The sequence below is a fragment of the Phalacrocorax aristotelis genome, chromosome 3, assembly GCF_949628215.1.
Source record: "Phalacrocorax aristotelis chromosome 3, bGulAri2.1, whole genome shotgun sequence".
NCBI classification, from domain to species: Eukaryota; Metazoa; Chordata; class Aves; order Suliformes; family Phalacrocoracidae; genus Phalacrocorax; species Phalacrocorax aristotelis.
The window spans coordinates 98,808,021-99,020,105 of record NC_134278.1 but is presented as its reverse complement, the minus strand read 5'-3'; the positions used below and the strand labels follow the sequence as shown (position 1 = coordinate 99,020,105).

Genomic DNA, 212,085 nt, shown 5'->3' with positions numbered 1-212,085 from the left:
TGGGTCTTATATATGATTATCTGCTCAAATTCTTTATTTTGTGTACCTAGTACTTTTAATTAGACCATGAGCTTTATATAGCATATACTTTTATACTAAATTTCTCTTTTTTTCCTTTTTATTAGTCATATTTCTACTCCCTAGTGTTCATAAATCATGCTTCTGGCTTGAAAATAATACCGTTGGCAAGTTCTGTTAACTTGCCTCAAGCTTTTAAAACCTTACCTCACATCTTTAAACCTTTTTTCCCCAAAGCAACGATGACTAGAAACTTTTAGAGATAAATAGTTATTTGACATTGAAAAAGACATCAAATAATGCAAAGCTTGTAATGAATTCACAAGAGATGGCAAGGCAGAGCATTTTGAAGACATAGATGACTATGTACCTATTACATCCACTTTTCTAAATTATTAGTAAGTAGCTGTTTACAGAAAGTGTCACTCAGAGGTTGCTCGTATTCACATTCAAGCACCCGTCTTGCTTAGAGTCCGAGGGGTCTGTTTTGGGTACAAATGAGGCTTCCACATTTGAAAGCCTGGCTGAAATCTATCACGCGATCAAGAGCAATATTTTCTCCTTATCATAACAGAAACCGTTTGTACTTACTGCTGACACTGTTGCTTGTACCTTTCTGGTAGAAGACCAAACATATTAAACAATCAGCAAAGGGATGTTCTTATCCTCTAACTGCTAAGTTGACTGCTCCTTGTGGACTGCAGCCCAGCGCAGTGTTCAAGCATTTTATCAGATGTCATTGCCACAGTGCAGCCCAGCGTTTCATCTCTGCTGCTGTTGACACGTTTCTTGCATCTGGAAAGACCTACTATGTAGCTTTAAGAAAGAGTGCTTCATTTCTGTCTTAGTGCACAAACGGGAGTACGTGTGTGTGAACTTAATGCAAGTGTTGAACCTTCTGGATCTCGGTGCTAGAGGTCTGGGTTAATGTGGGAGGAGGAGGAGTGCTTTAATACAGTGCTGTGGCTTGTAGGTGCTATAGCAGTACAAATACTAGTGATTAAGCAATGATTCAAATGTTTCAGGGATTAGCCTGAGGTTTACAGTCATTTCATGTGCTGTATAAGGACTTACGAATTTAAGGAAAACTTGCATTTCGTTTTCCAGCTGTCTGTCCATTTATGTGGTTCAAAGTTCAAGAAGTTGGAAAGGAATTAGCCTCTAACTATGAGACACAGCCATTTGTGATGCTGTGCTTTTTGGTTTGGTTTTTTGGTATTTTTTGTTGGCGCCTTTTTTTTAACAAAGACATCATAAATGCCATTTTTGTTTGATCAAAACCGAATTAAACTTCTATTAACAGCAAAGGAATGCAAAGTTAGGCTCATTCTCTTATTCTTTGCACTTTGCAGCACTTACAGTGTTTATAGTTTCCAATTGTACAGCATTTTACACTTGCTGTATTTAATTTTGACTTTTAAAAAGCCCCCTAACTTCCAGAAAAAAGGAAATTCAGTGTAAATATCTGTAATCAGGGAGATGTGGTTTGAAACATGGTATATGAAATACATCATTCTCATATAAGTCTTTGCTTACTGATTGTCGTGTGGTATTGGGCTATACTGTCAGGGAAATATTTGCTTTTTCATTCTGTGCAGTGCCTGGTGTCTCCCAGTGCAGTCTGGTTCAAGCTCTAACGACTTAGCATGCTACCTAAAAATGTGCTGACCTGGGTACCAACACAAAGGCGTGCGATTTAAAACTATGAGTGTTTTATTTTCTGTCGCTCCAAATAACCATTGAAATGGTAAGCTTTTTGCCTATGTACCAAAATAGTATAAAGCTTATAAGCATTTTAGCCACCTTCTGCAGAATCCAGTAACCAAGGCATGAAAAGCAGAGGGAATTTCCTAAGGCCCCACATGCCTGAATGACAACACTAGAATTATCAGGATCTTTTTGCATGTTCTCCTTTCATAAGTCTCTGCTTATCTTTATCTTTGTTTTACTTAGTTTTCTCTTCAATAACATTTTTTTCCCCTTTAAAAATTGCTGAAGGTAGTGACAGGGTCTCAAAATCTTGGATCCAACCACTTGAACACACCAGTGTCCAGGATATTAAATCCCGCAGAATTCCCCTTTAATGGGCCAAATCTGCATGTTCAATGGGAACATCCCAAACTCTTTGACTGTATTTCAATTTGCATTCAGATTGGATTGCTGGCCATTTGAATCCATCTACAGTTAAAGCTGATTTGAAAGAGACATCGAGTATACACATCCAATTAAACTGAAGGTATCATACAGCATATAAATTGCAATCCATCATTCTTTTCAGCCTTCCTAAAATTCACTGACTGTATTTAATTCAAAGCATCTATCTTTGTGGTTTAGGCATGTACCGCAGTAGTGCAGAGGAGAAATGAACACGGCTGTCTGCCTTGCTTAGCTTTGGTGGTCTCAAAATGATGGGTCTCAATGTATTTGTGGTCAGCTTAACAGTAGAATAGGCAGCATGTCACGTCCTTCCCCTGCTTTCCTGCTGTAATCGCGTCCTGTCAGCCTGGGGCTGCTTCCTTGGGCTCTGATGGACAGATCTCTTCTACCTGCATTAAGTTCTGCTACCTTTATAGATTGCATTTGTATACATCCCAGGAGCTAAAGAGAAATTGGTACCTAATTTGAAATGTTGTTTCAACAGCTTCTTTGTGCTGCTTGCTTAAGGTCATGAGTCCCAAGTGGCTTCTCAGATAAGCATTCCAAAAATACACTTTCATGCTTTTTTCTTCCAATAAATGTTTTGTGTGAAAAGAGGATGAAGAGGAGATTACATGAATTGAGTCATGCTAATGTGAGCTAAGTACCTAGCCTGGAGGGGAGGGCTATGAACTGCTATGATCCATGCTCACCTGCAAGGGTGATGGAGAAAACTAATTCCACTGCACTTTCATATTTCTTGTTTGTATGCATATCCCAGATGTTTTTACCTTCCTGATTCATTTAGTGTAACTGTATCCTAATAATTATGCAAAAAAAATACAGATTTCAAAAAAAAAACCCCATCTAAACCAAATTGTCAGAGTCAGAGGCTGGCTGCATAGTCACAGCGGAGTTCACTCTGTCACCTGTTAAGAGAGGGAGCTTAATCAGAACAAAAAGCTAAAAATTTTTCTCCTGGCCTGTTGCTAGCATTTCCCCCGTGTGCAGTGACTGAGTATTTAGTGTGTAGCAAATTCCTCTAAAACAAAAGGATTATAGGGCTTGCCTTGAAGAGAACTGTAAGTAGAAACTGTTCCCCAGTCTGTAAGTGAGAGGTTCTGGCTCTAGTGGCCTGATTCACTGTAATATTTATAATCAGAATTGAAGCAAAGTAAAAAAAGGATGGAGGAATTTTAGCCATCTTTGACTTTTTCACCAGCATGTTTAAGACAATGAATGGGGGCTGAGAAATATGTAAACTGCCTTCTAATTAAAGTACTTCAATATACAAAGGCTTCCTGGTGCTGTAACTTTAAGGTACAATACGCATTTAATTATCCCCAAGGCAAAAATTACTTTCGGAGTGGTGTAATTCTCCCCATACACAGAATAATATGGTTTACCGAACTGGACCCAGCTTTAACAAGGCCTGCAACAACAGTAAATTTAGTTGCTCCTTGGAGATTACAGAGTAAACATTTTTAAATCTCATTTATAGGAAATGCATTATTATGGTTTTGGTCAAGCCTAATTTATTGTTAACAGGATTATTAAAGGGCTATAAACTGAGGATCGTTCCTGCTGGGTATTACGCACCCTCTGCTCCCAGTAAGGTTGACCAAAATCCAGCATCATCATTTCACTACCTTACGCAGGTGTAAAATACTCTCATGAGAATAACACTTAATTCTCTAAGTCTTCCATAAATAAAATACTTTATCCCAAAGTAGACCACCTCTTGTTGTAATTTATTTTGCCTTGAAATTAGAGCTAAACAAGGCATGGAACATGTAAAACTGCCTCATAGCAGTCATTATTTGATTTACTGTTATGCCTGCCCTTTTAAAATCAATTGCATTTTTTTCTTTATTTAGCATTGAGTAGTCACAGATCTTAATATTATTCAGGAAAAAGTCTAATTTGCTTCAGAAACTTCAGAGCAGACTTTAGGTTTATTTTTTAGTTTAACTGTCAAAATCCAGGCATAATATCTGTTCTTTCAAATTCTGTTTGTACTGGTGAAGCACACCTTTTTTTAAAGGAAAGAATCTGAATCTTGTTAAAAGTTGGACTCCTGCTGCATATTTCTGGGTTTTGTTCTCCTGTAAAATGACCTGCAAAGCCTTATTGACTGAAGGTGTGCAGAGCCTGGAGCAAATACCATATTTTAAAGTATGTCACTACTGTCCTAAAACGTTCAGTAGATTTACTGAGGGACATCAAAACATTCCATGTGCCGTATTTCTTATTTACTCTTTTCAGTTTAATTAAGTAAGGGGAAAGAAGCAGAGGGAGAGATTTCCAAAGCTGCAGTTCCCCAGAGCCTTGGGAAGTGGGGATGTGTAGCAGCTGCTGAAGTCGCTAACTGATTGAAGTGTTTGAATCCTGTCTTTTCATGGGTCCTTTATGCCCAGTTGTTCCTGAAGTCTGTTAATACTTTATTCACTCTTGCCAGCTGATCATGGGAGAAGTAATTTACCTAGTTACTTCTAGCAATGTACTAGTTATGTCTGGTGATGTACCTTGCAGTACATTAATAGTAACTGTGACCTCTGTCACAGGTGAAGAGGGACAGGCCAGGTCAGGTCAGATGTGACTGAGTATGAGACTTAGTGCAAACTCAACCCTATATTTTGCAAAAGTTCAGGGTTTGCAACTGGCGTTTTTTAAGAGAAAGTGAAGTTTTGTTTTGGTGTTTCTGGTTCCTTCTGTGACCAGGAGTTGAACATATCTGAGCTAGGGTTTGGAACAGCTTCTCAAGAAAATTTTATCTCCATTTTGCAAACAGGAGTACTTGAAAAGGTCTACACACTTCTCAGAAGTCTTTGTTTTAAACCTGAAGCTGTGATGTATTTCAAGCTATTGATATTGTGGTGAATGTTTTGGAGGTCAAACCAATCTGCAGGAAGTTCTGAGCTGTGCGAAATCTATTTTCAAAGGTGTTTTCTCAAAATGCTGTGTACTTTGACCATGAGTTCATCTCTGACCGTCCTTTGGAAATGATTAGAAAAAAACAGGTTACGTTGGGTAATGGTGGTTTCTTTTCTGTCGTGGCTTCTGTCTGACAGTTTGTGTAGTTGTCGGGGCTCTAGCTGTTGCTTAAAAGGAAAAATAGGAGGGAACAGAAGTTAACCAAGCTTTTTGCTGCTTCTGTTTTTATTTGCACAAGTTATTATTTTATTACCTTTCCACAACAATAAAGTTATCTCAGTTGAAGGAATTAGGGGTCCTAGGTATGGAAACTTGCTGTTACTGTTTGTAGTGTGTTGGTGATGCTTTGGAATAGGGGTGGTAGAAATGCTCGGAAATGAGAATTTCTTTCTTTAGGATTTGTCATTTGAATTAATATCAGACGTTCACGTAAACAACCCCTGGAGCTCATACCTGAGAGCTAGGCCCAACCCCCACATCTTCACTTTTACTAACAGGGAACACGCTAAGGATTTAGGCATCCATGTCTTGAATTCTAGTCAACTGAGATATGTACAAAGCCGTCTTTTTCCCCCGGTAGAAGGGAAGGAAAACATCAACAAAACCCACTTGTGCTCATCCTGGCATTAAATAGATGATAAAATCCTGATACTAAACTGATGATTATTTCCAAATCTGTAGAACAGCTTGGCAAAGTACTTGCCTGTGTTTACATTCATATTTTAAATTTGAAAATGATTAATTTTCCAACTCACTGTCTCTTAAATCAGCTAATCATCAACTATGGAAAATTATCCATAGCTCTTTGACTGTGCCATTGATGTTGCTTCTATATTCTGGGTGGAAAGTTCATCACCCTTTCCTCTTGCATCAGGAGGAACACGTGTGCACATAAATAGATACAAACAAATGTAAGAAGTGACTGTGATTTTTTTTTTCTCCTGTGAAATATTCAGAATTATGGGGAGTGTCAATATATCAAGGGACGAAAAAAAGCATATGATACCTTTTGTTCCCAAGTACTCTGAATACAAATATATAAATAACATATGCAATTAACTAAAGTCTCCCTGGGTTTACATTGATCTACCTGAGTTCTGCATGTCTTAGTGTATTTTAAGATTAATTACCTTGTTTTACACAATGGTTGTCAGAACCTCAGTGCAGCTGGTAATGTTACTGGTCTAATGAAAAGTTAACCTTGAGAATGCAGCAAATGAACTGGTCAGACAAAAACAGTCTCCCCAGTTTTTAATTTCATTTCTGCAGTGATGTTTAATTTGAAGCATGTCTTACATGTTTCATTCTCTGATTATCTGTGCCAGTTATTTACCCCTCTCTGAATTTGCCTCTTCTTTAATTAAAAGCAGATATATCTGAAGTTCTCTCTTTTGAATGATCTTTAGCCTGTTCTGAAGGAATGTAAAAGCATCTGGTACACTGACTTTAGGCTGTTGCTGCCAGCAAGCCTCTAGGTGTAACTCCATGTGCAGGTCATTGCATCCGATGCTTTCCTAAATCAAGGGGATCCTGTAGCCAAATGCCCCACTTTTGAACCAAGTGCGGTCTCTTCAAACCTGTCAAAGAATGGGCGTAATCCACTGATAGCATACCATTGATGGTTTGAGCACTTCTGGTTGAACAGCTTCTTCAAAAGAAAGCAATAGGGAGTATCTAATGCACGCAGAAATAGCTTGCGAGCGGGGTTTCTGAACATGACTATCCTTTAAGAAATAAAGTAGGGTTCTGCCAGGGAATGAAACAAGACTGTGAACCTGACGGCCCTTTGTCTAGTGCCTGGAGGTCGGTGCATCACTCAGCTCTGCTGCTTCTTCCATCAGGCAGCGTCCTGCCCTTACCGCTGCAAGCTTTGGCACGGTTTCCTGCAGCTGTAACTTGTGAAAATGAGGGCAGATATATGACTGTGTTGCCTTCTAACAACTCTCAGTCCTCCTTATATGAGACTGGCCTGCCTTTGTGAGTTATGTCATGGTTAAGCCATATCCTACTGATGGGTTGGTTCTGTTTGGCAGGAGTCCGTCTTTGGTTCACTAGATCTGAAGGAAATACCTGCCTCGTACTGCTAAATACCTTAATGAACAGAAGAACATAAAATCCTCTTAAACTTTGTCCACTGAAAGAAAGTGATCACTGTGAAGGTTTCATCTTAGTGCACGGTTTTTAGAGGGAGACACAAACATATTCTACAGAGCTAAAAGTTCCTTCTAGTTTTCATTAGAGTTGCTCAGAAAGTTTTGTGCTCCAAGTATTTGTGAAATACTGGATTTTGACAGAAGAAGAAAAGAGTATGTGGAAGCTTTTAAAAAACCTGCATGATATTTTTTGCCTGGGTGTAGTTTGACTTAGACTAATACAGTGCATCTTTAATGTTTGGGCTACTTTTTGTAGCCCAAAGCATTTGGGACATTAAGTGATAAAATTTTGAAAAGCATACCTAGCAGAGAAAGGGCTGTATTTCTAATCTTGTTTGAGCAGATGTAGGAAAATAATGAGGTGTGGCTGTCTGAGACATGTTCCAAGCGGCAAGATCTGCGGTACAGGATGGCTTTTGTGGCAGCAGCGATGGGGATAGAACACATGGTGAATAAATTGTTTGAGTTTGAGTGGAGCAAGAGGTATAAGATACAGAACTGAAGGAAAATAAGTCTAGCAAGGTAGGCTGGGAGCCTATAGAAACAGGTTTTAATGATTGAGGAGAAAAGCCACCATTCTCAAGGTTAGATGGGCTCCCTGCCCTTCTCCCCAGTCTGTAGCAATGTGATTAAGCTCCAAAGTCCAGAATTACATTCCAGTTAACAGAATTTTCCTCTGTAATTTCTGCTCAGTGGGTACTCTGATTCAGCCCCCTTACCCAAGAGTCATCCACATAAAATACAAATCCTCAACCACCTTCCTTATCCCTGTGGTCTAGTGCCCTATTTAGAATAGGGTGGACCTTCTGGAGTGTTTTGGTTTCAAGAGGAAGTTACGTCTTACTTGTTTTATGTGGTCATGTGCAAGACAGGAAATGTTGTTTATTTCAGTAACATCTTTCTGGTAAATTTATCCTGTCCATTGTTTTCTGATTTTCTGTAGTCAAGGAACAAAACTGTTACTTGTTTGCAAATGTGCATCTTAAGAGGGGTTGATATTTTAAATTGAGTATGGTGATCCTTTAATAACATGAGGTGAATTTTGCTGATGGGAGACTGGCTTCACTGTGGTGAGCTTAGCTTGGGCAGCCTGGCAGAACATGTAGACAACAGCCTTGGGAATTGGGAAGTTCTGTGTCTTTAACAGTGGAAAAAAGTTTACTTTCAGAGGTTTGGTATATAAAAGATCTTTTTCCTCTTGTATATTGTCTTGTTGCAGACTTTTAAAGCTGTCAAGACATAAATTTAAAACTCAAACTGGAAAATATATGAGTATTTTTTTACCTGACTCTAAAAAGATATTTCCAAAACATATCACAAGCTTTACGCATTGATTCCATTCTTTGCCTTTGTACTGCTTTTTTATTTGGTTGTGCCATCGGTCAAGGGTTTTTTGGGAGGATGGGTATTTTGGTTTGCTTTGGGGTTTGCATGTATTTAATTAGATAGCAACACTAGAGTCCCTAACCTTAGCCTATTAAAATGTATTCAGGCCTTTCTGTATTCAATTCCTTAAATCGAAGTCAGCTTTTTACTTCTGGGTTTGCCTTGGCACAGCAAAAGCAGGACAGGGGCATTTCTCTTTTCAGGTATCCAAAAGGTAAAATGGCTTTAATTCAGTTTTATTCTGAGATGGCAATGTGCATGAGGCATCCCACGTTTGACCAAACCCACTGTGAGATTTCATGACCTCTCCTCCCTTCAGTGTGGTCTTACTCTCCAAATCTTTTAATTAAAAATGAGATTAAAATCTGTATTTTCCCCTGAACATTAGTATCTGACATTACTGTTTATATCTTTCCTTCTTACTATATTCTTACATATATATGCACATTCAAAGAATATTACTGAAGGATAAAATGAAGCATTCAAAATTTATGAAATGGCAGAATGTTTTCCTGTCCAATCTTAATTCCACCTCTTGTAATTACATTCATTATGATACAGTCTTTAATTATATGAATCATAGTATTTTTAGTACAAGATACATACTTGATTCAGCACAGAGGATAGATGATGATCACATAATGAGTAGCTATGCAGTATTTTTTTTTTCTCTCATTGTTCACTTAATGCCTCTGTGGTTTATTTACTGAAATGACTCAAACCTTGCTCAGAAGACAAAGTTGTTCATTTCCTTAGGGGTTTTATTCTTATCACACTCATGACTAGAATTTTGAATGCTTCAGATGCTGATTTGTTTCCACAGCATCCCAGCCAGGTGGGGAGATTATCTTTGTTATGGGGTCATAAATCTGGTCATAAAACCTGTGTGTGTTGCCATTCTCTGTTGGGGAGCTAAGAGAAAGGGGGCTTCAAAATACACTGATTTTTAAGAGCCCAATTTGAGACATGTGTGAGCAGATTTTCATTATGTGACACTGAATATTCAAAAAGTATCTTCCATGTATTTCAGTAGGACAGTGAAAAACTACTGGAAAGCCAGTCTTTCTGCACAGTTTCAAGCTTTCTGCCTTTCCAAAAACTCACCCCCCAAAAAAACCCCAAACAACAAACCAGAGAAAATAATTAACCTGGGAATCTTTTTCTGTACTTGGCTTGAGGCAACTGCTTATCATGGAAAAACCCAGACTGGATGGGAATCTACCCCCAAGATTTCCCAAAACTGATATTCACATTTATGAGAGATGTTGGAAAATGCTAAGAAGTCATTGTAGTATCTCTACTTATAGTTTCTGTAAACTTTTTATTAATAGTTTCTGGTGAATACAGGCATTACAGAAGTGCAGCATATAGTTCTTTTCCTCAGCTCTTATCCAATGGCTTTGCCATTCCACAGTTTCATTTTAGTGTGTCTTTTTTGTGTGGGGATAAGGGGGATTTCTCCTTCAGTGAAAATTCTGCTGGAATCTAAAATAATTCCCAGCTGAACAGTGTGTTCATAGGAAAAACTCTTGCTTAAAGAGACTGGCATTTCTTGGAAAATAATTATTTCTTAAAAGGATCTTGCCTGTCTGTATTGTAGAGTTCATTTGAACAGCAGCTATATAGACAGGGCTTGAGGAAGGACCAGTGACAATTGTTATGCCTCTATCTTTTTCCTTTTATTTTTTAACTGACTGATTGAGATTGCATCCATGAGATGTTCCAATATAATTTTGTCCTTGTAACTCATGTTTTGATTTCTTGAAAATGGTTGCTTGCTTCTTCTTTCACATAAAATCGACTACTGGCATGGTGATTAGTTAATTCTTTGTCTTTATTAGCATGAAAAATGCACTGGCCTGATTGTGATCATTCTGCTTTAAACAAAAGTATGAAAGTCAATATATATCGTGAAGAAAGGATATTCAGAACTACGTAAGATTTTTCTCTGAGGTGTTTGAATTCTCCCTTGAGCTGTGTGGAAAGGGTTTCTGTTTCTGGTACAAGCGAAATGCTACAGTTTCCACAGAGGCAAAACACTCACCTAAGCTCCTTGGAATCCCTCCTGGCATAAAAAAGAGTTTTGCTTAAAAAACAGAATGAGGTTTGTCCTGTTTTTACCTTACCTTTCCCACTTAAATGAGGAAAAAAAAAAAAATCTTTTTAAATGACAGGGAGAGCCGATAATGTTAATCATTTTAATTCTGTTTACATAGTGTGATTTTTTTCAACTTAGGCATGTTACATTTTTAAGTACAGCCATTCTGTCATTGCTCTGTACATTGTTAAACAGGTCTAAATCCAGACTGAATCAGTTAAGTTCATTGGTCCTTTTTTTATGATAGCATATTTGAAAGAAGAATCTGCCATGTTTTAATGCATTTAAGTCCAAACTAGAAGCCTTATTTCAATGCCTAAGATTTCAACAATAGAAACAGAAGACATGTTCAACTTGAATTTAGATTTAGATTAGATTAAATCTCTCCCTATACATTTAGGACTGCAAAACTGAGTAATTTTGGAGGCATATATACACTTTTTTCATTCTATGCTGCTACCATCCACTTGTACCCTTCCAAAATGGGACTTGTCAACGTTTTAGCACTAAGATCCCACAACAAGGTTTGTCTAAGGACTACCAGTGAAATTTGCACATCCCTTTTACCACAGGTGCATACTTGCTGACCCTATGTTACTATGAGCTAATTTGTACGATTGTAAGTTCTACGTTACCTGCGTTCCTTAATCTAGAATTTTTCCAGACTGACTAACAAAGAAACATAGTTTTAAAAAGTTTGAAACAGATTTACATTAACAAATCCTGCCTCGGTTTTCCAAAACTGGTGATAATTCTGACTACCCAAATGTTGATCTGAGTGTTATCCTGTGGTCTGTATGTCCTGATCTTTTCAGAGCTCTTGCTGAGGTGGACAACACTCAGCGGCTTTCCAGAATTTGGGCACTCTCTGCAAGATCAGACAATTAGTAGGAAAGAGATGGTGCAATCCACCTCAGTGGAGTCCCTCAACGTATATAACTGGGTATAAATTTGACATGTATGTGTGAAGGAGAAGAAATTTATGGAGGTGGCAGAGGACAGACTACTTTGACATGTGACTATATCAACCCCCTATCCTATATTCTTTGTTGTATTCTTCTGCCTTTTTTATATATTTCTGTTACCAGTTGGTAATGTTTGCTTAGCTGGCAACTTAGTGATGATACCAAAGAATCCCAGACTGTTAAGGAAGAACACTCCACATTGGAGAATCTACCACTTTAGATTTTGCTAATATGTTCAAGGAGAAGATCAAGTGGTGGTATAAATTGCACTGGTTTAGACACCCTCTGGACTTTGTGTTTAGATCAGCTTCTGAATTTCCCTGTGTTGCCCGTTGCAACTATTCTTCCTTAGTACTCAAGTTTGTCATGCAAAAGGAGCTTAACTGTAAGAATATCCTACGAGGGACCCATCCATACCTTCTACCAGCCAGTGTCTCCTAGACAGCACGGCACTGTGGTCAAAGCAGCTGCAACACTTCTCTTTAGGCTAGATGCAGAATCATTTTCTCAGGAGTTGAAAAGTTCAGAAGGAGAATGAAATAAGATCATTTTCCTTCTATACTTTACAAAATCCTACAAAGTAGAACAGACCTTTTTGCTCTTGCATCTTTATGTACAGAGAAAGGTTAGGCTTTCATTGCAGACTTGCTCAAGGCACGTTATGTGAACTCCAAAAGAATGTATGCTTGAAATTGTCCCGCATGATTTTCAGGAGAGAACAGCAAGACCAACAAGAAAGTAATGTAGACTTGAGCAAATGCTGAAATAATGAGTGTCGTTCTGTGTGTAAAAGCCCTGAACCAGATTGAAGGCATCAGTCTCTGCTTCGCAACCCATATCCATAGTGTCTCCTCGTTTTACGTGCATCTGCACAGTAATCTGTAGTACTTCAGGGAAGGACACTAGATGAGAACGGAGAACTTTGACAAAATATATGGGGTATGCTCTTGGGCTGATCCTCTTCAGAGCTACAAAGCTGTGAGTGGGATCCAAAAGAGAGGAGAGCGAGCATTTGGTATCATCTCTGTACCATGCAAATTCGGAGGTGCTACAGGGATGAGCAATGTGAAGACAAGCCAAGGCTCTCTGGAGAGCCTCATTTCCTTCCCAGGGCCTCCCTGTGCCTGCCTACAGCTTGTGTTGCTGACGGAGCCTCCCCTCCGCCAACCAGTTTGGCACTAGGCCTTCCTGTTGCTGTTGTGCTGACAGAAGCTCCCTCCTGATCTCTTCAGCCTCCTCTGCCTTCATTACGTGCCACCTCAGCAGCACCCAGGGATCATGGTGAGCGTTGACTTAGCTCAGCATTTTAAAGGTGGTGAGTGCAGAAAACGTGTTGCTTATGTTCGCTACTTTTAAAGGGAATTTCAATTTCCTACCCTTCTCCCCTGCCACTTTCTAAAGGGAGGGATAGAATGGTATTTCTGAGGCAAAAGAAGAGCAAGACCAAATCTTTATTTCTTTATCTTTTGATCTGGAGGAACCTTCTTATCATAGTTGCCACAGCTGCAGCTTCTTCAGCCTTCAGATGAATGGCAAGACCACTTTTGCAAAGTGTTTTTTTCTAAACCTTATTTCTCAGGAGTTGAAAATAAACCTTGTGTCTTCCTGACTTAATATTCCCTCAGGGCTCCTCGTACAGCAAGGTTATAGCTTTTGTGGAGTCGTAACCTACCAGCTAATGAGCCTTCCAGTGCAAGGGAAGCCTGATCTTCTTGTAATGAAAGATAAGCAGGAGAGAAGAAAGAAACAAAACAAAATCCCTGAATAAAAACCTGTAGTTTCTCTGTTCCTCACAGAGGGATGAGTCAGTGACCAAAGTTTTCTTTTGCTTTCAACCTTTCGGCTGTTGTAAAAGGAACATGACAAAGGCAAAGTCATAATTATCTTTTAATAAAAAAATGAAAATTTTGGAAGACAATTTTATTACCTGATCTTACCAAAATGCCAATCCACTCTCTTCTTCCTTACACCATCAATACTGGCGAAAAAGAAGAGGAAGAAAAGAAGGAAAATGCTGAAGAGAAGAGAAGAGAAGAGAAGAGAAGAGAAGAGAAGAGAAGAGAAGAGAAGAGAAGAGAAGAGAAGAGAAGAGAAGAGAAAGAACTGTTTCTGACAACCAGTAGCACGTTCATAAGTTACGATCTGTGCAGTTTGATGGGGCAGAACTTAACCTATGTTTTAGAGAAGGTCTTGCAGACAATGCCAGTGTGTGTTGGAACTACAGCTCTGATTTCTCCTGGCAGCAGTATCAGTCTGAACAACCAATATTGAATGCTTGCTTCCTTTGTCCTTGCATGTATTTAGTGCGTTATATAAAATGAAGCAGGTACCACAAAGGGGTGCATTGTGGAATGCCGTCACTCTGATGATTGAGGTGAGGTTTTGATTTGACCTTCTAAACTGAAACAGGGATTTTCAATTACAGTCCTATTCTTTTTAGCCAGACTGTCCTTAGTATTAGTCAGCATAGTGTTTCAGAATTCTGGGCAAGAAAATATTTTGAGAAATGCTTACTGTCAGCATCTTTGAGACCTTAAGCAGCCTCAGTGTACTCACTGAGGACCACAAATTAAAGTAGCTTAATTCCATGTCTGTGTTGAAAGGGACATTGACAGAATAGTTCCCACCTTCCCCTGCTTTAGTAAGAGCACTGATTCACACTCAAAGTCACTCAAAAAGTGGAATGATGAATTAGAGCTATCTGTAATTATTGCTAATTTTTCTTTTCTTCTGACTTCCTGTTTTCCCTAAGACTTAACCGTTAAATTCCCAAACAATAAGTAGAAATGCATTTCTTAGCATTCTTAATCTAAGGATTTACTTGCACACTAAGATCTTCTAGGGTAACCTCCCTTTAGGTATTTAATTTGTACAGCACATTTTTTCCTGCCTTCCTTGGTAGAAGATAAAACACCGACTGAGCATTTGGCTTTATTGGCTTCTGGCAGACTTGGGAAAAGATGGTAAACATTCAGTCCCATCCTCTTGCTCCCAAAATCTAAAATTCCAATAACATCCAGTTTTATTTTGCTGTGTTATGTTCTTGCTGTACTGTGGGAGATTTTGCCATTAAAACCACAGCACACCTTCTACATTGAATTTCTCAGTATTTTCCTTTTCCTGTTTTAAAAGGTAACAGTACATGTACTAGAGGGAAAACTGTTTCCCTAGACGTAAAAATGATTTTTTCAAAGAATTCTTCAACATATGCCATTTATTCTGAGGGAAGAAAAGATGTAAAAATTTCATGAAGTAATCAAAACTTGAAAAGAGCAGAGAAGCATAGTCCGATCGATGGCTTCGAGAGCTGTGTTTGCCAGCACATTCACTCACTAACTGAATTTGACACGGACGGCATAAAATTTTTGTTTTTAGGACACTGCCCTGAGGATTTAAGCAAGATGTAAGTGTTACAGAAAGACATGTTCTAACACTTTGTCAAGTGACAATATTTACTTTCATTCTCTCAAATTATAGTACTGTGAACATTAATTAACTGTTGTGGCACTGGAATGGATCCATGTGGATTGGAAACCAGGATTATGGCCATGCCCTTTACTGAAACTTTGTATGTCTCCCAGAGCTGTGGTTTGCAGCATGATACACCAATTACCACCAGAGAGATTGGTAATCAGTGCTGATTAACAACAGAAGGCTTTTTGAATGCAGAAGTGTACAGAGGGAAACATACCCAGCAGGTGCCCTCTCTGATATTTAATTATAAGGGAATCTGGTGAAGAGAGTGTTTACAGGACTGGCTCTGGATTACCTACGAGGGGGTTTCTGACAGAAAAGGTTTAAAAGAAAGTGCATGCTAGCGTCAGACAAAGGTTAGGATGCTTGCTCAATTAGAGCTAATTAACATCCTGTGAGTGCTTTGCTTTTTCAGCCATGCTGCATAACATCACTGCACAAGAACTTTTTGCTGTGTGCTGGAAGAGTCTGATTAAGTGCCTTAAATCAAAGAGCTCCAAGATACTGCTACTGTAAGTCATAGTTTGCAAATGATCTTTGAAGGATTTAAAAGGTGTCAAGCCTACGACTAATGTTAGTTTTCTGGTGTGTGGGTGGACGCTTAAGTGCCATATAGATGTACAAGATACTGCAGTTAATGGATTGATTTGCTTGGTCATGGGTGTTTTGGTGAAGTTCAGGATCAGGTGGTATGCTGTTCCCTGATGAACTAGGTTAGAGTAACTGAAAGTTGAATAAAACATTGAAATATTGTATTCTTTATGTGAAGAAAATGGAAAGATTTTGAACAGCTTATCATTTGTTGCACAGATCAAAAATTATTTTTGTCCAAAGGCTCTTCAGTCTATTTTGAAATGAGTCAGTGTACTTGCCATAACTCTTAATGAACCCAGGTGGGATTTTCAAAAGTATGAACGTTTGTCTAACTCTTGTCCCAGTGAAGCAAGTGCGTTCGCCCCTGACTTCAGTAGGTGTAAAGTTCAATCACATCTCAGCACCTGTTTTTGAGAAGCCTACCCTTAGTGCCCAGATCATAGTGATCTCCCTTACACCTGACATTACTTGGCGCTCTTGTTTGCACTGCGAGTGGGTAGGTCCAGGAATAAAGAGGTGCTGGATACAAACCTTGCTTTCTGCTTCTTAATAAAAAGCTGCTCTTGAGGTCATAGCTGGGTCAGGCTGGTGGGCAATGAGCAAATACTTGCAGTGCTGCCTATAGTCCATAATTGCTCTGAAGATAATAGCCAGGCTTGTCAGTCAAACACAACCAAGGTGAAAATGACAGCGGTAGGCTGAGAATATTGTACCAGAGCCTACACGTAAAGCTTCCTTGAAGTTAAACTTTGCAAATTATTCTCTCCTTTCAAATAAAAGCTGGGGAAATAGGACCATCAGTTTGAATAGATTTTCAAATTGAAACAGGATGGCTGATGAAAAAGTGAGAAGCAGCAATGCCAATACATGCTTTCTGACAGTATTGGATTGTGAGAGAAAGGAGACTTGCAGCCTTTTCTCATCTTCTCCAAACAGTTCAAGTACTTTGGGGCAGGTGTATCCTAAGAGTGTCTCTACCATGTTTTCCACACAGACGTGCCTCAGACTTGGTTGGAGCATTGAGGTATTACCATGCTTTTAATGGAATGAATTCTTCCCACCCTCTTTTTCTGTCTCTTTATTTTGAAGACCATTTAAGATGTTTTTTGAGGTAGTTGTAAGATCAGTATCTTCGCTTGTATGTATTTGACTGGAGTCATACAATACACTTTCTTCATCTTCCAAATGACCTTTTGATAAATACACGTTTAATGTTTTTCAAATTTTTTTCTGTCAATTTTTCTAAGCTTTAACAATCTGAATCTCATTACTATTATTCCCTGAGTTAGTGACCCAGAAGCGTAGGACACAAACACTTGGGCTTGAATTACTGAAATATTTGTTTGTCTATCCAGTGTTCTCAGAGTTGCACATTTTAATGTACGAGGCAAAAAAAAAAAAAAACCCACACAAAAAAGCACCTTAAAGTTTAAGTTATAAGCATTTCAAGATTTTGGGCAATTAAATCATCACTTAAACATGTAACAGGTATTTCATTTTTGCTAGAGGATCTCTGATCCCAAGGTTTTGAATTCAAATTGCAATTTGCAATTTGTTTCGCTTGTTACCAGATTTCCTTGAAGTTTACTGGCTGCTTTCACCAAACCTATTCTGTTAAAGGTAGAAAGGCACTTGTTCTGAGATAGATATAATTTGTTTTTTTCTAATACTCATTTAAGCAAACAGAATGAGGATTACCACTGAGAAATCTGAATAACAGTGGGGAAGCATCTTGAACAACAAGGAACATGTGAGAAGTTACAATGCATCTTGCCTGAGAGACAGGACAGACCAGGGACGACCTAGGGAGTGGTGCTTTTAGCTGCTGCACTTACCTCGAAGCTGTTTGAGTAGCTTGTGGTGCCAATAGGCTAATACCTCCTGCTGAGCCCGTGCTGAGAACAAGGCAGTTCACCCCTCCAGACGCCTACTCATGTATGAAGTCCAGCAGCCTGTTGTTTTGACTGCATGCAGTCAGGTACACAGAGGTGAGAAGTTGCCCATCAGAGATTATGAAAGGTGGAACTTTTTCCTAACCCAGCAGTACGTTCATACCCAGCGCCCCTTTGGAATGAGCCTTTGTAACTCTGGATGAAAAGCACCAAACAAATGTCATGAACAGGTATCTTGGCAAGCTAGCAAATGATACTGAAGATTTCCACATTAGTTTTTTTTGTTAGAAGAGAAGTCAATGATGTGAAGCCTGAATTTATGCTCAGGAAATTGCTTTTCATCCTACAGCATGGGTTCTTGAGCAGAGCTGGGCTCAAACAATATGTTGAAAATTATCTTTTCACAGAATTTTGATCAAAGTACAAATGTCTTTGCCTCAGGAAGCAGTTTGTTTTCCCCTGAGAAGTGATGCTGGAAAAATCAAAAAGAGCAAAGTCTGCTTGCTGGCCCAAATTCACCCGTGAATAAATTACATCACAAAGCTACCAATAACAATATTTTCAAAGACCATATCATGCTGTTGCTATAAGAAAAGTGATTTGCAAAACTCAGCATTGTATGGGGACTCTTGCCATAACAATATTATTAGAAACTATTATTTTTTATAATGCAATAGAGTAGTATAGACATCTGATTTAGTGGAATCCAGACCTAAATCAAGTTTTGCCAGTTTCATGGTTTGCCTGTTTTGGAAGTGCCATGTTATTTTTTTTCTGTGAAATTATGTTGAGGTCTTTTGTAGGAACATACCTATATTTAGTCATCTGTTGTTTAGAATAGCAAAAAAAAAAATTCATAATTACTAGTACATGTTTGAACCCTGAAGGATCCAAAGGAACTATCCAAATAATGCTAAATGCTCACTGATATATCATTTTAGTTCTTTTAATTTTGCTTCTTTCTTACAAAGCTGAGATTCAAGGCTCCTTTTTTTTTTGCTCTTTAATACAAATTTTTGGAACCCAGGAATCCTCATGTGTCTGGAGCCTCTGAATAGGCATAAATAATTGTTCATGGCACATAATTTTCCTTCTGACTTAGAATTTCCCTTTTACTGAAAATACCTGCTTCTCATTCTGGCTATGGACTGACACAGTTCTAAACAGAGAAGCTCTTGTGAAAAGCAATTCTGACTGTTTACTGGTTCCTTTTTTGTATCCCAGCAATATTTTTATGTGTTTTCACATGCTTTGGAAGATGAGAATTCCTTATCCCATCCAGCCTCTCTCTGTAAAGGGACATCTGCACTGCCAGAGGAGTATCAGTTAAACTTGCCTTTGTCATCCCCTGAGAAGAAGGATGCATCTGCAGCTGACACTTTTAATGTGTTTGCTTGAAAGACTAAATTCTGTTGGTAACGGTGACTTCATCTCTAATTCTACACCAGACTGTAAGGTTGGGTAATACTGTTGAAGGTCTTTCCCCAGTAACTGGCCAGTGGAATCCCCAGGGTGTTATTGGTGGGCTTGTTAAAGGAAAATTTATCAAACGTGTGTTAAGTTTGGCTGTTGGCAGTCTTTGCTGAATGTTTCAAGTTGTAGTGTCTAGCGCAGGCTGGACACAGCTGCTGTGTATTGTCAGTTTGCGTGCACTTTCTTAGCAGGCTTAGCTGAAAGAACATCTAAAAGTGCTGTTCTGGACACCTGTTGCTTTCATACATTATTCCCACAGAAACCCACCTCTGCAGAATATAAACGATTTAGCTTTAGTTCTCTGCTCTATGCAAGTGAAGAGAAATGAAGAAAATATGCATAAGAAAAACAGCTTAGGCAAAAACTCTGTTATAGCACTCCAAAGACTCCATCAAGAAACTTTCTTTGGATCAGAGCTAAGGGTAGGCAAATCCATTCGGATAAGAAAGAAGAATTTAGAAAGGAATCCAAACCTTTCTGGGAAACTTATGCAAATACTTGCCAAGTTTGTCATTACCCTACTTGTGGTGGCTGGTATAATAGAGCATAGCTGGTGGTAATCCTAGATCTGGTCAGAATAGAGTCATGCCCATTTTCATTATTCTTTAGTCATGACTCTAAAGACTGCAAACATTTAGTATGCTTCTGGCATTTTATAGCAGTTTTTAATGCATTAAGTGGAACTAGCCTCTTTGGAGACTAAGTGTTCCATTTATTTAGAGATGTCTTCCTGCAATGCCAGTATGTTTCAGCCATAAAGTACAGGAATAATTTTTAGTGGCAAGAAAAGGATTTAGTTTTCACAGTCCGCACAGACTCCCAGCATGATTTGGAAGAACACCTTGCCCTGATACGGGGAAGGAATAGCTAGGGTAAGAATATGAATCTTCATCTTTTGTACTTCATCAGACATCAAATAAATATGAATACAGCATCCTTTTCTATTGCGGTTAGGTCGGCATGTGTCACTTGTTCCTATCTCTAGAAGTTTTCCTTCTCTGCCTGCCCCACCTGACTTCCTTTGTCACCTCAGTTTCCCTGGCTCCATACCTACCTTTCTGTTGACACTTCGACTTCGTTGCTGATGCATAATCACCTATTCTCATTACCTTTCTTCAGGATATGTTTAGAAATGAGAGATATTGAACTCAAGTGAATTTTGTAGTTCTTTTGGATAAAAATAGGGGCTTTCTTGTATTCATCAGGTGTTTTTCAATAGAATTTAGAGACACAGCTGAAATGGTAGTCCAACATCGAAGTCCAGTTTGTCCTCAGAGGGTGAAAATCTGTATCAGGGTTGGTAATCTAGAGACTTGACAGTTTAAAAGAAAAAAGAAAAAGAAAAAAAAAGAAAAAGAAATAAAAAAGGAGGGTGGGAGAAGGCTTTGACCCTGCTGAACTCTTTGAATCTAAAAAGCTGTTAGAAACAAACAGCTTTTGATCACCATCAGCTTTTGCCTGAGTTAAAACATGTGACTTCAGGTTAGGAACATAAGACTGGGAACAATCACTAGGACTGCAAGAGCTGGAGCATTAGTTAGTCTGTGCCTTTCTGGTCTCTCCAACGTAATGGAATTTTTTTTTCCTCTCTTCAAATGAACAGAAGGTCATTAGTCTCACCCATTTCTACACAAATTGCTTATTTCAGGAGGCTAGGTCCTGTCTTTAATCTGATCTCTTCACCTTGTCCCCATTCTTTTTAATTTTCCTTTCTTGTGGGTCCCTCTCTCCATCTCCCCATTTTGCAGAAAATGATGATGTTGAAATTCACTATTAAAACTCATTTTGGTACAGTATTTTTTCCTCAGGCATTTTTAGATAGGGTTTCTGATTCACACCTTTAAGTTTCAGTTATATGCTCTTTCTGATATTAACGGATATTTCTGTAAAGGTTGTAAGTACGGGATTATTCATAAAGATTATCTCAGGAAAAGAATGACAACTGAAGTCTCCTCTGGATTGTAATTTGTGCAGCTCAGTTTTCTGCCCTAGAAAGATCACTCTACTTTTTTTCAGTGCCTTTCTTCCTGAAATGTTTCATGGATTGCCTGGTGCCCTTTAGAGAATGCTGAACAGCACACAGACTGTTTCTTTGCTCTTGACTCATGGCTGTACCCTGACATCCCAAGGGCTGAAGGAAAGGGGAAATAATACAAGGCTGAGGCAGGAGTTTACGGAGAAAGAGTTAGTCCATGCTGGCCTTCAAGTATTTAAACATGTTTTGTTTGTCTTGCACTAGGCTTTTTTTTTTTTTTTAATCCAGAAGTCTTTAAAGAGCACCTGTTTTCCCATTTCGTGTGAACCACAAACTACAGCCACAGTGAGAATGTGGTAACAGTCTTGGGTGCCTCTGGGGCATCGTGTCTGAGGCAGCTAGTGCTCTTGCATGTATTTTGGCTGTCTTGCTCCTACCTATGTGCTTGTCTGTGCTCTGCCTGATTCGTTGCCTGCCAGTGCTATGGTTCTCCACCTCCTCCTCTGTCCTTCCTGGCTCCTTTTCTTTGATTCACTTGCCAGCAGATGAACTTTCTGTCCTGGATATGATCTGCCCGTATTCTCCAGTGCCCTGTTTACAAAGACCTGTATACATTTCAGAGTTTTCAATGTTGCCCTTTGCTAACACAAAGTAACAAGAAGAAATAACCTTTTCTCCGTTCTTCCTTCCCCCTCTGTTCATGGAGAACAGTGACCAGAAAACCAAGTACAAGGTAAACCAAGCATAGAGCAGAATGTCTAATAGGGTCTGAAGGGTTTCCCTCCAGGGAAAGGCTGCTTGAGACTTAATAACTTTTGCACATTTAACAGGAAAATGGTTCTTGCACTATGCAATGAATTTCAGATGGGAGTGAGGTTTGAAACGTTTGGCAGAAGCTTCATTAATAGCTCTTGATGCTCTTCTAGCCCTTTGCATTTTCAAGGCCTACATCAACAGGGGCAAAGCACAAATTACTTCAATATGCTGATAATAATATTCATTTTCTTATTCATGTGCAAGTTAGGTTCATTCAACTGAAGCTCTGAGTATATAGATGAGAAAGAAAAATTGAAGATGTGGTTACTATTGAGCCTCCAGTACCGTTGATCTGGGAGCACCGGTAATTCAGCAGTGAAGACAGAGATCTTTAGTCAGTGGAGCATCTTTTACCTGTGCAGGATCACAGAATGGTTGAGGTTGAAGGGCACCTCTGGAAATCATCTAGTCCAGCCCCCCTCCTCAAAGCAGAGCCAAAGCAGCGTGTTTTTACATACTGGTAAGATGCTGAGTCTTCTCCAGGCTAAACAGTCCAACTCTCTTAGCCTCTCCTCATATGTCAGATGCTCCGGTCCATACTGTCATTATCTAAGCTACTCATCTAACATCTACTTATCAAAGTATCTAGAAGATACTCCTCCTGGTGTGACTGTAGGGTTGAAAAATCTTTCTCCTACTGGTAGAAATAATGTCTGAGTTAACTGAAGTGGGGTTTTTTTTGGAGATAGACTTCAGGGCTTCTAGTAGAAGAGGGCCTGCACTATCTGCCCATCCTAGGAAGAGTGTTGCTGCTCAGGCAGGTTGCCACATCCACTGCTTTGACCCCAGGCTGCAATTTCTGTGAGCTTTCAGCATAGTCTTGCGGTGGACTCCTGTGTGTTGCATCTCTGCCTCCCCACTTCCATAATAAGTGGACATCATGAAGCTTTATTTAGTGGTATGTTGAGGACTTCAGAGTGCATTTCTCTGGCACCTCATGTTCAGGCTCAGGGGATTACATTATGCTGTAGTGCTCTGCTAAACCACTGACAGGTCTCATTTCAGAAGTAACTACATTATGCTGGCGTATCAATATGGTCAGAGGAATAAAACTGACTTTTTGTTTAGTCAGAGTTTAGTAAAATTGAATTTGGTTTGTTTGTCCACTCGATTTTGTGTGATTGAACAGAAATTCCCTCAAGGGAGGAAACTCTGTGTGTGTGTGTGTGTGTTTCAGCCAGCTCCATTATTTTCTGTATAATCGTTGCTGTCTGAGAACTTAGATGCCTGACTAACAGAAGTTATAAGGCAAGTTCCTGAATTTACATGGTTCGCATCAGCAGGCATGAAATGTTATGCATAGGTTCACCATTTCTCTGGTTGCAATGGAGCGATGATTTACATGGGACATTACCTGCTTGGAAATGAATATTTTGCATCCACTAAGTGCCTTAGGCTACAAACTTGTCCCTGTGAAAGTAGGAGGTGAGAGGAGAAGGTGCCTAAATCTTTATTTTTTCATGAAGTAGAAATTGCAAGACATATAAACAGCAGGATAGGAATGCTGGAGTTGCTTGTACTTGGCATAGTCTGAAAGGGTTTTGTTCACATTTGCAAAGCAAAACCAAAAATCTGGAAGGCTTAAACAGAAAATGACCAACTGCAACCAAAGCATTTGCTGCCTGTTTACTCTGAATGTGCAATTGGCCTTAGTCTTTTAATTATAATCCATAAAGATGGCTCTGTTCCCTATGCACTCTTGGGCTTCCAGGAGCACTGAGTGCTTAGGGCTTGGGCTGCTAATGCTATAATTGAAACAGCTGCTCTGCTCTCTAAGTACTTTATTCATTCACCTTTGAAAATGTTGATGGATCTGTGGTGTGTTCTGGGCCTTTTTTGTAGATGTGAATCTCAAACACAGCCACTTGCTAGATAGAACTAATGAAGAGAATTTGCTATGGTTTTTACTGTGGTGTTGTATTCTCAGTTTTGCAAAGGAGAAGAAAAAAGGGGAGGGGGTGTGAGGAATGTTGCTCTTAGGCCATAAAGCTCTTTGTGCTAAATTCACTTTACCTACAAGGCCAGACATCCTAATTCTCTGTTGCTTGCAATGACTTAGACTACAAGTAAGTGTAAAATATTACCAGGCCAAAAAGTAATTATTTTTACATTCTGCACTAATTTTTAAATTAAATACAGAGAAGAGCCCATGGGAGTTGTGCTGTAAATGAGCAGAGCACTGGGAGGGGTCCGCGCTAATTCAGGAAGGCCCCAGACCAGTGGTTGCTCTGCAGCCCCCCATTTTTCCTCTTGCCTTGGGATGCAGCAAAAGGGCTAAACTGCTGTTGTAGTCCTTGTTAAAGCCTGAAAACTTCAGGCAGCCAACAGAAGCTTAAATATACCCATAGCCCTTCTCGGTATGCCTCCCTTTACCTGTTGTTTTTCCTTATTCTTGTATTCAGCCCACTTCTGAATTACTGTCCAGAAAATAAGAGTTTTTCATCATGTCAGATGAATGCATTTAATCAGTGGAAAGTCATCCTAATGTGGGCTAATGGCAAAGCTGGGATGCAGCTGGCAGTGACTAACATGGATGTATTCTGTAGGGCTATAGCAGAGGTGGAGTTACTGACTAAAACACAATCACTTGACTGCTCTGATAGAATTTTATCCTAATGGTGTCTTCCATCCAGCCCATCGCTCAGCTCAGCGTATCCTATAGACTAAAGCAGCTTTAACCTCCTTGTGACTGGAGTTTGGTACATCCTGAGGGAGTTTACCCATGCAAAAAGAGTTGTGCGGGAGCATCTGAACTCTTAATTACCCAGGAGCTGGTTCACCCAGGAACAAGCTGAAACTGCACAAAACCTTTGAGCTAGGCAGAGGCAAGGGCCGCTGTGGTCCATAGGCTGGTTTTTATTCAACAGTATTGATTGTTCTTGGCAGAAACAGAGCCTGAGAGCTTTGTGGTTATGTTTGTTAGGGAAAATTAGAGGTCACTGTGAGACTTTGAGAGTCAATAAATCTAATTTTTGATGAAAAAGGCAAAATCATACTCTGAAGCAACTACACAGGCAGCCCAGGTGGGAGAGCAGTGAGGGAGGAAAGAAAGGGCTGGAAATCTTACTACCTTCCCTGTCAGCTTGCAGCACTCAGATTATGGTTGTATTCTTTTCAGAAGAGGAGGGACAGTGAGGAGATGGTGTTAATCCATTCATTTCAATAGTACATTGAAAAATCCTCTTGACGTGACATGAAACAGATGATTAGTGTCAGAAAATGCAGTCTTGGTGCTGCTACCCAGTTCATGCTACCTGAAGGTGAGCTGACAATATGTACCCCTGCACAGATACTTTGCATACCTGCAGTCTTTGCTGTCTGAAATGCTCAAAGGTTGTTACAGGCTCATACAGCAAAACTCATCCTTGCTCAGAGTTTGATTTATATATTCAAAGTAGAGTCTAAGTCAGACCCTAGGAATGGTGCCTGGATTGATTTGGCCTTTTTCACTGAGCTGGATATTGTTAACTTGATTGAGCCTTACAATATCCTCAGGCACTAACTATACTTTTTTATAACTAAGTTCACAAAAATGACACAGTGTTTCTAAAGTCACATATCATAGCAGGGACCTTTTGCCCCATTTCTGCCTTGTGAGGGAATCATGGAATATCTTGTTTTCCAGTCTTTGCTTAAGACAGTTGAGCTCGCAAGCGAGACTTGTTCTTTGAGGCTGTGCTCATGTTTCTGAGCTTTCCAGGATGCTTCAGTGCATGGTCTCTTTCCCAGAATGGTATCTAAAGGCAAGAGATATCCCAGCTAATGTTATTGAATTGCAATTACTGATGTAGTTAAAAAAAAAGACTACTTGAATTTGAAAAACAATTTAATGTGATACTGAGACAAACAGCATTGGCAGGACTGCTCTGTTTTGGGAATGTATGAAAACACCTAGGTATTTTCATTACCAGTAAACACTAAAGACAGTCATCATGTTTTCGTGCTGTTTTAAAATCACTGTTCAAACCCACCTTCAATTTCATTGGCAATATTAACCCAAGGAAATGAGCTTCTTGGTTTATATACCTTTTTATTTGACTGTGAGGAGCCAGTAAATTATACTAGAACATCTTGTGGAGTCTGATTTCTATGCATGTTCCTTGTCAAGGCTTTTCTTATTTATGCTCCAAGGAAGTGTGTATGCCAAATGTTGAGACTAAGAGGCAAATGTATGCTGAGCTCAATTAAACACCCCTGTGCTCCAAGTTCTGGGGAGTTGAGATCCCAGGCAGTGGCTTAAACTTGTATTTCCAGGCAGTGGCAGATGTGGTTGGGTACTTTTGGCTTCCCTTCTGGATGTTCAGCATGGCCTGTTATGATTCGCTTTCTCAGAAATATCCAATACTAAATGAGGGAGATTAGATCACTGGGACAGAAACAGCCTCAACATGTCTGGCAAAAGTTAGTCTTGACCGTAGGCAGCATTTCTTCTATTTGGACCTACACAGCAGTTGTTATTCTCATATATATTCCAAATGTGGTAAGATAGAGAGGACATTGTTATCAACTATGATAGCATTGCTGTGACTCCTGTTGTGTTGAAAGCTGATGCACACCTTGCTTTCATGGCATTTCTCTCTCTCTAAAGTTGACGTTTCAGTTCTTAAGTAGTACGATCTGCCTGGCTTCTGATGGGCTATTTGCTCTGATGAGTAGAGGCTGGCCTCCCAGGTTCCATTTCTTTGAGTACGGTGACCAGGTGATTGTTTCAGTCACTCTTTTTTTTTTTTTTTTTTTTTTTTCCCCTGTTATCATCTTTCTCCACTCACAGGTGAGTCATACAATCCAAAGGCCACCTTCTCAACCAGAGTAGCTCTTGTAATGCATGTCGCTACGGGAGCAATAATGGACACAGCCTTTCTGTATTCCAAGCCTCATTTTCCCCCATTCAGATCTTTCCTAGTGAGTCGTTTCTTTCAAAAGTCTGTTTGAAGGAAGCAAATTAAATTGTAAGAGGAAGTTGTTCATCAGGGAATATATCTTTCGTCTTCGCCCTTGTAATTTCATTTCATGCTACCCCTCACATTGTTTATGTGCAGACATCTTCTGTATTATACAGTTTTATGGGAGACATTTCTCTATTTGTTTTGCACCATATTTTATTCTTGTTTACTTATCTATTTTGCACTGCATATGGCACACCTTATGCCCAATGCAATCATATGCCTACCTCTGCGTTGCAGCCAAACACTGTGAATAGCTGAAGTTATTGGAAAGGTGGCGTTTGCTCGGGATTATCTGCCAGCCTTTTTGGTTTCTGGGAATCTCTGAAATCCAGCCAGGCTATTTTTTTTTTTCTAACCAGACAGCTTTTTATGGGGTACGACCTGATCAAGGTGTTTAGGACATTGGGGACTCTCTTGTAATGGGTGGAAATGCCTGGAGTAGATGTTCTGTAAATCCTTCTGAAGCTTATGATCCAAACAGTCCTTCATCTAGCCCTCAATCTTTCTTTGGATGTATTGGTACCTTATTTTGAAGGCTAAGTTATTAAAGTTGCTAGATAATTGCAACATATCCCTAAAGGATACAGAGTTAAGCACAGCTGTTCTCTTAAGTAAACCTTCTATCTCCTCCATTCTTTCAGCCTTTGAACCTAAAATCTTTAATAGTTTTTATTCTGTCATAGAGGTGGTGAGCAGACACAATATTTGTACTTCCCTTTAGCTGTGTCATGAAAAGCTGTTGCTGAGTGCTGAGGTAAAAATCCCAGTTTAATTGGTCTCCCAGACACGGCTATTGAGAACTCAGTTATTTCAGAATATGTTGCCACTACTTTTCTCTTTGAAAAGACATCCTGTCTTTCTGAAGCATTGACTGTAATTAAGATTAGATTATTTTTTACTTTCAATATTTAAATAAAAAATGAAAACTACTCTTTGGCACACCTAAGCAGTGCTGTACATTGGGTTGAAAGGAAGGAATTTCCTTCTGATCCTCAAAGACAATTAAGTTACTCCCTGAAGCATGAAATTTAATTACCCTCATCAGAAGCAGCTTGATGCAGTGGATTAGGACATAGGAATAAGAATCAGAAATTTTTATCTCTGATCCTAGTTCTGCCATCTAGTTATTGACTAAATGAGTCATATAACCTTCCTGTGCCTCCTTCTCACCCCCCCCCGAAAAACAAGGTGTTTGATTTCTTTGCTAAAGGGCTGTGAGGTCTGTATAAGCATCTAAAGAGGTAAGGGTTTCTATGAATGCTAAGTGTTGCTGGGATTGCCTTGGTTTATATGCTGCCAGTGGTTATTGCAAGTTGGTTTCATACAGTGAAATCTTGGTTTTTTGGCAGTGTTAGTTTCATTAAAGGAAGTGTAATCAAGCTCATATGCATATAGGGAGACGACTACAAAAGGAGGTGACACTAAAGAGCCATTGCGTATCAGAAAACTATGTTGACCTGTTTCTCTTTTCACATCAGTTTTGACGCTACGTCTCGGATACAATTACTAATTGTAGCATCCCAGGAATGCCTCCAACCACGTGCTTCTGAAGAGATGGAAGAAAGTTCCACTTTGCATGGTTTAACCGGGAACAGAAAGCAAAGTTCAGTGCCAGATGAACATATTCCTCTGGGAAAGTTGTTTAGCTCTACTGTATTTGCAATAGCATTAGTCTCTTACTGGAGTGATTAGTCATGTCATGTCAGTGGTGAGCTCCCATGAAAAACTCAGAACTATTTATTGGATGTGATGGAGTGGCTAATTAAAATAACTTGGTCTGTTATTTAAAAAAACAACACCTTCTCATGTCTCAACCCCATTTAGCCAACAGAGCTTTTGAGTAGACGAGTTTCTTAGAATGCCTGTAGCATTAAGTTTATATTTCAAAATGGTCAGTAACAAAAATCGCCTTGTAAGTATCTGGGTCACTCTTTCCACAGACATCTTAGAAAGGAAAACTGAACTAATAATAACCCTGCCATTTAGTGGGTTACATTCCAGTGCAAAGGTGCCAGGTTACTCTGTTGGAAAGATATTTGCTCTCCACCATACAGCATAGTTTCATTGTCTGTCTGTGAATCCCTCTACAGTTCCTGTGCTCTTTCTTCCAGGGCCTCTGTCTGTATTAAATTCCATTAAAAGATTCTCATTTGTAATCACAAGAATTAGATTTAATTGTGAGGCTGTAGTTCTTCAGTTACTTACCCGATTCAATTCTTTACACCACTCAGATGTAAGTCTTCAAATTTTCAGAGCAAAATTTTTGTAACAGTAATTTTTCTAAGAGACACTTAGAAAAGATATTTAAAATATTACTATTTTTAGCTCTATAGAAGTTAACAGGAAAATATTTTTTTTCTGTAAGTTTTATCTTCTGCCATTTTAATAAATTCTCCCATGTAGTCTGTTTGTGTTGTGATCTTGTAGCATGCTCTAAATATAGTATGAGATCCCATTGCCAATGCAACTTCAGTGGCTAAATTGCAAATTTTCATAGTTATCCAAAAATAAGTATAACATTAAAAATATCCTTTATGGGCTACTTCTGTCTCACTGAAACCTAAAGCAATTTCTGCCATATTGTGATATCTCCCCAACTGTACAATTCTCAATAGGGTAGCTGTACAAAAGAGCCCAGCATTGCAATCCAAAAAGAAGGGTAGAGTTAGCTTCCTTCCCAGCACACGTGAGGCGATATCATTGCAGTCTGGAGCCAAATTACCTAGCAGAATTACAGAGGATTTTCTTGGGGGGGTGGTGGTGGTATTAGTTTTATCTTAAAAGCATTAAGAGAGTAAGAGGAAAGAAAATTATTACAATTACTTAATCTTTTTTATGGCAAAACTTTTGTGAAGCCATCTTCTAGAGGCATTTTGAGGGAAGGGCAGGGAAGCATTCTTGGAAACAGTCACAGGGATGTTAAAGGTCTAATCCAAGGACACTAATAAATGTCTTAACGGTATTTAACCTGCCACCAACAGTTACGTCTTGCTTGTGCAAAAGGCTGTAGAAAGGGTAGAAAGACAATGGGCATTAAATCAATAAAGGAAAATGTATACCATTTTTTCTTTCTTTTATTAAGTAGAATGATTCATGAGCAGAAGAGTTTGCATTGCAAACTTTCTGCATTGCACATCAAGAATGTCCTTTAATGCTAAATAATCTCTTGCATTAATATACAGTAACTTTATTTGTTGCCATTTTAGAAAGTAAATCCTTCCAAGACTATAGCATCATGCATCATATTCAGGCCCTGACGTCTTTTAAATAATTTTAAGATCAGTAAACTGAAATTAATTCAAAGCTGATAATCAAAAGTAATTACAAAACACTGGATTGTATTTTTTGAACTAATGAGAAAAGAGATTACAGAGCCTCCTATGGGTCATTTTGGTTTTTTCTCCTTCTGTCTCTTAGAATTGCATTGGCATGTTCCTGAAAACATGTTTAATTTTCTGTTTGCTGCAGCCTGAAAAGGTCTAGTCTGGTTCTTCCTTCATACAGTTCCCATTAATTGCTGGAGCAAAAGAAAGTCTGGAGCTGTATGGAGGCAAGATTAAAGCCTGTTATATACTCCTGTATAATTATGCAACAGCGTGCAGGATGGAGAAAGTTATGTTCTTTCACCAATTCATCTAGTAAAGGGGAAAAATTCTCTTTTGGACTCCTACTGATAATTTTTAGTTCTGTCCGTAACAAGCTCTCATTCTCAAAAATAAGCTTCTAATTTTTTCACTACCTTTATCATGCTGCAGATGGATTTTGATGTGAAATACTCTCATGCAGCTGCTGTTATTACTATTTAATTTTGTAATTTCCTAAAGTTGGCTGAACCTTTTACCAAAGAGATAAAACTACGTCCTTGCCAAGATACATTGCATTTTCCTCCCAGGCATACCATGATAAGTGTTGGTAACAATAGGAGTATTTTAGATGAGAGAGAGCCTGGACCTGGGGAAATAAAATCATACTGTAACTCAACTTAGGTATGAGGAGTCTGTTAAATTCCACAGTTCTTTTTCTGTGGTGAGTGGAGAGGAGAGAGCAAAACACAGCTTGAATTGAGAGAGTTTTTTCTTAAGGAGAGGGGATAGTTCGAAGCTCTAGTCTTCCCTCAACCTTCTATTAATAGCTGCTGGGAGCTCACAAGCTGAATCGTGACCTAGGAGAGGCCACGCAGCTCTTCATTTCCCATGCCACAGTTCAAGTGCTTTTAGCCTTCATTTACTATATATAAGGCAAAGGGATTTAAGGGTCAGTTCTTTGTTCTTTGCTAACTGTTTCCATATTCTTCACCTATCTTGAAGACCTGCTTTCAAATTGGCTTCTAAATGTGAGAAAGCCAGGCAGGGATAGTGTTCCAGGTGAAAATTTATGCCTAGGGGATGGTGCAAGCTGACAGTGCACTGTACTGAAGACATAGGTGTCAACACAGGTGTCAGGCTGGCTGACGGCATGGAAATTAATTCTACCTTCCAGATGTAGATGGATGTCTGGAGAATGGTCACAAAGGTGGTTGCTGTACATGGCATGTCATGACTGGAGTCCCAAAGCTTGCTGGAATCAAGCATTTTGAAACCCCTCTTTAGCAGGATGAAAGAGCACCCAATGAGTATGTGTGTGCTAATTGGATTAAAAATCATTTATCCATGAAGACAGACAAATGCAGCATGCAAGTGTTCTGGCCTGAGATTTTACCTGAGAGTTCTACCACTTTTTTTTGTTTTTGTTTTTTCTTTTTTTGTTTTTAATTCAGTGCCTCTAAGAAAGCATCCTGGCTTGTACTTGCAATTAATCAGTGCTGGCATTACTCAGAGGAGTATGCAAAATGGCATCTAAAGCATTAGTGTATTGATTAGAATTAATCAGGAATGTGTTCCTCCTGAAGCTACACACTGCATGAACAACCAAAGGGTGTCTAAAGTGTAAATATCTCTCAGAAATTAAGTTTCTATGAAACTGGATTATGGCTTCTGAAACTGGGTAACTATATGTGAAACAGAAGTGGGGGAGCAAAACCTGGTACCTGGCAAACTGAGTCATGGATGGCAGCTTTAAAAATGTTAGGTTACAAAGAAGTATTTTGGCTTGTTCAGGATCTAACGCCTCACCCTTGCAGGGCTATGTGAGGCCCAACGTGGTTTCTAGCATACCTTCCTGTTAAGGAGTGCAAATGAGTGTACAGAAGGTCGTCTAAAAAATTCAGCCCTTGTACTGTCAGGTTCTGTCAGCAGCATTTTCTGCTTTGGAGAAGAGCAATAGAGCCTCATAAGAGAAACACTCCGGGTGTTGCCCACACTTCCTTTAAGCAACAAATTCTCTCTAGATAATGCACCTATGTCTGAAATTGTATAAACTCTGAAAATATTTGGATCCAGGATTTTGAGCACTCTTTGTCATTGAAGACCGTGGTATTATTATAGAATCATAGAATCATTAAGGTTGGAAAAGACCCTTAAGATCAAGTCCAACCGCTAACCTATCACTGCCAAGTCCACCACTAAACCGTATCCTCAAGCACCACATCTACCCTTCTTTTAAATACCTCCAGGGACGGAGACTCAACCAATTCCCTGGGCAGCCTGTTCCAATGCCTGACAACCCTTTCGGTGAAGTTTTTTCTAATGTCCAACGTAAACTTCCCCTGGCACAGCTTGAAGCCATTTCCTCTCCTCCTGTCGCTTGTTACTAGGGAGAAGAGACCGACCCCCACCTCACTACAACCTCCTTTCAGGTAGCTGTAGAGAGCAATAAGGTCTCCCCTCAGCCTCCTCTTCTCCAGGCTAAACAACCCCAGCTCCCTCAGCTGCTCCTCATAAGGCTTGTTCTCTAGACCCTTCACCAACTTTGTTGCCTTTCTTTGAACACACTCCGGCACCTCAATGGCCTTCTTGTAGTGAGGGGCCCAAAGCTGAACACAGTACTCGAGGTGTGGCCTCACCAGTGCCGAGTACAGGGGCACGATCACCTCCCTGGTCCTGCTAGACACACTATTCCTGATACAAGCCAGGATGCCATTGGCCTTCTTGGCTGCCTGAGCACGCTGCTGGCTCATGTTCAGGCGTCTGTCAATCAACACACCCAGGTCCTTTTCCTCCAGGCAGCTCTCCAGCCACTCCTCCCCAAGCCTGTAGCATTGCATGGGGTTGTTGTGACTAAAGTGCAGGACCCAGCACTGAGCCTTGTTGAATCTCGAACCGTTGACTCCGGCCCAATGATCCAGCCTGTCCAGGTCACCCCTGTAGGGCCTTCCTGCCCTCAGCAGATAGACACTTCCACCCAGCTTGGTGTCATCTGCAAACTTACTGAGGGAATTTTTTTGTCTAAATCTATGTATATTGCAGATTCTAGATATGAGAGTCAACTTCAGTGAAGGTCCTGTGGGGTGGATCTGGCCTGCTGTATCAAGACACTGAACAGTGCCTAAACAACACAATATAGTGTATTGCTTTACAACATAAAGGATTAATTTACGATGTTAAACTGTGGTCTTTTTTTATTGCTTGAGGTAGTATCTAGAGAGATCATCATGGTTATTATGGCCAATGTTGTGGTAAAAATAGGTTTTGATTTTGAAGACTGTGTGGAAATGATAGCTTATGGGTGCAGCAACTGATGCCTTTGTCCTTGCAGTTGTCAGCTTACCAGTCTGATTCATCACGCTGTAGAGTGCTTGGAGGTTATGCAGAGGATAACAGGAGCAATCTGTTATTTGCTGTAATTTGCTTGTGGGACCTAAGTTTCACAGAATTGCAGGATGGTTGAGGTTGGCAGGAACCTCTGAGATTGACTAGTCCAAGTTCCCTGCTCAATGCAGGGTGAGCTTAGAGCAGGCTACCCAGAGCCATATCCAGACAGGTTTGGAATATCTCTGAGAATGGAGACTCCATAAGATTTCTGGGCAACTTGTTCCAATGTTCAATCACCCTTAGAGTAAGTTTTCTCTTGTGTTTAAATGGAATTTCTTGTCTTTCGGTCTAAGCAAATGTGCCTTGTGCTTTCCTGTTATCTTTTCATTGGATACCATTTTCTGGTTCTGTCTTCTTTCCATGCTCCCATGACATATAATCATTTATAAGATCCTTCCTGATCCTTCTCTTCTCCAGGCAAAATAATCCCAATTTTCTCAGCCTCTTCTTGTATGTCAGACGCTCTAGTCCCTTAAACATCTCTGTGGCTGTTTGCTGGACTCACTTCAGTAAGTCCATGTCTGTCTTGTGCTGAAAAGTCTAGCACTGGACCCAGTGCTAGAGGTGTGTCTCTCCAGCACTGAATAGAGGGAAAGAATCATGCCTTCGATCTGCTGTTCCCGGTGCAGCCCAGGAAGCTATTGGCCTTCCTTGCCATTGAGGACACACTGCTAGATTATGTTCAATATTTTGTTCACCAGGACCTGCAAGTCGTCTTCTGCAAAGCTGCTTTCTGGCCCGTGCTAGTGCATGGGGTTGTTCCTCCCCAGGGGCAGCACTTTGCATTTCCCTTTGTTGACTTCATGAGGTTCCTGTTGGCCATGATTTCCAGCCTGTCAAGGGCCCTCTCAGTAGCAGCCGAACCATCCCGTGTATCAACCACTCCTCCCAGTTGGTTGGAAACTTGCTGATGGTGCAGCCTGTCCCATTACCCTGGGTCCCATTAATGACCCAGGTCATTAATGAAGATAGAAAACATTATTGTTCCCATTTTTGGCCTGGAGGTATACCACTAGTGACTGGCTTGCAGCTGGACTTTGTACCACTGATGAGAACCCTCTAAGCCTGGCAGTTCAGCCAGTTTTAGTCCATCTCACTGTCCACTTACATAGTCTGTGCTTCCAATAGTTTGTCAGTGAGGATGGGATGTGAGACAGCATTGAAAACCTTACTAAAGTCAAGACAAGCAACATCCAGTGCTCCCCTCATCCACCAAGCCAACCACCTCAGCATAGAAAGCCATCAAGTTGGTTAAGCATGATTTCAGTACAAAGAGGTTCCACACGTGGTATTTTCCCATCTATCTCAAAAGATGACTGAAGCAGTTTTTCTGTTACCTTGCTAAAATGCTTTCTAAAACTAGATTTGTAACATATAGGCCACTAATAAAAATTTAATAAAGCTACTACTAGTTAACATTTAATGCACATCAGTTATGCCGAAGTAGATCTTTCTGCTGCCAGGCAGGCTATGGTACAGGATCTGCAAATGTATACAGGTCAACACAAATACAGGGTGTTGTATGGAAAGGTCTGGAGATCAGAGTCCCTATTTTGCCACAGAATGATGGCAGAATCAACTCCCATCTGAATTTGCCCACAGGTCTCTCTACTGACCCAGTAGCTATTTTTAGTGTCCCTGATAAATCCACCAGCTCGTGTCATCTTTAGATCATTTATTTTTGTGTTTCTGAAGAAAAAGGCTCATACTCGGGATTTCTTTTCATATGAATCTTTGAACCTCAGAAAACCTATTGTAGAAATTTGTACCACAAAATATGAATATATTTTGTAATGAATCTTGGCGTGAGTGAGTCTGCCTTTTTCAGTCTTGCATTGCAGTGATATAAAATACCTGCTTGGCAACAGCTCTGGAAGTTAATAAAGTTTCTGTGGTAAACTATGAGAGGCCTGAGAATTTCAAACTAAAGTTATTGCACCAGTAACTCAGAAAAGCAATACCTAAAACTCCTGGTACATTTATCCAGAGGGTTAGCAGTAGCACAGAAATGGAAATCATTGTTGAGAGCCACTGCGTACTTGGAATTAAAATCCATCAGTCTTCTGAAGCTGAGGAGAACGATTTTCATGACATACAGATGCTTCTGTATTTCATAACCAAAATTAAATCTAGGGTGGTTTTTTTTTCACTCTATTTGTAGGGAATTTTGTATCCTCTAATCCCTATAATATACCTAACCTGAGATGACATCAAAAGAAATAACGCACACAGAAGCTAGGCATTTGAAATATTCTCAATACTTTATTTAATTTCAGTAAAAGCAGATTTATTTATTTGGGGGAGAGGGAAACAAAAGGAGAAATGATGCCAACATCCCTTTCCAAAGCGGAACCTTGAGCACAGAAGTTGGAAGATGAGATGCAGAAATGAAGATAACTGTAAACAAAAAATGACACTTAGCAGTCTAGTTTCACTCTTCTTGCTGGAAAAGGAGGGAGGAAGAAACATAGTAAACCGTTAAAAGCTGTTTGCTTTTTTGAGTTGCAAGTTGAACTAAGCTATTGGCAGGGTCTTTATGCAGCCCTTGCTTAGGACTTTCCTTTAGGTCCTTAACATACCTACCCGTTGGCAGCTTCCTTGCCTGCTGGAAATTTTGTCCAGTTCAGTGGAGCATAATGACCCTGTTGTGTCCCTGATGAGATAAACAGTGTGTCTACCTCTGGAGCAAAAAAAGTCTTCTAGCTGTTAGCAGTATAGGGACTGCAATTTTGGAATGATCCATGCTTTTAGCAGGCACAACTGATGGTTGGTGCAAATGTCGTACACATATGTTGTTGTATTTCCTTTCAGAAGTGTGTCTTAACTTGATAACATCCAAATTTTGGCATACTACTGGAGAAGGGCGTTCTTGTTATGGAAGGCAGATAAACTGCGTAGGGATTTTTTGTTCAGAATATATGTTCTAGTGGGTTCCCTCCCTCAAGAAAAATATGTTCTTGTGCACAGCCCACATACAAGCACAAACCTGTATGGAGGGGGGTGCTGGGGGTACTCGATGAGGAAAAGTTTTTGTAAAACCAATGAAAAATATGTTGCCCCTGACCCATTATGTCAACTAGATATAGTTGCAGTCTTCCTCAAAAATGCTTAATATTGCTGTTTAAAAGCAACTTAAGGAAACATAATAAGTTTTTGTTCTCATCTTTTAAAAATTACAACTGGAGCTGTAAAGACCATTTCCTAATAGGCTTTATTAGATCCCTGTTATCTTGTTTGGCTCTAGGTGACCAGTTACAGTACACTAAAAAGATGGTTTTTGCTTGGTGCTGCTTTTTTTCATGTAACAGCAGAGAAATTTGAAAAAGTAGATTAGTAGTGACTGAGAGACTTCATAGGACCTCTTGTCTCTGACCATGTTTATAGTTAGCGAGCAGGCACAGAATGAAGTGGGGTGAAATGCGTGATGGGCTCTATATCACTGCCAAAGTAATACATGCTTCTTGGGAAGCAGCCCTTCACAAATGTTGTCAACAAGTGGTTTTACTGGCAGCCTGTGCCCAAGGATGAAAGGTGAAATGGGCCAGAGCATGTTATCATACAAGTATTTTATTCCTTAAAGTTTTCCTTGCAGATCAGAATTCCAGTATATTGGGGAAAAGATGGATACTTATATTTTTACTCTCTACATTTAGTCATGTCTTGCTGTACACAGGACATTTGATAGTTAAATCAGAGGTGATGTGTAAGAGCTGAGGGTCTAGGAGTACTTCTTGTGCTGGCTGGCAAGGTGTTTCAGGCAGAGCAGCAGACCCAGCCGATTAGAGGAGAGAAGGTAGATGTTAAAGACAGCCATGTCTTGATGTCTTCCAGCGTCTCAGAGAGTAAATTAAACTCATACAGACTCCTCGTTCTCATTTACTTTTTGGCAACAAGCAGACTAACTTGAAACACTCTTGGAATGTGGATGTTAGTCTCCAGGTCTGCTAATCTGGGTCCTTGGTTCCTTGATTTACTTGGTGGGACTTTTTGTTTGTTTGTTGGTTTGGGAGGAAGTGCAAGGAGGTGAAATGGCATGTTTTAGCTGTAGTGCCTCATGCACGTGTACATGTTCCCGCCAGGCACATTAGAAGGAAAGTGTGTTACCTCAACCAGCAACACAGTGCTGGCAATTATAGCTATTGTGCAAGCCCTGGAGACTGGCTTATTGCCTGAGAGTGACTAAGAGACTTTGCTGGTGAGAAGGAGGCGGAGTAATATTTAAAGAGGGTGTGCATGTGCACTACACATTTCACAGCTTGCTTTGCAAAGAAAGTTAGTCTTCTTTTAAACAGCAGGCAGGCATCTGTGAGAAATCCGGGAGCAGAGAAGTGTGACAGAAGAGAGCAATAAGCTACTATTTAGCTGGGTTTTCCACATCTTAGCTGGGTAGAAATCTCGGTGCTTAGAAGCTTGCTTTTGCAAAATCCTTGGGAGGGAAAGGCCTTGACCATGGGGCACCATGAGAAGAGTGAGGGCTGGGGTAGGAAGCACAGTATGACTAGCCACATGTGGAGCTGCTGCTTTGGGGGACTTGGTCCTTGTAAAGTAGCCTTTCTTACCGCTCTTCTCCTTTGCTTTCTCCTCTCGCTGTATGATGTGACCAGATGGGTGTTGCTTCAAAGGAGAGTTGGACATCTAGAGAAACCATTTCGGATCTCACTGGAGTATGTCGCTAATGGGAACAAGAGCGTAGCGGCTGTGGATTCCTTTGCAATGAAGAACTGCAGTACAGGTAACATAAGATATTTTATTGCTTCTAGCTCATAGTCTTTTGATGCCTTTTTGGAGAGGAGCATGATTTCTGCCTGTTACAGAACCTTCACAGAATGAAAGCTGCTTGTCAAATCAATTGTTTAAATAATAAAAAAAGGTCCCTTTCAGGGATGAATTTTTTTAATGTTGCCTTAAACTTAACTTCTTGAAGGAAACAACTTTTTTTTTTTTCACCTTTGGAAATAATTTATAGGAAAATTTCATTTTGGGGGAACCAAAGCAGAATTCATCCTGGCTTGCCAGATACCTGACGACTTCACTTTCTGCAGCAGAAAGTAGAACAAATGAGTGGTTCCTAGGCAGATAGCTTGCAAGTAATCTTTTTTATGCTCCTGGTAACAAATTTCAGGGTTGTTTTTTTTTTTTTTTTAAACAATTGTGGAAAACTTGATTCTAATAAGGTATGCCTTTCTTTGGCAATGTTCCAAAGCAGTTCTTGCTGAGTAACCCCTAACAGCTCAATGTAGTGTGTGGGATTTTAATAATGGGCTACCTTAATGGGGGTTACTTTTTAAAATACAAGCTCTGTTATCAATTCAAATATGTATGTAAATGTAGTGCTTCATGCCAGAAGGCAAGGGAAAACTGCTGGAGAATATACATTATTTTGGTTATTTATGTTGCTTTCCCCAAAGGTCAGTTGTATTAAGGGGTTTACTGCACTGTACATACGTAAAGGTGATCTCTTATTTCCAACAAGGAATAGGCTGACATTGTGCTGAAATTCCCCAGGGAGGTGGTTGAGTCTCCATCCCTGGAGGTATTTAAAAGAAGGGTAGACGTGGTGCTTGAGGATACGGTTCAGTGGTGGACTTGGCAGTGATAGGTTAGCGGTTGGACTTGATCTTAAGGGTCTTTTCCAACCTTAATGATTCTACGATTCTATGAAAGCGCAAGGCATATTCAGGCAGAATGTAGGTGTTCTGCTGTGGATGTATGGAACACATCTTGGTGTCTCTCTGAGGCTGAAAATAAAGTATTGCAACTACCCAAAACAAAAAAGTGAATGGGGCAGAAGTCATTCAAATCCACAGTACTTTGGGAATTCATTGTAACAAATTTTATGACAGACTACAGGAGATACTCAGTTCCCATGAAGGTATATAGATTCTCCTCCTGGGAGTGCTTGAAGGAGAGCCGTAGGTAAAGGACAGTCAGCTGAGTGAAAGGGTAATGTTGGCTGAATGAGCTCATACCAGTACTGGGCACTGTTCTGCAGATGACAGATGTCAGCTGCTGAGGCTATTAAGATACATTGTGAACAAAAGAAGGAACAAATCTCCCATTTTGTCTACAGATTTGTAGCAGTTGGCTACTCCCCTGCTCTGCTTACAGGACACATGAATACCATACCACCAGGGAAGAAAACCACTTGTTCTTTTTTCAGTTGGTTGAAACTGCTAAGCCTTTTGCACACAGCTGAAGCCGTGGTACTGTGGCCTTTTCCTAGAAAAGAAGGTGCTGATGAGCAGCCGAGGGTGGCACCTTAGGCTTGGAGGAAATACGAAAAGCAATAAGAAAAGATTTATCTAAATCTAATTTTTCTGCAGCTTTTAGAAGCCTTTGGGCATCTTAGCTACTTGGATACCATAATGTCACTGAAGCACCTAAAACATGGGTGAACGTGGGAAAGAAATATCTGAGAAACAGTAACAAGCCTTCAGCCTAATTTTTCTAAGCCTTTTAAAGACCATATACACAATTTAAAAACAAATGAAGGTGTATAGACGATTTTAGGAAATTAGGCTACCATTTCCATAGGTGGACACAGGTTTGGATCTAAATTAGATGTCAACAGGGGCTTGAAGAAGGTAGAAGTTTGAGGTTGAAATTTGCTTTTGAGCATTGGGAATTCCTTTTTTTTGGGTTCTTTAATCATGGAAAAGATGGGATTTTTATTGCATTTGAACTGAAAAATAGCAGCCTAGTTGGGGTTGAATGGGAAAATAATTTTTTTAAAAATTCAGATGCTAGTAAAACTTTTTTTAAATTCTAAATTTAAAAATTCTAGATTCCTATCCCATCTAACTAAATTTTTTTCAGTGGAAACATAACTCTATCATTGCAATGTCTTAATTATACTCCGAATTTCCCTTTCTTCATTTAACAGTGCAGCAGAATAGAAAATCAAAGTGATTTGTTGCTTGAATATCTTCACGCTTCCTAATTCCCATCATATAATCGGTCTTGATTGGGTAGCTTGGTACAAAAACAAAAAGCCCTTACAGATTGAGGGGTTTCATTTGGGTTTCATTTTTGGGGGTGGGGGGGTTGGGTTGGGGGCAGGGGGGTGTTGTTGATGGTGAGGGTTTTGGTTGGTTGGTGTTTTAAATGCTCAGGATTGGCCAAAACTGTATTTCATACATCTCATTATCATTACTGTAGTTCATCACCACTCTTCTTCTCATGAGCTCCATCCTCTCTGCCTTTAATTCTTTAAGGGCTTCTTAGCACTTGACACATGTGAAGTGTTGGGGTTTTTTTACAGAAAGTTTTCCTGAACCACAGGAGATTAGATTCTGATCAGAAAACCCCTACAGTCAATAGAAAGGCTGATTGGACTTCTATAGATTTTGGATCAGTCAACAGGTAGCATTGCCCATCATCCTACAGCCAACTGACTTCCAGTTACTGTCTTAAATGTGAAGCAGATTGTGTTTGTCAGTGTGTAAAACCTAAACTATTGATTGCCTAATTTTTTTTCTTACAACTTACTATTTAAATAAGTGCAATATCCAAAGCAAAAAAAACCAACCATCAAATTGCAGAGAAGTAATATATTAATTTAATAATGTCAGTTAAGAATTTGTTCCTTCTACAAGTAAAGTAATTGGTACAGTGGCATTTTATAGTTGATGGTAATTTCTAGTAATAAAAATAGAGTTCATTTCCTAAGTAATGCATTGACTTATTAATGATATTTAATGGGTTTCTTACTGATTTTTTATTGCAGTTGTAAATTAATTAATTTGCTAACTTATTTCCAAAAGTCTTAATTAAAGTACTTAATAGTAAGCACAAGTAAATGGCAAGACATTGTTTTACTTAGAAATGTTTGATTTACCAATTCTAAGTAACTTCTTAAGTAAGGGGTGTGGAGATCAAATGCTTTTAAAACGTGTTAAAGGTTTAATGATGCTCTGAGGCTGTTAAAAGCAGTTATTTCAGACACTCAGCCTGTCCAAAAGGAAGCACTTAGCTTTCAAGTTTTCCAGCTCAGTAAGCAAAATAAAAAATATATTTATTTTGGAGAGGGGAGAGACTGTGTGTTGATGATTAAGTTAATGCTTCTGTCCACTCAGCAATAGCTTTTTTTACTAGATACTGGAAGTACATAGAAATACACTCATTACCTTCAGATCTGGTAAGTAGTTACTTCTGTAATGATAGCATGGTTATAATATGTATGCAGATTTCTGGAAGTTGAAGTAAAGGCTGTACTAAAAGCAAAATCCTTGATCCACAGCAGAGGACCTCTCAAGAAAGGAAAAATTTTGAAGACCTAAAGGTGGAAAAAGAGATAGCAAGCAAAAAGTAAGAATATGGACTTGCAACATGTATGAAGAAATATGAGCAACTGCCAGATAGAATTGTTCATGATTCTGTTTGACAAATAGTCTAGCAACAGATTTATGAATCAACTGCAGGAAATCAATGAGGACTTTTTCCAAACAGGATTACTTATGTATCTGAATCATCGCTAAAATGATGTTTTTGTGTATTCAGACAAAACCTGAATATGTATCATTTCAGTTTTCCCATATATGCTCACGTTCGGCAGTTTGTCTTATAAATTAATTTGCTGACAGGATGTTGTGGTTAACTGAACTTAATGAAATACAAGTGAGCCCCTTTTCAAAACAAGTTCTTGATGCTTCCTACTGGAAATTGCCTAGAAAAGTTAACATCTTCCAAACCAAGTACTGAAATCGTGTCTGTGTATCCGATAGAATCCTAGAACAGCTCAGGATGGAAGGGACCTCAAAAGAACATCTGGCCCAACCTTTTGTAGGAAAGGGAGCCTAGACAAGATTATCTACCACCCTGACCAGCTGCATCTTGAAAACCTCCAGTGATGGGGACTCTACCACGTCCTTGGCGAGGCTGTTCTAGTGATTGTTCTCACTGTAAAAAATTTAAACACAGGCTTCCAAGTGAAGTCCCACGTGATGCACTTACAGCTAATTTAGTTGTTCATAAAAATCCTGTATAACTTTTGGGTAAATTTCACTGAGTAAAATTGCAAGATGTTTACAAAAGATTTATGAAGCAACTAACTTAATTGTGTCAATCTTTTTTATTAATTATTTACTTAGTTGTAATTATGGGACAGTAGAGAGAAGACACGTACCTTCAGTGGAATCAACTGTGTCATCTTTCACGGTCTGGAGATCCACCACTGCCCAGAAATTCAGGGGAATGGGTGAACAGAACAATGAGCACAGTTGGTATTGTGCATTGTTATAAAACTGAAAAATAGATAAGACTGCTTTTTTTTAAATAAACATAAATTTCAGAGGTAGTTGCCTCTATCTGAGGTTAAGGACCAACATTTACCATAATACTTACTTGGCCTACCCAGGTCATTTTTGCGTAATGGAAGCTGGATAATTTCCTTTGGCATTAATGCCATGGTTAAGGAGCTTACCAAGCCAGAGGATAGATCCAGAGTTAATTGAAGTGAGTGGGAATTATTCAGTATGTTTGGATTAAGTTCTGAGTATCCTTCATTTAAAAAAAAAAAAAAATTAGGCAGATTGGCTGCATTTTCCTTGGGAGTGGCCTATGCTATTTATACAGTTCCACTGAGCTGGTTTTCCTGTGGATGTAATTTCAGTAAGTAGGCATTTGGAAAACCTTACTATTTTAAGAATATTTGCCTCCAAATGCTTTGGCAACCACTTTCCCCCCTGTTCACCTCTGCCCCCCATGAGGTATGACTGATTACTCTGACTTCATGTTGTGTGCCAAAAACCATCTCTAACCTGCTAGTGTTTAAAACCTGCAGGGATTTTGCATTGGAGAAAAAACTGCTTTGCAGATAAGTGTGGTGGCTGTAGTGAAGTTAAATCATCTTAAGGTAATTCCAAAGTGAAAATTATTTCACTTGTGGTTTGTGCTCTGTTAAGTAAAATAAGTTTAATGCACTTGTTTTGGGGCTTCTCTTTATTTTAATTTTTCATTTTCATCTTTTTTAAATTAAGTTATAGTAACACTAGGAATAAAAAATTAAGCCAATTTAGTCTTAATATTGCTTCTAGAAAAGGCACAGTAACTCAATTAGTGGTAGAGTAGCTTCTTACAGTAATGAATTAGTGATTATGTATTTCTGTTGCTGACTATGAACACCTACTTCTCGTGGAGCCAAATTTAGATAGTGATGGTTATGTTAAATAATTTAATCTATTTTAGAACATTAGCCTCCTCACCAAAGGGGAGGGGGAGATGAACCTGAATACCTAGAGCATTTCATTTTCATAGGTCTGTCATGCTGGTATGTCAGTGAATGGGACCTAGGGTTCTGTTCGTTTATTTAGTAATCCACTGAAGATATATTTGGGTTTTTAAGATATGAGGAGGGAGGTATAAAGAAATGTTTTAGATGGTGTAAGAATGCCTGTAAAACTGGTCTATAAAATTGATGCATTCATACAGAAGATGGAAAGGCTGGAGCCTGCCACAGCAGGGCCGAATGTGGGTGTTTCTTAGACAAAGTTACAGTCCTACCAGAGTGGGCAGGTCATCTACTCTAATTCAAAAAAGGTTAGGTGATTTGAGTTAAGAAACAGAATAGAGAAATCTCAGCCTTTAAAATCCAAAGCTTCGATAATCAAAAGGGAAGGCCTGCTCCTAGGAGGTACTGGAAACTACTTGAGAGACACTGCAAATCCCTCAGTTCCCCTGCAAATGTTGGCAGTTGTGGGTCTTAAGTACTTTTTAACACCTTGAAGAATTGGCCAATACATTATCTTTTTAATGCTGTATATGATTTTTATCCTGACCTTCTCCCTTAATTAAGGCTTATTTCAACAAGGGAGCCATTGATTCACTGAAAGAAAATGAACTCTGTAATCTGCTTTCCCCAAATTGAACTTATTTTTATTACTATTAATTGCTGCCACTTAATTCCTGTGATGTTTTAACTGCTTGGATTTATTGAAACAATCATAGGATTCACTATTATCACTTGAGAAATGGGGAGGACAATGATAATTTATGGATGACCCGATGATTTTAAACCAGTATTGCTCCAGATTCAAAGATTTATGCAAGCTGATTCCATTGTATAAGTAGATGACAGTCTCCATCTCTCTTTCTCTCTCCATAATAAACCCCTACTTTTTCAAAAGACTGCTAGCCTGTAACAGAGGGCATGCAGAGCCTTGATTTTGCTAAAACAAAGTCAGGGGTAGTTTTGCTCTGAGTTTGTTTTATATAGATCCATGAAGTTCGCTGTTATCTGTAGGAAAGTTTTTTGATTTAAACAGGACTGATGCTTGAAGATGTTAAGACCTGGCCATGCAACTCGATTCATGCTGGCGAAGAACTGCCGTGGTCTTTGAGAAGAGGTGAATGACAGCAGAGAAGCTCTGAAAGTCAGAACAGGACAGGGAGACGATCAAGCAAAAAAGATAGGAGTCAGACTGTGTGAGCAAAAGAATAAACGAGAGAAGGAGAGATGAGGAAAGGAGAGATGGCAATAAACCGGTAACACTGAAAACAAATGACAGGATATCAGGCAGGAATAATTGGTCTAGATAGTGGAAATGATTAAAGAGTTTGACCAGTTAGAAAGTGATCGCAATAAACATTTACAATCCCATTGATTAACTAGAGCAATCAAACTTAATCAGATAGCGACTCAGTCAACCAGACTGGACTAACTAGGTGGATACTCTGTTGAACTGGCAAAGAAACCAAGTGAGACTGAGGAAATTCAGTGAATTGTGAAAATTGAATGAAATGCAAAAGGATTAATCAATTAACATTTAAAATCATCAAATGGAAAGATAAATGCATGGATGTTCGGGTGGAAGCTAGTCCCATTTTCTAGCATGACTCAAAAAGCCTGAAGGGCATTAGTGAGCAAAAGAAGAACAAGAATGAGAACAAGAAGGAAAGAAGATTTTCTGTGTGCACTTCCAGATGGTGTAGAAGGCAAAATAATGTCAGCAGAAAGAACCTGATTTTTTTAAATGCCTTCATAGGAATCATACACCTCAATGCTGTATTCTGAGGTAACACTGCTCTGTAGTCGTGCAATGCATACAAGATTGAGAAAAGGTATAATTCCTCCTCTTTTTTTACTGTAGTGAAGACTTAAGATTTTGGCTCAAGGCACTTCTATACCTCAGGGCTTGTCTTTTGAAGTATTCAGGTTCAGCTTGTTTTCTCTGTTGAGAGGTCTCATTGCAAATCTGCCCCAGTCTTGCTATTAAGATCCTGTCCAGCTCTTCCCTTTTCTTGTCCAAAACCTTCCTTATTCTGCCTCAGGGAGCCCTGCTTGCTTTGTCCTGCTGTTCTGTTTCTGCATGATCCTCTGCAGCCAACTTTTTTAGCAAACCAATAGCTGCACCAAACGACAGACATTGTTTAATAATTCTGCACTGTATCTGGTGTGGGAGAGGTGTGGCATGTTGGTGCCAGCAGTGATGGATACATTGAAGCAGACATTCTGCAATAAAACAACTAAAACTAAAAAGCTCTGACCTTGTAATTCCAAATCAAATCCATAATACATAAATAGAAGTGCCAACTGACTAAACCCAGTACATTGATTTTTCCCTGAAAAATTTAAGAATCTGTAACGGGGACTAAAGTTTTCTGAAAAGGAGTGCATGCCCTTTCAACAAATGAGGCTCCTTTATGCTGTATTTGGAAACTCACAGCCCATAGCTGCACATCAGAATCTTGGTCAGGATCATTAAACCTGTATGTTGTGATTCTTTTGCTTTGAAGTCATGAAAATTGTGGGGAAAGAGGAGAACTTTCAAAAGTTGTCTCTTAGGAGCACAGATTAATGGGAATTGTGCTCCTTAGTCCCCCGGGAGTTTTCAAAAACCCCATCATTACTGAATTGCACTGAGGCATGCCTTCCACCTGTGAGGATGAGAAAGGACAGACTATGCACTGTGCTTCCGTGGAGGCAGTTTTACGGAGTATCTCCATAAATGAGGCATACAGAGCTTTTATGAATTGAGCCTTTGAAAGCCCTGCTAGTAAGGCATATTGATCCAGAAGTCACACATGGATGGCAAGATCTTAAATTACCAGTCAGGTTTTATTACATGAAAGAAATTTTAAGAATACTTTTTTCCCCCCTCCTTTAAATGATTGCCAGTGCTGAAGTTTTGTACACCTGGGAGGTTGCAAGCACTTAAATGAGTCAGCTGGATTCCGAGTCCAATTCCAGATGGAAGTGTATTTATTGTTCATGGGGCATGGTTGATGGAATATCAGCAGATTTGTAAGAAAAATAAGCAGTTTGGAAATGTTTTTCAGGTCTACAAGGAAGTATAACTTAGTCAATGCTTACAGAGAGATTTATCATGTTCCAAAAATAATGTCAATGGTGGATTTTTCATTTGATGTGAGTGGAGATGAACAAAGCAACTATTTTGATAAGTCAAAACTTTGAGGGTTGAGAAGCAATCTGTCTTGTTCTGTGAGATAATAGGTTGTGGCATACCGGGATCTCAGCTGTTTTCGTTGATTTGCATAGCCACAATCTAGAGTAAATGATTTTGTGGAGTCTACAGCAGTGAATATTCCATGCACTTAAGCTGAAATTATACACTGGATTTTTATCATTTGGAGCAGTAAGCAACAACTGCGTAAAAAAAAAAAAAAAAGATGAAATTTCAATATTTCTGTAATATTGTCAGTGTTGCTATTGATTTACAGAAAGTCACTGTTGACTCTTTAAGCACCTCGTGGGACAAGTGTATGTACATGTGTTTATGAACATATTTTAATGAAATCATAACAAAAAGAAAGCAATCACTCTAAGATCAGAAACACTAAGCATAAAGTTTTGGCAACAGTATTAACTCATCAGGAATTTCTATTGTACGCATCAGAAACAAAACAGTAGTAAAATGACTCACCTGTCTACAAAAATCACCAACTGCCTTAGACAGCAAAGTAGCGGAAATATTTACTGCGTGTGAGCTATTTCCCAAAATAAAGGAAGTGAAGTGACTGACTATGAAGTTACTTGGGTGGAGCTTCTGCTAGTGAAAGTTGTAAAGCATGTTGCGTGTTATCCCATTAATTGCTGGAGCTTCAACTACTTGCATCAGCTGAAGATCTGTCCCTGTATATTTATCAAAGCTTTTGATAAAGGAGGAACTTAACACGAGGTCTGATAGAAACGTTGCTGATTTGAACTTCAGTTTCTTTGTCATTGCTGGGCTCCTCACAGCCAACAGAAGAGTTTTGTGTGGAAAACAGAAGAGTTAGGTTTAAGTTATAGCTATTCTTTCACTGTAGGTAAAGGAGGCCGGAGCTGGCCCTTAGTGTTTGCAGTGGTACATATTACTACAAAATTACATCGATTTTTATAAAAAATGAATTGCAAAATATGTTTTGTACAAAGCATATTTTCTAAAAATATAACTTAAAACTGTTTAAGACAAATGAGAAATGCAAAATAACCTTTTCTATCATATGTTGGAAAAAAGTTCTACTCCAAGGGATGTTTGACCTGCTCATCTTTGCACAAACTGCTTTGCAGTGGCCTTCCATGCTTACCGTTTGTCTTCTGTTTTCTTCTAATTTCATCTTTGGAGCACCTCCAACTTCCTCTGCTCCCAAGTGAAATCAGGCAATTTCTCTCATTTGGACAAGCCTATTCCTCTGCTCTCCTTTACTCATAAAACATTCCTGCCTACCTAATCTCATCACAAAACCTTTAGGGCAATTATTACTCCATTATAAGTTTATATTGTAGCAAGTAGTCTTCATCTTAATTGTTGATTTGTAGAATGTAGGCTAATTTGTGACTTCACGTAGGTCCCCTTAAATTATAATAAATGTGCTTCTATGTGCTGCTTCTGTTACTAGCAGTACTGGACATCGGCAGTGTCTGTATTACAACTGCATTACAGTTGTCTTTCTCATGTATAATAGCAGTCAGAGCATTCTCTGGTTCATATTATTTTTTGACTTTTCAAGTAAACAGTGTATTCCTTTCCTGGACAATTAGGGTAATTGCTGAAATGAAACCGAAGTGTCATGACTGGGCAGGATGCCACCAAATGGAAGTCAGTCATGCAAAATTACTCTTCCTACACTGCAAGCTCACAAGAGATACTGTTCTGTAAATACTACTGAGGAGTTTATTACCGTTTCCATTTATTCATATTGCTGTACCATCTCAGAGCAGTACTCAGATGACGCTGGTCTGCACTGTGCACTTGAGTACAAGCAAAGGACAAAGAAATTAGATTGTGAATTCCTTAGCACAAATACAAAGGCAAGTGGCAACAGATGAATAAAGATGACCAAAGCCTTTTGGCTGGGCCACAGTGAGTGAGCATTAGATTAGCTGACACCTGGGATGGAATTAGTTGGGAGGAGATGGAAACAATTTTAAATATCCCTTTCATCAGTCTTAGAAATGAGAGAGAAGTGGTGAGGGAACACAATGAGGGCATTTGTGGCAGCAACAGTAACCGGCAGTTTACTGGTGCATCTCTAACAAGTTTAAGTTGAGGGATTTGACTGATGACACAGGAAAGACTAGACTTGCTGTCAGCTTTGAGTTTTTTGTTAATGCTGGCATTGCCTAAGCTGCGACTATGTTGGTATAATTGAACGCCATCTCTGGGGACTCCTCTTCAGAAAATTGCATTCATTCCGAAAGTCACTTGGTCATGGCAGAGCTTCGCTGCTTGCCTAAGGAATCTTGCTGTGCTTGTGCGGGTTTTACTAAGCGCCAAGTGTTCATAAAGAGTACATAGGAAAGGCATTAGATGAAATGAAGACAGTTTATTTTCCAGTTTACAAAGCCCAGCAATGGACTTGTCCCTTTCTCCTTATTTCTTTGTCTTAATAGTGTATAGGAGACCTCTTTTTTAACACATCTACATTCTGCTGATGCTGGCTGCTTTTCTTAGCAATTGAACAAAAACCAGAAAATATTTTCATTAGATAGGAGACAAAAAATCATCTCCTAAACTCCAACTCGCAAAGCTAATTTCCAAGCAGTTCAGCACAATTCTCAGTTTAGACCTCAGCTGAACTGTCAGGGAATAAAATCTGTATAATAAACCAGTCATCTAATTCACGACATCATGGGATTCAATCTCCTTAGGCAAGATTTAGTTCAGACATTCAGATGCTTTGTTGTATGAAGTTAGACAAGGTGATATTCATCTTTTGTGACTTCAGCTATCTGAAAGTTAGGCATCATGTCAAAGCTAGTCTCTAGGGTCCCTCTGTAGTCAACAGAGAGAAAAAGAGACACTTCAGAGAGCAATTCATTCCACCTTTAACATCATAGCATCATCAGAGTGTCAGAAAGGGGACAATGCTTTGCTTGAAGAATTGTAGCCTGGAATTTCTAACAGAACTATCCTTTTAAAGCCAGCGTGTGCTTTAATACCTGTAATCTATAAAGTCTGGTCACCAATTCCTCACTTTTGAATGAATAGTGTCAGACAGGGAACTTTTAACAAACAGATTCTCTATTGAACTTCCTCAATGCTCACTGGTTAGCATGCTAGATAAATCATTTTGTAGTAATTATTTTGCAGGAGTTGATTCAAAGTCTGTTAGGATAAACCCTGAAAAAAATTAAATGGCTGTTGAGTGCAAGATTAATAGTGCTAACTAGGAATACTTTACAATACCAGCATTACCAATAGAAACTTAATCCGTGCGCCTTTGACAGGATGCTTCCAGTCAGACCCAGAAGCCTCTTTGCACTAAAAACACCAGCTGTTCTGGAAAACCTGCATAAGTTACAAACCAGAAATCAGCCCTGGGATTTTACCCTCTGCAGATAGTTTATGAATGGGTCTAGAAAAGAAGGTATATTTCTGAAAAAAACCCACAGTCCTTTCAAACAGAAAAACATTCAGATACAGAAGTGGTTTGTCAAAAGTAAAGTGGTTGCTGGTAGAAGCAGAGCTACAGCGAAGAGCCTTCTTAATGGAGCCCTGTAGATCACACTGCTTCTCTGAATTCCACCAAAATCACTTATATGTAACAGCCTTGGTTTTTTTTTTTTGTTGACCACATTCCTTTATGGGAGATGTCAATGACGGCTTTTTGAAAAATCTACCTAAATTGAGTTGCATTTGGATATTAGATCCTATGCTGCTTTCCAACGAGAGGTAGTAGATGATCCACATTGTTTTTTCAGTTACTTCCTTACCAGTAGGTGCAATTCCCTCTCTTGAATTATCTTATTTTTATTACCCTTACAAATGACTGTCACTTGTGTTTAAGCAGAAGTGGTAACTCAATCACTTAAAGCTTTAAACAACGTTGCTTCTAAATGAGGTTAAGATCTATATTATATGCAGCATTTGCCTTAAACCTTAAGTCATCCTACTTCTGCAAAGATAACTGGTTACATTCAGTGGTTAGTAATTTCAAATCCAGTTCCTGGAGATCATTGAGTTCTAGCATAAATTTCAACTGACAGATCTTCTTAGGATGATATACCATTAAAAGTCATGTCAGGGAATTTCTATTCCATTACATTAGTGTAATGTATCTTCTCTATCAGGAAGATTTAAAACCAAATGTTTTTTTTCTGAAGAGAAAATTGTACCAAGGTGTTTTTTTGTTGTTATATGTTCATTGTGTTTTAATAATTTTAAATACTAGTCTGCAAAAATCTGCTATGATTTCCTGTACACAGACGCACCCTTTAACCTCCATTTTTGATTTAAAGAAAGGTCCCTCTTGTGCAGTTCTAAATTGAGACAGAATTTCCTCTGGACTTGAGCATACTTGCAGCTGTTTTTTTCCATTCTCCTTGTTTTAGAAGCAGACTTGAGCTGGGTATCTCAGATCAAGACCAAGCTGTGTTTACAAATTTTCCCAAAGCTGCAAAGGTAATGGGAGTTAGCAGTCTGGTGTTCCACAATATGCCCTCTTTAAGAAAGGAAAAGGGAAGTACTCCCTGTTCCATAAATTGCTTTGCATGGGAATAGTAAGAATATTGTAATGTATCAGAATTATCTCACGTATCACACTGATGCTTTTTAAAAGCGACTAGAGCAAAGCCAGTGAGTTGCTCCTCTACCTTGTAGCACCACTGTATTGTGGCTTTGCTCCTCTAGCCTTAAAGCAGATCACTAGAGTCCGTAAGATGTTTTAACGCAGCCCAGAGAGCAGCTGCCATTTGAAAATGGGCTAGGTTAACATAAAATCCTTGGGTAGGTAAGAACTGTTGTTCTGGGCTCACCTGGCTAACTTCACCTGAAATAAATTAAGGAGTACTTGTGCATGCTGCTTCATCAGTGGATCAGGAGGGAAGTGGTCCTGAACAGATGTAAGCAATAACGTCTCCTGCCAATGCAGCTGGGAGAGGATGTCTGCCTGCAACCAAAGGGACTTACCTGTACTGCAGCTACAAATAACTCCAGGATATCATTGCAGTCCAGTTTAACTCATTAGTGTTGACAACCGTGAGCTGAACTGTTGTTGGTAAGACTAGAGCCTTGCACTGCCTGGGATTTGTGTAGGTGAGTACCTTTACCTCATGAATTTGCAGCTATCATTGAAATTATTTGAGTGCTGTTGACTCATGGAGAGTAACACCTGTAGAACAGCAAAAGAGAGGGATTCTGTCTTGTTTGCAGTAGTTGGGCCAAATACTTGTAACAGATCTCAGGGCCCTTCTGTGGCATTTCTTGCTGCATTTTTTTCAAGCAGCAGATCTGTATTGTACTGAATATCAGAAGAACTCAGAGTTCAGCCCTTCTTGAAAGCACCTTTTTGGAGAAATAAATCACACTTCTAAAGCATCTCTCCACCTTCACATGTGTGTCCACTAAAATGAAACTTGGGTCCAGACTTGGTGCCAGTAGGGTTCTATGCTATTTTCCACTATAATGAAATGCAGTTTCTACTTGAATTTTGGAAATCTCAGCAGTTATAACAGTATCTAGTACTCCAGTAACAAAGTCTGGAAGTAATTTTGGTCAGAAATTGAAAGTCTCTGTTCATAAACACATCCTAAAACTGTAATAGATACTCAGTGCTTCACCTATGGAAAATTTAATCACACAGCATCAAAAATTGTTTGACACCACATATACATTGCTGAGTGAAGTTAGTGATTTATAACATTCTATGTGAGACGTTACTATCTAATTTACTGCATTAATCAGTGAATGCCAAATCAGTTTGCAGATTGCATGTAGATCAGTTTAATCTGTCACCTTAATTGTCAGTGAAATTTTTAATGTTGAGTTTACATTGACTGCTTTCCATACTGCTTCTCACTGAGAAATAGTAGCATAATGCCTCCACAGCGTTCATGTGAAACTGTGCAGGCTTCATGGTTGTTTTTTTACTACTCTCCAAATCTGAGGTTCCTTCCATTAAATCTGTTTTGCTGATAATTGCATGTGTTAATACATTCCAAATGGAGAGAATGTTGTCAGTCCTGTCAGTGCTAACATGGTAAAAAGTTGCCTCTTTGGTGCACTGTCCGAGCGAGTAGATTTCAGGGGATAGGACCAAGCTGAAATGACCCAGGCCTTCCTCAGGCAGATGCTGTATTAGCATGTGGTAACAACTCAAGTAATTCTGTCACTCTCTGTGCTTGTGATTAGCATTTAGTGATACACTCAGTATAGCCTTCCACTTGAGAGCCTCCATGTGTTACACAAGGGTAAGCAGCATCTCCGTTTTTATTCTAGGTTTGTTAAAAATGCAACTTAGTGGGAAAAATCTATTCAAAATTCTGGTCAAACTTACTTACTAAGAGTTTTGACAAAAAATAGAAAAGGGAAGGAATTAAATTTTAACACCTTTTACCTGGTCTTTAGGTTTTTAATTTGAAATTATGTTAAAAAGCATAAAGGAAGGATGAAATATCTGAAATGAAACAAATTTTGAATAATAAGTTTTCTGGAGCAAGCCAATATTTTATTCCAGGTTAAATAAAATTTTTTGGAGTAATGCTGAGCAAACATTTTTCTTCTGCAGGGGTCATTTTCATGTTAGATAGCTCTTTAAAATGAAGTTTGGCACTTTTTTTTTGTGCAAACAAAAATATGCTATTCGCATAGTGCTATTTCTAAACAATAGCAAGGCCACATATACCCCACAAAGTGTTATTTCTTTCTGTCACAGGCAGCGAGATGGAAGCTTGAAGAAGTGAAGAGACTTATCCAAGGTCACAGCATAAGAGCCAATTTGGAAATCCTAACTCTTAGACTCCTTATTTGATAGGCAGCATTTCTGAAGGTAGTTTGCTAGCACTTCAAGGCCCCTGCATGCACAAATGGAGTGCTGGTTTGAACTACCTCAAAAAATGATGCTAGGCTGCTGTGTTTAGGCTGTTTTGTGCTCAGTCCTTTATTACTTAATTCTTTCTTTGTTTTGTTGGATATTGGGAAAAGGATGCCAGGATTCTTATTTCCAAGAATACCCTGGATGAGCTGGTAACTTAGTCATTATCTACCTGGAAGAGGCCTAGTGACTGCTGTGAGATACCTTTCACTTCCACTTTTTGCTAGCAGAGATGAAAAAAGTTGTCCAGAGACCTTCCCAGCAGGATTGTCACTGGACTGTACAGGAGGGGGAGGTAAAACAGACACAGAATGAGTGAGCTCTCAGAGCAGACAAAACTTGAACCACTACTGTCTGTGCTGAAACTGCTTTGCACACAGGGGGCCTATCATCTGGATTTGCCACCCTATCTTTGCCAGCTCTTGGTTTGCTTAGCCATGCTGGTATTCTGCTGAAAGTCTTTCAGAGAATGCAGTGGCTGTCACCCTTAAAGACCTGGCTGCCATGGAGGCAGAGGCCTCTGGGCTTTCTGACTGTGTAACTGCCTGTGGGACAGTGGATCATTGATTTTATCCATATTAGATGCTAGGGCAAGGCACTTTTATCATCTTTGTGATACCTCATTGACAGACTATTTAAAATTTTATCGCTCACTAAAAAACAGTCGAAATTACCTGTGGAATGGAAGGAAGGGCATGGTCAAAGTAGAGTTGAGAGGCTTTACTGTAACTACTCCTGTATAAGTGTCCTGCTGCTGTTTATCAGGAAATCCTGGAAAAGGAGGCAAGGCATTTTTCCTGGTTTAAGTACAAATTCCAGGGCAGTTGGTTTTGTTGATGGTATTTCACTAAACTTTCTGAATGTAGATTCCCTGTGCGCTGTGGGTTACATTCCAAGCTTTGAGGTACTGCAGTGATGTGAGTAGTTAGCCAGTGACATTCATTATAGCTGGTGAACTGTGTTCACATCCCATTAAGTTAAAGCCCCAGGAGAGCTGGAAGTCAGGTATTTTAACTGTTCTCTTTATAAAAAAATATATAGCACGTATCTAGCACCTTTGCACTCGGTATAACTTAACTATACCATGGAGAAGACCATGGACAGCTTAAGATGAATGGAAATACAAATACAGACCAAGTAACAGATCATAGTAAAAAACAGGAAGAGTTTGTGTTCCCTAAGATGGCTGACCTCCCCAAGATGGCCACTGCTCAGAGATAAGACATGATGAAATGTGTACAAGAACAGATGTTAATCATTATTTGGTCTTTTAAATTGATATTTCAAGACCTAGTGTAGACACATGTAAATGTTAAGTATCTTTTAGGTCTCCCATAGTCCATTTTATGGCCAACAGAAAGTTTGGTTGTTCTTTTATATTATTCTGTGTGTTTGTGTAGTTTGTGCTGTCCAGTGAGTCCTGTCCAGTACAGCTTGTTAACTGTAACCCTCTCCTAAAGAGATGGGTTTTTTCCAACATCTCCTTTGAAACTGCACCATAATCCAGTAGGTCTTTGGTGGAGAGTATACAGAATTCCATTATTTCCTGAAGTTGGTTTATATTTCTCTTTTCTTCATTCCTTATATGCATAATTGTTTTTGAGTCCAAGTCAGAATACTATGCATGTGTGGCTGGATTATGATCTGTTTGTCATTTCCATGTGCTCTGCTCCTCCTTCTGGACCTTCCCATAATTTCATGTGTAGCATACTACCCATTTGCACAAAACCAGACTAGCCCTGTTTACTTTGCAGTGGGGCTTGCAGCCCCTGCTTCATGTTCTCTGTTTGTTACTTGTTTTGTACCCAAACATTTACGTTTGCTAGGTCTTGATGAAGAATGAGCAGTAAGCTGCGTGTCCCCCTACTTCCTTATTTTGTATAATGAATCGTTTTGCAGTTATAAAGGATTTAGTTATAAAGGATTTGTCTGCCAGGAAGAGATACATTTGCATTGTATAAATAGATTTATCTAGAGTCAACAAGGTGTTATGCTTTGCTGAAACCTCCCCAGCTGGGAGGAGCATTTTACATAATAATAGCAGTAGCACATTTGTGAAAATTTAATACTATTGCTGACGATATTTAAGAGATTAATGGTCAACAGAATCAGTTAGCAAAATGGGGGGAAGAGGGGTTGGAAGAACCTTGAAGGGGAGCTTGCGCTTAACAGAAAGCCTATTGACAAAGTGGATATAAAGGAATATTTTGGGTTGGCATACATTTCATGGTGCCAAATTTGAAGATGAGAACTGTAAAAGAAATGACTGGTGGTTCTGAGTAATTGTGTAAAATATTCTGAGAGTTTGATTGCACAGTCTACTCATTGAAGGGTAAAGATCTTAAAGAAACCCTAGAGTGATAGAGACAGATGTATGACATGTTCTGTCTCCTTGATCTGTCTTTACACATAACAACTGTTTTATTAAGGTTCCTATCACAGTATTAAAAATCATTTAAAAAGTCATTTTAATAGTATTTAACATTTGTCTAGCTATTCTACTGTGGCTTGCAACCCACAGTCATCTCATCCTCAGGGCTTGGTAAAACTGAGGAATGATAGTTGTCCACTCTTAAATTCTCTCTGCACGTCATTTTATGTTTGGGAAAGAGGTTTATGTGTGGAAAGCTTTAACTAAGTGTCTTTTAGCATGCCACAAGACAGTAGAGAGACTGCCTGAAACCTGGGTTGTCGTCTTGGAATTGTAGTATCACCCCTTCTTGTGCTTTTTTCCCCTAATATCTTCAGTATGTACCTTGGCTTACGCAGAGCTCATCACTGTGTTCTTTGCTGACATCTGTTTGGTTTTTTTTTTTTTTTTCTGTAAACAATCCCAATTCATAAGTCTTCCACATGTTCAAGGGTTAGCAGAGATCTTCTGGCGGAGACATGGACTCCAGGAAGGAGTGCTTCTCCAGGCTTTCTTTGATGTTGAGGACCATTGACCTTCAGCAGCTTTGCTCCTGGGATAATTCCATTCAAGTGTAACAAGGCCTTGAAGCACAGCCTGATATGCAAGAGCAAAGAACTGCTACTTCTCCATCCCTTTGGACTGGCTTCAAAGCATTGAGATGTAGGCAGTTTTTAGTGCATTCAGCTGGAAGAGTCACCAGTGACTAATAGCATCCTCCAGCATACTGATGCTCAGTGATGTGTGGAGGAAGGGTAACACTGCAGTGTTTCCTTTTGCTTCCTTAGAACTGAAAGATGGATAGCCTCCATCCACATTAAGTGCCTTCCAGTGGTAAACCCATTAAGTGTTACCAATACTATTGCTGTCCCTTGCAGCAAGTGCTCATGTGCAATTCAGTTTTGCTTATGCTTTTGAGTTTTTGAGGTATTGTTGCTCAGTTTTTCAATAAAGTGGAAATTGGCTCTTGGATGGCAATTTGTTGCACTTATGCAACCACAGAGGTTTCACAGAGGTTGGCACAGTGGAGAGGGGCACAACATGAAACTTTCTTCTGCAAGAAACTTCTGCTTCTACCTGAAACAGTTATTACTCTTCCACTGTGGGGCCACTGCTTTGCACAGTAAAGCATTTGGCTGGGATGTGAGGATGCATCATTGCAACCTGCTGAAAGGGACCACATACACATGCTCATGATTGTGCTGGTTTGTGATATTCTACCCATCTCCCCCAGCAACTGATCTGCAGTACAGCCATAAACCTTAATTTAATACTGCTGACAGCTAAAGGAGAGATACTGCTTTAAACAGTTATAGAAGCGGAATTGCATTTTAGAAATGAAAAATATGATTCCTATCTAAAGTGATGTTTGAATACAATTAAGTGTCATGCCTCTATTTGTGTTTTTCATGACAAGGCATACAAATGAACCCCTGACTAGTTTGGCAGTGCTAAAAGTGCATGACTGAGAGATTACTGAGACGTTGGTATTGCAGGGTTCAGAGAGAGTTTATATCTGACCTGTGTAGAATCAGCTCCTGATGAGCCAAGCAATGTTCTCTAGTCTCTCCTTTCTGTGGCTATTTTTCTTAGATCTGGTCAACTTCAGTCCAGCTGGTAGAGGCTGGAATAGGAGTCAGAGAGTTATTCTGGTTTGGGCAATTTACAGTCTCATTTAATTATTTGGTGTGTGCCTTAGTTTCCACATCTTTAAAATGTTAGTGATGTTTTTCTTGATGTCGTGTTTTTAAGAAATAAGAATGGGAAAAAAAATCCACTATGTGTAGTGGCAGTGTTGGTTGTACTTGGAACAGGGGAGCCTGAACAGGCAAAGATAAAATTTACTTGAGTAGTTTAAAACGGATTTGAACCCAGCCTTCTAGGAAGCAAAATGTGAAAAAATACGTATATTTCATATCTAATCAACTCCTACAGTTTACCCAAAAAGAGACATGCATGAAGTTGGGAAGCACTATTTTCATGCCTTGTCTCCAGTAGCCTTATTTTATTTCATATTCAGTTCCATGTCTGATGTTGAGAGTGGACTCATGGTAAATCTGCTCCTGTTGTCTATCAATAAGCTTAGAGATCTTAACCACCTCATGATTTTGTCAGTCTGCTGCATGTGGCAAGCAGCATTCATCTTCCAGAGAGCTAGCAATCAGTGTGGCCAGTGCTCCCCATGGGTAAGGTTGCTGGATGATAAGAGCTGGTCTCCAAGCCTATTCAGACCCAGAGAGGTCTGTTAGGAATGGCAGAGATAATAATAGAAGTTGGACCTTGTTATTTTCCCTCTTCAAGGTTTGTATTTTGAAAAATTCACAGAAAATCACAGACAAGGTTTTTTGGTCTTTTCTTAACCAGTTGCTTACTGTTACAAATATAGAAATCACTGCTTTTAGGAGAGGTATGAAAGCTGGGGGCAAGGGAGTTTGTTCTGTTGGGTTGCTTAATCTCATGAAGATGCAATGGTACCTGAGAGAAAAGGGAATCAAAAAGCAAATGCAGTCTGATATTGAAAGAAGGGCAACAAAAAGCAACCAAAAGAAATGAGATTTGGGATTTTAAAAAAATTACTTTATCCCACTCTATTGTTCTAAGTCAGAATGTTCATACTGAGGGATGAAAACCTTAAAGATCTGCTGCGCAAGATTAAATTAAAAAAAAAAAAAGAAGTCCAATGTCTATGCATACACAGTGTTTCGTAGGTATTTGGGATTAAGTATTTCCATCTCTTTTGGCCCTTTTCAATTTTGTAGATACTGCAGAATATGTAGGAACCACTGCATGCTGGAAAATCACACTTCCTTTGTAAAATTCGCTGCTGCTGTTTACTTGTTTACCATTAATTTTTGGACGTCCTGTTGGAGTTGATGATTGATTGGTAAGCAAATCACAGGAAAAAATACATATGTTACCATGAGCCCTAACATAAACAAAAAGGCAGCTACATTTTGTGCAAGATTAATAGCGAAAAAAATTATCATGTCATTTATTGCGCTCAGCAATTATTTGCTGTCTCAGGAGCTATGAAGATAAATATTAGATCCTCAGTCAACTTCCCTAATTGAAAAATGAGAAAGTGTGAAATATAGCTAACTTCCTTATTCCATATTCTTATTTCATTATAGTTTTAAGGAAGCTAGTTGTTGCTCTAAATTCAGGAAAGTTGGATCACACCAACATTAATGTCATTCAGTCAAAGGGTAGGAAAAGTAACTAGACCTGGTCAAAAGCACGTCCAAGAGAACACAGAGGGCCTGGATACTCTGAATGATGAAAAGTTCTGTAGAAAGTTCATGCTATTGAAACATGGCAGTGAACAAGTGCCGGCTCCTCAGGTGTGCTACGAAGTTTTCTTTGGTGAAAGCAATCATACTGGCATTAGGCAAGACTGAAGAAGCAGATGTTTTAAAATCTGTATACTAGACATAACAGCCCTGCTTTGAAACAACAGCAGCAGAGAGGGAGAGCACGTTAGAACTAAGCTGGCTGAATTATAGACACGAGTGAGTTCCAGACTAGTAAGTGTCCCCTTGAGCTTCCTGCCCAACATTTTGTCTTTGTCTGAATTCATATGTTTTCAAATTTCTTGGGTTTATGATAATATTTAGTTACGTGTTGAAACCTCTTAAATCAGTATTTCCAACCCAGAATTGTTTCAAAAGATTTCTTCTGTGAGACATCTGGGCATTTTTATTTTATGGTTAGATATATTTTGAAATGTTGACATTTTCTGTGAAATGAAAATTCTGTTTCTACGTGGCTCTAATGAGCAAGATTTCTTGCCTTGGAGTAGCTCACTTGGGGAGTGCTGCGCCCTTAGCATGCAAGGCAGGGGATGCTTCTTCAACAGGAAGTTACTTACTATCCTCTGTCCTGCCTTCATCAGGTGTATGGCCCTGATCATTTTATACCATAAATTATTCAAACGGCACTCCGAAGACAGAGTAAATAATTTCCTTACAGGTTTTTTCATAGCTCTATTATCATAACATCTTAGTTACTTAGAAATGTTAATGAAATTAACATCATAGAGCTCTTGCGATGAGTTTATTCCCATTTTATGTATAGAAAGTGAAATAAGAAGATTAAAGCCAATTTATGTAACTTGAAAAATGGGAAGCTTTCAGGCATGTACAAACATGGGCTGCTTTTTCCCCCTGTATCAGGCAGTCTAATAAAAAGAGATCGCCGCCTCCTACAAATGTGGCTTCACTTGCATCCTTAGGCTATAACAGCAATAGTAACGATGCTGTTACAAAGATCAAAGCCAGAAATTATGAAGTGTTGACTAATTTTGGCTGCCTGGTGTGAGAAACCTAGAGTACAATCTTTTTTCAAAGTGTTTTTTGAGGACATTGTGTTTTCCAAGTATCTCTCACTGGTCTCATTTGCAGCTGTGACCACTTGGCTTCTCTGCAGATCTGAATACAGGTGTCCTGGGGTGGGTGGCTGGAAAATAAGGGCAGTGTAGCTCGCTGTGAAAGTGTTGATTTATGTGATCTGCCCTATATCATGTTGGAATTCAATGGCCATTTGCCAAGGATGGCCTCAGTTCACTTAAGCATGAACTCGCCTTTCTCTTCCTTCTCTTTCCTACTTCCTTTATTTCATACCTTCCGACTTCTTTAATGGTGGAAGCAGGCATACTAATGACTCGTATCAATAGAAAATTTACTTTGTCCTGGAATATGGCTATCCTCGCACCAAGTGAGCCATCAGCCTTCAAATGTCTGTGCTGCTGTAAGGCTGGAGGGTTGGAGATGAAGAGTGAGAAAATGATGTGCCCATCAGAAATGGCAAGTCATAGAAAAATCAATAATCAGAAACTCCTCAGAATTCTCACTGTCCTTTTATAGCTAGACAGCAGCTTTTCTTTGTTTCACACAACTTTTAAATGCTCCACGTACTCCCTTTTTAAATATATCTCAGTCAAGGCCTTGAACTCAAACCAAATGAGGAGCAGATGAAATTGAAAAGTTAATGACAAATACTTGTGGCAAATAAGCATTGTCAGTGGGGTTGCACAATCCGTGATTTTTAGTGGAGGAACATTACACTGCAGCACTAGCCCCTTAGAAAGTATTATTTAAGAGGTGCAATTAAATAATAGGAAAATTTCTCTTTTTCTGAGGGGTACTACATATGAGATAAGCATGGTGGAGTTCCATGGATATGTATTTCTTACTGCATACATGCATTTAAAAATAGATGGTTTTCATCATGTGTGCATATGGGGTCTTGCCCTGAGAACCACTGGAGTCAATGCAGTTGGGTCCAGCCAGACTCTTCAGGGGTATCCCAGAAAGCAGCTGCTTTTTTGTAAAACATGTATGAGGGTGTTCATTCATTCCAGGTCTTTGAAATTTCTGTTCATCTTTTTTTTGCAGAGTAGAAATGACGGGATTTTTTAACAACAACTGAGTACTGTCCTACTAAGCTCTCCTGTTTTAATGTGCTGTGTGGGAGAGCTTCACCTGACTGTTGGTCCCAAAAGCTTTTGGTAGCATTAAAAATTATGGCCTGAGAAGTTGAATTTAACACGTGAAGGTATAATTATGTTCAGCTTGATTAATCCTGCGTGATAATTAGCAGCATAGCCCATTTGCAAGATAAGGGATATCTTGGGAAATGCCTGTAAGAATTTCAGTCTTCCCTCCCTCTTGGCCAGCTGTGGTGGCAGTAAGGTGAAGGTTCCCATTTTGCACTGATCAAACATCACAGTCTTTCTGGCCATGTTTCTCAGAGACAGATAAACCAGCTGTTGCCAGTGCACTTCAATTTCTCTGCTGATCAAGGGAGGGGGGAGGAAAGAAGAGGGAACCCAAGTCAGAGAAAATCTGCTGAGGAGTGAAATACGTCCCCTTTGGCCCCACAGTCTGAACAGTAAGTTGCTACTTATCCTGTGTTAGGCTAAGCCACATGATTTTCCCCTTTCATGCTGAGCTGCTACATGCAAACGTAAGTCCAAAAGCATGGGCAGTCAAGAGCCCAGGCTGTCATTTTTGTCCAGGGTTTGGTACTGGATTTGAACACTGCCAAGGCTGGACTGTGTTCAGAAGTAGGACCTGTGAGGTACAAAGTCAGCACTTGTTCCCCAAGGAGTTGTTTATTTCTCCTTTCAATTTGGAGCCTGAAATGCCATTTGTTTAATGTTGCTGTTTAAATAATGATTTATAAGACTCTAAGCCAGCCGCGGTACAGCTTAATGACTGCTATAATTTATGGATGCCACTGGCTACATAAACACTGCTGTAAATATAAAGGATGTCTCCCACAAATTCTACTTTGATACTTATTTGATACCATTCATTTTCCTTTACTTAAACATCATCTGTGTGTGGGTTGAGGCCACTTGACTTAGTGATCCAGGTCATTGTGGCTAACCTTGCCAGGAGTGATTGGGGCTGGGAAATTTAAAGATCAATTGTCTGTTTTTGTAACAAAATATTTTAATTAAAAATTAAGTTTCCTTGAGCTTGGATGAAAACACCTGCATCAAGTGGCCTGTTAAAAGGGTCGTTTTCATTTGGCCTTTTTTGCTTATCTATTTGTTTTACTAGTTAATCATCTCCTTTATCCAATTCATTTTGCCTTTGTGCACACAGTAAGCAAGCAAACAGGAGACAGGAATAAATCATGTACTGTCAAAGAGCCCAGCCATTGCCCAGGCTGCAGCTTTGCTATTTGTGTTCTCTGACCTATACAAAGAGCATGTATATATGCGTCTAATGCAAATTTGAGCTAATTCAAGCCCTGTCTCCACAGAGATGAATGAGCATGCAAATCTACTGCTTTGTTTTGGAGGAAAAGCTCCTGGAATTGCTTGATGTCTAGTTGCAACGGATGGCTTTTAAATACCACAGCCAGTTGACTTCAGGAGATTTGTGCTCCTGGTCTGCAACAAAGACACCTGGGAAGACAGTAGTTGCTCTTAAATGCCTTGGTTCCATTATAATTAGCGTTAATGCAGTCATGTGCTTGGAAAACTGAGTGTCTTTACAAAGGTAAAATTATTTTGAGTAAACAGAAAAACTCCATTGCCTACGATAACCCTTCTTCTAAATCTCTGCATATCGTATTCCAGTAGCTGCTGGGATGAAACATGAACAGTGCTGAAAAGATTGCCGATAAACTGAGTGGGACATGAAAGTTACTAATAAATGTGGGTGTTTCTTCAAAACCGTCTATGGGGTAATTCAGAGAGATCAAAGTACTTCTGATTTTGAGTAATGTTTTTAAGTATGTTACTAACCTCACGGAAGCGCTCTGGGCCTTGTCTCTTAACTTTTCTTTAGGCGGTTACTTCCAGCAACATGATGCCATATAGGTTCAGTGCATACCCCTAGGAGAAGGGATCACCTACTGAGTTAGCAGAGTCTCTTCTTACTGTTTTCTAGCATCTGTTTGCACACTGACCTCAGCCTGCTGTGACTGGCTTGTGACATGTGAAGAGTTTTGCTTCTGACAAAGGGCAAGCTTTTAGCAATGTCTCTAAGAGTGCATTTTTGCATGGAGCACAGCAAGGCCAAGGAGGATATTTTCTCATTGCCTTAAACCCTTACCAAGGGGCCTGCAGAAACTGTCAGCAACAGCTCCGAGTTACTTGGTCTATTTTTTTCTGCAAAACTCTCCTCTGTAGTCGGCCTTGACCTTGACTGAAATACAAGGGCACTGTGCAGCCTGTATGCGGCAAGCCAGAATTGCTCTAAGGCAGTCAAAAAAATCAAGCTGACAATAACACAGAGCACCCTTTTCAGGAGCTGGGGTCCTTTATTAAAAAGGTTTGGCATGTATTCCCCCCACTCCTGAATTGATTTGTGCTATAAAATAAGCTTGAAGAGAAATAGTGGTTGTTTTCCTACATGCTTCATTAATTTTTAGTTTTGGCAGGCAATATAAATAAAAGTATCAAGTGCACATCTAATTGAATCACCAGTGATTCCCAACTCCCTGTAGTACTAGAGAACATGATGTAGCTGTGCTGTTTAGCAAGCATGGATGAGTTAGGCAAACAATGGCTCACTCTGCCCAGAGGCTTTGGTTTAATCTTCAGCGTTTACCCATTTAATACGAGACAGGGCAGGAACTGTTGGAGTGGGGAATTCACAGCACAGACCTCTTCATACTTCTAGGCTTGCCTTCTAGGAGTAGTGAACTGGAAACACATCTCTGCAGAGAGTCAGGAAGGCTTTGCTGAATTGTATCTGCACCCAGATTTTTGTGGAAGGGGTCCTTGCACTTCTCAAGCTTGGCCTCCTCCATACCTACTGACTGTAGGATGTTGCAAAATTAATCCCTGCCGCCTCCAGGTGGCTGATCTAGAGCATGTGTCTCTTAGGACAAGTCCTTTTTTTTTTTTTTTTTAAGTATCTCACTTGGCTACAATCAAAAGCCTCAGGATGAGAGAATTCCTACAGTAAGGAAAATGATACCCATCAGCCTGGATGATCTCTGACTTCTCAGCTGTCAAAGGGCATCAAATGCCTTCAGAAAAGGATAGTGCTGAGGGACAAGTACTCAAGATAATTTCTGAATGGATGATACTGGCCTCTGATTGTGATGTTCAGTGACCTCATTTCATAAGAGTTGGCTCCTTCCCACATTGCTAGCTGCCTTTTGCTGCTTAGCATAGGTAACATGAATTAGTGATTTTTGTATCTTGGTCGATGTAGTCTGCTGTGGCTCCCTGACTTGAGTGGAGGATGTAGGAGCGGGAGGGGGTATAGAAGAGAAAGAAAACTACAAGCAGAGATAAGGCTGTTTTCTCTCTTGCAGAGAGAATATGACAATGTGATACATCCAAATCATAGGTAATACATGTTGACAGGAGCGTATGATGAAAGCTTGTGTTTTTTCCAAACTATGCAGCCGTGTTATTCCTGAGCTAGACAGAGAGGATATCAGTCTTCAGGACTGTCAGTCTAGCAGTAAATTCACATACAATTCAAATACAATGTCATGCATATTGTGTTGTTCTTGAGAAGTACCACAGAGTAGGCTGCATGATTTCAACCCTCTTTTCAAAGGTCGAGGATGCCTTCCAAGTTAAAACGCCAGAAGCACCTGGGGATGTTAATTTTTCTGTTAGGTGGACCATAAGGTATTTGACACGGTTAAATAGGTCAAATAAAATAAAATCATTACTTTATCAAGTAATTATTGGATTGAGGGGATTTCACAAGGTGTTCTCTCCTTCATTGTTATCCAGGATCCTATGACCTGTTGATTGAGAGGAAGGCAATTCAGTAATCTGAAGTGGGTTTTGTTTTCTTTTTCTCTAGGATCTACTTCTGGCTCAAAAATGGCTCTGGAGGGTTCCTTCAGCTGCTGGAATGGAACAGCAATCAGGCTGGGGCAGGCGTGTGACTTCATCAGGGACTGCGCCGCAGGAGAAGATGAGGGAGATATGTGCAGTGAGTAAATCCAACCCCCCAGGATGCACCCTTCTTTTCCAAAATCACTGAGTGTTTTGAATTTTAATGCCTGAGACTTTAGCACTAATAGGCTAATTCAGTACTATCAAAAGACCAGTATCCTCCATAACACATGCAGTTTCTCAGGATGTCTGCCTGGAGCAGACCATTTGATATGTTCCTGTACTTGCCTGCATTAGTTCTGCAGCAGCTCTTAAAATGCTCCTAGTGCTTCATCTCTTCCAAAGTTCTGATCAAAAATGCAAAGGAAGTAATGCCTGAATAGCTAGATGCCTTACAGAATTAAGAAATGCGTAGTTTGTTAGAGCTTTTAATCAAAATGTAGCACAGCATGTGGCAGAGGGAGAGGAAGGAGGAAGCTTCTAAGATGAAAAATGAGTAGAGCCAGTAGCTTGCCTTTGACCAACTCCTGTGTCTTTGTAATTCCTCTTGTTTTCTGTCCTCTCTTCAGCAGTCTGTAGTCTAATCAAATACAGCAGAAGATAGATAGCAGCCTGAGTTTTCTGAAAACTTGATGTGCCTCGATACTTTGTAATTGTACTGCATAACCTAGATACTTTAGGACCTTCCTTTAACCTTCTTCAGGGAGCCTTATCTCTTTTTCTATACCTCTGCATGTTCTACCTCCAGTGTCTTCCCCTTTGCCAGTCTACAGATAGTTAGAAGCGATGGATTGTCAGCCATGTGGTTATCCAGAGGGCAAATACCTAACAAAAAATCATTGTTGAGAGTTCATAATTTATGTTTAAAGTGTATGTGTCACAGCTGATCTAGCCTATGGACTTTTGTTGACAGAGCTGCCTTGATTTAATATACAAAAAATTTCCCTGACCACAATAAGCAGTACCAGCAAAAGCCTTTGGAATAGAAGAGGCAATTGTTCTCAGTTTAGCTTTCATATGTGACAGCTAGAGCAGAGGAGAATCTGGGTAAGGTAATTCAAACAAGCTGTGTTGATGTAGATGATGTTTTGACTAACAGGCCTTTGCTGTTTCTAGCATAAACTTAACATAAGAGTGATACACAACTTCTAGCAAATTCTAGTTCTTTCCTTCTAACAAAAAAATGAAGTAACAGATTTTATTGGTGTGGAGAACAGTGGTTTGATCATCTAGTAAACTAGTTAAAAGCTTGAAATGATATGCTTCTCCATCATGTTAGATGTTGTTACAATTTGAAATTATCGTCATTAATGACACACGCTCAGTGAACACTAAATTCGTTTTCATAGGAACAATGTCATCACTGCAGACTTGCAGCTCCTTAGAACCAGTAATGCTTCATATTGGTACTATTGAAACCTTCTTTTTGACTAAGGGCTTTACAATAGAGTTCTGTAACCTCATAGTGGTATTTCTATTTTCTTCTACACTTTAATTAAAAAAACCTAGTAAATTACGATAAACAGTGGGTTGAGTGAATTTTCATTTCATTGGAAGTAGAGATATATTATTTGCATCAACTATATGTCCAGATATACTGTTGTGTCTTTCTGCTATAAATGGTTCTGCCTTGTGCGCGAAATTCTGTCTGCACCAGTGGGACAGCAGAGCTCACAAGGTGGAGTTGTACTAATCGTGGGTGTGAACTAAATACCAACATAGGATGGGGCAGGCCCAGATGAACATGCTTACCTGTTATTTTCAAACTCTGGGTGCACCTGTGCCTGGTGTCCCTTTTGTATTCACATACCAGGAGGCTGGCTCTGCTTTTGTCCCTAGCTGCCACCCTATATACCATGGTGAGCCAGGTGGTGAAGTGACCAGTCCGTCTCTCACATACACTGTCCACAGGGGGTGGTTTGGTTGCCTTTGCCCCCTCCACGCAGCATTCATCTGTAGCTATCTGCATAAAGCAGTATAGCACTTACAGATGTGTCAGCAAAGAATGTTCTGCAAATGTAAATGAGAAAATGTAAAAAGCAGAACATATTTAACCACCTGTGTAGGAGAGTGTCATTCCGTAGCTTGAGAAGACAACCACACAACTTGTTTTCAATGACAGGTGCTGGGAATGAGAGTTCTTACTCCCAGCCAAAAGGCCCAAAAAGCACCATCTTCCACCCAAGCAACAAAAAACACTGGCTTGCCTTAGGAAAAACTTGAGTTGTGGGTATGTCTCTTTATCCACTTACAAGCCTGCTCAGTTCTATGGCTGATTTCTGCTTTTGCCTCTTTACTGTGTTGAATATTGTTGGCATAAGACTTCTTACATGAAAAAGAGAAATGATCTGATGTTTTAGATGTCAGTTACATCTGCATGGCAGCCCAACACAAAACATATGTCATCTTTCAGCATTTCAGTTGTCATTTTCCTCCTGAGCAATGTGGATGTTTTCATCAGCTTTTTACAAGTGTGGCAAAAAGGGATTCAGATATATAAAACAGAGAAAGGGGTTTCCCAAATGCTTCTGTTTACACAAAAGAGCTGTCAGGAAAAAGACATAGGCACACTGAAGACTGAGGGGAGAGCTTTTAAAATTACTGTTAACCAAAAGCTTCTATCTTTGAGCTTCAGGGAGATGTTGGGATTTTTTTCCTTTCTCAGTCTTTTAGCTTTGCAGGTACTGATAATTTTTTTTTCTATTTTTTTTCTTCCTATTCATTTGATTTTTGTCCCTTAGCTGGAAAAAAAAATCTTCCTGATGCCAGCTGTTTGTTAACATCTCTTTACTTATTAACGGCCAATGAAATGTCACAGTGCTTGTTCCGCATGCAACCAATTAGTCTATGTAAAGAGTGTAAAATCAGAGAGGGATGACCCCTAGAGAAAAACATATTGCTGTCTGAGTCATAATCAAATATTCTTGCAGGAGCAAAAGGCAGCTTCAAAGATGCAGATGTAGAATTAGATGCCAAACTGTGTTGATCTGGGATCAGACATACAAATTTAACAGACTGATGGAAGTGCCACACTGGAAATTACTTTGCAGAAGCATACTTTGCAGGCGCATGTTAAGACTTCAGATAGTGGTGGTCTTATGTTTTTGCTAGTGAATTTATGCTTTTATGGATTAAAAATTACTGAAAAAAACCCTTCCTCTTATTGTAGTAGAGAATCATATGTAATATAGCCAGTATGGTACAAGACAGAGATGAAAAATCAAATTATTTACTAATATAGATTGGCAGAGCTTTGCTTTACAGAAAGGGAGAATTTGTTTCAGTAGTTTCGTATTTCTCTTTTTAGTTAACAATATCTTGGATTTTGGTTCAGTAATCTTTTGCTGCAGGGCAGCAAGTCTGGGCAAAAATAAAAGTTTTACTGAAAAAAGTGCATAGACTTTTGGATAGTCCAAAATTATTTTACTTTCTCTCTCAAATTCACCAAAAAAATTCAGCCTGGGAAAATATTGGTTAATCAGGTAAAGCATGTTAGGAAAGTAATGGATATATTAAAAAAAAAAAAAGGAATCGAGGTGCTGATAGTATATTTGTTATCTAGAGACCCAGAACTTAGAGGATTCATCCAGGATATGACAAACTCAAGGCTGATTCTTTCTTCTGCCTAAGTGAATTTGAACATATATTTCCTATTTCCATGGAGAGTTTCCAAGACTGGCCTGGAGTTCTGGTCTAGTTCAGAAGAAAAAGGGTTACTCAAGTCTCTGCTGTGGTTGCTCTTCCACATTTTATAAATTTTACCTGGAATAGGGATTGAAACTAATGTCCTCCATCCTTCAAATAAATTTCGTAACCACTGGGTTATAGGGTAGTTTTCACTCTTTGCCTCATTGAATATTTAAAGATGTTAAACACATTGCCAGGTGAGATAATGAAGACTAGTCTCTGATTCATGAAAGGAGTAACTCAGGCGGTGCTAGGTGGTTGGTGGAGTGCATGCACACATCTGTCAAAAGACCAGATGGCATCAGAATAGGAACCTATAAAGGTTGAATTTGTGATAACATGAGCAAGTGACCAAAAAAGCATAGATAATTAATTCTACAGGGGGCAGTTTACTTTCCAGGCAAAAATTCATGAAGAAACCACTGGATTCATTTATGTCCTAGTGATAGATGCAGCCCAGCAGTGTCTCCCCGCAAGCGAAATGACGAAGTAGCAGCCTATTGCTATGCAGTGCTCTCTTAAGTTTCCTGTCTTGCAGACACTAATCCTTTTGCTTCTTTCTTGATCAAATGCTGTACCTCTAGCAACAAATTATAACCCCTGGCAGTTCTGAACTTAGCAAAGCCTTCTGGCATTAGAGGATAACACTTTGTTGACTGTGTTGAAAAGTATTTTCCCTTTTTATGCGTCATTTCTGGTAGAATGTGGCAGATCAACTTTGCTAGCATAGAGGCAGCCATTGAAACAAACTCATGTTTAAGATTCATGTGCTTCTTTTAAGTTCTTTGAGTAGATAATCTTTTTTGTCTTCTGAGATTTCCTCCTACTTTTGGTAAAGGTCCATACATACCAGAGTAGACTTTATGCTTCTGTCTTTTATAATATATGTCTGGAATTTCACCAGAAAGATTAAACTATAGTACCTGGTTGATTTACACCTAGTTTTGAATCAAAAGCATGCTCCATCCACTTCATAAATTATGCTAGTTGCTAATTTTTCTTGCTATTGAAGGATGAAAAGTCTGCATTAAAGTTTAAAAAACCTTGAACTTAATTACCTTTGAAGCAAAATCTAAATCATTCTGAAGGCTTGAAAATATTTGGTTAGGAACACGTTTAACACCCTACAGTTTTTCTCTACTTCATCACTCAAATAAAAACAGAGGCTCTTACGTTCTCACAGTGCTCCAGTCTCACTGGATTACTCTACTCTCCACCCCATATCCACAAGCTGCATCTTAACCTTACTGAAATCTAAATTTTTTGAGGTTTCTGTCACTAATGATAATACCCAACGTGGTAAGTTGCAATAGGTGTAACTCCTGCCCCCACATTTACTTGATTTTCCAATTAAGTCAGATTAGCTTTTCCTCATCAGTGCAGTGTCTGCGCTAATGTGAGTTTGAATTATTCAGAAAATTGGGAAGTACATGTCGACAGAAAAGTACTAGCCAAAGAGCTCTTTGTGGAGTAGCAATATGTGGAACCGTAGGTGCTGTATGTGTTCAAAGTAAGAAAGAGCAGCAGAGAAAATGCATCCAGTGCATAGGACATCTGAAAATTCATAAAAAATTAATTTGTGGAGGAGGAATGAAATTTTCTGGGAAATGAATAGCTTCTTATTTATTCCCTTACTTGTTCATCGACAGTGAGCTTTTTCTGGCCTCCAGGCAGGGATTGCTACTTAGACGACTCCTCCTGCTGCTCTGACTTGTTTACATCATCCTAGATAGCGTATGGCCGTGAAATGAATTCAGTTGGACACCAAGCCAAGCTGTTTCAGTAGGAATTCAGGACACGTTATAATTTGTCATTTTCTTTGGAACCTAGCCTCGGGCTGTGCAATGAAATATAATCGAGTTCTGTAGAGGGGTAAAACACAAGGAAGCAACTCTTTGCTTAACAGCTCCACATTTAAAGATTAGGCTGAATGAATTTGGAGATTTTTAAAATGAAAAACTTGAAAAAGCCTTAACTCCAGTACAGGTTTTGATCTTTTCATAACAAATTTGGGTGCTTGTGGGAAAATAACAGTAAAACATGGCTGTCACCTCCATGTCAGGTTCCAGGTTCCAATAAAAAAGCCACACATGTAAGATTTGTTTCAGTTTCCTCTGTGAAGTGAGTTGTGATTCAGGCTCCTAGAAAATGAAGTACTCATGGTCTAGACACTGCAGTTGTAGTGTTCCCCAGCTGTGTTCTCAGGGTAGGCCAAGAAGTAGGTGAATGTGTCACTGACAGTGATTTGCCTTTTGAGGTGTGAGTTACAGCTGAGGCCCTGTGAGCAGGTATTTAATTGACCTGCAATCTTAGCCAGGGAGTTCTGCTGATATTTAAACATTTTGAATGATCTGGGGTTTGGATACTGGTGCCTCACTTCATAAACAGAAAATTTCAGAGGGAAAAATTCCTAATAATCACGACAAAATCTGAGTTCAGGAGCCTCCTCTTCTCATAGAGGAACTAATGAAATTGCCACTATCACATGACCAGCACATCCTTTTGCTATGGGAGCTTGTGGTCTATCCTATATTTTGTAAGTGAAGACATATTTACTCGGATTTTGACAAGCAGTTGAAAGGAAAATCTAATTTCCTGGTTATGGGGATTTATAATGTGCTTACACATAAAATTTTTTTTTTTTTTTTAAACAGATTTCTCATTTTACTTTCTTTCAAAAAAAAAAAAAAGACCCACAATAAAAAACGCAGATATTTTTAGGGGAAGTTTAGGGGAACAGGGAAGGAGAAAACAAATATCGGCTAAACTGGTTTTTACTACAGATTTGAGTACACAGAGGTGTAAGAAACTTTGAGAAGTTAGGAATATCATCATCCCTTTTATGGCTATATCTGTTCATCACGGCAGTTTTTCTGGTTTATTGGAAAAGGGACCATCCCCACTGAACAAGTGCGTTCAGGGGCTTTGTACTGTCAGCCCCAAGGACTGGTTAGTCTGTGTAGCAGGGTAAAATGACTCGTTGCTCTTCTTTACTTTTCTTCTGGCATCTTTAATGCCTAATGAAACTCTGTATTAAAAGGGCACCTTTCTGTGCCAGGCTAGCTTTGTGCTTTACCTTTTTGTCCCCATAAAATCCTAGTTTGTGCCCTTTTACTACTGAGAAGCCTTCTGGTACCTGGCAGAGTTGTCAGCTGCACTCTGTGTGCAGAATCTCTATTAAGGATCATTAGTGATTCACTAGAAGTGAAAATCATGTTATAGTTGTTGTAATTTTTACACAGCATTTTACAAAGTCTGTTTTCTGCTGAGGTTACTTAATAAGTACAGAGTCTGTCCTCATGTTGAAGACAAGAAATACAATGGTAGAACCAGACAACAGTAGAATTTAGAGACACAGTGAGTGTTTATTGAGGATGAAGGGAAAAATTATTTAATGAGTTTTGAAGGAGATTTGTGGTCAAGCAGAGGATGTTCACCTATGGCATTATAATTGTATGGTTGAGGACAAGAGGAGCAGTGCTTTGCACCCTTTGTAAGAAAAATTTGCAATGTACGTAAAGAAGGAGGTGAAGAAGGCATGAAGTTACTTTCTGCATTGAATGACATGACTATTACTTTAAAACTCATTAATTTAAAGGCAAAAAGCTAATGTATCTTATTGTTTGGAGCTGGAAACTTGCCTGAAAACCCAAACCAGTGACAGAATGAGTGGGCTTCAAAGCCTGAAAGTATGCCTTAAAATAAACTATCCTCTTTTCTTCCATTCATCTCAGCAAACAGATCCACAGGTGCAAAAACTGAAGCACAAAACAATTCAGAGCTTTACCTGAGATCACATCAGTGCTCACAGCAAGAACAGATCTCATTGCTGAGCTGGGCTGACTAGAGACTGTAAGGGAGGGGAATCATCTTAGGATCTTACCCCTCTTGAAGATTTTCCTCCATGGGGCTGCAGAGGCAGTGGTTACAAAAGCCATCTCCAGGGTGTAACCTTGAGTGGGTTTATACCTGTGGAGCTGTAGAGGCCAGGTATTTAGGAGATTCCATAGTGTACACTGAGATGTGTCCTTTCACTCAGATGTATCACAGTGTGGGGGGAGTCACCTAGTCACAGTTTGAGGGTTGTTCCCCTTGCCACCGCCCTCCCCATGGTCAGGCACGCGCATGACTACGGACAACAGGACTGAGTAGCCGTGGGGGTGCCCGCATGCCCTGACCAACCCAGTCAGAATAGTCACTGCAACCTTCTCTGTGTGCCCAGGAGTCTCCAGCTCACCTGGGTTCTTCTGTATGTGTGTGTGTCTTTCCCTCTTGCAGAAAATCTTCCCTCTGGCTTTTACTGTTCATTTGAAGAAGGAGACTGTGGCTGGATGCAGGGCTCTTCTGTGTCCCATCCTTCTCCATGGCAGATTGGAAGTCCGGAGCACAACCGTTTTCCTTCAATAGAAGGTGTGTGAGAATAAATAGTAAGTGCAAAGAATGAACAGCAGAGAGCAAAAAAAGATACACGAATGGTGGGGAGGGGGAATAAAACACAAGGCACTTTTTCCTATGTACTTACGTATTCAGCCTCCAGTGAAACAAAAGCCATCTTTCCACTTTAAGTGCTTTGAGCAAAGGACTGTCCTGCTCACTTTCTTTCTTGAGAGTATAGACTGGTACTTCAGGTCTCCACCGCTGATGCCAGACACTAATCTTGATGCTTTCTAAACAACTTCACACCAAGTATTCATCTACATGACCCTCCTCCATAGTGATCTGATTTTTTCTTTCAGATTTTCCTATTTACTTCCTCTGTTCTGCTTCCTTTTCCCCCTTCTCATTCCCTGTTTTTTTTCTTATCTTTGCTCCATTGTCCCTGGAGTTTCACTTCTATGTATAATTACTCTATACTTGGTTCCTCTAGCCAAATCCCAGTAGTTCATTTTTAATCCTTCTCGTACAAACCATTGAAGGTTTATATCTTGGGCATTGAACTGGTGGAGTTTTTGAACCATTGAAATGCTGGTTGAGTTTTGGCAAACAGGCTACCTGCCAGAATAAACCTTTTCCTCATGCAATAATGTCAATCACTGGAGGCCTTTATTGCTGAAGCCCAGAGCATCTAAAGGGATACAGTAATAACAGCAGTGTTAACAGTGTATAATCCCAACATTGCTTTAGAAAGTTAGATCCAGATTTAAACATGAAGAGTAAGATTCTCTACTTTTCTGTGAATTGGTATAAGCTACAGTGCATTTATGCCATCTGATGGCTCAGCCCACAGTGATGGAAACATAGGTAAACATGAAGGTAAAGGGCCAGAAAGAGCGCACATGGGGAGCTGGCTATAAAGTGCTGCTGATTCGTGATTTGTCTATGCTGTAGAGGCAATTTCACTGAAAGCCCAAATAACTGGGCTGTAAGCAGTGGCACCCTCCTGAGCTGGAGGGCAGGGTTGAAACAGTGCAAATACACACCTTTTCTTGCAGAGCTCCCAAGAAAAAACCTTAGTGTTACTACTGTTCTTGTTCCTCTTGTTACAACAAATGATTAAAGGAGCAAAGAGGCCTCCAGCTGCATTAATATTACCGTGGTGGTATTTTGCCATAGTTCTATTTTGTTTTGGGATTGGCCAAGATAATATTCTCTTCCAAGTTACTTTTTGTTCATAAAAGATAAATTTTGTTATTCAGCCTTGCAAGGAGGATGAATCTGAAGTCACAGAGAAACAGAAGATAGCTGTAGGGGGAAGGTAGACAGGCTTCTTAAATGTATTTCCTGAGTATGTTTGTTGGGTGAAGTCGAATCCTTAATAAATTGAAAAAGCCTTCTGCTCTCTGGCATTCTCCTGTAGGAGTCAGCTAACATAGGTTCTGGGGAAGTTTCACAAACCCTGAAACCAATAGGTGAGTGCTGCAGTTTGACTTTGTTCCTGCTCTTTTATCCAGGTTATGCACTCCTCCTTAACACCAGCAAAGCACCAGCAGCAGCAAACACTGTCATGACCAGCACTGCATTTCCAGCTCCTTTGAGGAACTCCCCCTGTGAGGCAAGTTCTAATGTTCTCTTTTCTTTTGCAGTTTACAGAGCTTTTTTTATGTGTGTGACTCTGGATTTCAAATATAGGCGGTATGTCAGTAAGCACAGCAACCACTTTCTTTGATGGCTTATCTATAAAATGTACTTATTTAATGCCTCAATGTTTGGGGGAAAGAAATAGTTAGCTGCTTAAAATGCCACAAAATCTGCTCTGAAAAGCTTGGTATATCTTGTCCTTATTGTATGGCCTCACGTGATGTATTACAACCTTCATTATTAGGTGTATATGCTGTAAGTGTAGGGCAGCTGGCATTACATAAACACAAAGAGGGAGAAGCTTACTGCATGAACAAACATTGTATTTGCAAGACTGAGGAAAGAACAGGCTTCAGGACTGCCCCTGAGTTGCTCAGAAAATACAGTGCATGCTTTCTCTAGCACAGCTGGGATTTGAGCTGGCAGGTCTTCATCATGCTGCACCTCAAAACTACCAATCTTCATGTAGTCCTTTTTCATAGGTGTGCTGAAGTTAACAGCAGCAGAGATAAATTCATGTAGAATGGAACCAGGTTCTTATTCAAGCAGAAAAGCTGTTGACAGTTGTAAGACGTCAACTTAAGAAAGTATATCAAGGCTTGCCAGCCCTGCACAAATGGTTGTTATTTCTGAGTCAGTTGTACTTAACCCTTAAACTGCAGATTACAGAAAGATGACCTATTTGCATCTTTTTGGTCAAGTCCATAGCTTTACAGATTATATTAACACTGATAGGATTTATTAATGACTTAAAACTTTGAACCATGGCTAGTGACTTAGAGCATTTCACATCTTGAATGGTCCCCCTGAAGTGTCACTCGAGATCCTGGAGCAAAGGGATTTGGGAAAATTGACCCTAACAAAAGAGTTTGGTGTTTGCTGGTTGAGCAATGAACAAACAAAAGAATCTGGTTCCCCCTGTTTCACTGACCTTAAAATGCAGAAAGGACAAGAAGGGATGCATTAGAAAGTTTTCTGGAATGAAAGTACATAGAAGGTGGTGCTTCTTTGGCTTAAAGTTTGGTTTGGTTTGCTTCTGTTGGATATCTCAGTTCAGATCGCAAAGCACAGCTGGTTTTGCTCTCTTGATATATTCATGTCCTTCTTCTTTAGGAAATATGTTCTACCTTGTTTTTTTTCCCTTCTGTGACAAAGGCATATGCAGGTTTGTATACAGGTTCTGAATATTTTAAGACCTTGTTCTGCCATGGACTATCAAGAGCAAGTGTTTTTCATAATCCACCTGACACTGGAATCAGAGTGAATGATTTCCCAATATGTGTATATTTTTTTTCTTGTGTATACAACAGTGCAAATAATTAAAGTTGCCGTTGGGGGACAAGCTGCCATGTATTTCATCTGCTCACATGCCATCCCACCTCCGTCACTCCCCTTGGCACTTAAAAGGCATCCGGATGCATCCAGCATTGCAGCTGTCGGTAATAAAGAGTGAAGGAGTTTGGCAAGGGTTTTGTCTCTTGCCTTTTCATACAGTGTAAAAGCTTCTTCTCAATGAGCCCCTGGTGGTTTGAAATTCTATTTCACTGGAACAATCTGTCTGTGAGCAGAATAATTTAATTCCACTTTTCAGCACAACACAAGAGGAGAAAGGAGATATTCCCCCCCTACACACTTATTCTGCCAATAGGTGCCAACAAACTTCCTTATAGTGAAATTATAGTCAGAAAAGAGGTTGTGAAAATATCATAACATTGTCCTGTATTTATTCACCCTCAATCACTTCCTGATTGAACTGGCTCAAGTTCAGACACTAAAAGATGAGTTTTCTTCTACCTGTCACTGCTGACAGCTCCACCTGGCATCTCACAACCAGGACAGATTCTCTGGCAACTGAAATCCCACTGACAAAACTCAGTCATGATTCATGTGGCAAAGGGATCTCAGCAAGTGTGTGTGAATTAGACCCATTTATTTTTCCACAGTCAGAGCAAGCCATAAACCTGCCCTCCCTCTTGTATTTGATCCAGCTCACGTGGTCCTTTAGATATCTGTTTGCTCTCCTTGCATGTTCACTTACCTAGTGGCTAGTTCTTACAGCTGATTCCAGTACCCCAGAGAAATTTGGCTCAGATTCACACCCTGCACCAATATATATTAATAAAGGAGGCTGTCCTTAAGCCTGTCATTTAACATCCTTCCTCCTCATTGTATGCCATGTCTACCCCAGTATTGACATGCCTAGCTCAGCTGAACTACTGGGGATGAGACTGAATGTGCTGCCCTGGGTGAGTGGAGCTTAGCACTGCTCTGTGCTGCAAGCCATGAGTACTACAAGGAGGCCAGCAGACACCCCCTGTTTGCTGATCTTGACTCCTCTCTCTTCTCTCCCTGCTATATGAAAGGTCTGGGGTACTACTAGACCCACTGATTACTGAAGCTACTGTTTTTTTCCCCTTATCCTTTAATTTGCTTTTATTTTAGTCAGTCATATTAGACAATTATACCCACTACAGCAAATGCTGACACCCTGCTTTTTAGCCTGAAGGTGTACATAGAAATTAATTACTTCATCCTCAGTGTGAGGAGCATTACCTGCTGCAGTACTGTTTACCAGGTTTGAGGATTCTTGGTTTTGGCCAGAATGCCCATGGAACCAGGACTCAATGCTGATAAGGAAACAGTCAAGCAGTCCACAGTGGGTGCCAGCCACAAAAAGTTTGCTAATGCTTCAGGCTTGTTTTTTCTCCCTCAGCCTGGATGTTTAATCTTCCACTGTGATAGACTCTTCCACTGGAGATGACTAAACAGTCTGAGAAAATGACTGCTAACAACCCTGGAGAGTTGAGGGGTAGCCTGGTCTAAATGCCTTCCCTGCTGAGGTTGTGGGCAGCTATTTGCAGTAGTGCTGACACTAGCATTTGGGGACTCCAGATCCTGGATGATCTTTGGCATATGTGTTGCTGCTAAGTGCAGGACAAGCATGACCCTCCATCTTTGTGCTCTCCCTGGCTTGAGGCTGGTCACCAGGAGAGGGCTGGGGTGCTTGCAGGATGTGTTCCCCTAGCATTTCCCATGCCCCATGGGAGGTTTCTCGTTAACTCAGAAAGGGAAAGATCAGACTGACCTACTCTGTATTGCCCCACATGCATCAAAACAGGGTAAAAGTGCAGGCAGGAGATACAGTAATAAACACAATCTGTACTTTCCCACATATGTTTGGGATTGGCCCTAATGTGCCTTGCACTTTCTGTAGAGCTTTGTATTGTACTTCACTCCTACTTGTTTTGAGCAGCTTTACATTTTCATTTTCTTTGTTCTTCAGTGCTTTTGGCAGGTCAGATCAGTTAGTTTGTGATGCTGCCTTTTGTTCTTGGTTCATTTAGTTTTTCTCTTTCTTTTTGTTTTATTAAATCTTGGCTAGAGTACCCTGGCTTCAAAGGATCTCCCTTGTTTGCAGTCCAGACAGTCTTTGTTATCTTTTTCATGTCAGACACTCAGTAGAGTCCTTTGCCTATTGACCCCATTAACTGTGTGTTTAAAACCCAATATATGTGGTAGAGGGAAACTGTGGTACTTCTGTTAAATCCTGGGGGAATGCAGGAAGTGGTACACGTAGTCCATGAAGAGATGTTCCATTACCCTGAAGTAGCCAGAAAAGGGAGACACACAAAAAAGAAAAAAAAAGCTTTGGAAATGCTTGAGGAACCAAACTGAGTCACAGTAATCAAGAGTGGAAACCTTCTAACCCACATGTAAAAGTTCATTGGAAACAAAGCACATGCAACTGAGAATAGAAATGCACACAGACTGCAAAGAATCCAAACAGTGGCCTGATTTAGAGGCAGAATTTCAAGAGCTCGAGCAATAAAACACAGCACTATTCATCCCTTCTCTTCACACTGTGATTCCCCTCCTCTGAGTGGGAATCATCTGGCCTGCTCAAGGCTGATGGGGCAAAGAGGATCATGGGGTGGTTAGACGTTTCCTCATTTTGAAGAACAAATCCATCTCTCTGTCATCAGTAGCTGTACTGCTCTCTGGAAACCTAGGAAACCACATTGTAATTAAAGTCCAAGGAAAGTGCTGTCATTTCAGACACCACTCACGGCAAAACTAAATTGCTTTGCCATAGTTGATAGCCTGTAGGTCCAGACTATAACGGTAACCTACTTCTCAGTATTTTGCAAAGAAGTCAGAGGGCTGCCACAAGAGTGTTTCAGGTGTCCAGGGAGTGCTCATCTTCATGCAGAACCTGGTGAAGGGTCTGGAGAGCAGGTCTTATAAGGAGAGGTTGAGGGAACCGGGGTTGTTTAGTCTGTAGAAGAGGAGGGTGAGGCGAGACTATATCGCTCTCTACAGTTACCTGAAAGAAGGTTGTAGTGAAGAGGATGTTGGTTTCTTCTCCCAAGTAATGAGCGATAGGATGAGAGGAGATGGCCTCAAGTTGTGTCAAGGGAAGTTTAGACTGGATATTAGTAAAAATGTCTTTGCTGGAAGAGTGGTCAGGCATTGGAACAGGCTGCCCAGAGAGGTGGTGGAGTCACCACCCCGGACGTGTTCAAATAACGTGTAGACGTGGCACTTCAGGGCATGGTTTGGGAAGCATGGTGGTGTGGGTTGGTGGTTGGACTTGATGATCCTAGAGGTCTTTTCCAACCTTAATGATTCTATGATTCTACCTTAGTGCCATATCTGAGAGGTAAGAGCCGTGCAAGAAGTTTTGGTGCAGACTATAATAAAGAAGGTGAATAACAACAGAGGTGGTGTTGCCTGGATGGTGATGAACTTGAAATTAGCCTTAAATGTTAGCGCATGCATCTCCACAAAATAAGGTGACTCTGCAAGAGGGACTATACTGTGATTGGGGTCCAGATTATTTCATTTTACTGTTAGATCCTGGGTCAAATATTTTAAAGGGTATAGTTGTGCTGAAAAACAATGAAAATAGATTCCTGTGATAGTAAAAGAGCTTTATGCTTTTGACCATGTTTTAAATAATAAAAATATTTTTCTGATGCTATTTTGACATTTCAGCTAGCTATTTCTTGAAAGCCACCATTATGTTATGTAAGTACTAAACTGAGCCAGACTTCTTTTAAGCCTGAAATGACTTTCTGAATGTAAACATACTCTCTTTAGAATATAAATATAATATGTTGATGTAAAACAGTATAGTTGAAGTTTACCCTCTCGTTTGAGTTTATAGGTATAAAGATATTTTCTTCCTCTGTGGTTATCAATTCATTTCTCTTTTCTATGCAGAACTGTTGTATTTTTTAAAGCATGTGAATCAATAAAATAAATCATTCCTTGAGTGCATTCTGAACCCCATGCTGACACCTGCAGAGCATGTCCCTCTTTCTTCTCAATTCCTTGAGCTTTAAATAACTTAGAAGGGTACATGGTAATAACATTGATTCAGAACATTTATGAGCATGAAAAATGCAACATAGATATGCCTCTAGCACAGCCTTTCATGTGCTTTATTTTGCAGATTGTTGTTAGCATCCTTTTTTTATTTTAAAGTGATGTTTTTAAAATCTGTACAGCTTATTCACTGTCATCTGTCTTTATCTTTGCTTCCTTTGCTACCTGGCTTCTGTGTCATTGGATTGGAGGATCTATAATATCTGAAATTTCTTGAAGGCCTGGTCACTCCACAGTACTCTGACAGCAAAATTATGAACTCTGTCTGTCTTTCTCTTCTGTTGTCACCTTTACTTTTACGTTTGTTTGTTTCCTGAGATGAAGGTGCTTTTATTAGGTTCATGATTTTATAAAAGTAAATATAATTAAGAAATAATGTAATAGCATGAGAATCTGTTCATATAAAATACAAGTTTCCCTTGCCTGCCTTGGTATTTGAAAGCTACATGATCAGATCAGTTAATTATCATTTTATCATTTACATAAGGATTTTGCTTGTACATCTGAGTCCTAAGCAAAAGCAGAAGTGTCAGCAGACTACAAGAGAGACTAATTGTGCACAGTTGTTTATCTGGCCCAAAAGGGGGAACAAGACCTTTTGGTCATCTTTCTTATACGTAAGAGTCCAAGTCTAAATTGCTGAGATAGATGTTTTTTGCTTGTACAGTTGTGTGCAACCATTTCTTATTTCTAGTAAGAAAACCAAAATTACCAATGTGGTAAACTTCATGCCTCAAACATAGTTCATATTCATGTACAAATCTTATCGGGGCTTGGCAGCGGTGTCTGCAGCTGTTGTCTAATTCTGTTTAAACCGTATTCCAACTTGCAGGTTCAGTTTCTATTCAACGATGAAGTGTTTTCCAAGCTGCTTTAATGCCTGACTTATATTTACTGGGTCAGTGCATTCACATCTGAAAACAACTTTTACTGTTTCCTCTCCAGTGAAATAGACCCAAGCCAAGAGTTATGTTTTTTGTAAATATAAGTGTCTGTGTTTCAAGAATCCACAGTTCCTGGTCAGGAAAATTTTGAGCAATTCCTTTGAGCAAGCATTATAAGCAGGGGGCAAGAGTTGAGAACTAATGTACTGCCTCACAAGATGTAAGCCTGTGGTGCAGAGTTGGGGTGTGGGCAGCAAAATAGCCATCAGCGGGATCCAACTACTGCAGTTTCTTGGGAGTAGGATGCCTGTAGGCTCTTCTCCATCTTCTTAAAAATACCTTACTCCAAGCCCTGTTTGAAATATGTTGATCTTTTCTTCTTTCTTTGGTTACTTGTGCTAAAGATGGACAACTAACTTTTCCTGACAGGTAGGACCATAATGCTAATCGTCAGGGCATTGCCACTCAAAGGGAGGAAACAGAAAGAGCAACTCTCCAGAATGCCACGGAGGAATGTTTTATTTATGCTGCTGTGAGTGTGTGACACTGGTCCTCAGTCAGACATCTAAGCACTAGTTCACACTGGAATGTTTCTAGCCATTAAAGTAGACTCACAGGTATAAGCTGGCCCAAACTTCACCTAGAAGGTTCTCAATATTTTATTTCTTTTGTGCATAAGGAAGTAAAATGCAAGTCTCAGTTCTCAGGTGGTCTTTGAAATTATGCAGCTTGTGCTAGAAAATCTACCCTCCTTGTTTTTCTTCACCTCTCTGTTAAACTTACCAAGCCCTGTTGATATTGATAACAATTCATTTTTTGTTCTTTCTTGGATGAAATTAGACTCTTGTTTGTCAGTTCAGAAAATCCACAAACTCAGAGACTAAGGGGATTCCCAGAAGACATCTTTCCAGCTGGTGTTTGCAGTATAGTGCACGTGGCCATCTGACCCAAGTTTTGCCTCAATATGCTGTGTGTTTACCATGGGCTCTCTCTCCCTTTAATTTTCTCCAAATCAGTTTAGAGTGCTTCATTTAGTGAGTCAGTGGGTTTGCATGTGAACAGCTAATCACCAGGTATGGTGGGTTCTAAAGCTGGAAAGCAAGGAGCCATTGAGCTAATGTCTACCTGCAATGCTTGCTTAATTTCTTAGTGATGTTTCTAGTTTCTGAATATTCTGCTGCTGGTTTAACACAGAAGGAGGTGTTTGATATATGTTAGGAGTATGCCACCAGCAGCCCAGATTCAGATTTTTATCAAACGTGCCACTGCACTACTTACAGGACGCATCGTGTATGTAGTACCATCTGCCGTCATAGATGCCATATTCTGTAGAATGAATGCCAGCCCCATTCAGAAGTCTTTACGATGGCATCCAGCTCATCATCTGCTCTGGTTCACTTCAGCAGGTGTGAAAAGACCTGGACTGCCCTGCTGTGAAGCTTAGAAACCATGGAAATCACAGCCAAAAATGCCCATTTGGACACAGTGCCAGTTGATTCACTCAGAGCCAGTTCATTAGAGTGTGCATATTACAATTTGCCAATGAGCTGATCTCCCACATCTAATGCCAACTACGTCTTTCCTTCAAACAGCTGACATGTGTGCAAAGGCATCCATTCCAATTCGTCAATTGCTTCAGCTTTTGCTCTAGTGTTACATTAATAGCTGTCAAAGGCTTGCTCTTTTCTCACTTCTGACCATGTAAATGTTGTCTTTTACTGTCTGGCAGGTCTCCAGAAGAAACAGAGGTCTGGAAGCTCCTGCACAGTAGGAGCTTCAGGACTTTACCTCTCAAATTTTGAACTGTCAAAATGGCACAGTGAAGTTCCTCCAATTTACCTGTATTAGAAATTTCACATAGTGCATTACAGTAAAGTTGGCATTAGGGTCCTAAAAGTGCTTCACAGACGGACTGTTAGTAAAAGGAGTTGATTCCCTGCTATAGGTTGAGTGCTTTAAATGTCCACTGGCATTACAAAGTTATTTTTTAAAAAAAAAAAAAAAAGCTTAGTCCTGATCAGTTTTCTCAAGAGAAATTACTTAAGTGGCTCTGAAAGGTATTCTAATGATATTTAAGGGAGAGCAACCTTCACTGTCATTTCAGTAGTCTCACTTCATAGGCATTGAAAGTATAAAATGCCCAACAGGTTATTTAATCTTGATTGTCAGCTGACATTAAGACCATGTATGCACTAAGAGTTAGGAGTAGCCATGCAGATATCGAGTTTGAAGGCATCAGCCTCCTACACCATAAACCTTTGTCAGCAGCCTCTTCCACTGGTGTTGGTTCTGATGAACTTCTGGGGATGAACTCAGGCCTCCCCCAGCTGCCTCCTGGGCCATCACTTTTTGTTTTATCTGAAGCAGTTCTTTGCAGTCCTGCTCAACTCTGCTTTTCTATCTCTGGTGTCTGCAAGGTGAAAATCCTCACAATTCATCCTATGGTTTCCATTGTCTGACATTATGGAAACAGACGTGGGACTCCCCAGGTCCTTTCTCAAACTAGAGGTGAGTGTGAGCTGGTAGTAAGACTTGAGCAGTGGCTTGTCCCCAGAAGTGTTGTGCTCTGGTAGGCCCCAGTGATGGTTGGCTGAACTCCAAAAACCTATGCGTCGGTCTTGAACACCTGTAGTCAAAATGAGGTAATGAATTAGATTCACAGACCCGTACCTACATATCAGTTTGTACACCTTATCAATGCTTATGTCATACACACTAGCAGTTCAACGGACCCAGGAGTGGTTCCAGGCAAGTGCGGTGATTTTTGGACTGTAGAGAGAGAAGAATTACATCTAGTTTTTGGGACTCTGTCATAGGTTTGCAATGTAGTCAAAGTCACTGCTGTTTTTGTAACTTTGGAGACAGGCAGGTAAACGGCACTGTTTACCTAAATTCAGTATTGAAAATTAATATCATGTAGTGTGTGTGCCTAGAATTTTTTTTCACCCACCCCAAAATCATGAGTGGGAGCAACACTTCTGTCCTTTTGACCTCTAAATCTGACTTGTCTGCCAGGACAGACTTACACCATGAGATAGGAACAGCAAGCAAATTCTAGCAGTTGTTTCTTATGCTGAGAAATGGATATGAATATTCTGTGTTATCAAAGCAAGAAAGTAAGATTATCATGTATTCCTGTGTAAAATATAAATTTAATTCCTAGCCTCCTGACTTAGGTATTGGCTTTGAAGTGTTAAAAACCAGAGAACTATTTTTTAACATGCGTGGACACTGGATACTGTGCTGAACGCTTTCTTGTGTCCAAAAATCCATCATTAATGTAGCTTTAATAAACTCATGCTTTCAGTATTCTCACCTCTTACTGAGATGAGACCCAGCTCCTGCATGTAATATACATATGTATTTTACTTATGCTCTTTATCAACAAAGAGCTAGCTGCTCTTCTTCTTTCCAAGAAAATTAAAATACTATATTCTTATAATATGGATTCTGAGACTAGCCTGACATAGAAGGGATTGTTTTTTGTTTCATACAATAAGGAAGAGAAAGTTATAAAGTGAGAAAACTACATGAAATAATTTTATGTACGGAGACAAATGCAAAGAAATGGACTCAATACATTACATGTAACAAAAATATCAGAAAACCAGTTCCCTAAGGTATTTAATTGATGAAGAACGTAATTATTACTGAACTTTAATTGGAAAGTCTGTAGAAATTTAGAAAGAGGTAAGGAAATCTCTTTTTTAAAAAACATATCTGGGGGACGAGGATGTGATTGCTAGTGATGCCTGCTTATTGCCGCTATTCTCCCTCTGTTTTTTGCTCCTGCCAGAATAGAGAAGTTTATTGTTGAGAAAGTTGTTAGTCTTAACTTGAATCTCTTAGGTGGCATCTTAGGGGACTGTGGCCTTTGTACTGCAGATAATAGAGGTATTAGCTTATCCCTTTAAAATTACAGACACATATGTGACAGCTAGAACAGATATTTTAGGCTCAACTTTACCAAAAAGAAAGGCCAGTAGTTCCAATATTAAATACCATATACTAAGTATTACAGGCTTCCACATCTGTGGGGTTTTCTGAAGGGATTACGTGAGCATAAGGGAGGGAGAATCGACTTTTTGGTGATTAGAAAATAAATAAATGAAAGAAGAGTTGGGAATTCTGTTAACTTTTGGATAATGTTTGTGATGTTTAATCTCATATGTTCTCTTTCTTCTAGCTGCGAATGTCATGGCTCATCCATGGTGTCTTGCTGGGAAATATATCCCTGATGCTGGTCGAGAACAAGACAGGAAAGGAACAGAGCCGGACGTTCTGGTATTCAGATAACAGTGAAGGTTTGGGAATATGGCAGTGGATGATCTTACCTCTCCCAGAAATACTGGATAGGTACGAGTCTCCTCATCATTCTCCTTCATGGTGATCAGTCATTTTATTACTAGTTACCTGGCAATAAAAATGGCCAGCATTGCTCCTGGAAATGGTTCCTTCAGGGAGAGGAAGCATTTTGTCCCATTACAGGTGGGGAGTGAGAATAACTGAGTGGTTAGAGCAAAACACTCAATTTTACAATTCCTGAGTGGTGGTCTTGGATCACAAACTGGTTCACTGGGTAGTCTACAGCAAGGTGCTTAAAATTCTGTGTCTCCATTTCATTGACTGGAAATACTCATTCTCCTCACATAGTGTTTCATGTAGCATGTTTGATCCTCTTACGTGGTTTGCTAGAGTTGGATGTGAGCTCTATAGTTGATATCTTTTTCCGGGTATCAAAGTCCCCAGTGTTCAATGTGTCTAGATCTGAGGATGAAAGAGATGGGAGAAGAACCTGCTGAAAATCGGACAAGGATGCATCTGAACACCTTTGTTTTAGCTGCAGCAGTTTAATAAAGGGCTGTCTCAGTTATGACTGTATTCTGGCTTTAAGCATAAAAAGTTTATCTGGTATCACATGCTTAATCTGGTAGCATATGCTTATTTAAAGAGTATTGTTTTAGCTGTTTCTTACAAGTCAGCTTTAAGGGAATACTCTGTTGTTCATTGTTTACTTTTTCTGTGTGATCTGGCTTATGCTGTTTATAGAGAAGACACAGACATACTTCACCTCCTGCTGCCCTGGCCCTCAGGCTGTAAGATGCATCTACAGTCTGTGTCATGAGCACTGTTGTCCTTTGTCATTTTGGAAATCCATGCCCTAGAAATAATGGGTTTCATTAAGGGATAGTTTGCCTCATCAGAAGTTTGAACAAACATTATATGAATATGTCTTTTATCTTGCTGGCTCTTGGGGATGCATGTAGGCTACAAATGCAACAAGGACACTGCCAACACTTCAGTCCTGAATGTATAATTAATATGTGTGCGTCAAGGACTTAAAAAATATCAGCATTAGGCTTATTGTGCAGTCACTGCTGAAGCACCAGTTGTAAAAATACCTGGTTGCTTCATTCTCTTCAGCTGTTTTTCCTTTGAAGAATGGTATATTTTGCTATTATTATTTATGTGATTTATTTTCTGGTGTTGCCGGGGGAATGTTTTCTACCTGAATTATTCTGTACTCTTATACTATTGCTTTCCTTTAAATTCTCTCTCGTTGCACAGTCAGGCAGAGAATACTTTGATCTTAGGAGCCAGGCTAGCAGTGGTTCATATGGAATCACAGCTAGAGCTGACACACAGTGCTGACCATTATGTACAAGGCGCTGACACCCTTACTTCCCCATTACTTACAGAGAAAGACAGCTGGGTTCACCAAGGGAAGGGGGTTTGTTGGAGGTTAAGACATAGGCAAGGAAAAGTTTGAAGGTTTCTTTGTCTTTTGAAAAGTTTTGTCCTTATTTATTCACAGAAAGTGCACTATTTTAATCAATTTTCTTCTAAGATTCATTTAGTTGAAACCAGTCATTCTTGGGAAGGAAGAAATCTCCTGTGAGACTTGGAAGTACTGCAGGTGTCTTTCTCACCATCTTGAAACCTGTTTCTTAGGAAATCTGGACTGATGTACAAATTAGGAAGGAACTCTGTGGAAGTGTGCACTGAAATGGTACTGGAGAGACTGCAGTGTATATACTTTGGAGATAAATGACAGTTTTATTAAACTGTAAGAAATGTTTAAATGATGTGAGTGCAATGCTGGTGCTGCTGAAAGCTTGCTGTGTCTGTCTTTTTCTAATTGGTTCCTCTGTCAGTAGCTGTGAGGGTCTGTGTTAGAAGAATCACAATACTGCAGATATTCCTACAGAAGGAGCTGAAACTTTAAAGTAAAGCTCTTGAATAAAGCACTCCAGTGTACCAGTTCCACACAAAATTAAGGCACATTCCATTATGATTGGGAAGCCAAATGGAAAGTGTTATTAATAACAATATAACACGCTCTAAAACTGCTCAAAAGCATGCTTGTTCAAAAGCTGCTTAGCCATAATTTCCATGTTTGGCTTATAGCACTTCAAAGAATCATTAGGAAGACTCCCAAGAAATTAGATCAGCTCTATCTTTAGAAACAGACATTTCTTAAATGTTTGATATGCCTCAGGCTGTTGGGAGAAATTATATTTTGGCAGAAAATCACATCTAGAAAATTTCAGGTGATTTGGCAGGAACAGAAAGTAGGGAGGAGTATGACAAAAAAGCTAAATTGGGACTGAGGGATGCAAGTTTTCTAGCACTCCGTTAGCCTGGGCAACCCTGGACACATGCTTAATTTCCAAGAGTGTGATGAGGAGAGGATTGTCTTCTTTCCTCCCATTTGATCCTTAGGAAAGCATCCAGCTAAAATTTCACCCTGTGTGAGGTCTTACCTTTTCTGTGCAGACTTTAAAGAGGCTGAAGTTCTGGTTTTTTACATCTTCCCAAAGTTAGCTATCCTTCCTTGTTCTGGAAGGTGTTGGCAAAGCAGTCTTGAAAGTTGGCTTATGTGGTGTGTGGGTTAATAGAGCTGTAACCCAATTCCAAATGCTCAGCACCTTCTCTGCATGGGGGTGGAAGGGCAAAGGGCCTGGTGAAGCATATGCCATCAAAGCAGCCACAATTAAAGAAGCCAGTCATGGGCAAAAGCTCCTTGAACTGTTGGACAAACAGATTGTCCTTACCAGAGGCAAAAGGCAAAGTCTCCAGAGGTGCTGTGTTTTAACTTGCCACTTAAATACACTCCACACAAACTAACAATCTTTACTATACTTCATTTGGCCCACATGAAGCCACCTTACATACCCCATACCCCCAGCCCCAAGGACACATTATCTGCAAATCGGACAATCTGCACACATCAGTGAAACCTAGAGAATTGGTCATTTTTACTTACTGGAATTTACATAGTAATGCAGTGCTGAAGTATTTGGGTTGAGAATAGCATAGAGAACAGTGTCGTTGTAAAATTGTTTTATTTGATGGAAAATTACTATTTGTTTTCCAATGATAAGTGATGAGTCTGTTGAGAATTGTTCTTTTTTAACTTCACAGAAATGCGAGTAGGAAACAAAGTCTTGAAAGCTCTGTTGCTGGTAGTTTGGGCTTGCTTTTTTATACATTTGGTTTTAGTTACTAAGTAAATGTAAGTTTAAATTGTAATAATGATATAGTCATGGGATTGTGACAGCAAGAGAAAAAACAAGCCTCCTATAATTGAAGATGAGTGATTTGTGTAGCTAATAATTAGACATTCTGTTAGTTTAATAGTATGGTTAAGGTATATCACACAGATAAAATAAAAGCACATGTAACAAAGTGATTCTCTGGAGTTTGCCGTAGGCTGATGCTTGTTATCACCAACCCACCTAGCAACAGTTTAGTTGGCAGTATAGAAGATGGAAAAGTATTAGGTCTAATAGGCTGAAGCCTGGCTGGAAAAATAACGCTTTCAGAAACAAATTCTGATTCTCTTGATTTCTGCCCCTTTGGTGAAGCTGAGGTCAGCCACGTGGAGTGACATGTAGACTAAATGTTCTGTGGGTCCACCTGGCTGGAGTTGCCTGGAAGTGGGCTTTACATTAGCCAGCCCAGCCCTGCTCTGGTATTTTAAGGCCTATATTCTCTACTAAACCCATCCTTTTCATTAAAGATTTCACTGTAACTTCTGTGGGAGGACCATTCTTACAAATGTCAAGTACTAATAGCAACCTGTCCAACCTCAGTACAGTCTTCTGGTATAAGAAGATTGTATAGAAATATGAAACGAATGTAAATGTGTCTACTGGTTAGAAAGGTTTCCTTGGCTTCCTTCCTCCTTAAGTTTATGTTTTTTGACATTATGAAGTCTCAATTTCTAGCCAGTCTCAAGTAGTAGTGGTAGATGGTGGAAGGAGAAGTGAGAGGAGTTTACTTGTGGTCCCTAGAAACTAAATTTGTAGTCATAAGTAGCAGCACCATTTGCCTTGTCACTGATAGCAACACCAGGCTCTGTGTCCTTTTAACAGGCCAGCATGTTCAGAAAGCAAAGAACAATTTTGTTTTGATCCCATTGTGCTCAGAGACCTTCAAAGTTATTTTCTTGCCAATGACCTCCTGAACACGGACTGAGGAATTTTACTATGTTGTAAGAGAAAAATGTGGTTTACCTTGAAGGCTAGGATGGACGTGACCTTCCTGAGGAAGAAAGCAAAAAAGTCTACAAACTTAAGTTACCCCAGAAGATGATATTCTGTTGCAACACATCAAAATTCATGTCCAGATGATTAAACATACTTTCTTTAAACTGGCTTCTTTACCTGTTCCAGTCTTGCTGGCTCGCTGGAGTTTTACGAACTACACTGAAGCTCATCTGGTTTTCATCTATGTATCAAAGCGGGATTCCCTTTCAGTCCTTGGGAGTGAGACCCTTTGTTCTGCCTGGCTTCTTCAGCAGCTCTAATCTCAATGGCAGCCAAAGCAGCTGGGGAACCTCTCAGTCATTGCTGCAGTAAAAAGAAGTTGCCTCATAATCATACCGCTCTGCTGGATTTCTACCAGCTGTGGCAAAGCACTCTTCTTGTCTAATAATTTCTTCTTGCATTGCTCTGTCTCTCCCTCATGCTGCTTTTAGATTTTCTTTCTAATAAGTTTCTGGACATCAGGTTTCCCATCAAGGAAGAGAAAGAAAAAGAAAGTTCTTGGCAACATTTTGTACCTGGAGACCTGTTTGTCTCCTGTTATTCCTGAATTTTCTTCCCATTCTGCTATGAAGAAACAGGGACCCTCCGTACAAGCTAAGCACATGTCCCCCTACACGTTACCACTTCTGTATTTATTGGTCACATCTACACCCAAGTCCCTTTATTCTTTCTTCTTGTATCCATCCAACAAGCCCAGCCTCTGTTGCTCCAATGTGGTCCCATGTTACTTTGTTAAAACCAGCGTGAGACTTTAATGCTTGTATCACTGCTTTTCTGTTCTGTAGCATTAACTATGTCTGCCACTGTCCTCCTTTTGAAATGGTTGTTCTGCTGATGGCTGTTCTGAAAAAAGGGGGTTTGGTGACACTGTGTGCAGAGTACCTTCTGACAGTTTTTGTACGTGTATATATTCAGCATGGTTGCCTTTAATAACACCTTTGAATCTCAACCTTTATTACCTGCTATTAAGTAAGTTCCTGCATGGCAATTCTGTCACTGTAACTGAGTTTGGTTAACATGCTTACATTTCTCCAAATAATCTCATTCCACCTAAGTGTGTCTTTCATCCCAAATAGGAAGTATTCCTTTGTGAAGTGGGCTAACAATGCATCATTTGTAACAGAGAAGCTAATGGGAACCTGAATGTAATAAGGGTTAGTGACCTGAAACTTCTCTGTTCCGTAAGTACCTTGGTCTCAGGCAGGTTCAGCCGTAATTATTTTAGCTAGGTAGAGAGAGAAATCAGTTCCATCAGAAGCAAAACATTACAAGTTAGGAAATGGGATCTGTACATACAGGCACGCTGTGATCGTGTCACTGCATGGGGGATTGACTACAGAGAAGATTAACATTCAATCTTGGTTAATAATCCCTATCTTTATGATAAAAAGAAAAAAAATAATTATTATGAACCTTTATAAAATAATGGCATGAAAACAGCTGCCTGAATCTGGCTAATGGAAACCTGAACTGTCTGTGTGAGCCAGGGACAATATTTAGGTGGAATTCAGACTTGTTATTGAAGGGAGGGAACTGCAGAATTTGCACAAAATCAGCTTTCTGAGGTCTTCAATTCAAAAATGTTCTTTATTTCCCTCCAAACAGAAGAGGGTATAATACACCTAAAAGCTAACATTTCTGTGCAATGAAAACCTAAGGATAGGTGACATAAGGAAAACAGTTTGTCCTCATGGAAGCTATACCAACATAACTATAGATGTATTCTTATATTTTTAGCTGTATATTCCCCTCTATAAATAAGCCCCAGATATTCTGGGGGGAACTAGGCTTCTGTTAGGATCGAGGAAAAAATAAGTAAGCAACAAGAACCAACTGAATGGAAAATCCAGGTTGGTGTGATGAAGGTCAAATACTGATCACACTAAAATAAAACCCAAGATTCAAAGATCCTGAGGAATGGGGAAGATGACAGCCCAGAAGCTCTGATGATGCCCTGTTACTGTCAGACTTATCTGTGTTGGAATATGCCTGGTCCTACCTTTCAAGGAACTGTTCATCTGGATTCAGATTCCACTGGTTGGGCCAAAGAAACAAATGAAGAAAAGCTTATTTGTTATGCCTTTGGTGGTATTTCTTAGCTCAGACACTGAAATATTTGTTCAGTAGTCACCCTTGAGTGGTTTTGGAATTTATGTAAAACTTGTATCCTTCAGACAGGCGAACTGATATTCCCCAAAGGGAAGATTTGAATTAGGGATTTTTTGTCCACCTGGTAAGGCATTTCCCATCTGCCTCAAACAGATTTTTTAATTATTATTATTTTTAAAAAAGGGCCGTTGTGTGAGTTGTATTCACAGTTCAGCTGACACTCAACTCTGCGGGATGTAACTTGTACTTCCCAGTTGTCATATGTCTAAGGAACTTTTTTTCAGCTGTGCTCCTGGGGTCAAGTAGGACAAAAGAAGAGACAGATAAGAAGTAATTTCCACCAGTCCTCAAGTAACAGTTTTTCTAATATCCAAGCCATTAAAGCCTTTTATAGCAACCATGTTTTCATTCCTATGAAGAAATCTAGCTTACAAACACAGACTTATCTGATGAGGATTTGGATTCCACGTGAGGGAGTTGCCGGGATTTATTAAGCAACAAAGTCACAACAAACTAGCCAGCACTAATTTTGCTGTTCCTGTGTAGTTGCCTTCAGGAATACTCTTTCATGGCCATCCACCACAGCATCTGTGTTTGCAGTGAATATGTCTACACGGTGCTGTGGACCAGTATCTGTGCTGTGTAGGTGCCAGTTGAAGTACTGGATGTGCAGTCGTCATACCCCGCTTTGATCTGTGCAAAAATATCAGTAAGACGTCACCTCCAGTGTTCTACTGAGTCACTGCAATAACATACGCTTCTGGTGTTTCAGTATCAGCTTTCACCAAAGTCAAACGGAGTTGTTTCATTAATTTCAAGGATCAAACAGAAAGCAAAAAAAAGAGGGGGCAAGGGAATGAGATTGTCTGTGGGGTTTTTTCCATCTCACTGATGTGTGACATTTTCATCTTCAGTTTTGATTAAATTTCCCTTAATTAGCCCATTAAGCTAAAACCACCAAAGCTAATGATTGAGATGTTGGTTAACTGATGATCTTGTTTCAATGGAATTTGAAAGACATAATATTTCTAAATTAATAGTGGCATTAAACTGGAAAAGAGAAAAAGATGAACTATTTGTTGCAGAAACGCTGGTCTCAAGAGAAGATTTGTAATGAAACTGCATTCGTGTTAGAAAAAAATCAAATTGATAGACAACCAGAGCAGCACTGATGGTCCTAACAGTGTTTGACATTCACATGATTTTTCTATGTTGGAAGCATTTCTGTCATTTTTTTCATCCATAGTGAACCTCAGGAAACTTCTCAAGTGTTCTGGCCCCAGACACCCTGCAGGTAAAATCAGCAAGGCTGTCTCTTATCTTGAATAAACTGTAAATAAAAGTGAAACACAACCTATTGCGTTCTTACGTGGGCATGTTAGACAGCACTCCATTCAGTGACAGAAATACTGGTTCGTATCATGCCTTTCTGTTCTTAGGGGCTGAACATTTGATAATTCTCATAAGAACAACCCTTCATTGTCTGAAGAGATGTGACATGAACAGTGCATCAAAGCATGACACCTTGGGGCATGAAGCTTAGGTTCTGTCAAGGAAATTGCCTAAAGCTATTTTCAGAAGTATTTAGTTGCCAGGTACAAAGAAGGTGCGTAGTAGTCTTTGCAGAAGTATCTGTCTCTCCTTTTACACAACCTGAGCTAAAGTCTGCAGAAGTGGAGGGAAAAGCTCACATGGAGGACCATATCTAAAAACTGCTTATTTGTCTTTGTAATTTGTTTCCCATCCTCAGTTTAGGACCTTACAAACATAAGTACACATCAAAATGTCCATACCTCCAAGTGGCATTTAGTGTGCATCCCGAGGAAACAGGCTGAGGATAAATGCATCAGACACAGTTCCAGTGGTCCCTTCAACGTAGCGCCAGGGTTCACTGTGTGCAGGGCATTGATTTTCAGACACAGCCCACGGAAAGACGTGTAGCTGAATCCATTTCCACCTTACCTCTCCCTGGAGGTTTCAGCAGCACACAACAGTGGGGAAGAAGCTTCTGCTGAGCTACTGTCGGTAGTTTACAGCCCAAGGTAGGTCCTGGCTCTCCATAACATACCAGACTGTAACCTGTGGTGGTTCAGGACCTGTTTCACATATGGTTCAGTCATCTCTGCTGCTGGCAGAGTAACTTAGAGGAAAAAGTATATCAGACAAGTAGTAAATGTAAGTAACAGACAGTAACTTACTTTTACAGTATGTAATTACAGTAAATAGTGTCCTGAAAGTAGTAACTTATAGGAAAAAGTAGATCAGACAGACTTATTTTTAACGCTCACATGGCATGTCTTGAACTGAACAGCTTATGTTTATGCTAGAGCTTGTAATTTCATTTGAAGTGTTGTGAGTTGTCAGCTGTGGAGCAAACGGGGGGAGGAGGAAGGGTAAGGGCAGGCAATGTACTTGGAAGCCAGTTTAACGTCCAAGGATGTTAACATTCCTTCCAGTTCTCCTCCTAGACATACCCACAATGGTTTTGGGTATGCTGACTAAGAACGTCATTCGTGAGTTGGGTAACTCATGAAGTGAATGAGGCTCTGGCAGCATCGGACTGCGGTTGCTCTTTGTATGGATTGTGAAGGCAAAAATACATTTTCATTTTTGTGATCTTCAGATCCATTTGGATGGAGCTGCTACCTTTTGAGCTGCTAAAGATGGATTATTTAGCAAGGAAAATTATGTCCTGCTGTTTGGAGTTTCCTTTGATGCTAGGGATATACTTCCTCCACCATATCCGCTGTTCTTTGTGTCAATCACCTGCTCTTCCATAGCAGCTGCTCGTGTCTTTAGAACATAAAAAGTCCATTTTAGAAAAGTCTCTCCATATGTCCAATGCCTATCTCCAAGGAGCAAGAAATTTCAGTATTGAAGCACTATTGTTTTACTTTACCAGAAATAAAGACAGAGGTCCATAGTAATTATATCAACTCTTTTCTGTTGTGAACAGACTATGTCCTGTTCTAAACCCTTTGCACCCTTCAGAGACAGCCAGTATCTTTTTCTGTTTAAAGTTTTTGCTTTGATTGGGTCAGCTTTGCTGACCATATCCCCATTTATAGCTTAGCAAGAACACCATTTGCAGAAGACGATGACACTTAGTCTAGATATCCTCAAAAGGCACATATCCCTGGCGTCTGTTTTAGCTTATGCCAAACCTCACTGTCATCACTGGTAGTGAAAGCTGCACTGTATTTGAGAACAGCATGGAAGCCGGTTATGTTTGTCAACAGAGTCAAGTGGCTGAAACAGGCAAAACACTCATTCAAAACACAGGAACATGCTCTCCCAAAGTAAATGTACGTACGAGCAGAGAAGCTTCACTTGAATTTTGTTTTGTGAGGTTGGTTTGCTCATAAAGGAGAGATAGATTTTAAAAACAGTAGGAGACGACAAGACTAACATAAGAATAATGGTAGCAGACAAAAAGCTGTGAGAAGAAAAAAATCCTGCTTGTGTTTAGAAACTTGCTGCAGTGAAGGGACAGGATTTCTACAGCCTTTTTAAATAAATAGGACTGCCTCTCAAAAATACCTTATCTGTCATCAATTTCTCATCTAAACAGGAATACCTGTTTAGTAAGAATTCACATTCTGGCTAAACGCTTATATCGGGAGACATGAACTTGCTAAGCTAAGAGAAAATCTAAATCTTTGAGGGCCCTAAATTAATGCGTGGTCAATATGCTATCAGATTTAAAGTATTTGGTTGTGTGTTGTTTTTGCTCTTCCTGTTGACCTGTAAGATGGCTGAGGGTGAACTCACAGTGATCTTTCTTCTGGTAATGTAGGAGTGGCAGAACTTCCTGGCAAAAGCCAGCTGAGAGTGTGGAAGTGATTTAAGGCAAACCTGCTCAGCTTCTACAAGGAGATAATGAGTTCTGCTCTTCCTACGGACTACCCAGTGTCAGTTCCTCTCTTTTGTGCCTGGTAGGACTGTTAGATACCCTTTGCTTCCTAGAGGGTGGATCAACACCAAATACTTTCTGTATTAGTTTCAGCCTTTAATTGCCAGTTTCTTTCAGAAACTCCAAATTACTTCAGGAGCCACAGCCTACTTATTTTTCTTAACACTTTAGGGTGCAAATCACTTTTTTTTTTTGAGAATTTGAGAATTGAGTGAGATTAAAATCACTTAGATGCCTGGTTTTCTTTTGTGCCGGAAGCCAGGGGACTTTATTTTCTGTCCTGATATGCGCGCGTGCACACACACACATACACATATATATATACTTGCACCTGCTTCAGATTGTATGCCTCTGGAGGGAAGAGAATCTATATTCTCCTTTCTGTCTACCTGTACTTATGTACAGCTCCCCTCCTCAGATCATCTTTGCTTGTTAGGGGTGAGGATGCTTTCTCGGTCAATTTAATATTTTTATACATGCAAAGAAAAGCTTCCCCCCCCCTCCCATCCCCATTCTAAAACTGCTTTCATTGCAAAGAGCTCTTTAACAGGATTTAATCTCTGTTCTTTCAATCTGTGCAGGTTTTGGTTTCAGATCATCGCTTCATGGGAAGAAGGATCTGATGCCATTATTGCTTTTGACAATGTCTCCCTTAGCCTGGACTGTTATTTAACAAGTAAGTTATTCTTTTATCTGCAAGTGGTTTGTCTTTTATTTGCCCTATAATTGAAATTTGGAAAGGGGTTGAAACTGTGGGGAAGGGATTGGGTGTTATCTTCAAAAGACTCCTGAAATATAAAGGTATGTGTCAGAAATAACTGCTTAGATGGACGAGACCGTTCAGATGCGTAGCTTATTAGCGGAGCCTGCCAGTGAATGAGTTCTGAGTTTGGCAGTAAATGGATAGTAAGACATATGGTGTGGGAGAGTCAGCTTCCAGCTGAGGCAATAGCATCACCTCTCCACCCAGGATGATGCAGAAGCCAACTATGATTACAAAGTTCCACATGACCTGGTTTGCTGTGTGACAGTTATCAAAATGAATGACAGTTGGACTGTGGCTAGGGAAAGACGGGCATCCTGTGATCGACACTAACTTTACAATAACATTGGGCACAATACTCCAGTTAAATTAGGACAAGGTTATTTTATTTGGACTGACATGCATTTAAGTCTGAATCAGAAACTAGGATCTTCACTCTCCCCTACTCTTGGGAAAAAATTTGGATTCTGATCCAGACTTTGTGATTGACTGGCATCTAGAATATGCCCAGTCTATACCTCTGCTGCCAGATTTCACCCCATTTACATTTTTATTGAACATTTGTGTCTGGTTCATCTTACACAGTCTCATACACAGTGAATTGGTTAATTTGTAAATATGTTCAATGATCTGCCACTCCATACCTCAAAACAACAACTTACATGAGGATTGAAGGATTGCTGCTCTGAACACATGAAACTTTTACCTTAAGTTGTGCAGTAGAATTTGTGTTCTGTCATCTCCTGGGCTTGAAGCTACAACCTCTGTAGCCCTGTTCAGATTGAAAACCTCTAACCTACTTCTTCATCCAACACATCCAACAGCAGTCAGGATGTTTCATCTGCCTTGTGTTATGTTAATTTAGTTTGGCTGGGGCTGTGAGTGTCTCCACTTACACAGTGATACCCCTTGGTTTCTGTGCATAAATACAATGTACCTCAGGTTCCAGTATTCTAAAGAGATCTTAAAATTAGGCTTTAGTTAAAAAAAGATTGCACATACTTTTACTGGCTAAAAGAGAAACTTTCTAATTGTTGCTAAAGATTGTATTCTGTATTTCTGCTTTGTGTCTTCATTCACCTGCTGTTTTGCCCACCGCTCATTCCTGTTTATTCTTCTTTTGTCATAGTTCCCATAACAGCAATGGAAAGTCCATTTGTCCTTTCCTTTTAATAGTGTTATACCCTGTGACTGCAGGCTCTTATTCTCAGCAGAGACGTCTCTAACCCTTAATTTAGCTTCAGTTTTTGTACTGATTCAGTACTGATGCAGCCGTCCTTTGTGATAAACCAATCTGTGACTTCTTGTTTTCTAGTCAGTGGAGAGAAGACACCTCGAGGTACCGTTCCAGACTCAAGCAATTTGCTCACCAGTAGAGGTGTCCAGAAAAGGTTTGGATGGGAACAAAAGCTTCTGGGAAATCTCCAACTCAACACTGCCCCCATTTCTGGTCCAGCAGGTAATTGTCTGGTCTGAGAAGCATTTTCAGACAGCAGAGATTTCCACCTAATACAGATTTCAGTTAGATGTGGCTAAATGTAATTTGATTACTTTTTTTTTTTTTACCAAAGCCTTTGTTCAGAACTTTTCACAAGTCCCTTACAAACAAAACAAAACAAGCTCTAGAAAGCAATTACCTTTAGCTATTAAATGTAACTTGGATTTTGATTGCAAGCTGGTAAAAGAAAGAACCAGAGGGAGCTTCTTCTTGAAGTAAAAAGTGCCTTTAAACTGTAAGACAGGTTTCTTTAGTGTCGTGGTCATTTAAAAATAGTCAGGAATCAAAGCAAAGTGTCCAAATTGACCGAGTCCAGCATGTGGTAACCTGAACACCCATGTCTAGCTAATACAGGCTTGGTTTGAAATAACATAGCTTTGCTTTTTCAGTAATATTTTTATCATCTATTTGAAAGAGTACAGTATTGGACTTTGTTTTAACAACATGATCTTTAGTTAGTGAGGTGAGCTGATCCTGGCTGGATGCCAGGTGCCCACCAAAGCTGCCATATCACTCACCTCCTCAGCTGGACAGGGGAGAGGAAATAAATATAACAAAAGGCTTGTGGATTGAGATAAGAACAGGGAGAGATCCCTCACCAAGTACCGTCACAGGCAAAACAGACTTGACTTGGGGAAATTAGTTTAATTTATTGCCAATCAAATCAGACTAGGATAATGAGAAATAAAATCAAATCTTACAAACACCTTCCCCCCAACCCCTCCCTTCTTCCCAGGGTTAACTTTACTCCCAATTTCTCTACCTTCTCCCTGCAAGCAGTGCAGGGGAACAGGGAATGGGGTTTGTGGTCAGTTCATCACACGCTGTCTCTGCTGCTCCTTTCTCCTCAGGGAGAGGACTCCTCACACTCTTGCCTAGCTCCAACCTGGGGTCCCTCTCATGGGAGAGAGTCCTCCACAAAATTCTCCCACCAGAGTCCTTCCCACAGGCTGCAGTTCTTCATAAACTGCTCCAGCGTGGATCCTTTCCACAGGGTGCAGTCCTTCAGGAACAGACTGCTCCAGCATGGGTCCCTCCCTGAGTCACAAGTCCTGCCAGCAAATCTGCTTGAGCATGGGCTCCTCTCTGCACAGGTCCACAGGTCCTGCCAGAAGCCTGCTCCAGCGTGGGCTTCCCAGGGTGTCACAGCCTCCTTCAGGCATCCACCTGCTCTGGTGTGGGGTCCTTCACAGACTACAGGTGGATGGATATCTGCTCCCCTATGGACCTCCATGGGCTGCAGGGGGACAGCCTGCCTCACCATGGTCTTCACCATGGGCTGCAGGGAATCTCTGCTCCGGTGCCTGGAGCACCTGCTCCCCTTCCACTGACTTTGGTGTCTGCAGGGTTTTTCCTCTCACGTATTCTCACACCTCTCTCCTGCTGCAGTTGTGCAGGGTTTTTTTTACCCCTTCTTAAATATGTTATCCCAGAGGCACTGCCACAATCACTGGTGGGCTTGGGCTTGGCCAGCGGTGGATCCATCTTGGAGCTGGCTGGCACTGGCCCTACTGGACATAGGTGAAGCTTCTAGCAGCTTCTCACAGAAGCCACCCCTGTAGCCCCCACCCCGCTACCAAAACCTTGCCACAAAAACCCAATACAGTTAGAAATGTCAGTCTTGTATGGTCAGTGTTATTTCATTCTCCCCTGTTACCCAGCTCCCTTTTCCAGCTTAGCTGTAGTGGCATGGGCTAAATAGAGACAAGATTTCCATTCCCTCCCTCTCACATCACTGTCTCCTAAATGTTTGTCTCTTCCCTCTGCCAGGCTTGCCCACACATTCACAGTATCTGTTTTGAGCTCTATACATGCATTTCTATTTCATTCTGCCTCCTTCCCTCCTCCTTGCCAGCTTCTCTTCCTGATTTGATTCAGGTGGTCACAATCTGCAGCCTACCTGGGGGAGCAGGGTTGACCATGGAAATGAGGGGTGACTATAGGAAAGACAAGCTCTTGCTATAACTGCTACCCTCAGCACTGTGTGCAGCTGTTTCTCCTCACTTAAGGCTAGCTAGTTACCTGCCAATTTGAAATAACCACCCTTCTTAAGGTAGAGGACAGGGGCATGGTTGGTATATGCCTTCTTGACTTTGTCAGTAAGCCCAGAGATTTGTTCCTGCTGCCTCCTTCTCTCCCACTCCTCTGTATTAAAAAGGCTTCTTTGAGTCTGTTCTATATTATGTTTCACTTTGCTACCTGTAATGTACTGCTGAAATACATTAACTATTGTTGTTAGCTCTGATACCGACAGCAGTCTGGTCAGCGTGGTCAAAAGCTGCACACAGTCTTCAAAGTCTGCCTGAAAAGCTGGATGCCACAGCAGGGCAGCTGCTGGTACTTGAGCTCTCTTGTGAATCAAGCTCTGGCAGTGGAGGATGATGATACAGTCTGCGGTGGTCAAAAGTTGCCATCAAGTGGGGTTTATTGATATGTTATGCACTGAGCATCATACAGCAAGAAAAGTGCAGGAGCCCTGACAGGAGTCTCAGGAGAATGAGACAGAGGGAATGAGCCCACGAGAAGATGCCGAGCTGGTTGGACCTGTGTTCTAGCTATAAAGGTTGTGTCTATCTCTGTTACAGATGTCATGTGTGAGCTTGGGCTGGTCACATAGGTACAATTTCAAAAAAAGACCCTTATGTCCTCTTTGCAGATGCTTTGAAGTGTTCCCTTTCATATCTGTATCTCTGTTTCCTGCCTGTAAGTGGAGCCACCTTTTACTTTTAAGTGCTGTCAGTATTGCTGTTAAGTCAGTGATCTTGTGGCAGGATCCATACACAGGTGTAGATTATGGACTTCTGGCTGACTTTCCAAAGCAATGTCAATACTTAGGTGGTGAAATAGTTCCTTAAGGCAGCTCTACATTTCCTTGCAGGGTACCTACTGGTTTAGTAACACAAAAGCAATTAGATATGAGGTTCCAACTGGAGAATGGCCTGAAGTTTGGCTGCAAGGTTAATGTAAAGTGGCTATGTGGGTGTTAGGCTAGAAATCTTGTGGTTGTAGGTTTCTCTGAGGATTTTGTTTCTTCCTACTTCTCACTAGACCTGAAATTATGGAATACCTTCTAGCCCTTCTGCTCCCTGTCCTATCTGAAGAATGCAATTTAAAGAAATGCTTGGGTGGTAGAAATATTAGGAGTCAGATTGGTTGGGGGTAGAAAAGAAGGTCACCAAGGTACTTTGAGCAATTAAAATAATTTGTTATGACTTGGGATGAAAATTCAAGGCAATTCCTGTGGTACCTAAGCCAGCTTGCATCATTGCTGGGCTTGATCCTTGGTCCTGTTCATGTTCTGTTTAAAACTGTCTCCAGCCCTTGAGGTCTGAAATCACTCCTACATTTTTCTCCCCTTTGTGCCCTCAGTGTAGACAGGACAGAAATCAGAGAAGCTAAGCTTCAGCTTCTTGCAGTTAGAAGTCATTGCATTTCTGAGGGTCTCCACAGCACCAAGTCACCTTTTTTCCTTTGTGTTGCTGAGCCCCTACTCTCAGTAAACACTGTAGACACTTGTTTGGTCCCTGGGCTATGCATTTTACTCATCTTTAATCTTGTTTCTTTCTGCATCCTGTAATGCATTTAAGAAACCTCAGGCTGAGTCTGTCAAGGCCTTTGCTTTGATGGCCGCATATTTACTGTTGTGCGATTGAACCAACAGCATCAGCGCCACCCTGAAGTCCCAAAGACTGCATTGACCAATATGAGTTCAGCCAAAAGTAATTACAGCTAATGTGATCTTTGGCTTGTGTGATGGATCACAGGCTATAATATTTCCTTCCTAAGAAATAATATTAAAACAAAGAACTCTGTTCCTATAGCTGAGGAGACAACAGGATAATAAAATGCCCTCCCCAAATCCCCGAGCCAGCTCAGCCTACGCAGCAGGAAGTACAATCTGAAAGACAGGTACCACTTTGTTTACATGACAGTAAATCCAAAGAACTCCATTGCTTTCCAAGGGTATGGGCCTTGACTTGCTCCTCTGTAACTGAGAACAACATCTTAAATGCATCTGCTGGTTTTGCCTGTGCTTGGAAATCTATTTTCAGCAGAAGCGATAGTCATTACCACCAACCACCCTGTCCTCTCTGTTCTCAGGCCCTGTACCCAGTGAATTACTTCTTCAGCCTTGCCTTTGCTTATCGTGGCTTGGCATGCCTCCAGGATATGTACACCGAATATTCAAAACACATAACGCAGCCATGCTGTGAAAGTTCCTAAAGCTTCCAGAAATCTGTTAACCACTGTCATGTGTCACGCACGGGATGATGAATGCACTGTGTAGAGAATAAGACCCCAAATTGCTACAACTAATATGGTGGTGGTGCTCTCTCAAGTTTCTTGATGAAGCCCAGGACCAACATGGAAAAATTCCTGTGGGTTTCAAGTCGCAGTTACTTGCAGTGCAAGGTGGCCATTAGACAGATGATCACCAAACAATGCAAATGGTTTTGCTTTAATTTAATTAATGACATATTATTTACTGATGTGCCATCTTCTTGCTGAAAGGTTGCAGGTGAAATGATTCTAAAAGAAGACTGCAAAAAAGTTGTAAGAAAACCTGTGTATACCAGAAGATTGAAAAAAACTTCAGTGGAACTAGAATTTTTGACGGAAATGGTTAAATCTGTGCACTGTTTATTTTGATGTAAACCAAGCTTACTTTGACTTTGTTTTTAAATTGATTAGGTGTTCACAGAATCACAGAATGGTAGGGGTTGGAAGGGAGCTTGATAATCTTGTCCACCCCCCTGCTTGAGCAGGTATAGCAAGGGCAGGGGGCACAGGACCACGTCCGAGAGGGTTTTGAGTATTTCCAGAAAAGGAGACTCCACAACCTCTCTGGGCAGCCTGTTCCACTGCTCTGTCACCATCAAAGTAAAAAAGTTTTTCCTCATATTCAAGTGGAACTTCCTGTGTTCCCATTTGTGCCCATTGCCCTTTGTCCGGTTGTTGGGCACTGCTGGAGTCTGGCCCCATCCTCTTGACACCCACCCTTCAGATATTTATAAGCATTGATAAGATCCCCCCTCAGTCTTCTCTTCCCCAGGCTAAACAAACCCAGGTCTCTCAGCCTTTCCTCATAATAGAGATGCTCGGGTCCCCTGATCAGCTTGGTAGCTCTCCACTGGACTCTTTCCAGTAGTTCCTTGCCCTTCTTGAACCCGAGAGCCCGGAACTGAACACAATACTCCAGATGTGGCCTCACTAGGGTGGAGTAGAGGGGGAGGATAACCTCCCTCGACATGCTGGCCAAAATCCTTTTAATGCAGCCCAGGATACCATTGCTTTTCATGGCCACAAGGGCACAGTGCTGGCTCAGGGACAACTTGCTGTCCACCAGTACTCCCAGGTCCTTCTCAGCAGAGACAATTTCCAGCAGGTCAACCCCCAGCCTGTACTGGTGCATGGGTTTGTTCCTCCCCAGGTGCAGGACCCTACACTTGCTTTTGTTGAATTTCATCAGGTTCCCCTGGGTCCAGGTCTCATTGGATGGCAGCACAGCCTTCTGGTGTATCAGCCACTCCTTGCAGTTTTGTCTCATCAGCAGACTTGCTGAGGGTACACTCTTCTCCCTTCATCCAGGTCATTGATGTATATGTTGAACAGGACACAGCACAGACCCCTTGGGAGCACCACTAGTTACGGGCCTCCAACCAGACTCTGCCCCATTGACCATGACCCTCTGAGCTCTGCTGTTCACCCAGTTCTCAATCCACTGCACTGTCCACTCATCTAACCCACACTTCCTAAGCTTGTCTTTGAGGATGTTATGGGAGACAGTGTCAAAAGCCTTGCTGAAGTTGAGGTAAACAACACCCACTGCTCTCCCTTTATCTACCCAGCCAGTCATGCCATCATAGAAGGCTATCAGGTTGGTCAAGCATGATGTCCCCTTGGTGAATCCATGTTGACGACTTCTGATAACCTTGTTTTACTCTACATGCCTGGAGGTGACCTCCAGGATGTCCTCCAGATGACCGCCAGGTTCCCATCACCTTTCAAGGGATGGAGGTAAAGCTGACCAGCCTATAGTCTCCCAGGTCGTCCTTCTTGCCCTTTTTGAAGACTGGAGTGACATTGGCTACCCTCCAGTCCTCGGGCACCTCTCCTGCTGTCCATGACCTTTCAAAGATGATGGAGAGCGGCTTAGTGACAGCATCCGCCAGCTCCCTCAGCACTTGTGGGTGCATCCCATCGGGGCCAGTGTATTTGTGAGGATCCAGTTTGCTTAAATGATCTCTAGCCCAGTCCTCCACAATCAAGGGGAAGTCTTCCTTTCTCCAGATTTTCTCTCTCACCTCTGGGGTGAGAGGGCTGGGATGGCTGAGGGCCAGGTTCAGCAGTAAAGACTGAAGCAAAGAAGGCATGCAGTAACCCTGCCTTCTCTGCATCCTGTGTCACAAGGGCACCCACCTTGTTCAGCAGCAGGCCCATGGTTGCTCTAGTCTTTCTTTTACTAGTGGTGTATTTGAAGAAACCCTTCTTGCTATCCTTGACGTCCCTTGCTAGATTCAGTTCCAGGTGGTCCTTGGCCTTCCTCACTGCATCTCTGCATACCCTGACAACGTTCCTATATTCCTCCCAAGTGGCCAGTCCCTTTTTCCACATACTGTAAACCTCCTTCTTTCATTTGAGTTTTTCTAGAAGATCTTTGTTCATCCATGTGGATCTCCTGGCTCCTCTGCCTGACTTCTTCCTCATAGGGATGCACCAATGTTGAGCTCAGAGGAAGTGGTACTTGAATATTGACCAGCTCCCCTGGACCCGTTTACCTTCTAGAGCCCTAGCCCATGGGATTCCTCCAAGAAGGTCTTTGAAGAGGCCAAAGTTATCTCTCCTGCAGTCCAGGGTATAACCCTACTTGATGCCCTGCTTCTACCTCACAGTATCCTAAACTCAGCCACCTCATGGTCACTGCAGCCAAGACTACCCCCAACCCTCACATCCTCAACCAGACCTTCTTTGTTTTAGTATAAGGTCCAGCAGCACATCTCACACCATTGATTCCTCCACCACCTGCATCAAAAAGTTATCCTCAATGCTCTGCAGGAGCCTCCTGGATAATGTGCACCTCGCCATGTTGCTTTTCCAGCAAATATCAGGGTGGTTGAAGTCCTCCATGAGAACTAGGGCTTGCGATTGTGAGGCTACTTCCAGCTGTCTGTAGAACGCAGTGTTGACTTCCTCTTCCTGATCAAGTGGCCTGTAGCAAATGCCCACAACAGTGTGACCCATATTCGCCTGCCCCTTAATTTTTGCCAATAAGCTCTCAACTTGTTCTTCCTCCACCCCTAGGCAGAGCTCAATACATTCTGGTTGCTCCCTCACATAAAGAGCAACTCCCCCACCTCACCTTGCTGGCCTGTCTTTCCTAAAGAGTAAGTAGCCATCCATGACAGCATTCCAGTCATGTGAGCTATCCCACCATGTCTCTGTAATTGCAGTGAGATCATGGTCCTGTGACCGCACACAGACCTCTAGTTTCTCCTGTTTATTCCCCATGCTGCGTGCATTGGTATACAGGCATTTTAGAGAGGTAACTGAGCATGCAGGTTTCCCTGGAGGGGTGCATGAAGACCCATTGCAGCCATGCACAGCTTTGGGGTGGTTGGTCTTCTGGTTGTTATCTTGTGAGGCAGCTAAGGCACCTTTGTCGCTGCTTTGGTTGGCCTGGCTTATTCCCCCTTTGGATGTGATGGCATTAGCATTGCCACTTTGGACCCCGCCCCCAAGTCCTTCAGTTTAAAGCCCATCTCACCAAGTTGGCCAGCCTGCTGCCAAAGATTCCCTTGCCCTTCTAGACAGGTTCTTCCCTTCCTAACAGGCTATGGTTCCTGGGGAATGTCCCATTGTCACAAAAGCCAAAACCCTCGCAATGGCACCAGCCAAGTATCCAAGAGTTGATTTCCATTAATCATCTGTTATTGGCTGCCTACTTTTCCCCAACTAGTAAAACAGAGAAGAAGATGACTTGGGCACCAATATTTTTCACTTGGTCCCCCAGGGCTTTATAGTCTTCCTTGGTTCTGTCCAGGCTCTGGCTTATAGCATCATTTGTGCTCACATGGAAGTGTAAGAGTGGATAGTAATCTGTGCTCTTGACAAGTTGCGGCACCCTCTCAGTGATGTCTCAGTAGCTCCCGGAAGGGACCAAACCTCTCATGACTCCCTGTGAGATCGGCAGATGGGCGCCTTAATGCCTTTTAACAGAGTCATCCACTATGAGCACTCGTCTCTTTTTACGGTATCTACTCTGTGCTGCTGGTACAGTTGCACCTTGCAGACCTTGCTTGTGAGTGTCCACAGCTGTTAAAGCTTCATATCTGGTGGTGGTGGTGATGATGCTGGAGGGTGGGGACTGAAGTAGAGCCCTGCTTTTGTGGGTCACCAGGGTCCAAGGTGCCTTGTCCTCAGTGGTGTCTGCTACAGGAACATGGTTCTGAAACCACCTATCTCTATCCGCCTTGGGTCCACTAATACTGCACAGCCTTTTAACTGTTTCCTGCAACTCAGCCACCTGACACAACAGATCATCAACCCGTGCACACCTTCTGCAGTTATTTGCCTTTTCACCAGGAGAAGGGTCTGGGCACTCACTGCAACCTACTGCCTGTACTGAAGCCACCTTCCTTAGCAGTTTCGTCTGGGTGGATGCATCAGACATCTCTGGTTCTTTCTCTGTAGGAACACTGGTTTTAGTTCTGAGGCAAGTACCCACCATTTCGACAGAGACCTAGAGTACTTCCTTGGGCTGTGGACCTACGAGCAGGGTGTAGCGCCCTTCTGGACAAACTGCCACGCTAACTGCCATGCCATGACCTAGTTGCTCATGCTTCCTTGGGCCATTTAAATCTCCTGTGGTTGCTCCTCACACCGTCCAAGCCATCAGCCTGGCTCGTGAGAGCTGCCGGGACCTGGCAGGATGCTCTGCTCTTCCTTGGGCTTCCCTGGCTCTAGGAACACCCTTGTCTGCCCCAACCTAGCACCCAGCCGTGGAAATTACCGTTGCTGCTACTGCATTCCCTGCCAACTTTCACGGCATGGCTGCATCAGTTCCTAAAGCTTCCAGAAATCTATTAGCCACTGTCATCTGTCACACATGAGATGATGAATGTGCTGTGTAGAGAATAAGGTCCCAAACCGCTACTACTAATGTGGTGGTGGTGCTCTCTCAACTGTTAGTGTAAGCAAAACTGAAAGCTGCTCAAACCATAGCATTTCTCTACAGGAAATTTAACTACCAATTAAAAAGGCGATTTATATCAAACCAATGCAATTAGCTTTTATAGACAAGGCCAGAATATAGGAAACTCAGGCATATAAAGATACAGTGAGCAATAAGGAGGAACTCTAGGTAAACAAATTACTATCATGGAAACTGGAGGAGACAAAATGGGATTCTTAGTAGGCAGAAGGAGATAACAAGACACAGAGCAATCAAGCTTTAATTAAAGATTTCTGGTGCTTCTGAACAGGCTGTAAATACCATGAGAACAGCCTCTCTTTTGATGTTTCAGCTTCTCATCTGTCCCACTGACAACTTACTCATGTCAGGTCACAGAGTACAAAACTGGTGTGTTGTGAAATGTACAAAAAGATTAACCTTTTTCCCCCTCAAGTCTTGCATAGTTTTGTCCCATCTGATCTGCATATCCACCAGCCATTGTGTGATCACGGTTTCTTGCATGGAAACTGTCATCAAATCATTTTCTCATCCAGACTGAATTACTGTTTTCCTTCAGCTCCGGTCTCTTCCTCGCAACGCTTAGTGGTTGCACAGATTTTGTCTTTTGCATCAGGGAGAGTCCTCTTACGAGTACTTACATGGCTGTTTCTCGGAAGAACTCTGAGTCACATTAGTTAATCAGATGAAGGAGCTGAAAGGAACAGCGGAGCGAGTATTAAGTAAAAGAAAATTAGATTTGGTTGCTCTTTGTGTGCAATTATACTAACTGAACTGTTGGCATAATGCAATAAAGGTATCTGCAGAATTGTATTTTTGTATTAAGCATCAATTAACACAGTGAATAACAGCTCAGTGCCCTCCCCCAACAAAAGCATCATCCTGAACAGTGATAGAAAATGTTCAGAGACGGATGGTGGGATCTCAGATTATGTAGGTATGTATTTCTTTATTGCAGTGTTCACACTTGATTTCTCTGTAGGATTGAAAATAGCAGAGGTGCAATACTGAAAATCAACATACAACCAGATCCCAACTCAACAACGTTGAACTGGTATAAATGCTCTCCAGAGTTAATCACACAATTGAAATAAACAGGGCAATTCACACATTTTAGACCTAAATTTTAAAGCTGAACACTCTTAAGAAGAACAGTTTAAAATTTGCAGAAACTGCTTAAATCTCAGGAAAGGTTTTGAAATAATTTTGCCACCTCTACCCAGCTTGGTCTTTTGTTATCCAACATGCATTTCTACTATCCTTTGTAATTGTGAACAAATTCCAAGAAGTTAGTAGCATGTATCACTTAACACCCTTTATGGAAGATTCCCGCTATCCCTTTAAGTGAAACATAAAAGAGAAAAGAAATTCGTTTTCTTCATGCTGCTTTGTTAGTTTCTGGCTCCAGAAGGTAGCAAGAAACAAGCCATTCTCATTGCCGTTCAGTCAGCAATGCCCTTGCCCTGTTATACTGACCACAGATAATTTCCTGCAAGAATGCCCTGAGAGTGTTCTCTTTATATGGACACTTCAGAAGAATCTAAAGCATGGATCGAGCTTTGAGTATTTCTTTGAAATGATACTCAGGATCAATCTGACATACATTTGTCATCGCTGCAGATGCTGCTCTTGTTGAACTGAAAAACATGTCCAAGTCTTCCATTGCCGCCCTCATCTAGAAAATGGAAAGACAGAAGTAGTAATTCCATAAACAGTTGAAAAGCTGGTCTTCTCTTAGTCTAGCTGTACCTGCGTAACTCGTTCTGGTATTGCTGGGAAGACTTACTAATTTCTATGATTGTCTTATATCCCATTAATATCATTGTGTAGACACATTTAACTATTCAGGGACTGTGACTGTGAGCACAACCTATTTCTGCTGTTTACCCACAAGTTTCAAACCTCATTAATCTCTGGCAAACTTAGTCCTGGAAAAGGTAATAATCTCAAATTACTGCTTGCAGGACACTGTTAAACAACAGAACCCAAAGCCAAATCTAAAGGTTTTTCCTTCCTTACATCACTGAACATGCTTCTTACATATGCTTGTAGTATAATTTGCCTACAGACTTTCACCACAGACCAACATAGGAATTATTGGTAATGCATAACTGAGATTGCTCATGCACTGAGTAAAAGGTGTATCCCTCCACACATACCATGGTGCCAGTGGCAGCCGAGTGTTAGTGAAGATTAAGATGGGCAATTTCCTATAAGCCTCTGATTTCCCATGTTGGCCAAATATCATAAGGGAGATTGTGAGTGCTTTTACAAATAGATGAAGGAAGCGTTCTGCTTGTTCACAGCATCAAGTTTGATGACATCTGCCTTAGAGGAAGAAATAAAATCAACTCCCTGAGGGACAGCCAACAAAATTAATTGCCTCCAGAAGTTTAGCCACTGGGGTTCTTATGCCCCTGAAGCATGAGACCTTATAACCCTATTAATGGGGTTTTTTCACTCTATTGGCAGTAGGGATGGCCTCTTGGCCTGAATAGGGGTTGTGGCAGTAAGTTCCACAAGCTGCCTACATGTTGTTTTAAAGCATTGATGCATTTCACTAGTGTGTTACTCTAGGTTCCACAATAAGCCAAGTAGCATGGTTCTTGGTTGGTAATTTTTTCAAATCACAGTAAAGTTTTGGTTTGGAACGAGTTGAACCTTGTTCAAACCAGCTTAATTTAACAAATGCCAGTTAACACATTTAGGCCCTTGAGGTATAGCTAAAATGCCTATGTCTGTTTTGAGATACGGAGTTTATGTGCTGTGTGGGCCAGTGAAATTGCTTTCTATGTTAGAAGTACAAATGCACTTTAAGCTTTGCTCCACTGTTTTCTCTTCATTGTTGCTGGTTGTTATTTGCAGCAGTGCCTGTAGCAGTGCTGCCTTGGGCTGCAAGCAGTATCGGAGCTTCAAATGATTTAGTCATCTTAAGTCTCGTGGGGTTTTGTTCTTTTGGTTTTCCAAGACTAGGCATAACTCCCCTTTGCTGTGGCTGAAATCCAGTGCCTTGATTGCTTTGCATTTTACATATCTAGCCAAGCTATGTGAAAACTAGAATTTCTGCTGTGCAAAAGAAAATAAGTATGAATGACTGTGTGTGTAAATGTATCGGTAAATCTAATTTGGAAAGAAAAGGTGAAAAGAAGTCGTTTTTTAAAATCTGTTTTAATAGAGCCAAAATGGTATTTCTTGCAAATGTTGTTGCTGGGACTTTAGCAATGTGTGGGGAGATTGCCAGGGATCTTGAGGAGGGCAGGTGTGTGGGTGAACAGGCAGAAGACCAAATGTTTCCTCTGCCGCGTTTCTTGTGAAAGTGGGGACGCCATCAAACAGACTGTTGTATAAATTATTCACTGAAATGTAGTACCCCAATTCTGAATCTCAGTGTAATCTTTACTTCTTTTCTTTTTCCCCTGCCTTAAACAGGAATTCCCAGTTTTTAAACCCAATTAGCATCTTGCAACTGCTAATGACAGAATATATAGGGACCCTGCGTTTAACTACCTGTTAGTTTACATCATGGGAATGCTCAGCTGTTTCTGAAAACCATGCATTTGTAACTTGTGTGAAGTTGGGCAAACTTCCAAAATCTGCTTGTTGTTTGGGAAGATTTAGACCAGAAAGTCCTGCTTTTTTTCCCATCACACAAGTGTGAGATGCTGGCAATGTTAGCCCTTCACACACTGCAGAAGGAAAGAGAGGTATGCCATGCGGTATGCGACAGACCACAGTTGTGCACTGATGGAAAAAAATCTATCCTCGTCACCAAGCTGCTTAAGGATCTTCGATTCAGTACTACTGCTTTAGTCTTCGGAGATCAAAATAATGCTTCAAATTGAATTACTGTAAACTGCTGTGGCATGCAGCAACCTGTAGAAATGCTCTCTCTGAGCTCATGAGATGCGCTGCAGTCATTTGTAGAATCAGGAGAAAATCAATACTTTACAGGGAGTGAATGGTTATTCTTACTTAAAAAAAGAAGTGGTGGGTTGTCTAAGATGGGCAGTACTCTGTTTTGTGACTGGGTTAGTGGTTTAAAATCTTGGGCTACTGTTACATCTGCAGATTGAACATTGGCTTTGTGAAATGTTTAAAAGAGCAGAGGGAGGGAAGTGCAAGGTTTTCAGTCTGTATCCAGGATTGTAACTAAGACCCATCTGTTCTAATGTTGTTGAAATGAGGGGTGACTTCTTCCCATGACATATTCTGTCCCATTTAATTCAGCAACAAAGCTGTTACATGTTGGACTGGCTTTCAGTATCACATGTGAAAGTGCATATAAACAGGAGGACTGTTTGCAAGTCAGTGCAGCAGTGAGAAATGAGGAGACAGCGCAACACATAGCTGTAGGTTTTACTGAAATCCTTGATGGTTCAAATCCAGTGCAACCTCCCCATGGACTTCACTTGAGCCAGACTTCCTCCTGCAAGGTTTTGGGCAAAGGCTGCTACCCAGCTCTGCTACTTCTGAAACGTGTCGTCTCCCACTCCTGTCTACCATCTACCTGAGCAGGGCAAATAAATATGTCTGCTAGCACTGACTGCAGCAGCTGCAGAACCTTGGAGGCTTTACATGTAATCTTGTATAGGCCACTGTATCGATTACAACAGGACCACTTTTGAAATCTAAGATAGTACCTCCTGTGCTCAGTCATCTCCAGGTTCCTTACGTCATACTCCCTGGCATAACGTACCTGTGGTTTTTCATTCGTCATACTCTCATGCTTTTAAAAGCCAGATTCTAAGAGCTTGGATGCACATTCACTGATCTTAAATTACCATCAACCTTTGCTTTTACCCTGATACTGCCTCTGCACTGGAATTGAGCCCCCTCTAGTCTGGCCAAGAGGCAGAAAATACAAAAGTTGTTCTGGTTGCTTCAGTTCAAAGTCTGAAGTCATAATGTTTGCAGCAGGTGGACATTTTTCTTTTGTTCCACCAGGGCATTGGGCTGTTAAGAAAACAGAGGACCATTAAAAAGCATTTTGGAGTAAGACATAGTTCATTGATCCCCTGCCCCTGGAACTCTGTGGGAGTCAAGAGATGCCAGTTTCAGGTCCAGCTGTGCTTTGTGCTACGTGTGTGATAGTCTAGAGGTACTTTTGCCAAGGCTATGTAAGCAGATAACTAAGGAATGAGGTTTATTTAAAGAGAGTATATCAGAAATGTGGTTTAAACAAAGCAGCAGTATACACATGCTGTGGTCTGTCCTAAGTTTTATCACTTCCAGTTTTCCATTTTGATTCTATGATGTTTTGGGCTTATTGTCCCCTTGAAGGTCACCTGCTTCTACCTTTGGGAACATGTTTGTTGTTTCACTGGAGACATCCAAATGGCTTCTTATTGTTCCAAACAAAGACACTTACCCACCTGCTTTACTAAACATATGTTTCAGTGCAGGTGGCTTAGCCCACTGGGATATTGTAATGTTAAATCACTGCGATAGCTGACAGAATGAGTCTCTCATCTTCCATTTTGTGTGTAAAATTTTGCTTTGGTTTTGGGAGGGGTTTTTTTGCAAGAATAAACATAAGTAATTTCTGGTGCAAGACTGTCTATCAGAGCAACTGAAGCATTTTGCTTTAGGAACTTTTAGGCCTTGCTTTCTTAGGTGCTTTTCCCCTCTTACCTGTTGTTCTTGGGTTTTTTGGGAGTACATTGGAGGCAGAGGAGGAGAGCGGAATTCTTCCATTTGCTATCTACTAATTTTAAGACTTTATACTGTCACTAATTGCAGAAGGGTTGGAGAAATAAGAACAGTACATATGTAAGTATCCATATGAAACAAGTAACAGTAGCAAAATCTCTAGAGGACCCTTGTAGGAGAGTTTTGAGGAAGGGTGGTGTAGATTTTGCAGTAAGAAGGGAGATTATTCTCTCAGCAGTACTTAGATTGCAAAGCTTTCCTAAAGTAGTAGTTTTGCGTTGCTTCTTGGAGTAGCCAAGACTGAATTACAAAGGTTTCTTTAGAAATACCAGCCACTTTATTTCTTAAAGTCCTACCAAATTATTTGATCCATTTCATGTATTGAACTTTTTTATAAGAAGGGATTTAGCTCAACTTCAGGATTAGTTAGTTAAGAGAGAATTCAGACCTTGTGCCTGGCTAAACTATTGTGTTTCCTTGTATTTCTGGTGGGTGAACCACTCCAGTAACAGTAATGGTAGAACTGCTGGCCTTTCTCATCCAGACACACGCAGACCATCATTTCTAGACCAGATGTGTTTAGACAATAGCTCCGAATTCCAAGAAACAGATCAAGCTAATGCTCTGTCGGAGCTAATTAGTACTGTCACTGAAAGAGTCTGCATGTGTGGTATTGCATTAGTGGAAGCTGGGGGGGGAAAATGGTACCCTTTGAGAAAGCTGTAAGGAGGGCTGGCTGGCCCCACAACTTTTGTAGAAATAACATTCTTTAGATGTGTTTAAGGTCTTTTGTCTTTAATGGCAGTAGAATTAACTAACAGAGTTTATTAGATTGTGTATATTAACTTGTATGAATAGTAAATCATGTAATGTGCACCAAAAATGCTTAGACCACTTATTTACCATCTAGACCTTAGCTTTGACTACATATGAAATATTTCCTGATACAATAGCAAATACTAGGGTGAGTTTTACAAGAGCATTGTAGTCTTGCAACTGCACTGACCCTAGTAAGGAATCTTTACAGAAAAGGACAGCATTCTCAGCATCATGTATTCAAATTAAAAAATAAGATTTTTTAAGCACAAATTGGGAAAGCCTTGCTTGGTCCAGAAATCTGTATGTACGGGGCTAGTACTTCCAGTTGATAAAAATGGCTGTAACAGGGATGCATTGGTTTACACCCGCAGACCTGGCCTAGAACATGCAGAGCTGAATGCTTATTTTATAGGCCTCAGTTAGGTGTTTTGCCTTCTGAAGCTTAATTTGGATCTCTTGTGAGCAAATAATTATTCAAAATACAATTAGTTTATTGTTACACTTTAATCACTGAGATGATGTTGTATTTATGGGTTTTTTTTTTCTAATTAACAGCTACTTTCCCATATAAAGTAAATCCAATAATCAAATGTCTGTAGAAACTGAAAGGTCTAAAATGCACCAGTCTTGAGATGAGGAGTGTGCACTTCAACAGACCAGAAAGCAGAGCCCAAAACTGGAGTCTGTGTTGCATTTTACTCTACTCTGTGATGTTTGCCTTTTTGAGCCTTAGAAAAAGTAAAGCTATGTTCATATTTGTGATAGCTTGCAGGAGATGTAGATGAAAAGCTCTCAAATACTGAGATACACAGCACTCTAAGTCTTTTAAAAGAATTCTGTGAGTATATGTTCTGGCTAAAGCCTCAGGGGCCCAGTTCTTCCTCTCTTGGTCCGACAGAGAGAGTGAAAAAAGAGCAGAGCAGCTACCTGATCTTTGGATGTTTGGATCATGCTTTGTATATGTCCTCATTTCAGATCACTGGTTATTCACAACATGCGGTGCCAGTGGACCCTATGGCCCCACACAGAGCCAATGCAATGATGCCTACAGGAACTCCAACCTCAGTGTGATTGTAGGAGCAGAAGGGATTCTCCAAGGCATTCAGATCTGGAGAGTACCAGCAACCAACACATACAGGTAAGGGAACTGTCACTGATTGTCATGATATATCTTTCTGTTTGAAACTTATTTAAGATGCAGATATGTGCTAGGCATATATTCAGAAGTTTGGCCACATCTACTTGGGTTTTACTTCTCCTTGATCCTGTGATTTCCAACCTTTCCAGTCTCAGAATAGTTGCCTGAAAGATGCAAGGTGAAAGATGAAAGGTTAAAGAGAAAAGAAAAGAAAGGGAAGCAACCGTCTGAGACAGACAAATCATTAGCCTAAATAGTTACAGGTTGTAAGAGCTCTATAAGCAGCTGAAAAATCAAGTGTTTTGACTTCCCCAGGCCAAGGGGTATACATAGCCTGTATGCCTTCCATTGAATTCTGGGATCAGAATGAGTTTTTCCTACTCTTCACCTAATATAGGAGGCACAATTGTATGTCAGCGTTGCTTATGGGACAGCTTGCATCAAGCTCTGCTCAGCATCTTGACTTTTTGCATCTAGGCATGGTAAGTTGAGCCTGTAAGCCAGGCTCCCCATTGTAGAATTGATTTTGGAAGCCAGCCACCTAAATGTTAGGCTCTGTGATACTGAGGGTTTTAATGCTTAAATCCTTCTGTGGAGTTACTTTCAAAGGGAGATGATCAGATACGGTTCAATGCTACTTAATCAGATTTTTACCAATCAGTTTTTCTTTTTGCTCTTACTGGGGAAAGAAGTACAATCGAAGTTTATTTCACTGTATCTGAATGGTAACATCAAGCCATTTCATGCATCAGTTTGTAAGCAGAAGTGCCTGTTTGAATCAATGATTGTCTAGTGTTTTTTGTACAACATTCCCTATTGAAACCAATGATGGTACCATGGATTTCAAAGCAGAACATTCCACTGAACACTTTGAAAAAATTTCCGTTAAAACGTACTGGCACCTTCTTTTTTCAATTTTTATTGTAGAAGAATGTTAATGTTGAGGATAGATGTCAGTGTCTAACAGAAGTCTACTGCAAAGCAGTTTTGAGAAACAGGCTAGGCTAGGCTAGGCGCAAGTTCTGCCTGACTGCCTATTACCACAAGGATTGATGGTAATGAAAAAATCGTTAATGATATTTTACTCAGCTATCAAAAATGAGTTGCCTGAGGTGAATAGAATTTTTCAGGACCAGCATTCAGGAAATATGGCTATAAAGTATGGCCCAAAAGAGAGAAGGCAATAAACTTACAACATTGTCATTTCTTTAATATCACAGCCCAAGAAGAGCCAGAATTCCAGTGCAAATGTAGGGTGATTTTTGCTACACAATACAATCCACAGGTCCTGTAGGGAGGACCTGTCTATTTAAGTCCTATGAATGACCTAACAGACTTTTAGGTTCTGTACAGATAATAGATGGCTAATGTCATTGATAACCTATATATAAATGGATGACATTCTCTTCTGTACCTCTTAAGGCTATAGTAGAGAATTCACAGCCTGGGGAAAGGAGGAGGCAATTGTGGGCTTAAATTAACTCGACATCTTCCTGATTCTGGACTGCTGAAGGGGCAGCAGAGTCCCCCAGTATACAATAGCCCTAGGAAAATGTCAAGTTGCAGTATCAATTCTAGGGCTTCGCAGAGTCTGGACCCACTGCCTGTATTTAGCTCCCCTGCAGGCCTGCTGCACTGTGGGTCCAGTAGCCCGTGGCCTGATAGCCATCTCCAGTATACCTGACCCAGAGGTAAAATCCTCCAGCTGGCTGTTGGACTCTTAAGAAAGCTGTTATTAGGCCATATCAGTGTGTTTTACACTGCGTAATGGAGAGCGGTGAGTTACATGCCTGATAACTGCTTAGGAAGGATATAGATAGTGTAAACACAAGGCAGAATATGCATTATTAAAATGCAAAGACAGAAAGCTCAGGCTTGCACAAAACTCTACTAGCACAAGCTAACCACACCCAGAAAAATCCGCCATCTATGAAGGTCTGGGTTTCTCCAGCCCTGGTTTGCACAGCCAGTGCACTGTGCTCATTCTGATTCTTCCTGAAGAAGCAGTTTTCTTTTTCAGTTCCTACAAGTATCATAGTAAAAGAAAAGGAGGAAGACAGTAGAAGATATTCCGTGTTCTGGTTATATGTACTCAGGGTGGTCTGAACCTTTCTTCAGGGCCAATATATTTAAATGGGTTTGTCCTGTTAAAAAAAAAAAATGTTGTGCCTAAGAAAAGGGATCCTGCTAAAACTTGAAGTCAGGATAACCCATCTGTTTAAACAGCGACACCCATTTTGAATAGGGAATGACTGTCACCTGAAATTACTGGGTTTTGTTTGTCTGCAGACTTTGAGTGAGGCCAAAATGGGTCCTCCTGAACTTCCTGACATCGTTGCTTGTATGCAAAGTCTGTTCATACACAGAAAAATATGGCCCCTAATTGCAGCTGATTAGCCCTGCCAGCTTGCTATACCTGATAGTGCACCTCATTAGCCATTACAAAATTCTGCAGCAAATTCGAGCAAACTCGATCCTCAGATTTATGCAGCATCTGTTCAGGATAGCCCAGTGCTGTGTCCCATCACTTTTTGTACTGGCTCCAGTGCGGCCTTACTGAGGAATGATTGCTTTGGTTATCAGCAGTGGCATGAACATAATCATCTCACATTGCGAGGATCTAATGTGCTTTATGAGGCACTTGGTGCTCCATAGTTGCTTCGACATCAGAACTGCTCCATGCTGGCTGCCTCAGAGCCATATCACAAGGTGAGTTCCTCATGCTAATCGTTAAGGCAAGTTGCTGGCTGAAAGTGAGCTGCCCAACCTGTTCAGGGTGCTTACACATGACGGGCACTGCTGGTTTGTTCTGCTTGTAGCTGGCTTGAATGCAGGTGCTAGAGGAAGAGGAGTTAAAGCAGAGCACCTATACTGTCACTGGTAGGAAGCCAAGAGGAAGTTTTGCGTTCTCAGCTCTGCAGTCACTATTTACATGCTCCAGGTTCATTTTGCTCTCTTGGAATGGAAAGAGCTGCAAAGCTACTAATGTCAGTGGAGAACTACCTGCTTATTTCAGATATAAATTGAGCACTGTGTCACCACTCACTTGCTCAAAAAGTTGAGTAACTCTGTCTTTTATTGCAACAGAGGTGTGTTTTATCATTATTTTTATAAAGTGCTTGGAAATCCTTTGATAAAAGCTGCTTCAATTATGTAAATTGTTTACGTACTTAGAAAGGGAGGGGGAGGACCTGGGCAATAGAGTGGTACAGCCAAATCCTTGGGTACGTCAACAATGGTAAAGACCGCTGAATCTTGACTGCCTGAAATAAAAGTCCCAAAGCCTTAATTTTGCAAACTAGCCACTCGTGGCTGGAGACAGCGAGACGTTCATGGTGACTGTGATTTTAGCCAGGGCGCTTTTGCCTTCCTGTTTACTGCAGGTGGTGTCGTGTGCATCTACTCTTCTATATTCCTCTGGTGCTGGGAATAGGAGAGCTGTTTCCCATCTGGTCCATGCTACCAGGACCACTTATGCTGCCTTCTTTCTCAAATCTCCCACTGTCATTCTTGTGCTTAAAGTTCTCTTTAGCCATATGTGCTGTACTTAATGGTTCTCCTGCTTCCGTTCTTTCTCTTCCTTGCTGAAAACCTCTCAAGGGTATGTCTTCTGAGAAACAAGATGTTTTATATATTAAAGTTTTAAATTGCAGGGACTTCCTCACTCTGTCCTCAGCAAGTGTTTGCCCAAGAATCAATGTGAAAGAAGCTGTTTTGTAGCTACCCAAGTTCATAAGTCCATGTAGAGCCGAGAACCTCAGTCATCAAGCTCTGGGTTTAGATGTATTCAGTGTCAGGTCTTCAGGTTGTGGCCCTGTGACACTGTGTACGGTTTGGGTGTGCAAAACACTTAGTGCCCAGGAGTGGTTTGTACTACCTTCCACCTGCCAGGGACAACTCAGGTGCCAGGCTCTTGTTTTCTTTTTCCTGCAGCATCTCAGGCTATGGAGCTGCTGGTGGTAAAGGAGGGAAGAATACCATGGTGCGGTCCCACGGCGTGTCTGTGCTGGGAATTTTTGACCTCCAAAAGGATGATACTTTGTATATCTTGGTGGGACAGCAAGGCGAAGATGCTTGTCCTAGTGTAAGTGATTGCCCTTTCTGTTTTGCCTTAATTCCTTCTACAAATCCATGGGGTTTTGTCTGCTTACAGAGAAAGCCATTGTCCTTGAGGAGTTTTGGGTTATATGGTTCAGGGGATAGCTACAGTTTTACTTGGGACGGGGTGGGGGGTGTGCGTGTGAAAAGATTAAGTACCATGTCACTGTGCTCACTTCAACGTTCAGGCTCCATTGATAATACATGAAAGGTTCCTGATTAATCTGCATATTTCAGAGCATCTGTGAGGGTTTTCAGAAAGAAAAGACAACCCTTCCTTCCTTTCCTCTGGAGATCAGTCTTCAAGGCTGACTTGACAGGGCTTTGCCTTTGCTCTGCTGTTGAGCTCAGCCCTGCCATATCATAGTACTTTGCAACTCTGGAGACACCCACCTCACAGGGCCTGTTTGGTTATTCTCTGTATGAAAATGGGAAAGACAAATTAATCACTGCTGGGTCAGCCCTGATTTTTGTGTTACTAACCAATCATTGCTGGAAACACCTTGACAGAAAGGTGCAGCTTCCACCATTTGCAGGCACAGTAATCTATTAATTGTTTAGTATTCTTTGGAGGATGAGGGAATAGGAGATTCTTATGGAAGAAACTGTGCATTATCTGACGCAATTTCATCTACATGTTTGAGATGGATATTTAAATGCTGTGCATTTCTTAGCTGTTAGTGGCTGGCACCCAAGAGGTGAAAGCTTAGCAGTCTGTTACAGCAAAGAAAGGTCGAAGGATGTAGACATGAAAGAGGGGTTCTCAAGGCTGGGTGCTGAAGTAAATAATGTTAAAACTGGAATTATACATATCTACAAACAAACCATTAATATGAAGCCTCTTTGAAATGAGAAATGGCCTAACTCAAACTTCCATCTAACGTCTATAACTAGGACATTCCAGCTGAGTGTAATATATGTACTCATTAAACTGCAGGCCACTGTAATCTTAGTGAGAATTTATTGAGTGCTAATGTAATTCTTTCATTGAGGCAAAGAGATTGCATTGACTTGTAGAAGGGACTTTTACTAGATTGGATTGTAATCAGTTATGTCTTTGCCATGAAGGATTTTTTTTTTTAATTCAATTGTAATCTAGTGGTTCCTTTGGGTCATTGACTTTGTCATTTTATTAATCATCCCCACCCAACTCCAAATCAATTAAGGAGAGGGAAGACAAGGGAAAGGAGGATTGTTTAGTTCCATAGGCAAGTCTGCACACACAAAATGGATGCCATTCATTCTTTGGCACAACCTAGGACACATTTTGTGGTCAACAGAATAATTTATAACTTGAGGATACTTTTATCATGTTCCTCTTCCAAAAGAAAACATACATGAATGTAGAAGGAAGCAGAAGGTCAATCCTACTATAACAACAGTTCGTGCATTTTTCCCTTAAGGTGTTGTTGACTTAGTGAGTTCAGTGTGCATAACAAGATGGTGTTACTGAGGTGAAATGTATAAAGTAAAATAAGCTAGAAGCAATGCTTGCAACTTACAAATACTCATAGCAGAGTCCTGCCTGTCATGCACTTTAGTGCTCCAATTTAAAATTGAAGCCACAGTTACCTCTCTTAGGTCATAGTCCAGAAGTACTTATAAATGATGGTTTGATGTTGTGTTTGATGTCAGTTATTCAGTGATTTGCCTAATACAGAAGGTTCATTACATTTGGTGCTAATCAGAGGAGTGGGGAAAAAAAGCTAAGTAGGAAATATGGAGGCTTTTTAGTGAGGTATTTTCTTTAACATCAGATCAACATTGCAATAAGAGGTGGGACTGGAACTGTTTTGGTAGGCTTTGAACTGGCTAGCACTGGTAATTACAGTAAAATTGCTGCTACAGCAGAAGCATCAGATCAACATCAAGACTTGCTTGGAAGTCTAGACAAATATTAGGTGGCTAGTCTATGCTGAGGTCATTGCTACTGTCCATGCTATGACTACCAAGGTTAAAGCTAGCTCTGATACCATCAGGAGCCATCAATACACCTTAGTTCTCGACAGATGCAAGCTGGCTGTCTGGTCCCAACCAGTGGGACATGAAGAGGAGTAAAGGAACTTGGGTTCTCTCTAAGTGTCTGCCATTTGGCTGTTGCATGACATGGGGCAAGTCACATCATTGCTGAGTTACTCCCTTCCCCTCTTGTGAAATACAGATAGTTAATGCTGGGAAGTATTTGCAGTAAATTCTGCTACATCTTGTATATTAAAAGTTCATGGAGCTGTTTTACATGGTAATAGATATCAGCACTGAGCTTGCTTCAAAATAATTCAATTAAAATGGCAACATATTCTTCTGACAAAGGTTAAAGCAAAAAGCAAGATTCTTCTAGAAGAGCATTTGCTTGCTCCTGCTTATGAAGTTCCACTGGAGGACAATTCATTGGTTTGGGAGAGGGAAGGGTCCCCGAGGCCTGTGTGTGTACAAGGACATGGAGATTTCTTACTAGAATTCAGACCTGGTCTTCTATTTGCAGGCTAATGATGTTATACAGAAAGTCTGCATTGGAGAGAACAATGTGATTGAAGAAGAGATACGTGTGAACAGAAGTGTCAATGAATGGGCAGGAGGAGGTGGAGGCGGGGGAGGTGCAACTTACATATTTAAGGTATGGAAACATAGTCCCCGTGCACCTTCGTCATGAACACGTCCTGCCACTTGCCTCTAGTATCCCAGCCTGAAGTATCTGAGAACCCTTTATACACCTCTGGGGAAAGGTCCACAGAGCGAGGTCCAGGTATCCTTCATTTCCAGTTGATAGCTCTAGTAAGCTGAGCTGGCCCTTCGCACTTCTTAGAACTGCTACTCAGTATGGCCACACTTGCTTCAGTGGCTTGGAGTTTACTTTGCAACCATAATAATTTGAACTGGATTTTTTTCAGTGCAAACTGAGATGCCGAAGCATAAATCTATACCAAAGGGCGGGTTCCACAGGATGTTATTCAAATATATCATTGTAGAACATTGGACTTCAGCTACATATTTGTCCTATGTGGTGCAATGACAAGAAAAGTTGAGGATAGCCTGTATGTTGTCTGCTGGTAATCCTATAGCTAAGGACCACTGATCTTTTCTGTCATGTACTCGCTGAGACAGTACTCATTCCAACCACTGGTTTCTGGTGTTAACAATATGTTTAGATCACCCAGCTTCTATATAATCCTACATAACTCTGCATGCTCAGTTTCCAGCGTAGTAGTCCTTTACCTGTGGAGACACTATATTGCACTATACAGAACAGTGCTCATTAGCTGTTTCATTTGATGAACATCATCATGTGGTAATATTACAAGCTTTCTAAGAGCCATCAGCACTGTAGGTATGGTTCACAGGGCTGCTGATGCCACTATTCTCTGTTGCAGAACTTGGTAGGACTAGTGCTATTCATTAATCTTTTGGATGTGGGTGCATAAATAATGCAATGGTAGTTTGTAGTGCTGAGCAGTCCTAGATGCCTGCTTAGTGCAACACGCAGTAGCTGGCATGCGGTTGAACTTCCATTTGCATGTCTGACTCAGTTTGAACACTGCCATTATTTCTGAATTTGTTAAGATGGAGAATGGAGAACCGATCCCCTTGATAATTGCAGCAGGAGGTGGTGGCAGGGCCTACAGGGCCAAAACAGACATATTTCATCCAGAAAGGCTGGAGAATGATTCCTCTATTCCAGGGTTGAATGGGAATTCAGGAGCTGCAGGTAAGGAAAGTTTGTTCTTTTTAAGAAAACCTTTGTGAATATATGGTACTCCCAGATTCCTCCTCACAAAGAGATGAGGCAAAACTCATGAAAACACAGTTCAGAGGGAATATGGAAGTACAACAGATGCATATAGGTTATAGCCACAGTGCAGGATACTTGGCCTCAATAAGGGTATTGGAGATGGTACAGCCATAGCAACAGCAACATTCTCCCAAAATAGTGTAGTACCTCTCATAAGCAAAGTTGTTTGATTTTTGATGTGGGAGTTTGCAGTGCCGATGTGGCCGTCCTGCTCCCTGTATTGTTTTGTGCTGTGTAGACATACTCACAGAAAGAGCATAATTGCACCCTGGCTAGAAGCCTCTGTGAAGAGACCTTGAACTGAGCAACCAGCAGAGCTGAAAGTGAATCATTGGCGAGTATGCTGTATTTAGAGCAGGGCTGAGACATGTTTCACATCCCTTTCACTAAATTTCTTTTGTTCCACTTCAGAACCGATGTAGGGTTTTTTCAAAAGTGTTTTTTGCGAAGAGAACAGCAAGGCTCTGTAAGCTAGAAACAAGTGGCTGGGGAGTAGGCAGGGATATCTTTTTACATTTTCCATAGAAAATACTTGTCCTTGTATGGTAGGTGAAAAGAGATGCAGATGATTAATGTGGTCAAAAGCCCTACACAAAGGTCACTGTAGCACTGTGTAGCAAGTGCATCCCCTCTTCTAACGAAGACATGAGATTCTTACTTTCAGCTGAGGTGCTTTGAAGGAGTGTTTGCTCTGCAGGTCCCTGCAGTGTTCTTTACACAAAAATAACTCCTGCCTGTGCCTTTTCTCTTCTCTTAACTGCAGGTGGTGGAGGTGGCTGGAATGATAACACTTCCTTCCTGTGGTCAGGAAAATCCTTGCTGGAAGGTGCTACTGGAGGAAGATCCTGCCCCCAGGCCATGAAGAAGTGGGGGTGGGAGACAAGAGGGGGTTTCGGAGGGGGTGGAGGGGGGTGCTCCTCAGGTGGAGGAGGCGGAGGATATATAGGTAAAGTGGCTTCGTGTTCAAGGTGTCCCTTCCCCTCCTTTAGTGCTAATGATCAGCAAAACGCTGATAGATAATTCTCCTGTAGCTAGCATATTTGACTGTTCTGTACTAGTATGTCTGTGTGTTGCCTTTTTATCACTAGTTGAACGTATGGCATTTAGTCTTTGAGCAAATAGCCAGATGTCAGTCCTTCAGCTGTAATCCTGGCTTTGCACTCTGCAAAATGTGCCATCAAGATCCTGCTGTGATTCTTGAGCCTTCCATTTTGGCATTATAGTGCTGAAGAAGGAGGAGCCCCAGGCTACATGCTCCCATTACCAGCACCTGTGTTTTGAGGACTTGGTCCTGGAGACTGGCAGCCAGGCTTTATGCCAGGGGAAAAAATGCAGCTTCTTCTACCCTGCCCTGTTGTGGGTGGGCCTTGGTCTGCACAGGTGGTCTCTGGGGGCAGAGGCTCAGGCTGCCAGCCAGGACCCCTCTTAATAATGACAGTGGTATTGACTTCAGTCAACGAGGAGCTAATTTCATGTGCTGCGGGTCTCAGGACAGCTGTCAGATGGCATTATGTTGATTATAACTGGTGTGGGCCAGATTCAAGATCTGTACTAACCCATAATCTCCTGGGCCACATAGTTTCTTCAGCCATCTGCACTGTGGTGGACTTTTTAACCCCTGGTTCTCCACAGCTTAAATCATGTGTATGATAGATTAGAAATCCTGAGTAGTAATGAGTTTAAATGATTAAGTGCATGTTTTGTACCAATGTTATTGTGTAATGCTTCTTTTTCCAACAGAATGCCTCACATGACATAATTTTAATTTCATGAAAGATGGTTAAAGAGAAAAAGCCATTTTTGGATTGGGTGGGGGAATATTTGCATGCTTGTAGTACAAAATACATGGCCCGTACTGTGCTTCTAATATGTTCTATGTATCGCCCATACTTTGCTTCTCATATGTTCTATATGCCCAAGCACAAATAAACAACTCATAAATTCCTTCAGTCCCCAGTCCTGGTGAGCCACTCTGCTCCCAGGGTGCAAAGGAGAGGAAGGATATCAGATTAGTCATTCCCTCTGCTGACACAGTACATGCCTTAATCAGCAAGAGTACTGAACTTAGCCCTTGAGTACTGGTGTTTTCCAGTCTCTTGGCTACATTAATTTTAAGAAGGCTTATATGTTTCACAGCATCCAAATGGCTAAAGATGAAGTTTGTACCTTAGTTTGCAACAGACTGCCTAAAGCAGAGCTAAGAAATAGATTGTCACAAGCTGCTGCTATTGAATTGAGGTTCTAGAGATAAAAGACCAGTGGTTCATGCCACAACTTGCTAAGTGTTCCCTATATACTTTGATTTATTCTCTTTTCTCATTTGGATGCCTCCCTAAATATGCTGAAGTCATGCACGTTGCAATGCTTATCTGTATTTTAGTGTCAATGAGCCTCAGTCTGTTAAGGTAACTTCTGGTTTGATGTAGGTGGCAATGCTGCAATGGACAATGACCCAGAGATGGATGGGGAGGATGGTGTGTCCTTTATTAATCCAATCGGTACTTTATACACTCCAGCACTTAAAGGTATTCATATTGGTCAGAAGTCTTCTAGTGGGTTTATTTCAGGTTAAGAATAGTTTGCTGTTTCAAGATAAGAATAGTAGGACACTTTACAATCCTTTGGGTGCAGCTTAGTGTCATCATGAATGTGAGGAGGTAGAAAGATAGCATAACAAAGTCCAATGGAGAATAAACGGAAGTAGCAAGAAGAAAACAGGTAGAGAGAACATCAAGGCTATTAGAAAACACTTCCCAACAATATAGTCTATGAGCCTGTAGAATAATTTTGGCCAAGGAAAGTGGTAACAGAATGCCATAGTTCAGATAATTTAGAAAAGAAACAGACAAAGCACCTGACTATTCACAAACAAACATGTTCCTTAGAGCATCCCTCAGCAAAGTATCCAGGTTCGACCAGGGCATTTCTAGAGAAAACAGTGCAGTGTTGCCCAGCAGTGCGTGGGAGTGATAAATAGTGCCACTCCAGCCTGTGTTTGCCCAGAACTCAGTGTCTTGAATATGTTTGCGATGTTCAGAAAATACAAAAATATCTCTTTGCTCAAAAAACAATGTTTGCTTTAGAACAGCCAGAAGTATTTTCAAATACAGATGGACTCTGGCCTGATAGATTCAGCCAGACTGTTTTAAAAACTTACAGTGTTTTATCTCAGAGGGAGTAAAGGCCAGGAAAGAAAAGGGTGAGCCCCACAGACTGCTGAAAGGGCAGGTTTCTCTTAGCCTCGGGGGCAGCCTCCTTGCTAACCTGGTAAGACTATCTGCTCAAGGAGAGCCAGTGCACCTCAGCTGCAGTGGGGCTAATTTAGCTGGGTGTTATTTTCTACATGAGAAAGGGACAGGAGCTATGGAAGGTGGAGAAAAATCGATTTCTTAGATGGGCCCCACCCTGTCATATCTGGCAATCGTGACCACCATGTCCCCTCTTTCTGTTAGTGCCTAAGGGAATGATATTAATGATCTTTACAGTAGTTAACTCAGGTTCTTTCATCCACTCCCTAGTGACAGAGGGGCACGGAGAGGTGGATATTAGGCTGCATCTTAACTGCAGTCACTGTGAGATGGACGAGTGCCGGGTTGATCTTGAGACTCAAAAAGTCATTTGCTTTTGTGAGCCAGGCACAGAGCTGGCTGAGGATGGTGTGTCTTGCATAGGTAAGTGGGAGTATGGGGTGGGCTGCCAGCATGTGAAACAGAAAGCGCATGGCAAAAATCTGTAGTTTGGACTGTAAGGCATCCTGAAAGTGTTATCTAGTCTTTCTTAAAACTGGCTTCTGTTGAATGTTACCTTCTTTCCTGCTGGTGTATGCTGCAGAGTTATTTTGACAGGATATAGACACATCAGTGCTGAGAAATGGTGCACAGAGCCTCATTGCTGGTTTGCCTTACAGTATAAGTTTGGCATACTGGGCAACACTGAGGAGAGTCAAATTTTTTGTGCCTGGTTGCGTTGACGCTTACATTCTTCTCTGAAATCATGAAAGTTTGCTCACTGAAGGAATTTTCCAGCTAAACTTAAATTCCAGGACACTCCTCTTAAAAACAAAACAAAACAAAATGTACAAGGTGAAGGAGAATATAATTCCTGTGAATTTGGATATATAAGGTGCAGGTGCAGAATCTGTAAGAAATTCTGCATGAGGCGTCTCTGAGGAAAACTAAAGACAGTGCCTCTGCTTGCCTTACTTGAAAAAACAAGTGCTCAGAGCTCCATTACTAACTTTCCTTCATATTCTTGCCCAGTAGTTAGGGCAAGTGACTCCAGGGTTTCAGGATCCTGCTCTCAGCTTTGTCACTGGTGTGGGAAAATTGTTCTGTATTTTTACCATTGCCATCTGCAAAATGGGTAAAAAGCATGGTCATTTTGCCAGGGTGAAGTCAACCTTAATAGATGGCCATTGAATGCCTTGTGGTTCCAAGTGAGGATGCAGCTATGGAATACTTTGTACTGCATTTACTGTTATCAGGTTTTTCTGCCTGGATTAGATGCATTTAGGAGATGATATATTGCAGTCCTCTGGCTTTTGCTGTGATTTGGCATTGATAGCGGCACTTTAACCCTGGCAATGTAATGTCCTTACCACCTCCCCAACCTCCTGCCCCTGTTTTTTATGGTCTTGTTTTCATACCCAGGGAGTGCACATGTTAACTCGTTGATAGCAAACCATCTGTTTTAATCGCTTGATATTAATTGAGGAAAGTGAAACAATGAGGTATTAGAGGTCATAGATCCTGAGAACGGGTCACACGAGAGGTTGCTCCTACACTACAGGAGCAGCAGCTGGGTAAATGGAAGGAAGAGCAGAAAAATAATTTCAAACATGTAATTCCTTCTTCTCCTGCCTCTGTTACAGCTGAGCCAGTGATTCATCTCCCTCTCTCCTTGGTCTTGTCTGTAGTGACTTCAGCATTGGTGGCTGCTTTAATTTTGGCTTTTTCAGGAATCATGATAGGTGAGTGTTTCTCTGCAAAAGATATTTTCATACGAGGGGTGGATCTGAGCCAGGGATAACTGGACCCTAGGAGGCAAAAGGATTCAGGTTTTTAGCTACTGCTGTATTTAATGACACCTTCCCACACACATGCCTTAACTTCAGATTTCAGTAGTTGTTTCTAACCACAATGACCAATTTGAGGAGGTTTCGGTTACTGACTGCGTCTCAGAAGAGACATTATTGCTTGTGTTGTCATGTGAAGCTGCCAGAATGCAGCTGCCACTGGCTTTGTGAGAGCTGTTGGTGCTTAATGCCTAAAAGCAAGCTTCTTTATTTCTGTGCCTATATACAGATTTAGTCTCCTAATGTATGACACTTAAGCTTGAAATTCTCACATAGGGTCTCCTTTTACAAACTGCTACTTAGTAGAATGTGGGCATTCTTGGCATCTTTATTTGAATTTCTAAAAGGTATTTTTTCACCCTTTTATTTTCTTATTTTAAACAACTGCTCACCTGCATTCGATTTCAAGCAGAATAGATTTGAATCGATGAAAAGCAGCCAGGGATTCAAACCACAGATCTGCCACCTTTCTTTGTCCACACTGCCTATAGTCTGGGGGAGGAGAGGGATGTACTGAGAGCAGCAAATGGCAACTATTAAATTAGATTTGTGCAGCTGTTTCGGTTTTAAGAATTTCAGGAGTTATCGGTTGTACACACATGGTCCTACATGTATGATTTCTGGCCTGACAGTACCCCTTTAAAATTACAAATTACGTCTCAGGGAGTGGAAGATTAATCCTCTTTCCATCCAACTAGCCTATCATTGACATCTCAGGAAAGAGCAGTGATTTAAAAAATCAAAGCAAAAGCAATGAGGAGGAAAATGGAGGACAGGAAGGGTTTGTGGATAGGTCATTATATCCGTATGCCTTTGCGAGTGCATGTTTACCCCTTAAATTCTTCCCCTGAGCAACATCTACTGAAGAAGATGCAATAGCTATTACCGTCACAGTCTTTGGTCTCAATCCAGCTCCCACAGAAATCAATAGTAAGGGTAATAGTGATTTAACCTGGCATCTTGTTTTGAAAAAAATACTGCAATATCAATTACTATTTCAAGGAATATCCACAGGATGTCTTCTTTCAAGGTGTGATTTCTAATGATATTTCAGAAGTATCAGTGAAGTGATTCAAGAAATATAACACTTCCATAAACTGATTTCAAATTTAGTCCAACTCGGTTGTTTAGAAACAAAAGTTTTGCAAAATGAGCTAGTTTTACGTATAATGTGTTATTCTGAGGTAACAGTTTAGTCTATCCATTTTGAACAATATGATGCAATAATTCATTTCAGATTTTAGTCGCTTCTACGTGATTTAGGAATGTTAATTGTACCCCAACTCCCTCAAGTTTGGAACTGGACTTGTACTTGGGAGGTCCAGTTAAACTAAATAGAACAAAACAAAAACCTCAGAACTGAGAAATCAGAGACCTCTGCAAGTGAAAATCATTTTACTTGTTCCAAACAGTTCATGAGCAAGCTTGTTTCTTCATAAGATGTGTAAATCAAAGGTTCCTGGATAAATTCAGGTTCCATTTTCTATCTGTAATTATTTGATGTACAGACAAATGACAGTGTTACTGTCTGATTTAATTCACTGAAATTTGGCCACACAGTGAATACCAGTGAGACGTGCTGCACGGCTGCTGTCCTGTTCCAAAGTCAGTCTGTCTCTCTGGTTTACTGTGTTCTCCATATTTAGTATATCGTCGGAAGCACCAGGAGCTACAAGCCATGCAGATGGAGTTACAGAGCCCGGAATATAAGCTGAGCAAGCTGCGTACCTCCACTATCATGACAGACTACAATCCCAACTACTGCTTTGCAGGAAAGACCACATCTATTAGTGACCTAAAAGAGGTGCCTCGAAAAAACATCTCCCTCATCCGGTAAATTCATCTTTGCCTTCCCCATGCTTAGCACTATACACTCACATATGCTGGCTCTCTTACACAGATGTGAAATCCTGTCTTTGTGCAGGCATGTACAAATTCTCCTGCACTTTTAGACTCGTCCCTTTTGATAAGAAAGTTGTAAAGCTGCAGTACTTAGGCTTCTGTGAAGGGGACTAGGCATTGGCAGTCTCCTTGACCTTTTACAGGTGTGGTGTTAATCTTCTGGGATTATGAGAGGAACTGAAGAGTCATCACCAGTAATTTAGAGACATCTTTTGCAGACTGTGCAATGAATGTGCAATGTCCAGTATTAATTGAGGAAATGCTGGGAAGGCTGAGGCTTGTAGGAGACTCTTTTAAAGTCTTTGATGGGATCTTTGGTAAAGACAATGACATCCTTAAATACAATAGCAGAAAAAGCAATGGGTTTGAGACTGCCAGACAGGATAAAAAGATGGGAATATAAAGCCAGCAGGATAGTCATGTCTAGACGAGAACTTCTGGAAAGTTGGAAAGAGTCTCTTAAGAAAAACTTGAAAGTTCAGAGTTCTTTCCCACCTTGCTCTACTGCAGGATACAGTGCACGCCACTTGTAAATATGACATTACCCTTGTACCATGCAGATTTACACAAAAAGCCAAGAAGTGGAAACAGGAGAGCCTGGAAGACTAGGGAGCTTACAGTGCTACAAACGTGATGCTCAGAGAAGTCTATGCAGTCTGCAATGTTTTGCTGTCTCTTATCTCATTCCGCCTTACCTGCACATCTTGCTGGACTGCAACTGGAAGTTTCCAGTGTACTCTGTACTGCTGCTGCCTTTCTCACTTGGGCTCTGAAAGGATTTTTGAAGTGTGGCAAGCTGCAGAGATCAGAGGATACAGCTGGGAATTGATAAGGGCAGGGAAGTCCTTCTCTTTTGAGAGAAGGGTGAGTTATGAGCTGCAGAGATCTGGTTTATATCCTCAGTTTGTAATAAGTTGGTCAGTCACAGCCAAGAATAATGTCTCAAGCTGACACCTACAAAATGTTACTAAAAGAGCTGGTTGAGTCACAGGCATCGCAAGTCCTCACTGTGGTTTCACTGCCTAGACTGGTCTTTATCCTGGCAAGACTACAGACCGAGCTTATGCAACAACAGAGCAGACTGCGCTTAGCAGCACCTGTTTGAACAGACAGGAGGGCAAGGGCAACAGCCCATGCAGAAGCAGTCCACCTATAGACCAGAGAACAGAATCAGTGCAGCTCTCAGGCCAGACCTGGCTCTACCAGGAAAGTGTGTGCTGTAGAATAGAGCCTTATTGAGAGCCCTTTTACTCAGACCAAGATGCAGGAATGCCTCTTCAAGACTCAAACTACTACTGCCCAATCTGCAGCCCATGCAGGGATAAGAGGGACTCAGGATCTGGGATGCAGCCTCATTCATTGCCAGAGTTCACTATGTCGTTGTGACATGGCACCTGTGGTATAGCTATTGTTGTACCAGTCGACTTAACTTTAAGCGAGTGAAGACTGAATAGACAGGAATGCAAAATCTGTATCAAAAATACATAGAACAGGATCTGTTGTGTGATTACTTTAATTCCTTTCTCTTTTTAAACTGTAAATTTCATAATATGATCAGTGCCAGAAATGATTCTCAGCATGAATTCCTAGAGTCAAGTGCTTTACAAAGCACTATTATCACCATTTACTGGCTAAGGTACTTACCAAGATTCACAAAATAAATCAAGAAAAGATAGTTTAGAATTAGAATTCAGGTCCTTTGAGAACCATTGTGCTCACTAGTTTCTTGTTCAATGTTTTCTTTAATGGTGATGCATAAACATCATGGGAACTGTTATTGTGTTTGGGGTGTGGGAACACCAAGACTTAAGACCTATCTTTATTGACCTGCTTTGGAGCACCACCACTAAAGCACTGACACCAAAGTCATAGAAGAGTGCTATCCATTACACACTGCAGTGCCAGCAGCTTGATTTCACCGGTGACTGTTCACTTCTGGGGTTTGCTTTCCCTACCAATTAAATTCATTGTAGGTCAAGGAAAGATCACATCAAGGCTGGTCCCCCACATAGTGTGAGGAGTGGTATCATCAGTGTCAATATCCAGTTCTCCCTGTTTCTCTACCATGAAAATTGTAAGCCCATTCTGTGAGCTGTGACCACAGTGTTATAATGTGTGTTCTCTGTAGTAAAACCTTCTTGTCTTCTCTGGTCTGTCCAGGGGTTTGGGCCACGGAGCCTTTGGTGAGGTATATGAAGGTCAGGTGGCAGGGATCCCCAGCGACCCCACTCCCTTGCAGGTGGCTGTGAAAGTAAGTGACAGTGTATGAGTTATCATGATGGTTTAATGCACCTTTCACCCAAGAGTCCCTATGCATTATAAAAATGAAGATGAATTAAGCATTACTATAGTTCTGAAGGATGTGCTTAGAAAGGTTGCTGCTTTGTTGCAATACTTTAATCCATCATAGCGATGGTACAGCTTGTAGCATATGGGCTTGTGAGACTATTAAAAGAGGTCTGTAAGTAGTTAATGGGCAAAGATTTCCCATATAGCCGCAGTAGACTGCAAGTATGAGAAACAAATCCATCCTCTCTCCATCCTCCACATGCTACACCTGGTGTGGTAATCTATCCAAAGCCTTTGAGACAGAGGCCAAAAGTCTCCACAGGGCCAAGGGCAGCTGGTACATATATCAAAGAGCCTGCAGGTAGGAGATGGCTGTTTTTCCAGGGATCTCACGACTCCATTACAGGATGGATATGCACTGGATGTGAAGCTAAATCCTAAGAGACCCTGGTAGGGTTCTCCAGGCCTTCAGCAGCTTGTTTTCTCATAGATGTTACATAGCAGCACAGTCCTACTGCTGGTTATAGTTTATAGTCTTGCTGAAATGTAGGAGTATTGAACTGTCAGAGAGCTCAGGAACTGTGGTCTTATTCCTTGTCCTCTATACAGGAGAGTCCCATATATTGAGCACTGTTCCCTGTGCATTCTGGGCTATTTCCTTTGCTGGGAGGAGAGCGACAGTGGCATTGATGGGCCATGTGTTCTGATCTTTACCTTTCAAGAGGATTCACAGTCTCATTTAGTAATGGTCTAGCTATTATCTTAGAGTGAGGTTTCTTTTAGAGAAACAAGGATTGCTGCAGACAACATTAGTGCTTTTGATTGTGCCAGGTGTTCTGCATCAGTAAGTTTAAATATCTTCTCCTGTCAACCTGTTCTTTCTTTTCCAGACATTGCCAGAAGTGTGTTCGGAGCAAGATGAGCTGGACTTCCTCATGGAAGCTCTTATTATTAGGTTTGTATGAATAAGATAAATAGTACTTGTATAGGCTTGCAATGCCCAGCACTGTGAAGAAAAAAGGTGCTTTGAGAGGTGATGTCTATGCAACACATCTATACAGCAGTTTTAGCACATGGCTGTCAGTATTTTACAAAGAGGGTAGGCATTACCATCCTTTTCTGTTCTTCTTACAAATGAAGATGCACCACATGATTAAGCGCTACACTAGTTTTCATTGTCCAAAGTGGAAATCTTTAGGCCCAGTGTTCAGAATTGATAATAGGATCCTTTGATTTCTCTTAGAGATCAGAACATGAGGTAAAAAAATCCTTAAGGGTTTGGGTTTGACTAGTCAAAACTAACAGATGGCATTAACTTAATGCTGCTGTCATGTCACATGTCAGTGACTGAGTCCCAGGATCCATGGAAATAGTTTCCCATCACATTGAGGTCTGGAGAAATAAGGAAGTATTAGAGACTAGACCTTGAGGAATATCCTCTACATAAGCAAATCCTGTGTCAGTATGTTATTTGGAACACCTCTGCCCTAGCCCAGCTTCTGCCCCTTGGTCAGGGAAATTAGGAGCAGACTTTTCTCTGTTATCAAACATTCCTTGCTTCCCTTGGCCCCCAAGTCTTGCTGTAGCCCAAAAAGGATGCAGAATATAGGAAGAGGAAAAGCAGCCAAAAGCCACTCCTTCCTCACCTGTTTCTGCACTGTGCAAACAGACACAGAGGGCAGGGGTGGCACTTTAGCTTTATCCAGTTACCCTACCTTTGAGATTTGTTACTTTCTGAAAAAAAAAAAAAATTCCCTGAAGCAAAACGTTTTCTGCAATTGTGCTTTTTCGATCAAAGTTGTTCCATAATTGAGTCTTCCTGTCTTCACAGCAAGTTCAACCACCAGAATATTGTGCGCTGTATCGGGGTGAGCTTGCAGGCACTGCCCCGTTTCATCCTGCTAGAGCTCATGGCTGGAGGTGACCTGAAATCGTTCCTGAGAGATACGCGGCCTAGACCGGTAAGAAAAGAGAAAATTGAGTTTTATTTAGTAAGCTGCTGCCGCAAGGCAAATACATCACTATAAAAGAGCTGATCCATGCAGCAACTATTTCCTAGCATTTTAGAGTCAGAAAATTTCTGTTGCTAGAAGACCACTGTGGGGGCAGGACACAGATATATAGGGAACAGATGCTGCTGGGGTTATGCAGAGGTGCCTCACTGTGGACTTTGCTAGATAGCATTGCAGATACTGTCTAAAGAAAGAACAAAATCAAAGTTTAAAAAAAAAATTAAGCTCCCCCCTCACACCAGCTGGGGCAGACTGGGGGGAAGTGTTGAACTACAAAACATAAATCCATTATTTAAACTGCTGATCAGGTGCATTTCTATGGATATCTGTCAGTGCAAGTTTGACATAGGCAAGGAGAGAATCTGGCCTGGAGTTGTTGGCTTAATAGCAAATATCTTTAGTCTGGAGTTTTAAAGTTTTTCCCACTGAAATCAGCATCAATAGGAAATGACGGTCAGTTAGAAATGTGTGAAAAAGAAATTACGACTTCTAGAGAGGAATCAGTATTTCAGAAGAATAAAGTTTGCTCCGAGTCCCTGGATCAGAAAAGTACACAGATGTTGTTGAAGTTCAGCACCAGGACCCAGCTTCATATTTTGTCTCTACATGTCTTTGGCACGGGACAAAATGCTGGATTTTATCAGTACGAGACAGACACAAATTAGTTCTAACAGATAGAAATAAGATTCTTCCTTGAGACACCTGGAAACAGATTGACTTTTGTATTTTTACCTTGCAGTCTGGTTTTCAGACATATAAAATGGTCTGTGTTGCTCAGGAGCACCACAGTCTTGGATAGGTTGCAATAAAGTGTCTCCTGCCTGGATAAAAAGGCTAAACACCCAGAAAGTCAAGCTGTTTGAAATCTGAGCAAGCAGTCTTTATTTATAAAGGTTAGTTTTCTGTAGCACCTAGACATTCTCTTGTCATCTCATACAAATAGGCTGAACTTAGTGGTAGGTGAATGGGGAAATACACGTTTTGCAATGTGGGCTCTGCTCTCACCCAGTGCAGAACAAAATGGCATGGGCAAGGTATGCTGTCTGGTAGGTGCTTTGTTCAAAACTGCCAGACAGGCTGTGCTAGATGTGTGAAGTGGCAGGTGAAACAGGATGGCGCAGGGCAAGGGCATCTATCACTTTGCAATGGAAATATCTTTTTGGCTCATTAAGTTAGAGAGAGAAGCCAGCTCAGTAATGATCAGGGTCTTTTGAGGAAGCACCAAGAACATTATTCCTGAACAGCAGGAATTTTCACCTATTTGCAGTAAAATGAACCAGTCGCTTTTGTGGATGAAAATGCCTTACTCTTTATAGGATGCAGTTATAGGAGCATTCTGATCTGAGGGGTTTCTTTCTGTTTGCCCCTACCCCAGTTGTGAGTTCCTCCTTGCATGCCAAGGCTTCCATTTCTGTTAGTGACAGCTCTGTGCAACCCCTATTGGTGGATGGTTCATTCCAGGTATACATTGCTTACTTGGTATTTCTCTTCTGCCTTCACAGTCTCTCCTCCCTTTCCTCTTCTTTCCTTGTCTTTCCTGACCTGTTTGAGGATATCTGAGACTGACCATTACTACTGTTCCCAGCATCTTGAAGATCCTCCCCTATTCCTGCATTTAACTTGCTCCCAGGACTGAAGCAGACCTGGGGCTGATGCTGCTGTTTTCTGCTCTGTCCCATGCCTGTCACACTTTGGGAAAGCTGAGGTTCAAATGCAGATGGGCAGTTACAAGCTGGAACTGATTCAGAACAGTTTCCAGACCCTCTTTAACAGCTGGGTGAATGGGGACAGCCTGACCGTGTGCAGATACAGATCCACATGTTTCTGCTCCACTTCTAACACCTTCCTTCCCCTTGCCTTTCCCTGCTTCTGCTACCATCCCATGTACTGGCTGCCTGGTGAGAATGACAGGGTAATTCATTGTCTGGCTGTGGGCACAGCTTCTGAGGAGCCAATGGCACCTGTGAGTGCTGAGAAATCAGCCTCTGGTGCACATGTTTGCTAGCTCATAAGCTATGAGGCTAGGAGACTGACTGGTAAGAGATGAGATGCGCATGGGGCATTGTGCTCTGTGAAATATGGGATCCAGCTGTGGAAGTGGATTTGCCCTCTGCCTGTACTTGAAGTGTGACAGAGTCACTGTACATAAGGCCTGTGGCTCAGTACTGCTGGATGTATCTTTGCACTGTTCTTAACGAACCCTGAGCTGCTTTGATCCTCCTGTTGCTCATTCAAGGAACACAGGCAGAAGGTAAGCATAGCAGACTGGATGTCTAGCTTTCCAGGCCCATTAAAGGAAAGGAAAGACAAGGAACAGTGCAGAGTAAACAGGCTTCAGTGAGCTTTTCTTCCAGCAGGAATTAATTGAACACACAAGACCTAGCTGACTGACTAAGTAAGCACCATATGAATTACTGTTGTCATTTCCCCTTGGTTTTTTCCAGTTTTGTATTTTCCAGCTGGCTTCCTTACTACCTCGTCTTTCCCACCTACTTCTGCTTTCAGCCTGATTGCAAAAGAGAGATTTACATGTTCATTCTCTACCTTCAACCCTAGTTGCTCTCCCTGATCTCTTGCCAGTAACTTTAAATTCATTTGCCAGTTTCAGTCAAATTTAATAAAGGTGTGAAAGGCATTAACTTGGTGTTAATTCCAAAGCTTCACAAAAAAGAAAACACTATGCTAGAGCAACCACTGAGCAAAAAAGGTGTCTTGTTTGGCTTGCCACTGGCCAGCGAGAACCTGTGTGACTTGGAGCAAGGCACACACAGCATTCTGCCTTGCACTCAGCCACTGAAAAGCATGGAGGGGAGCAGAGAGAATGATGGAAGAGAAAGTGAAGCAAGAGAAGGGGGAACTTAAGACATTGCAAGGGACTTGAAATGGGAAGTTAGAGGTCCCACAGGAGGTATCAGGACATGGGATCCAAATTAATGGGAGGTCAAGATGCTGCCAGCACAGGTTATTGCATGTTGTTCATCTGTGTTCTTCATGTAAATAACGAAAGCAATGTTCAACCAACACATAATGGTTTTTCTGGACTCTAAGCAAGAATGATCATATGTGTAAGCCAAATGTTCATCCAAGGTTACTGTTACAATACCAGTGACTCTTGTGGAATATTGTCGGTTTATGCCAGCCAGGTCTACTCCATAAGCTTCAGATTCATACTTCTCCATGGGTCCAGGGTATACGGCTCTGATGGGTTTCTGTGTTCCACTAATAAATTTTCACGTCTATTACAGGATTATCCCTTCCCCCTCATCAGGAGAGAGGCAGTTTGGTAGATTCAGAGACGCCTGGAATCGGAGCCTTTGCTCATTATGAGCGTTGCAGAATTGTCCTTTCTGGGAAATTCAGTGCTGATCTTTCTCACACAGCACAGCAATCAAAGAACAGCTCTGGAAGATAAATTGTATATGGATAAATTATTCCCCTCCTTTGAGTTTTGTAGCCTGTTGCACAGAGCAGTGATTACACTGAACAATACACAGAATTTCATTCACCTTTAGCAAGATTCAGCCTCATCCAGGGAGGTGTCACACTAGTGCTTCCAGCGTGCCAAGTGCTCTAAGCAGCAGTGCATTGCAGCTGGCATTGTCCATTCATCTGGAGGGCAAAAGCTGTAAAGTGAATCCTTTGGTGTCTCAGGGTTGCTCCCCTTGCAAAATGAATCCCAAACCTCCATTTTTCAAACAGATTACATGGCTAAATTGTCCTTGGCTGGGCAGTCACATCTGTTTTAGGACTGTATTTAGTCAAATAAAAGGTGGAAAGAATTCATCCAAGGAGGGGAAGGAAGGGGAAAAAAGGGAAAAAGAGAGAAAACCTATGCTGTTCAGATCAGCTTGTGGCTTCAGCCTACTGACTGCCTTGCAGTATAGCTCAAGTCTGGAATCAATTGCACAATAAAAAATTGGGCTTTTTACTCAGTTTTCACTTCAGGTTTCTGACCCTTGCTCAGAAAAGGAGGGAATGGGTAGATGGAGATACTCATTTTCCTTTGGTTATGCCCTGAAAGGGAAAAAGAAGGCATCTGCGTCCTTTCTTACTGTAGTCATCTTGTGTAGCTGGTGAGTCACTTTAGCTCACAGAGGTAAAAAAGATTATTCCCTCCTCCCCACAAAGGGGCCGGGGTGGGGGGAGGTTTTGATGTTTGCAGGAAATGATTACTCTACAAAAAGAAAGGTTTAGGGGGAGATGCAGTCTAGTGTTTTAAAGAAGCGATTAAGTATATATATGCAATGAACTATACCATGTAAATAATAAAATACAGGCAGTTGGTACATAGTCACAAACAATTTTGCTTTATGGCACCACACTGAAAAAAAAAGGCTTTGTTCACACAGAGATACAGCATTTTTCAGTTATTTCATTAGTCAAGTATTGAGGCCAGGTTTCTCCTAATATCCTCAAAAGACGTTAAGACTTTTTTAGGTTTTACCAGCCAATGCCCACTATTTCACTACTGGCTGCTGCCTGCTGCAGAGCCTAGACTTATTTCCACTCCCAGTTAGCAGGGGTTTACGTCAGATGGGATGGCCAGCACAGCACTGCATCAGTCTGGAGATATGTTTCATCATGACAGATGGGCTGGCAGAGCCAGCAGTCCCTGTCACTGGAGAACCTGTGCTGGTTTGTGCGTCAGTGGGAGAGACCCATGGGCAGGTGTGCCTTTACGGCACTGGGCAGAATGGTAGGTGTCATAAGAGAGAGCTAGAAGGTAGGATAAGCTTGTTTGGTCCAATAACTAAGGCCCCAGATAAACACTTAGCTAGCAAATGGCTGCTGTTGTCAGACATTGGAACAGGCTGCCCAGGGAAGTGGTTGAGTCTCCATCCCTGGAGGTATTTAAAAGAAGGGTAGGCGTGGTGCTTGATGATATGGTTTAGTGGTGGACTTGGCAGTGATAGGTTAGTGGTTGGACTCAATGATCTTAAGGGTCTTTTCCAACCTTAATGATTCTATGATTCCATGATTCTATAAGCAGTCACTGCCACCCAGTTGTTTGACATCACCCTGCTGGCAGCAACAATTTCCTCCTCCCCCACAGAAGTGGCCACAGGGATCACTGATTCACACCTCAGTACAGAGGCTAATGGTTTGGCTTCAGAGGCCGGCAAACGCAAGCCGGTGCTAAGCCTGCCCTTTTCACTAAAGCATCTGGCTCCTGCTGGCAAGGGCTGTAGAATTCATCAGAGGGGCAGGAACAAGGAGTTGGCAGCCTTAGTCTTCCATAGCCGTTGGCTACGCAAACCTGTGTCAGTGCTCTGAGGGGCAAGATAAAACCTACACAGATGTGGAGGAGGGAAAGAGCAAATGTGACTCATACCATTATACAAAATGTCATTCTCATTGTTCAAGGTGACTTCAGAGAAGAGCTAGCAATAATACAAAGAAACTGAGTGAGGATCAGTTCAGGCTACAGATCTCCTCAAAAATTGTGCTGAAAATTCAGAAGCATCTCCCGTGAGAACTGGGGGAAATTCTTACAGGGGCATCCCAATGGAGCTGGAAAGTCAGATCCAGCTGTTCTGATTCTGTCCCTGGGATTTGTATGACATCGCGCCTGCACATCCTTTGCATAGTTCATGGATATGAACTCTCACTTGTGCATTTTTGTAATCCCTTTGTGTATTAACATCTGAGCTACATCACTTGCTGGAGAGTTCCCAGTGCTGTATCAGTGACGAATCATGCCATGTTCTTGCTTTTAACCCATGTTTGTCCCTTGTCTTTTGGTAGAATCAGCCCTCCTCACTTTCCATGCTGGACTTGCTCCATGTGGCTCGTGACATTGCTCGTGGGTGTCAGTACCTGGAGGAGAACCACTTCATTCATAGGTAGGTGAACACATCTGTGTCAGCATGGGCATGACTTGCACACAGGCCAGCAAGGACTCCTAATGCCCTGCATGATATGTTTATGTCCTGCTGCACTCTAGTGGCTGGATACCTTTAAACAAGGTAGATTAAATCAGAATAATAGAAGCAATTAACAGAAGAGCTGCTATAAATCTGGTTGTGGAGGTCTGTAGTTTTACCAAAGGTCCTGAGCTCTGCCTCAGTGCCTGCACTTGTGCAGCCTGTTTGGCTACTCTGGAAATGAAAACACAGTCTTGTGACAGAAGTCTTCAAAACTCTCCCCATCATGAATTTTCCTTACTGCCTTTCTGCTCATTCTGGAACCCTTTTCTTTTCCCTCTCGAAGAACAGGGTGTATACGTAAGCCAGAATGCAACACCTTGTGACTATTGTTAGCTGCTCCTGCAGAACAGGATGTTTGGCAAGTGTCTAAAATTTTGCCCATTGAGTAGAGATGCATAGAAAGAGATTGTAGTTCACTCTTCTGAAAGAGTTACCCACAAGGTATGCCAGCAGAGGTGGAGCTGGAGCTTTACCTGCATGCACAGATTCAGGCCATACCTTCAGCCTCCAGAGCAACACCTGCACATTGTTGTTCTTTCTGTCTCTGACCGTATGACACCCATTGCACAATATTTTAACAGCCACGCTAGGAATAGGTCAGTGGATCATTCTCCAGGCAGCATGGGGTTGGGACTAGTACACTGCTGAAATCAGCCCCACTGCTTGCAACTCCTTAGAGACTTAAAAGTAGCTCCTGGGGTGAAGGGAGTCTCACAGGAGGCCCATCCTTTCAGCTGGTAGATGTTACTTGAAGTTTAAAGAAGAAATGTTAAAGAGCAGAACTCCTGCTGTTGGGGTAGATTGGAATTTGGGACATGACTAGTTATCCATAAACAGTGACTTTTCTGGCTGTTGCGGGCTCTCTGCAGCTCAGGAAAGGAGGTACAATCCTTTGTTTTCTTTTTGGCTTCTAAAATTGTCAAATGATTAAGTGGTTCTTCTCTTTCCATTGCTTTTCTTCCTTTTCCTTGTAGGGATATTGCTGCCAGGAACTGCCTCCTTACCTGTCGAGGGCCTGGGAGAGTGGCTAAAATTGGAGACTTTGGAATGGCCCGGGATATATACAGGTAGCAGAGCTAAGCCCAGGGTATCCGCAAGTGGAATCTCTCTAAAATGAGGGAGGAGCAGTGTGTGTGCAGGAGAGCAGGCTCGTGTGCTGCCCTGTGTAACCCTAGCAAGGCAAGAGTGGAGAGATCCCGCCCTGATGAATCCCAGCTAATGCTTTTTTGGTGTTCACCTTCACCTGTAGTTTAACTGTGGTCTGGAGACTTTTCCCTCTCCTGACAGCTTTCCTCTGGGTAATGAAGTCTGATGGTCATGGTAGGCATTTTTCCTCCCACTTGTACTCTGTCTTCAGTTTCTTGTCTTTACTTTCTCCACACTGAATGGCATTGATGTGCCCTTTTTTTTTGTGGTCCCAAATCATTCTGAGCTTAATCTCTCTCCTTGATACCACCCCTGCCCCTTTGGTTTGGTGTTATCAGTAAATCTCCTCAATTTACTGCAGATAAAGGAGGAAGGTGCAGAGGAAGGTCAGGAAAATGTAATCAGCTGAACTGGAATTCAGCCAGGACACAGGGTTAACTACTCTGCTCTTGCAAGAAGTGCCAGGAAATCTTTAATGACCACAAGCAGTCAGGGCTGCAGTTTGATATCTCATCTTCCAGATAGCACCTCTAGAAGTGCTGCACCATGTCCTGCTGTGCTGAGGAATCAATTTGCCTCTGACTCGGAGGAAGGAGTGCCTTGTACTCAGTCACCTGCACTGTTTATTCCAGTGCCTTGCCGTCTTTTCTTCCTGCTTGGGGATTCTCCTGAGTAATTACTAAGCCAGGCCAGGCTCTGCTTAGCTTGAGATCTGGCAGCATCACAGCCTGAGGTGATGCAAACAGACTGCTACCTTCAAAAACCCAAGTGTATCAGAGCTGCTTTTTTTCCCCCCTCCTCTCTCTCCATTCACAAAGCTTCACCCCCACTCTGTCCCACTGTCAGATGGGACTCTACTGGGACAAAGTAGCATCTGTCACACTCCCACTATCAGCAGAACCAACTGCCAAGAAGAACGCTTTGGTGCTGAGTTTTCAAAGGTGCCTTTGAAGTTTGCACATGTTTCTGTGTCCAGGAATACCCTTTGGATGCTCAGGCTGTGTAGTTATGAACAGTGACACCAACTTGCATGAGCAGCCTCCTGCAGCTGCAAGCACAGGATTAAGGGCTTGTAGATTTTATTTTAAAGGGCAACGACACTAAATGACTATTGTAATTCCTGCCTCAGGAGCACAGGAGGTGCTTTTTGTACTATTGCCCCAGTCCTAATGGCCAAGCATCCTTCTCAGCAAGCTCCGCTTCTTATAAGGGGTTTTGTGTTTCACTTGCAGTGCTTTAGACTGGATACGTAAGGGACAGGCTTTGTTTATTTTTGATGGGGATGCTCCAGGTGACCACATGTGAGGTGAGGTGGAGCTCTTGCTGTGGCTGAAAAGTGCAGGAGGATGGCTCTTCCAGCAGCAGTTTACTGTGTGAGTAACTCACTAGGAGTGTGCATACAGATAAGGATAACTTGTGTTCACCAGATCAGGCCTAAAGCAAGGGAGATTAGAGCACTTCTTCCATGGCCTGCCCATTTCCACTATTTTTGTGAGAAGGAACAGGTCTCTTCAGCATTTTCTCTGCCATTCTGTTTCACCTAAATTAGTCTCTCTTCTGGCTCATAATTTTAATATTTGCAATTATAAAAATCCCAAATTAATGGCTTTTTCTGAATTCTTTGCCGACTCCTTGTTTTGTTTGTTCTTTGCAGAGCCAGCTACTATCGGAAGGGTGGGTGTGCGATGTTGCCCGTCAAATGGATGCCTCCTGAGGCTTTCATGGAAGGAATATTTACATCAAAAACAGACACATGGTGTGCTTCTTTTTCTTCTCTGTCCAGTCTGTCTGTCTGTGTTGTAACTGCTTTTGTAAAGTGTGAATAATTTGTAAAAAACATGTGTTCTTGTTCATTTCTCCTTTCCTAAAAAGACAAGCTGCGTTTTTCAGAGCGAGTAATCTTGGAGGAGACTAGGGAACAGAAAGATCAGACCTGTGCAAAGGCAGGGGAGGTGAGCAGGCAGGGAAGGGAGGTTGCGGTAAATGCAGGTGCTGCTTTGCTGCTACAGGGAGGAAAGCGCTAGTGCCACGCTGAGGAAAGCAGCATGGGAGACTGCAGGCAGGATCCATCCTGCCAGTGAGGGAGAAGGGCATCATGTACTGTGGCTTTCACCTTTCTCTGGGCCTGCAGCAGCACTGTAAGCACTTGAGTTGCTGGTGGCCAGAGGAGGGGAAGGGAAATTGGGCGAGCAGGAGGCAAGAGCTTGGGATGTGTGTGGAGGGGAAGGGGCTGGCTGTCAGGACACAGCTCCTGAGCAAGCCCCAGCAAAGGGGTAGCGGTACATTCTCTCACACAGCTGAGCTGCTGCCTATCTCAGCACCAAGCGGAAGAGTTTCCCATTGCTGCGCATAGCTCTTTGCAATTTTAATCAAGACGATCATGATTTCCAAGCAGCTGACCAGATGAATGCTTTGGAGGAGATCTTGTCCCAGCCATTGTCCGCAGGGCTTTGCAGGCCACACCACACAGGCCCAGGGCTGTGGTGTCAGCTAGGGAATGTTTTTATTGTACTCTGACCTACAGGTGCAGACTATGGGGCTCAGAGCATCAGTGGGGATTCACTGGCATATTATTTCACACAGGGTACCTTATTCAAGAGGCAGAGTTCACCGTAAGTCATCAGGCCACTGCTCCACTCAGTCCTGTCTCCAGCAATGGCTGACGTCTTAGAAAAGCATAACCTGACTTTCACATTTGTTACATCTAGTTGAACAGTGCTGAGTATAGGGCAAAGCAACCGTATTTATCTACCTATACGGCAGACTTCACTCACTTAACATTCAACTACTAGTATTCATTAAATGATTCAAAGTCCACCATTACAACTGTGCAGCTTATTTATGTCTGAATCCTGCAGCAGTGATTTCCACAAGCTGCCTGAGCACAGACTGCAAAGAGCAATGCTGACGGTACTGCACCTAAGGGCATTGCCCCTCCGTGATGGTCATTCCTGTATCCTTCACTTTGTTTTCCTTCACTTCTGTATTCAGGTCCTTTGGCGTATTGCTGTGGGAGATATTCTCTTTGGGATACATGCCCTACCCTAGCAAAAGTAACCAGGAGGTTCTGGAGTTTGTCACCAATGGAGGAAGGATGGATCCACCTAAAAACTGCCCTGGCCCTGTGTATGAGATTTTAACTTTGATATATTCATGCAAATAAGTTTCTGTTTCAAATGCAGTTCTCTAGTCAGAAGTTAATGACTTTTAAGATTGATCTTATTGTGACTGATCTGCCTTATTGGACTTGAGTGCCAGTGACTTCTCTACTGTTTAAGTTTTCTCTGTTTTGGAGAGTAATTGAGGGCCCCTTTGAGAAGTAGTGGCCGTTGGTTGTTTGGTCAAAGATGGTGCAATATTTCTGTGTCTTAGGTTAGCTGTGAAACTGCAAGTACATAAGACTGTTCACAGGTAGGGAAGACTGGGCTCCATTATCTGTAGCCCTGCCTACCTTTAGTGAATTGTCCAAGGGATTTTGGTGGGTGAGTTATTTCTCTGATGGTCTGTGGATTTCACCCCACTGGTGGCCACATTTCAGTGGTTACTGGTGCATCAGTGGTCTGACTCAGGAAGGCAGAGCACTCTTAGTTATTAGAAGTCAGAGCGGCATTACATGCTTATTGTTTCTAAGCTGCAGTGACTAGCTGTTAGGTACCAACAAGATCTCTCATTTATGAGCATCTCCCTTTCTGCTTTTTCAGTTATCGCATTATGACCCAGTGTTGGCAGCACCAGCCTGAAGACCGGCCAAATTTTGCCATAATCCTGGAGAGGATTGAGTACTGCACTCAGGTATCAGTGTTCATTTGTCACGAATCAGATGGGTGGAGAGGGTTCTTACTGAGGAGCGATCTAGGCAAGCCAGAACATGAGATGAGGAGGCAGCACTGCATTACTGCAGTCAGCATTCCAGGGAGACTGATGTCACCCTGGGACCAGTGGCTGGGATATTTACCTCACTGGGTGGTTGATCCTTCTTGTCTTTCACTGCTGAAAGGCACAGGCTTACACAAGATTACACAGCTTTACAAACTGCAAACCTGTAGCTCTGCTTCTTCTTCTAAAGGCGCAGATGACGACACGCAAAAGAGCTAAGACAGGCCAGCGTCTGTACGTGCTTCATGTCAGTTACTCCATCCCAGTGTTTACCCTTAAGACATGGTCAGCACTGAGCAGAAATGGTCCTGGCTCAGAGCACCCTTTGCAGGTGGCTTCTGCAGCTGTCGGCAATTTTCTGAATCTGACTCTGTTAGAGAAGGCAGGTGGAGACAGCCATGCTAAACGAGTGGGGATTCTAAGGCTAGGAAACGGGAGAAGGATGTGGCTGGCTTCCCAGGCTGAAATCTGATGTATTTATTTTTTATCACCAATTTTAGCTTATGAGGAGTGGGGTAGTTTAGAAAATATTTTGCTGCCTGCATCAGCACAGGCTTCTTGTATGGGCTCACTGTTATTTGCCTCAGTCAGTTTGCTTTCCCTCGCTCTTTGGGAGGCTTGGTCTGTTTTTCATGTGTTTGGATCCTGGGATTGGGAGGCATTGTTTTCTGCTATCTATATCTTGCCATGGCATCTAGCAATAATTAAAGGATGCCCAGATTACCACATTTTCTCTCAGTTTACTTCTCAAAACTGCTTTAAGTAGCTCAGAACGGCAGTCCCTATGGATTTGGGCTTCAAGGGGTCTGCCAGTATTGCCTTCTCTCTGCATTCCCATTCCTCCCTTGTTGTGCGAAGGCAATACTTTTCATGGCTGAAACTTTCTCAATATTATCTGAGAATGTTATGAACTTCGAGATTATATAGATTCCAAAACAACATTCCCACAGGAAATTTGGCTGGACATAAAAAGCGTTTTTCACTGTTTTTGTGCCTCTGCTGTTCTTTGGTGAGTTTTAAGGTTGCTTTTTGATTTTAAGGGTATTCCACTGCATCTCACTGTTAGCTGCATTTTGTCAGCATCCTCTACAAATGGAATGTGGGCTCTGTGTAGTGGGAATGATGCTCTGTGGTCATAGCATGACAGCTGTCAGATATGTTGGCTTCTTAATCAAGTGCAAGTATTAATGATGGTGGCAGACTTTGCAAAATTCTCATTGTTCTTTCTGGCAGGATCCAGATGTGATCAACACCGCTTTGCCAGTAGAATATGGTCCATCTGCTGAGGAGGAGGAGAAGCTAGCGATGCGCCCTGATGATCCAGAAGGAATTCCTCCTCTCTTGGTCTCCACACACCAAGACAGAAAGGATGACAAGCAAACTCTGCCATCTCCACCACCCCTGCCATCAGCCATCGCTGCTGGAAAACCTCTAGGGAAAGTGAGAGCCTTGGAACCGCCAGTGCCAGGGAAGGTACAATCAGCCTCAGCTGGGGGACATATCAACATGGCCTACACCCAGTCCAACCCCCCTTCTGAGCTGCACAAAAGCCGGGGTTCCAGAAACAAGCCCACCAACCTCTGGAATCCAACCTACGGTTCTTGGTTTGCGGAGAAGCAGGCCAGCAAAAACAGTCCTGGGCTGGAGAAGGAGATGCCCGAGAGGGAGAATTTGGGACAGGAAGGAAACTGTACTGTGGGGCCCAACATTGTGACTGGCAGGCTGCCAGGCTCCTCCCTGCTATTAGAGCCATCTTCCCTAACAGCAAGTGTTAAAGAAGTGCCTCTCTTTAGGCTCCGCCACTTCCCCTGTGGGAATGTCAACTATGGATACCAACAGCAGGGCTTACCCTTGGAAGCCTCCACGCCACCTTGTGCTAGCAGTTACGAGGATCCCATCCTTAGAAACAAGAGCCACATAACCCAGCAGGGGCCGTGAGAGCCCTCTACCCTCTTGAGTTTTCCCCCTGTGGCCCCCTGAGCCTTGAAGAGATGTCCTGTTACCCAGTACACCATGAGCAAGGGATCTGACAGCATTACCTTCCATTTTGTGCCAACTTGCTCAAGAAGTGCCACCCTCAAAGCCGTAATTTCAACTAACCCGAGAGGCTTCAAATTACCAAAGCCCCAATACACTAAAAGAAACAAGGGGGAGGGAGGATACAGGAAACATGTTAACTGCAAGGCCCAGCTGCTGTTGCATCAACTCATACGCATGGTTGTTGTCATGCCCTTCCTGTGAGCTTTTCTCAGTTGTGCATTCTCTGCTTAAGTGTAAAGCTGTGGCTCACTGCCTTGAGTGTTTTATGTCTGGGGTTTTCTGTGCCAAACTTGTGGTTGCTGTGGAACACCTGGAGATCTGCAGCTGGCAGAGGTTATAGTGGGTTTTGGGGGAGCATCCCCTATCCAGACCGAAAAAGGTTACAACAGCGCTGAATGGTGACACGATGGCACGGTCCCAAGCTGCATTCCAGCTACAGTCCAGTCTTCGACAGCCCTTGACTGCACAGTGGGTATGGGGTGTTGGCAAGACACTGGTCCTACTGCATCACTTGAAAGAGAGTGGGGAGGAAGCACAGAAGACGGGTGTAGACGCCCTGAGGCACTCTGGGTTGGGGAGGGGTTGTTTGGCTGGGGTTTTTTGTTTCGTTTTCTTTTTGCTGCGCTTAAGCATTAAAACTGAGCAAAGCCCTTTAAAATTCCTTCTGTCCTACAAAGGTAGGAATGCCCTTCATCAGGAACTTGTGCACGTCAAGTGGAACCAAAGTGAAGTTTTAAAGGGCCATGGTCATGAGAGAAACTTTCACCCTGCCCTGAATACGGACAGCCGCCTGCATACCTCAGAGGTTCGCCTTTGACATACGCTGTAAAAACAAGAACAAAAAGGCAGAAGACTACATCGTGCCACAATCCAGATGCCAGATACTGTCTGTATTTGAAGGGTTTAGAGCCCTCATTCCTTTAACAAAAATATGTGTATGATAGTGGTTTAAAGACAAACACTGCGTTGACTCATTTTGTACACTTTGTGCATGAAAAATATGCCAGTTAAATGTATTGTCAAAACATAGATGTAGGAAATAATTCATGTGTAAAGATGTGCATTAGTAACGTCAACTTAGGGTTGCAAGGAGCTGTTTTAGCATGAATGCTATCCGAAAAAGTGGTGCCTAATTCCATAGACATGGGTGTACTGGAGCACCAGCAAAGGAATGTGAAGGTGTTCTTCAGGCCAAGACTCTTCGTTTCAGTGAAGTGAGACTGAATCTGGCCCCAGATCCAAACATTGAGGTAAGCTCCCTGTCTTCATGATGGAACAAACCAGAACCCACATATATGTAGTCCTAACCTTTGAGATGTGCAGACTGAAATCGGAGGGCTTGGGCTGGCCCACCACCCTTGTGAAAAAAAAAGAAACTGGGAGGGGGGGGAGGTAGCGTGCTCTCCTAACCTGCCTGACATCGCTGATACACAAAACTGAAACCCTTTCAGACAAATGCCACAATTGTGTGTGGTGGTTGGTTAAGTGGGCACTGCTCTCTGTTGGGAACCTTGAAGCAGGGACTGCCCCGAATTTCATGTTCAGCTGCTAGGGATCCTCGCACCACTGCTGCGTAGGTTTGGCGGGCATAATGAGGGTTACACGTTGGGTGCTCTGCTGCTGTGCCCAGGCTTCTTTAGCTTGAACTAAGAGAATATTTGTGATCACCAAGATTATTAGGCTTGCAGCTCTTGTCATGAAATAGCCACTGGGGAGGGATTCTGTCTAGCTTAGGACTGCGTTAGTGTCACACTGATCTCTCTCTTTCTAACTCAGTAAACTCAATGGGGTAGTTTTGTAGACTCTCAGGAAAGCTGATTAATTCAGGAGGTAAGCACTGTGAGAACAAGTTCTTACACTAGCGTATTATTCACATGTAATAGCAAGTTTCATTTAAATATTCCAGCTTTCTCATTTTCAGAAGGGCTGAAGCACCTCATTGTTTTCTTTAGCTCTTCTTTGCATAGGAGCACCCTCTGAGTTTTTGCTGCTCTGCCTCTTACCCATTAGTGAGGCCAGAATCTGACCTGTAGACTGATAAGTGGTCTTAAAGAACACACAAGAACAAAGAGTTGCAAAGTTAAGGATCTTTGATTACCTGAAACTATTATTCTTTGGTCTGGGGCAGCAGCTTTGATGCTGCACAAATGCAGCTAAGCTGCCCAGTTATGCTGTTAAAGGCAGGATTTCTAAAGACACTTTAAAAAGCACAAGCAGCAAGAGACCATTGTACATTTATGGTGATGAAGGGGGGAAAGGCAGGCTTTCCCCAGCCATGGTGATAGCATGAGTACTGCTCTGCAGCTTCTGCTGTGCAGTTATTTTATCATACAGTTTCAACCAAAATGCTCTTACAGAATGGGAGTTGTAAAAAAAGAAGGAGCTAAACACATTACTGCTTTTTACCTATGGAATACGTGAGGAGCTAATTCTGGCCGGGGAAATAGTGAATTACTACTGAAACAGTAGCCTACGTACCGTCTGCTGAGCGCAGTGCATCAAGGTAAACACTGTTCAGCATGAGCAGTTGGTTTTAAGTAAGCTTCCTTCCAGTGCCTCCAGTGCAAAATGCTTTGTTGTGGGTTTTTTGGTTTGGGGTTTGTTTTGGTTTTTTTTAATCCCCCCTTAACTCCTGGAATTCAGAAATCTAGTTTGGGCTTATTTTTCATGTTAAAAATCTAACATCTCTGAGCTCTTCCACAGCAAGCATTTAGTTTGGTACCCCTGTGCTGTCCAAGCACAGGATCCCAGTTTGCAAAACCGGTTTTGTAAATATTGATGCTTATAAAATCTTGCCACTTGGAAACAAGGGTTGGAGCATGTGCCTGTCCTCTTTCCTAGAAAATAAATAATACCATCAATGATAAATTATTTCCATGAATTAATTGCCTGGACCAAAGGCTGCTCTGCTACTTGTGTGCAGGCTGCATCGGAGACAGTGTCGTGGTCATTCTGCAATTGGATTGCTTAACTTTAAGCGTCCATCCTGTTGCCAAAGCATTGCCGGGATTTCAGTGACAATGTGAGATTTTACTTGCATCACTGGGATGATCTGAAGAAAGCTTTCCTTAATGATGCCTGTTTCTTCTGTCACTAAAGTCAGAGCTGCCACTCCAGCACTATCAATTACCTCACCAGCTCAAATTAGCTGAAGAAACGCTGTAGCATTTAAGCAGTAAGCAGGTGAGAGCTGCAGCTGCCATGCAGGTTTGCCCTGGGTGGAGGGATTACCAGCAGCAGCTTGTGCAGTGAGGTAGGAAAGACGCTTCAGAAGGGCTTTCCCAGGGACAGTCCAAGCAGGGCAGAGGGAAACAACACAAACTAGGCTTTGTGCATGTGCAAAGAGCTGAGTACCTCATTCAGCACAGTTGTAAGCTGACTGTCTTAACTGTGTAGCAGGTAACTCATAGAATTTATAATTTCTCTTACACCTGGAAGCTTTCAGTGTTCATGTTTCTTCTGTTCCAATTTCTAGCAGTTTCAGGCTAGCATGTTTCCTACAGCTGTACACCATTAGCAAGAGCATCTTGTCCAGTCACGAGCTAGGATTTTTCTGTGTCTACAGATTCACCTGCTCAGTTGTCAGGAGCTACAGGGAGCAGGAGGGTCCTAAGCCACCATGAGCTCAGCAGACCAAAGCACCCTGGCATGTGTAAATCCCACATTCCCTTACTAAACCCCTCCATGCTAGGCCTACAGTGTTGCAGGAGAAAGGAAAAAATAATCAGGTTACTTTAACCCTCTTACCTATTTCTGTCTATGACTTTTTTTTTTAACTAGTTAATTGAGAGAATGTAAATTTTTTTTTAAGGAACTTGTTTTTAAGACTGTTAATCTTTTTCATTGGCAATATTTACATTCTGGTCTTATGTGTCTTCCTCACTCTGCAGTGGAAAAGCGGGAACCAGTACGATCTACAGGATGTAAAGCACGACTGGGAAAATCCTGTGCTACCACTCTCATACTCTGAAAACTGCTTATTTCCATGTGGACATTACCTGTTTCCTATAGATGTTAGGTAGGTTGCCGAGTCTGTAAGCTGCTGAAGGTAAACTAGGTTACCTTTCCAGTTGTCCTTTCATCTTCCTTTTCGCTACTAAACCTTGTTTCTCCATCAAGTGCCTGGAAATGAAGCAAGGCCAGAAGTTTGGATGGTTCTGCTTCTGCGAGCAGCAGAAGACGGAGTGGTGGCGGGAGAGGGCCTTCACTGGGGCGAGGGAAGGAGGTACAGGTACCATAGGTTGAAAGCGCGAGGGCTGCCTTTATTTGGCCAAGTCAGCCTTTCACAGCGGCGTAGTATCGCCAGGCCGTTGGCTTCCCTCCCCATGTGTGCACAAAAGGACACAGGCTCAGCATGAGAGCAGCTGCAGCACCACTGGGCGCAGTCGTCCGTACGCTGCATGATGTAAGAGATCTGAAATAGGCTATGAAGGATTTAACTTTGCATGTCTGCTCCTGTTACGGAGCCTATCTTCTGGGTGACAAGAACCTTGACGTAGGAATAGCATAAAACAGCCTTTCACAGCAGCAAAGACATCACCGTTTGCCTGTCCCAAAGTTAAACCCATCACAGGAAAATGTCCAAATTGTCTGCATCTGGCTTCTTTTAGTAACAAGCTTCATTATAAGAGTGTCTGTCTCATGTACAGCATTTTATCCAATGTTGTTTATGAAGGAAGGGCCTGTGCACTTCAGGGATACTATAAAGAAAAATACTAATATATGGTCATTGAGTATTTTGTATTGAATAGTGTATTTGTATTGTAAACAAGTGTAGTGAACCACAAGGCATGAAGACAAATAAAATGACTGTAGCTGGCGCTCTCTGTGTTGGGCTGTGTAATGATTGGATCAACGTCAGAGGGAGGTCTCTGGACATGCATTTTTACTCGGTAAAGTGACAGAAGTATTATGGTACACTGACACACGAAGGAGCAGGTGTGGCATTAAACTGAGACAGCCACCTTTCTGGCAAGCAGCACCATGTTTATGGCTTGTTGGCATTGCAAACGTCACGCCTCCAAGTTTCTTACAGAGAAAAGTGCCGTTCCTTCTATTACAAAACACCACGGTTGGCTCTTACCTACAGGAAACTGGGCCAGATTAAAAAGAGAACTAAGTATACAGTTGAAGAGAGCATTTGGGTGTTTTCATTCCTAAATGTTTATATCCTAAGACAGCATTTTATTTTGAATAGGTCTAATTATAAGCTGTATTTTTAATAGAGTGTCAGTATTGAGTCCTGTGACAAACACAAGAAGAGGTAGCTCCTGCCCTGAAATGCTCGCTTTTTTCCCCTCCCTGTACCATTCCTGTGCCATAGGCAGCTACTTTCCCAATAAATGGTCTTTGAAACTAGGACTGACTTATCTATAAACCTTATTTTCCTTCACTTGCTTATCCACCTGCACATTCTTCTGCAGGATAGTTCTCTGGTTTAGTTAATAAGACTTTTTTCCTGAGCCAGTATCCAGCGGGCACATCTCCCTCCATTTCCCCCATGCTTTGGTTCCTCCCTATCTTAACTGAAAAGGGAGCTCTCCCACGCTTTTCTAGAGGTACAGCTGGTCACTAGGCAGCCACCACATACTGGTTTGGATCACGCTGGATGGCAATCTTTTCCTCTCATCGCCATTTTCTTCCAGAGTTGTCTGTCTGCAGTGAGGCAGGAAAAAGGATGCAGGTGGTTACTCTGCTTTGTGGCTTTCATAGGCACGGTTTCGGTTTCCACCTGGTGTTTGACAAGGCTTCTGCAAAATCTGAACTCTGTAAAAGCCATGACGTAAATGCTGGCCTTGCCACCTATGCGACACCCTCACGGGTAACAGAGCTAACTTGTCAGAGAAACTAGGTTATCTTTTGCAAATCTGCAGTGCCAATTTTGGATCCTTGTGCCTCAGATCTTGCTGAATAGCACAGGCTCCCTGCCCAGAAAACCATTACTGTCAACATCTGCAAAACAATCACTGAACCCAAACGAAACGAACTCACTAGAAATGAATTCCCCATCCTGGGACACTTCAGGAAAGTTCTCCTCCTCCTGTCACACCTGTGACCTCTCCTTTCCAGACAGCATCCAACAAAGCTGGAAAGACTTCATTGCTGAAAGCACTGGAGGAGTATATTTTCCACAACTGGACCCCAGAGGCATGCTGTGGAACAAGGACAAGCCTCAAAGGCTGCACAGGCAGCACAGAATTGCTGAGGACCATCTATTTATTTATAAAACAGATAATATTTTGTTTATATGGTTTATAGGGACTGTGAGGATCGTTGATCTTTTTTCTAACCAGTCTGGAGCTGTGATCATACAGACCTCAGCACAGCACCTAATTTGAAACTTCGCCACTAGTTATTTTCAGAATTATTTTTTTATGACACAAAGCGTCCTTCTGCAAGAGTTGGAGAAAAGGATTATAGCAACTCACCTTGGATTTAGGGAAGCACAAATCCCTCCACGTCACCAACCTGAAGACAGCTATCAGTAATCCTTTCTGGAATGTAAGGACTGATTTATTTCTGTTTCAGGCCGCATAAATTTACAGTGCTTCTTGCTTCCTCGCAGAAGATACTCAGCACTACCAAAACAGCTCCATGCTGATAACAGGCCTGACTTGCTCCTCTAACCTCCAGTGCTCTAAGGTGGTTATAGCCAGGGCTTTCCAGAGAAGCATCCAGCTAGGTGAAGCTGAAATTGAAGGGAAAGCACACTACACCAATGCTCGGATAATATCTATGCCCTCTTCTCTACCCATCAGATGGTATTCAAAGAAGTCCTGCAGTCTTTGCTAGCCCAGGCCACTGAGATCCCACTTCCAGTTCACTTGGGTGTAGCTACAGAGCTGTGGAAGGTGCAGCCTGACACCCTTGGAGATAAAAAGAGTTTAGAGTGAATCGGAAAACTTTTGGAAAGAGGTTATTCCCAAATATTCCTTCATCTGGGCAACCTGAGCCCCACAGAAATGGTGTGACTGTGACAAACTGCCTGAGCTTGCTGCCTTACCCACACACTTATTCCCCTACGTACCTCCTGAAGAGCAACAGCCACCCATCAGATAAAGCAGCTACAGCCATTCCATCTTGTCAGGCAGGAAAAAAAACAGCATTTCTGATACATTATCATCAGTGTTTCATCACAGGAACTAAACTGCCCACCCAGGAGCACAAGGCTGGGACAAACCAGTGAAAGGTGCTGTACAAATGCTTTGCTTGACAACAGGCAGTTTTGTGCTCTTCAGCAAATAGCTACAAGATATAAACACCCTGGTTTATGTACCACAGTCGCTGTTCCATGCCGTACGTGGAACTAATTTGTACATAAGAACAGAAGTGAGAGGACGTGCATTCTGTAATGACCTAATGAAAAATTTTTGCCACACTATTCACCAGGGTGTCATTTTACTAATCCCAGCAAGAAACAGATAAAGTAAAGTTCAGTACATCACTGAATATCTGCATCTTCAAATATAAAGCATTAATTTTTTTTACATTCAAAATTTACAGCTTTCATATTCAATTAAAAATTCCCATAAGTTAGACGACAATATGCATTGTTTTAAGTACAGCTCTGGAAAAATAGTTACAGCAATATTTAAAAGAAGATAACAGCAGCAGAATTCTGTCTTAAAACAGGATATTATGATGTAATTTAAAGTGTCATTTCTTCAAGTAGGTAAGAGCAAGCAGATAACTTAAGAATAAACTGACTGTTCTGGAACACAAAACCATCCTGATAAGGTAACATTTACATATGCTGGGCAATTAAAATACATTCTATGTTTAAAACACGGACAAAATATTAGCTGTTTGAAAAGGCTGATATGCAAATAATGTCACAGCAAGGTGTGTTACAATGCTTTACCTAAAACTATCCTGAATTCATCATAGGACTCTTACAGGAAATTTATACTGGAAACTGTTCCAAAGGAAACTAAAAGAAACATGTATCACAAATGAATCAAATAACGTTAGTAGCTTGCATGAAAACCCTGCATATAATCCATATCACTGGCAGGAATTACCATGCTGTATTTATACAGACTTAGTATTTATGATGAGGCTATTACGTATATAGTTCCACTCTGGGTTTATTTGCATTTAAAAACTGTGATACTTATAGCCTGCAGCACACCAAACTAAAAAAGTCTTTAAAAATGAGGGAAAGCTCTCCAGGAGAGTGCAAAGTGCATTATTTTAAAGAGTGCTTCCTGTACGTCGCTCTTTCTACAAATGCGTACAACAAAAAGTGCTTTTTACTATACAGACTGACATGCAGCATATTTGTGCTTTTTAAAGGCTTTTTATTTAATTGCTGCTGTTCACTAGGATAGCTGCAAATACTTGTATTTATCAGCCCTTTTGCATTGCAGAGGGGAGAATAGGAGGGGAAAGAAGAGGAGGAATTGGAACGATAAAATGTGAAAATACTTCACAACTGCTTGAAGAAGGGGTCGTCTGTTTTTTGCTTTCTTATTGCTAGCAGCTGGTATTGGAATTGACAAAGTGCCTGGTAACCAGACTAATGTCACTCATTAACCACCTCCTCTGTCAAAAGCAGGCAATGCGCAGAGCATTATCGGTTCATTACTACATGGAGGAAAATCATTTAAATACTGCATGAATCACAAAGCAACTTTAGAGAACGTTGCAGATACTCTCGTTCTCTAACTGGAACATTATTCAAATAACACAGCATCTCAAACCCAAGATGCTTTTGCAATAACCTTCCCAGGCAAGGGCTGTTTCACTAAGAGAAACAGAACAGTGCTTTCACTTCTTAATGCAACTGAACTTTATCTGCATATTTTAATATATATATATTAAAATATATATGATATATACACACATACATATATACTTATATATATGTAAAATGCAAATGCAGGTTTAATAATTTAAAAATAAGTTTGCACTCTAGATGGGGTCTCATGTGCTTTAAATGCTTATTTCCTCTTGTATGAGCACCTTCTGGCTCAGCAGATATCATCCACAAGTTTTGCCCCGTTAATCCCACGATAGGTTACTCTGCTGGGTCGAACTAAGACCCCATGGTTCAGCTTACAGGTGAAATAGCGCTTTTCCCCCACAGAGCCATCGTTCTTTCCCTTGGCACTTCTGAGTTCAAGTCCGAGCCATATCCCCGGTGCAAAGTCTGTAGGACCAATGTACCTGATTGTCCCCATTTCGTTGGAGCTGGTCAGAAGAACCTGAGAACCTTCATGCAGCTTCACCGGTCCCTCAGTGCTAGCTGTAGTGGTGTTACTCCAGCTGCGCCGTAACACAGAGCTCTTGGATCTAGTTAGGGAAAAAAATAATTTTAAAAGTCTTGTTTCTACAGAACACCCAGGGCAAATCTGTAATTCAGGGGAGTGCATAGGAAAAACCTCAACTCCCTTTTTAAAAAAGAAAATTGGTTTTGATCTCACGTCACTAGCAAAACGTGTAATAACATTAACAGGCTAGTTCACATGGCAGCCTGAAATCCATGGAAAATCAATTTCCTCTCACCTGATCTACAATATTTGCCATGGGTGATAGTACTGGTAAATTAAGCAGTACATAGCATTTTATTTGGGGCTTGAAAGAGCTTGGCCAAAACAACTTGTAATGTGCAAAGGTCAGTCAGGCTCACCAGGACAAAGTGAAATCCTTTACCAAGGCCCTCTGAACTTCACCCAGCTGTGTGAAAATACAGGAGTTTGGAGAATATGCAGTGATGAACAATCGGAAAACAATTTTAATGCCAACCTGAATCCAAGGACTGTTCTCCTGAATACACCCACGGAAAAATAGTCTACTACTGGTCCATTTTGGAGGAAAAAAGATGAAGATAATATACATGCGTAAAGATTTTCTTTTGAACAAGAAGCAGTACAGCTAACAGCCAGCCCAACCTAACACTTTAAACTCAAGACACTCACCTAACAAAGGAGTTTCTTCTGTTTATCTCCTTTTGTGAAGATGCAGAAGTGGTGCTTAGACTGCGTCTAAAACCTAAGTGGAAAGGTTAATAAGCTGTGTAGGACTTCTTAAAAAAAAAAAAAAAAAAAAAAAAAACCACAAACCCAAAGCCAAACCAACAACCACCACCCCCCTTTCTGAAGTCATATTCTTTGTGTTTTCTTTTACACTGCTTCCACTACATTTGCTACACATTCTCCCCCCCAATTTGGAAATCAAGTGATGAAACTTCTCATGAAAGTAAGTGTCCATAACACATTCAAACTTTCAGAGGAGACAGAATTGAAATTAAACAAACCAAACAAGGGCAATTTGAAGCAGCCTTTTCACAAAAAGCTGAGGCAAGGAGAGAGAACAATAACTACTTCAAGTATCTCACATAAGTTTTGGTCATTTCATATAGAGCCCTCCCTACACTGATCCTTTCATCAATGTCACTTTAGATTAAGGAGCAGGTTCCATTTATGGTTACCTCCGATTAGAATGGAATACAGTAATAAGGGACGAGTGTTGACAATCTTAACTCTGACATAATTATTTCTGCCAGTATAGGGCCAACAACAACACAGTATTCCACATCCCCGCTGCAGGCTACATTTTTAGGAAGGGACCAGCCAGACTATTGGCTGGTATTTGGGTTCCTTGAGCATCTCTTGTGCTCTCAGAGAAGTGGGCTTTGTGCAGTAGGTGCCGGTTGTAGAATGGTAGCCTGCGTAAGACTACCTAAGCCGAGACAGTGTCTTACACTCCTACCTGGAAAAGGGTGATTTATTTTACTCGATGAAGTCTCTGTGAGAGAATCCACAGAACCTGTTAGTCTGAAAAGCAACAACACAATGAAGAAATTTCAACTCAACTCTGAACAACCCTACAGCTGGAGTCCTTGTCACATGTTGATTATGTTTTGATTCTTTCCCTTCTCCATCCACCCCCAAGAGACACTAACATTTCAGTTGTAACCAGGCTGGTACATAAGAGGTGCCTGGAGCAAACCAGTTTATTCAAGTTATTTGTCTTTTAACTCAGCAAGAGCGCATGTATAATTTTGAGGCAAATTCTTTGTAACAGTTTGGCTGAGCTAGGGTGTCCGGGGAAGAAAAGCAAGAACATGTCTGGCAGAGGGTCCAGATACAAACAGAGGAGGAAAGAGCACAGTACTCCTCTGACGTTCTTCCTGAAACCTAGCGAAGAGACTACAAACGAAGTGGTGGATGCTTTGGTTCCTCTGTGAATAGTATTTCCAGTCATGTCCAAGGGCAACTTCCTTTTATAACCAAATTTAGCTCAGCGCATCAGGATTGATCATGGAAGTAACGTTTAACGAACACAGACTGTGTCAGAAACGGACGCCCTGGAATGAAACTACTTGAGGTGGCTGCAAGAGAAACGGGGGGAGCTGCCTTCCTAATTTATACTCTGCTTTCAGAAAGCTGATCTAAAACCCACCAGGTTTTTAATGGAGGCTATAAAGTTCCATTAGCAGAAGAAAACATTTATTTCTTCCACATCTGCTGCAAAACTTTGCTTCCCACTGGAAGCGTATTAAGAAAGTGTTTAGCAACTGGAACATTACAACAGCTTCAGTGCTTACCTCTGCACGCGAGACGGTGGTGCAAATATACCGTATCTGGGAAGACAACTGAAGTACTGAATGCCTCCCACGGAACCATCATTCTTCCCGTGAGGCTTGTCCAGTTCAATTCCACACCAGAATCCTACATTCAAAACAGTAAAATCATGGTATTTGGAACAACACACCACAGGCTTTTCTTCATCTAGGCAGTTGGCACAGTTGGCATTCACCCACATCAAGGAAAACAGTTTCTAGTTAGAAACTGTCTAGGTAGTTATTTTATTTTATATATATATTTATCATTATTATTATCTATGTAACTATGCAAAAATTCATATCATAATAAATCTAAAGAGAACTATCCCCGCATTTTTATATGCTGTTGAGAAAATTACTGACATTTTAATTAATATAGAAAAGGTAAAGACCTTGAGAGAGATCTACAGATACTAAAGCTGAACAGAACATTACTGAATACAACAGCGGCTGTTTGACAAAAAGGAGACAGAAGAGAAGAGCCGTGCTGGTTCAAGTTTCCCTCTCTAGTCCTCTGACCACATGCTTTATGCCTCTTCTGAGATCACCAACAGTAAAATTGAAGTTTTGATATTAATTCATTCCTTCTTTCCAACTAGCAAGTTATAATTAATACAAATTGCAAGGCTGGTTGTATGATATTGAGAGAAGGGTGTAAGAATCAGAACTGGCCAGCAATTCATCTCGTGCAGAACACTGAACAGGCATCAAGATGTTAATAAGCTTGATCATTCATAACCTGTGATAAATGTGAGCTAATTATGTAAAGGTGCTAAATTTCATACTCCATTAGCAGTCCTTATGCTATCCATCCCCAAAAGATTCAAAATTTAATTCAAGTCACTTGGTACTAAGGCACTGAATAAAATGGTAATTCTAATTATCAGCTGAAGAAACGCAGGAATGACAGCTTATGAATTAGAAGGGCTCAGTACGTCAAAAGTTCTCCCCTTTCTGTTTTTAGAATGAAATAAAGATCTGCATTGCAACAAAAGAAATAACATTTGGGTAACTTCCAGATCTTTGGTACATATTAAAATTGAGATATTAAAAATGTATCTGTTACATTTTATATAAATTACTGGTTTTGCAAATGGTGAAAATTTGTGACCTTTCTGTCCTCACTTCTTACAATACCATGTTTTCCTCAAAAAAATCTTGTTCCCGAACTTGGGGGGAGAGGGAGGAGACTTACACTGTCAGACAGCTTTCTGATTTTACACTTGTTACAGTAAATTCAGAAAAACAGTCCTTTTCTTGTTGTTTACTTCATAAGCAATAACGTGAAGGCAAGAGTCATCACATGAAAATGTAAATCAGCTAACTGCAGTGTCTTAAGCAACGGCTGCCTACAATGACATTGGGGAGTGGGGCGATAGTGACAAAAGCACGTAACTCGTACCACAGTCTCGGGTTTTGTCATTCCAACTCTTTTTTTTTTTAACATATTGATGCCACCAAGTGTCAAGACAGAGTACTGCCGCTTACGTATCAAATGGGCCTCGTTTAAGCTAAGGTACCTACACTGACACTTACCAACTGGTTTTGCACTACTTACAATAAGATTACAGATAAGAACATAAAGAACATAGAATTTGGTTACAAGAAATAGCATTCAGAAATTAGTTTCCAAAATTTAGAACAACTGGCTTCCGTTCGAGAACACTTGGCTTCACTGCAATGTGGTTTTCAGAGGGGAAGGGAGGGAGGAGCTTGAGATGCTTGTAACTGTTCATCTGTCCTGTGACCTAAAGGTTTGTTAGTTAAGATTCAAATGTTCACTATTACCCTCTTAAAGATGCCAAGAAGATAAGAATGAGACAGGTCTACGACATGATAAGAGTACCAGTATTGCAAGAGATGAGCTGCGTCAAAAGGGCTTACTACAAAAAGCAAGGTGTAAAGGCATGTGATCTCAATAAACTATACACCACTTTGGAGACTAAACTGAGGATTTTCAGAAAGGTCTGTAACAATACTCACAATTTCAACATCAAGATATTTTTCCTAATTAAGCCGTGTTAGTGGACAAGTAAAAGTCACATTTTAAACCACTATTTTTTCCTGGCAGTTGCATTAAAGTAAAAAACATTTAATAAAACACAGGATAAAGAACTTTGAAACAAACCAGTAAATTTAGTGGGTTGTGTTTTTTATTTTTGAGAAAGTGAAGAAAAAGATGGAGTTCTCTTAATGCTCAGTTGCTCACATGTAAGCTCTTCCATATTTTTTCTATGACATACACAGGGAGTATTGCAAATACCTGGTGCAAATTTTGTCGTCCCACAAAATCTAACAGTGCCCGTCCTCTGTCCTACCACCAGTACTCTGTCTCCAACCTGAAGTTCTCCTTCATCAAAAGTATTTTTCCTTGTAGCCGGAGAAGATCTATACAACCCTGGTTCAACAGAAGAGCAAGATATGAAATTAGTGACATTTTATCTTTAAAATTTAAGAAAGTCTTAACTAGTGAGCCAACTGATTGGTAAATAGAGTATCTACCTTTAACACACGGCAACACGCTGCAAATTTTGCTTAGACAAAGCATGGCTTTGCTCCAGCATGAAAACCGTGGATACAGCCTTTTCTCTGCAGCTGAAAGGTACAGTGACCAACTACAAGAACGGTTTTCTTCTTGAAGATGTTCTAAAACCTTTTTCAAAGTTGCCACACTTAAGTTTCTGATTAAACTACTTCCCAAGTGTCCTTCTTGAACTATCTCAGATTCTGAAAGAGCACATGTAGTTCTACACAAGTTCTCAATACAGCGGTAAACTTCCATCTGTGGAAACACACCTCAATAAACCAGACCATACCAGCACTAATTTTAGATGAGGCAGAAGACACTCGAGTCACTGCTTTGTTGTTGCCGCCAGCTGAGTTCCGCTTCTTGCAGTAATTCTGTTTGCCTTCCAAGGAGGCAGTAGAAGAGGAAGAGCTGCTGTACACAGGAAAACCTAAGAGGCATAAAAGGAAACAGTCCTTCAGAGATCATGTTTGGAAAAGGACAGATTAAGCAGAAGGGAGAGCTTCTCTAAGGCGGCAGTTATCTGTTCTCCACAGGGGGCAGAATACAAAGGAAAGCCAAAATGAGAGGTTGTTAAGCAGCACTTACACAAACACCTGTCTGGAACAACATAGCTGCATCTGACCCCATCTTGGGAATACGGTGATAGTTTAGGGCTTGAAGAGGTTTCCAAAAGCCCCATCTTTGTCACTCTCTGAAAGTTTTTCTAAACAGTTCTAAGCATATTTATTAAAATATGGGAGCCTTAGTAATAAGAGATCATACTCCACACTTTCAGCATCCAGCCTATTAAAGAGTTGATGAGAAGTGGAAGGAAGGTGGTATTATGTGAGTGAATTATTGTCTGGATTAAAGCCTGCTATATGCCATTACATACTGTATTAATATTAAAATCTGTACTATAAAATAAGAATGGGAAATAAATCACTTTTATCTCCATTTGCAAACCCTGATGTCTAAACTGTCTGATAAGACTTATGTTCAGCTTTCCTTTTTCCTTTTCAAGGCTCTCCCTGGTTCCCCCCTTTCTACCCAAAATGAGGCAGGGTACACCAAGACACATCTACGCCTCGGTTTCTCAATGTCAAAACTAATATAATATTGCTTATCAAACTTTCCAGAATTCTGAGAGGCTTAATTCATGAGTTTTTTTCAAAACACCTCGATATCGACATGGGGTCAAGTGTGTTCAATGTAATCTAATCCTCCAATTTGGCAAAACAGTAAAGAACTGCAGAAAAGGCAAATGCAGGGGTCAAAGCAAAAGCTTAGGTATCTGGGGACAGAAATCTAAAGACTCCGAGACATTGACTGCAGCTATCCTACAATGAAGAAAATGCAAGTTACTAAATAAATGGTGACTAAACAGGCAAATTTCAGCTCCAAGCCCAAGGTATAAATGCACGTGTGCAGTTGCAAACACATACTACAAGTCCATTTTTAGAAGTCAGCCCAGCGATGGATGCACTGGAGGTCAGACCACCTAGCACTGTTATACAAATGCAACAAAAACTGCTCACGCAGCAACACAGAAACTAGAAGAAACTAAACCAGTCATTAAACACTTCATTCTGTGGGAAATCACGAGGTGGGAGAAGGCGGAGCAGATTCGGCGGGGCCTATAACCCATTCCTCTTCCATCAGGCAAAACAATGATTTGTCGTATCACTCCCTACAGGTGAGTGTTTGACCTGTTCTTAAAAACCTCCCAGCAGGGAGATCTCAGGACTTCCTCAGTAATATATTTCACCACATAATTATCTGCAGTGTCACAGGGTTTTTCCCCCCCCGCCCCAATACTAAACCTACATTACCACAGTTTTAGCTCAAGATTTCTTACTCTCATTACGCATGCAGAATGGGTTACACTGTTCTTTGAAAGCTTCCTGGTTTATCCCTCCTTCTGTCTTTTTTCATCACACAATCACAAATTCCATCAGTCTTTTCTCCCAAGTCATGTCTTATACCTCCAGTTATTGTGGTGCCTTCTCTGAATTCTCTCTGGTTGATTCACACCTTTTTTGAAATGCAGTGTCTAAAACTAGATGCAGTGTTTTAGCTGAGGCCTTACCCGTGCCAAGTAAAGCATCCCGGTCGCCTCGTGTATCTCAGCTGACACGCCTTTTGACGCATCCCAGGCTGCTGCCCCTTTTGCAACAGCATGACATAGAGGACTCAAGTTTACTTTGTAATACTCAACAACCCCACGTCCTTTTCTACAAAACTATTACCAGGCACGTCATTCCCAGCGTGTATTTATACAGTTGACTGTTTCAGCCTTGCTACATAACTTTGTAGGTGTCCTTACTCTCCTGCATCTTTTTTACCTCCCCCCCCCACAAGGTCTTTATACCAATTTGTCAGGGGCTTTTTTTTTTGGGGGGTGGGGGGGTGGGGTGTGTGTGAGGGGGAGGGGGGCGGGTGGTGGTTTTTTTAACATGAAACCAGTCAACTATCTGCCAGGCATCGTCTGTATATTTCAGGAACAGATTCTCTGTCCCTAGTGCCAAAAAAAAAAAAAAAAAAAAAAAGCAATAAATTACCAGACTCCACAAACTCCAGGGAAACCCTGAGGTGAAACAGCTCGCCTGTTCCTGTTTGGCGAAGAACCACTGACAGCTACTTTCCAAGTTGGATGTTGGATTTTACTAAAGGTTCTGTCTGCACCTGCCTTACATCAGTACCATCTAAACCACTAGATCCCAAGATGAGGCTTCACTCCACATCACTTACAGCCTGCAAAGCCTTTGGAGTCCTACTAATTGCAGATATCATATTGTAGCCATCAAACTGAGACACTGTTCTGCCAATTAATTTCGGTGCATGACCAGAACCTGAAGAACAAGGCATTAAGTGCCCTCCATGAACAAAATGTTGGAAACCTCTGTCTACACGGGTTTTTTTAGCTCACCTCTGAAAAAGTATCACGTAGGACAGTGCTTAAATACCTTACACTAGTCTCTTCCTCACAACTGTTGGCTGACGGAGGATATAAAAAAATGCTTTTTTTCAAAAAGAGTATATTCAAAGTTACACTTCAAATTATTTCAAGGAATACTGCTTTTGCCAACACTTGTAGTATGATTTTATGGCCAAAACTTCAAAAGAGACACCATTTTTACAGTTTTTTAAAGACACCCCTAAAAGTGAGGTCCCTTGATGTTTAAAGTTCAGCACACAATATACTGATGCAGTAGAAGTCACTATCTAATTCTGAAACTAGATAATTGCAGAGAATGATTCATATGTAAAAGGAAATTTTGAAAAAGCTAGAGTTTCAGTTTTCATATTTGAAGTCTCTTATTATGAGTCTTCACAGAATCACAGAACGGTAGGGGTTGGAAGGGACCTCTGGAGATCGTCTTGTCCAATCCCCTGCTTGAGCAGGGACACTAGAGCAGGGGGCACAGGAACACAGGAATGCATCCAGGCGGATGCGTGTCTTCCATGACACAATGTTAAGTGCTGTTAGGAGATAACACTTTATTATACAAGCTTGAACATACAAATATAGGAGAGAGTATAAATTCCAACAGAATCCACGTACCACTCTTCGTCAAAGTCTAAGCAGTAATGATAAAGGGCAAAAGGTCTCCCTCAGAAACCTAGGGCGGTAATTCTGCAGATCCTCTGTAAGATCATTTACTAAGAGACAGCTTTGAGCTTTAAGGGCTTGTCTGTATTTTTGTCCATGTATTTGGATAGAAGCTGTTACCAAACCAACACGGAATGCCAGCCAAACATCCACGCAAATTACTGCTAGAGAACTAAATGTGTACAGCCTGCCTGGGACTTGGATACGGACAGGCAAGGCAACTTTTCTTTCAGGTGTAGATACAGGACTTTTACAAAGGTAAGGCAGCAATAATACTTCCTGTGCCCTGCTCAATATTTTTCTCAAGATGTTAAGAGAATTTAAAAAATGTAGTTACCTTCTTTTGTAGGCACAGTTTTTCCCCTGTTAGCAGCCACAAAGTTGGTTTCAGAAGCACTGTCTTTTTTTGCCATATTTAGGCCTATAAAAAGAATATAGACAATTAAATATATACATCCTAACAATGAACAATAATTTTACAGGAAAGTCACATACATAAACAATTCAACAGATTTGCAGATTAGTGGATGCACAGATAAAACTGGTAAAGCTGTACCGTTCCTTAAACTCCTGATAAATGGGTAAAAAAAGACGGCAGAATTGATTTGATGGATAAGCACGGATGTTAAACCCTTTAACACACCAGAACAGTCAAACTGTCTTGCCAAACAATAACTAAGCTCTCTGCAAAATATTAATGTTTACATTGAGGGAGTTTTACTTAAATCTTTCAAACATTTACACCTCTCATATATACCACATTCACTGTTATCGTACTTGAGGTATACAGTTCACTTGTACTAATTTCACAACGTCTGCATTAAAGATTACACAAAAATTTTGAGAGATTTGAGACCAAACCTTCATGCAGCCTATAAATAATGAAGTAAGCATGCCTATGTGATTTTTAAGAGCCTAATTCCTAGAGCAGCAATGTTGTGTATGCAGATGAACTAGTATTGCCACAGAAGTTATAATCTGTGAACAGTCATTCTGCAGTTCTGACAGTTTCCTGCCCTAACCCAATGAAGAACAGGCTTTTTCTATGATTTATCCCCTCCCTGTCGTGAAAGAAAAACCACATCTTTTTTATTCAACTACATCTCTCGGCTTAATTCAGCTACAGGGACCAAACCGGTTTGCAAATGCAACGTATTTTCCAAAATTTTGTGGTTTAGCCATTAAGGCATCAGATCAAAAAACTCATGTTTGTGACTGATAACACATTTCTCAATCTGATCACAGTAATCCTTTTTCTAAAAACTTGAAAAAGACCTATTATCATCAATCTGATGGATTATTCAAATCCAGTAGAAACAAATCAAATTTTAAAATCTCTGTACAGTATTATATTTTGCTTTGCAGCTTATAACCATATCTACCAAAAGCATATTAATTTTTCTTGGATCATTACAAAGCAGTGTATTGGAGGAATGAAGTTTAAGGGAAAGAGACATAATCTGGTGATGCACATAAACACTGCAAAACAAAGTTCTGCCTCTGCAGCTTTATCCTCCCACCCCAGCCAGTGAATCAGCCAGGCTCGGCAATTCTAATGGACCTTTCAACGCAAGAATATCTTACAAGCGGCAGCTTCCAGATTACTGTTAGCGGATATAGGCTCTGCCGGGCAGATGATGCATAACTCACTCTGATTTTTACCTAAAGCAAGTATCAAGTGTTTAAAATTTACAAAGATACAAATGCACCTTTGACAGAAAAGGTGGCTTACGTCTGGAACACACCGCCTGTGACAGAGGAAACAGTCCTTTCCATTATGGCTTAATGAGTTACAAACAGTTCACAACAAACTGAAGCAAACATTGAAAAATATCTAACGGAAAAAGCCAGCTTAGATGGATCTGCTCCAGAGCAATACTCCTAACAAACCAATTATTCCAAGAAGCTTTTTATGCAGGATGCCCATTTATAAATAGCTTAAATCTTGTGCTAATTGTAAATACACATAATTAGGGCTTACTTCCCCCTCAATCTACGTCGAGAAGAGTTACATAAATCATCCAAAATGCTGCCAAAATGTGTATCTTCTACCAGCCTGGCACATTGCTTCTATACCCTGCGTATTACTGGTGAAGTGTGGAGCATTTTACGGTGCTTGAATACATTTGATGAGAATATATGCATGTCCTCCACCCCTTAAGTTGTGCTGCCTTAGTATGAGTCACCTAAACAGGGTCTGAAGGGCAAAAGAATGTTAATGTAATATATTAACGACATTATTATGTAGCCAGCCAGACACGGGGCCAGATTATGCGTGGTGGGCACTGTACACAGCAGGGAAGAGTCTGTACTCCAAACACCTTGGAACCGAACCAGACAGAAAAGATGCCTCATTCTTACTTCACAAGGAGGGAACCTACACAGAAGAATTAAGTAATTTGAGTAAATTACTAAAAGACTAAGCCAGAGCCAGGGACTGAGCCTGTAACGCCAATCAGTAGACCGAGGCTGTATGACAAGGACATCCTTTCTCTTCCAGTTTGCCTCTGGTTTTACTCAGATAACTGAATGAGCACAATGAAACGCGATCAGTTAAATAGTTCCTTGATAATTTTGCCAGAAAATAAATTATATTTCTTCAACTTTATAGAAGTTGTACATAGATGAATTTCTAGATTTTCACTGCTTTCAATGACATGTTTCAAGTTACCCAGGAAAATCATAGTAAATGAAATCACGTTAAGTTGAGACATTTAACCGACATCACAGCCAACCAGAACTTGCTTTAAAGGCTCGAGAATAAACGTTGTGGTGAATTTTTCTTTAATAGAGTATATAAAGACCTCTACTAGTACATCAGATGACTATAATCACTAAGCAACTACACACAACGTCTTTCCAGTACTAGTTTAAAGGCTACTGAATTTCTAACTAGAACACGTAGTTAATAAATATCACCTTCGCATACCAAGTGATGAACTAATTTGAAACAAGTATTTTAATATGAAGATTTACATGATTGGTGCTGATTCTTGCAGATTAGTGTCTCAATCCTTTTTCAACATACAAGAAAATACTCACCAGAATTCACTTTGGAAGTTACGTGAGTCACATCTATTTTCTTGGATTTGAGCAAAGGTAAAGACCGCATGGAAGAACTTCGTACAGAGCTTTTTCTGTGATCAGAAGCCTTGCTGATTTTAGAAAGAGGTGCAAAGATACCTGGAGAGAAAAATCGTATGTGCCAAAAAAGAACCAGGAGTCATATTAATGCAACAAAATCTTCCAGCTACTATCTCTTACATCAATTAATTTGGGGTGGTTTTTTTCTGTCACGATCATGGCTTGCTATGCTGTCAAAGCACTCTTAGCATCAGAAGGAATAGCTCAAACGAACAGTGAAAACAAAAGGCTTATCGAGCAACTTGAACAGAGTAATTCAGGAAGTCAGTAAAACTGCCGATTAGAATCTTTGTCCTGATGGTAACATTCAGCCTCCACTGTGACAAAATGCAAGACTCTGTATATCACAACTGTCCATGAAATATCAATTAAAACACCTCAAGCTGGAAGTTAGAAAACAAATACAGGCATGACTCCCTTAAAAAGGAAGGCAAAGGAGGTAAAGAAACACAGCCATTATTGCTACAACACAAACAGATTCAACAATATAGATGGATAAACAGGAAAGACTATTATTCTCACTGTTTCAAGGAAATAACCAGAAATTTTGACTGGTTGGTTGTTTCAGTGGTTTTGCAAATAGTTGTAGTCAAAACACTAGGAACAGTGAAAAGAATCAATAAAACAAAGCACTAAAAAGCAAAGCAACAGAATTTATCTGTTTTCACTCTCCCAAGAGGTTCACATCTTCCAACACTTCTTTTAAAATCCAGGTTTTAAAAAAAGATAAGAAAAAAATTGAAGATTATACCGCGTTTCGGTGCACACTTGAAGTACTGGACTTTTCCGACGCTTCCATTGTTCTTTCCTTCTGGTTCGTCCAGCTCTACACCAGCCCACTGGCCACTGGCAAATTCCGTTGTGCCACAAAATCTTAATGTCCCGACCTAAAGCAAAAAGCATCCACACAGAATGACTTCGTTAAACAGCTTTGTTTACGGGAACATAGTACAGATTTTGAAGGAGACAGCAAATAGTCTCCAAGCTTTTGATCACAATAGAGAAATACAAACATAACAATCTCCCGTGATTACTGACGCTCCTATCTTTCAATCCCAGCCAATGCATTTCCAAAATGTATTAGTCTTTCTGCACATATTTTGTATTAAACAAAAGCTGTGGTTACTGACAGATCTCATAACAGACAAGAATGAGACGGTAAGTGCCACCGTACAGCACACCTCCATGTCGGCAAGGTACAGGAGTATGTGCCTAATGAGAAATTTTACTTCCAGTGTCTCCCACACCAATAGTTCCAGAACCATGGCTACACATCTTGCTGAACTGGAGGTTCCACGGAAATACTAGATTAAAAAAATTCCGTAAATATATGTATTCATATTTATACACACAGAGATATAAGTATATATTTTTCCATATATATTGCAAAGGTTAAAGGGTAAGCTTCAGAGCATACTGGACTTTTTCAGACTAAAATTCATCTCATTCCCCTCCTTATGATTAAACAAAAATTTAAAAGCCAGCCAATGTTATAACATGTTTTTTGCTGTTCCAATATATACTGCATAGACTCCGAACAGGTAAGTAAGGTAAGTACGTCAAGAATATCAAGGCAGACCAGTCTTGCTGGTGGACCTCAGTCTCCACAAATTTACATTATAAGCTTACACACTTCAACCAAACGAAGGAGGAATAACTAACAGAGATGCATTTAAACGCTGGTTTAAATTCATTTTTACACTTGATTTTTAAATTAGTTTTAGTAAGAAAAACCTTTGATCTTTCGGTTGCTCAGTTTTCATTATCTCATGTGACCTTAATACTATTAATTCATTTTTTACTACGACTTCACTGTTGAATCCAACCCTCAGAGAGTAACCAGACCAAAACCATGTTTTTTCTGTACTATAAAACCTTCCAGCTACTCTGTCTTAATGTTCTGTAACGAAATAAATGAGACCCAGAGCCTGTTGTTCTTTTACTCTGAAGATCAACTTTAAACTTGATTGTTATAGGCAGGTACATCGCACTAACCTAGACCCAGACTTTTTAGCTACCAACCCAGAGATCAAATCCAGCCAGAGGAAGCCTGGCCAAGCAGCCTGACATCCCTCCACTCTCCAGGCACCAGCCAAAGGGCACATGCCGAGCAGAGGGAAGGGGCCAGCATCTTAAACTGGAGGTGGAGATGGCAAAACTGAGGCTCTGATCTTGCACAGCCCTAGGACTTGTGCAGGAAAGGAGCAGAGGGCACGTCGCACGTGAGAACCATGGCAGGAACAGGAGAAGTTTTCTTTCAGCCACTGGCTTCCCTGCACTCACATTTCATTGAGTGTCCATTCAGATAACATATAATCTAGCAGAGCACAAGCTGGGGGTACCCCAGATCATGTGCACACGAACACCTGCTTACACAGCCTTTCTACCCTGCAAGACAACTAGAATGACAGGTGCAGTAGGAATCGAGAGAGGAATCCATTTTCCCTCTGGCATCTACTGTGCTTGGCTTTCAAGCTTCATGAAGGCAGCTGGTATGCTAGGAGACTGCAGAAGCAGGAAAGAGAACAGGAATCCATAAACATTGCTTGTAAAAATGCTGCCGTTCCAGTGCTCTCGTCCCAGCTTCCATAGTCCGGAAATGAGAACTGATCCAAGAAGAGGTTAAGATTTGGGCATCGTTTTCATCATCTTGTTCTCACTTTTGCTCCACCCTCCACTTATTTACAAGTATCAAGGGAGAGGTGAAGACAGAGCTGAGATCAACTTCTCCATCCAGACAAATGGAGAAAGCAGGTGGGAAACAATGTGGGAGTAACGCAGAACAGCTCCTCGCACACAAAGAAAGGGCAGGAGGAAAGCAGATGGGGAAATGGAAGATCAAAAAGCACAATCACACTCCTCCTTCCCACCTACTGTATGACAGCTTTGGCCCCCTTAAAAAAAGCTAGCTGGAAAGCCCTGCTGGCCTTTGGCAGCAGAAAAACAGCTTCCAACAACTTCCTAAAAAACACTGTAATAGCATACTCAATTTAAAAAAAAAGTAACCAAACCCAGGAAGCTCTATTCATACACAGTAAGCACATTACAGTACAAACAGTTCTATGGGCCTTACTTGGAGGAAAGAGACACAAGGGGACTAATTTCTTCCCTTTCTTGCTATAAAGCCTCCATTAACTTGCAGTACATTACCTCCCCTTGCTTTCAGTGTGCAATGGCGTTCTGTAAAAGAAACTTCCATGAACTTCTTACTGTCTTTAAAGAATAATCAGCTTCCTGTAGGTACTTCAGTTAAAATGCCTTCTGCATAGCTACTGATGCCTTCACTTTTCCTGACCCAATTTCAAGAATACACCAAATTAAAATAGAGAATGGAAGCTACTTTGCACTCTCGGTGGAGTTCACTTGAGAACACTTTGTTTTTGATCATTACAAATCTGAGGTTATACTAGAAAAATTATTAACGGTAAAGCAACTCAAACATAAAATTTTGCTCACAAATTACTTCAATATTTACCAGAAAAATATTTAAAGTCTTTAAAAAAGCTCTAGCACTCTTAAATTGTTTCAGAGCCCTTGCTATCAGAGCAAATAGAAGTTACAAATACTAAGCGTAGTATCAACATTACATTTTTCAAATACATTTTTTAAAACGTGTCTAGCAAGGTAGCTTCTTAACAGCTCTTCGCATCTGAGCCAGACCATATTAGTAAGATTCTTGTACTTCTGCAGAACCATGTAGCAACCCTGTTCGCACAGCACTGCTTCGAAGATTTTTAGCTGCATTGCACCAGTGAAATTGGGTTACTATAGGCTAAGCAGAATTAAAGTTTTCTTTTAACACCTTCTGGAAACTATCAGGGGTAATTCATGAATGCATACTCGTAACTGTAAGCTGAGCAACTCACAAAGTAATCTGTAAATTTTACCACCATTTTAATGTGACACCAAAAGTGTTAATAAAAGCAGAGCCATGCTGACGTACTATAGGAGACTGTTAAAACACAGTTTACAGACACAAAACACAGACTGCGCTTGTCAAAACAGCTTCTCGTAGCAGCGACTAACACGTAACTGTTCAGCTTATTACTTTCTGTAACCAGATCCTTACTGCCATCCAGAGTTCACACCTACCAAGCAGTGTTTTAGACCCTCAAATTTGAGGTATGTCTCCAAACGGGTAAATAAATTGACTGCCCAGAAATTAGGAGGGCAGTATCATGTTGCTCATCATACCTTCTGTCCTGCAATAACAACACGATCTCCCAGTTTCAGGCCAAGCGATAGAAGCATGGCCTTGCCTGTGACATGATCATAGTTTGGAATCATGGCTTTTGAGATGTCACATGAGAGAGCCACCGCATCCAGCAACATCTGCTTGATTTCTTTTGCACTGGCTGCTGCATCAGCCATTTCCAGTGGCATATCTACTGGATCAGGAACCACATCCGCTGGTATCTGCCCTTTATCATTCTGCAGAAACATAACATAGCACAGGGTTTAATGTTGTGACAAGATAAACCTGGTTAGGCAAAACCATAGCAGTTTATGACGTTCATTAGATATTTTTCCTATAATATAAACAACTATAAAAACACATTTTCAAAGGATGCCAAAACATCCTTAGATATATAAGCATTATAACATTTACAGTGACTTACTTTCAAAAGTACTATGTTATCAAAATTTTTAATCCAGAGAACATTATTGATACTCAGAACACATGAAAAACACACCTGTATGTACCTGTGAACCTGAACACAGATTTTAAAAAGTAAGCAAGAATTCTGGTCTGTAATACCAAGACTGTAATGCTAATACTTCCCAAAGAATTTATCTTTACCCAGTGTATAGTTTACTCCTCCTTGAGGCTTATTCCAAATAAGACAGAGTTTAAGATAGAATTTAATATATATTCCATGCATAGAATACACAAAGTTGATATGTCTCATAAATAGCTGAATAAAGCTGTTCAACTTTATTTAGATACAGACTATTGCATCAGAGACGAATACTCTCCAAACACCGCCCATTCCCAGAGAGCAGTGACTGTGATTCCCCGTATGTCCCATGCCACACTTGCCATAGGCCAGAGCTCTTGGAGCTGTTAACTCCTCACCTGGGGCTAACCTTAACTCAAGGCCAGTTGGCCAGACAGCAGGTACACCGCTGGGCTGCCAGGCTGCTACAACGCCAAGTTCTACCTACGCTTTCTTCAGCAAAGGCATTAGTAATGGATCTTCACCTATCTGCCAGCTTTCACGAAGTCTGTGGAAATGCAATTATCTCAGTCTGCCAAGTCTGTCTCAGCTGAGCCCTTGGACTCAGAAATTACCAGAAGCTCAAAGAAGGAATGGTGCAGAGCAAGACTGTATTTGCTTTGTTTCCTTAAAAAACAGACTAAAAGCTCAACCTTCCCTGAGCCCCCTGTAAATCTCCCTGTCTCAGCCCTGGAAAACTATAATCCTTATTCAGCATTTACACTCTGCTGTCCTCGTATAAGCAAACTCTACACACTGTCTCTGGTCAGAACTTTATTGTGGGATTGAAGAATTAAACACCTACCATTCCTTAAAAATCTACAGTTGTTACGTAAGTAAAAGGTCAGCCCCATTCAATTCAAGGTACCTTAAAAACAGGATATAGCAGAGAGTTTGTTTTGAGATTTTAGTCATCACATGAGCAATTGTTTCAGTCAGATCAGTCCCGCAAATCAGCCCACCAGGTGCCCTGCAAATCTTTGTGTCAACACAAGGCAGGGGGCAGAGCGGAGCAAGAAGGCAACAGTGGGCACAGTGGCACAGGGTTGCTCTTCTCAAGGGCAAAGCCACCCTTTGCCAGCTCAGAATGCTTGTGCAGCTACAAAGCCATATTCCCTGTGACAACAGACTCTTAAACATACAGCTGCTGTAGAATCTGAAACATGTACATGCATACTAAATAATGAGACAAAGAAGAAAAACAGCATTTTTAAAAAGATCTAGATTGAATATCATGAAGAACTGTATGAACAATGATGTTCCAAGAGATTTCAGACCATCAGTGATAAACTACTTTCGAGTACCTTTAAAACAATTATTTCTCATAAAAAAAAAATTTAATTTGAAAATGGAGAATGTAGATACTGCCTATGCCAAAAAACATAAATACCCCACAAAAGACCCAACAAACAACAAAAAAACCCACAACCACAAAACACACACGCCCACCCCCCCCCCCCCCCCCCGCCCCAAAAAAAATCCACAGACACCAATCAAAACCCAAGCTTTGTGGCTAGACACACATAGCACACAGCAGCACTTTACACTATAACTCAGGCCTATTATTTTGTTAGTAAGCAGAACAGTTAATGCTTCTTCATTATCAGTGACTTATGCTAAGCCTAAGTTTACTGCTAAGCAATACAGGGCATTTTTGGAGGTCACAGATTGCACTCCTGTATTTCTGAAAAGATCCACCACTGCCATGACAACTGTTGCAAACCACAAAGGAGTATTAGCAAATGAAAGTTCAAGCAGCAAATAGAAGAACTTGAAAGCTATTTGAACTAATGAACCAGACTGCGACACAAAAACACAAACTTCAACACACAAGTATGACAAAGCACACAAAATCATCCACTGCAATTTACAGATAATTCTTCTGAAGCACTATCACTCCATGTAACACATTTTTAGCTAAATGAAATCCTGGACAGCCTGTTCAATTTCTCCAGGTACGTTTTTTCACCTTTTGGCGATCTACAACCTAACTCCTAACTCCTTACCCTAAAGGCAGGATTTGCTCCATGTTCCAGTAAACACTTGACAGCTCCTGTACATAGGTTAAATGCAGCAATATGCAAAGCTGTTCCAAAATCAAAATCACTACAGGTGGCATCCACATCTGCAATTAAACATCACATGTGAGGTATGTAAGTCTGTTGTTATGTGAACATTTCACCCCAGAGATTCCTTGAGAGGACATTCATTTTAACAGTTTATGTTAACATTTAAACTGAGACACCATTATATATGTATTAAATGCATACGAGAAGTAATTCTGCAAGGACTATCAACCTCACCTGCATCTGTTTGTTCATACCATGAACTAGTCTGGAAGATGAGCATTTACTTTCATTCATTTTGTAGTACTGATGACTTACCTGCAAAATTTTTGCTATTCAGGATGCCCAATCTACCATGTTAAGATTATCAAGTTAGTAACTTTAGGTTTGCATGTAAATTATTGTTTCAGAAATATTAACATTTTATTGCTTCTATGTGTCAAATGTTAAAATGAGATGCATCTTCAACCAGTTGTTTTCCTTAGTGAGCAGGTACTGCGGCAAGGGAAAATTGATTATACCTCTGGTTTACATTGATTTAATCACCAATAGCCAAGAATGAAGTAAGAGCTAGTGATTTTTATAGTTTCTTTGTTTCCAAAGAATCACACTCTGAAGGGTCTTGCACTGATAGCTTGGAAAACAGAGTGGCACATATGACTAGAAAAGATTTAGCATAATATATATTTCCATCAATCGTTCCCGATATATCTTTCAACCTGCTATGAAGTTATTACTGTTACAGAAGATTGGAGTTTTAATTTCTATTTTGTCTTTGGCTCCCCTCCTAAATTATACAAGAGAGATGTCAGTTTGAGTCAATTATGTATATGACTGTTAATTAAAAACGCCATCTGATTTAATACACAAACCAAAAGCCAGCAAGTACGTGACTGGAAAAAGCACGTGATTGGGAAAAGCCAACATGGCTTCACTAAGGGCAGATCGTGCTTGACAAACCTGGTGGCCTTCTATGACAAAGTGACTTGCCTGGTTGACATGGGGTGGGCAGTGGACATTGTCTACCTGGACTTCTCCAAGGCCTTTGATACGGTCCCCCATAGTCTCCTGGAGAAATTAATGTGTTATGGCCTAGACAAGTGGTCTGTGCAGTGGGTGGGGAACTGGCTGACAGGCCGCACCCAAAGGGTGGTGTTCCAAGTGGCAACCTGTCACTAGTGGAGTCCCCCAGGGATCGATATTGGGCCCAATGTTATTCAACATCTTTATAAGTGATCTGGATAACGGGATCAAGTGTAGCCTGATGAAGTTTGCGGATGACACCAAGTTGAGTGGGGAAGTAGACACTCCAGAAGGGAGAGCTGCTCTCCAGGAAGATCTGGATAGGCTGGAAGAGGGGGCCAGCAAGAACCTTATTAATTTCAACAAGGAGAAGTGTAAGATCATACACCTGGGAAAACATAATCCGGGAGCACAGCACAGACTGGGATCCACCTGGCTGCAGAGCAGCTCTGTGGAAAGGGACCTGGGGGCCCTGGTGGACAGGAAGCTCAACATGAGTGAACACTGTGCTGCTGCAGCCAAGAAGGCCAACAGGACGCTGGGTTGCATCAAAAAGGGCATCACCAGCAGAGATAAAGAGGTCATTATCCCACTCTACTCAGCGCTTGTCAGGCCACACCTGGAGTACTGTGTACAGTTCTGGTCCCCGCTATATAAAAAGGATGTGGACAGGCTGGAAGGGGTCCAGAGAAGGGCCACCAAGATGATCAATAGACTGGGAAGTCTGCCATACAGGGATAGGCTGGGAGAACTGGGTTTGTTCAGCCTTGAGAAAAGGAGGCTCAGAGGGGATCTCATCACCATGTACCAGTACTTAAGGGGCAGCTACAAAGAAGATGGAAACTCCCTTTTTACACGGAGTCCCATGGAGAGGACAAGGGGGAATGGACACAAGTTGCTCTTGGGGAGATTCTGATTGGACACCAGAGGGAAATTTTTCACAGTGAGGCCAGTCAACCATTGGAACGATCTCCCCAGGGAAGTGGTTGGCTTGGCCACGTTGGACACCTTTAAGAGTCGTCCGGACAGGGTGCTGGGCCATCTTGTTTAGACTCTGCTCTTCCCAGAAAGGTTGGACTAGATGATCCCTGAGGTCCCTTCCAACCTGTGATTCTGTGAAGTATTAGCAATAATGTTCCAATTTGAAATGCTGGAGAGAAACACAAAACTTTTCACCTAGTATTTTCCAGTATCAGTCTCTGTCCAAAAAACTACTAGCCCTTCTCACAACGTGATAAAGTATACCCCAACTGTATCAAGACCCTTATATACTTATACTAAATTAATATTTGGGGGGCAAATAAAACACCTACATATGTAGAAGATATATAAATATATATGTCTGTATAGATATGTCAACTTTATACATACTAATGAAGATTGACTCTGCATTTTATAAAAATCAAAGATAACAAATTTGGATCAAATTTTAACAGTTTACAATTGCACTGATATGAATACAAACTTAGCTATCTAAAATTTAATTGGCAGGCATGTGTAAAAAGACTGCATTCACATGACGCAACCATAACGGCAGCTACGTACGCAGACGTACCTTTTATATAGCAAATGACAAAAAACCATTACCAGTTTAAAACGGAGTAGCAGCCGTGTAGCTGTATACACGCACTGAAACTTCCAAGTTTGATAAGGCTCTCAGGCAAGTATCTTCTGCACACACAGGAACCAATTTGCAGAAATACTTATCAGTAACGTCAGCAACTGAGCCACCAACAGTTGCATGTACTATTTTAAAAAGTAACTGACTAGCAGATTTTTTTAGACTGGTGTGAGTGACTTGCTCAGACTGGCAAGCTTCATGCTTAAAGTTTTTAAACACTGTTTTCTTACAGTTGTGTTCTAGGTCTAAGTTGGCATAGTACAGGTGACAAAAAGAAACACATTTATATCAAATGTTACCCAATAACTACCCCCAAACTATCTACGGGAAACTAATACACAGCAAGTCTGTCATTAGCAACCCATGCAGGTCACAGTCACTGTATAATGGCACCACACAACATTTCTGATTCTTAAGCCTTTAACAATTTTTATACTTAAAACCTCTGGCAATCCAAGATCTTACTAGCTCTCTGTTCTAACAATTGAGGAGTAAATCTATACACAGAATTTAACTGCAGAGTGCCATAAAGGAAACAGCTTAGCAGTAAATCGAAAGGAAACATCTGTAGTACTGGCTGTTTCACAATGGCTGTCTCAGAGGCAGCATACCGCTGTCTTGAAAAGTTATTTATACATTAAGAACTATTTTTTCTCCAGTTCAGTATGGATCCATCCAAGGCATATTTGCCTTCTATGTTCATCCTCCCTTCTCTGCAAACTGCCTGATGAAGTATGGAGCTAAGATTATTCTTTCTATTAATTCAGACCATCCATTGTTTTCATGCCACAGGGCAAATCATTTTATACATTTTCTGAGATTAAAAAAAAATCACCTGCTTATCCAAGAGTTGCCAACTGCCAAGGCATTTAACCAGAATGGTTTCCTTGGAAATCTGAGCAAATTCCCATCCCTTCAGTAGGCACTGCGGCAGGAGGAGATGAGAAGACCAAATGCAAATGAGGTCTGAAGGAAGACCTAATCTGCTGATGCAAATTATGGAGACTGGACTATTGAAATGCAATGTGGACTTATCTACTGTGCAGTCTTATTTTGCCTTTCATTACCAACCTACACGTCTTAGGTCTTAAGCCTTTAAGCCTGTCGCACCTCTAACAGTGCTGTTTAACAGCTACCTCCATGATGATTCAAGGCATGGTAAGCAAGCCTTGTGTACTCCAAAAACCTATCAGCTTTTCCCAATTTTGAAATGGAGTCTTTAGCTACACCTAGCTAAAAAAGGGCATTAATCATTTTGCAAAATGGCACAATCAGAAGGATATTCAGTAGAAAAAATTAACATTTGTGCAATTTTAGTATTAAAATTGCTTACTGGTTTTGATATCCTGACCAAAGTAGGAACAAATGGTTTTGGTTCAGAACCATTTCTGTATTTTCATTTGATTAGTATAAATAGGGCTGAATTACCAATCCTTTCATATTATACCTATTTAAGTCAAACGCTAAAGCCAAACTGTTCCTTACACGAGACCTTCTAGGTAGCAGAGAAGTGGGAAAAATGAGCATGTCGAAGTTGCTTCAGTCACTAGTTTGCCACATACCGTTGCCAAATCCCCACTTCTCCTTAACCCTTCTCCCAGCTTTTCAAATATATTTCTCAATGTTTAAGGAATCTTAAAAAGCCTAAGAATTTACCCGAATAGTTACATCTTTGGTTTTCTGCATACATTCTCTTAGAGCTCAACAACTTAAAATTAACCTGTTTGCTATCCTTTCTATTACATACTTCACTACCACCTTGTATGAAGCTCAAGTTTAAAAAACAGCAATGGAATCACTGCGTTAAACAAAAAAAGAAAAAAAAAGGTTAAGAGGAAAATGAACCAATGAGGATGACTAAAAGAATAAGAAATTAGAAATTATTTATGCATAATGGATAAACAAACCCTACACTAAAAGACCACTATACACCAGCTTAGAGTCAACAGAGTAACAAAATATGAGCAACTACATGAAATAAAAGTAACAATGCCTACCTTTTGGCTTTGCATTTTTCAAAATAACACTAATAAGTTCTGGAACATCAAAGTAGGCAGCATAATGCAAGGCATTCATATTTGTCCAGCGGCTACGTAAACTGCTATCAGCACCCAAATCAATAAGCTGTGTCGCAAATTTTACAGCGGTTTCAACATCACCTGCCAGGTAAATTTGGTAGAATATGGATTAGATATTTATTTGACCTCAAAAAACATGCACATGCTTATGTGTAATACATAATGTAGGTTAAACCCTCAAAGCTCACAGCAGAACAATTACTATGCCTTTCTTTTTAGGACTGGATTGCAGAAGTCTTTGCCTTTTATCAGAAAGGGCTGAAATCTTTACTACAGTATCTCATAACATTATCTCTAATGTAAATAATGTGTCACCCACCAAAACCACAGTTTTTATTATCTGTAAGAAGAAAAAAAATTACAGGCCACAGTGCTGAAGTTTACGTTAAAAGATCTGCCAACACCAGAAAAGCTAACCTATGCCAGCCCTCACTCAGAAGCTTAGTTCAAACTCAGAGGAGAACTGGGTTCAGGTCAACAAAAAGTAGCACAACACAGGAAAGATAATAGGGGTGTTCCAACAGATAAATATGTTTTTATTTCCTATAGACCATAATAATTATATTCTTTATAATTTCTATTATAATATTTCTTATTTCTTATGACCATAACAATGCAAAGATTATTGTTTTTTCTTTCACCCTGATCATGTCAGCAGAAAAGAAAAAAAAACAGAAAAGAACAGCCAGTCACCTAAATGTTCAAGTTTCACTGATGTAAGAGGTCTGTCGATATCACAGTTTGCAGTTTGTACCTCAGTCTGAAACAGCCTTTGCTACATTAAATATATGTTTAAGCTGGCACTATTGTTTGCAATACCTATACCACTAACTCAATCCTACCTGCCACAGCCATAACTGCGCTACAGTTCTCTATCTTTCTTTCTGGTCAGCACTAGAAGAGCCAAAACCAAGCACAAAAAAAAAAAACAAAAAACCAATAATCCATCTACCACAAGGAAAAATTCTGTAATAGTCAGTGGAATTAGCCTTTGCGAATTAATTAGGTTTTTACATCTGTAATGGCGCTCCTTTACTCACCAATACCATGAGCCCCTGATTTGCAAGTGTAATGCAAGAGAGTCATATCAGTCAGTCCATCTCTGTCATTCACATTGCAACCCCTCTTAATGATCTGAGAGACAAGTGGAAAACAAGCACATTTTAGCTCTAGCATATCTCTGACATCAGTATTGTGCAGTAAGTTATTTCAGATATACTGACTACTCCTGGATTCATTTCAATGGCTAATAACAAAGATGCCAGCCAGAATAGCCTGCAACTGTAGAACTGAGCAACATGCACAAATGTAATAAATAGTATTATATGAATATCATTAACCTTCATTGTTTACAGATTTTAAAGCTTCTTTATATCATTACTTCTAGCACACATTTCACACACTGAAAAGTTAACCGCTTAACTGAACAATAAGAAAATGAAATAATTTATGAAGTCTCTCCCCTTGTTCTTCAATCTCTCAACAACCCCCTCTCCCCCCCAAAAAAAAGCCCCCAGTTATACTACAGTAGGAAGAATCTTTACTACGCTTCCCGACCTGCCTAGAAAAGCCTGTAATCCAGAAGAAAAATAAGAAAGTAGGATGGAATTTCTAGAAACAAGGTGTCTTTTGAAAGTGGCCCACTGCAGATTGCAGAGAGATTTCCACTCCTAAATCATTCTGTGCCTTGGAAACATTGCCCTTAAGGTGAGCCTTCACTGTAACTTCATATATTGGTGTTTATGATCATTGCTAGGTAGGAAACTGAAACACCAAGGTAAAGGGTCTCCAAACAACTGCTTTGAGAAGAAACATTGTATCTCCCTCCTATCCAAATGTACTGAATTTTAATCCATCATCTTCCTCTTTCCAAATGAAAGCTGACAACATCTGGAACACAAGGCACTGATCAGTAACTACTTGTTAAAAGGCGCTGCATCTACGTTTGTGATCAGTTCTGCTTCAAATGAACTGTTTTTATTCATTGTCAACAGAGTACTACTTTAACACTGAGAGCATTCAAGGATATTCATTTATAACTCACCTCATTCCCAATAACATCAATATTCTGCTGGACCTGTGGAACCCACTGCCTTAAGATAGCAAACAATTCAGAAACAGATGTTTTGGGGTTGAAAAGTATTTCTTGGCATGCCACATCATTGGGATCGAAGAAGGAAAACTCTGTCAAAAAAAGTAATCAGTAGGTACAATTGTAAGTTTTAACATGCATCTTGTTTTTCAAACTCAGAGGCAAAGCATAGCAGAGGGAGTCATTTCACTGCTAATCACAGTGGAAAATCAGAATGTTGAATTAGTTTAGAAAAATTCCTTTAACATCTGGTCTATTTTTCCTTTAATACTAAGGTCTTGCTTATACTTCTGAAAAAGCTTTGAATCAGCAACCAATACAACGGTACTGCAAGACTGATTTTAAGTTTAGGGAAGAACTAACTGAGATGTGCGGTGATTATGCTAATAAGGGTTTACTCTTGCATCAAGCTAGCCAAAGACTGCTGATTCTAAGCTGCTCCCAGGCACAGACAAGCCTCTTGATCTTTCAGTGATTAAATATGTGTACATGATTTCTCCATATGCTACAAAACATGTCTTACTTCTTCTACCATCACAATTAACATAAAACATACCAAAATATAAACACAGGCACAAATCAGGAAGGCATCCTATGGCCTCCATTATTTCCAGATATTTCATTAATGTATCAGTCCCAGGTGGTGGCAGCTACAGGTAACAAAGAGCCTTCAAAAATTAAGCCACCAAAACAAGACCAGAAAAAAAGATAGCTTTTTAAGATTTTAAGCCTCATGTTGCTTCAGGGAACCCAAAGTATAAGGTGTAAAACTACCTTATTAATAAAGTACAATTTATCATGTTACTTGCAGATGTATGTGTGCACACATATAGACACAAACTGTAATTTAAATTTGTGGAACTTCTTCCAACTCTGAAAAACTCTATGAAAGATTCTGGATAGCAATGGCTATTAGGAAAGGGAATGGAAGCACAATCTACTGTCATCAGCAAATGACTGAACCATGGAAAGCACTGAGCTTTTACTCTCGCTGCAACTATCAGGGAGTTGCCTTTTAAAAAGGTTTCAAAGAAATGTGCAATGTCAGCTTGCATCAACCCCAGATACGAAGGCTCTCAGAGCAGACATACAGTTTAAGTAAAACAGCATCAGCCATCTCGGTATATGACATGGTACAAACTACCTCTGGATGAATCATCATAACCCTTCCTCAAAAATAGCATACCATGCTTCTGCATTGGATTAACAGATAAAAGCACACACGGAGCTCGCCTCCTGACTATCTAGAGTTCCTCTAACTGCATTGCCTTGATTCAACAAGAATGAAAAAGGAAGACAACTTCACTGATATTTAGCACAAATTTTTATTTGCACGTAGCATATAAAAAAAGGCAAACCCCTGATCTCCCAGCACAACACAAACTGTGCTTCTTACCTACGTCCCATGCATTGACACAGATCTACTGATTTATCTACCAATATTTAACTTCTGCATAAACCACAGTTGGTCTATTGCTGAAAAGCTATGAAGCAAACAGAGAACAAGCCAACACGATTAATGGTCTTATACATAACATGCATGATTCTTACTCTGCCAGGAAGATTTCTAGCTACGAACATGTACCAAATTATATATCGGAAATCAACTCTAATAGACCGTTAGAATCAGCATGCTGGGTAAAAACCTGAGTATATATTAGGGATTAATAACAAGCATTGTAAGTGCTTAGCAAGCGATCATCTGTAGCATTTGCAAACCAAAGAAATGTTACAGAAAACCTGTGAGAACAAAAAGTTCCATGAAAGGATGACAATGGCATCTAGATAGTTTAAAACACTGACTTCTCCACCTCCCTCTCCCCCATGCATTGATGACAGTGCTCAACGGTATTAAGGAAAAATAAATGCACTTAAAGTAATGACCAAGAATCTTTGTCTGTTGTGGTTTAACCTTTACCCAAATTTGGTGATATTAGTGTTACACAGGTGACAGTGACCTCCTATAAAAGGAATTTTTTTTTTATTCAATGTGCAGGCATAGACAGAGTAGGACAGAGACTAGTGATATTGTAGTGTTATTAGAAGATATCACAACACAACAATGTTTAAAGAAGGACGAATGGAAAACTGTTCTAAGGGATATGAAAGCAGAGCGGAATAAATCATGGCAGTACTCAGAGCACAACAGGACAGGCAAGTTATGAGAACAGGGCTAAACCATGTAAAAATACAAGCTCATGTACTAAAATATATCATATGGAACTGTTACATTTCCAACCTGTGCTAACTCATCAAATGGGTCTCAAGAATGCTGAGTCTGTCAAAGACAGACATTACATGTATTTATTTTTCCTCAATACAGTTGATTGCTTCAGTCAATGCATGGGAAAAACAGAGGTGGAGGCAGCAATTTTTAAGGAACATAGATGCTATTAACAACTTCTGCAATATTCAAAGGCATTATAATTGTAGCTATCTATGAAGATCCTTACCTACAGTGACATTTTAATGTACTATATATCCTGTTTAAGATATCATTACAATACACACATGTGAAGACAATTCAACATTATTTCAAAAGCTGATCGCTGATACTTGCTATAATTTTCTAAAGCTCATTTCACACTCCTTACCACCGCAAACATCTACACTTCCAACAGAAGTTGGATGAAGTTGGAATAGACTTCCCTATAGTCTACTGTTTACATAGTGAAAGCAAGAGAAAAAAGTGCATTTCTAGAGGTTTTAAATATTATTTAGATGCTTAACTACATTTAGTTGCTGCAGTTTCACATCTTAACACAATATCCAGGTCTACATTAGTATGTAAAAAGCCTACAAACATCTGACCACACAGAAAGAAGAAACAGTAAGAAGGAAAAGATATTATAATTTAAAATGTATGCAATAAGAAAAATAGAAGCAGCATGGGTCTTCATCTTTCATTTCCTTTAAAAAAATAATAGAGAGTTCATTTAACAAGTAGTAAACTTTTTCTGAGAAGGACTAAATTAAGAGTTGAAAGCTTTTCTTAAACTTTCTTATTGAAATTTATTCTCTGCTGATCACAAATTCCTTTTCTGTTAAAAGTACATACCACAGTCTGAAGGCATTGGTGCTGCAGCAACAGAAAAAGTAACTGATGTTTCAGAGTTTGGGAATAAGAACCGTTCTCTTTCAATGAGGGAATCTCCTTCTAAGGAAGGTTCTGGGAGATCCTCTATGGTCATCTTCTAGAAAGCCACTTTAGGAGAAAAAAAATTTAATAAATAACCTCATTGGAAATACTTTGGATTAGTTCTATCATAGCAAGATATACTGTGCAATGAAACTAAAATCTTTCCTTTTTGTAAACATAAACTCTTACTACCATTACATTCTCACTAACTAATAAAGTTAATTAGTAAAAGTTAGTAGAGTACGGTGTCAAGGACAGCCAACTTCTAGTTTCGACTTCATCACTAAACTTTCATGTTACTAATAGCAAACATTATATTTCTCCCCAGTTTTCCACTTGAGCAGTAATGAAAATAATTAGCAACCACACAGTGAGGATGAATGGATTAGTGTATTTTACAGCTTTCTAAAAATGTGAAGCATCAAGCACCGGGCCTCGTACTCTGCAGGCATATTGCTTTCCTTCACTATGAGCAAGAATGTGCTACCAGCTACTGCTTTCTCCTCCTTCAAAATTCTCAGCACTTTAATCTTCCCCCACAAAGCTGCAGACAATTCATCACTGAGTGACTCACTCCTGGACCCATGATTCCATATCAGCTCCTTTCTCAGCTTCTCCCCTCTATGTTTTAAAATAGCATACTTACCGCAGTGTTGTAACCTCCACCCTGGTGTTGTTTCCAGTCAACTTTTCAGGCCTGAGATCAACCTAGGAGAGGGAAGAAAGATTAAATGGCCATACAGAGTTATAGTGACATTTTCTAATCGCCAGGCCAAGTTACATTCTAGTCATGGTTCAAACGCTAAGATCAGGGGAGAGCTTGTAAGACATCTACTCGGGCAAATCCAGTAACAAATAACAAAAAGCATTATTTTTAATAGAAACAGGCATTATTGCACTATTCGAGACTACATCTCACAGTGGAAATACTGAAATTCTGTGTCTTGAATTTTCATGGTTAAATACTCAGGGTAAAAGCAGCGCTTCTACTAAACAACCTAAATTTTTGTTCTGGAGACTGCTATACTGTGCTCTTTACTCAGGAATTTGTTTAGCCAATTTGCTTGACAGAAGGAATTCATAGAGCTTCAAGGCACGTTTGTTTTTATTACATTTAATCTGTACACAAGAGTAAACAGGAAAATAAAAAAGTAGTCTGGTTTTGAGACTTTTTCTGGTTTTTGTATCTTACATACAAGCTATGCAGATAGATTTATTTTAATATTTCCCCAAATAAATTTGTCACACTATTTTGGAACTCCACAAACTCTACATTCTAACATAAAAGGCACTTCAGCACTGGATTACAGAGGCTGATCTTGAAGTAAATAAATTAAAACCTCCTCCTCTTGCTCACCATGCACAGATCGCCCTGTCGTCAACTTGGAAAAGAGGTCCACATAAAAAAATGCTCATTTTTCTCCAACTAGTCTGTTTCTTCATTCTTACGCAGCTGTTCAAATGCATGTGCTGGCACAAAGGTAAGATCAAGAAGGAGGCCACTGGGAAGGGCAGGACTATTTCTTCCCACAGCATTATCAAATTGCACTGGCTTAAGCATTCTTGGATTCAACGAGGCCAAAAATATTCACTAATATGATATTCAATAATTAATTCCATTATTATTTTCATCCAGCAAGGAAAAGTTAGTTTATATTTTGAATGGCTTTGTAGTCATCATAAACATTACAGCAACAGCTTTCCTGTACGAGGGACTAAGAAGACTCTTAAGCTGAAAGTCACTAATTAAATCTCTTCTGTAGGGCAACAGTGAAATAAATTTGCTACCACCTGATATTTGTTCAGAGGCTATGGCAAAACAAAACTAACCCAAGCTTTGTAAAACACATGAATGCATCACAGTCTTTCACAGGTAGCACATCAGACACTCTCAGGAAATGCACAAAGGAACAAGTAATATACCCAAGTGTAGAAGAGGTGATAGCTGAACCTGTTAAGTTAGGAAGACAGGAAAGGACTTAAGCCTTTCGCACAGTGCTGCCGGCAAAACACTCAGGAAACAAAAGAAACACAATGAAAAGTAGCCAGACCTGATCGAGCAGATGGTAACAGGAAGAGGTGAGATCTGTAAAGTACGATAACAAAAGTTGCTGAAACTAGAAATCAACAGCGACATTTGAAAATTAGTACAAAAAAGGACTGTTTATTACACACAGAAAAGCAGGCCAAACAGAACAGAATCTGTGCATTCACAAGAGTATCCAGGGCACTTTTTACTCTGCAGGGCGAGAGGGGAGAATACAATCTGTTACACACATGAAAAGAATTCAGCACATGAGCTACCAGAGCAAAGCAGACGGGGAATCAACCCGTGTTGTTGCGTAGGTGACATGACGACTCAAGTGCTACAATGCATGTGCCAACCCAACTCCATAAAGAATGGCTTCACGTGTTTACACTAGTGCCAACACCCCCCAACCTAAGCGTGCCCATCCCTACACCATGGGATCTGAACCATGCAACGTCAAGGCAACAACGTGTTCTGCACCCATGACTACTTCCAGAGACTGGTAGCTCAGGTATAAGAACATCACACTCAGGTATAAGAGCATCACAACCACTTAACATCACACACATATACCTGGAAAGGCAAAAGGAAAGCAAAAGGTTGAAAACTATTTCAAAGAAAGGGAAAAGACAGACATTGTCCTTGTAATGACTTCTGTTCTGAGCAAAAACACAACTGCCTGAGGTATTAATAATATCCAAGACACACAGACTCAGGTGGGAAGTCCTGGTGAAATGGAATAGAAGGTCTTCCAGAAGAGCAATGACTTCCCAACAGTAGTGAGTTTAGACAGACAGAAACAGTTGGAGAAATTCAGTGAAAGGACAGAATTTTCCTGTTCACAGCATTGCCAAACTACCGCTAAGCACAGTTTAGCAGAGCAGAGAGTATCATACTTACTATTTGCCAGCCATATGTTCTTCTATACTGAATTAAATCTGAAAATGAAAAACAGAAATATCATTGGAAAAAAAATAAGAAAACTTGAAGGAGTCATCAGATGCACGTGCACTTATGTTGACAAGACTGAAGAACAACTGCAGGTTTACTGATACCCACACGTTACAGAGAAGTGCATGTATATATAAAAAAAAAAGTTGTATAATACAGGATCCAACTTTTTCACATATTCATATTTCACATATTCCAGATTTTGTAATTTGCAGTTTGTGCCAAAGCACAAAGTTTTCCTGCATGCACTATAAAAAACTTGCAAATGCTAAAGCACTTCAAGTTGTGAAATACAAGTATGCTTTAATACCAGAACTTGCCACAAGCGTGACGCTATTTTTGACAATAACCACGTATAATGGACTAACTTGTACGTGCTCAGGAAGAAAAGTCAAGTTCAGAGGACAAGACCCTTGCACGTACGCTACCTGCTTGCCCCTAACGCGCACACACTGACCCATTAGCCCTACACAGGTGCGCTCAAGGCTGGTTTTTTCCACCGGTGTGCGGGGCCCTCCCGCGACGCGCCGCTTCGCTGTGAGAAGCTGGAAGTTCAGGAGAGTTCAGGTTCGCCGCCGCCCAGGCCGGCTCCCCCGCAGCAGCCCGGGGGGGCTCAGACGCGGCCCGGGGGATCCCAGCCACCGCCGCCTCAGCGGACTGGGGCGCCCGGTACCGCCTCACCGCGCCTCCCCCCCCCCCCCCCCACAGGCTGCTCCCGCCTGGCCCCACGCAACCCCGGCCCGCGGGGGGGACCCACGGCCCCCTCAGGTGCCCCCACCTGCCGGGAGGGGGATGGGGCGGGAGTGAGGGATGGCGCGGGGCCACGGCCGGACGCGGCCCGCCCGCTGCGGCGGCCCCCCCGCCCCCACCCCGCGCGGAGGGAGGGCAGGAGAGCGCCGGTCCCGGTGCCGGTACCCCGCGGGAGGTGCGGGGAGGCGGCTGTCGCGTCCCGTGTTCCCTGTCCGTCCCCCACCCCGTCCGTCCGTACCTGCCGCCCGCGGGGAGGGGCGCGGCCGGGCACTGCCGGGGCCTCCCGCGCCCGCCCGCAGCTGAGGGAAGTGAGCGAGGCCCCGGCCCCGCCCCTGCGCGGCCACCGCCCCGCCCCTCCCCGCCCACCGGCCTATCGGCGGCCAGCACCGCCCTCCTCGCACCGCCTCCTCCCCGGCCCGGCGGCGGGCAGCGCCAGCCGCCCTGGGCAGGGCCCGGCGGCGCCTCTGCCTGGGGGCTGGGGCAGGTGTGCCGGAGCGGTCACGAAGCGGGCAGGCTGAGGTAGGAGGTGGGAAACCACCGTTAGCGCTGTGGGCGCAGCGGGACAGGCTGTGCGTTTCCCAGAAGAGAAACGACAGGCGGCCGGGTGTGAGCACTGAAGGCGTTTCTGTGCATTCTCCCTTACACGCACTCCCACACACACATACTCCCCCCTCACACACAGGCCGGAGATTGTGTTTTGCCCAGGGTGGCGGCCAGCCAGAGCCGGAGAAGGTTTGGCCCGCTGGGCGCACAGGCTGTCATTTGTCCCGAGTGGGGACAGGCCTGGAAAGCGGCCAGGGGGGCGCAGAGGACCGGGCCTGCCAGCTGAATCCACTGCCCCGGCCCATGGTCATCCCGCAGCAGAACTGCAGCAGCGATGGCCCTGACCAGCGCTTACAAGATCAAGGGAAAATTATAGGCCAGCAAACTGCAGATCAGGCAGCTTCAGTCTGTGGATGAGCAGGGAAATGATCCCTGTGCTCCACACAGCTCACGCACTCAAAGGAAAACAGGGATAGGAGTTATACAGGAGGTATGGCCAGGAGGAGAAGATGGGGAGCAGAGAGAGATGGCGGCACGGTGCTTCTTAAGTGAGGATTTGAGGTGCCAAGTACTCATGAATGCTTAACACCATAAAACGTTTATGCACCAACAGCTGCGTAAAGGGACTTGCTTAAGGTCACACATAATCCCTGGTAGATTTAGGCTCAGAACTCAGAAATCTGGGCTTCCCAGTTATTTTCATAACCAGTTGGGGAACGAAAGTAGCAATTTCCAAGAGGGCTTTTCAGGGGGTGCTTGTCCGGTGCTGTCAACCTAATAAGGATCTAAATCCAAAGACTGGTAATCTCTAAGAAACCGATGCAGTGGTAAAACCATTTTCATATAGCTTGAGCCCAGGCTACTTGAGGGGAACTAGACCTGGACAAAAACTCAGACAAGTCCTGCTATATTTTTATGCTCGATGGGGATCACTATTAAGTAAATATACCTGATGTTTATAATCTGGTTTTTGTTGTTGTTTTTCGAGTGATAATATTATTGGGCAGGGGGTCAGGGAAGGGGGGAGCAGGATAAATAATGGGAATGACAAGTGGAAATTACCTCAAATGAAGTACTGGAAAAGTCAAGAGCTGCAAGTGCTGTCAGATCACAGAGACTTGAAAACCGAAAGAAGTGGAACATGGAGTTGCAGTTTTGATAGTAAACAGATGTCTAGAGAAGAGCTAAGATCATTCTTCCATTTCTTAGAAATGTTCCATACTTCAGAAAAGGCAAAGAAAAACTGTGATCCCAGAAAATGCAGGCCTGCTATTTTCACCTCAAGGGTACTTTAGAAAAAGAGTTTGAAGTATAACCAGAGACATGGATATAAATGAGATCAAATGGGAGCTTAGGATTGGCAGTTGATGTCTGTCTTTTTTGAGATGCTTGATGTTCTGGGCAAAGGAAATGTTTTATGGCTGATACTGAATAATGGATTTTAGTGAAGTGCCTGAAATGGAAATTACTAGCAATTCTGGAGAAGACCAGAATTTAGGAGAACTTCAATGGGGGTGAAGCGCAAGTACAGGGGGAAACAGAGTTGAGTAGAGTTGAGTGGAACATACTGGCCTGAGGGAGGTTACTGGTGACATCCTGGGGTATTACCCTTGGCACTAATCTTTGTTTCGTATTTTCCTTTAATGATTTTGGCAGAAAAACCAGCAAACTGATGAGACCAAAAAAAATTGAAAGAATTGCTCTTAAAAAGGGATGAACTAATAAGGTTGATGTACAGGATCATCGTATGGAAGTGACGGAGGAAGAGAAAGATGCGACTGTAGTTGACAGCTACACAGCTGTCATTACCAATATTGGTAATTGTCATTACCAATACAATGCAATGGCATAAAAAGCAAACACTTATCTTAGGGTGCATAACTGGAGACTTGCTGGCATGAACACTTTCCTGCTGTAGGTTCTGCCATCTCCCTGGGAAATTGCACGTGGTTCTGACCACACTTCTTCAGTGAGGGGAAGCTAAACGTGCACGTCTAGAAATTATTTGCTAGGGCAGTCAAGAAAAAGAACACTCTATTTTAGGAGGTTACCAGAGCGTGGCTTGTTTAATGCAGCAGAATGAAAGCTGAGACAGAGGGTATGGTTGCCATCTGCCATAAACCATAGAAAATATTGAGTGAATTCAAAGGTAATATTGAATATGAAGATAAAACTGTGTGAACACTTTTATGCTAGAAAATGAAAGCAAGCACCTAACCAAGCATCTCAGGTTCTAGATCATCCTTCTGGTTGGAGCAGTAAAGGCAAAAACTCCAAATATTTTAGCTCAGAGTGAGTCCTGTGACTTTGTGCTGCAATGGCAAAGGAGACTGGTCACCATTGCCTGACAAAACCCCTGCCTGTCCTGACTTCTACCTCTAGGCCCTGCAATGGAAATTTTAAAAAAATAATCTTTAAACCTCATTCTGTGCCTTTTCACAATATGTTTTCCAGCCACTCCTACGTGCCAGGATACAAGTCTAAATAAAAGTGTGTTCAGCCTATCCTGTCTGACTCATTCGGTGCTGCCAAGTGCAGCAAAGTTGCTGAGCACCTGGAGAGCTCAAAACAATGGGTGCAGCAGCAATGAGCACCTCGGGAGGAAGATGGGGAAACAATGCTTGTGAGCAACAAGCCTGTTTAACTAAAATATTTTTTCATTTCTTTTCTCTCCTTTTGGCAGAAATAGGGCATTACCAACCTGTTCCTTCATCTTCACAAATATACATGTCAGAGGAAAGGGATCATTTAAATGGCTTTGGAAGACGTTGTAGCTTCAGGTTGAGCCACTCTAGAGCGAGGACTAGGGCAGCAGAGAGGTTCTGAAAGTGAGCACAATTACGTAGCACTTTCAGCAGGGCTTTGGGACCGCAAGCAGGTTCAAAAGATGACAGATACTCCAGGAGCTACCCTCAGAGCTGGGTGTGAAACCAGGAAGGTGTACATCAACCTGCAGTCAGGACATTTCTATCCTACTAAAGAGGCTATCCTACAAAAGAGGTCATTGTCGGTTTTTCAAGCCCTGCCCATTATTTCCTGAGAGACACACCACCCTTCCTCCCTCCAAGCATCAGCCAGTGCCCAGCCTTGTAAATTGCCCTTCCCAGTTTCTACTAGGTGTGCCAACTCCCAGCTCCTCAGAGTTTCTGGATTCACATCCTCGAGCCTAGCACTTCATCAAGAGCCACTTGGCTCCTCTCTCATTAGTGCCCAGGCAGTGAAAGATCATCTCCTCTTCAGAGTAAATGCCTGCTCCCCACACGCATGCATCAGGACTCGCGCCAAGACGGCTGCCCCGGCACACCATACTGCTGAGCAGCAGCTGCCATGCTCCAGGCTACGTGCGGGTTTGACGTGGTTTCACACAGCTATCAGTGCACACATTGTGGTTTGAGACACTCTGCAAGAGGAAGCCAGGAGGAATCCTCTGTTTATCTCAACGTTAATGGAAACCCTGAGACGATTTAGGTGAGGGAACCTACTGGGTACTGGAAGAAGCATGAGGCTAAATAGCTGCTCTCTTTTCTATAGCATCCTGGGGTATTTTTCAGGAATGCAAATCACCTAGACCTCACTTCTGGATCCCAAATCAATTCTACCACACCTTCCACTAGAAATTACAGAAGCCACTGCCTGCCTTTTGAATTGCCAGTCCGTCACCTGATAGGAACTCGATTTCCTTGAAATTACACCACAACCTGCTTCCACTTGTGAGAACTGATGTAATGACCGACTAGGCTGATGGGACTGTCCCCTTCTAGATTTGCATAACTCAGAAAATCTATTCTTAAAGCTTTATGCTGTTTCACACAATTCTTGGTTCTAACTCTTACCTTTTGGCAGTCACTGTCTTAACCACTGCAAACATCAGTGAATGTATTAGTTACAACAGGTAGTAAGCTTTTAAATGCCCATGGATTTCTCAGCAAAGAGAAACTATGACCAAGTGACCAGAACATGCATTCTAAAAATAACATACGAATATAAATAGACCTCACAAAACTACTGCTATGCTCAAGTGGTGTTAAACTCATACAATTTTTCTTGACTCCTTTGGGTCAACTGAGTGTTCCAACTTATATTTCTTCCTCTGTTAATTCCTTTATGAATTATTTTTGCTGGAAAATGAAACCGCTTTCCTACCTGTTTTCAACAACTGTTTTTTCTTGTCCTGCTGCTCTTTAAAAAAAAAAAAGTTCTGCTCTTGCAAAACAGGTGTTTGAAAGCACTGAGTTCGTATTTATTATCTCATGCAATGTCTGAAGCAATGTACTCAGAAATAAAAAAAGAGAAGGCATGAGTTGAGCTTCAGACAGCCAGTTCTGCAAAGTTTATTCCTCACCCAGAGTCAACATGAATTTTGTCTTTCACTTGCACCATCACCACTAATAAAGACTCTGTGTAGACTCACTGATTTCATTTAATTCTCTTCGAACTAGATTTCCTTCAAACCATGATATTCCTATTCCTTACCACTGTCAACAGTTTTCCACAGGGAAAACAGGATGAAGCTTTGTATGTATTTCAGTTAGTGATTACAGAAGGGAGAGAATCTACTCCATCTCCCAGAACAGCATCAGCTCTGCAGAAGAAGCTGAAATAAAAAGCAGCAATTTCTTATTTACTTAGTGCTATCTAGGCCAGCAATATGAGCAGCTCCCTGCTTATATTCAATTTGGTGATATAAAAGAAGAAAAAACAGGTTTCTTTCAGAGTAAAATAGCTCTTTAAAGTTGTTGTTATCACTCAAGCTCTTCGTAATTCCTCAGTGAGCAGAAATTCCATTTCCCCAGAAGTCATCCACAAATACAAACCTTAAATTTTTAAGACCCAATATGAACATTTATGTGCATTCCCCTTTTAAATCCTGCAGCCTCTCAAAAGCAGTCTCTCATAATTTTTCCATGTTTCTAAAATTTTTAAGCTTATGTTACTAGTTTTACACTGAAATTTCATACAGTTTCTCATCGACTGACTCTTTCTTCATAAGGCCCTAAAATCCATCCCACAGTTACAGCACTGGTAACACCTCTGGGGTCTGAGTACTGCACATCTCTGTCCAGGTTCTGACCTTATTCTTGCCTTTTCCAGGGCACTTACAGTGCCACTTTCAGACTAGTCTTTGGTTTTTATCATCTGTTGCACCAGCTATGTCTGACAGGATTTGAACATTTAAGTTCTTCCCTTCAGGAGCACTGCGTGACCAGGCAGCTCCCTCAAAATGAGAATACTGCCAGTTTTAACGGTAGGAAGAAAGTATATAAAAGGAAGAACAAAGGCAATGTACCCAAAGTCCACATGCAAGGGAAAGCCTCCCTTAATCTCTTAATTATCTTATTTTTGGTGCTTTCCTAGGGTCTGTTCCTCAAACATAGTTTTGTGTTCATCTGGTGCGCTTGTAAAATCGCTTGTCAGCAAGTCCACCGGTAACAACACTTGGGCATCTGCTTGAACATGACTCTTCCCCTTTTCAACTCGTGCCCTGCAAACAGTAGCACTGTAAACCAAAATACATTACTATAGTAACTGCAGTAGGAATAACATCAACATAAAGCAATTATAAATTACAGATTACAAATTAATCTAATCCCCTTACACTAAAAAATATTTCCCTATCATTTTCCTCATCAGTATTCTCTTCTACCACTGCTTTTTTTACCTAACTTACCCATTTTATCTTCTCTTTTGTTGCGTGACCGTGAGACAAAGCATTTTCTTTATCATTTTCTATGAGGTAAAGCATCTGGGTTTTTCTAAAGTGCCTCAGATATTCAAAGAAATACATAGCTACTTAGAAACAAGAATATTGATGAGGAAAATTCAGTTTCATAAGTGGTTGAAAAGAGGTGCGCCAAAGTCCCTGCTCTCTCACAGAAGCTAAAAAATTTGACGCAACATTAAATAGTCCTATTGCATATACATGCAAACTGCAATTAAAGTTAGGATAAAACAGAAGCCTTGTTAGAAACACATTTTCCATTACCCTGGATCTCTATTTCATAAGAAATAAACAATAAACTGAATATTGGTTTAATATTAATGTTTCAAATAATAAATGAGTACATAATAAATAATCATAAGCCAGGGTTTTGCATTTTTCTAGCCATGCATGTATTTCCAGTAAGATGCTAATGCATGGCCTGAAAATAATTAGAAGAAAAGAAAAAAACAACTCAAACAAAAGTGACATGACTGTAAAATCAAAGGAAATAGTGAAGAAAAAGAACTTCCCAGATACAACAAACAACTCACATGGAGTTAGCCGCCAAAATTCCCAGTGCAAACAATGGAACTGTTGGAGCTGCTTTTTGAAGAAAAGTCCCAAGAGATTTTATAGCACAAATATTATGCAGCTACATAAGGATATCTCTCAACTCCCACTGTAAACAGAAGAGGTGCACTAAGGCTAGTTGCTTGATCTGTGTTTTCCTTGACTTACTGTGGAGGGCTATAGCATCCTGACTGTTCAGATTACTAGGGTAAGCAGCTGCCTAAATCTGCTCCATTTCTCCACTTTGAACACATTAGATATGTGCCTAAAAGGGAATGTGAAAAGAGCTGGGGCCATCGTGTAGAAACCACATCATGGCAAGATGCAGAAGCAGCCAGTGAGCTTGTGAGCAGCAGTGACTTGCAAGAAGCAGAGCCAAGAAGTAATTACCTGATTCTTTCCAGAAAAACATTGAGGGAAGTTGCTATGCCATCATGTATATTAAGTACAATTTATGTGTTCTAGAAAAATTACTTTAGAGAAAGCACATAGAGTTTTAAAAATTTTCCTGGGAATCACTGTCATGCCTTGTCCCCTGTAAAACAGGTAATTTTGGTGCCCCTGTTGAACAGAAAATGAGATTTAAACGACCAGTCTACAGAGCATAACAACTTTCTATGCAGATAATCAGCTATTGCAGTCCAGCACCAAGGAACGAATCATGTAATCAGTTCCTTAAAGTCTGTTTTATAGGCTTGGCAGCACGCAAAGATTTTTGGAAATCAGACGAGATACCCATGACCACACAGTTAGAAATCACATTGCTAGAAAGAAGCTGTAGGCTTCTAGCCAGCATTAGAGTTGGCCACCATTGTCTGTAACCTTTGCGACACTGAGAAATGGTAACACTCTGTAGAAAAGCTGCATCCAGAAATTAAAAGACAAATCCACTTAGGCCAGTCTGGGTAATGAAGAGGGAAATTGGGGGTGATTGCTGTTATCACCCTCAACCAAATACCACCCTTCATAAATAAATACTTGGAAAAGACATGTATCTTCTGTTTCATCCAATTCCTACTTTGACTTCTTTCATTTCTCTTTCAGAGAGGGATTATTCTGTCATGTACTGACCTCAGAAGTGATTCAAACAGCAGTTGGTTTTTTTTCCCAGAAATGGGTGTATATTTTTAATTTGTTAGCTTTTTTTCTTAGAGTTCTAACACAAAGTCTTGCAGTTAAGAGAACTAAGCTCTAGCCAATGAAAAAGAAATACAAGTAAGCAAGCCACTTTTGTGACTGCAAAGAACACATTCAAATTTTATCCCAGGACACTCAGAGGAAGGAAAAAAATGACTTTTCGTTTAATTATTTTTTAATCTGAAATTCTACAGTTTAGATCCACTAGATGCAGACACCATCTTAACAACATATGCAAAACTTATTCTACAAATACTGTTATTGTGCAGTTTGGCTTTTCAGGTTGGGCTATCTAGAAGAGAAAAAAAATACTTTCTAAGAATTTTCTTCCAAAGGGAACTAAAAAATAAAAATCTCATTTGGAAGTCTTAGAAGGGAAGAGTAAACAGCTTGTCACTTGCAAGGAGGGGAAAATTTTGAAGTCCCTCATGCAAAATTCTAACAGGCATCTCTAACCCATTTGATTTCATGTCTTGTACTCTCCAGTGGACATGTACTCAGTCACAGTCAACTTCCTCTTGGCTAAGGAGTATCTACTGGCACTTACACACGTGTTCAAATAATTTCCCTTCAAAAAGCTTTCCAAATACAGTCTCTTCCTTTGGATCTCTGCATTCAATGCATGTTATGCATTTACAACAAAGGAAAAAAGGAGGGACAGGTACCAAGTCCTTTCTCCTCCCATAGTGCAGAAGAAAATCTGCCTTTATAAATACAACATGGGTGCTGACTGGCTGGTGCCTGCTTACCCTAATGAGCTTAAAATCTTATTTGTAGTGGACATCTGTCAAGACAGAAGTGAGGCAACGCAAGTCCTCTTAATCCATTAGCTCTAAATCCAGCAAAGCTTTCACACTCCTTTTTTGAATTGAAGAACAAAACCTGAGTGGGAATGTACAATGGGATAGTGCACAACTCCAAGAGAAGATCCTGGGCAGTAAGCACGTGAGATTTCGAGGCAAATGGCAATGAAAACTGACAACAAAACTGGGATCGTGATGGAAAGCTCATGAGAAAAAGTCCAGTCTGCAGTTCAGGATGGAACAGTGAGTTCAATTCTTTTTTGTATTTTCCCTAGTTTATCTGGATTTTTAATCAAAAATAAAGCCAAAGACGCAGAAAGGATGGGCTGCACACCCTCTCACAGTGAGGTTGCTAATACTATTGCAAGAAGTGGTCTTAAGGCTTTGAACAAACCCAAAAGTATTTTGCGTGTTGATCCAGGAGATAAAGGAATCCCACTGCTTGTTAAAGGTTCATCTTGCTACAATATTGATGAATTCCACCAACATGGGATCCAGAGGAAAGACTACCTGAGAGAAAAGGAGGATAAACTATCAAAGCAGGATGAAAATGATAATTTGCAGTTATCTTCCAAGGCTCATTCAGATCCCCAGATTTCCAGGGCAGACAAGAAAATTGAGAGGACAGCCACAGATGCTGAAGTTGTTATGTCCGAACTGATTGAGTCTCAAAAACGTATCGCTGAGGCCATACAGATCAGAAAGCAAAGCTCCTGTGAATCGGAAGTGTCAGCTTTCATTTGGGATGACAAGAATGAAAGCAATGCAAAGCAAATCCCAAAGAAAGGAAAGAAGCAAAAAAATCATAAGCTGGCAAAGCAAGGTCGACCTAGCAAAATTAAAGAAAAGTCCATTTTGCCCATGTGTGAGACAGAGAAAAAGGTAGATTTCCCAGAACTGCTTGTTAAGGCTCATCAGAGTGCATATGCCTACTTAAATCCCAACCTCTCAAAGTACGAAATTATACTTCATATGGCCAACCAGGCTACCCAAACTCAACTCTTCCTACAGCAGATGGTAACCTTTCTCGTGCTTCGCTTTGATGAAATCAACCAGCTCTTGGAAGAAATTGCCAATGATGGGGAAAGTCTTCTCAAAGACGTAGGTGGGAATCTGGCATGGCCAGCAGAAAAAGGTGATTTGAAGGAGCATCCTGATCTTCTGCAACAACTACTGCAGTACACAGTCAATAAAATGCAGTTACTGAGTGGTACACTGGCCTCCCTCACCTCCGACGCCCTGCAGGAGACTTGCAGCTACCTGCAGTCTGCTGCAAGCAACTTGGAAGGAAAACTGAAAGCAAAGCATAGCTTTGATGCGCGCCTGCTACGGGCGGTAAGGCTGCTTGAAGCCTCAACAGTGGGATCCTCTCAGTCCCACGGTGATGACAGGACTCTCTGTTCTGAGGACAGTGGCATTGGTGTGGACAACGAATCCCTCAAAGAGTTCAGTGCTCTCAGCCACCATGGAGGACAAGCATGCTGTGATTCCTGTGCACACGGACATCTGTCCCAAAAGCATGCCAGAACAGTGGAGCACATGCGTGATGGGGCAATGTCACCGGGCACAGCTGCATCCCACGACTGTGCACTTGAAAGGCATTTTAAAGATATATTTTTTTCATCTGTGCAGAGTAGAGAAGTGACTTCTTGTCAGGGTGGAGTACCAGAAGGCATTTCTACCATGGCCCAATATGCAAGCTTGAGCCAAAGCCGTTCCTATAACTCCTTCCAGTCTGACTCTACTCAGGAAGGTGAACATTTCAAAACCTGTGAATCAACAGACTTCCCTGATGATGATAATGATGACGATGATGAAGGGAGCACCTTGGGGGAGGATGACGACAACACAAGTTTATCAGATATGGGGAAGGATGCCCTGCCAAGGAGGCCCCTATCTTCACCTGCAGTTACTGATAACATACACAGGCAGTCCATTAAAAGGACAGAGAATGCAGAGACAGATGAAATTATTCTCAAGATGAAAGATGCCATCAGTGAAAAAATCAAGTTTGTCCCAGCTAAATCTGGGCGTAAAGAATGGATAGAGGATGAGAGCGGAAGAGCAGTCCTAACAACAAGGCCCAGTACAGCAACGGGCAGCCAGAAAACCTTCGGAAAGCAACGACGGTCCAGGTCAGAGGAGTCCCTCAGAAGCCAGGCAGAGGACCCAACCCTCCTAGAGCTTCAGAGAACTCAAAAAGAGCTCAGCAAAAGGCTGGAAATGTTTTATGAGAAGAAGGACACAGATAACAATCCAGAGCCTTGGAGATCAAGGACAGCACCTTATTTACATGATGAGCAAGTTACAGCTAAGGCCTCTAGCAAACTGAAGGCATGCCTCTCAAAAAATTTCAGCATCCTGCCTAACCAGGATAAAGTCCCTTTGTTTATGGTTGATCAAAATCCTGCCAATCAGCTGGACGAAAAAAGAGGCAGGAGGCCTTTAAGAGCTACTGTGCCTACCCACGAGACATCAGGAGGCAAAGAAAAGGAGCCTCCTGGAACACAAATGCTCATTGGCAGCAGCTGTGCCCCCCGACAGTCTGTCAAAAAACTTATTGAAACATTCAGTCCTACTGATGATCTTGTAAAAGCCGCACCTTTAAGATCTTTAGGACCAATAAAGTGCATCAGAAAATTTGGACTTCCAGTCATTCCACCCACCATTCCCTTTCAGAGAGGCCTGGCACCTTTAAATCTTAAGCATCGTATTTCACCAGTAGAAGACACAAACACTTCAAACACCAACGGAGTTTCTTCTAGCTTTCCAAATGCCTTTCCTCCTGCGCCAGCTTCAGAATTATGCAAGAAGGACACAAAGGAAGACACTGATGAAGACATTGAGAACTTGCCACCACCACCACCTGAAATGTTAATGGCCACTTCTTTTGACTTATCTGAGCCTGAAGAAACTGCAAGAATAGAAGGAAACTCTTCAGAAGATGCCAAAAGCTCCACCAAAACAGAATTTCATGCAACTAAAAGAGCACAAGTTTCCCCAAAAATGAAAGCCTCCCTTCAGTCCATTGACTTACTGCCAAGTAAAAATATCAGCGGCCCCAGTGGAATCACTAATAAAGGTCTAGGGAATACCGGAGCAGGGGACGAGAAACTGCAGAGGTACTCTCTGGAGCTGAACCCTACCAACGTGCACATCCCTAGCCAGGAGGAGATACTGGCAACCCAGAGAAAACAGGCTGCAGATTTGTACAAGCAAACCCATAAAATTATTCCTCTTCAAAATCCCAGTGGGGTTTCAAAACCACACAGCAACAGCTCAGAGAGCAAGGAGCCTAATTTGCCTGCGACTTCAGTGCAATACCAGAAGCATGGTTCTCCCAATTTGGTCAGGAGAAATGAAAAAGGCTCAGCATTTGCCAGGAGGGTGTCCCCAACAAGAACTCCTCCTTCTTCTCCACCAACGGAGAAACGTCTTTTCAGTCCCCCAACACAACACCGACACTTTCTGCAGGCTTTTAGCAACCTGCAACCAACTTCACCCACCATGCAGAGGAAACCCAGTCCCCCCACAAGTCCCAGGGTGCCCAGCCCACCTACGCAGAAGAAGCTGCCCTCTCCACCACTGCAGCGAAAACCGCTCAGCCCTCCCATGGGGCACAAGCAAAGCTCACCAGCACCATACCAGCTGCTGGGCTCCCCAGCCTACCGCCGAGATGCAAGCCCCCCTCCGTTCCCCACCACCCCCTCCCCACCAACCTCCCCATCCCGCTCCTACAAAGGGCCAAGAGCTAGTCTGAATGCTGGAGACGAGCACCAGCTCTCCTCCTCCAAAAGGGGCAGCAACGTCCATTCAATATTTTGCCCAGCCACCTCTTCCTTATTCAAAGCCAGACCTTCACTGGTACCCACCAAACCCGCTGCGGAGGTGACCAGCCAGCCTGAAGCTTCACTACTTTCACAAAAGAGCAGCCTGCTTTTCCGGCAGCCCGGAGACCGGACCAGAAAACTGTCCCTGAGCGCCACCAATCCTCAGCCGTTTGTGAGGAGAAGTTTCTCTGACCGCCGACCAGGGGTCCAGTTTCGTCTTCCAGCTCCTGTAACATCCAGCAGTGAACCCGCGCTCAACCAAGCAAGGTAAGAAACTTTCTACTTTAGGCCAGGGAAGCAGAAGTATAGCACTGCGTTGGCTTTCTAAACTCCTGATGGGAATTTAATGTTGTTAAGAGATTTCCCAGAAAAGCGCCCTGTTCACGTGCAGAACAGATGGCAGGGCAAAGATAACATTGTAGTTGGAACAGGTGGTTGTTGTAGGTCCGTTCCAAGTGAAATACTCTATTTCATTCTATTGCCTTGCCCCAGATTTCAGTAGACTACCAGCCTGAATAAAAGGAAGGGTTAACTTTCCATGGCTTACTCAAGACTTACACTTACATACCTGCTGTGACAGGCACCCCAGGGAAAATTCAGTGCTGGTTTCATGGCACAGAACTCCCCTTATTTGTGGGGGGGGGCTAAGGACATCCACATTTAATTCTTAAAATCTCTGAAGTAACCCTGAGGTTATAATCATCTTTAAATAACCATGAGAAGGGAGGCTCCACAGGTCCTGCCAGGAGCCTGCTCCAGCGTGGGCTTCCCATGGGGTCGCAGCCTCCTTCGGGCATCCACCTGCTCTGACGTGGGGTCATCCACAGACTACAGGTGGATGGATATCTGCTCCTCTGTGGACCTCCATGGGCTGCAGGGGGACAGCCTGCCTCACCATGGTCTTCACCATGGGCTGCAGGGGAATCTCTGCTCCGGTGCCTGGAGCACCTGCTCCCCTTCCACTGACTTTGGTGTCTGCAGGGTTTTTCCTCTCACGTATTCTCACACCTCTCTCCTGCTGCAGTTGTGCAGGGTTTTTTTTACCCCTTCTTAAATATGTTATCCCAGAGGCACTGCCACAATCACTGGTGGGCTTGGGCTTGGCCAGCGGTGGATCCATCTTGGAGCTGGCTGGCACTGGCCCTACCGGTCATAGGTGAAGCTTCTGGCAGCTTCTCACAGAAGCCACCCCTGTAGCCCCCACCCCACTACCAAAACCCTGCCACGCAAACCCAATACACCAGCCAGGAAACAGAAATGTGTATTTGGGAGTACTCAAAGATCAGCGTAACAACCTGTAAGTACAGAGTGTTGTTATTCTAGTTTCTTAGGATATGAGGATGTCTAAGTGCATTAAGATCTAAGCTACGCAAGAGGATTAAGACCCTTCTCAGGTAACCTTTCCTCATGCAAGGAGTATTTTTACTCTTGCCACAGAACAGCTGAAATCACATGAATCATCCCCATGAGCAGGGATCGCAAGACCAGCCTAACAGGAGATAAAATTGCACTTGTAAGTACACAAGCACTCGGTGTGTTGTAAGTACAGGGACAGCCGTGGATACTGAAGTCAGGTGTCCAGGCATTCCCTCCCTGAAGACAGAATAAAGACCAAGTTTCACACACTGACAAAAAAGGAACACGCTGAACAAAACATGCAAAAACACTGAAAAATGCAAACCATTTTTCATTCCCTGTTCTAATAATGCATTATATTCTGACATTTGAAGAATTCTTAAATTAGTCCTGTATATTGTTATTGGCTTTTCTGTTGTTGTTATGTACTGTGTGAAGTCAGCTTTGTCTACTCCAGAGCCTGCTAGCAGGAATAAATGTTTTCAAAAGAAGCTCTATGTCACACCTTGCAAGACAAAAGCCCTGGCAGTTTTACGGATCGATTTTAAAAACAGTCTATTATAAATTGTTGGCTAATTTATGCTTTGATGGGGTGTATTATCTTTCTATGGTAGTCTGTCAGAGCATAGAGAGTAATATAAAAAAAACACTGTAAATAAAATCATCCCTTTCATGAAAAAAAACCTATATATCTTAGTGTTATGATGCACAGCAATTTGGAAGAACAAAATATATCTTGAGCCAAATTTGACTTACCATTTATACAAATGGACATCAAAAGTAGTCCTACTGAATCCAAATTTATATCAATATAATCAAAAGAGAAATTTAGCCCATTAATTACCAGATGCAGTGTTCTAAGATGCAATACATCACTGTGTGTTTTCTCACACTTAAAATAAGCTGCTTGGAGTGAACTTTTACAGACCTTGCATTGAATGGCCTAATATGAATATCACAGCAAGAGTGTCAATAGGCAGAGAAGGACCCTTTTAGGAATCAGCATGTGGCAAAAGCTCTGAGAGCCCCTCACATCACTGCTGGTCTTCTCCTCCTGCTGAGGACTGGAGCGGTTGCCACAACTGTGAGCACCACATCCCCATGCACGGATGCTGACCCCGGCTCTTATAGCAGATGCCATAACGGGGGAACCACAACACTCTGATCCATCTTTCTCCTTCAAGTTCATTAAGCATCCAGGGCTTCCTCTGCTTTGCAATTCATTCAGCTGACAGAGGGAAATTTCAAAATCTCTCCCTAAAACGGACGTTGTATACCTAAACCTCCTCATTCTGGCCAAGTTTGCATCCAGTCTCAAATTCACAAGCTATTCCCACTCAGCCAACAGTCTCCTTTCCTTCATTCCTTCCCTTGCTCTACCTCACCAAGTATAACAATGCCTTTTTTTTTGGTCTGTGTGGGGTTTTTACGTGCTATTAGCAGCTTCAAGCACTAGTCACAGGAATGAGGGAAGAAAGGGGCAAACCTGCAATAGCATCACGCTTTTATAGGTAAAACGTTTTGAAAAATCAGTGAGTTAGCCAGTTTCTCCCATGCCCCCGAACTCCAGGATATATGTCTCCACTTTTTCCATGCCCAATTAAAACATCCATTTGCTGAGAAGCAATTACTAAAGATAGGAACTTGTACAAGCAACATATTCCTCATCCAGCAGCTGAGTGCCCTCTCCCACCCACCCCATTTTAGCAGAAATAACAAAAAAAAAGAGGCAACTTCCATCTCATTTTGCTAGTTGGCATTGCCAGGCATTAAATGTCAGTGCTGTGCATAGATTTGCACGTCTCCTGCACACTCACTGCTCCCCTAGAAGGCAAAAAGCGTTCCTTTCCCAAGCACGTCTCCTGCCCATCGCATGCATGAAGGGGTATCAGGTCTTAAAACATCATTAGCCCAACCTAGGGCTGGAGCTAGAGCTTTTGTGTTTAGCCTTAGGGTACCTGGACAGGAGTTTCAGGTTTCAGTGCTTAAGTCAGTACTACAGGTTCCCATTTGGACAGCCTGTGGATGGATAGACTGAGCTAACTTTGCTGGTTTCTAAGCTTGGTCATTTGACAGCAATCAGCAGTTATTGGCATCTTATCAATTGCTCTGCTCGTAGAAATCCTGTTCATCTGTAATAGGATTTCTGTGTCTGTGGTTAAACGAAATAATATTTCATTGAGACTGCTAATCTCCCAGGAGATAGAGCAGAAATAGAAGATTAAATGCTATTGCCTTTAAGATATTGTTCAAAGAGGGCTTGAGAATGCATTGGATTGACTGAATCAAGCCCAAAGCAAGTAGCCCAAGTGAGACCTTCTGCAGTTGGGGGATATTTGAATCTGGTTTAGTTTCATGACTGGTCACATATTGCAAATCTCTTCATTCAGCAGTTCAAATCATTAAAGTCCTAGCAGCCAGAATAGGAACGTAACTGCTTGTCTGTAGTTGAAAGCTAATTCAGTTTAGCAGTTTCTGTACTTAAAATACAATAATGACTCACAGATAACTCTGGAATATATCCTTATGTTGACCTTAAACCACTTTAATTAGTTACAGCAACACAGGGCACGTTTCAGCGTGAAGGCCCACGGCGCGAGATATTCCTGACTAGCTCCACTGCTATAATCAGTCTTGATTCATAAACTCCCTGTGCCCCTAGAGATTGCCAGTGCGACCTCAGAAACTTCATTTACACATTCTGTGTCTCAGTTCTCCTGCCTCCAGAGTGACAGATTTATACCACCAGAATATACATCCCACAGTCCATTTGGCATACTCAGAAATCACCGTAACCACTCCGAGCAGATGCGTAACAGAGGTAAAACCTTTCCTCCAGCAGAGTATGGAACAACACTTTTCTCTCAAATCTGTCTCCATCTGCAAGTGAACCCAGATTCATACTGATCCACTGTTAAACAAACAAAATTTTTGCTTCCCAAGAAAGTTTTTGGAGCGGACAGCACAGAGCATTTGGCAACACAAGATTAAAATCTGGATGGTACATATAAAGAGCACATACACAGGAGGAGACAGGGGATGACATAGTATCATGCAGCATTTGTGCATTGTGGGTTAAAGTGGTCTAATAATTGCTGTTTTAAAAAGTCACAATTGATTAGCCTCTCAACTTAAGCATCTTTCATTCTGCAGCTTGGATGAGAGTCCTAGAAAAGCAGGCGACTCTTGGAACAGCCCTTGTGTCCCTGAAATCAAAGAATCCAACAGATCTGCTTCCCATCCCGAGCTCTATGTTGTGGGCCAGGGGCTGCAGAGGGACTGACAGCAGAAGCACCTGTGAAGACAGAGGCATGAGCAAGGCCAGAGGCCCTGGATGGAGGAAGCAGCCTTACCTGAGCCCCCAAAGTGTGGCTTCAGTTTTTCTTGCAAGGAAACAATATGATGGCATTGCATCCAAAAACCCAAACTGACCCAAACAACCTCAGGAAATATCAGCCGAGTGGTAGCCAGCTGCTTCTCCTTGGGATTGCATTTAATGGCTTAACTCAAAGATTTACACTGTGCGAAGGAAATACTTTGCAGTTGGGTGAGTCCAAGGCAAACTGATTCAATAAAGACAGGGCATGTAGCCAAGTCCTTTGTTTCACTGTTTAGATAAAGGAGTTAAAAAACATTCAGACATCTTTGTTATTTGACATGTTATTTATTCAGGAGGCATCACAGTTTCAGTTATGTAAAAAGTGGCTGTTGTGACATTTCCGGGGGGAGGTAAAATCTGGAACCAATTGAGTTTTATTGCAAAAACATCAATGGCTTCACCAAAGCCACATCTTTATACTAGGTATTTATCAATGTGCAGAGAGAAAATAAGGTCAATGCAAGTTAAAACAAAATAACCCATTTTAAAGGAATAAAATTAGGGATCTTACTCCCTCAAAAAGGCTTTGATCTTCTAAATCACCTTTGATTATCATGTAATCTCATCACCTTTAGTTTCCCGGGTACAAGGCTTAATCCTGATTAGAGTAGTTTTGTAATAGCCCAATCAAACAACATTATAAATCCTGAGGCACCTCAGGACATGTTTGTTGTTGGTTTTTTTTTTAAGAAAAGAGAATGCTAGCATAGAGAATCTGGTTCTCCCCAAAAGAGGTTTATATTCTTTCTGATTTATGCATTTTGAGGGGGTTTATTGTAATTTCACTGAAAGGTCTAGACAGATTCTTGTTAACAAAAACACAAGTTATTTACAGTCAATTAATCCTAGGCTTTTACAGCGCCCACTGGAATATAGTTTCAGAATTTACTGGATCTTGCTCACCTAATTTATCATCACAATTATGATGCAACTTTTAATTAGTGTAATTTAAATTCATTTAATTTGATGTGTTTTCATATGCAACTTTAGCCCAGAACAAGATCCAGAAGAAAAGACATTTTTGTCCTATTTTGATAAGAATAGTTTAAATTTTTCCTGCAGTTTTCGTGATGGTGGTATATGGGCAATTCACCTTCACACAGGATTTTTGACCCTTCCTGCCCACTTTCATGATGGGGGAACTGAGGCTCACCTTATGCTGTAGAAGGGAACCCTCTGGATACTGAAGTCCTGAGTTTCAGTCTAGTGCCTTAATCACAACCATCCTTCTTCAGCTATCTCAGTGCCATTTTATGACAGAGACACAAGGAAACCTTAATTGTCAGATTTAAGGTGAGGTATTGAATAGAAGGAAGTAACTTGCAATGAATAGATGCTTTGGATCGTGTCAGGGGTTTGTGATCTCGAGGTGGCAAAGCAGCCATGCGCATAGCGTACAGCTAGATGTCAACAGATCCACCTTGTAATCATACAGGCAGATACACCAACCTCTGTTAAATTAGGAAATCACAAGGGAGGTACTGCAAAGATCATCAGTAGGGCAAACTCTGCAGGCCAGTCTCCCCCCGCATCTCTCCCAGCTGCATAAAAACATAATTGCATTTGCATATTTGTCTGTGCGTTTGTCTGTTTTGCTGGAAACAACCACCCAGAATAGAAACAAACCAGAAACATGACAGCAGAAAACCAGCACCTTGCATGCCTGAACGCAAAGCTTTGAAGATGAAAACCTAACAGAATGGGAGGACAGCTTCTGCCCAGCTACTACGATCATTTTGTCTCTTTATGGCTTTGTGCTGAAATTTCCCAGCATCCATGGTGGGTGGTAAGAGAAAGTATATATTTATATCCCCCAAGCATCAAGTTCTTCTGTGGTGTAGGAGCTACAACAGCACACAGAGCAACACTTCAGCAATCAAGCTGGAAACCTCCTCACATGTGTGCTATCTGGACATGGAGTCAGCCAAAGCATCTTTCCCCCAAAATCAGGCTCCCCTGACGCCGTGGTACATGAGCTGGCACCCTACCACAGCATCTCTCCCAGCTTGAACTAAGGCTGTGGTCATCAGGAGGCTCATTGCAAACACAACCCCACCTAAACACTGCAGCTGCTGAAGGATTCTGATGCTGCCCTAAGGATGTTGCAGCAAACTGAACATTATATTCAAGAAACAGAGCTTCTCCGGGAGCAATCTGCAAGTTTGTAATGTGATCTCATGACTACACACAGCTAACAGATTCTCTTCAGTACAGGTAATCTACCGGACTAATGCAAAAAAGGGTGTTTACCTTCAATTTGTATTGCAAACATGAGATTGAGAGTAACTATAGCATGCAGGAAATGATAGTTTGGCTGGCTACTTTTTTAAAAAAAACAACTTATTTTTTACAGGTTTTTTGGTCAACACTTCCATTTTTCATTAATACAACATTTCTGGAATACAGTTGTTTTATAAGACCATACTCAACTTTAAGATTTATTTTTTAATGATGTAAATAAATCAGAGTTTTTATATGCAAGGTATGAGTTTGATCTCTCTTACATTCTGTATGCAACCAGCCTAAATCTTAGCCCAATGTTATACTACTGATTCCTTCCTTAGTGCACTAATTAGTGCCCTGTGCTATAAAAAGTCCATTTGCTTCCTCCCTACCACAATACAAACCTGTCGTGTTTTATGTTTTACTGGCACATCAATTCATTTAGGTTGCGTTTCCATTAAGCAAATCTGTCTTTCAGGCTACAAGATGCAGCCTGGACACTGGCAGACCAGCTGTGCTTCCACCCTTCCCCCGCCTCAATTTGAGCTTGAGCCACCCAGCAATTTTGTACTCGGTTCAGTAGAGCTTCTGCACACAAGCACAGCTAACTCAAGCACGGCACAGTGGTTTTGTCCTAAGGGTTAAAACAGGAGTGCACCCACTGCAGTGGAGTCTCATTGCAGCGGGGCTGAGCTCAGTGTGAAGCAGTACCAGTTTTTCAGCCAGGGCTTCGTAGCCGCGAAAACAGCAGCTAGCAGCTCCGTGCTGCACTGTATCTGCAGACCTTTAACAAGCTGGCAGCTGCCCTTGCTTCCAGTGACACTGCTCAAATCTCAATCCTTTAAGGGATCTGTCATTTCATACCCTCAGTGCCTGAAGATGACTAGAGTACGAAAGCACTAGACATACTCCAGTTGCTTCTTTTGACTTCAAGAACTACCCCAGACATTAGCAATACGGTTGACAATGCCATGCAGGTTACTAATAAAACCAGTACACTACAGTATTTGGACTGCCACACCTCTTAACTTCCAAAGCATTTCATAATCCTTTATGAAGTTTAATCATTAAGAGGAATATTCTCAGAAGTTATCCTCTTTGCTATAGTTAGGAAGGAAAGAAACCACTGCACAGAGATAAAGTAACCTGTTCTTACTGTCACGTCTCATCAGTAAGGATCTGCCAACATCTGAAGAAAAATCCTTCTAGATTAGCAAATCATTAGTCGTTCCACATCAGATACACTCAGTGCCATCATGACTACAGCATGTATAGCTGCATGGTGCAGCTATGAACCTCAAACTGAGATTTTGATTTTCCTGGGCAAGATCTGGAAGGTTTCATAATGCTTACAGCATGGGTTAGGGGCTCACTTCCGTGTTGTCCTCGGGTAAACATGAAAGTTAATACAAACTCATAACTGTATATTGGGCCATCTGAAAAATGGCTGCAAAGACCCGAAGTTTGCATTTCTTGCCCACTTCTTATTTTGGATGAATAATGAAAATATGAATGTCAAAAAGCAATGTGCTGATACAGACAGTAAATACTTGGCAGGGCAAGGTGATCAGGACCCAGGACCATCTTATCCATTTGATCGTATTTCTGTTCATCTCATACCTGCCCACCCTGCCTCTATTCCTGTTCCACCATTGCTAGCACAAATTTATCTACAGCCTTCACGATCCCTAATTGCTCTCCACTTTACTGATGTGCTGAATTTCAAAATCTGGCCTCTTACCTCTCCTCATATTCTTTTCTCTTTCTTTACTAATATACAACTGTGTGACCGCATTAAGTAACCCTGTGAGGATTTCTCAAGTTAGACTATATAGAGTTCACCCTTTATCAAGGTTATTTGAAAGGAGAAAGGGACGATAAGCCTATCTTACTCCATATTAATCCCTCCTGTTTTAATAAAGTTTTCCTTGAGGCATAGATGAGTTGATTATACAGCAATTAAAAAGAAACTGAAAGCTTTCAATGTTATAGGCTGCCCTTCATTTATTATTACTACTACTGAGCCACTGGGTCTTTAATGTAAGAATGAACGAAAGCTGAAGCCGAAGGGTGCGAACAAAGACCTGTCCTTCCCCAGAGCAGAAAACGTAAAGCTGTGAACAAAACTTTCCAGGCATTCCAGCAGACGCACAAAGATATGTAGCAAGGCCGAGATGACTCTCCAGAGAAACCATAAACCAACAAATTCACTAGCTGCTTGGCTTTTAAATGTGACTCTAAGAAGTCAACCTAACAGGGCAATTTCCATCTTGCAGCCTCACCGCCTCTTATAACTAATATCAGTTTAATATCTCCTAGATCCAAACTGGAAATTAAACCTGCCAGTACAATATAATTGCTTTTTTTTTCTTTTTTTTTTTTTAATGTTTTGCTTCACTTTGAAGCTTTGTGTCTCTTTGCTTGTATATATAGCTAACGTGTGGACAGTCAGGGCACAAGGCGATGCATATTTCTGGACTTTTTTTGAATATTGATGTTTTTATCGACAACTTTGATTCCATGCAGATCCTTTCATCTTTATATTTCAGAGGAAATGCATGCATATACATACATGCATTAATTATCATAAGAGACCTGGCATACAAGTAGGTTTCCATAGCACAGTTTTTCATGTGGATAAGCCAGGGAACGGAGAGCATCAGGGATGCCCTGCTGTCACACAGTGCTCTGCACTCAAGCAGCTAGTGAGACACAGAACTCTTGGTAAGCCGTTACCTAATTCTGAGTCTTAGACAAATTTCGTATCAATCCACACAGCATATTAACAACAGCTGATAACAGGGAATCTCCAAGGTGCAAATTAAATAATCTAGAAAACACCATGGACAATTAAAAAAAATACAATACTACATCCTTCTTGTTGAAAAACTCAGTACTTCAGAACTATTTATCCTACCAATAGCCAAGAGAGGGAGAAAGCACGTTCTGCATCTCTGAGCTCTGCTAGCCCTGGCAAGTCAGCGATTTCACATTTCCAGCCCCACAGAGTTCCCTTGACAGCCAAGTAGCTAGATTAAGGTTTTGTACAGGAAAAAAAAGCCACTGAAAATGGCACAGCACGAGGAGTGCAGTAGGCATTTAGGTGCTTGGTGTATTCCGAGTTTCCCTTGGCTCACCAACAGCTCTGCAGCCTGTCTACTCCCAACACATGGTGAAGCTTTTTGTAACCTTTCCAGCAGCTGTTTACAAACCAGCAAAAATAGAAAGGTACTTCTTTAAATACAACATAACTAATTATTATGTACTAATACTAATTATTATGTACTATGTACTAATAACTTTAAGAGTCCTTTGATGGGTTTAATTTTGACTCCTTACAGCGAAAAGGTGACGAGGAATTGTGTGAGTTTCTCAATTCTTCATACGATGCTTGACAGGAGAATGATATGCTCCAGAAGCACAAAGCAACAGCGCTGGTGCTGACCATCTCCCACCCACCCATTTGGGGATGACAAGCCAGCCCTGCAAAAAGCTAAGCAGAAAGCTAGCACAGGGCCCATTGGATCCAATTATCTCAAGTTTTCTGCGTCAAATTTTTTTTCCTCCTAAATTTGCACAAAACTGAGCCAAGACCCAAGCTATATCTAAATTTAGTTTTGTAAGCCAAGCACTTACAAGTACTTCAAAGCATCATCAGGAGGACCATGCGTCATCCACGTTTGTTTATTACCATGTCTAAAGACTAAGAAAGAACAATGACTTTAAGGGGGAAAAAAAATACTACCCTTCAAACCGTGGGGGTGCAGGTAGGTGTAAAGTTTCACTGTCTTTACTGCAATGCATTATAAAGATTTGAGAGAATATTGGGGCAAGGAGGGGGGTAAAGGGTTTATTTCCCTAATTTTGGCTCCAGGGAAAACCCAAAAGAACAAATTCACTGTGCTGATAATGGTAACCCTATGGACTCAAGAGGGGATTCTGTTCTTC

At 41.2% G+C, this 212,085-nt stretch overlaps 4 protein-coding genes across 13 annotated transcripts; 3 read left to right on the top strand and 1 right to left on the bottom strand.

Annotated features, from left to right (window-relative positions):
- Positions 1-37,998: 37,998 nt before the first annotated feature.
- LOC142055674 (ALK tyrosine kinase receptor-like) lies at positions 37,999-76,692 on the top strand. Its single transcript, XM_075089794.1, has 5 exons — positions 37,999-38,281; positions 65,500-65,631; positions 73,500-73,631; positions 75,113-75,208; positions 76,550-76,692. Exons 1-5 carry the CDS (start codon positions 37,999-38,001, stop codon positions 76,690-76,692), a joined length of 786 nt encoding a protein of 261 aa, XP_074945895.1.
- Positions 76,693-85,703: 9,011 nt separating this feature from the next.
- LOC142055149 (ALK tyrosine kinase receptor-like) lies at positions 85,704-152,115 on the top strand. Of its 2 annotated transcripts, XM_075088690.1 has the most exons (22): positions 85,704-85,867; positions 96,667-96,761; positions 98,164-98,307; positions 114,980-115,142; positions 119,076-119,226; positions 121,723-121,854; positions 122,799-122,943; positions 123,791-123,973; positions 125,454-125,552; positions 126,546-126,715; positions 127,903-127,996; positions 129,748-129,934; positions 132,164-132,254; positions 133,183-133,247; positions 134,124-134,253; positions 140,050-140,147; positions 141,206-141,298; positions 143,032-143,133; positions 144,369-144,503; positions 145,079-145,169; positions 146,487-148,543; positions 151,184-152,115. In XM_075088690.1, the coding sequence occupies exons 1-21, from the start codon at positions 85,704-85,706 to the stop codon at positions 147,189-147,191; spliced, it is 3,237 nt and encodes a 1,078-aa protein (XP_074944791.1). In that variant the 3' UTR covers positions 147,192-148,543; positions 151,184-152,115. The 2 variants fall into 2 exon arrangements, with proteins under 2 accessions (XP_074944791.1, XP_074944790.1); XM_075088689.1 differs by lacking the exons at positions 85,704-85,867; positions 96,667-96,761; positions 98,164-98,307; ... (3 more) ...; positions 122,799-122,943; positions 123,791-123,973 and having other exon boundaries at positions 125,279-125,552; positions 126,546-126,698; positions 127,898-127,996.
- CLIP4 (CAP-Gly domain containing linker protein family member 4) lies at positions 151,238-188,928 on the bottom strand. Of its 9 annotated transcripts, none has more exons than XM_075088687.1 (19): positions 188,834-188,928; positions 187,795-187,832; positions 185,512-185,573; positions 184,785-184,931; positions 181,679-181,818; positions 180,675-180,768; positions 179,554-179,715; positions 174,853-174,971; positions 172,323-172,559; positions 168,880-169,015; positions 168,027-168,167; positions 165,322-165,405; positions 161,679-161,819; positions 161,126-161,260; positions 158,845-158,968; positions 158,007-158,071; positions 157,214-157,286; positions 156,462-156,587; positions 151,238-151,415 (listed from the first exon to the last, which is right to left on the bottom strand). In XM_075088687.1, the coding sequence occupies exons 4-19, from the start codon at positions 184,915-184,917 to the stop codon at positions 151,352-151,354; spliced, it is 1,974 nt and encodes a 657-aa protein (XP_074944788.1). In that variant the 5' UTR covers positions 184,918-184,931; positions 185,512-185,573; positions 187,795-187,832; positions 188,834-188,928; the 3' UTR covers positions 151,238-151,351. The 9 variants fall into 9 exon arrangements, with proteins under 9 accessions (XP_074944788.1, XP_074944789.1, XP_074944783.1 ...); XM_075088688.1 differs by lacking the exon at positions 151,238-151,415 and adding an exon at positions 153,516-153,981; XM_075088682.1 differs by lacking the exon at positions 151,238-151,415 and adding an exon at positions 186,917-186,951 and having other exon boundaries at positions 154,675-156,587.
- An 8,742-nt stretch (positions 188,929-197,670) lies between these two features.
- PCARE (photoreceptor cilium actin regulator) lies at positions 197,671-205,818 on the top strand. Its single transcript, XM_075088678.1, has 2 exons — positions 197,671-201,446; positions 205,689-205,818. The coding sequence occupies exons 1-2, from the start codon at positions 197,671-197,673 to the stop codon at positions 205,816-205,818; spliced, it is 3,906 nt and encodes a 1,301-aa protein (XP_074944779.1).
- The last annotated feature ends 6,267 nt before the right edge of the window (positions 205,819-212,085 follow it).

Bases quoted from the DNA above. Each gene is read 5' to 3' on its own strand.
- LOC142055674 (XM_075089794.1), top strand. From the start codon at position 37,999: ATGGGGCACCATGAGAAGAGTGAGGGCTGGGGTAGGAAGCACAGTATG. The intron at 38,282-65,499 runs GTAACATAAGAT...CTTTTTCTCTAG, and splicing joins AATGAAGAACTGCAGTACAG to GATCTACTTCTGGCTCAAAA. The intron at 65,632-73,499 runs GTGAGTAAATCC...TCCCTCTTGCAG, and splicing joins AGATGAGGGAGATATGTGCA to AAAATCTTCCCTCTGGCTTT.
- LOC142055149 (XM_075088690.1), top strand. From the start codon at position 85,704: ATGTCATGGCTCATCCATGGTGTCTTGCTGGGAAATATATCCCTGATG. The intron at 122,944-123,790 runs GTAAGGAAAGTT...TCTTAACTGCAG, and splicing joins TGGGAATTCAGGAGCTGCAG to GTGGTGGAGGTGGCTGGAAT. The intron at 133,248-134,123 runs GTTTGTATGAAT...CTGTCTTCACAG, and splicing joins ATGGAAGCTCTTATTATTAG to CAAGTTCAACCACCAGAATA.
- CLIP4 (XM_075088682.1), bottom strand. From the start codon at position 184,917: ATGACCATAGAGGATCTCCCAGAACCTTCCTTAGAAGGAGATTCCCTC. The intron at 161,261-161,678 runs GTATGGTCTGGT...CTGTTGAACCAG, and splicing joins CTCATCTAAAATTAGTGCTG to GGTTGTATAGATCTTCTCCG. The intron at 157,287-158,006 runs GTAGGAGTGTAA...CTTTCCACTTAG, and splicing joins AATAAATCACCCTTTTCCAG to GTTTTAGACGCAGTCTAAGC.
- PCARE (XM_075088678.1), top strand. From the start codon at position 197,671: ATGGGCTGCACACCCTCTCACAGTGAGGTTGCTAATACTATTGCAAGA. The intron at 201,447-205,688 runs GTAAGAAACTTT...TTCATTCTGCAG, and splicing joins CCCGCGCTCAACCAAGCAAG to CTTGGATGAGAGTCCTAGAA.